This window comes from Rattus norvegicus, chromosome 12 (assembly GCF_021556685.1).
Source record: "Rattus norvegicus strain SHRSP/BbbUtx chromosome 12, alternate assembly SHRSP_T2T, whole genome shotgun sequence".
Classification (NCBI taxonomy): domain Eukaryota; kingdom Metazoa; phylum Chordata; class Mammalia; order Rodentia; family Muridae; genus Rattus; species Rattus norvegicus.
The window spans coordinates 27,863,103-28,080,602 of record NC_141545.1 but is presented as its reverse complement, the minus strand read 5'-3'; the positions used below and the strand labels follow the sequence as shown (position 1 = coordinate 28,080,602).

At 48.9% G+C, this 217,500-nt stretch overlaps 6 protein-coding genes and 1 long non-coding RNA gene across 33 annotated transcripts in view; 4 read left to right on the top strand and 3 right to left on the bottom strand.

Moving 5' to 3' along the window:
• Positions 1 to 20,088: 20,088 nt before the first annotated feature.
• Rhbdd2 (rhomboid domain containing 2) lies at positions 20,089 to 30,807 on the top strand. 4 transcript variants are annotated; one of them, XR_015634084.1, is made up of 4 exons: positions 20,089 to 20,305; positions 23,629 to 24,036; positions 26,545 to 27,041; positions 27,355 to 30,807. XR_015634084.1 is itself a non-coding variant. In XM_087578874.1 (4 exons), exons 2-4 carry the CDS (start codon positions 23,874 to 23,876, stop codon positions 29,989 to 29,991), a joined length of 663 nt encoding a protein of 220 aa, XP_087435000.1. In that variant the 5' UTR covers positions 20,089 to 20,305; positions 23,636 to 23,873; the 3' UTR covers positions 29,992 to 30,807.
• A 24,590-nt stretch (positions 30,808 to 55,397) lies between these two features.
• Positions 55,398 to 123,376, top strand: Por (cytochrome p450 oxidoreductase). 3 transcript variants are annotated; one of them, XM_087578155.1, is made up of 16 exons: positions 55,398 to 55,523; positions 104,772 to 104,963; positions 115,838 to 115,886; positions 117,538 to 117,666; positions 118,377 to 118,526; positions 118,940 to 119,064; positions 119,156 to 119,245; positions 119,639 to 119,737; positions 120,513 to 120,629; positions 120,718 to 120,836; positions 121,549 to 121,730; positions 121,825 to 121,974; positions 122,079 to 122,349; positions 122,430 to 122,575; positions 122,665 to 122,750; positions 122,874 to 123,376. In XM_087578155.1, exons 2-16 carry the CDS (start codon positions 104,785 to 104,787, stop codon positions 123,016 to 123,018), a joined length of 2,037 nt encoding a protein of 678 aa, XP_087434281.1. In that variant the 5' UTR covers positions 55,398 to 55,523; positions 104,772 to 104,784; the 3' UTR covers positions 123,019 to 123,376.
• LOC148002286 (uncharacterized) lies at positions 80,766 to 101,022 on the bottom strand. The gene is made up of 3 exons (XR_015634743.1): positions 100,865 to 101,022; positions 91,619 to 91,710; positions 80,766 to 82,821 (listed from the first exon to the last, which is right to left on the bottom strand). It is a non-coding gene; the product is annotated as an uncharacterized LOC148002286 (long non-coding RNA).
• Positions 123,377 to 123,525: 149 nt separating the features above from the next.
• On the bottom strand, positions 123,526 to 132,204 carry Tmem120a (transmembrane protein 120A). Its single transcript, NM_001010945.2, is given in 12 exon segments — positions 123,526 to 123,850; positions 123,934 to 124,002; positions 124,104 to 124,168; positions 124,318 to 124,410; positions 124,501 to 124,562; positions 124,658 to 124,723; positions 124,819 to 124,908; positions 124,995 to 125,090; positions 125,289 to 125,348; positions 129,711 to 129,827; positions 130,012 to 130,130; positions 131,805 to 132,204. Coding segments are annotated over 12 exon segments (1,032 nt in total). The 5' UTR covers positions 131,886 to 132,204; the 3' UTR covers positions 123,526 to 123,736.
• A 2,496-nt stretch (positions 132,205 to 134,700) lies between these two features.
• On the bottom strand, positions 134,701 to 166,772 carry Styxl1 (serine/threonine/tyrosine interacting-like 1). 20 transcript variants are annotated; one of them, XM_087578857.1, is made up of 10 exons: positions 166,575 to 166,772; positions 158,467 to 158,570; positions 156,531 to 156,592; positions 153,072 to 153,237; positions 149,945 to 150,140; positions 146,626 to 146,771; positions 144,788 to 144,933; positions 143,226 to 143,323; positions 141,263 to 141,375; positions 134,701 to 135,119 (listed from the first exon to the last, which is right to left on the bottom strand). In XM_087578857.1, exons 4-10 carry the CDS (start codon positions 153,126 to 153,128, stop codon positions 134,988 to 134,990), a joined length of 888 nt encoding a protein of 295 aa, XP_087434983.1. In that variant the 5' UTR covers positions 153,129 to 153,237; positions 156,531 to 156,592; positions 158,467 to 158,570; positions 166,575 to 166,772; the 3' UTR covers positions 134,701 to 134,987. The 20 variants fall into 20 exon arrangements, with proteins under 20 accessions (XP_087434983.1, XP_087434991.1, XP_087434982.1 ...); XM_087578865.1 differs by having other exon boundaries at positions 149,949 to 150,140; positions 158,467 to 158,573; positions 166,616 to 166,772; XM_087578856.1 differs by having other exon boundaries at positions 166,616 to 166,772.
• A 225-nt stretch (positions 166,773 to 166,997) lies between these two features.
• On the top strand, positions 166,998 to 179,971 carry Mdh2 (malate dehydrogenase 2). The gene is given in 9 exon segments (NM_031151.3): positions 166,998 to 167,165; positions 172,716 to 172,884; positions 173,583 to 173,666; positions 175,270 to 175,379; positions 175,562 to 175,687; positions 177,275 to 177,352; positions 178,784 to 178,883; positions 179,185 to 179,336; positions 179,665 to 179,971. Coding segments are annotated over 9 exon segments (1,017 nt in total). The 5' UTR covers positions 166,998 to 167,099; the 3' UTR covers positions 179,797 to 179,971.
• Positions 179,972 to 195,734: 15,763 nt separating this feature from the next.
• The window catches only part of Srrm3 (serine/arginine repetitive matrix 3), a 69,972-nt gene continuing 48,206 nt past the window's right edge, over positions 195,735 to 217,500 (top strand). For 2 of the 3 annotated variants that reach the window (XR_015634136.1, XM_087579290.1), the window contains exon 1: positions 195,735 to 195,878. The gene's annotated coding sequence lies outside the window, so the exon portion shown is untranslated. 3 annotated transcript variants of the gene reach the window in all.

The following is a 217,500-nucleotide window of genomic DNA, read 5'->3' as shown; positions in this document are numbered from 1 at the left end:
TGTGTGTGTGTGTGTGTGTGTGTGTGTGTGTGTATGTTTGTGTGTGAGTGTTAGTGTGTGTGAGCATGTATGTGTGAATGTGTGTGTGTTTGTGTGTGAGTGTTAGTGTGTGTGAGCGTGTATGTGTGAATGTGTGTGTGTTTGTGTGTGAGTGTGTGCACATAAGTGTGAGTGTGTGAGTGAGTGTGTGAGTATGCTGTGTGAGTATGTGAACGTGTGAGTGTTTGAGTGTGTGAGGGTATGAGGGTGTATGTGTGAATGTGTGTATGTGTGAGAGTGTGTGCATGTAAGTGTGAGGGTGAGGGTGAGGGTGAGTGAGTGTGAGGGTGAGTGAGTGTGAGGGTAAGTGAGTGTGAGTATGAGTTTGTGCATGTGTGAATGTGTGTGTGTGCATGTACGTGTGAGTGTGTGAGTGAGTTGTGAGCGAGTATGTGAGTGTATGTGTGTGCTTGTGTGTTCAGGTTCCTAGAGTGGGAACAATCATCAGGTTGGATGACCAGGGAAGTGAACATGTTACCAGGATAAACTGGGGTGATTTGGGAGCAATGCCTGGGGCCCACATTTATTGTGTTAGCAATGATGGTGCCTTCCACGTGGCACATTGACGGTCTTGAAGTGAACGTTGCAAACGCTAGTGGCCGGTGCTCTTGAATGTCTCTGTAACTCAGGCAAATCTCCCTCTCCCTAAGTCACGCTGGAATCTGATCCCGAGTCTGAAGTAGGAAAGGGGAAGGTATGAGTGTGGAGGTGAGATGCGACGGTTGCGTCTTGTGTTCCCGTTACCCATCAGGCAGGCACCTGAAGGTCCGCGTGAAGAATCTATATTTTCAGTAGAAATAGCTTCTAAATCCCGGTTACAGGAAGAGTTTGGGGAAGTGAAATTCAGCTGCATAGAAGTTGTGGTTGGACGAGCATCTGAGGACTGTTTCTCTGGAAGTCATGAATTGCACTGAGCCACGGTGGATTCTGTATCAAGTCCAATATGACTTTCCAAGCCACAATACTCATCTGATCGCAGAGAAACGGGAACCTCTCGGGTCATGGGAAGAGAAGAAATGCCGAGGAAAAGCTGCTCCTGTCTGCCCAGAGAACATGATTTAAAAGACAAAACAAACAAACAAACAAACAAGCACCTTTTAAGACAGGGTCTCTCTATATAGTCCTGAAATGCTATGTAGTCCTGGCCTCAAAGTCACAGAGATCCTCCTGCCTCTGCCTCCCAAGTGCTGGGATTAAGTATGTGGACAACCATGACCAACTTAAGAACAGGAATTTGAATTTAATTATCATGAGTTTGTCCATTTTCCTCCTTTCCTTCTTTCCTTCCTTCCTTTTTTTTTCCTTTTCTTTTCTTTTTTTTTTTTCGGAGCTGGGGACTGAACCCAGGGCCTTGCGCTTGCTAGGCAAGCGCTCTATCACTGAGCTAAATCCCCAACCCCTCTTTCTTTCTCTCTTTCTTTCTTTCCTTCTTTCTTTCTTTCTTTCTTGCGCTTCCTAGGCAAGCACTCTACCACTGAGCTAAATCCCCAACCCCTCTTTCTTTCTCTCTCTCTCTCTTTCTTTCTTTCTTTCTTTCTTTCTTTCTTTCTTTCTTTCTTTCTTTCTTTCTTTCTTATTGAGGCAGAGTGTCATGTACCGTAGCCTAGCTTGGAACTTGATATATAACCAAGGATGGTCTTGGACATCAGAGCCTCCCACCTCAACCATCTGAGTGCTGAGATTCCAGGACTGTGCCACACCTAATTTATGCAACAGTGGGGGACAAACACTCAACCAATGAGCTACACCTCCGGCCCAAGAATCCTTTTTATTAAAACTAAAAATGTTCACCTGGTGGTGGTGGAGGAGGAGGAAGTGGTGGTGGTGGTGCACACCTTTAATTCAAGCACTCAGGAGGCAGAGGCAGGCGATCTCTGAGGTTGGAGGCTAGCCTGGTCTATGGAGCTAGCTCCAGGACAGTCAGGGCTACACAGAGAAACCCTGTCTCAAAGAAAAAAATAAATCCAGAAAAAATGTTCTTTTTAAATATATATTTAAACTTTACATGTTTTGCCTGCATGTATGCACATCACAGGCATGTGCCAGCACAAGCCATCAGGCATCCGGTCCCAGGGAACCAGCATCACGGGTGGTTGTGAGCCACCGTATGGGAACTGGGAATTAAGCCCCTGAAAGAGCAGCCAGTTCTCTTAACCAGAGCCCAGAGCCAGCTGACCATTCTTTAATATTTACCTTGGTTGTCAGGTTGACTAGCACAGTGCACAGTACCTGTCTGACTTCCTCTCTTCCTCAGCACCGAAGGAGATGTTATAATAAGTCACGTTATTAGCAAAAATAGAAACATAATTATGACAATGTATTGTGATAAAGCTCAGTGTCACTACTTTGGTATTTCAGGTGACATTAAGTACCATAAAGGTTACGTGAACACAGGGATTGCGAAAGCATGACGGTGAATCTTCTCTGTCACCCGGGAGACTGGCGAGGCTCACCTACGGTGTGTCTGTGAGAGAAGCCAGAGAGAACTGACTGAATTGGGGAGACCTCCCTCAACCCCACGAGCACCCATGGCCTCATCCTACCAGCTGCAAGTAGGGACAGAGTTAAAGAAAGAAATGCTGGTGAGGCAGCCCAGAGTGTGAAGACACGTGCTGGCACGTGAAGACACGTGTGAAGAACGGAGTTCAATTCCATGTGGTGAAAGGGGAGAACCGACTCCAGAAGGTGGTTCTCTGACCTCCATATGTGCATCATGGTATACACAGACATTCATGCACGCACGCGTGCGCACACACACATATGAACATTCACACATGTGTATATGCACCCAAAATAAATAAGTGTAATAACTGTTTTAAAAACATCTCCAGGGGTTGGGGATTTAGCTCAGTGGTAGAGCGCTGGCCTAGCAAGCGCAAGGCCCTGGGTTCAGTCCCCAGCTCCGAAAAAAAGAAAAAAAAAATCTCCAGCCATGATGGCATACGCCTTTAATCCCAGAAGGCAGAGGCAGGAGGATCAATGTCACTTGGCTGTCCCCGCCTACTAGCTCCTAAATAATGACATGGAGACTTGGATTTCTTTTTTTTTTTTTTTGGTTCTTTTTTCCAGAGCTGGGGACCGAACCCAGGGCCTTGCGCTTCCTAGGTAAGCGCTCTACCACTGAGCTAAATCCCCAGCCCCGAGACTTGGATTTCTTTATGAAAGTTTAGGCCGTAGCTTGCTACCTCCCAATTAGCTCATGTAACTTAATTAATTAACCTGTTTACTCTAACCCATGTTTGCCATGTGACTAATTACCTCCCACTCAGTCCTGGTGTGAATGATTTCTTCCCTGTCTAGCTGGCAAATCCCCACCCCTGCCTGATACTTCTCCCAGGGACCCTCTGGCCCGAAGTCTCGCCTTCCCTCTCCTGCCTAGCTATAGGCCATCAGCTCTTTATTAAAGCCAATCAGAGAAGGCCTTAGGTGAGGAAGGACAGAGACACACCTTCGCACAGTGTACTCCCAACAGATATTCCTGAGTTCGAGGCCAGACTGGTATATAGTAAATTTCAGGCTAGACAGGACTACAAAGTAAGATCTTATCTCAAAAAAAAATCCTTTTAGTTTAAATGTAAAATGTATCTATGAGACAATTAAAATGTAAAAGAAAGAAAATGAAAAAAAGAAAAGAAAAGAAAAAAGAAGGAGAAAGCCAGAATCCTCCTTTCTGCTCCTGGTCAGGTCCCCTCTCCCACATGTTCCCGTGAGGTCAAGTGACCACGATTTGAAACCTCTAAAGCTCTGAGGCAGAACGCATCCTCCCTCTCCTGCTCTCGGTGGTGTCTTGTACGCTAATGAGAGCCGTTACTACTACAGAGACTGTAAGTCGCAGACAGGTGAATATTAAAGGGTAGATAGCATACACACTGTGGATACTCTGGCTCGACCTTAGGCTTCGGTGGATAAACACCGTGACCAAGAGCATCTGGGAAGGAAAGGGTTGATTTAACCTTGTAACCCTCAGTCCATGCTCCACCACTGAGGAAAGTCACAGCAGGGCCTCGAGCAGGGAAGGAAACCAGAGGCCATGGAGGAGTGCTGCTTCCTGGCTTGCTTTTTTGACTTGCTCCTTACTGCCTTCCCAGCCTGTTTTCTTTTGTTGTTTTTGTTTGTTTGTTTGTTTTTCCAGACAGGGTTTCTCTGTGTAGCCCTGGCTGTCCTGGAACTCTCTCTGTAGACCAGGTTGGCCTTGAACTAAGAGGTCCGCCTGCCTCTGCCTCTGCCTCCCGAGGATTGGGATTAAAAGTGGGCAACATCACTGCCCAGCTAAATTATAAATTTTTATTTCTAGAATTCTGCATTTAATATTTTTACATTGTAGTTGACCGTGCATTACTAAAACTGCATTTTGAGATCAACCAAGGCCCAGGCTGCTGCGTACTTCTGAGAGGGATTTTGTTAATCAGATTATTTGATTATCCGATGAAGAGCCACCCTAAATCTGGGGAACACCTCCTGGTGGCAGCCCACATAAGAAGGACGTTTGCTTGTTCACCCTCACTCTGGCTGGCACAGTCATCCATGCTGTTGGTGAGTCGTTCTTTCATTGGGATTAGAATCACCTTCAGGATTCCAGCCTTCCAGTACCAGATTGGGACAATATCATGCAATGAGACACTACCAGATTCATGGCCTTTCGGTGGGACAGTCACTGCTGTACCTGGACCACATCCTGTAAGCGGCTCGAATAAATCCCTCTTTAAACGCGTCTTCATTCTACCAGTTCTGTTTCTTTAGAGAACACCAGCTAAAGTTGCTTTTGTTCAGAATGTTTTTTATCACAGAGACAGAAAGGAGATTAGAACATTTACGGAGGCAGGGTCTTCCGATGAACAAAGAGCGTCCCAGCTTTGGCTCCTCCCACTAACTAGCGCGCTCTGTGTCACAAGCGGGCAGATGGTTAATAATAACAGCTCTCATCGACAAATCACCTGTCTTCTCAGATATCTTATACACACTCCTTCTTTTTTAACTTTATTTTATTTTATTGTGTGTTTTATAATGGTTACGTCCGTGCATCATGTGGACCCTGATGCCTAAGGAGGCAGAAGAGGTATCAGATGCCCTGGAACTGGAGTTAGAGATGGCTGTGAGTCACCATGTGGGAATCGAAACCCCGCCCTCTGGATAGTGAATCATATTCTCAGCCCCCGTTTGTTTTTCTTTTTTTATAAGTAGGCTTCGGACTTTAACTGTTAACATTGTTAAATAAAGTTTACATGTTGCTTTTTTTTTTTTTTTTTTTAAAGTGGTCTGAGAACATAGTTCGGCCATCAAGCTTGACAATAGAAGTTCCATCCCCTGGAAGGAAAGGAGTTACTCCTGAAATTGTCCTCTGGTCTCCATAGCCACATAATAGTGTGTGTAGCAGCACAACACAGTATACAGAGACACACACAAACACACGCGTCGTGATAGATAGATAGATAGATAGATAGATAGATAGATAGATAGATAGATAGATAGATAGATAGATAGATAGATAGATATGTAAAAAATAAATTAAGATGTATGGTGGATGGTGGGGCTGGAGAGACAGCTTAGTGGTTAAGAGCTCTCTATACTCTGCCACATCGGCTGGCTCAACCACCCGTACCTCCAGCGCTAGGAGATCTGATGCCCTCTTGTGGCCTCTGCAGGCACTGCACCAACGTGCGCTGGCGAGTTACTTGGGACCCTCAGGCCTCTCCACATGTACGCACACACACATGCATCCTCAGATGTGATACATACAAACACAAATAAATGAATAGTAAATCTCGCTCCAGTTTTCAACATTATTTGTCCCTGGAATTGGGATACTGGGACAAGTGAAGGAGCCTAGACTATAACTCTGGTTACCATTACACACTCTCTCTGTGTCTCTGTGTCTTTCCCCCAACCCCGTGTGTGTGTGTGTGTGTGTGTGTGTGTGTGTGTGTGTGTGTGTGTGTGTGTGTATGTGTGTGTGTGTGTGTGTGTGTGTGCGTTGCTTTAGTTTTTTGTTCCTATGCTACTCCACCCTCAACCCCTGACAAAAGGAAAGGCACAACTGTGGAACTTGCTTGCAGGGGACAGAGGAAGTTAGATAAGACTGCCTAGACACTGTGGGTGGAGGCTGCTACACCCGATGGAGGTTTCTCTGGAAAGCATAGAGGACAGTGACCTGGGTCAGCGGCAGATGACATTTCAAAACACGATCATCTAAGGCGTAGCGTTCTAGCGACGATTAGGCAATTGATGTGCACTGAGAAATGGGAACCTTGTCAGCTCGGAGGTGTGGGAATGAAGAAGCCACTGCCCAAGAGGTGCCAACGCTTGCTCACACTGGGTCCTCATCAGAAGCTAAGTCTCTGACACCGCTCCTTGGTGATTCTGAGCTTCTGAACGGTGGGCTGAAGCACATCTTTTTTTTTTTTTTTTTTTTTGGTTCTTTTTTTCGGAGCTGGGGACTGACCAAACCCAGGGCCTTGCGCTTCCTAGGCAAGTGCTCTACACTTGTGTGTGAGCTAAATCCCCAACCCCCTGAAGCACATCTTCTTAAAAATCAACTCCCTCGTCTCTGGTGTTCCCTGATAGCAGTTGTAAAAGGTGGATGAAGGGGGACATAATTCCTATGCATTTTTCTGTCCGTCTTTCTGTTCAAACATATGCTTTTAATTCTCTTGAGTAATCCATTCACTGGATCTGAACCCTCAGGATTTCATTACTTATGCAATGGCCTCAAAAGAACACTCAGGCTTGTGTATTAATCTACAAAGTTCTTACTCTGTTTAAAATGATCTGAATTTTGGAACCAAGTGTGTGTATCTGCGCGCGTGCGCATGTGTGTGTGTGTGTGTGTGTGTGTGTGTGTGTGTTCACATGTGCACCTATGTTCAAATGCCCAACACTGGTGTAAAAACTGCGAATGTAGCCACACGCACCAGTAACCTCTGGGAGAGGACAGAGGCAGGAGATTCACTGGGTTGCTGGTTAATTCTAGTTCCAAGTTCAGTGAGAGGCCTGGTTATGGAGGGAACAGTGAGGAGCAGGACACACACACACACACACACACACACACACACACACACACTCATATCCTCCAGGCACACACAAGGGTACAAATACATGCATGAACTCTCTCTCTCTCTCTCTCCCTCTCTCCAGCCACACACAAAGGTACAAATACATGCATGAGCACACGAGGGGACACACACACACACACACACACACACACACACACACACACGAAGCCTGTTCTTTAATTTCCATATACCTACAAATTCCCCCAAGGTTCTTGTTATTAATTTCTAATCCACTGTGGTCAGAGCCCACACTTGGATGTTCATCCTTCCCCATCGGTTGGTATGTGTCCTGTCTATCCTGGAGAATATCCCATGGGCCCTTGGGAAACCCACACGGTCTTCTCTTGTTGGCAAGGGCGTCCTGCAAGTGACTTCCAGGCCCCCATTTTCTATTTGAAAGACTCCATTCTGGGCAAGATTTGGTCAACTTTAGATGAACCTAGCTACTCCACAAACATTCTCACTTAGGACAGGAAGGAAAACGCAATTCCTGTGACTCAGAAAAAAAGTGTCAGCTACAGAGAAAGCTCAGAGGGTAAAGTGCTTGCCAAGCCACATGGCGACCTGGGTCTGACCCCCAGAACCCACGTAAAAAGGCTCTGGCATAGTGACATGCAGTTATAATGTCAGCACTGGGTGTGTGTGTAGGGAAAATCCCTGGGTTCACTGGTCAGGCAGCGTCACCTGACTGCTGTCCCAGGTCAAAGTGAGAGATCTTATCTCAGAGCGCAAGGCCTGCATACATCTTTAATCCTAGCATCTGGGAGCAGAGCCAGCGGCTCTCTGTGAGCCTGGCCTACATTTTGAGTTCTAGGTTAGCCAGGAATAAATAGTGAGACATTATTGAAGAGAGAGAGACAGAGAGAGAGACAGAGAGAGAGACAGAGAGAGACAGAGACAGAGAGACAGAGACAGAGACAGACAGAGACAGAAAGAGAGAGGGAGAGAAAAGGCCAAGTTGATGGTTTCCTAAAGTTATCTTCCAACCTCCTGACAATTCCTACATGCAAGCGTGTGCATACACACACACACACACACACACACACACACGTTACCACTTACTCCTCAGTTAACTGCATCATAAAAGATGTCTTCATGGGGAGATGGCTCAGTGGTTAAGACTGAATAACCATGAGGACCAGAGTTCAGATCCCTGCACCCACATAGCAAGCAGAGCGTGTAACTCCAGCTATAAAACAAGACTGTCTCAGTTGGACATGATGGTGCACGCACTGGGGACGCAGAAGCAAGAAGACTAGGAGTTCAAGGTCACCCTCAGTTTATTTGCCTCAGCAAGTTTAAGGAAAGGAGAAAGGAAAGAAATTGAGAAAAGAGAGAAAGGGAGAGGGAGAGGGAGAGGGAAAAGGAGAGGGAAAGGGAGAGGGAAAGAAAGAGGAGCAACATCAGGGGAAGTGCAGGGAAGGGAAAGACAAGAATGGAATTTCAGCCCTGTCAGCAACATCTGGTTGGATTTGTTTCCCCCACACTTTCTAAACCATCAATAGGTCCTGACGCCACAGGAACTGACCCCTAACCTCGGTTTCCTGGGGTTCTTAGGAATAACCACACATTGTTCTCTTGTGCTCTTGTCTGCTTTCTGCTGCTTCCCTGGAATCAAGCGTTGAGCAGTTCCAAGATCACTGCAGATCCCTGGACACGGGCCTGGAGGGCCAGGGAAGGGCTGGACCATTTGTCCTTCTAGCCTGGGAGAGCCTCAAGGAGTTAGCCGCTAGGTGGCAGTAAAGACCCAGCAACGGTCCAAGATTTATCTCCAGGAGCCGGGGCTGGAGAGACTGCGACCACCAGGGGGCGCCATAGTGTCCTGATAGCTTGTGCACCCCGGGCATCCACAGTAAAGTGAAGAAATCTAAGCCCTACTGTCCTCCATATTCTCTCAGGCCTGGTAGTCATTCCGTGACTTCCCTGAGGACCCAGAGACATGCAGTGAGGGGTCAAAGTGGATCAACTGAGAAACCAGCGCAGGCTATGTGAAGTGTGACATCTGGTGGTCATTAGTTACAGCCGCAGATCCTCTGGTACAACTCACATCCCACCGCCCTCTTCCCCATCTCAAATAGAGCACTATAAAACCACCAAAAACGGCTTTGTTTTATTGATTTACTGATGTAGTAATTTAATAAGACAGGGTCTGGCTATGAAGCCCCTTGCTGGCCTGGAACTCTCTATGTACTCCAAAGCGGCTTTGAATTTACAGAGATCTCCCGCTGTCTCTACCTCCAGAGTTCTGAGCTTACAAAGTTCCATCACTGGGCCCAGTTTATATGGTGCTGGGAATGGAACCTAGAGCTTTCTACAGACTAGGTGAACACTTTGCCAACCCAGTCCATTCCCAGCCCCCTCCCACGCCTTTTGTTTGGATGGGTTTTGTTGTGACTGGGTGTTTATTCATGTTTCTTTTTAGACAGGCTCTCACTGTCCAGGCTGGCCTTGAACTCTAGATCCTCCTGCCTCGGCTTCCCAAGTGCTGGGATTACCAGTCTGCACTGCCACCACCAGCAGCTAGCTGTGGTGCTAGCCGTGCTGTATTTTGTTTCGTTTATTACAGTTTGCTGTTTATGTGCCTGTCTGATGATTTAGTTGGGAGTGGACGGCTAGCTTGGCCCTCTCTGCAATTGTGACAATTCATACAGAACCCTCTTTTTGTCAAAAGTCATTCGTTCGGGGGACAGTGAAATGAATCGGTGGGTAAAAACATCTGCTGTCAAGCCTGATGACCTGAGTTTGACCCCTGGGACCCTCGTGAGGGAAGGAGAAAGGTGACTCCCTCAAGCTGCCTTTTGACTGCCATGTACTTGCTGTGGTACACACACACACACACACACACACACACACACACACACACACAGAGAGAGAGAGAGAGAGAGAGAGAGAGAGAGAGAGAGAGAGTCAAACAAAATTTAAAAGGTTAACAATTTCAAAACATTTCAAGAGGCAGCAGAACCAGGTGGATCCCTCTGAGTTTGAAGCCAGTCTGGGCTACATAGTGACTCACAGGCCAACAAGAGCTACGGAGTGGGACACTGTCTCAAAAAAAAAAAAAAAGTTTTTTAAGTTGTTTCAGAAGCCAGGCATGGTGGCACACACCTACAATTCCAGCACTTGGGAGGTTGAGGCAGGAGGATCAGGAGTTCAAAGCCATCTTTGGCAACACAGTGAGTTCAAACCAAACCTAGGATACAAAGAGGTGGGGGTGGGGGGTTGGGGGCTAGGGGATGGGGGATGGGGGAGCATGGAGGGATGGGGATAGGGTGGAGGGTGGGGGAGGGCAGGGGGGGTGAACTTCAACTCTCCAGGAAGTAAACTTAAAGCCATCATGACACAAATATGAACTGTGGCTCAGTGTTTAGGAGCCCTGGCTCCTCTTTCAGAGGACCCAAGTTCAATTCCCAGCACCCACATGATGGACTCACACTGTATATAAAACTTCAGTTCCAAGGAATCCAACATTCTCTTCTGGACCCCAAAAGCACAAGGCGCACAGACATATATGCAGGCAAAACACCTATACATATAAATAATAAAACTATGTTCAATGGGCCGGTGAGATGGCTTATTGGGTAAAGGGGCTTGCCGCCAAGCCATTCTGGAGACCCACACCAGGATAGCACTGCCTCCTGCAAGTTGTTCTCTAACCTCCATAGGCACGTCTGTAAGCCCAGCAGCCCTGGGGGCAGAGGCAGGAGGACTGCCACAAGTCTGAGGCTAGCCAGCCAGAGATACACAAAAGAATTTTGTCTGAAAATGAACTAGGGAGATAACTCAGCTGATAAAGTGGTTTTTTGACAGTAAGAAGACCCATGGGGCAGCAGTGGTGCACTTTAATCCCAGCATTAGAAAGGCAGAAGCAGGTGGATCTCTGGGAGTTCAGGACTAGCCTGGTCTATAGAGCTAGTTCCAGGACATTGAGGGATACATAAAGAAACTCTCTCTTGAAAAACAAAAACACAATACCAAATTTGAGTGTGTGTGTGTGTGTGTGCTCGTGCACACATGTGTGTGAGAGTGTGTGTGTGCATGCACACTAGTGTGAATGCACAATCACGTACATGTGCACATTTGCTGGTAAGATGGCCCAGTGGGTTAAGGCACTCGCTGCCAAGTCTGAGGACCCGAGTTCCAGCCCCAGGACTCACACAGTGGAACGAGAGAACTGACTCCTGTCAGCCGTCCTCTGACTCCACGTTTGTGCTGTGGCTTGAGAGCTCCTGTGCACATGCACACAAAACAAAGAAGATGTTTTCTCTGAGTGTGTCTACAAGTAGCCTGGGAACACAGAGCAGGTAGACAAGCACAAAGAGGGACCTGCTTCCCCCTTTCCACCCCTGAACTCGGACAACAGCAGCCCAGGTTCTCGTGTCTGTTTCCGGTCTCTCCATGCCTCCTGACTCATGTTTTGTTTCCTGTTAAGTAAAACCTTAATCACCATTCAGGTTTAGCCCTGTATCATCCTGCTTCCCAGTGTTAGCTTGCTATCTGTGATGACTGAGGCTGGTGGTACCCGGTCATCCCAGGACTTAGGAGGTGGAAGCAGGAGAATCAGGACTTCTAGGTCATCCTTACATAGTGAGTGAGTTTGAGGCCAGCCTGGTTTACAAAGTGAGTTCCAGGACAGTCAGGGTTGTTACACAGAGAAACCCTGTCTTGAAAAACAAACAAAAATGATCTTATTTTTATTGCTATATGTGGTGTGTGTGTGTGTGTGTGTGTGTGTGTGCGCACATACTGGGTATGTGCATATGAGCACAGGTGCCCACAGAATCCAGAAAGGGGCATCGGATCCTCTAGATCTGAAATTACACGTGGTTGTGAGCCACCTGATATGGTATTGCGAACTGAAATAGTGTCCTTGGCAAGAGCAAGAGCCCTCACCTGTGTCAGCCTCCAGCTGCTCCATCTCGTCTGATCATTATCCCCTTAATAACACTATGTAATGGCCACTCCCCTGCACTGACACCACATTAACTGTTACAATAAATCTGGATAATTGAACTCATATGAGGAAGTGGGCAAGTTCTGGGCTAATGCTACATTGTTTTATATGAAACCTTAGGGTTAGCATAGTTGGAGGATCCTAGAACAATCCCCATGGATCCTGAAGGATGACTGCTATGAAATATAATGAGTTAAGGGGATTGGGGGGTGGGGGGCTGCCAAGGTATGGCCCTGAGTAATCACACCATGCAACAGGTCTGGTATAAAGGGGGTTTATGGTGGGGAGAAGTGAGAGCCTGAGAAGGGGGTTGAGGCAGAGGAGTGGACATGTAGACAGGTAGACAGATGGGCAGAAAAGGAGGGTGCAAAGAGAAGGACAGAAGAGGGGAGAGGAGAGAGAGAGAGAGAGAGAGAGGTGGGCAGTCCTTTTATACACAGCCCATACCTGTGCAGGTGGCAGGCAATGACGTAAGCCATTGCTACGTCCCTGGAGGACCCTTGTGGGATTGCCCGTAAGTAACAATGGTCACACAGCATGAGCCCTGTGAATATAAGCTGCCATGGTTACAGCAGCAGCTGGAGGTGTGGAAAGTCCTCTGAAGAGGAGACCTAAGGGTTCTCTGGAAAGTCGGTTGGATGGTGTTTTGCTGGGGCAAACATGGGAAGGAACGTTTCGTTGAAGTGGACATGGCTGTGAAAGGTTCAGGCCGACTCGTGAAGGAACGTTTCACTGAGGCAGACCCAGGAGAGAGGACGTTCTGCTAAAGCAAGCACGTGACAGGACGCGTGGTGAAGGATTCTTTGCTAAGAACACACATGTATTGGTCTGCCTTACATTGTGTAGTTGAGCTGCATTTGTTGAGACTCCACAGAAAGAAATGCACCAAAAATCTTCTGGTGGTGTGCTGCGGTTTCTCGCCGCTTCCAAGGACTTGGGTAGATTGAATCCACGTCCTGAGGCAAGTCACGTAGAGGACGTGATGTTTGGAGGGCGTCGATAGGACTCGAACAGAGACAGAGCTTGGCTTGCTGGTACAGCTCGCTGTACAGTGCTGTGGGTCTCGAATCTTCTCTGGTCTTCATTTCCCTGAGAGAGGCACAACTGAGAATTTCTCCTGGTGTTCCTGCCGGTCCCTCCTGCTGACTTGAGCCAAGGCTGAGGCCTGGCTGTCTCTGCTAGGTTGTGCCACGGCTGTTGCTAACCTAAGTCTTCCAAACTCGCCTGCTGGTGTTTTCATGAGATGTTTGCGAGTGGGTCGTGCTGCTGCCTGCTAACTTTCGAACTGAATGGCTGATTTCCAGACAATGTAGTCTGGAGTTGCTCCAAAGAATCTTTCTAAACAGGTCCACTTCCTGTATCCTTTCTTTTCTACTACCTCAGGTGGGTGGTGGATTACAAGGAAGATTAAAGCATTTAAAAACCATCATTAAGGGCTGGAGAGATGGCTCAGTGGTTAAGAGCACTGACTGCTCTTCCAGAGGTCATGAGTTCAATTCCCAGCAACCACATGGTGACTCACAAGTATCTGTAATGAGATCTGGTGCCCTCTTCTGGCCTGCAGTCACATATGCAGACAGAATGCTGTACATAAAATAAATAAATAAATCTTAAAAAAAAAAAAAAAAGAACCATCATTAAAAATAGGATTTGAAAAAAATTAAAGGGGTTGGGGATTTAGCTCAGTGGTACAGCGCTTACCTAGGAAGCGCAAGGCCCTGGGTTCGGTCCCCAGCTCCGAAAAAAAGAACCAAAAAAAAAAGAAAGAAAGAAAGAAAGAAAGAAAGAAAGCAGCCAGGCCAACTGCGCCCTGCCCAACATGCTGACTCAGAGTCAGAGAAACGAACATGAGGATCGTGACAGAAGTGTAGTGCGAGGCAGAAACATGCTGGAGAACTAACTGTCTTGTCAAGACACAACCTTAAGCCAGATATGGTGGGCACGCGCCTGAAATCCCAGCACTGGGGTGGATACTGGGGACAAGGATCAGGACTACGAGGGCAGCCTTGTTTACATGAGAACCTCCCTCAAGGAAAAAATGTTAACTAAGAAAAATACCAACTATAACCTGAGGACTAGAGGTGTGTCTCCGTGTAGAGCATGGCCGAGCATGTGTGAGGTTCTGGGTTCAATCCCAGTTCCACCAAAAAAGGGGGAAAGGATCTAAATCAATACATGTAGTCCTAGCATAGAGGATGGCGCACTTGACCCAAAGAGTTAGAGGCCAATCAGCTTGATGGCAGTGAAACCCCATTACACACACACACACTCACACTCACACACTCACATGCATACACATGCTCATACACGCTCGCACGCGTATGCACGCGCGCGCTCGCGCACACACACACACATGCTCACAATTGCACACACACAGTCACACACATGGAAAAAATTGTGGAGTGCCTAGAGAGATGGCTCAGTGGTCATGAGCACTGTGTGTTCTTCCAGAGGAACCTGGTGTCAATTCCCAGCAACCACATGGCACCTTACAAATGCCCCTCTTCCCAGCGAAGCCACTGACACACACGAGGCACACAGACATTCATGCAGGCAAAACATTATACACATAAGATAAAAAGTCTTTTTTAAAGCATGTTTTTAGTTGGGGGGCTGGGAATGTGGCTCAGTTGACAGAGTCTTTTCGTACCCAGAAGCCCTGAGTTTTACCTCCAGCACCAGGAAAACTGTGTGTAGTGAGGCACACCTGGGATCCCAATACCACGAAGACGGAGAGAAGAGGTTAGGGGTGCAAAGGTTGTCTTTGGCTACGTAGTGAGTTCGAGGCCATACTGGGCTACAAAAGACTTCATCCAAAACCAAACCAACCAACCAAACAAACAAACAAACAAACAAAAGGGCACCGTGGCGTCTGTGCTCTGAACGCAGCTGACGGGCTTTGCTCATGGTCCAGTGCTAACCTCACAGGAGTTTGGTAGAAGTTCCTTCTCCGAACGGGGTCTAATTCTAGAAGTTCAAAGTGACCTTCTTTCGGAAGGAATCCCTCGCTCCTCCAGAACCCACAGGAACTGCCTCGCCGTGGGTGCAGCAGCTCAGCAGAGGCATGAGGCTGAGACCAGTCGGAGGCACGAAAAAGCCCCCGGGTGTTAGGTGGCGGTATCCCGGGCAGAGGTGCCAGAGTCCGGGAAATGAGTCAGAGAGAAGAGAACCAGGCGTGAGGCAAGACTAAGAACAGTGAAGAAGCAAGAGCCACGAATTCAGAGAGTGGCGTTGATTCGTTGATTCGGGAGCCACAAAGCAACCCTGGCCTGGAGAACAAAGAACAGGAATGGTGGCGCCTAATGCCGCCGCCCTGGAGCTGAGGAAGGAGACTGCGTGGTAGGATCTGATCCCAGACGCTGTGGGAGCTAGTTGGCACAGCGGGACGCGGTTGCATCTCCAAGGTAAACAGGCAATGTCTACGTGTCTGGCATGCAGAAGACACAGAAGCATTTGTATTACAGAGGAGAGGCCTGCGGTAACCCTGTACCTGTACCTGTACCTGTACTTAGGAGACACGCTTCTGGGGACTTCTGTGTACAAGGCTCATCTGAGCAAGGGAGAGCACTCTGAATGCGGGCAGCACCAACCAGGAGTCCCAAACTGAAGGAAAAGTGGACACAGTCAGACAGCAAGCTGAGCCCAGCTTTCATCGTCCCTTTCTGACTGTGGGGGTGTAATGTGACAACTGCTTCACCTTTGGCATATACGCCTTCTCTGATCTGAAGTTAGGCCACGGATCTCAGAGGCTGAGTCAAGCCCTACCTACCTCCCTGCAGTGCTCTCTCTTTCCCTTTCTCTCAAAAAGGTGAGAGGCAGATTGTGCTCTGGAGACAGCTCTCAGTTTAGGAAACTGACTCCTTCACACTCTCAGTCACCCACTCAAATCACTGTCAACTTCCTTGCTGTCACTCCTGAAAAGCTATAAAGACCTTTCCCATGTCTAGGGAATTAGTCTAAAGAGACTCGCACACGGGCGTTGCTGGGAAATCACTCCGAAGGCTCTTTGAAGAGGCTCTCTGGTCTCTCTCCCCTCCAACCTCCATGGTTTCTCCTTTCCTCATGCCCCACCCTGTGTGCCAGCCTGTCTATATCTGTCTCTGCGTGTGTGTGTGTCTCTTTCTTTCTGTTTCTGTGTCTTCCTGTACATGTGTGTGTCTCCGTCTGTGTGTGTCTTTGTCTGTGTCTCTGTCTCTCTCTGTGTACCTGTGTGTGTCTCTGTCTGTCTGTCTCTCCCTCTCCTCTCTCTCTTAGTCCCGGTGAAGCTATTTCTTTCTATTGCTCTCCCTCCCACCTCGAGGCCCAATCACCACTCTGCATCCTTCTCATGCTAATGAGCCCTGTTGAAAGGAGTTGTGTCTGTGTCTTTCTCAAACTGACAGCTACAGTTTAGCTTCTACTCCATTTCACCCCTGCCCTGGGGGCTGTGAGTGTTTCCGCACTCCACGAATGGAAACAAACCCCTTCCTCCTTCCTTAGGTTGTTACTGTCACAGCATCAAAAAAAGTAAGGAACAGCCTGTCGGTGGTGATGCACGCCTTAAGGAACAGCCTGTCGGTGGTGATGCACGCCTTAAGTTCCAGCCTTCCAGAGGCAGAGGCAGGCAGATCTCTGTGTGTGTTCGAGACCAGACTCTTTTTTTTTTTTTTTTTTTTTTTGGTTCTTTTTTTCGGAGCTGGGGATCGAACCCAGGGCCTTGCGCTTCCTAGGTAAGCGCTCTACCACTGAGCTAAATCCCCAGCCCCGAGACCAGACTCTTTTACAGAACAAATTCCAGGGAGGCCAGGTCTACACAGAGAAACCCTGTCTGGAAAAAACCAAACAAACAGACAAACAGAATGAAATAAAAGTAAGGAATAGAGCGCCACCAGCTTTGCAGTAGATGACACCTGCCTTGCGGGTCATGATACAGATCCTTAGGTTAGGAACCAGAAGGCCTTGGGTCAGCAGATGTCTCATTGAAGACCAAATGGAGTGAGATAACGGCCTACCTCCCTTCATACTACCTCTAACTCTTTTACAGTCTCAAACTTGGCATGGGGCTCTACTCGACTCTCTGTGGAAGCAAGTTCTTTGTTGGACGAGGTAACCCAAGGATAACATGAATAGACTACCCTTCAAGGCTCTCTTCCCGACACCGAGACTGAAAATAGCAGACCAGGAACAGGCATCAGGAGAGTAGGCAGAGAACACAGGATTAACATATGAGGGTGGTGGCGGTGGGAAGGGGTGTCCTCCAGGGTATAAAGGAGCTTGCTGCCAAGCCTGCTGAGCTGAGTTTGAGCCCTAAGACCTACAAGGGTCTTGATGAAACCATTTCTATATTTAGCTCTGGGATAAACTCTTCAGAACAAGAGCTGTGGTTTGTGTTGAAAGAAAAACTATTTCTTTTTCTTTTTTTTTTCTTGGTTTTTTTTTCGGAGCTGGGGACCGAACCCAGGGCCTTAGCGCTTCCTAGGCAAGCGCTCTACCACTGAGCTAAATCCCCAGCCCCGTATTCCTCACTTTTTAAAACTCATTATTTCTAGCTTGTGTCTATAACCCCTGCTGCCCCCTAGTGGTAGATGTTATGTGAGCAAAGCTATTGTTCCTTAGGGGGGCGGATTCATTTATTGGGCTTATAAAATGGATGGCTTCTTTTTTTTTTTTTTTTTAAAGATTTATTTATTTTATGTATAGGAGTACACTGTTGCTGTCCTCAGACACACCAGAAGAGGGCATCAGATCCCATTACAGATGGTTGTGAGCCACCATGTGGTTGCTGGGATTTGAACTCAGGACCTCTGGAAGAGCAGTCAATGCTCTTAACCACTGAGCCATCTCTCCAGCCCAAATGGATGGCTTCTTGATTACATATGATTATTTTTCAGGAGTATATGTAAATACTGTATAAATATATACAGTGCATATATAAGTACTGGGGAGGAGGAATGGGACTGTAGCTCAGTGATAGAAGTCCTAACCTTTCATCCACTTGGCTGTAGGCTCAATGGCCAGTACTGCCAAAACAAAACATTGAAAAAGGAATATCTTGTCGTCGCCTCCTGGGACCCAGCGGACTGGGATTCAATCCCTGACTCTCGCCCCACCCGTTACTTTGTCGGCGAGCGACCTCACCTGCTAAAGCACTTGTAGCTCAGAAAAGGTGCTCCAGTTGTCCACCGTAAATACCTTTTCTCTGCCGGAAGCTCTTTTCAAACTGCAAAAGGCTAAGGCAGAGCTTAGTTAAAAAAAAAAAAAAAAGTCATAGCGCATGCGTAGTTAAAGTAGACTCCTCTGCTTCCTCATCTTTATGTCCAATTCAGCTCCAGAAAGTGCTGGAACTGGCTTCTCGGCCAATTCAGGCAGGAAGAACCAAGTTCTAATCCTTTCTTGTACCATTTAGGGATCCTCCTAGACGCAGTCTCCTCTTTGGCATAGCAGAGACAAGTGTGTTTGAGAATTGGGTTCCATGGTCCGCAAGACGTCATATCATTACAGTGGGAAGGAATCGACTGAAAATGTATTCAGGGGTTGGGGATTTAGCTCAGTGGTAGAGCGCTTGCCTAGCAAGCGCAAGGCCCTAGGTTCGGTCCCCAGCTCTGAAAAAAAGAAAAGAAAAGAAAAAAGAAAATGTAATTCAGTTGGTAGCATGCTGGAGTCCATGGGTTCGAGCCCCTGAGGGAGGCGGTGCGCATCAAAAATTCCTGCAGGAGGTGGAGAACCAGAGTTCAGAGTCAATGTTTTAGCAAGAGGAAGACTTTCAAGGTCCCACTCCCTCTCTGGGGGATCTACTAGTAATTAATGGTTGTTGGCAGGAAAGACATTTCCTTCAGTGGTGTAGCTACTGGTACTCCACCAAGTAGTCACCCGTGCTCCACCAAGTGACTTTAATGAAACTCATTGGGTCGCAAAAATTAAAAAGAAATAAGAGGGGCTAGATGGCTCAGTGGTTAAGAGCCATCTGCCTGCTCTTCCAGAGGTCCTGAGTTCAATTCCCAGCAACTACATGGTAGCTCACAACCATCTGTAATGGGATCTGATGCCCTCTTCCGGTGTGACTACAGACAGCTACAGTGTACTCACATACGTTAAATAAATATAAGTAAATCTTTTTTTAAAAAGAAGTTAGAAGGGGGTTGGGGATTTAGCTCAGCGGTAGAGTGCTTGCCTATCGAGCGCAAGGCCCTGGGTTCGGTCCCCAGCTCTGAAAAAAAGAAAAGAAAAAAAAAAAAAAGGTAAGAAACATGGGGGGTTGGGGATTTAGCTCAGTGGTAGAGCGCTTGCCAGGAAGCGCAAGGCCCTGGGTTCGATCCCCAGCTCCGAAAAAAAAAAAAGAAACATGGAAGCAGAAGAGAAATTAAGGTAGGAAGGCAAGAGAGAGTAATGGAGCTGTGATCAAATATGATCAAAATACATCATACACATGTAAGAAAATGTCATAATGAAACCATTGTTATTATTACAAATGAATTATTATTACAAATGTATACTGAAAAAAACTTTAAAGGGAGCCTTCGAGAAGGCTGAGAGTAAAGGTGCTTTTGTGCACACCTACAACACTCTCTTAGAGGCAAAAGCCAATAAAATCTAAAAAATAAAAGCGAAAAAGTTAAAAAGGGCTAGAGAAATGGCTCAGTGGGCAAAGGCACTTGCTGCCAAGCCTGATTACCCAAATCCAATACCCTGGACCCACTGGTGGAAGAAGAGAACAAACTCCCTTAAGTTGTCATCCACCCTCCACACGCGTTGCATGCCTCTCTCCACACGCAAACAAATAAATAGATGTAATTAAATGGTTATGGGGGTGTTTTGTTTGTTTGTTTGTTTGTTTTAATTAAAGATGAAGAAAGAAGCTGAAGTCTGGGCAAGAATACTCCTGAGGAGGCAGCCTGCGCAGCCCCCGTGGGTGAGCTGGAACTACAACTCCCGGCCTCCTTTAGGCGAGTAAGGGTGGATGACTCCACAGGATTGGGCATTCCCCCAAGAGGGCGGGGTTTGAGGAGAGGCCAGTCTTCCGTTGTTGCCATGGGAGACCGCCGCAAGGAGGCGGAAATTGCCGAGGAAGGTGGGGAGTGCCGAGGCGGCACGCGGGAAGGTCTCGCGGCCATGGCGGCCTCGGGGCCCGCGAGTCGCTTCTGGTGCTCGTGTCCCGAGGTGCCCTCCGCCACATTCTTCACCGCCCTGCTCTCGCTGCTGGTGTCGGGCCCACGCCTGTTCCTGTTGCAGCCGCCTCTGGCGCCCTCGGGGCTGTCTCTGCGCTCCGAGGCCCTGCGCAACTGGCAAGGTGAGCAGAGGCGGGGCGGGGATGGCGCGCTTCCTCAGCCCGCAGACTCCCGGGTCTCAGCTCTCCAGCCTCACTGCCAGCCAACCCCACCATCCGTGCCCACCATCATTCTCCCCACTTGGAGCTCCCGCATGTCTTGTCCAAAGCGCGTATCATTTCCGCCAACTCTTTCCCTACCCAGAATCGCCCCCTTCCGTGTTACCCCAGGTCCATTCATTCTTTAGTCTCGAGGGTGAATACACTTCCTAAGCTTTATAAACACGTTTTATAAACACAAACCCCATCTGCTGAAGGCCCGAGCCGCACAGGAACAAATCAAACCTCTCTCACCTTCATCGTGACAATTGAACCTCGTCTCTTGTCACCCCAATGAATGGCTTTTCCTCTTGACTCCCGAATTCTCTGCTGCGTCTTTAACTTAATCCTGACTCTAAATTCCAGCCCACAGAAGAAGCCCCTGGTAAAGTGTTTGTTTTCTCAGGGGAGAGAAATTTCTCAGACCAATGAAGTCTGTAATCATCCTTTTGTAAAAGACAGGATTCCTAGTCTTTGTTTCTTCCTAATTCTTTCCTGGGAAATCCCTGTTGCTTTTCTAACGTTAACAGAGGCCTGCGCATTCATTTCAGGTAATCCTCACTGCGATTTCATGACAGGCCATATTAAATGGCCTGTTTACCAGAAGCTGTGGTTGAATACAGAGAATCGCAAAGCTAAATACATCATAATATTGAGATAGGAACCCCGCATTTTGTTTCTAGTATGGTGATTTAGAACTAAGGCTTTGAGTATAATCTCCATACCTTTAGACAGATGGATACGTATGCATTTATTTATATGCCTGTGTGTACACATGTGGAGGTCAGAGGACAGCCTGGCAGTAGTCTTTCTCTTCTTCCCCATATGGGGCCTGGGAATCAAACTCAGGTCTTTGGGATTGGTAGCAAGCACTTCTACCTGTTGAGCCATCCCATCAGCTCCCTAAATCTTACAGAGTTGCATGTAGAATCTTTTCCTAGTTACCATGAAATTTCAATTTGGGATGTATCCAGCAAATAAACTTCTGGAGCTAATCTCACAAGGGTTTTTATGGTTTCCTGCTTAAAGCTGGAACTTCTCTCCTGTTGTAATGCATGAAGCAGTTCTTATGGTGAGCTAAATGCCAGTGTAGATAGGCACACAACCTCTGTCTGGTTTTGTGTGTGTGTGTGTTTCACTTTGAAACAAGGGACTTGCCATTTATTTACCCCAGAACTCATTATGCAGTCCAGGGTGGCTCCAAGCCTGTGATCCTCCTGCCTCACCCTTCTGACTACTAGAACACAGACATGCATCACCGTGCTTACTTAACCTTATTTGTCTGAGCATGGTGTCCATGAACAGGTAGAGATACGGTTACATAAGGGACCTTTGAAGGCCTCAAGTTTGACCACGTTATTTTATAATTAGGAAATAAAGCTGTGAGGCCATGGACCTTGGACTTAACTCAGGCAGCCTGGTTATGATAACGCCAACACGCACACACATGCGTGCGCGCGCGCGGGCGCGCATTCACACACACACACACACACACACACACACCACTCTAAGTCTTACGGCCCTAAGGATGACACCATCACTTCATCCATCTCCCTCTGGCATGTTAGGGTTCCAGCCCTCAGAAATAAATAAGTACACGAGAGGGTCAGGTGTGGTGATATTTACCTTTAATCACAGCACTGGGCAGGCAGATCTCTATGAGTTTAAGGCCAGCCTGGTCTCCATAGGGAGTTCCAGGCCAAGCAGGGCTATAGAATAAGACCCTGTCTCAAAAAACAAACAAAAAAGGAAATTAGAGCCCTGGAAGGTGGCTCAGCGAGAACCTGGCTGCCAAGTGTGAGAACTGGGGTTTGATCTCTGGAACTTTCGTGGTAGAACTTCCGAAGGTTTTCCTCTGATCATGTACTCTCATATACCCACAAATAAATAAACATAATTTTTAAAAGCTATGTACGTTAGCAATAACTTGTATTTGAAGGGAGTGTGGAAACCAAATATGGCAGACACTTGTAGTCTCAGCACTCAAAAGGCTGAGGCAGAAAGATCGTGAGTTCGCAGCTGGTCTGGGCTCCACATTTAAACCTTGCATCCCAAAGGAAGGCCAAATGATCCCAGCCCTCAGGAAGCCGGAACCAACCTGGTCTGTACAGCAATGCAAACCCCGGACAGGGCTGCGGAGTGAGACCTTGTCTCACTACAGAGAGAGAAGGGCTTTCCTAGCTATTTTATGGCCTATAAATCTTGGCTGCACCTGTAAAGCTGGAAAAACACTCTCTAAGAAGACTTACTTAATCTATGTCTATTAGTAATGATAATTTTATGGTCGTTAAAATTCCTCCTTCCTTTTTCCTCCTCCTGAACGGCCTCTATGGATGGAGAAGCCAGAATCCCAGCTGAGTTGACTGGCCCTCAGAGTGTTAAGTGAGACCCACTCAGTAGACCCTGAAGCTGTCACAATTAATTAGCCCTCACACTGCCTAGTGAGGTAGGTCACTATTAAAATCTAAAAGGAGGAGGGCTGGAGAGATGGCTCAGCGGTTAACAGAGCTGGCTGCTCTTGCAGAGGACCCAAGTTTGGTTCTCAGCACTCCACATGGTCACATTGCCCGTAACTCCAGCTCCAGGAGATCCCACACCCTCTTCTGGCCTCCACAGGTACCTGCATACAAGTAGTATACATAGACACACAACAACAAAACACAACAATCAAAACACATCTTTAAAAGAAAACCTGAAAGAGTGTTGTTATACAGCACTGGACGTGTTCAGAAATAACTCCAGTTTTCAAGTTACCTTTTTCACACATAGAAGTTGGTCTCCATAACCTCTGCTCCAGGGCTGGGAAAGAATGGAGACATCATATGTTCATGCTTTGAGTCATGGGAACTGGTTTTGATAGCCAGGGCTTCAGGGCCAGGAAGGAACAGAAACTATATTATATACTTATGCCTTGAATCATGGACACTTTCCTGTTGTGGTTTTTTTTTTTTTTTTATTGTTGAGACAGGATTCCAGGTAGTCCAAATCCACAGTATAGCTGAGAATGACCTTGAACTTGTGACCTGTCTGTCTAGCTCCTAAGCACTGGCATAAGTGTGCACCACCACTTCCTGTGCAAGTTGTCTGCAGTGCTAGTAATGGAAGCCAGGGTTTTGTGCATCCTACCAAGCTCCTGACCCACTGAGCTACAGCCCAGCATCAATGCTGCCTTCCCCTGCTGGCTTGGGGCCTGGCTTCCCCTGGTGGGAGCAGCACTGCCTTGGACCACTAACCGGAGCCATCTTTAGTTTACAGGCTGGTGACCTACATCTTCGTCTATGAGAACCCTATCTCCCTGCTCTGTGGTGCCATCATCATCTGGCGCTTTGCTGGCAACTTCGAGAGGAGCGTGGGCACCGTTCGCCACTGCTTCTTCACCTTGATCTTTACCGTCTTCTCCGCCATCATCTACCTGTCATTCGAGTCTGTGTCGTCGCTGTCTAAGCTAGGGGAGGTGGAGGATGCCAGAGGCTTCACCCCAGTAGCTTTCGCCATGCTGGGAGTCACCTCAGTCCGCTCTCGGATGAGGCGGGCCCTGGTGTTCGGTGTGGTGGTGCCTTCTGTCCTTGTACCGTGGCTGCTGCTGTGTGCCTCCTGGCTTATCCCTCAGACCTCCTTCCTCAGTAACGTCTCTGGCCTTTTGATAGGCCTATCATGTATCCTTCCTGGGAGGGAGCTGCAGAGGGAAGCTGCACCAAAGGGCAAACCCACATGGACGCTGTGGGGTGTCAGGTACACAACCTTAGGCTCCTACACAGGCAGCCTGGGCTTGGGCTCCAGCTTGGAAAACCTGAGAGCCTTGGGCAGCTCTCTGGACCAGAACTCATCTGGAAGATACAAATATGGCTGCCTGCCCAGGCCACCTCAGCTCAGCTAGTTAGCAGTTTAGGCTTAATTGCACCAGTGTGACTGTTTTTTGTTTTGTTTTGTTTTTTTTTTTTTCTTGTAAACTGAGGTGTAATCTATTCAACTAGCCATAGTGTAAGGTCTCACTGGAAGAGGGCTAGGAGAATGGCTTCCTCAGTAAGGCACTTGTGAGAACTTGAGGACACAGCCATAGCCCTGGACCTTAAACCATAATCCCTGCACTGTGGAGGTAGAGACAGGTGTCCCTAGTGCTCACGGGCCCACCAGCCTAGCCTAGATGGGTTTCAAATGAAGTGAGAGACCTTAATACTTCTGAGGATGAACACCAAGGTGGGCCGCTGGCCTCCACACACACAGTGTTGGACGGATCTGAGATGCCCGTTGTCTTAATGTTAGTGGAAGAGTTAAGAAACAGACTGGGCTTGTTGATATTCTCTTCTGTCTTTGCAGGGTGAAGAGCATGAAGCTCGGGCAGGGTGTGTGATTCACAGGCACTCTACCACTGAGCTACATCTCAGCCCTTGCTTTTCTTTAGCTCAGAGGGAAAGTCTGTAACTGGGCCTTGCTAGAAGGCCTCAAGCTCAAGACCCACCTCAGTCTCCTGAGTGCAGGATTGCTGGCTCACCGCCACACCTGCTGCCACACCCCAATTACAACTTTTTGGTGTGTGCTTTCCTTTTTTTTAAGACTTGTTTTTATTGATGAGTAAGTCTATGGTTATGTGCACCTGCATGCTGATAGTTGAGGAGGACAGGAAAGGGTGACAGGTTTCCCTGGATTTGGAGTTACAGGTGGTGGTGAGCTGCCGTGTGGGTGATGGGGACTGAACTTGGATTGTCTAGATTGGCAATTTGCACTTTTAAGTGTGGAGCCATCTTTAGATCCCCTATCCTCAAAAGGTAACTTCTTCTTGAGATGGGGGTCTTGCTATGTAACCTTGGATGACCTGAAACTCACTCTGTAGTCCACAATGTCCTGAAGCTCATATCAATCTGCCCACCTCCTCCTGCGTCCTGGATTAAAGTGGCAGGTATATGTACCACACCCGGCTTGCCTCTTGTAGTTCTGAGGTAAGGTGTAAGGTAGCCTAGTTGGGCCTGGAGCTGCCTGAGGCAGAGGAGTAGCTGGGATTACAGCCCATTACCTTAACCATCTGTTTAGGCAGGACTGGGGATCCAACCTAGGCCCTCTAGTACATCAGCCTGGTCATCACCCACTTAGCTACATGGCCAGCACTGCCTTCTCTGGCATTTATTAGGGACTGAGCCTCCCTAATGAGGAATTCCGAGATCCAGAATGCTTCAAAGTCTGAAACACCTCATGTGTTAAGATGACACAGAACACTGCTCCTGAGCTGACTGTACAAATGGGAGTAAGTGGATGCACCCGGAGTCTGTGTGACGTCATCTCAGGCTGCTGAGGCACAGGTAAAACCTGTGGAATTTGCCGTGTGTATGCAAGCATTCGAATAACCCATAAGACCTGAGCTATTTCACTCCAACTGTTTTGGACAAGAAATAGTCTATTCGACCTGTGCTTACCCTTTGGTGCAAGCATAAGACAGATGCTTAATGTTTGGTGCAGCATGGCTAGTGAGGTGGCCCAGTGGGTAAAAGTGACTGCTGCTAGGCCTGACTACCTGTAGAGTGCACTCCCTGGGGCCTTCTTGGTGGAAGAATTAATTCCAATTGCACAGTTATTCTCCAAGCCTCCTCACTCACACAAACATACACACACACACACTGTGTCACACTCATACCCATGAGCATATACATACATACAAAATAAGTGTAATTACTATTTGTTGAAGGGCATATGAGACGGTTGTACTTTTATAGCTCGGCAAGCAGTGATCGGCCAAAGCAGAGATGATGACCACGTTGAGAAGATGCTTCTGGAGAAGCCACAATGAAACTTGGTGGTGGTGCAGCCCTCAAATCTCAGCACTCAGGAGTTTGAGGCCAGAAAAGGCTCCCTCCTCCCTCAACAAAAGACCACGTGAAATTTACACTAAGGCAGGGCACCTTTGATCTGGAGCAAAACTCTAGGACTGTACCAGTCTCTGCATTATATTAAGACTGTCTTGTGACTGGTGGCTGTGGTTGCAAGGTTCAGGTACATGTGAATTCAAACACACACCACACATGGCATTGTTCCCTGTGGGTTACATGGATGGGAATGTTGGACTCTGCAGAGACTGACACATGTACCTCCCAGGGGCTGGGTCTTGGGGGGGCCGTGTCAGCGGCCTCCCTCCCTCCTGCTGCCTTCAGTTTTACTTAATACACCTACCTCAGATGGCCTCACCTACTGCTACTCCCTCGACCTCTCTGAGCGAGTAGCCCTGAAGCTTGATCAGAAGTTTCCCTTCAGTGTTATGAGGAGGATTCCCTTGTTCAAGTACATCTCAGGTTCTTCTGCCGAAAGAAGAGCAGCCCAGAGCCGTAGGTGAGTGATGGATTCCCTCCCCTTTTTGGTTGCGTGGTCAGTTTCAGTGATGGGGCAGGACCCAATGCCTTTGACACGTGTCAGGCACCCTTGCCTTTGGTAACTCAATGTAATAGATAGTCAGGGTTGGTTTTGAACTCCCATCTGTACCTTTCTGATACCAAGCTGTAGGTAGAATCCCACAAAGGCTCTCAATTGTCCAAGAGCAACTACAGAGTCAGTGAGGGTGTGGCTGGTTCACTGTGGATACAGGAGGGAACACAGTTTCTCAGCTTTGTCCAACTAAAGGTTGTACTTCTAGTTCAGCATAGAATCCCCCAGTGAGGGACTGGGGCATGGCTCAGTGGTAGAGCCCCTGCCTAGACTCCCCCAGTGAGGGGCTGGGGCGTGGCTAAGTGGCAGAGCCCCTGCCTAGAATCCCCCAGTGAGGGGCTGGGGGTGTGGCTCAGTGGCAGAGCCCCTGCCTAGAATCCCCAGTGAGGGGCTGGGGGTGTGGCTCTGTGGCAGAGCCCCTGCCTAGAATCCTCAGTGAGGGGCTGGGGGTGTGGCTCAGTGGCAGAGCCCCTGCCTAGAATCCCCCAGTGAGGGGCTGGGGGTGTGGCTCAGTGGCAGAGCCCCTGCCTAGAATCCCCCAGTGAGGGGCTGGGGGTGTGGCTCAGTGGTAGAGCCCCTGCCTAGAATCCCCCAGTGAGGGGCTGGGGGTGTGGCTCAGTGGCAGAGCCCCTGCCTAATTCACAGGAACACCTGGGTTCCAGCACTTCAAGTAAGGAAAGGAAATCTGCACAAATATCTTCTGAACATGGCTGCTGCCCTATGGGGGAGGGGTGGGGGAGAGGATGAGCCTATATGGCCAAAGACACTTGTATGTAATTTTGAGTGATTTGTGGATAGGTAATAGTCTTAACACTGCTTAGTCAGCAAACACTGTGGGGTAGCACTGGGCTGTGGCAGTTAGCCATGTTTAAACAGTCTGCTCAGTAGGTGACAGGGCAGAAGACTTGAAAGGAGAGTTTCTTGGCTTCCGTATAAAAGCAGGTGAGGCTGGCTTTTTCCTGTCTGGACTTGTTTGCCCTTAAAAACTAATAGGCGAGCCACCAGAACTTATGGGACTTCACACCTTTATAGAAGAGGCCAGGGAGGACATGTTCCCAGATAACGTGGGTCTCCAGCCTACAAGTCCCCTTTCCCATACTGCCTCTGCTGCTTGTGTTATGCCAGCCTGTGCCCCCTCAGAGACTCCACAGTTACAGCACTTCCCTTCTGTGCTGCCTCCCAGAGAAGACCCTTGCTGAGAAATGAGCGGGCTCTGTCTTTTACACCCTCTCCTAGCTGTGGGCTGTTTCCCTCCATTCCCAATGTCTGCAGCAAGCTTTGTTGAACAGTAATGGGGTAGGGTCACAAGCCCCAGCTTACACTCTCCTGGTGAATGGAGCTGCCCTGGGACCCAGAGGAAAGTTCTACTCTGAGTTACACTTGCTCACTGGGAAGCTTGGTCACCTGGTCCCAGGTCTGACCCTGGACACGTGGGCTGGATAGCGCCTAGTGTTCCTTCTGTTCCTCACGTGGCTGATGGTCGGTGACTGCCAAGATTGGCTGCAGGAATCAGAACAGAACATGATGTTTCAGGTGTCCGAACAGTCACCGGAGAGCATTATAACAGAACATGTGTGTTTATTTTAGGAAGCTGCCTTGTGGGTTGTTCTGTCTAAATCGATCTTGTTTAGAAGATTGGCTTGGCTTAGAGTTTGAGTGGTTTGTTGTATAATAAAAATTAGAGACAGTTAAAAATTAAAAATTGAAAAGGTGCCCGCAAGATGGCTTAGTGGATAAAGACATCTGCTTCCAAGTGTGAGAGCCTGAGGGACTTCCCTGGAAGTTCTCTGACCACACACACACACACACACACACACACACACACACACACCACACACACACACACACACACACACACACACACACACCACACACTACAAATGGGAAATAATTTTAAGAAGGCCGGTGGATATCATTGTAATACACATCTTTTAGGGAGACAGATCTCTGTTAGTTCCAGGCTAGCCTGGTCTACATAGAGAGTTCCAGAAAAAAAGGAGAAAAGTGCTCCCAGAAGCAGGAGTTGGGCTAGTGGGCTGGGGTAGAAATTAGGGCTTGGCATATACTAAGCAAATGCTTCACCACTGAACCATTCTCCAGCCCCAAGGGGAAAGTAAATTTTTTGTATTTTCAATTTTGTTTGTTGGTTTGTGGGTGTGGGTGGGTGTTTACCTCTCTAGTTGGTGATGTGAACCTGGGGAGTAGCACTTGAAAATGAGAATGACTAGTCTCATGCCACAGTCGACTTTATTCAGAGCATCAGTTTATACCCTGAGGGTTAAGACGTGTCACACGAGTAAGGTGTTCAACACAAGGACAGACCTCACGTGGTGAAAACATGTTACACACAGGCATGAGACTGACAACTGCTGAAGTAAAGGCACTTCCAGGAGGAACATGGAAACACATGCCAAGAGCAGTTCTGTTTTGAAGAAACTGAGGTCACAAGACTCTGACCTTGTTTTCTCAGAAGCGCTGAGAACCCTCACAGGACTCCATTCTTAGACGTTGCTCTGACGTGCGCACTCGTGCCCAGTATGCACAAATTCCTAGATGTCACCCCGAGCACTGCACTGTAGGCGTAGTGGCTCTCTCCTGCAATGCCCCACCATGCCTGTAATCTAAATGTTCTGAGGATACAGGTAGGAGCCATAGTTCACAGTCATTTTTCTCTACACTGAGAATTTAAGGAAGCCTAAACGACATGAAACCCTGTTCCCCAACCACCAAAGTCAGTATTTCTTCTCCCTTGAAACCTAGTGCTGGCTATGATCCCACTCATGCTATCTCAGGAAATGGCACTGTGTACCTTGTCCCTAGCAGAGTCACTGTCTTCTCTCTTATTCTTTTCCAGGCTGAACCCTCCACCTGGCTCCTACCCCACACAGGGTTGCCACACTCATCTGACTCCAAGTCACCCTGTCACCCAGATGCAGCATGCCAGTGGTCAGAAACTGGCCTCCTGGCCTCCCGGACACTTGCCCAGCCTACCTCCGTACCAGCCTGCTTCTGGCCTCTGTTATGTGCAGAACCACTTTGGTCCTAACCCCAATGCCTCCAGCGTGTACCCAGCATCTGCAGGGACCTCCCAGGGGCTGCAGCCTCCCTCCCCCATCAGCTGTCCTGGCTCTGTGTATTCCGGGGTCCTGGGCACTCCAGGGGCTACAGGCTCCAAGGAGTCTTCTAAGGTAGCCATGCCCTAACCAATCTGCAGAGGGGGCTTCCACCATGTTGGACAGAGAAAAGTCCTATCTGAGAAGTTAAGAATTATTTATTGAAGCCAGGGCGTGCCGGCCTGTCATCCCAGCTGGGTAGGGGGTTGAGGCCAATAGGTCAAAAGGTCAAGGCCCGTTTGGGCTCCAGAGCAAGTACAAGGCCAGCCTAGGCTATGTATAACAAGACCCTGTCTCAGAATTAGTAACACTGGCTGGGACTGACTGGGGCTCTGTGGTAGAGTGCTTACTTAGCATACTTAAGGCCTGAGTCCTCAGCTCCACAAAAACAAAAAAGAGTTACTAATTAGATACCTCTGTGTGCCAGCTCTGTTGAGTACTTTGGTAAGTGTTGCTCTCTGTGGCATTTCCCCTCCAGGCAGCTCTAGAAAGTAAAGGTTACTGGCCCGGTTTTCAGAGGCAAACGGTAAAGCTCGGCATGGTGAGACATGCCTGGAATCTCAGCTACACGGTGGGTTTGAGGCTAGCCCCTCGGCAAATGTGAGAATTAGATATTCTCGAAGGATCCAACGATACTGCTTGGTTTCTTGGTTCCTAATCCAGTGTCCTGAGAAGGCGCGGTTGTCATCGGCTGCCAGAGACTTGCCGTCCTACCCATCCCATCCTGCTCAGTGCCCGTGGGTCCTTGCTTGTGTCTGGTGTGACTGTGTACCGGGCAGTCTATGTAACATCGTCTTCCCACAGCCATCCCTGACGGGACTTCTGCCAGACTGGTGCCCTGCAGCAGCAGGCTGGTGATCCACCCTGTGAGTTACCTCTGTATAAAAACCAGCCTCCAACCTGCCAGTGGTGTGTGGCTTACTTGTGTTCAGTTCAGGGCAGGCAGTGGTTACAACAGTAGTGGGTGTGGTGACAAAAAGCTTCGAGGAGCCAGAATAACATATAGTCTGCTGTCTGCTCAGCAGCCTGCAGTGAGGACCTGACTGGGAAGTGGGTGGAAACGGTGAAGTAGAGAGTTGACCAACCCAGGGATGAGTATGGCAATTTGGTGAGAGACTGTCTCATAAAAGAATTTTCTTCTTAGTAAAAATAAGCTGAGCATGGTGGCACGTGCCTTAAATCTCAGCGTGTAGGAGGCCCAGACAGTGGATCTGAGTTTGAAGTCAACCTGGTCTATGTATTGAGTTCCGGGACATCCAAGGCTACATAGTGAGACCCTGCCTCTAAAAGTAAAAGAAAGCCAGGTACCTGCCTTTAATCCCAGCATTTGAGGGAGATCTCTAAAGTCAGCTGACCTACGACGTGACCAGTCCCAGGCTGGGGGTGTGGCTTAGTGATAGACTGCCTGTCTAGCCAACAAATGACCCTGGGTTTCATCTCTAGTACTTAAGGGCAAAGCCACGGTATCACAAGGTGTTTTAGATATGGTGCATGGCCTTCACAGCCAGGAGCTATATGGCCTGCTCTGGGCTGCCTCTGAGGGGCCCTAAGTATTCCCCAAGCCCACTCTTCCAGAGAGCACACCTAAGTGGCCTTTGAAACCCACTGGCAAGCATGACTAAGGTATGACATGACTAAGGATGGAACTATTGGGTGTGGGTTAGGAGACTTGAGTTCACAGCCAAGGGACCAGGCGTCCAGGTGCATCTAGGCCTCAGTAAGGACAGCTGGAATCTGATGGAACCTGGGGCTTTGGATTCCAGCCATGGCTAGCATTTTAGCTGTAGTGGCACTTCTGAGTACAGCCAGAGGCATGCTCTTAGGCATGGCCCCTCCACTCCGGTGTGGGGGCCTGGAGGTAGGTGTGATGGGTACCTGCTTTCAGTATAGACAGGCTTGTGTGTCCTGGTTTCTCTGGCCTTCCTGCAAGGGTGGTTCACTGGCCAGAGCTGTGAACACCAAGTCCCCTGGCGGCTGGACTGAGAATTGTCAGGTCCTCCTCTATGCCCTAGCTGCTGGCTTTACTGATGGGCTCCGGGGTGCAGAGGAATTGGTAACACAAGGGCAGAGCTGGGCTCCCAACTTCCTACTGCCCCACACTGATCAACTGCCCCTCGATCTCCATTCCTGGGGCCTTTACATGATCTGGAACCAATCAGTGCACAGGCAACCTGAAGTTAGACCAAAGCTGAACCATCTGTGTTTCTTAGAGCCTGCCCACAGGGTCCTGCTTTCCTGACTTTCGCAAGCAGCCTTTGCCCGGTTTCACCACAAATCTACTTCCCTGGGGGTCTGAGTCAAAATCTTGATGGATGGAATCTTTCCCTCCTCTAGGCCCAGAAAAGGATCTGCCTTGGGGGGGAGGAGTTTGCGGTGTCTTGAACTATGGGTTTGTCTCTTGGAGATAACCTCCGGCCACATGTGTTCCATAAGACCCCTAGGGTCTTGGGGGTCCCAACCCTCCCTTATTTGCCAAATTAGGTGCCCCATGTCTGCAAGGCATGGCTAAGTCTGTCCCTGCTCCCAGGCTGGGGTCAGAGACATGCTATGAAGTGTGTACAGGTACACAGCTCAATGTTTGTCAGACAGAGTGTAGATGGCCCTGCCCTGGCTGCTCAGAATAGTGAGCACAGGGATAAACAAAGTTGCTGAGGGCTGGGGAGATGCTCAGTGGGTAAGGTGCTTGCTGCTCAAGTGTGAGGACCTGTCTTTGGATTGCCCGCACCTCCATCAAAAATCAAACATGGCCTTGTGCCTCTATCCCGGTGCCAGGCGTTGGAATCCTAGAACTAGCTGGTTGGCCAGCCTATTGAGAACTGTAAGCTCCAGGTTCAGTGAGCAGCCCTGTTTGTGAAGATCAATTGGAGACATCCTCACATCAGCCTCTGACCTCAAGTGTTCTCACTGGTGAGCGCACCCACAAGTGCACACACACACCCACATACCACAGCTACAAAGGAATTGCCGTGGGACTGTGTTGTTGTAAAAATATATAAAATAGAAAGGAGTAACGGTGTGTCTTTTTCCCTGCTAGGTCGGCGCCGTGGTGCCCCAGATATCTGCTAGATATCTTAGCGGAAACACATCCCAGCTGCACACTTTCCTACACTCAAACCCTCAATAAAAGAACACACAACACTATAATCTTAGATCCAATTGGTAAGATATAATTGCCCACTTAAACATACAAAGCCCAGTACCATCCATCCCTTGAGAACATTAATAACAACCTGGAAATACACAGAGCAGAATTTTAACATCACCTGCCATGGCTTCTCCCCTCTCTCCGTCTCTCTTCTCTTCTCTCCCTCTGTCTCTTCCTCTTCCTTCAAACTTCTCTCCCACCCATCCTTCCTTCTCCTCCAATGACAGGCCTCCTTCTATCCTGTACCTGCCCCTCACCAGTACTTTACAAATTCATTGGAGAGGTGGTTCTGGTGAAGTCACCTGAGTTCTGAGTCCTTGACTAGGCAGCTGTCCTAGGGGTAGTGGAATTAGCATCAAAATACAGTAACTTCAGGGCAAACCACAACAGGGCTGTGAATGTAGCTCAGTGGTAAAGAAGGATTGTTTTAAGAGGTTTACTTCTGGAACAGACACCATGACCAAGGCAAGTCTTAGAAAGGACATTTAATTGGGGCTGGCTTACAAGTTCAGAGGTTCAGTCCATCATCATCATCAACACAGCAGGTGAGAACACAGCAGGGTCCAGGCAGGCATGGTGCAGAAGGAGCTGAGAGTTCTACATCTCCATCTGAAGGCTGCTAGCAGAATACTGGCTTCCAAGCAGCTAGGGTGAGGGTCTTAAAGTCCACGCCTACAGTGCCATGCCCACTCCAACAAGGCCACACCCACTCCAACAGGGCCCCACCTCCTAGTCATGCCACTCCCGGGTCTAACATACACAAACCTTCTCAAGGATGTGTCTGGAAAGCTCACTGTCATCCCAGCACTGACAGAGGAAAAAGTATTCACTTTCCCTGGTACAGTGCTGGACTCTTTAATCTCAACAATAGGGAGGATGAGGCAGGAGGATTTCGAGGACCAGGGACTTGAGGATACATAGCCTTCTAACCGTTCCAGGAAAGGAAAAACTTTGACCTCTGTTTCTTCAGCCTAAGGGAATGCTATCATCTACCCTCAAACTTCTGTCTTGTCACCTTACGTCTCATCCCCAGTCAAGGCAGAACCAAGCAGCCAGAAGGGCTTGTAGACGTCAGTTTGCCCGGTTTACCAGCTGGGGGCTGCAGAGAGGCAGAATCGTTCCCTGCAGTCAGTCTTTCTTCCCAGGGGCACACTGCTCTGGAGCTGCTTGTGGGAAAAGGTTCAGCTAGAGGGAAGCAGATCTCCAGGGGAGAAAACCAGATAAGGGCTGGGCAAAGGGAAGCAGGAGCCAAGCCAGGAACCTGAGCTGGAAATACAAACATGGAGACAGAGAGGCAAGAAGGGGATGGAAGGGAAGTGGACCAGCTCCAGGCTCAGGCAATGAGAGTAGGCAAGCAGGAGAGGAAATCTAGAACACTCTGACTGGTCACACAGGATGGAGACAGAGCTAAAGGTTGGGGTTTTCTCGTTTGGAGGCCAGGCCTCCTTCCTGTCTTAGGGTACCTCCTGCACACTCAGATGGGCAGGATTGTCAGCCTACCCAAAGAAGAGCAGCCTCAGAGTATCCTCAGAATCATGAGAGATTTCCAATTACAAAAAAAAAAAAAGAAAGAAAGAAAGAAAAAAAAAGAAAAAAAAAAGCCCTCATCCTAGACCACAAAAAAAGAATTGATTGAGCCTGTCTGGAGAGGAGTTGGAGATAATAAAAAGAGCTGTCATTATGGGGACAGGATCCCATGAGGCCGACCAGCCTAGCCTGGACCTCGATATGTACACCAGGCTGGCCTCAAACTCAGAGATTCACCTGTCTCTGCTTCTTCAGTGCTAGGACTGATGAAATGCATTACCACACCCAACAAAAGATTTTAAAATAAAACATATGTATGTGGGCTGTAGGTATGTGAAAATGCATTTGAGTGTCCAGAGAAGCCGGAGGGGGAGGTGGGGATGTTGAATTTCCTGAAATTGCAGCTATAGGCAACTGTGATTGACCAGTGCTCAGGAACTCTGGATGTCTGCACCAACAACACTCAATTGCTGACTTATCTCTGTAGCCCCAAAGCCTTTCCTTCTCCCTACCCCCACTCCCCATTTTTTGAGACAGGTTGTCTCTCTAGGTAGCCCTAGCTGTCCTGGAACTTGCTCTGTAGACTATGCTGGCCTTCAGGCCAACTCAGAGATCTCCCTGCCTTTGCTTCCTGGGTGCTGGGAATAGACATGCCCCATCACTGCCCGGCTCCCAAAGCCCTTTTATTAAACAGAGCAAACATAGATTTATTACAGAAAATTTAAAAAGCATTCCCCAGAGTAGGAGCACTCTGAGAAAGGAATAGACAACTTTGTTTGTTTCTTTGTTTATGGAGACGGTTCTCACTAGTTGGCTTTGGTAAGCCTACTGCTCACTATGTAGACCAGGCTGTACTCAAACTCTTAGAGATCTGCCTGCCTCTGCCTCTCAACTGCTAGAATTAAAGGCATTGACCACCATGCCTGGCCCTGGCATTTTTAATCTCTTTTCCTTTTTTTTCTTTTCTTTCCCTCCCTCCCTCTTTCTTCCTTCCTTCCTTTCTTTCTTCTTTCTTTTTTTTTTTTTCTTTTCTTTTTTTCGGAGCTGGGGACCGAACCCAGGGCCTTGAGCTTGCTAGGCAAGCGCTCTACCACTGAGCTAAATCCCCAACCCCTCTTCTTTCTTTTTTTAAAGGCAGGGTCTCTTGTATCCCAGGCTGATCTTGAACTCACTGAGAATGACTGAACTTCTGATCCTCCTGCTTCTACCTTTTGAGTCCTGGTATCACTGGCTTATGCCACTATGCCCAGTTGATAGAGGGTTGGGAATGGAAGCTAAGGCTTTGTGCATACTAGGTAAAGGCTACCCACTGAGCTGCAGACACCGCCCTTCCTATATAGATCTTAAGCACTGGGTTAATAGGAAGAATAGATGCTGAGGAAAGTATAAGGTACTCTGGATCAGGTGAGTATAGGCTTCTCAAAGGACAGTCACCCATAAATGTCCTTTTCCAGAGTTGAGATTATAGACTAGTTCCAGAGGAACCTTGGCTGAGAATACAATCTGATTACGATAGAAATCAGCCATTGTGTTGTATGCCCTTAATCCCAGCACTAGGGAGGCAAAGGCAGGCAGATCTCTATAAATTGAAGGCCAGCCTGGTCTACATAGTGAGATCCAGGCCTGCCAGAGCCACACAGTAAGATTTTATCTCAAAAAAGACAGACATACAAATCAGGCAGACAGGAAGGAGGGAAGGTAGGAAAGGAAAAGGTGAAACCCGGGAGTGGGCTAGGAAATGCCCCTTTTGTGTGTTTTCTATTTTTCAAGATGGGGTTTCTCTGTGTAGCCCTGGCTGTCCTGGAACTCACTCTGTAGATCAGGCTGGCCTCAAACTCATAGATCTACCTGTCTCTGTCTCTCAAGTGCTGGGATTAAAGGCATGCACAACAAACCCTGGCACATGTGTGACCAATTTTGACCTTACAAAATGCACAGAGAGGGCTAGAGATGTGGCTCAGTTTAGTAGAGTGCTAGCCTAGCATGCAGGAAGTCCTGAAGTCCTACATAATTTAAAAATGAAAAGTTTTTTTTTAAAATAAGCCATTCTAGGCTAAGGTGGCACATGTCCTTATTCCTAGCACTTGGGAGGCAGAAGTAGGTGGATCTCTGAGTTCAAGGCTAGCCTGGTCTACAGAGAGTTCCAGGACAGGCAGTGCTATGCAGAGAACCCTGTCTAAGAAAACAAACTGATGAACAAGCCAGATGGGATGGTACACACCTTTAATCTAAATAACCACATACATACATAGATAAAATAAAAATATAAGGAAGGAACTCAATGTAGATTATTGAAAAAGTGTAAGCAGTATAGGGCAGCAAGTGTAAGTTAAGGTAGTCAAAGAAGGGGGCTGGAGAGATGGCTCAGTGGTTAAGAGCACTAACTGCTCTTCCAGAGGTCCTGAGTTCAAATCCCAGCAACCACATGGTGGCTCACAACCATCTGTAATGGAATCTGATGACCTCTTCTGGTGTGTCTGAAGACAGCTACAGTGTACTTATATATAATAAATGAATAAATCTTTAAAAAAAAAGGTAGTCAAAGAAGGCCTTCTTGAAGCGGTGATCCTAGCTACTGAGATCTGGAGGAATCCAAGGACCAGCTATGAAAGAGGCAGGACGTGGAGAAGAGGTTTGCAGGGGACAGAGTGACCCGATCTGCAAGCCAGGTGGGGACAGGCACAGGCTGGGCGTGATCAACAAACTTATGAAGTGGTCAGGAGACTGGCAGGGGAGGTACACAGCAGGTACACAATAAGGGCTCGTTGTCCTGGTGACTTATTAGGACAGTCTGAGGTTGGGAAATCATGCACTTGCTTAGGGCTAGGTTCAGCCCTTAGGGGCTCTCCATTCTGCCCACGAGGGATGCAAAGTCAAGTAGCACAGTTCTCAGAAGCCTGAGGCCTGTCCAGATGACACTCGGTCTTTTTTTTTTTTTTTTTTTTTTTTTTTTCCGGAGCTGGGGACCGAACCCAGGGCCTTGCGCTTGTTAGGCAAGCGCTCTACCACTGAGCTAAATCCCCAACCGACACTCGGTCTTTTAAACTCAACCGCCCCCCACCATTCATTCTTCCCCGTACACTTGACACTCATTCACCCCTCACCATCTCATCGATTCATCACCCACCTTTGAGATACTCAAACACCTCACATTGCACTCACCTTTGCCCTCATCATGCATCCTCTCTTCAATTCTCTCATCTGGTTGATACACACACACACACACACACACACACACACACACACACACACCCCTGTCACAGCCTGTGAACCCCCAGTTGACCAAGGTCTGGTTCCAATAAAGCTTGGCAAACCTCACTCTGGAAGAAGTCTCTTCCCAAGCCCTGTGGAGCACAGCAGAGGGAGCTGCCAGCTAGACCACCAAGGGTGGTGCTCCCTGGCTTCCAGCTTGGGTTCCCTCTAGGCCTCTCCTGAATGGACCTTGGAGAAGACAGAATGGAGGACTCATGCTAGAGCAGATACCCTCAGCCAGGCTTGACCTGAGATGGCTCCAGGAAGACTACACAGGGCCAGCATAGAGTGCTGGATAGGAAGAGCCCAGGATGGGAGCCCTTGAAGACCAACTCAAGGGTTTATGTTGGATCCCTTGGGTGTCAGAGATCCTTGAGAGATTTTTTTTTTCATTTGTCCTGGGGAGCACCCTATGGGAGCACTCTATGGGCTCCAGGGAGTCTAATCCCAGCCTCCCCACAGCTGTCTAACCTTTGGGCCGCACACTGCAGGTAGACCTAGGTTTTCACACACAGAAATATCTGCAAAGGGCTGAGCCAGGTCTCCTGAGGTGAGCTGCCTGTGACAAGCCACTCCTCTGCCTTGGTGAATGACCAGAGGCATTCCTGTGGCGGGCAAGGCTCTTGGGGCTCCAGTTTGTTCTTCCCTGTCCTCACCCGACCCCCACGGGTGTCCCATTAGCTTCCTCCCAAAGCTCCAGGTGCATATAAAAGGTAGCCCCAGGAAAGGCCTGAAAGGTGGACTTCAGGTGATGCACACCCCTGAACCCCATCAAGAAACAAAATCTGTCTCTACTCCCAGCTTCCTCCACTTCCCAACATTCCTGCTAAGAAAGACAGTACTCGGGCTGGAGAGATGGCTCAGCGGTTTAGAGCACTGACTGCTCTTCCACAGGTCCTGAGTTCAAATCCCAGCAACCACATGGTGGCTCACAACCGTCTGTAAAGAGATCTGATGCCTTCTTCTGGTGTGTCTGAAGACAGCTACAGTGTACTTATATATAATAAATGAATAAATCTTTAAAAAAAAAAAAAAGGAAAGACAGTGCTCTTGTGACAGGGACATCTGAGCCTATGCTCTGTCCTTCCTGAGGGGAAGGCAGCCAGTCTCCTACAGCAGGAATGCATGTGCCACCTGTGCGTCCGTGTGTACCCATCTCCTTCCTGGTAGCAGAGATGGAAGGAGGGAGAAGGGAAGGCTCTGGACCTTTCCTTGAGGAGAGGGAGCAAAACAAAGGCTTTGTAAGAGGCCCCAGTCAACCTTTCTGGAGATCCCAGGAATTCAAAGAAAAGAGTGTGGGTATAAACTATGCCATGCCAAGTGTGTTCAATGAGGGAACCAGTGGGACCATCAACCGTACAGTATGCATGACAAACACTCCTGTCCTGGGGTTGGAACCCAGGCCTCACATGTGTGTTGATCCACAGCCTGGCCTCACTTTTAGTTTTCAACAGAGTCTCACTGGTGCAACTTAGTGGGACTGGCCATAAACTTGGGACTCTTGGGGCCAGAGGACGTGGCTCGGCAGTTAAGACCTCTTCTTGAGGTCCTGAATTCAATTCCCAGCAACCACATGGTGGTTCACAACCATCTGTAATGGGATCCGATGCCCTCTTCTGGCACTCAGGTGTACATGCAGATAGAGCACTCATACACATTAATATTTTTTAAAGATTTCTTTCTTTCTTGATTTCTTTCTTTCTTTCTTGATTTCTTTCTTTCTTGATTTCTTGATTTCTTTCTTTCTTTCTTTCTTTCCTTCCTTCCTTCCTTCTTTCTTTCTTTAATGTATGTGAGCACACTGTCACTCTCTTCAGACGTACCAGAAGAGGGCATCAGATCCCGTTACAGTTGGCTGTAAGCCACCACGTGGTTGCTGGGAATTAAACTCAGGACCTCTGGAAGAGCAGTGAGTGCTCTAACCACTGAGCCATCCCTCCAGCCACGTCTGTTTTGTTTTGTTTTTTAAAGAAACTTGTGATCCTCTTGACTTAGCCTCCCAAGTAGCTGGGACGACAAGCATGAGTGCATGTACACAAACACACACACATATTCTCTCTCTCTCTCTCTCTCTCTCTCTCTCTCTCTCTCTCTCTCCCTCCCTCCCTCCCTCCCTCCCTCCCTCCCTCCCTCCCTTCCTCCTCTCCCTCCCTCCATCGCTCCCTCGCTCGCACTGTTATTCAGCTGTGCAATTCTGCAATAGGGTGCCTCCCAAGGCAGGTTTAGCCAGGGACACACATGCTGTGTAAAGGCCACAGGAGCCTCTGGTGGGGTCCCAAGGGAGGAGAGTGTGTTGTCCGTCCTCCTCCAACAGTGAAAACTAGCATGGCTTTAACTCTGGTCCTGCCCGACCTCTGCCCAGTATGGCCCATCCTATTGGGTCCTGGTTGTTAGGGGCAACCCGTCTCCCAGCAGTTCAGGTCATAATAAAAGCCCAGGTTCTTGGCCCTGCCCTCCCCAAGAGGTCTGCACCTGGGACAGGCTCAGGTTTCCTGAGAACCAGGGACTTGAGAGTCAGGTTGCAATGTCCCCATGGGAGAATGTGGTCTGGAGCTCAAGTGGCACCTCACCCTGGGAAGCTCTGGATTTGAGCTTGAAAAACAAACAGCTCAGCCTTTCCAGAACCAGACATTGTCTATTCCCCCAGCCCCCAGCCCCAGAAAAGGGAGTCCAAGGCTGGACTGCAGCTCAATGGGGAGTCTGACTGACTAGCACCCCTGAGAATGCACATTCAATATCCAGTTCTGGCAAAAGGAAAGGGGAGGGCTTTGTTTGCTTTGAATTTTTCAACTCCATTAATTTATGGAGTGCATGCTACAGGTTGCAGTGTGGAGGGCAGAGGACTACTCCTGAGAGTTGGGTCTCTCCTTCTGTGGTGGGGGTTGTAGGAATCAAACGCCACGTTGCCAGGGTTGGCAGCAAGCACCTTTACCCACTAAGCCATCTCACCAGCCCTTGAGGAAACAAGGTTAGACGAGGTCTGAAAATCTGGCTTCATTTTACTCAAGGAGGGGTCCCTGGGCCAGTGTTCCAGACCTGAAAGGCAGAGGCGTTGTCTGTATATGTGGCCCTAATGAGGTTCAGAGATGGAAGGAACTTGGTCCATCAAGGCAGGGTCAGTGTATTTTTGATACATGGTTTCTATAGGTGGCCCAAGCTGGCTTGGAACTTTCAGTAGGAACACACACACACAGAGACAGACACAGACACACACACACACACACACACACACACACACACAATTATAATCCCTGGAAGCTCACCTTGGCTCTCTCTGTTTTACCTCTGTCCTTGCCACTGTAGTCTAGGTGAACTAAAAATTTCAGAAAAAGAAAGAAGCAGATGAGGGTGAGGAAGAAGGAAGAAAGAAAGAGAGGGACAAAGATAAGGGGCGGGGGGGAAGGGATTGCTAAAGATTCTACAAGGTAGGGCTGGAGAGATGGCTCAGTGGTTAAGAGCCCCGACTGCTCTTCCAGAGGTCCTGAGTTCAAATCCCAGCAACCACATGGTGGCTCACAACCATCTGTAAAGAGATCTGATGCCCTCTTCTGGTGTGTCTGAAGACAGCTACAGTGTACTTATATACAATAAATAAATAAATCTTAAAAAAAAAAAAAAGATTCTACAAGGTAAAGTGACTCCAAGACTATGCATAGTCAAAATGTTACAGACCAGGGCCTGAGAGTCAGCACAGTGATTAAGAGCAGTCTTTGCTCTCAGAGTTTGGTTCCCAGCACCCATGTTGAGTGACTCACAGCTGCCTGTAATTCTAGCCCCAAAGGATCCAATGCAGGGGTTGGGGATTTAGCTTAGTGGTAGAGTGCTTGCCTAGCAAGCGCAAGGCCCTGGGTTTGGTCCTCAGCTCTGAAAGGAAAAAAAAAAAAAAAGGATCCGATGCCTCCGATGCCTTCTTTTGGCCTCTTTGGACACTAGGCTCATGTGCACACACACTTAAAAAAAAAAAAAAAGGAAATCTAAAACAATGTTGCAAACCAAAGCCAAATAAATCCTGGGCTGTTTTCTGTCCCTTTGAGAGCCATTCATACTCACATTTGTGTCTGACCTAATGTCCTTGTGACTACATAGTCTTAGGTGTCCTTAGCAGACCACTAGCTTTCACCAATCTAAAAGCTAAGGATGCCATCAGATTGTGTCTGAAGCCTACAGCAGTTACCCTCATCTACTGCAAGCAGCCTGTGATTCCCCCACTTGAGTATTTGGTTGCTACAATGACTTACTTCTTCGTTGTGTAACTGATAGCAATCACATGTAACTATAGTGACCAATTTTGGAGTTTTGGTGTCTTTGAAAAAAAAACACAGAAATATTATAAGAATAAGTTTTTGTTTTAATCACAGGCCGGGAGATGGCACTGCTTTAGATTGTCCACAGCACGGTCCCCAGCTCCGAAAAAAAAAGAAAAGAAAAACAAAAAACAAACAAACAAAAAGAAAAACAAAGCAATTGTTCACAGCAGCCGACTATGATTTGCCTCGTGCTCCAGCAGGGGCGTGATTTTGCCAGCTGCAGCTGCAGATTGCTTCTGAAATGGTGTGACATTTGGAATTCTTTTCAGAGGGCATATGTGATGGTTTTTATATGCTCTGCCCAGGGAGTGGCACTATTAGAAGGCGTGGCCCTGTTGAAGTAGGTGTGTCACTGTGGGTGTGAGCTTTAAGACCCTCATCCTAGCTGCCTGGAAGTCAGTATTCTGCTAGCAGCCTTCAGATGAAGATGTAGAATTCTAAGCTCCTCCTGCACCATGCCTGCCTGGGTGTTGCCGTGTCCCTGCCTTGATAATGGACTGAACCTCTGAACCTGTAAGCCAGCCCTAATTAAATGCTGTCCCTATAAGAGTTGCCTGGGTCATGGTGTCTATTCACAGCAGTAAAATCCTAAGACAGTATATAAATGCTAGCTGCCCCCCTCCAGGGGTATGCTATTGGTGGATTGTTGATCATGGCTTCTTAAATATGTGTGCAAACAAGAAATCAGATATCCTGATGGTAAAGATCAAACTCATCCCAAGGAACTCCATACCCTTAATTAGCAGGAAGTAGTCTAATGATAGTTCACGACTCCCGGACTTTATTCAGGAATCTCTTTCCTCTCCCCTCTATCCTTTTTTCTCTTATCTAGTGTTAGGAGGTTGAAAGGGTGAAAGGAAAGTGGTGGAGAAGGGTAGAAGAAAGAAGAACCCACAAAGTACCAAAAAGACTGGCTACATGTGACCCTTCTATTGGAGCATGGAATTTGAGTAATCAAAATCTCTTCCTAGGGGGTTGGGGATTTAGCTCAGTGGTAAAGTGCTTGCCTAGCAAGCGCAAGGCTCTGGGTTCGGTCCTCAGCTCCGGAAAAAAAAAAAAAAAGAAAAAAAAATCTATTCCTAGGACAAACACATTTGCCTCTGAAATAAATGATCTTGATGGAACATTGAGTCTGGCCTTCCAGTCCCTCACTGAGTGCCAGACATCTAGAGACAGCTAGCCAAAGTCATTCACAAGGACACAAGGAGAAGGTGAGCTGTCACATCCAGACAAATGAAATGAGGTACCTTCTCCCATATGTCATGTGATCTTTGCTTAGATGATGAGAAAACAGTGACAGGGACCAGACCCTTAGCTGCAGAGAGACCTGGATCCTCCCTGGTATCCAGATCTCAGGGCTCAGGTGAAGCCCAAGTGGCTTCTATCCCCAGGGCCTCTTCCCAGAGACTCCCCCCAGTGTCTACAAGGCTCACACCTTGGGCTCACTCTGCTCTTAGCGTCACTGCACCTTCAACAGAGATAGCATCTATGACCACCTTGGCTGTCAATCTATGGGCTTTAGATTCGCCATGAAAACAAACCTCTGGGCACCGCCAGATTCAACTAGACTGATTGAGGTGGGAAGACCCATCCTAACTGGCTGGTACCATTCCATCGATCTAAGCGTGGGTGGTGCCATCTTGTGGGTGGGGTCTCTGACAGAATGCAAAGGCAAAAGCTAGATGAATATTGACCTCCAGCTCTCTGTATCCGGACTGTAAATGTGAGTGCATGCATATGTGCGTGCGTGTGTGCTTGTGACAAAGACAGAGACTGAGAGACTGAGAGACAGAGATAAAGAGAGACACCAAGAGACAGACAGACAGATGGACAGACGGACAGAGGGAGGGAGGGAAGACAGTTGCAGGTATTGACTCTCCTCCTTCCACCCTGTGGATTCCTGGAACTGCCTTTCACCTACTCAGCCATCCCGGCGTCTCAGACTTGCGATCCTCCTGCCTCAACCTTCCAAGTGCTAGGATTACAGGTGTGTCACCACCCCCAGCATTCTTTTATTTCCCACAGGACCTGCTTCCACCTAACACCTTCAATAATTCCTCCTAACACCTTCACTAATTCCTCCTAACACCATCAATTCTTCCCACACAGGAAGGGGCCACATTTGTAACCACCAGAGCCTTTGATTCATCCGTCAGTGAATTCCCAGCGTCTAACCTGCTCTGGTTCTTTCTCATCTGACAGACTGGCTGGATAAGTGAAGTAACTGAGCACCTGCCCTGTCAGATGGTGTTGCTCTCGAACCCAGAGAGGAAGATTGTTGAGGTGTGGGCTGTCTTGTAAATGCTAAGTTCTAGACCTGGAGGTCTAGGCCTATGAGTGACTTCTCCTGTTTACAAGCTTTTGTTGTACAAACCTTTCTTCTCGAATTCAAACTATTGGTCAAATAAAATGGGCGACAGCCAATTTTACTGGAGGGATTGGAGGAAGGTGGGTTTGGAGTGACCTGGTTGGAGTGAGGAGAGATTGGGGATGGGGGGAGATGGGGACATGGCCAAGAGAAACAGCAAGTATCTGAGGTTCACAGGTGGGGAGGTAGCCAGGCCAGCAGTTAGAAAAATAGATTAGGAGTTACCCTCCAATAATTGTCTCATTGACTTGTAAACTAGTCAGGAATAAGCTTAAATTGCTTGTCCTACATTTTGGCAGACCTTACATGGGGCAGAAAACCAAGCTATCTGAGACAAGTCACCAGGCAGAGAGACACAGCCCCAGCCCTCACCGAAAACATGCCTTTCAAGCCACTGCTGCTTGGGACCATGACTAGAGTGCCCTCCAAGACTTTGCACTTGCTGGGCCACTGATTAAAACACAGGCTGTGGGGGCTGGGGATTTAGCTCAGTGGTAGAGCGCTTGCCTAGGTAAGCGAAAGGCCCTGGGTTCGGTCCCCAGCTCCGGAAAAAAAGAACCAAAAAAAAAAAAAAAACACAGGCTGTGCTTTCCCCAAGAGCTGCACGCTTCACCGAAAAGCCAGCACTCTGCTCTGCAGAATGGCAGCTTATGCTGAGGCCCATGGAAAAGAACAGTAGCCTGGTCTAGGTCCACTGAGTCCCCAGCTCACTGTCCGGTGAGAGGTGCAGGCACAGCCAAGCATGGCAGGGCACGTGGGTCAGAGGCTACTGTCAGATGCTCCGGGCAAAGGCTTGAAGCTGCACAGAAGCAGGGCAAGTTGGAGAGGCCTAGCCAGAGCTGGCAAAAGGTTGAACAAGGAGTCCTGAGCACTAGGTACTCAAGGTCCCAAGAGTCTAACCTGCTAAGTATTGAATTTAAAGAACAATAAGAGGGGATGGGCTGGAGAGATGGCTCAGCGGTTAAGAGCACCAACTGCTCTTCCAGAGGACCTGAGTTCAAATCCCAGCAATCACATGGTGGCTCACAGCCATCTATAATGAGATCTGATGCCCTCTTCTGGTGCACTCACATACATAAAATAAATAAATAAATATTAAAAAAAAAAAAAAGAGGGGTTGGGGATTTAGCTCAGTGGTAGAGCGCTTGCCTAGCAAGCACAAGGCCCTGAGTTCAGTCCCCAGCTCCGGAAAAAAAAAAAAAAAAAAAAAAAAAGAAGAACAATAAGAGAAGCTAAAAAATATATATATATATATATATATATGTGTGTGTGTGTGTGTGTGTGTGTGTGTGTGTGTGTGTGTGTGTTGTGTGTGTGTGTGTGTATTTAAAAACATAGGGAAAAGATTTAATTTAAATTTAGGAAAATAAAGTCCTCCGGGAAAAATTTTAAAATAAAAAGGAAAAATGTTTTTCTATTTGGAATGGGAGAAGCCACCATGGATGAGGTGAGTCCATGAAAATGTGGCCCCAAGGATTGGCCAATCAGAATAGAGAACGGCCCAGACAAAACCTAGTAATCAGTTGTCGATAGGAAAGTAGATTCTAATAGCACAGAGGGTAGATATCTGCCAACCTCTTATGCTGATTAAAGCTTATTATGAATATAAAAAATTATGTCTTTTATCCAGGAACTGAATGATCAAGGCCAGGTAAAAACCCCTGATTGGGACTAAATTTTTCTCCAACATAAGCAAATCCTCTAAGATCCCATAATTAGAAACTCAGGATGAGGGACTAGAGAGATTGCTTGGTGGGTGGGAGCTCCTGCTGTGCAGGCATGGGGACCTGAGTTCAAATCCCTAGCACCTGCAGAAAATGCTAGGTACAGTTGTGCGTGCGTATATGAACCCAGAATTAGAACTGAGGGGTGGAGACAGGCAGGGCTCTGGGGCTCATGGCTATCAACGTAGCCTGAGGCTCAGAGAGAGACCCTGTCTCACGGGAACGTGATATAGGTGGAGTAGATCAGGTGATATCCTCCTTTGGCCCCCACGCATGTGCATAGGTAAGCCCTTGCATGGACACACGCACATACATCAGGAAAACATGCAAAACACACATACGCACGTGAAGTGAAGATTAAGGTGGGCATAGTGGCTCACCCTTGTCATCTCAGCACTGAGGAAACTGAGGCAGGGAGGATCAGAAGTTTAAAGCAGGCTTGAAAAACATAGTGAGGCTCTTTCTCAAAATATAAAGTGGAAAAAAAATGTGTGTGATATGCTCGGCTATAGAGCCCCTGCCTAGAATTCCCCAGTGAGGGGCTGGGGGCGTGGCTCAGTGGTAGAGCCCCTGCCTAGAATCCCCCAGTGAGGGGCTGGGGGCGTGGCTCAGTGGTAGAGCCCCTGCCTAGAATCCCCCAGTGAGGGGCTGGGGGCGTGGCTCAGTGGTAGAAGGGACCAACCTAGCAAGCTTAAGGTCCTAGATAAAATGTTCAATATTTGGGCGTCTGTGGGGGTATGATAAAGTGGGATGTTGTGACCCAAGCCTGTATCTCAGCATTTGAGGGCCCGAGGTAACGGGATCACATATTGAAGTCCAGTACATAGTGAGAAAAGCTGTCTCATCTCACACTAGCAAAACAAAAGGAAACACAAGCCTGCTATAAGGATGGAATCCAGAAGGCAGAGTGCTAGCTCCAGAGCTCTGGCGGGCTGCTGGGGTCCAAGAGGATGTCATCATCAGTACAAGCAGTTCCCAGGGCCCAGGCAGGGCCAGACTACCTAAACCTGAGCTTCCCAAGTTGCCTGATCATCCATCCGCTGTAGTGACCAGCAGTACTGACTCTTCAGTGGACAGTGGCTAGATCCAGGGAGTTGAATGTGCAGAGCCAGTTCGTCCGTCAGAATAATCTGTTTATAAGGCAGCGCGCGCAAGCGAGCGAGCGAGCGAGCGAGCGAGAGAGAGAGAGAGAGAGAGAGAGAGAGAGAGAGAGGAAGGGAGTGGGGGAGAGAATTGTGGGAGAATTCTAGGCAAGTAACAGTTACTGAGCCTTCCTCCCTCCGGTCTCTTTGGGGATTCTAGGCAAGTGTACATGTCTGGGGCTTTGTGTAACCAATCCCAGGACGTAAACAAGGAGTTCCTTGCTGTGATCCCAGGTCCTCTCAGAGCCAAGGGGAAGTTCATGTCCAAAACCTAATTTCTCCCCGTCTAGACCACACACTGACCATTTCAGTCCAAAAGACTCTCAGGACGGCTGCGGACTGTGACCTTGTTCCTGAGAATGGACTGTGCCAAGGTGTCTGCTGAAGGGCAGCTAATGTCAGAATGGGAACACAGAGTGTTAATATGGAACCGGGACAAGAACACAAGAGCGTCAGGGCCATCGTGGTGAAGGCTGGACAGAGTTTGGAATGAGAAAGTGAGCCAGTGGCCCGTGGGGTTGGACAGTGGGAATTGGCAAGAGCACACTCCAGCCTGGAATTCTGGGAACTCTGAATGGGAAGTCGGCCATCCAATTTGTAAAGAAGGCTTAGTCATCAGTAATGTGTTAAAATGTGTTGACCTGGCTTGATCTCCCCCTGCACCAACACCCCCGTGTGTGTGTGTGTGTGTGTGTGTGTGTGTGTGTGTGTGTGTGTGTGTGTCGCTGTGTCCATGTCAGTCTCTGTCTCTGTCTATGTCCGTCTCCAGCTCTAGCTCTCTGGTGCTCTCTGGCTCCCTCTGGCTCTCATGTAGCCCAGGCTCCCCCTCCCCTCATCCTCCCTTTATAGCTGAGGATAACCTCTGAACATCTGATCCCCCTGCCTCCCCAGAGTGGAGTACTTGAGTACCGGGGTCACAGGCAGACACCACCATGGGAATTCGTTTTTAACTTTGGGAGACAGTCTCACTATGCAACTCAGGCTGTCCTAACTCGCTGTGAAATCCAGCCTCGCCTTGAAGTCAAGATCCTCCTGGCTTCTGCCTATTGAGCATTCGCACCTTTTAAATGTTTAGTTTTAAACTCCTTTAAAAATAGTTTCTCTTTAATTAGGTGTACAAGGGCTAGTGTCTGAGAGTGCAGGCGGCTTGAGGGGCCAGAAGTATTGGAGCCCCTAGAGCTGGAGTTACAGGTAGTTGTGGGCCACCCTAAGTGGGTGCTGGGAACTGAACTCGGGATCCTTTGGAAGGGCAGCAAGTGCTCATAACTGCTGAGTCATCTCTTTTGTTTCTTGGTTGGGTGTTTTGTTTAGTTTTTTGTTTTTTTTGTTTTTTTGTTTTTTGTTTTTTTTCTTTTTTTCAGAGCTGGGGACCGAACTCAGGGCCTTGCACTTGCTAGGCAAGCGCTCTACCACTGAACTAAATCCCCAACCCCTTTTTTGTTGTTGTTGTTGTTGTTGGCTTTTTTTTTTTTTTTTTTTTTTTTTTTGGCTTGGAGACAGAATCTCACATAGCCCAGGCTAGCATGGAATTTGCTTTGCAGCCAAGGATGACCCAGAACTTCTGACTCCTCCTCTCTTCTCTGAGTGGTAGCATTACAGACGTGCATCACTGCATTCTGCCCCTGTTAGAACCCTTGCCTAGCTATGCAGGACTCAAATAGTATGCAAAAGCCAAGAGTGTTTTATTCCGTAGAAGTCTAGCTTGCTGGAGTCTCCAATAACCAAGATGGAGAAGCCCAAATGAGCCCACAGGCCCGATGTCAAGCACATTAGGGGAATTTGGAGTAGGGGAGTGACCTCTATCTTAGTCTGTTGTCTTTATCTCTAGGGACATTCCAGAACCATTCCTGGACACGGGGGTTTGGAAACTGCTGCTGGGGAAGTCTGGAAACCGTTGCAGGGCACCTTCTGATGAGAGGGTAGTGTCTGACTAGCTGCCTGAAGCCTGGGTTTTTTTCAGTAACTGACTTGGGGCTGCCCTGGACTTGCCCTGTTCTTGGAAACCAAGATTTAGGCCTAATCTCCTGGACTGCCAATTTAATAGAAAGAGAGGTGCTCTGGGAAGGGAGCACACCCAAGAACGTGGATGTAACACCTCAAGAAAGGGTGCCCACTGGGGTTGGGGATTTAGCTCAGTGGTAGAGCGCTTGCCTAGCAAGCACAAGGCCCTGGGTTCGGTCCCCAGCTCCGAAAAAAAGAAAAGAAAAAAAAAAAGAAAGAAAGAAAGAAAGGGTGCCCACTCAGCAGTAGCCATAAACACCACTTTCCCGTTATAATTCAAAGGATAGCTTATGAACTTTTTATTTCCTTTTTGATAAATGAGGTTACAGGATGACTCCAGGGGTACCATGGGTAGTTAAGGGGAAACCAACTGCTTTTTTTTCCCTCTTCTTTCCTTTTTTCTTTCTTTCTTTTCTTTTTTTTTTTTTTGGTTTTGGTTTTAGTTTTGATTCTTTGAGACAGGCTTTTTCTGGGTAGCCCTGGCTGTCCTAGAACTTGCTCTGTAGACTGGGCTGGCCTCGAACTCGGAGATCTACCTGCCTCTGCCTTCCAAGTGCCAAGATTAAAGGTGCCTGCCACCACTGCCTGGTTTAAATATTTTATTTTATTATTTTTATATGTGTGTGTTTTGTCTGCATGTGTTTTTGTGTACTATGTACATGCAGTCCCCATGGGGGCCAGAAGAGGGGATCCGACACCTTGGAACTAGAGTTATAGACAATGTGAGCCACCATGTGGATGCTGAGAACTGAATTCAGGGCCTTTGGAAGAACAGTCAGTCCTCTTAACCAATGAGCAGTTTTCCAGCCCCCCAACTACTTTCTCTTTCTTTTTTTAAAAAGATTTATTTGTTTGTTTGTTTGATGTAAGCATGCTGTCATTGTCTTCAGACACACCAGAAGAGGGCATCAGGCCCCATTACAGATGGTTGTGAGCCACCATGTGGGTGCTGGGAATTGAACTCAGGACTCTGGAAGAGCAGTCAGTGCTCTTAACCACTGAGCCATCTCTCCAGCCCCTCCAACTACTTTCTGATTGAACTTGAGGCCTGCTTCACAGAAGGGACCTTGTGCCTAGTACAGATAAACCTGGTCAAAAGCCAGGGCTGGAGAGGTCATAGGTCCCGGCAGGGAATCTACTATTGTTGCATTGCCAAATGGACATGCTGTCACACTGCCTTCCAAATGTTTATGCAACCCACCTCCACCCCCACCCCCAGGGTTTCTCTGTGTAGCCCTAGCTGTCCTAGAACCCCCTTTGTAGACCAGACTTGCCTCTGCCTCCGGAGTGCTGGGGTTAAAGGCGCGGGCCACCACCTGGCTCTGGCTCTAAATGCACCTGAGCTTGGCCAGCAAAGAATGGTCAAGGCTGAGAATCGCAACAGATAAAAGTGCTAAGTACAGCTGACTGTTGAGTGCGCAGCCCTGGATGGGGCGTCTCTATCAGCAGCCCCTCCCCCAAACTTAAGGAACGTCTCGGGAGAGACGATGGGAAGGATTTTAGAGCCAGAGGCTAAGGAAGTGAGCACTGTCAAAGGCTGACTTTTGGATAAGACCCAGCTATTGCTCTCACGGACTCAACCCAGTTCCCATTCCAGCATGGACAGGGGAGGGGCTGACAAGGCTCTGCCCCTAGTCAGGGAGCTCCTGGCAACTGACCGTTGCTGGGGAAGGAAGGGCACGTCAATCTTCTCTGGAGTTGGGGACGCTGGTAGTTCGCTCATGTTTCAGTGAATTAGGTTCGCCGTGCTTCGGTAGATGGCTCCGCATAAATGCCAAGTGGGCAATCCTTAGTAGAATCAGTGAGCTATCCTTAAAATAATAAAAGGACTTGAACTTGGGAGGGGACACGTTGGGAGGAGTCTGTAGGAAAGGGGGTGGGGGAGGCAGGAGATGGATATCATCCAGTTGTGTCGAATACGTGAAGAGGTGGTCTGGACCGGAGAGATGGATCAGTAGTTAGAGAAGCCTCTGCTCTTGCAGAGGACTGGAGTTTAGTTCCCAGCGCCCATGCTGGGTGACCTACTGCCTATAACTTCAGTTTCAGAGGATCTGACACCCTGTTCTGGCCTCCAAGGGCCTGTGCACACATTTGTATGCCTGTGCAAGCACATTCACGATTTAAAAATTAAAAATACATTTTAAGTAAAAAAAAAAAAAAAAAAAGCGACCAAACAAAAACAGAAGCCATTGTGCAACGGGGTTAGGACATCTCTTGTATTATAAAGTGTATTTCTAGCAAAATTTAGAGACAGTTACAGTTTGGGGGACAAGGCACCTGCAAACAAGCCTGACCACCTGAGGTTGATCCCCAGAAACCATATGGTAGAACGAAAGAATCCAGGCCAACAAATGAACACCTTTGTATGGGCTGCACAAACATGCATACATGTGGCATACATGTACACAGACACATACATAAACATTGTAAATTTTTTTGTTTTGTCCTCTGACCTCCATTCATACACCTAGGCATCAGATTCCCTGATACTGGAGTTACATGTGAGCCATTGCTATGTGGGTTCTGAGAACCAAGCCCCAGTCCTCTGGAATAAAGGGCTCTTAACCACTGAGTCATCCCCCCCCCCCCCCATCTGCTCGCCAAGCTTGGAGAGAGCTTTCAGAGCAAGGACGGTCTGGGAGTGGTGAAAGAAATTACTAGGCCAAATCATGGGCACAAACTGATGGCCTGTGTTCTGTTCAAGACAGCCGTCCAGATGGCTCTCTCTTGCAATTTTAAAAACTCAGGAAAGTTCATCTCTTACAGACCAAAAGTCCAGTCTTTTATTTACATATCAATTCAGTCCTTACCATAGGTTCCCTTTTGATTAGCCCATGAATAAGTATCCCATGACACCAACATCTTGATTCTTAGAAAGAGACAGCAAACACTTTAAAAAACAAACAAACAAAAAAAAAAAAAAACAAAAAAAACCCAACCAAACAAACAAAAAAACATTACAAGTGAATTCAGAGACCTGTCTATCTTTGTAAGCACAGACAATAAGCTAGCTGGGTGGGATCTTGCCCTGTGATCACCACTCTCTAAATCTCTCTATTGCCTTCCTTAGTATCTTTCTGACAAGCTGGCTCATAGTGCAGCTGCCTCTGTTCTTTTAGGTCAGTGGAGCCCCTCATATAATAATTCATGTTGCATTCTTATTTTTTTTCATAGTTGAGAAATGATATATATTTTTTTAAATAAGGTGTTCTTTTTTTTTTTGATTTATTTTATTTATTATATATCTAAGTACACTGTAGCTGTCTTCAGATACACCAGAAGAGGGCATCAGATCTCTTTACAGATGGTTGTGAGCCACCATGTGGTTGCTGGGAATTGAACTCATGACCTCTGGAAGAGCAGTTGGGTGCTCTTAACCGCTGAGCCATCTCTCCAGCCCGAAATGATATATTTTTGAACTCAGGCTTTCAGAGTTCTTTCCCTGAAGGTCTTAAGGGCTGTTCTGTAGGTATTCCTGGATTTGTGCTAATCTAATTATCAAGAACTCATTAATCTTCTCAGGGAGAACATTCCCTGGTAACCTTTGCAAGAGAATATTTCCTGAAGAGCAGGAAATAAATTATAATTTTTTTTAAACCAGCAAGGCTCACACCTGTCAACTGTCTACAACTTGTGGAGGCCCACCTCTTGCTGGCTCTGCTATAAGGTTGGGAAATCACGCCACACTGTCTCTTCCAAGGCCGTGCCAGATTCAGCATTCCCTCCCCTCCTCAATATTTTAACATCCTTGTTTGAAAAATCTCTCTGTAAAAGAAATGTTATAAGTCAGCAAGTACAGCTGATTGAGAATTCTTGATTCTCAGAGGCTTCAACCAGAACCCAACATGAGGGGTCCTTTCCCTTCCCGTGTCCCCAGAATCTTCTGTTGGTCTATCCCACCTTTGGGATCAAGTCATTCCCCCTTGTCTGAGTGTGTTTGGTGTGTGTTTGTATGCTTGGTGTGTGCGTATGAGAGAGAGAGAGGTAGGGGGATCATAGGCATGCATCACTATGGTCAGGTAGCATTTTTATTTAGAATATGAAAGAACTAAGGCTTAGAGATAACATGAGTCCTTTGGAACTCCCCTCCCCAATAAGCAGGAACTGGGAGCAGGGGATCCAGTTGGCTCCAGAAGTCTTGGCTTCTCAGTCAGGTGAGGTAGCTCACATCTCTGATTACAGTGCCTCAGAGGCAGGAGCACGGGTTCAAGGATCAGCCTGGGCTACAGAACAAGACACTGGTGGTGAGGGGGGGGGTGTTCCTGTCTTGCTTAAGGCTACAATTATGAGTGCTGACTCTCCCATTTTCATCGTGTAGACACCTCTACTGCAAAGATGGTCAGTGTGCCTAATACCCAGAGAAACTTTGGTATGAAGTATGGCAAATGTCAGGCTCACAGAGAAAGCCAGCATAGTAAGAGCTGTGATGAGGGACTGGAGAGATGGCTCAGTGGTTAGGAACATGTGCTTCTCTTGTAGATGACCCAAGGTTGGCTCTCAGGACCCTTGTTGGGAGATTCACAACCACTTGTAACTTCGGTTCCAGGGAAACCAACACCTTCTTCCAGGCTCCACAAATATGCACACATATGGCATACATGCACGCACACACACACACACACACACACACACACACACACACACACATATAAAAATAGTAAAAATAAATACTTTTTAAAAAGCGAGGGGGGGTGTAGGGAGGGGAGTGGCTGTGATAGGATGCAAGGTGCAGGTTATGGGCAGGCAAAACCAATCTCATGAAAGAAGCCCACAACCGAAATGAAACCTGTGCTCAGACTTGAGTGTGTTGAGCCGGAAGCAGAGCCAACAGGACACTGGCCCTTAAGAGGTGCAAGCATTTTGAGCTGGGAGGAGAGAAAGAAAAAAAGGGCCATGTGATCCAGTTCTTTTTTTTTAAATATTTATTTATTATATAAGTACTCTTGTAGCTGTTTTCAGACACACCAGAGCCATCTCTCCAGCCCCTTTTTAAAATCTTTTTTTTAAAGATTTATTTATTTATTATATATAAGTACACTGTAGCTGTCCTCAGACACACTGAAGAGGGCATCAGATCTCATTACAGATGGTTGTGAGCCACCATGTGGTTGCTGGGATTTGAACTCAGGACCTCTGGAAGAGCAATCAGTGCTCTTAACCACTGAGCCATCTCCGTAGCCCTGTGATCCAGTTTTTAAACATCTGTATTATATGAGAAGAAAATACCAAGGCAGCAGAAATAAAATTACCAGTAGGGGAGAGAGAGAGAGAGAGAGAGAGAGAGAGAGAGAGAGAGAGAGAGAGAGAGAGAGAGAGAGAGAACAAACCAGGTATGCCTTTAATCTCAGCATTAGGAAGGCAGAGACAGGAGGATCCCTGTGAAGTTCGAGGCCAGCCTGGTCTACATAATGAATTCCAAGCCAGCCAGGTCTACATAGTGAGACCCTGTCTAAAGAGAGAAAAAACAGTGGGGAGGAAGGAAAGGAGAGAGAAAAGGAAGTATGGAAGTAAGGAAGGAAAGGAGGGAGGGAGGGGGGAGGAAGGGAGGGAGGGGAAGAAAGAGGTGTGTGTGGGGGGGAGGTCTTGGTTCACTGATGCAGTGTTATGAGCTTCCAAGGAAGGACTGTAGGGAGCTGGACAGGTCACTTGTCCTCTGTGAACCCGGTCCCCCTAAGCTGTGCTGGACCCGGTGGTAACCATGAACTTGGCAAGATGGGATCTCTGTGGATTTTTCTGGGGGTGTCGTTGTTGTTGTTGTTTTCTGAGACAGGGTTTCTTTGTGTGACCCCGGGTGTCCTGGCACTCACTCTCTAGACCAGGTTGACTTGCACTCACAGAGATCCACCTGCCTCTACCTCCTGAGTGCTGGGATTAAAGGCGTGTGCCACCACTGCCTGGCTTTCTGGTTTTCAGGAAAGGCCTTGGTCGTTTTTAGAGGCAGCTCCAGCCTCATCAGGGTGCCAGGCAAGGGCTGGGAAGGGGCGTGTCTCAGGTGCAGAAGTCTTAAGCCACACCCCAAGCTCCTCCCTCACACCTCTCTGGTTCATAAAGGGCCACGGAGAAGCTTAAGTCCTGGTAAGCTGAGAAAACCCTAAGTAACGGACCTGTCTTTGCTGCTTGGCCCTGCCCGGTATACTCACACCTCTAGATACACAGGTGAGTACCACCTCAGCTCGGGAACAGGGGTATGGATGGGTGGTGAATCCGAGCCCCCAGGAGCTCCTGCGGTTACGCCCTTCTAATGAAAGAAAGCCTGCTTCAGGGGACCAAAGCTAAGCTGGGGCGACTGTAGTTGTGTGCCAACCCCCCAAATCCTGCCATAGTGGAATAAGGCAAAAACTGATGAGGGTCCAGGTCTGGGTTTGGAGGGGACAAACCTTAGCTGGAGATGTTGTATGATCTGGGGAAGATGCTGCCACTTCTCACCAGCAAAATCAGGAAGTTAGGGGATAATCTCTTTTTTTTTTTTTTTTTTTTTGTTCTTTTTTTCGGAGCTGGGGACCGAACCCAGGGCCTTGCGCTTCCTAAGTAAGCGCTCTACCACTGAGCTAAATCCCCAGCCCCGGATAATCTCTTTCTTCCTGATAATCTCCACAGTAAGTTTATGGTGGGTCTGGATGGGGTTCCCAGCCTCTTCTACTTTTTGTCCCTATCTATATCCACCCTCCATGCACTTGCTCCGATTTCCAGCCACAACCGCCCCCAAAACTGGAGGGCTCACAGCTTTCAGTCAGGACTTTGTGGGTCACAGAAACTTTACAGGATATTGACTCTTTTCTGGGGGGGCAGCCAGGTGGGCACGAACATTGAAGGAACAGGCTTAGGCAGTGGCTCTCAGCCTGTGGGTCCCAACCCTCACAGGGTTTCATATCAGATATTTACATTGTTAATTCATAACAGTAGCAAAATTACAGTTACAAAGTAGCAGTGAAATAATTTTATGGTTTTGGGTTACTACAACGTGAGGAACTGTGTTAAAGGATGACAGCATTAGGAAGGTCAGGAGCCACTGGCTTGAAACACACAACTGGCCTGTATAGGCCTGTACTTACTATTCAATCCCTACCAGCCTGGTGGACAGAGAGAGCCTAAGTATTATTTGGCTGCAGGGAGAAATTTAGGCCTGGGAGAGTCACTTTTATTTCTCTAGCTCTATACTCCAGGACCATATATATTTATGGTAAATGTATATAAAGTCCATGTAGAGACCCTAGCTCAGTGTAGAGAACCTGCCTAGAATTCCCCAGTGAGGGGCTGGGGCGTGGCTCAGTGGTAGAGCCCCTGCCTAGAATCCCCTAGTGAGGGGCTGGGGGCGTGGCTCAGTGGTAGAGCCCCTGCCTAGAATCCCCCAGTAAGGGGCTGGGGCGTGGCTCAGTGGTAGAGCACCTGCCTAGAATTCCCCAGTGAGGGGCTGGGGCGTGGCTCAGTGGTAGAGCACCTGCCTAGAATCCCCCAGTGAGGGGCTGGGGGCGTGGCTCAGTGGTAGAGCACCTGCCTAGAATTCCCCAGTGAGGGGCTGGGAGTGTTGTTGCTCAGTGGTAGAGCATCTGTCTGGCATCCCCCAGTGAAGGACTGGGGACTTAGCCACAGAACACTTGCCTAACAGGAAGTAGGGCCTAGGTTCCATTCTCCCAGTACAGGGAGCAGGAGCTCAGTAAAATGACACCCTGTCTTCAAACCTAGGATGTGCTCAGCACGTGTACACTGAGGGGTTCAAGTGTGAAGAAGGAATTTACAGAACTCTCTATACTAATCCTTTAGAAAAACATGATCCGAGGAGATAAGGCCAGACCTGCTTTTCTTCCTTAAGCTTCAATCTCATCTTTTCTCTCTCTTTCCCCGTTTGATTGAGTCCACCCTGTCAAAACAACTAAAATAATCCTGTAATTATCCCCGGATTGGATGGGAGGGACTGGCCGGTCAGGTTTCTTTCCTTATTGAACAATGACCCTACCGCCACCCTTAACTTTAGATGCAGAGGGTTTCTTTTTGGAGGCCCTGAGATCTGCCTCAGGGATGAGGAGTCTCCCTAAGACCAAATGTGCGTACTGATCCCCAACACTGAACTGCAGGGATGTCTTAGGGGAAATCTCAAAACAGCTGAGCACAACTCACGAGGCTGAGGCAGGAGGATCAGGAATTCAGGGCCATCCCATGATACAGAACAAGATCTTGTTTCCAAAAGTGGAGGAAGGGAGGGATGGTGACAAGGTGACCCACCATGTGATGGCACTTGTATTCAAACCTGGTGACCTCAATTGATCCCTGGGACCCACACAGTGGTGAGAAGTGACTCCTGTGGATGGGTCCCTGACACCCCTATGTATGCCACATCACGCGTGTGCACACCTGCACACACAAGTAAATGAACAATAATTTTTTTTAAAGGGCTGGAGCTGTAGGCTGATGGCATACAGCAGGAGGCCCTGATAGAAACTCTCAGCACACACACAAAGAATTCTGAAAGTCAAAAGCAGTGACTGGTGACAAGGGGTATTTTTTTTTCTTTTTCTTTTCTTTTTTCTTTTCTTTTTTTTTTTTTTTTTTTCGGAGCTGGGAACCGAACTCAGGGCCTTCTAGGCAAGCGCTCTACCACTGAGCTAAATCCCCAACCCCGACAAGGGGTATTTTACTATCTATTCTATCAATTATCAATGAGCCAATTATCTATCATAATGTCAGTTATGTCATCTGTCATTTATGTGTGTTATGTATCTGTTCTGTCATCTCTTCTATCTATATATCTATTTTATTTATCCACTTATCTGTCCATCTGTCTGTCTGTCCATCCGTCCATCCATCCCTCCAAGCTAGGATCCCATTATAGTCCAGGCTGGCCAAAAACGTAAGCAGTCAAGGGTAATCTCGAACTCGGTAGTGGCATGTACCACCGTACCTGGTTTTATGATGCTGCTACCTAAACCCAGTGCTTCGTACATGCCAGGCAAATGCTCACAATGGTGTTGTGGTCCATGACTATAATCCTAGCCTTCAGGAAGATGAGATAGGAAGACTGCTAGAAGTTAAAGGCCAGCCTGGGCTACATGTGAGTTCTGGGCCAGGCTGGATAACACCCTGAGACTACGATCAGCAGAGTGAGACCTTATTTTTAAAGGAGTCAGGAAAGAGGAGAGAGAGAAAAAAGAAAAAGGAACCTCAATGTTATTATATGTGCTTTGGTGTGTGTGTTACTGAAGATTGACCCTCGGGCATGCGGGTGCTCTACCACTGAGCCACGCCCCCCAGCCCCTCACTGGGGGATTCTAGGCAGGTGCTCTCCCACTGAGCCACGCCCCCCAGCCCCTCACTGGGGGATTCTAGGCAGGGGCTCTATCACTGAGCTATAGTCCCAGACTCTCATTAACAGACATTGCTCAGCCCTGTTCTTATTGTCTGTCTTGAAACAGGGTCTCACTAAGTCACCCATACTGGCCTTGAAATCACTCTGTAGCCCAGGCATACCCTGAATGTGTCCATCCAGGTGTATGGGATGACAGGCTTGCGCCACCAGGCCCAACTCCCTGAAGGAAGGGTGTTGAATGCTTGGCCTATAGTTTTATAGGCAGGGAGAAGTAGAGTATTGTGACTGTCACACCCCAGTGCACACCCCAGTGGGGGCTGCTCCTTCACTCTGCTTCTGCATTGAACCCCAGAGATTAGCTTCCTGGACACCAGAGTGACCCGCCCACCTGGAGTGAGCTGGTGAGCCATCTGTAGATAGTGCTGGGGTTCCTAGGGAACAGCTAAGAGAAGAAGGGAAGGCATGGAGAAAACAGACCCCGGATGTCCCCAAGGGCCAACAACAGGTCACCTACACCTCAATTATCATGTCTCTTTAAAAATGCCACTGTCTTGGGGCTGGGGATTTAGCTCAGTGGTAGAGCGCTTACCTAGGAAGCCCAAGGCCCTGGGTTCGGTCCCCAGCTCCGAAAAAAAGAACCAAAAAAAAAAAAAAAAAAAATGCCACTGTCTCAGCAGAGTGTTGGTGGCGCATGCCTCTAAATCCCAGTGCTAGGGAGGCAGAGGCAGATGGATCTCTGAGTTCGAGGCCAGCCTGGTCTACAGAGTGAGTTCTAATACAACCAGGGCTAAACAGATAAAAACCTATCTAAAAAAAAAAAAAAAAAAAAAGGCCGGGGTTGGGGATTTAGCTCAGTGGTAGAGCGCTTGCCTAGCAAGCGCAAGGCCCTGGGTTCGGTCCCCAGCTCTGAAAAAAAAAAAAAAAGCCACTGTTAAACTAGAGAGATAGTTCAGTGAGCAAAGTGCTTGCCTGCCTTGGAAGGTAGACAGCCTGAGTTTGATTCCTAGAGCCCAGGTAATAAAGCCAGATGTGGGCAATGTTGGGGCTGAGGTAGTCCATGTTTTGCTGGCCAGCCAGCCTTGCCTAGCCTAATCTAATCATTGAGTATCAGGTCCCAGTCAGAGATACTGTATCAACAAAGTTGCCAGCTCCTGAGGAATGACACCCAAGGATGACCTCTGGTCTCCACACGCATGTGAACAAGCAGGCCCACCCAACAATTTGAGTCTGTCTGCCTGGGCTATGTTTGTGAGTTCAAGGCTGGTCTAGATGAAAAGCAAGAAGATTAGGGAAATAGCTCAGCAGTAGAGTACTTGCCAAACCTGTGCGAGACCTCAGGCTCAATCACCAGTATGAACAAAGGAAACACCTGCCAGTCTTTAGGGTGTGCCACCAGCCATTAAATTAAGTCTCTGGATGCAAAGCAGAAACGGAAATGATGATGGTGTGTGTATACATTGTATGTGTGGATATGTGTGTATGTATTATATGTGTGGATATGTGTATGTATTATATGTGTGGATGTGGGTGTATATATTGAATGTGTGGATATGTGTGAATGCATTGTATGTGTGGATATATGTGTATGTATGGTATGTGTGGATATGTGTGTATGTATTATATGTGTGGATATGTGTGTATGTATTGTATGTATGGATATATGTGAATGCATTGTATGTGTGGATATGTGTGTATGTATGGTATGTGTGGATACGTGTGTGTATGTATGTGTGGATATGTGTGTATGTATTGTATTGTGATATGCGTGTGCATGTGTTCTATGTGTATATATGTGCATATATTGTATGTGTGGATGTGTATATGCATTGTATGTGTGGATATGTGTTATGCATTGTATGTGTGGACATTTGTGCATGCATTGTATGTGTGGGGGTGTGTGCATGCATTGTATGTAGATGTGTGTGTGTGTGTACACATTGTATGTGTGGATGTAGACACAGATCTGGACAACCTTGGCCATCAGGCATTGGTGACAGTCCCAAACCTGAGCACAGTTGAAGAGGAGGCAGCTGTGACTGTCCAGTACAAAGCTCAATGCTTGAACCTAGCCAACCTCCCTAAGTGTTGAAATCCCCCTTCACATCCCCATCAGAGCTTCAGTCCCTGCCTTCCTCCCTCCACCACAAGCCTAATTCCACAGAACCGTGTCCAAAGTTCAACAATCAAAAGAGGCAGGACTCAGAGGAGAGAACAAACAGCCTTTTGCTACGGTTGATCCTATTTCCAAGACCAGCCTGACTGGGTGAGATTGGATAGATCCAGATGTGGGGTCTGGGCTGGGTGGGTGGGGTTTCGGAACACAGCCCCAGGAGGGTGAGAGAACGAATGGATAGTTTTTAATGAGCGTCAGATGACCTCCTGTTTAGTGGTTCTCTGAGCATAGAATTCTTTCCCCACCCCCACCTCCACTTTGTTTCTGGATCCGTTATGCAACACAATTGGGAGGGTGTCCTGGGCCTTGAGGGGAGAGGGACTTTGATAGCCACGCCTTTCCTCCAGCCTCACCCTTCACGTTTGTGGTCCACGTGCGGTTAGGCCAAGAAAGGCCACTGCCCTCTCTCCTCAGTGTAGCAAACAAACCCGTGATTGATTCTCTGTCCCGGGATCTCCCGGGCTACAGCTGAATGTTGCTATGACAACGGTAACCTGCTGTGAAAGGGCTTCTAAGGAAGCTGGGCTTCTGCAGTTAGCTTCTCCTGTGGTTCTTAGCCTCAGCTCTAAGCCTCTGAGCAGGCACTCTGACCGAAATGAGAGTATATGGGGGAGTTGGTTGGGGGCCCGCAGGAGCTGGTGTCTCCGATAGACTCAAATCTCAGAACTTACAGATGTAGTTAAACAAAGTGTGGTCTGTAAGCCATGAGTATCCTCCAACCAGGAAAAGGTTCGGAGGCATTAACCCCAGCATTCTGGAGGCAGAGGCAAGAAAACTGAAGGCCAGCAAAACAGCCCAGTGGGTAAAGGTCCTTGCTGCTAAGGCTGAAGACTTAAGTTTGATCCATGGATCCCACAAGATGGAAGGAAAGAACAGACCCCTACAAGTCTTCCGACCTCCGCATGCGCATTATAGCATGCTCGGAAGTGCGCGCGCACACTCAGAAAGCTGAAGGCTAGGAGTCGCAGAGAAAGCTCAGTGGGAAAAGTGCTTGCTGCACAAACACACGGACCTGAGTTTTCATCTCGGGATCCAGAGCTGGGTTGACACAGGCGGATCCTTGGGGCTCACCGACCAAATCTAGCCAAATCAATGAACAGTTGGCAGTGAGAGACCCTATCTCAAGGTGGAGAGGAAACTTTTAAGTTTGCCCTATGACCTCTACATGCATGTCACACAGACACAGGAAAGTTGAAGATCAGCAGAGGCTACAGAATGAGTTCATAACTCCGTCCAAAATTATCCCCAGGTTTCCAAGCCCCTAACTCCAATGCTGAGACTTTCTTGTCCCAGGATGTGCGTACAAAGTGGGGTGATCACTCCCTTTCAGCTGGGCCGTCCACCTGGGAAACCTTTGGCTTGGTTTACGCTTACTTTGGAGGGTGCTGAATTACATGCGGGTAAATAGCCACCTTTAGACATAAGCACCTGATCCTCCCCCCACCCCCAACAGAGATTAGGGGATCATTTTTAAAGTGCGACACCAAGTACACCTACCCGTGCTATCCATTTCTTGTGAACCTACCATCTAATGATGCAGGTTAGAGAAGATAAACAAAGCAAGTGGGCGAGCTGACCGATTACCTCTAGTTCAGTAGGAACCGCCGCCAGAGGGGCGGAACAGGGCGGAAGGGGAGGGACCAGGGGAGTGGACTCATTTCCCAGGGAACCCTGGGAGGACCACAGCAGGCTTTGCGTATTGGATGTTTTAAGGAAAAGAATATGAATGGTGGGGAGGTCGCTCAGTTGGTTAGGGGTTTATTGTCCTTGTTTTTCTTTTCTGTTGCTCTGATAATAATACAATGACCAAGCAGGGCAGTGGTGGCACACACCTTTAATCCCAGCGTTTGAGAGGCAGAGGCAGGTGGACCTCTGTGAGTTCAAGGCCAGCCTGGTCTGCAGAATGCGTTCCAGGACCGCCAGAATTCCACAGGGAAGCTCTGTCTCAAAGAGCCAAACCAACCAACAAACAAATCATAACTTAAGGCAACTTGGGGAGGGAAAGATTTATTTCATTTTATAATTCAAGGACAAAATTCATCACTGAGGAATGTCCAGGAAGAAGCTGGTGGTGGCAGCTTGAAGCAGAAACCATTAAGGAATTCCACGTATTGGCTCGCTCTCTAGCTTCTGCTTAGCTTTCTTTCTTTAATTCTTAAATTATATGTATGGGTATTTTTGCATGCATATATGTCTGTGTAAACTAAGCATGCCTGGTCCCCACATAGGCCAGAAGAGGGTGCCAGTTCCCTGAGACTGGGTTATAGTAATTAAATCTGGGTCCTTTGGAAGAGCAACCAGTGCTCTTAACCACCAAGCCATCTCTCCAGCTTCCCTGAGAGCTTTCTTATACATCCCTAGACCAGGTTCCTTTGCCTAGGGATGGACCCTCCTACATCAACTGAGGCGGGGGTGGGGGTGGGGGTTTCACACCTCTACTCCCAGTATTCAGGAAGTAAAGGTAGGCAGATCTCCATGAGTTTGAGGTGAAACCCTGCCTAAGGAAATGGTTCCGTACACATAACCACAGGGCTGTCTGATCCCCAGCCCAGACTTCCTCAAATAACTTTGTGCTATGTCAAGTTGACAGCTGAAATCAACTAGAAACTAACTAGGAGGCATTACTTGGCTCCTAAGAACAGAAGTAACAATTGAGAGTGATTAAACACATCTGTAGGGGCTGGAGAGATGGCTCAGTGGTTGAGAAGACTGCCTGCTCTTTCAGAGGTCCTGAGTTCGATTCCCAGCAACAACATGGTGGCTGATAACCATCTGTAATGGGATCCAATGCCCTCTTCTGTTATGTCTCAAGATAGTGACAGTGTGTGTGTGTGTGTGTGTATGATAATATATTTTAATATATTAATATATATGATAAATCTTTAAAAATGTCTGTAACCCCAGAGCTGGGAAAGGAGACAGGAGGGACAGGTGGTAGATCACGGGGGCTCACAGCACACAGTTTAGCAGTAACGGGGCTTTGGTTTCAGTGCCTTAAAAACTAAGGTAGTGACATCAACTTTGGCCTCCAGCTACACCCAGCTGTGGACAGAGCACATGAGGCAGATGGGTAGGTGGCTTGAACTTAGGAAGAGAGAGAGGGTTGGAGAGAGAACTCCATCAGAAAGGTGCTTGCTATACCCATATAAAAAAAGCAGAACATGGGCTGGAGAGATGGCTCAGTTAAGAGCACCGACTGCTCTTCCAGAGGTCCTGAGTTCAAATCCTAGCAACCACATGGTGGCTCACAACCATCTGTAATGGAATCCGATGCATTCTGGAGTGTCTGAAAACAGCTACAGTGTACTCATAAATATTAAATAAAATAAATCTTAAAAAAAAAAAGCAGAACGTGCTGTTTTCTTGTAATCTTAGCACTAGGGAGATCGGGTAGGGTGGGGGCCCCCTGAGCTCAGTAGCCAGTCTGCCTAGCCAAACATGAGCACCCCAGGTCCCAGTGAACTTCCCCATCTCAAAAAGCAAAACAAAACAAAACAAACAAACAAAAAAACAAGGTCCAAAAAAACAAGGTGATCTCTGACTCCACATATGTGCAAACCTGTACACTTGAGTGTAGCCTATCAGACCTAGAACAAAGCCGGAAATTATTCATGGAGTTTAGGATTTTCTGAGGTCAAATTAGAGCAAGAGTGAGGCCTTTCTGTTACTGTTGGTCAGGAAAGGGAGTTCTCTCCCCACCCCTCCCACTTCTTTCAGCTGCCTTCCACCTCAGAACTCTGAGCCTGAGTCGAAGCTAGACCCCAACACTGCAGAAGTAGGCAAGGGGGACCAGAGAAGATGACTCAGCGGTTAAGAGCACTTCCTACTCTTTCAGAGGACCTGAGTTCAATTCTAGCACCCACATGGCAGCTCCCATATCTGTGTAAGTCTAGTTACAATCTATCACCCTCTTCTGGCCTCCCTCGGTACCAGGAGTACACATGGTGCACAGACATACACAGGCTAAACCCTATACATACAACCATAATTTGTTTTTTAAGAAAGGAAAGGATCAGAAAACTGACTTCTCATCCAAGGAGAAAAACAGCAGAGCTTGGCCAAGGCCAGGCCTGTGATTAGGCTTGTGAGTCAATTTTGGTCCTGGATCTCTGAGCTTTGTTGACTCCAGTTGCCTGGCCGTCAGGTGTCCTCCCAGCCTCATGGGGCTAGCGACTCTACAGGTTCATTTACCTTGAATTCTGGGTAATCCGAGGTAACATTTGAAACTGTACTTATCTATCTAGTTGCTTTTATTTCCTAGGGGGCTCCTGTGTGCTCTGCACACAAAGCTCAGTTCTTTCCTCTCATTGTGTGGGTTCTGTGATAAAACACAGGGCACCGGGCTTGGCGGCAAACACCCTTGTTCACAGAGCCATCTTGCTGGACCCACCAGTAGCATCTTAAAAGTGGTGTTAGAGGGCTGATGGCCATGTGTCTGCCATTTGGGTTTTTATGTCCTTGGAGGGGATTGAGCTTGGATCTCATACATGCTAAAAGCTCTACCAGTCTGTCCATAAATGCGTGGTGTGTGTGTGTGTGTGTGTGTGTGTGTGTGTGTGTGTGTGTTTTGTGTGATCCTGAAGCTCAGGCTACCCTGGGACTCATGCAGACTAAGCTACTCTCAAATGTGCAGCTATCCCACTGATTCAGCCTCACAACTGCTGGGATTAGAGGCTTTAACTACCATGCCTAGCTTGTACTCTCTGTGTGTGTGTGTGTGTGTGTGTGTGTGTGTGTGTGTGTGTGTGTGTGTGTATGCTCACACACATGTGTATGTGTAGAGGCCAGAGATAAATATCAGGTATCATTTCTCAGCAACCTTTCACCTTTTAAAATGTTTGTTCTTATTTTGCATGTTGAGTGTTTTGCCTAAAGGTGTATTAAATATACCCCATGCACACAGTACCCATGGAGAGCCCAGAAGATAGCATCAAATCCTTTAGAAGTAGAGTTATAATGTTGTGAGCGGTCACGTGAGCGCTGGGGACCAAACGATGGTCCTCTGGGAGAGTTGTCAGTGTTTATAACCACTGAGCCACCTCTCCCGCTCCTCTAACTTGTTTTCGGAGGCAGGGTGTCATCAAACTTCCTTTCAGGGGGGGGGGCATATACAATATCTACCCTGTCCCTGTAAAGTCCTAATAAGGAACTAAGGCACGACTCTATGGAAGGTCAGTCTGGGGAACCAACTTCTTATGCTTCCTTATAGAGCATAAATAAGGGGCTACTTACAGGAGTGTGGGTGCCCCTCCTCCACAGGCCACACTGGAATGGCTTTGTCCAGCAGGGATGGGGGCTTCTTCATAGCCACCTAGATGGTGCTGCCTTCCTCAGTCTTCCTCAGTCTATACACAGTGGTCTCCATCAGGTCATGCTATGAAGGCAGAGTTGTATCCATCAGGTGTACGGCGTGGGAAGATACTCCGGGGAGGGTCTCGTGATTCCCCAACCCCTCCATGAAGTGATATAAACAGACAACAAGCCCAACAACGAATGATCTTTTTGTAAAGAGGAGCAGCTGGATTCCCAAGATGGCAGTTGTTGGCTCAAAGGACACTCACACCCAACAACAGACCTGGAGTTTGACAAGAGTCTAGGTTTGTGAGCCAACAAGCTCAGCCTAGAGGCAGAGGCAGAGGCAGTCAGATCTCTGAGTTTGAGGCCAGCCTGGTCTACAGAGTTTCTGGACAGCCAGGGCTACACAGAGAAATCCTATCTTTAAAAAAAAAAAAAGCTCATGGAGCCCTTTGAACTCAGAGATCTTCCTGCCATTAAAGGTATACCACTCTGCCTCCTGATTTATACTTTTGGAAACCCTTTGGCATCTGTGAGGGACGTTAGTACAATCATGCTCACCTGGAGCTCTCGTTTTCTTCTTATACAAGGACCAATCACTCCCTCTCAGCCAAATATAGGGCCATTTTCTTGCTTGGGGAAGAGGTCTGTGTAACATAACCTTAGAGATGTATCGTGACCTTGGAACACCTGAAGCGTCTATGTGCCTGTGAGGGAAAAAGAGGCCAGAATGTGAAAGTTACAGAGAAGTCTGGGGCCAGACACAGGGCTCCTATGAATCAGAGCTGGAGAGGGTTTCCTGGTTGGGAGCATAGACGCTGTTCCAGTGTGAGAAATAGTGTCACTCTAAAGCAAGAGTGGAATGGACACTCGCAGGAGGCTGAGGTGGGCATCACAGGGAGCAGACCCTAGATGGGATGCTGGGGGAAGGAAGGTTCTGTAGGGAGAGCTAAGCCGGAACCGATAGGATACATTTCGTCAGACTATGGTGAGTAATCACACCGGGTCACAGTATGTCTAGCTGGGGATCTTGAAACACCTATGCCCCAGTTTCTTTTTTTCCTGTTGCTGTAATAAAAATACTCTGATAAAAACAATTTAAGAGAGAAAAGGGCTGTCCTGGTTCACAGTTCTAGGGCACAGTCCATTGCACCCAGAGTCAGATGAATGTATGCTGCTACTCAGTTCCTTCCCCCCCACTTATACACCCCAGGATTCCTGCCACTACCCACAATGCTCAGACTTCTTCCCACCTCAATTAACCAGATCAAGACAATCCTGCACAAGCGTACCCAGGGGGCCATCTTGCAGCTCGTTCTTGATTCTGCCAAGTTGACAAGTGACACAAACCGTGACAACCTATTAGAGGCCTTGAAATATCTACTAGATGAGATGCTGTCACCTGGGGGAACTTAAGACACTTTCTAGCTGGGAAGTTTGAGATAACTATCAGACTAGAGACCTTAAAACATTTACTAGGCTGGAAACCTTAGGGTAAAATCTTTCTCTCCTACTCTTCTGTCAAGTGTATATTTCAGGGAGATTCGCTATAATATGTAGAATACATTATATCTCAACAATATAGCACCTGCCTAGAATCCCCCAGTGAGGGACTGGGGGCGTGGCTCAGTGGTACAGCACCTGCCTAGAATCCCCCAATGAGGGCCTGGGGGCGTGGCTAGTGGTAGAGCCCCTGCCTAGAATCCCCCAGTGAGGGACTGGGGGCGTGGCTCAGTGGTAGAGCCCCTGCCTAGAATCCCCCAGTGAGGGACTGGGGGCGTGGCTCAGTGGTAGAGCCCCTGCCTAGAATCCCCCAGTGAGGGACTGGGGGCGTGGCTCAGTGGTAGAGCCCCTGCCTAGAATCCCCCAGTGAGGGGCTGGGGGCGTGGCTCAGTGGTAGAGCCTCTGCCTAGAATCCCCAGTGAGGGGCTGGGGGCGTGGCTCAGTGGTAGAGCCCCTGCCTAGAATCCCCAGTGAGGGGCTGGGGGCGTGGCTCAGTGGCATGGCCTTTGTAGGGATGAGGCCCTAGGTTCACTCCCTAGCACTGAAAACTAAGTTAAGTTATAAAAGAAAGACATAGACTTTCCTTGAAGATACTGCTGTGAAACTTTCCAAGGACGGACTTCCTGCTTCCATTGCTGACAGTTCTGTGTCCAACCCTGACTGGCTAATGCTATCCTCATCACACATTCATGGTCTTTTTCGGTGAATGAATGTATCTCTCAAGCCTAGATTACAAAGGCATTGGAAACCTGGCCTCGATCTCTCTTTCCATGTGGATCTCTATAACTTTCCTCTGGGAGGCATTATGAGGCCAGAAGGGAAGCCAGACCTGATGGCAAGTGTGTATAAAGTTGAGGAAGGAGGATCAGCCTGGGCTACATAGTACGTTCCAAATCAGCACATACAGAGCCCTTGTCTAAAAAGGGGCGGGGATAGAGGTGGGAAAAGAACAAGTACTGAAAGAGACAAGAGCAAGAAGTAAAAGTTGTCCAAAGGGTTGTGACTCCCTACCCCTGCCAACATAGCTAGAGGTACAGAGCCCAGGCTTGGTGACAACCTAGCTAAGGGACTGGACTGTTGGCATGCTAGAACAGTTTACCGCTCTAGGATAAGAACATTGGATCCCACCCAAGACTCTCACGATTCTTGTGTCTTCTAGACCTTCACCATCAAGCACAAGGGGAGAAGTGTAGGTGTGGCGGTCAGAAAGGCTGCTCCAGAAGTGGCATGGGGAGCCATAAGGACAGTAGAACAACTGTTCCTGCTACAGTTGGTCCAGTTCCATACTGCACCAACCCCAGTTTACAGTGGGCTGTACCACTTCCAGTTCAGGTTAATTTCCTCAGATCTTCTTTCTTTTTTCCCCGGAGCTGGGGACCGAACCCAGGGCCTTGCGCTTGCTAGGCAAGCGCTCTACCACTGAGCTAAATCCCCAACCCCTCCTCGGATCTTCTTTAGACAGTGCCAGTGAGCCTTCAGGCAGAGAAGGGTGGTACAGAAAGCACTCCGTGATTCTCATTTCTCGGATGATTGGAAATGTGTACACAGGTCCAATGTCAACATTGTTTGTTGACTCGACCCCCAGGTTCCAGCTACAGACCATGAATAGAAAATCTGTTTAGAACACAGATGCTATGAAGCCTAAGAACACAGACAGAGGTTCTGAGAGTAGAAGCTGGAGGCAGAGATGGGGACAGAGGTGGGGTCGAGGGCTGCATTGCATAATGTTAAGAGATAGTGTCCCTCTGATTAACTGCTCATGGCTCAGAAACTAAAGGTCCAAGGCTGCTGCTTCAGTCAGTCATCATGACTCAGAAGGACTAAGATATTTGGATGATTATGTTGGGAAGATATGGAAGCGAGGGCGAGCTATGCTTTCAAGGACCTTAATCATGACCAAGGCAGTTCTGGTCTATATAGTGAGCTCTAGGCCAGCTGGGCTTATATTTGACCTTGGCTCAAACAAATAAACAAAAGCCCCAAAGATTTGACAGCTTAAGAGACAACATCTAAGGGGTTGGGGATTTAGCTCAGTGGTAGAGCGCTTGCCTAGGAAGCACAAGGCCCTGGGTTCGGTCCCCAGCTCCGAAAAAAAAAAAAAAAGAACAACAACAACAACAAAAAAAGAGACAACATCTAAGAGAAGGCTCAGCAGTTAAGAGCACTGACTGCTCTCCCAGAGGTCCTGAGTTCAAATCCCAGCAACCACAGAGTGGCTCATAACCCTCTATCATGAGATCTGATGCCCTCTTCTCGTGTGTCTGAAGACAGCGATAGTGTATTCATATACATAAAATAAATAAATTAATTTTAAAATTAAAAAAAAAAGCAGTCGTAGAAGGAGGTGAGGTGGTTCAGTGGATTAGGGTGCTGGCCACCAAGCCTGACAACCTGAGTTCCCTGGGATCCATGGAAGCGATTGTCTTCTCATCTCCACACTCACGCTGTAGTACCAATTCTCATACACACACACACACACACACACGCAAAGTATAAATAGTAAACACACAACAACAATAACAACCACAACATAAAGGTATTGAGCTAGCCCTGGTGACACAGACCTGTCATTCCAGCTACTAGGAGACTGAGGTAGGAGGGACAGAGATCTGTCTGGGTTACTGTGGGTTCAAGTCCAGCATGAGTAACTTAAGGAGAACCTATCGCAGAAGAAAAGTTTCCAAAAAGAGAGCTGGAGATACAGCTCAGGGTCAGGCTATGTACCTGCCTAGCAACTGGAAGGTTCTAGGTTCAGTGCTAAACAAAATGAACTGGCTAGGACAAAGCCAGTCACAAAAACCCCAATCCTTATCCTAATTTAAAGTTGTTTCTGTAGATGTCCTTCACACACACACACACACACACACACACACACACACACACACACACACTGATTGATTAACTTGGAAATGAAAACCAGAGGAAAGCAGGAAACGGGATAAGAACTGATCCCATCCAGACGATAAGAGTAAGGAAATTCCGGGGAGTGGACCACCTCCAAAGGCATATTTTTTTTATTGAGAAATATGAAATACGATCTAATTTTAAACTGTTTAGTTATGTCTTTGTATAGGGAGACACGTGCTAGGACCCATGTCATGGCGTATGCTGTGGAAGTCAGAAAACCACCTGTTAAGAGTCAGTTTGTTCTCTTTCCCTTGTAGGTGCTGGGGATCAAACTCAGGTAGGTCATCGGGCTTGGCTGCAAGTGCCTTCCCTGGGGACCCATCTCACCAGCCTCCCCAATTAGAAGGCCAATTATGCCATGTCGGTAATGAGCTCCCTTCCCTATCCTTTTGTTTTTCAAATAACTAGATGGTCTTACAGAGTCAGCAATAATAAACCCGGAAGACCTTTACCGACCATGTCTCCTTAAACATCTGCATTTGGTTACAGGGCAGCGGAAGCCAACAGCTTAGCCAACTTGTAGTGGCAATGTGGGGAAACTTCACACAGTGCTAGGTTTCAAACCTGGGACAAAGGGCTGAGGCATCTGCTTAACGTATCAAAGCGGACCTGGCCACCAGGTTTTTCCAGCCTTCCTTAGTCCCTACCTGTCACAGGATCCTCCTGACTGGCATGCTCCACCCACAACCCTGCACTCTCCCTTTTTGTATCTTTCGGCCTCCTGGTTCCTGTACCTGGTTCCTCTCTCCCTACATGGCCCAGTTCAGGGTCATGTCCACTCTGGACTCACCCAGATGTGCCTGCCATCTGGTTATGTTCTCCAGAAGTATGCTAGCTCACTTTTCACACACATCAAGTCTTTTTTTTTTTTTTTTTTTTTTTTTTTTTTTATTCTTTTTTTCGGAGCTGGGGACCGAACCCAGGGCCTTGCGCTTTCTAGGTAAGCGCTCTACCACTGAGCTAAATCCCCAGCCCCAAGTCTTTTTTTTTTTAAAAGATTTATTTATTTATTTAATGTACATAAGTCTCTGTCTTCAGACGCACCAGAAGAGGGCATCAGATCCCACTACAGATGGTTGTGAGCTACCATGTGGTTGCTGGGATTTGAACTCGGGACCTCTGGAAGAGCAGTCAGTGCCCTTAACCACTGAGTTATCCCTCCAGCCCCATATCAAGCCTTTATTTGTTGGTTCCTTTTGCATCCGTTTTATTTGTTATGGGTATTGGTGGAGGGTGGACAGTGCCATGGGAAGCACGTGGAGGTCAGAGGACAACCTCTGGCATTTGGTTCTTTCTTTCTACTGCGTGAGTCCTGGGGATCAAACCCAGGTTGTTAGGGTTAGCAAAAAGTGCCTTTACCTGCCAAACCATGTTTATGAGTCATATTTATTTTTCTTCTAGATTAGATTAGATCTCATTATGTAATTTAGACTGGCCCAAACCACCATGTCCAGCTTCCTTTTTATTTCCTCCGCCTCCTTTTTTTTTTTTTTGAGACAAAGTCTAATAACCCAGAGTGGCCTCCAATTCCTCTTGTAGCTCAGGACATACTTGAACTCCTGACACTCCTGCCTCTAACTCTCAAGTACTGAGATTACAGGTCTGAGCCGTCGCACTCAGTTCTTGTTTGATTTTTATGGGCTTTCTTTTCTCCTTCTCCTCTCCCTCCTCTTCCTCCTCTTCCTTCCCCTCCTCCTCTGTCCTCAGACAAGTTTTTTCTATATAGTCCTGGCTAGCTTGGAACTTAGCGTATCAACCAGGCTGGACTTGAACTGGTAATCCTCCTACCTCTGTCTCAGGAGGGCTGGAATTATAACTATTCACCACCGTGCCTGGCTTTTATGTCATCTTAAAAAACGTCATTTTGTCCATATAGTATCTGAGTGTGGATTAGGGTGAGGTATGTATCCCATCCACGGGTTGTCCCCCCTCACCCCCAGCCTATAGATAGCATATTTTTGGAAGGCAAGGCAGTGATCAGGACAGTAAATGACGAAAAGAAATGTCATTGGTTGGGAAGCACAGGAAACACAGGAGGCAGCATACAGTCGGGAAGCTTCTGGAGTTACTCGGGTGAAATGTGAATGGAGGTGTACTGGAAGCAGATGAAAGTCAGTCAAGGGCCTGACTCAGAGGTAGATCACTTTGCCTAGAATTCCCCAGTGAGAGGCTGGAGATGTTACTGGGAGACAATACTTATCAAGCATTCAGAGGCCTTGGGTTCAGTGGCCAGCCTGATAGAAAGAAAGAAAGAAAGAAAGAAAGAAAGAGAGAGAGAGAGAGAGAGAGAGAGAGAGAGAGAGAGAGAAAGAAAACACACACGCACAGAGAGAGGGGGGGGTATTTCTACTCTAAAAGCAGAAGCAGGAAGTAGGAAGTCTGAGACCTAGTGGAACATATGGGGAAATGTCCAATGTGTTGAAAGGTTGACACAGAGCATCAGATACGGATTTCTTCTGAAGCAACCCCCCTGGGCTGCTATAAGACTCCTCTATTGCTCATTCTGCTGGTTGGGCTGGGCCAGCCCTACCCTGTGGTCTGTAGAATTTTCCAAACCTGTTTCTGGGATAGATTTAATTTCTGTGTCAGACTGGTTCTTTCCTAGCCATAGGAAGTGTAACAGGACATCACAATAGTCTCTTTATGGAGGGCTTTACTATTACACCATTTTGTTGTTGGTTGCCTATGTTAAAATTTTCTTGCTGGACATGGTGGAGCAAGCTTTTAATCCCTGCACTAGGGAGGCAGAGGCAGGTGGATTTCTGAGTTGGAGGCCAGCCTGGACTCCAGGACAGAGAAACCCTGTCTTGAAAAACCAAGACAAGGGGTTAGGGATTTGGCTCAGTGGTAGAGCGCTTGCCTAGGAAGCGCAAGGCCCTGGGTTCGGTCCCCAGCTCCAAAAAAAAAAAAAAAAAAAAAAAAAAAAAAAAAAGAAAAACCAAGATAAAAAGAATTGTGTGTGTGTGTGTGTGTGTGTGTGTGTGTGTGTGTGTCCAGAGCAAGTTCCAGGACAGAAAAACCCTGTCTTGAAAAACCAAGACAAAAAGAATTGTGTGTGTGTGTGTATGTGTGAGTGTGTGTGTGTATGTGTGAGTGTGTGTGTGAGTGTGTATGTATGAGTGTATGTGTGTGTGTGAGAGTGTGTATGTGAGAGTGAGGAGTGTGTGTATGTGTGTGAGTGTGTATGAGAGTGTGTGTGTATGTGTGAGTGTGTGTGTGAGTGTGTGTGAGTGTGTATGTATGAGTGTATGTGTGTGTATGTGTGTGTGTATGTATGAGTGTATGTGTGTGTGTGTGTGTGTGTCAAATCACAACTTAGCAAGTGCCTTTACTTGCTGAGGCAACTCACAGGCTAGTTCCTGCTTTTAAACATGGGGAAAAGGCCAGATATGGTAGAGCATGTTTCTAAGGAGTTCAAGGCCTGTCTTTTGTGCTACAAAAGGCTTGGTCTTGAATAGGAAAATAAAGCTATAATATATGAATGAATGATTATGTATTAATTAATAAATATAGAGAATGGTTTCTGAGAGAACTTGCTCACTGGTCCAAGAGGAATTTGTAGCAGAATTGCCTTCTTTTCTTCCTCCTCTTCTTCCTCTTACCCTTCCTCTTTCTCTTCTTCCTTTTTCTCCTCTTCCTCATTCTCTTCCTCCTCCTCTTCCTCTTCCTCCTCCTCTTCCTCCTCCTGCTCTTCTTCAGAGACAGTGTCTCACTATGTATGCAGCCTTGATTGGCCTAGAGTGCTCTATGTAGACCAGGCTGGCCCTGAACACTTAGAGATCCACCTGGTTCTGCCTCCCCAAGGCTGGGCCATGGCAGAATGTTAACAACTTATTTTAAATGCATTTATTTATTTGTGCATGTGCAAGGGGCACGCATGTGCCAGAAGACAATCAGAAGGAATCAGTTCTCTTCTTCCTTGTTTGTCCTGGGCATAGACCGAGCCAGGCTGAACGGCAAGCCCCTTTACTCAGAGAGCCATCTTGATGACTCAAGAACGTTTACTAATAATAGTAATAGCCATAAAGATAAAGCTGTTTAGAACAAAGGTTCTGCCCCCCAGACCTTATGCTCCTGTTACCCCAAACCTCCCGGGGGTTAGAGGTGGGATTATAACTCCAATACAACCGACTCTTTTGTTCTTTTGATTTTTTTTTTTTTTTTGAGAGTTACTCGTAAGTAGCTAAGGCTGGCCTCAGACTCAGTACTTGAGGCTTATTCTCCTGTTTCAATCTTCCGAGCGTTGGGATGGAGAGGCATCAAGCATGACTGCTGGTAGCCAGATTTCCAAATACTATTGCCTTCGCCTTTCCCCTAGCCACTTCTCTTCTTTAAACAGGTTAGTTTTCAAATCTCAGTGGGTACCCCCGGGGACCAGCGGTGCCTCTATGGGCCTCACCATTTTCAGCTGACAAAAGACATGAGATCACAGGTGAGCTGAGGCCAGCAGCAGGTCGAAACACGAGGTGGCGCACAGCCACGACCCAGCATTGACCCAAGAGACCAAGCTAGGCTGCCAAGGGGCAAGGCAGGGTCACGCAAGCACAAACGTCGGTCAGAGCTGTGCAGGCGGGTAGCCAAAACTAGGATCCAAGCCCAGGAATGGGCGGAGCTTCTTTGAGAGGAGAGGGGGGCGTGGCCCAGAATCGGTGCTAGGCTTGGGGGCGGGGCTTCTCTGAGGAGAGAAGAGGGGCGTGGCCTAGAAACTGAGCATCTGAACTGGGCGCCGCCGGGCTGCGAGGCGTGCCTTTTCCGTGGAGCGGATGAAGGGCGTGACCTAGGAACTGAGAGCTGGGCTTAGGGGCGGGGCCCACCAGGGCTGTACCAACAGCAGGGATTTAGAAGGGGAGCAAAAGAAAGAGGGCCTGCCTCAAGAGCGCGCGCGCGGCTTTTGTGGGCGGGACCTCGGCGGTGTTAGCCACGCCTCACCCCCGCAGCCTTCTGGTCGGTGGTAGCGCCTCAGTGGTGCGGGCTTGCGTCCGGCCCCACTGCCTCAGAGACCTACAGGACCGCGGGCCGTGGGTGATCTGGTCGGTACCGGAGAGCGCAGGGTAAGTGAGGAATGGGAGACCTCAGGGGAGCTCCGCGATACCGGGTCACCTCTTGTCGCTAAGACTATCCGGTTTGTGACTCCCGGGAGGGTTTTTGGGCCGATCTCCGCGCGACTCACCCTTGCGGAAGGCGAGACTTCGCACCTCGGCCCTTCTCCCGTGGTGGCGTTTCCCACCACGACCTAACCTGTCGCGGGGCGTATAGAGGGTCGTTCTCCCCATAACTGCCTTCATCTGAGGGTCGGATCTTTGCATCTGCGGCTAAAGATTCGGTCCTCAGGACTCCTGTCAGGCAAAGCAACATTCCCTCTTCAAGCCTCAGTTTCCCCACCTGTGCGACGGGACTTTTGGGCAGCAGATTACGAAGACCACTCACTTTAGAATGAGCTCCATGAGGGCGAATAGGACCCGGAACAATCAGGTGGGCTCAGTGGAGGTGTCACCCTGCGTGCATCCCTGAGGCAGTCCCCCTCCTGGGACAGTGCCTACGACACACCTTTGTCCCGTTCGCTTGAGCAGCAGTGACAAGCTGAGCTCTTGGGAGCCACTGGGTGAGAGGTTGTGGTCTGCTGAGCAGCAGGAGCAGGGCATCTTCCAGGGAACTTAACCTGGATTGGCGTTTCCCTTCTATCTCATTTTCTTTTCTCAAGACGATTCAGCATTGTGTAAGCTAGTGACCGGACCCGGACAGAGGATTTCAGGGACATTTCAGTGAAAGTGATGTGTGTTTGCTATGGACCCATCCAACTTAAGTGGTTCGCTCTGAACCTGACCATGCTGCCGGAATAATGAAAACACAAAGGGAGACTCAACTGGTGGGGGTGGCCCTGAGTTCGAGTTTTACCACCTTGGCAGAACACATAAGTTCTTTGAGCCTCTGGTCTGTCAGCTTCCCGACCCTTAGGGGTGTGTGTGTGTGTGTGTGTGTGTGTGTGTGTGAGACAAGGTTTTGTTATGGAGCCTAGGCTGGCCTGCACCTTTTTTTTTTTTGTAGCCCTTGAACAGATTGATTCTGTCTCAGCCTCCTGAGTACAGAAATTGTAAGTGTGTGCCACCTGGCCTGACTAGGGTTGTGACATTTTGAGGACAAGAGATAATCCTGGAGCTGTTCCAGTACTTAGGAGGTTGAAGCAGGAGGATTGCTTGAGTTCAAGATCAGCAAGTGCCAAGTCAGGGCTGCGTATTGAGACTACTATATCAGTAAAACTGAGGAGAGGAAAGAGGCTGTGATCCTGGCTAGTGGTATTGAGAACTGGGCTGGTCTTTGTAAGCCAAGTGGTTATCTAACCCTGGAGATTTGTTCATATTACACAGGGCAGTAATTCCTGAAGCCATCTGGAACTTTGGTTCATTAACCACACATAAACTCTTCCCTCACAGATCCCCCCTGAATGTTGATCTCTGACTTGGCTGCTAGTGGAAAAAACAGCTCAGAAAACCCAAATACTAAAACCAGTGAACACAGAATGGTCCACCTTGCTTTTGTTGTTATTCCAGTGGCTCCTTTAAGAAGTTCACATTTTCTTTGGAAAGTGAGTGGCTCTTAACTTTCATACCCTCTGATACTGGAATTGGTTTCATTGAACACGTTGCTCAATCATTGTCAGAAAGTGGCCAGAAAACAGGCCCACACTGGAGAGGATGGAATATTATCTTATTGCCCTCACATCTGGCATTTGAGAAAGGAAGAGGTAGGTGTAGACTATAGAAGATTCCAGAGATGGACTTTGGTACCTGGAAGTCACAGGCTTGTGGTAGTCAGGACGCCTCAAGTGAAGACATCCTGATAGTAGGAGTTTATAAATGAACATCCCCGGGAGATGTCTGTGGTCTGATAAACCTAAAATTGTAGGCCTGTTCATTCTGGGTGGTTAACTCCTTGAAAGTCAGGATCTTCATTCGTTAGGAAAGTCTCTGTGTACTTAGCAGAGAGTCTGTTTGAGAAGAACTTCCTCCCTGCCAGGAGCCAAACATTTACTTACTAAGTCCATGAGGCATTTCAACATTGCAATATTAACTCTGGTTGTTCTGAGATGAGGGTCTCAGGTGTCCCGGGCTGACCTTGAATTCCCAATCCTCCTGCCTCTGCCTCCTAAGTGCTAGGACTAGAGCCACCTGCATACAGAATCTAGTTCTTAGGGATGTCCCCTCTTTGTGAGAGCTAACCCAGTTGTCATCCTCTTTGTCATTGGAGAGGCCTGCTGTGTAAGCACTTGCCACATCAGGCCAGGCCTGTGGGCCTCATCTCAGTGAGATGTAACTTTCCTTAGTTTATTTCTTCATTGATTTTTATACGGGTACCTATTGTCTGTTGAGTACATTCCTTCATAGGCCCACCCTCGGGACTCTGTTCTTTCTTCTCCCCTTTACATTATAAACTTTGCTAGACATGTTGAACAACCCACTCAAGAGCTCCTCTCAAAAGAAGAAAACCAAAAAGATACAATCTCACAAAGCACCACAGAGTACACATACCATCTTGTATGTCTTACTACATATTTAATGTTTGTTTCTTTGTAAAAGAAACAGATAATTTGTATCTTAGAGACAGAAAATACCTTTTCATTGGGTTTTTTGTTTGTTTGTTTTGTTTTTAATTTGTTTTTGTGACAAGGTCTTGCTAAGTAGCCCTGGCTGGCCCAGAACTACTTATGGAACCTAGGCTGGCCTCAAATCCTCCTTCCTCAGCCATGTGTTGGGTGTACAGGGGTAGGCACCAGCTTGCCAGATCCTCACTCTCATTTCTTAGACATGCGCTATAGCGTAGAACTTGTCTTTCCATACACTTCTGTTATTTGGCATCTGATAGACATCTGGATTTGAGGCAGCTGGTTTAGAAGCATTGTGTCAAAGGTGGCTTATCTGCTAAGACAAACCATAGATACAGGGCCAGGCTCTGATTTCTTCATCAGTAAGGTTGGAGAAAGAAACCCTGTTCCATCAGTCTTCTAGATTAGCTCAGAAGCTTACTTACTTTTTATTTTAATTAAGAATGTTTTTATTTTTGTTCATTTTTGTTTTTGTTTTTATTTTATTTTATTTTATTTTATTTATTGTCATTTGTCTCATGCAACTCAAAGTGACAGTGAACTCAGTATATAGCTACAGATGGCCTTGAACTCCTGGACTTTCTGCCTTCATCTCCCATAGGTTAGGGCTTGCCTGCCTGCCTGCCTGCCTGCCTGCCTGTCTGCCTTCCTGCCTGCCTTCCTTCCTTCCTTCCTTCCTTCCTTCCTTCCTTCCTTCCTTCCTTCCTCCCTCCCTCCCTCCCTCCCTCCCTCCCTTCCTTCCTTCCTTCCTTCCTTCTTTCTGTCTTCCTTTCTCTCTCTCTCTTCCTTTTAACTAAGGTCTTGCCTCTAAGTAGCAATCCTCCTGCCCCAGTTACCTCAAGAGTGATGGGCTCTCAGATGCGCACCACCGTGTCCAGGTAGAAGGTTGCTGTTGATTCTTGCTGTTCTTGGCAGGCTTAGGTCCCTGTGGAATGACACTTCAGAGGCCCTCAGGGTGGGTCTGTGTGGTGTTTGGTTCAGCCCCTTGAGAGAACCTTGCTGGGGAGGAAAGCAAACAGAAAACTAAATATATATGTGGCGGAGTAAGCCACGTTTCTCTCCCTGAGGTGTGAGCTACTGTGTGGTGCTGGGTATTCAGTGGCCCTGGAACCGAGCGTGAGCAATGGAGCATGCAAGAGGAGGTGTCTTGGGAGGAGGGCACTGTGCCAGGCTCTTGGTAGCCTTTGAGTCTGGGTGAGTCAGTCAAAGAATCCTGGTGTACACCACCTCTGGGATGCCTAAGATATGGGTGGTGGGATGCCAGGGTTGCATGGTGGGCTTACCTATACAGATTTTATGAGTGAGTGTGTGTGTGTGTGTGTGTGTGTGTGTGTGTGTGTGTGTGTGTGTGTGTGCGTGCGCACGTGTGAATGTCAGCCTTGGGTGACATCACTCTTTTTTTTCCAAGACAGAGTTTCTCATTGACCTGGAGCTGTCTGATTTGGCTGGGATGGCTGGTCTGCAAGCCTCAGGGATCCACCCGTCTCTGCCTTCCTGGCACTGGGATGTTTTAAGTGCATGCTAACAGGCTGGAATTCTTTCTTTCTTTTTTCTCTCTTTCTTTTGTTCTTCCTTCCTTCCTTTCTTTTTAATGCTAGGTTTTAGAAATTGAAACACTTTCTCAACCAAGCTCTCTCCCTACCCCTTGTTTCTTTGATTACATTTTTTAAAAATTACACCTATTTATGGGGTGGGTGCCTTTGACATGGTACATCCGTGGAAGTCAGGGGACAACTTGGAGAGTCTCCTGCTACCGCGTGGGACCCAGGGATCCAACTCAGGCCATCAGTTATGGCGGCAAGTGCCTTTACCCACTGAGCCTTCTCACTTCTCTCTTTGATGTTTTTGTTACAGAGTCTTACGTGGTGTGATCCAGGATGGCTTTGAACTCAGCACAGTCCCCCTGAGTCTAGCCTATCAGATGCTAGGAGGCCAGAGGACGGCATTAGTTCTAGAGCTAGGATTCAGGTGGTCCTGAGCTGTCTGCCAGGGGTTCTGGCAACCAAGCTTGGGCGTCTAGAAGAACATCAGGTTCCCTTCATTGTTGAGCCATCTCTCCAGTCCTCATCAGCCCCACCATTTCAGATTTAAGTTTCATTCATTCTGAATGTGAAAACCCAAACATTATGCAAATGTCTAGATAACCCGGTGTTTTATTTTCTGATTTACTATCATCATATATTATTGACAGTGACATTATTCACTGAACCATCTTCCTTGCTGTTCATTTTATGCATGAGTACACTGTTGCTGTCTCAGACACACCAGAAGAGGGCATCAGATCCCATTACGGATGGTTGTGAGCCACCATGTGGTTGCTGGGAATTGAACTCAGGACCTGTGGAAGAGCAGTTAGCGCTCCTAACCACTGAGCCATCTCCCCAGCCTACTTATTTCAGTTTTAAGATATGTCTCAGAATTACCTTTTGATTGGCACGCTGGGGGCTGAGACTTTCTGAACTCCTATGTATGACGAAGCTGAGAGAACTCTCCGTGCTTTCCAGAAGCTGAGCAGTTTCTGACTGGGAGCATGGCTCAGTAGGTAGAGCGCTTACCTGGCACACAGGGAGCCCTGGCTACTCTATAAACTAGGTGTAGTGGAGCATGTCTGTACTCCAAGATTCAGGAGGTGGAAGTAGGCAGATCAGGAGATCAAGACTATCCTGGGAAACACAATAAGTTGGGTTACATAAGAGCCTGTCTCATAAAAGGAGAGAAGGAAGGAAGGAAAAAGAAGAAAGGAAGGCTTTTAAAATATAAAGGATAATTAGATATTACTCCAGTATATGGTGCCTTAGCAATGGCTTGTTCTGAGAGTGGACAGGGGATAGCCTGTAGTAGAGCAATAATCTGGGAGAGTTTGGCTTTTGTTTGCCTGTTTGTATAACAGGAGGAATAATAGACAAGGTGTGCCTTCCAAGGTGGAGCTTACGTCATTTTGCTTGTAAGTGAAAGTCACAGGTATTGAGTCATTTGACATTATGTACCCTGGTCATAACTTCAGAGTCTGTGGCCCTCCCCTGCCTAACCCCTTCTCAGAGTTCAGTCTCCACATCACCTCTCCCTGGGACGGTTCATGTCCACAATACCACGAACTTGTATGACTTTGATCTTCACAGTTTGTATTGTGTACTGGATCTGGATAGAGGTTCACAGGACCGGGTAGATACATAGAAACTCTTGGTAACCTTCCCAGCACACAGATGCAATGATCGAGGGTCACGCAGGGTCGGTTTTCAACACAGCAAACAGACGAAGGCCCTGGGATACACAAATTGCATTAGTCAATTGTGCCAGGCTCCTCTGGGGTGGGGCTGAGGGAGGCACACATTCCAAGCATCACAGAGGTTTCTTACCTGGGTTTGTGGTCTGGTGAAGAAGGTGGTGTGTTGGCATTATTTAAGGGTTCAGTGACTGTTTATAAAACCACAAGCTCACATAGGTCACTGGGGGTCCCTTAGATAGTGTGATCTGAGGTCTAGCCTTGTGGCTTAATGGAAGACAGTGCCTGTTATGGGTTTGTTCACTGGCATTTTATTAATTAATTAAGAGAGAGAGAGAGAGAGAGAAAGAGAGAGAGAGTGTGTCTGTTTTCATCTGCCATGGCATTTGTGTGGAAGTCAAAGGACAACTTTGTGAAGTTGGTTCTCCATTATGTAGGTCTTGGGGATTGAACTCAGGTCTCCAGACTCGGCAGCAAGCACCTTTTCCCACTGAGCTGTCTCACTGGTCTATAAAAAATATTTTTGAGGACTGGGGATATACTTCGGTACTGGAGCACTTGCATACTGTGTGAAAGGTCCTGGGCTTCCATCCCCAGTACCATAAAGATAAATAAAATTATGCAGTATGATCTGGAGGTCATATAGTACAACAGCCGTAAACTGTCACCAACATGACGTCTGCTCCTAACAGTGGCCCTACCATTTTTCTGTTTCTGGTCCTCAGAGCTCTCGAGGACAAATGCTACCTTCCCTTTTCCCTTTTATTCTGGGTCTGCAGCTGCCATTAAATCTAGTCTGGTTTTGGTCTTCAAAGTTCTTTCTGTAATTACATGGCCTTACAGTAGCTGTTGTGGTGTTCCCTAAATTGGCCTTTTCTTAAAAGTATTTTTATTTGTTACGTGTGTGTGTGTGTGTGTGTGTGTGTGTGTGTGTGCGCGTGTGTGTGTGTGTATGATGATGTATGTGTGTGAGTGTGTGCCATAGCCCAGGTATGGAGGTAAGAGGACAGCTTTGTGGTGTCAGGTCTCTCCTTCCACCTTTCCATGGATCCCAGGAATCGAACTCACGTTGCCAGGCCTACACAAGCAAGCACTTTACTCACTGGGCTGTCCCGATGCACTTTTCTTTCTTTGACACAGGATTTTGCCTTGTTCTAGGCCGGCCAGGAATTCCCAATTCTCTGCTTCTGCCAACCTGTGTCTCAAGATCTGTCCATGGTACTATTGCTAGATTGATCCCCTCCGCCTCCAATAGTTTTACAGATTTCTTTTTATTTTTATGTGTATCAGTGTTTTGCCTGCATTGTGTGCCACAGTGTGTGCCTGCTTCTGGTGGAGCCAGAAGATGGTGTCCGATCCCTTGGAACCAGAGGTATAGATGGCTGCAAGCTAGCACATGGGTGCTGTAAACTAAACTCTGCCGTCTGCAGGAGCAGTCAGACCTCCTAACCACTGAGCCATCTTGCCAGCCCCTGCCAGATTAATCTTGAAGACTTGTTTTTTTTTTTCTAATTTTCTTCATTTTTTATTTTGCTTATTTATTTATTGAGATAGACTCAGGCTCGGGTTAGTCTTAAATTTGCTCTGTAGCCCAGGCTGTTCTTGAACTCCTGATCCTCCTGCCTTTACCTTCCGAGTGCTGGGATTACAGGTGTACACCACACCACCACACCTCGCTTGGATGCTGCTTTTTCCCACCCCTTGACCCCTTTAAGAATTTTTTGTGTAGCTAAAGACAGAAGCCGGCAATCTCTGTGAGTTGGAAACCATTCTTGTCTACAAATCGAGTTCCAGGACAGCTAGGGCTATTACACAGAGAAACCCTGTCTCCAAAACAAAAAAACAAAACAGAATTTGTGTGTGTGTGTGTGTTTGCGGGAGATAGTGGGGTGGGTATGAAACCAAGGATTCATGTGTGCCGGAACATTCTCTACTTTTGAGCTCTAGCCCCAGCCTTGTTCAAGAGTTTAAACCTATCCTCTTATCTGTTGAGTAAATGTTTTTCTTCTCTGTTTACGTTCTACGAAGTAGCTAGTAACAAAAGGAGTCTAGTCAGGCAATGCGGCTCATGTCTGAAATCCTAGCCCTTGGCTGGGGTAGGAGGACTCAAGTCTGAGGCTAGCCTGGGCTACATTGGGAAGACAGTGTCTCAGAAAATGAAACGAAGAACTTTGCACCCCCGTGACAATGTAGTTGGAATGGAGTCGAGTTATTTCTGTGAGGGAAAGCCAGTGCCTGGAAGAGAGCCAGAAGGCGCTAAGCACTCAGCTGACGGAAACTAAATGATGAGTAAGTGAATGAATGAACCTTGAACCATTCTCCCAAGAATATCGCTGATCTTTGTCCTGCGTGTTAGCTGACCCCAGATGTCCAGTTAAGACTGTTATTCTAAGGTACAGTAGCTATGGATTTTCTTTTTAATTTTTGTTTGTTTTTCTTTTTTCTTTTTCTTTTTTTTTTCTTTTTTTTTCAGAGCTGGGGACCGAACCCAGGGCCTTGCGCTTGGTAAGCAAGCGCTCTACCACTGAGCTAAATCCCCAACCCTTGTTTGTTTTTCAAGACAGGGTTTTCTCTGTATAGCCCTGGCTGTCCTGGAACTCGTTCAGTAGACCAGTCTGGATTCGAACTTAGGAATTGGCTGGCCTCAGCCTCTGCCTCTGCCTCCCAAGTACTAGGATTAAAGTCATGTACCACCACCACCCAGTTATTTTTACTTTTTTGTATTAAAAATTTGTGTGTGTGCATGTGCATGTGTGTATGTGTACATGTACACGTGAAGGCATCAGATTCCCTGCAGCTGGAGGTACGGGTGTTTATGAGCTACAGGATTTGGGCGCCGGAAACTGAACTCAGGTCCTCTACAGAGCAGCAAGTTCTCTTAACCACTGAGCCATCTCTCTAGCCCCGCAGTTCCTTTTGTCAGATCATTTTATAACAATTAGAAAGTAACAAATAGGGGCTGGGGATTTAGCTCAGTGGTAGAGCGCTTACCTAGGAAGCGCAAGGCCCTGGGTTCGGTCCCCAGCTCCGAAAAAAAGAACCAAAAAAAAAAAAAAAAAAAAAAAAAAAAGAAAGTAACAAATACACACAAGGTCCATGTTCTCCTGTGCCTCAACCAGTTTGTAAGTGTATCCAATCCCACATGCTCTTCCTAGCAAAAGGGAGAGTTTAGTAGGACCTGGGGGCAAGTGGTTATATCAGATGAGAATCAGGAGAGGTGGTTGGGCTGGGGGGATGGCTCAGTGGTTAAGAGCGCTGACTGCTCTTCCAGAAGACCCAGGTTCAACTCTCAGCACCTCCATGGCATCTCACACATGCCTGTAACTTAGTTCCAGAGGATCGGACACCCTCACATGGATATGCATGAAGGCAAAACACCCATGACACGTGCAGGGGGAGAGAGAGAGAGAGAGAGAGAGGGAGGGAGAGAGGGAGGGAGGGAGGGAGAGAGAGAGAGAGAGAGAGAGAGAGAGAAGAGAAACTAGAACCATTCACCCAGGGCAGGAAGGCAAGCCAGGCTACATGTGGGAGGGACTAAGTAGTTAACGCCTTCACATGGGACTGGTCCCCTCCAACTCGGGCAAAGCATCTCTTCCCACTCACTGCCCTAGATTCCCGAACTGGAACCCTGCTTGTCACAAGGCACCATTCTGGCTCTGCTCTTTCTCCCGTGCCCAGAGCTCTACCCTTACAGAGTTTCAACGGAGCCTGAAACCCCCACACCTTTTGCTACACAGGTCTAGGTAGAGTACCCTGTGGGTACCAATCCTCCATTTCTAACTCTGAGCAGTGGGAGGAGGATGTACACCTGAGTACACGACCATGGAGGCCAAGAGAGAACAACGGCTCCCTGGAGTTGGACTTACAGGAAGCTGTGAGCTGCAGGACATGGGTCCTCGGAACTGAGCCTGAGTCATCTAAAAGAGGAGCACATGCTCTTAAACTGCTGGGCCCACTCTCTTAACTCCTTATTCCTCTGTCCTTTGGAATGTTCTATCTACTACTCTGGCCCTACTATTCTCACATAAGCATAATCCCTGCATCTCAGAGACAGCCTGGCAGATACTAAGCGCTCTGTGAATACTGAGCACGAGGCTGTCCTGGCTTCCTTTGCTAACGATCCTTACATAAAGGAAGGTCCAGGGAAGAAAAGTTAGACCTGGTGATAGACCTACTCACCTTGTGGCTTCAGTGATGTCAGCTGTGGGCCCTACACTCCTCCGCCCTGACTTCTAGACAGTGCTGCTACAGAGTTTTCCGTTCAATCACAATAGCCCACTCCGCCCTTCTTTTCTTTCTTTCTTTCTTTCTTTCTTTCTTTCTTTCTTTCTTTCTTTCTTTCTTTCTTTCTTTTTTTTTTTTGGTCTTTTGAGACAGTGTTTCTCTATGTAGTCCTGGCTGTCCTGGAATTCACTCTGTAGACCAGACCGGTCTGGAACTCAGAGATCCAACTACCTTTGCCTCTTGAGTGCTGGGATTAAAGGCATGCCCTACCACCCCCAGGCTCATTCCTCCTTCCCCTCCCCCTCCTCCTCCTCCCCCTCCTCTTCCTCCTCCTCCTCTTCCTCCTCCTCCTCCTCCTCCACCTCCTCCTCCTTCTCCTCTACCTCCTCCTCCTCCTTCTCCTCTTCCTCCTCCTCCTCCTCCTCCTCCTCCTCCTCCATTTACTTATTCTTGTGAGGGTAGGGTGCATGTTGGAGGTCAAGACAACTTGCAGGAGTCAGCATGTGGGTCCCAGGGATGGAACTCATGTTAGACTTGACAGCAAGCACTTTTACCTACTGAACTAGCTCTCTGGCTCCTGATGGGCCACCTTGTAAGTGGTTTAGTAATTATAGATGGTTTAGTAGACATCACAAGAAAGTCTTCTGTCCTGTGGTTGGAGGAGGCTCCACACTTATTGCTGATGTGTTCCTGCTGTAGACTCGGACACACAGTAGGACTCTAGACACCGGTACTCAGTGATGCACATCTCCTTGAGTCGATGCTTACAGAGATCGGGTCTGGTGTAACCCAAGCTGGCCTTGAATTCTCCCCTGACCTTTCTGCTTCCACCCTGGCAGTAGTCAAATGACAGGCGTGCACCCCACACCTGGTGCATCCCGATGGACAGTAGCTTTGAATGCTTAGCTGTGGTCTAATGTTAATGTGAAATGCAAACAGACCCTGGGATGGGTGGGCCTCAGAACAGCACTGTCAGAGACCTCAGTGCACTGACAGTCTTTGGCCTGACGCCTTGATAAAAGTCTGGACTCTGATTTTTGTAAGTCTCATTCTGACTTGTAACAGAGATGGCTAGAAGCCATTTTTGGGTAGAAGAGAGGCTCCAGAGGCTCCGTTTCTGTCCGAGTCACCGGAGAAGCACAGCTGTTGGTGGTAGCATAGTCTGAAGGTAGTCAGCACTGGAACCCCTGGCACCGCCATGAGACAACCATAAGCACACCTTGTCTGTCATAGCCAATGGTCGTTGGGATGCCAGCAGAAGTATCAGCCCCACAGGGTCCTTGTATCTCACCCTGGAAGTTGCCGGCTAGGGGACCATGGGTAACTGCTTGGCTAAGTGTTGGTCTGCAAAATGTAAGACAATATTTCTCTAAACAGGGTTGTCATACAAAATAAAGGGCTGAGGGGTTGGGGATTTAGCTCGGTGGTAGAGTGCTTGACTAGCAAGTGCAAGACCCTGGGTTCGGTCCCCAGCTCCGAAAAAAAGAAAAAAAAAAAGAGTACAAAATAAAGGGCTGTAGAGAGAACTTGCTTGGTGTGGCGGTTGATGCACAGTAAGTATAAACAAACATTGGTGAAGTGAGCTGCCAGTAACACTGCGTCTCTGCTCTAGGTGGATTTTTCTTCCTCAGTTCTGACTGTCGTTTGTCTATTCGCAGTGCTAGGGTTTGAACCCAGGGACTCATGCCTGCCAGGCAAGCACTATACCTTTGAGCCACTCCTCCAGCCCCTCACTGGGTGACTCCAGGCAAGTGTTCTACCACTGATTGCACTCCCAGCCTCTTGCTTATCTGAACTGTGTAAAGGACACTGGTTTTGAAACTCTCAGCCATCCTCCTGCATCTGCCTCCCAAGTGCTGAGATTTGAGGTGTGTTTATCACCACACCCCTGCCCCTTAATTCTGCATGTGTATGTGTGAGTGTGTGCATGTGTGTTTGTGTGCAAGTTGTGTGTGTGTGTGTGTATGAGAGAGTGTGTGTGCATGAATGAGTGTGTATGTGCACATGTAGAGATCAGAGGAACCCTTGGTAATTGTTCCTCAGGAGCTGCATATCTTGAGTTTCATGTAGTATTTTGTCTGCATAGTCGTCTGTATATGACTTGTGTGCAGTGCCTGTTGGTTACAGACAGTTGTAAGCCACCACATAAACCTAGGAATGGAACCTGTGTCACCTTCAAGGGCAGCAGGTTCTCTTAACCACCTAGCCATATTTCTGGCTTCGTATCTTGTTGTTTTGTGACACATGGTCTCTCACTGGCCTGGTGTACCGTTTGAGTTGGACTGGTTGACTAATGAACTCAGGCATCCTCCAGCCTGTGTCCCCTTCTCCAAGTGAGCAGACGACCTCTTTTGGCCTCGAACACCTAAACTCATATGCATGAAAGCATGTACACACAATTGAACATGAAATACATATTTTTTAAAGATCTATTTATTTATTATCTATAAGTACACTGTAGCTGTCAGACACACCAGAAGAGGGCGTCAGATCCCATTACAGATGGTTGTGAGTCACCAAGTGGCTGCTGGGATTTGAACTCAGGCCCTCTGGAAGAGCAGTCAGTGCTCTTAACCTCTGAGCCATCTCTCCAGCTTGAGATGCGTAGTTTTAAGAATAACTACTTTAAAGTGCAGTGCACAAGCTGAACCCTCTTGACATGGGTCCTGGGGATGGGGCTCAAGTCCTCGGGCTGTCTGCATAAGCAGTCTACTGACTGAGTCATTTCCTCAGCCCTAACTATTTAATCTTAGTCAGTGTTGCCCTCACAGGAACTTGCAAAATATCACAGCACTTCTTTCTATTTCTCACCAAGCTTTCCCGATGTTCATGTCTTACATAACCACACTAAAATGATCAAGAGCCGGAAGTAGCATCAGTACAGAGTGATTAATTAAGTCAGACACACTGGCAGCCTCCCTTTGTGATGGGCCAGATAGTACATTCTCGAATCTTGTGAGCTGTGAGATCTGACAGCTGAGCAACTGCTGTTTGATTTAGCAAAAAAGGCAGCCATAGGTGGCATATGAGTGAGTGGGCACGGCTGTGCTCACAATAAAAGTCTTTGAGAAAGTAGGCTTTGAGTAAAGGCCAGATCTTGCTAATGCAAGAAGACGCCTTGTTAGAATGGCGCTCCGCTCCCCTTCAGCTCTAGACTGCAGCTGTGATGGTTGGGCTTCACTGTCAGCTTGACAGAATACCTGGGGGACATCTGGACACGGCTCCAGGGTTTATTTTTATTTATTTATTTACTTATTTTTGGAGCTGGGGACTGAACCCAGGGCCTTGCACTTGCTAGGCAAGCGCTCTACCACTGAGCCAAATCCCCAACCCCTCCAGGGTTTATCTTGATTACGTCATCGGTGTGGGAAGCATCGTGACAGTGGGTGAGCCTAGCCCATCATGAACTGTATAAAAACGGAGAAAGGGGGTTGGAGAGATGGTTCAGTAGTTAGGGGTGTTGACTGCTCTAACAGAGGACCTGAGGTCAGTTCCCAGCTCCCAGATCCCTCAGCTCACAGCAGCTTGTAACTTGAACCCCAAGTGATCTCACAGTCTTTTCTGGTCTCGAACACCTGAACTCACGTGCACATAACCACACACATATACACATAAAATATAAAATAAAATCAATATGTGAGCTTTTTGCTTTTATTGGATATTTCTTTATTTACATTTCAAATGTTATCCCCTTTCCCGGTTTGCCCTCGGTTTCCCCTCCGGAAACCCGCTATCCCAAACCCCCTCTCCCTGCTTCTATGAGGGTGCTCCCCCACTCACCCACCCAGTATATAAGTTGTTAAATGCTACTTTAAGATGGAGAGCGTGAGCTGAACATTAGCCCACATTCATTATTGTTCTGATTATGGGCATATTGTGACCAGCTGCTTCCCAGTGTAGCCCAGGCTGGCCTTGAACCCATGCTGATTCCTCCTGCCTCAATCTCCTGAGTACCTGGATTGCAGGCCTGAACCACCACACTGAGCTAGTTTACCTGGTTGCCACCTGGCCTTTGTGCCTGCCATCCTACCTCTTGGTCACCTGCCATCTTGTGGCATGGTCAAGAAATCTGCCATGACATCTGGGGCTTCTTTTAGACTCACCCAATCAGGAACTGTACCTTGATATCTGGCCTGTGTATTTTGGGCAGGGAGTATCTTTCCCCCAAAAAGGCAGAAGTCCACTCTGGCTTGGTTTGGTTGTTCTTCTGGGACACAAGTGTCCTGGCCTCTTTTGACTATTCCCTATAGTCCACAGCTAACTAACTCACGTGCCCTCCCGGGCTCCAGGCCTCTCTACAGTGGCAGTGAGGCTTCACAATGAAGAGCAGCTGGGAGGCAAGTGCTTTCTCACAGCTAATGTGACAGTAAGTCAGAAGCCTTAAAAATACTCCCTTTGGGGGCTGGAGAGATGGCTCAGTGGTTAAAAGCACTGACTGCTCTTCCAGAGGTCCTGAGTTCAAATCCCAGCAACCACATGGTGGCCCACAACCATCTGTAATGAGATCTGATGCCCTCTTCTGGTGTGTCTGAAGGGTGTATTCACATAAAAAAAAAATCCTTTGATTTAGATTTGTGTTTGTGTGAGTGTGGTATGTTTATATACAGTGTGTTTGTATTTTTGTGTCTCACTATATTTGTGTATGTGTGTACAGTGTACAAAAATGTGTTTGTATACTCGTATATGCATGTGTGTCTGGGAGTACTGTTTGAGGTCTATGTGTGTCTCAGTATGTGTGTATGGGTGTGTGTCTTTTAATATATTTGTTAGTGTGTGTCAGCACATATATATGTGTGTGCCTCTGTGTATATGTGTATCTATGTGTATCAGTGTGTCTATATGCATGTGTCTGACTGCATGTGTGTATGTGTGTCTCTGTGTTTGTATATGTCTGTCAAGAAATCTGCACATATGTGTGTGCCTATGTATGTATGTCTATGTGTATCGGTGTGTCTCTATGTATGTGTCTGACTGTGTGTATCTGTGTCTCTTTGTATATGTGCATATGTGTGTCTGTCTGTCTGTCTGTGCCTCTGTGCATGTGTATGTATGTGTGAGAGAGACAGAGTAGGTTGATGCTGGGGATGGATCCCAGGGCCTCAGACAGCATTCAATCACTGTGTTCATTTTCTATGTAAATTTCAAACCATTTTCTCCGGTGAGCACTGTGCTGCAGAGAAGGCCACTGTGGGAAGTTATCAGTTGCAGCCCTTCACATTTCCCTGGCCTTTCTTTTCTAGCTGAAGTCTGCCCTCCAGTCTAAGATCACGTGGCAGACCCAGTTCACTACTCCTGCTCTTTGATCTGGACTTCTTTTGTCTTTTACAACATGGACATTTTTCAGAGAGTGAGGACGTGTCTCTGTGGTCAGTCAGTTTCGATTTGTTTTCTCATGGTGAGATTCTGGTTAGTTGTGGTTAGATGTCAGTCCCAGTCATGTATTCATTAGTTTAGCCACATTCTTTGCTGTGAAATCCAGGTTTCCCCATTGTGTTTGCTTTTTTTTTTTTTTTTTTTCCCCAATGTGGAGAGGTTTAAATGAGAGAAGAATAGAAGAAGGGGGAGAAGTAAAGGCCAGCCATGAGCATGTGGAGGGAAGCGGGGAGGGGAATGGGGAGAGAAGGGACAAAGGGGAAGAGGGGAAGAGAGCTGAGAAGAGAAGAGAGAGGCAAGAGAGTCTGTGTTTGCTTTTTGAGACAAGGTCTCTAGCTGCCGCTGTCCTGGAACTCAGAAGACCAGGCTGGCCTTGAACTCACAGAGATCTGCCTTCTTAGTGCTGACATGAAAGCCATACACCACCGTGCCTGTCTTCAGATTTTCCCTTTTTAATCAGGAGTTTTCTTATTAATCATCAAAGTTCTGTCGGGGGAGGTGCAGAGGCCGATGTCTGCTGTCTGCCTTGATAGCGAGCGCTCTGCCTTATTTTTTATTTATTTATTTATTTATTTATTTATTTTTGGTTCTTTTTTTCGGAGCTGGGGACCGAACCCAGGGCCTTGCGCTTGCCAGGTAAGCGCTCTACCACTGAGCTAAATCCCCAGCCCCTCTGCCTTATTTTTTGAGGCAGGGTCTCTCACTGAACCTGGCTCATCCTCTGGCCAGTCACCCCCCAGCATCCTCTTCCTCCATCCCCTAGTGCTGAGGTGGCAGACACACTTGGCTACAGTCAGCTTTTCACATGTCGCACAGTCAGCACTTTATCCTCTGAGTCGTCTCCTTATTACAAGTTCTAATGCTTCCGGTTGGTCACGACAGTCACAGCTTGTGATTTGGATCTGGCTTGTGTCCCCCAGTGACTCACGTGTTGGAAGCTGGGCCACCGGTGTCCTGATGTTGGCTTTTTAAGAGGTGGGGCCAGTTGCAAGTCCCTGAGTCACTGAAGGTGCTGCCTTCAGAAATATTTTAATAGATTAATTTTATTTTTAAATTATGTATGTGAGTACATGCAGTTGTCCCAGAACCCACGGGTTGCAGTTCGATCCCCTGGAGCTGCAGTTACTGGGATTATAGGCATGAACACTCCAGAGACAGTCTGATTTTTCTGTGATTCCTTATGGAATATTTGGTGAACATATTCTTTTCCTGTGTTCAGACAGTCTATCTAAGAGAGGTTGTAGTTTATAATCTTTTTAAAGTACTGCATAATGTTCCATTGTTTTTTTATTGAAAGTATAGGTGTCCAGGGAAGCCAGGCTCCCAGGCTGAGCAGTCTGCTCCCTTGAAGCAGAGGGTTACCTCATCCAAGGGACCAGGAATCCCCACGCCCTTTTTCCTCCCCAGGAAGATAACTTTAGAGCTGGGTAAGATGGCTCACAAGTCCCAGCACTTGAGAGGTACAGGCCAAAAGATCAGGTGTGGCTCCGGCAAAGAGCATTTGCCTAGAATTCTTCAGTGAAGGGCTGGGCTCATGGCTCTGCTGTAAGAGAACTCGCCTACTTCCCCACACGCACCAAGTATTTATTTATTTATATCTCACATTTATTTATTTATTTATCTTCTTTATCTCTGTGTATATAAATTATCGGGGTATGCTTGTGCCACAGTCTGCATGTGCACACAACTAGAAGTCTGTTCTCTCCCTCCGCCCTGTGTGGTCCAGGGATGGGACTTAGAGCATCGGCCTTGGTGGGAAGTGTCTTCACCCACTGAGCCATCTCACCAGCCAAAGTGTTTCTGAGCGCGAGAATATATAGCTAGGCACCGTGGTGCCCACCCTTAGTCCCAGCATTAAAGATGCAGGTAGGTGGATCTCTGTGAGTTTAAGGCCAGTCTATCCAGCAAATTCCAAGGCTACAAAGACAGACCCTGTCTCAAAAATCCAAAACACAAAACAACAAAACAGTATGACTAAGCCTTTGGTCAGGGTATGTATTTACATGTGTATATATTATGTGCTGTTTATATATAATGGAAGGGGTAAATTCTGTAGAGAAAACCCACATACGGTGAAATGCTGACTGGAGATTTCATCCTTGAACCCGTAACCTTGTTTCGACTTTTTACGACAGAGATTTTCTGTGTACCCCTGGCTGTCCTGGAACACTCTGCAGCCCAGGCTGGCCTCGAACTCAGCAGTCTGCCTGCCTCTGCATACCGAGTGCTGGGATTAAGGGTATGCACCACCACTGCCCGGCAACTTTTTCTTTTCCATCTAAGTATTTTATGTGAGGTTAGAGAGTAGCTTGTGGGAATGGGTTTTTTCCTTCCAGCATGTGGACCCCTGAGAGTCTTAGCTCATCAGATTTGTGGGAGAGTGCCTTTATCCACTGAGTGCAGGCTGCAATTGTAACTCTTGACCAGAGGGAGGGGACTTACTTCAAGGGGGTGATCCTTTTGTGGAGGCTGGAATGCCACTTGGCAGAAAGAGTGGGTGTTGGGGCAGGAAGGCCTGCAGGCCGGATTCCTTCCTCTTTGCCAGGAGCAGGTCTCTTGTCCACGGAGACTTGGTGGGACTTGAGTCCTAATTTGAGCACTTCAGAGGCAGGCAGCTCGGGTAGGACGTGCTGTTCATTTACCTCTCCACGGTCTGTTAGAGCAGCATGCCTGCTTCTGAGCACAGCACAGCATGTTCTTGGGGCTGCTGTTTGGTTATTTAGTGTGTGTGTGTGTGTGTGTGTGTGTGTGTGTGTGTGTGTGTGTCTGTGTCTGTGTCTGTGTCTGTGTCTGTGTCTGTGTGTGTACATGCTCAAATGCCCAAGGAAGCCAAAAGAGGGAATCAGATCTGGAACTGGAATTACAGGCATTTGAGAACTGCTTGACATGGGTGCTAGGAACTAACCTGGGTCCTCTGGAAGAGCAGGAAATGTTCTTTTTTTTTTTTTTTTTCCGGAGCTGGGGACCGAACCCAGGGCCTTGCGCTTCCTAGGCAAGGGCTCTACCACTGAGCTAAATCCCCAGCCCCTGGAAATGTTCTTAATCCCTGAGCCATCTCTCCAGCCCCCTAACTTTGCTTAGGCCTGGAACTTGCTGGGCAGGCTGGCCGGCCAGAGAGCCCCAGTAACTTGCCTGCCTTTGTTCCCCAGTGCATAAGACCACACTTGTTGTGTTTTGTTTTGTTTTGAGACAGGGTCTCTCTTTGTAGCCCTGGCTGGCCTGGGATTCATGTAGACCAGGCTGGCCTCAAACTCCCAGATATCCTCCTGTCTCCCCCAACCCTGGGTTCTGGAATTTCAGGCATACACCACGGGTAGGGCTTATGCAGTGGGGATGGAATCAAGAGCTCCTGTGTTCTGGGCAAGTGCTCTCCTTAGCCACACCGCCAGCCCTAGCCCTAGCCCTAGCCCATCATGAACTTGTTAACTGCATCTGTGCAGGGAGAGGACTTCCTGCTAAGTCATGCTTTCACTGCTGCCTCTTGCAGTTACCTTCCTCTTTAGCGGCGTGGCCTCAGCCACGTGTCAAGTCAGATGTTTCCAAATTAAGCCCTGTTATGTAGGGATAAGGCCATCACCCAGGGGCATTGTACACTTGGCTAGAAAAGGTTCTCTAGGAAGCTAAAGTCAAGGCCAGGCTGGATTGGCACAGGAGCTATGCACATTGACCTTCCTGGTGACTTCTCAGGCCACTGCTCATCCAGTTCTCCTGTTTCCTCAGGACTCTATGGTCTGGCCTTGGTCCGTTGTTAAAGCTTAAGTCTTTTTTTTTTTTTTTTCCGGAGCTGGGGACCGAACCCAGGGCCTTGTGGTTGCTAGGCAAGCGCTCTACCACTGAGCCAAATCCCCAACCCCTAAAGCTTAAGTCTTAATGCACTACCTGTCCATCCCTCCCCAAAACACTGCCTTTTGCTCCTTACTGAATTCTCACTGAATGCAGAGAACCCGACGAGTTTGTGCTTCCAGTTCTGTCAGGAAAAAAAAAATTCCAATAGCCCTGGCTAGCCTGGAACGTGCTACGTAGTCTAGGTTGGCCTTGAACTCAAATCTGCCTGTTTGATATGTGCCACCACACAACCTAGACTGTAGTCTTGGGATTTGCCCATTATGTATTTCTGGCGATCAGTCAGTTCCAAAGAGACATTAAACGGAAGTCATCGATTGGATGGATAGTCAAGTGGATTCTCAAATGTGGGACCCAGATTCTCCCAGTGAGTGACTGGAGCATGGCTGATCAAGGCTTGGGTTCCCGGCCTAGCAGAACCATGGAATTTTCTGTGTGCTAGTGTCTAGGTCTGAGGAATTTTGCTCGAACTATGGTTTGAGCTCAGAAAATGTAGGAATTTTTTTTTGTTTGTTGTTTATTGGTTTTTATTTTTATTTTAAATGGAAGGGAGATCTCATTTTGTGGTTTACTCTTGATCATCTAGAGACTGTAGTAAAACAGTTTGGCATTACCCCCAAGTTATACCATGTTGTCTGTTCTGGTTAGTTGACTCTAATGCAGTGCAGTCCTCACAGGTAATTTTAGATTAGTCGTGTTAAAAAAAAAAATCAAAGCCAGGTATGGTAGTGTACATTTTTAATCTCAGCACTGGGGAGGCAGAGGCAGAGGGATCTTGGTGAGTTCGAGGCCAGCGTGGTCTATAGAGCATGTTCCAGGACAGCCAGGGCTATACAGAGAAATGCTGTCTTAGAAAATAAATAAATAAGTAAAATGTAAAAAGGAAGAAAAGAAAATCAAGTTCACAGCACATACTGCCTTCCTGTGCCATGCGGGTTTAATAGAGTTGTTAAAGTTAGCCTTTGTTCACAGAGTTTGCCATCTAGACACACAGTATGAAATAGTTGTACCAGTGCTGGCACATGGTTGACAGAGTGCTTGCCAGCATGCAGGAGCTCTGGGCTCACTACCCAGCACCACATAAGCCAGACAGCTCGTGCCTATCATCCCAGCACCCAAAAGTTGGAGGCAAGAAGAGTAGAAGTTCAAGGCCAGCCTGGGCTACATGGCTTATCTTTTAAAAAGAAAAAGAAGAAGCCAAGGTAAACTTTATCCCTGCCATTCTTTTAAGCCACTGCTGAGAAGGACAGGCTGGATATTCAGCTCCTGGCTCTGAAAATCTACAGAACCCAGAGCCATGACATATTGAGAGCCCGTAAAGTGCAAGGTTGACGTTCATGACTGTGCCATCCTAGTTTAAATACTCGCAGTGCACAGTGCATGCACACAGTAAGATAGTGACAGTCACAGCCTTTGAAATTTTGTCTAAGGCAGTGGTTCTTAACCTTTCTAATGATGTGACCCTTTAATACAGTTCCTCATTGTTATGGTGACCCCCAGCCATAACATCATTTTCATTGCTACTTCATGGCTGTAGTTTTGCTACTGCTATGAACTGTAATGTAAATATCAAATATGCAGAATATCTGATATGCAACCCCTATGAATGGGTCGTTCAAACTCCCCACACCCCCAGCCAAGGTGTCTCGACTCACAGGTTAAGAAACAAGAGTCTAAGGCTTTTCCTGCTCCAACTTCCCACTCTATGATTGGCTTTTTAAACTATGGTATAGGAGCTGGAGAAATGGCTCAGTGGTTAAGAGCATTGACTGCTCTTCCAGAGGTCCTGGGTTCAATTCCCAGCAACCACAGGGTGTCTCACAACCATCTGTAATGAGATCTGATGTCCTCTTCTGCTGTGTCTGAAGACAGAGACAGTGTACTCATATAACTAAAATAAATAAATCTTAAAATAAAAACTATGGTATAAAACTCTTAGCAGAGCTCACCTTAGCTAGTATTAAGCCAATGTTTCTTTTGTAGGTAGCTGTACTAGTCAGTTTTTGTCACGCAAACTACACGCAAACTAGAGTCACCTGGGAAGAGGGAAGGACCCTCAATTGAGGGATTACTTCTATCAGATTGCCTGTGGGCAAATCTGTGGAGATTTTTTTTTTTTGATAAACAAATGATGTTGATATAAGAAATCAGGCTGAGCTGTTGGGCGGTGGTGGTGCGTACCTTTAATCCAAGTATTCAGGCAATCTCTGAGTTTCGAGTGTCTTGAAAAACAAAACCAAATCAGGCTGGGCAAGTCAGTAGGCAGCATTCCTCCATGATTTCTGCCTCTGCTTCTGCCTGGCAATACCAGTAGGCCAGGAGATGTCCATGGAGAGACCAGCCGAGGAGCCATACATAATCCTCCAAGCTAGGCTTTCCTGCCTGTAGGGAGACTGAACTCTCTACAAGAGCAACAAGTTGACATCTTCCTTCCTTTAAGTCCCAGCAGGTGACAGAAGAGTCCTGCTGAAAGAGAAGAATCAAATAAAACCCAGAGTCTTACAACATAATATTCATAACAGTCAGGACCCATCCATGATGTCAGTACCATCACCCCAGCACTTGAGATGTGGAGGCCAGGGGATGGAAGGTCAAGGTTGTCATTGGCTACAGAGTGATTTTGGGGCCAGCCTGGGTTACATAAGACCTGTATTTCCTTGTTTATTTATTTTTATTTTTTGTTTGTTTGGTGTTTGGAGACAGGGTCTCTGTGTAGCCCTGGCTGTCTGTCTTGGAGCTTGCTGAATTGGCCACACCAACCTCGAAATCAGAGATCTCTCTAGCTTTGTCTCTCCCAAGTTCTGGGATTAATGATTGCACTACCGTGCCTGACCTCGTTTGTTTAGTGAATCCAGGATACAATTTTTAAAAAGTCCAAGAACCAGGAAAAGCGCAGCTTGAATGAGAAAAGGTGATAGGCAAATGCAGACAGGAAGATACCAACAACATAGAAAAAGAGCCAGGCAGAGGGTGGAGAACTGATGGACGTGACAGAGGGAGCCAGCTGTGTTGGGGCACACTTGTGATCCCAGGCCAGCCTGGGCTACACGAAACCTTCAAAAAAACAAAGTGAAAAAAAAAAAAAAAAAGGACTAGGGATGACAGTTGCCTAGCATGCACAAGACCTTTGACTCTGCTCCATATTCCCTTCTGTTGCTGTGTTAAAGTACTCCGAACAAAAACAGATTGGGGGGGGGGGTATTGGGGATTTAGCTCAGTGGTAGAGCACTTGCCTAGCAAGCGCAAGGCCCTGGGTTCGGTCCCCAGCTCTGAAAAAAAGAAAAAAAACAAAAAACAAAACAGATCAGGGGAGGAGAGTGTTCATTTCACCTTACACCTCATAGCCCATCATTGACAGAAGTCAGGGCAAGAGCTCAGGCAGGAGGTTGAAGCAGAAACTGTGGAAGAACACTGCTTTCCGGCTTGATTCTTTGTTCATGCTTAGCTAGCTTTATCATATACTGTAGTACTGACTGCCAAGGGAATGGTGCTGCCCACAGTGGGCTGGGCTGGGCTCTTCTACATCAATTAGCAATCAAGATTGTTTCCCACAGATGTGCCCACAGGCCAACCTGATCTAAGCAGTTCCCCAATGAAGACTTTTTTCTCAGATGAATGTAGACTAGGTTAGGATGACAATTAAAGCTAGCTAGGACTGTTTTTTTCCATCCCAACACTGGGGCACGGAGAGAAGGCTGAATATAGCATCAATGGGCTTGAAGATAGAACTATATACACTCTCTAATCTGAACAAAAAAAAAAAAAAACCTTTATTTATGTTGAGAGTGGGAGCATCCGAGGCATGTGAGAAAGTAAGTCATGAAGGGGACAGGAGAGAGGGCTTATTGGTGAAGAGTGCTTGTACCCACATGAGCCTATAACATCAGCTCTAGGGGAGTCCTACACTAGCTTCTGGCCTCACATGTATCCCATTGCAGGCACATATGCATATACATAAATTTAACAAAAGAAAAAAAAAAGACTTAATCCAGAAACAGAAAAGAGAGGTTAGGCCTTAGGGAACAGTCTCCCTGAGCATCTTTGGCAGGCGAGGTGTTTATTACGCAATGGTTTGATTTGTTCCCTTGAAGGTTTCAGTCTTCTGGAAGCCTCCAGACCTAGGCAGAGTTTTGTGAGCCTTCGCAGATCCTTTTTCCTCCTAAGTTTCAAGGTGAACACCAGCTCCCCTTGTCTAGGCATCTGTGAGTTGAACTGCCACTAAGCCATTTAATAGTGACCTCTACTCTGCACCATGTGGAGCCAGGAGGAACTGCTAGCCTCTTCCGGTCTTCGCTGTGTTTGTGCAAGTGACTGACGGAGGAGTTTTGAATTGTGGTCCCTCCTCAGTTTAGTATACTGACCAGATGTTGCAAAGATGCTCTCTGGAGGATGACCTTGCTAACAGCCTTACTCCAGTGTTGAAAACAATCTCCTGGAGAAAGAGAGAGCCTTTCAGTTACTTAAAAAACAAATAAATAAACAACAACAACAACAACAAAAAAAAAACCAAGCAAACAAACAAAAACCCTAGCTTTTAATCCCAGCTCTTCGGAACCAGAAGCTGGTGGATCTCTGTGAGTTTGAGGCCAGCCTGGTTTACATGCTAAGTTCCAAACCGGCCAGAGAGGCCTAAAGGAAAATTCTGACTCAAAACAACAACAAAAACTGTATTTTTGTGTGTACCAGTATGTTTGTGTGAGGGTGCAGATGTGGAGGTCAGAGGATAGCCTGCAGGAACTAAGTGTCTTCTGTCATCTGGGTCTGGGGATCAAACTCAGATCTCTAAAGACTGGCAGCAACCGGAGAGATGGCTCAGTGGTTATGAGCACTGACTGCTCTTCCGGAGGTCCTGAGTTCAATTCCCAGCAACCACATGGTGGCTCACAACCATCTGTAATGAGATCTGATGCCCTCTTCTGGTAGGTCTGAAGACAGCTACAGTGAATTTATAGATAATAAATAAATAAATCTTTTAGAAAAGCCTTTTTAAAAAAAGATTGGCAGCAATCGTCTTTATCTACTGAGCTGTATCAGTAGCCTCAGCCCTAGAGCACCCAATAATAAGGCTGCCTACCTTGTACTCAGAGGTCTCTTGCCTCTTCCTTGCTAGAACAGAAGGTGTGAAGCCAGCACACCTGGACCTCCCAGTGTTTTCTGAGGTTGACTGAATCACAGACGTGGAACCTACAGCTTCAGGGTCAAGCGCACACTGGGGCTTGATCATTAATCTTCCTACTTCACCAGCTGGTCAGGCTCCACCACCCTACGAGGGCAGAGGGGCAGCAGCTCAGCCCCAGGACAAGGTAGAGCAAGGTGGACAGTGTAATTATCTGTTTCTGCTAGTGGTCCCCGCTTGAAACAGCTCGGTGGGTCTGCAGGCCTGCTCAGCCTGGCTATTTCTTTTGAGTTCAGAGTCAAGACCACAGATTCCTGCCCAGCTGAGGAAAGGAGGAGGGACAGAGATAAAGAGTTAAACAAGAAGATGAGCTTTTTGAGTTAGGATCTCGTGTAGCCCAGGCTGGCCCTGAACTCATTATGTAGCGGAGGAGGACTTTGGACAACAGGTCCTTCAGCAGCCACCTGCTGGGGTCACAGGTGCACCTCTCTGCATGACCACTAATATTTCTCCTCTCTAGGGTGGGATCTTAATGTGTAGCCATGTTGGCCGGGTGTGTTAAGCATGTTATGCACTGCTGTGAGGAATACCTGACAAGAGCAATGGAAAGAACAGTTCATTTTGGCTCACAGGTCAAGGGGACATCGTGACAGGAGGGCATGATGGGAGCTTGGGGCAGATGGTCACATTTTATCTATTGTCAGGAAGGGAGAGAGGAGCATGCTGGGACTCTGCTTCTTTCTCCCATTTTACTCAACCCAGACCCCAGCCTACAAAATAGTATCGCCCATAATTGGGGTACTGTCCCACCTCAGCTAACCTTATCTAGAAGCTTCCTCAGAGCCATGCACAGAGGTCTGTTTCCATGGTGATTCTGAAGGATGCCAAGTTGGCACTTGGTCTTTGGTCACTCCGGATGTGGTGGCAACCCCCCAGCACTTGGGAGACTAAGGTAGAGTATCTCATCTTTGAAGTTGGCCTGGACTACATTGTTAAAAAGTAAAAATGAAAAAAAAAGTAAAAAGACCCATGTATCAGAAGCCCCTGGCAGTGGCCTCAATGTGACTTGGGGGATAACAGTACATCGGTGTTGTTGTAAAAATAGAAAAAAATTTTTTAAAAGTAGGGTTGTCTTTTATCCCTGCTACATCCAGCACCATGGTGCCCCAAGATATCTGTTGGATATCTTAATTCTCAGTCAGCAAAGCGTCTCACCCGCTATACTCCATCCCCTATCTCACTGCCGAAGGCCTCTGTCTGAGCCTGGCAGCAATCTCTCTACCTTTCTAGTTCCCAAGAGGTTTCCATGCCAGAAACACATCCCAACTCCATGGTGGCCCAAACCAGCCGCCCCACACTCCGGAGAGGGAGAGAAGCCATGGCAGGTGATGTTAAGATTTTACAGGTTGTTATTAATGTTCTTAAGGGATGGATGGTACTGGGCTTTGTATGTTTAGGTGGGCAATTATATCTTACCAATTGGGTCAAAGGTTATTGTGTTGTGTGGTCTTTCATGTGTAGATTTAAGTGTAATGGAGTGTGGGGATATCTGTTGGATATCTTAAGGCACCACAGTGCCAGACCTAGTGGGGATAACAGACAACCCTACTTTTTAAAAAATTTTTTTTATTTTTAAAACAACACATGAGTACCCCTGTGCCCCAATATTCTGCTGCCTTAGGAACTGCACACAAGGAAGGGCAGTTTGAGTTGTGCAGTCAGGCTTGTGACTTGGCTTTGCTAGCATCTTGAAAGCCAGGGCCTGGCAGGCTACCTGGTGAGGAGACAAGGAGTCAGTACCGCCTGCTGGCTCTCAGAGGGATACAAGTACAGGCTTTTCTGTGTTAGCATATCAGTCCCCAGCAGACCCCAGCTGGCTGCAGTTGACTCTGAGTGTCTGTTTCATCCCACTTCTATGAGACAGACTCTTCTAGAAGCAGGTCCTAAACGCCTCCTGGTCTCATTTTGTGAATGTTTGACAGAAGGTGCGTGGGCTTATCAAAGACTAAGATAAGGTTGGACAGACACAGTCAGCACTGAATACATAGTGTGGTTGAAATAGTTAATACAGTGTTCTTGAGGACAGAAGTTAAATTTGTTCTTTAGTGTCAGATATCAAAAAGGATAAAGGCCGGGCATCTGTGCCAGAAGTACAGTAGAACCCTCTTCTTGAGACTGGGAGCTTTTGCTCAATGGTGGAGGGCTTACCTAGAACTCCCAGTGACTGGCTCGGGGTGTGGCTCAGTGGTTGAGCCCCTGCCTAGAATCTCCCAGTGAGGGGCTGGGGGGCGTGGCTCAGTGGTAGAGCACCTGCCTAGAATCCCCCAGGGAGGGGCTGGGGGCGTGGCTCAGTGGTAGAGCACCTATCTGCCTCATGGGAAGTCCCGGATTTTATTCCCAGCAGCACTCCATAAGGACAAGTAAGGAAAAGTTGGGATGAGGGCCAGCTCTTGGAAAAGCATTTGTCTAAAGTTGGAGAAGGAAGCCGACTCTCAAGTGGGCTGTAGACTAGAAGGACAGATAGCCCAGATTGAGGCTGGCTCAGTGCTTGAGGCTGTGACAACAAACGGAAGCTGACAGGAAGCCACCTCAATTGGCCTGAATTGCTGAGATATGACTCAGGCATTTCTGACTGAACTGTGACTGGAGCAGCATGCTCTGTCACAGGATTATGGGGAAATAGAAGGGACAGCCTGCTCGGGGTTCTGGACCTCATGCTGTTGTGACCCTGATCAGATCTATCTACCTGCCAGGCTTCTGTACCGAGTAGGCTGGCTGACACCCCCGTTACCATGTCAGACTCATGAGGTGGGAGCTGAAGCCTGGACGGCGTGGTGGTGTGGGAAAGGCTGGGGCAGCATTTCCAGTTGGCCTCTCCTTGCCAGGGAGGGGAAGGTTATGAGGACGTTTCATTCTCAGCAATGATGAATGACTTCCTGCATGAAGCAGAGACGCTCCCTGCGTTAACAATGACATGAAAAGTCAGTGAGTTAGTATCCTGTAGGCTTTGCGGGGGATGATTTTGTCCAACAGACCATGGAAATATTTTGAGCACCTCTCACGAAGCCAAGTATTTGCTGGTCTAGTTGTATTAAATACTGTGTGTGGGCCTGTGCACGCTCGAGCATGTTGTATACACATATATGCATGCACGAGTGTGTACACACCAGAGAACAACCTTAAGTAGTGTTCCACAGGAAAGCCAAATACCTGATTTTGAAACATGGCCCCTCATTAGCCAGGAGCTCACTGATTAGACCAGGCTGACCATTCAGCAAGCCCCAGGAGTCCTCTTGCCTTCTACATCCCCAGCACTGGGATTAATGCCATACCCGGCCTTATAGCTTTTTGTTTTTATTTGTGTGTGTGTGTGTGTGTGTGTGTGTGTGTGTGCTGGAGCATGTGTGGGGGTCAGAGGACAACTTTGAGGAGTCCATTCTCTTTCCACTGTGGGTCCCGGGCATGGATTTCAGGTCATTGTGCTTACACCTGCTGAACCATTTCCCCAACCATAGCTAAAAAATATGGATTCATGGGTTTGAACCCATTCCTTAGACTCCCAAGGCAAGCAGTCCCACCAACCCCTAAAATATACTTTTAAGTCAACGACATTTTCAACTTACGCTGGAAGTCTCAGGACCTGACCCCAGCATCATTTGAGAATCACCTATGACCCCAGCATCAGTTGAGAATCACTTGTGACCAACGGTAAATGTCCCTAGAGCCTTGGCAAGTAGGCTTGCAGGTCCAGAAGCCTAGACTGTTCGCTAGGACACATGGATGTCAGACCATCTCAGGGGTTCCAGGTGCCAGGGTGTGTGTTCACTGTAAGGCTCAGTGCTATGTTAGTTTTACTTGGTCTTGAGGCCCAGGGTCTCCAGTTAATGTATTCTAATCAGCTAGGATTTCTGGGGACCCTTCCAGAGCCAGTCAAAAAGATTTGGGACCATGTCCCATTCAGACAACTCAAGAGCCCAGCCTTTGGGACAAAGCAGCTATCTCTCCACTAGGGTCTTAACTGTGACTTGTCTTGGTGGGCTTGTGTCTTGACAAACATCACAGCCATCAGAATGTTGATCCAGGGGAAGCAAGAGGGAGATTCTGTTCAATACCACTCAGTAGGCAGGGTTGGTTCAAATTTTAGGCAGTTTATTTTAGGCATATTTAATTAAGCACAGTAGATTTTGGGAAGAAGTTTCTTAATGATAATTAATTCAATCCTGTGTATACAACAAAGTTAAGCCATAATTACCTCAGAACTCTTGTAAAGTACAAGTGACATCTTCCATAAAGATAGGTTCTGTAGACTGACTCAGAAAGCAGGCTCAAGGTAAACGGTGCTCATGATAAAGGTCTCCAGAAGGCCAGCCTGGAGATTGACAAGAGATAAACAGAGGAGTCTGGGGGAGCTGTTGTGACCCGTTTATACACATAGCACAGAGGTCACCAGGCCCTTAACCACATCCGGTTCCTAGCCTTCTGGCAGAAAACAGGATATATATATCTCCCTTTGAACCATGTGTGCTTAACCTTCCTGGCTTCCCTGGTGCTTAACGGTGAGCACAAGGAGGATCTACGTGTATCTTACAGGATTGGAGATGCTCAGGGACACCAGGAGCCCATGGTTTCTGTTCTCACAGTTGGCTAAGGGGCTACCCTTGACAGAACCGCCTCCATCGGGGTAGTTGGCAGTGTCGGCTCTCCCCTCGGCTGGAGCTGCCTGGGCTGAGTCTTGCTGAGGCAACTTCCCTTGCTCAGTCCAGGCGGCCCTCACACAGAAGTGTTCAGATGCCGGCCCCAAGGGCACTCTCCTCCTCACTGACACCTGCTGCTTCTCTCTTGACAGTTGTATCACCAACATGGGGGACTCTCACGAAGACACCAGTGCCACCATGCCTGAGGCCGTGGCTGAAGAAGTGTCTCTATTCAGCACGACGGACATGGTTCTGTTTTCTCTCATCGTGGGGGTCCTGACCTACTGGTTCATCTTTAGAAAGAAGAAAGAAGAGATACCGGAGTTCAGCAAGATCCAAACAACGTGAGTGGCGCCCCTCAGAGTCCCCTTTCACTGGGCATCCTTGTCACCTCTTCCTCCCATGCTGTTCCTCAAGGTGGGGCTGTAGCCTCTAAGGAGCCAGCTTCCTGGGAATTGGGGGCTTAAGTTTGGGGTGTAACCCTATGCTTTTAAGTCTTCTTTAATAATCAGACACACACTGCCCACATACATATGGAAAACAAAACAGAACTGGATTCGGTCTTACCTTCTCTGTTGGTAATTTACTGAGCCAGTGTCTTGTCAGGTCTTTGCCCACCATGTCCCAAACCTTTGAGGATCTGTGGCTGTGATTGAAGTGGACTCTGGCGTCCTTGAGTTTATGGTCTCCTGCTGGGCCAACCTGGCGCTAATTCATATATATTCTCTCTCTCTCTCTCTCTCTCTCTCTCTCTCTCTCTCTCTCTCTCTCTCGTAATTTTAACATAAAGAGCAAAAAGACTGGAGCACACGTGTAGTCCCAGATCTTGGACGCAGAAGGATCAGGAGTTGAGGGTCACTCTCAGCTCTCTAGCAAGTTTCAGGCTAGCCTGGACTACAAAAGCAAAAGCAGCTGAGAACCGAGGGCGATGGAATCAGATGATGAGAACCTTGAGTGCCTTGCCTAAGCAGGGCCTCTGTGCCACAGTGCTGATCTGGGCTAGACAGGCACCCTTCTCTCTCCTCTCTGAGGCTGTGACAGAAACCCAGCCTGTGGCTGGGGACCTTTCGGGAGGAGGAAACAGCCCTGAGGGTAGGGGCACACCTAGGCTGCTGGGAATGAAGGAGGACGGGGAGCTGGAATCTCGTCTCTCCGGCTGGGGCTGGCCCTTAAGTTCGTTCCTGGGGTGGGAACGCTTACTTGTGGTGACACGTGCCCACCTGGAGATAAAGGGACCAGTGGCCGAGTCCCACCCTCCAAGCCAGCCTTGTTCCACTGATTATAAAATGGAGGTCCCTCTGCTCCCCCCAAAAGCACCCAGCCTTTTCCAGCTGTTAGTGTCAGTTACAGAGCAAGCTCCAGGCCAACCTAGGCAACTTCAGCAAGACCCCTGTCTCAGAAAAGTTGGCCGGCCTTGATGGCACACACCTGTAGCCCCAGCACTCGAGATGGAGATAGGAAGAGCAAGAGTTCAAGGTTGCTGGGCACGGTGGCACTTGCTTCTAATCCCATGTACATGTGTACATGGTGAAGTTGGAGGCCAATGAGCAGGAGGAGCCAGTTCCCTTCCTACACATCCGGGTGGAAGGGATCTAGCTCAGGCCATTAGGCTTACTGGCAGCCGTTTCTACTCACTTGAGTCATCGCTCTGATCTATTTATCTTTTGAGAGCAAGTACCCTGTAGGCAGGCCAACCTCTGACTCGCTCTATTGGATTCCGATCTTCTTGCCCCGCCCACCTGCTGGCATTGCAGGTGTGCACCGCCTCATGCCTCACCATGTATGTGGCACTCAACATCATACTAGGGGAGCGGGAGGGCTTTGTGCACATAGGCAAACACTCTCAAACTGAGTTCCATCCCCAGCCCCAAGGGGATGGATTTATGCAAGCCAAAATAGCAAGCCAGCAAGCGCTCTGAGTCCTGAGAGATACAAAATAAGTCAAGAGGTAGCCCTGGGTACCCAGATGACCCTCCTAGGGAGTGCAAGCCTCTGCGGCCCTCCCACGAATCTAAATGTAGCTTTCGGAACATCTGATCCTGAACACTGTCCCTGCTGCCACCGACCATGTGTGGCTAGTAAAGACACCAGCTGGGGACCTTCTGCAGGCCGCACCCAGAGCCTGGAATACCTATCTCCTGGGCCAGGTCAGCATGACTGTGGCAGGAAGCCCTCCTGGGCCTCCAAGAGGACATATTGCCCTGAACTTTGCCTGGAACTCTCTTGGGCAGAATTCCTGCTGAGAGCGGTACCCTACAAGCGAACGGAGTGTGTAGCATGTCCTAGGCCTCTCTGGTACAAGAGAGCATGGAGATGGTGGGTGCTTTGAAAATCTTGGTGCACACTCACAAACACCTATGCCAAAGCCTCGGAACAGAGCAAGCCCAGTCCTGTACACAGACTCTCTGGGGTACACTGTGTGGGGTCAAAGGTGTACAGAGTTAGGGAACCTACGGGGTGGGGATCCATTCAGACTGGGGATGAGGGAAGGTTCTAGAAAAGGTTGCAACATGGCTGCACCTTCGGATGCAGAGCAGGAGTTGGACAGCTGTGAATGATGCTGTCCATAGTCACAGCGGGAGGAGACGCTGGGGTGACAGGCTTATTTGGGGAGTGGCAGGTGAGTGTGGGAAGGGCAGGGAAGGGACAAGTTGGGGCCTGACACCAGAGGGCTGCGGGAACAGCAAAATGACCAACTCTGATTTCACAATGGCGGCATGCAGGTAATTCAGGAAGGTAGAGGGAGGGCAGGGAGGAGGCTGGAGAAGCCATTCCAGGGCATGGTCCCCTGAAAGGAGACACTGTCCCAGGAGAGGGCCCCTGAGGTTGGACTCGGGATGTACAGGCTGGAGCAGGTTTGAGGAGGGTCTGAGAGGGTTTGGAGATCCCCAGAACTCTGGGTATGGCTTGTTACTGCTATAGATTGAGGGAAACCCAGATTTCGGGGGATGCTGCATGGCTGCAGTGCATGGCTGCAGTGCATGGCTGCAGTGCATGGCTGTAGTGTATGGCTGTGGTGCGTGGCTGTGGTGTGTGATGGCTCTGGTGCGTGACTCTGGCGTGTGGTTGTGGCGCCTGACTAGAGAAAAGAGAACCGTGGGGTTTTTTGTTGTGATTTTTTTGTTTTGTTTTGTTTTGTTTTTAAGGGAAAGTGTAAGATCCAGGTGAAAGAAAGCAAATTAAGCAAGTGTGGCCAACTGAGCCAAAGTGAGAATTTGAGGAGATGGCTGGGTGGGCTAAAGTGCCTGATGTGCAGTCATGGGACCTGAGATAGAGTCCCCAACTCCTGGGAAAGCAAGCCAGGCATGGCCATGCAGCTCTCTGTCCTGATGGCCAAGAGCTCAGAGGACAGCTCCCTTTCACCGCGTGGGTTCCAGGGATTGAACTTGAGTCTTGATGGCAAGCGCCTTCACCCACAGCCAGCTCACTAGCCTGGGGAGGTATCTGCTAGCACTCAGCTCACTCCACTCTTAGATACCACACAATTACTTCTACCCTCCCAATCCCCAGGCTAACAGTAGCCCTTCCCAGCAGCATTTGTTCTTGTCTTTGATTGGCTGATCGGAGCTCTGTCTTTAGCTTTTTTTTTTTTTTAAAAGATTTATTTATTTTATTTACACGAGTGCTCTGTCTTCAGACACACCAGAAGAGGGCATCAGATCTCATGACAGATGGTTGTGAGCCACCATGTGGTTGCTGGAATTTGAACTCACGTCCTCTGGAAGAGCAGCCAGTGTTCTTAACCACTGAGCCATCTCTCCAGCCCGTCTTTATATTTTTTTAAGTTGGATTTTTAAAAATCAGTATTTGAAACTCATTTCTTGTAATTGATTAATTTATCATGTGCCTCTCTCTGCGGAGGGGAGTAGGGTATATTTAAGTAGAATTTGCATATAATAAAATCCCTCTCCTCGGTTTTTCTTTTAGTGCTGGGGATGGAACCCAGGGTTATACGTGCTCTACCTTGGGGGTCACCCCCTCCCGTTCTAAAACCTCCCCCTTTTTAGCTGTACACATGGGTCTTAGGGATTGAACTCAGATCATCAGACTTGGCAGCTGCATGGTTGAGTGGTGACATACAGTTATGTAGTCAGTATCCCAGCCAGCAGTGTCCCGTCACCCCACAATGCCCCACTGCCAGCCTCACAGCTGTAGGTAGGTCTCCAGCGCTGCCGTCTGAGAACGGCACCTTTTCCTAAATGCAGGATCGGCTCCATGTCAGCTCTTGGCTTCTGTCCATTCCTGACTCACCCATGAAACGCTTGTGAAAGAAACTCCAGCCTGCTGTTTCATAGTTTCCTACGATGGATTTGGCCAATTGTGCCCCTCTGGGGCTTGTTTAGAAAAGCCTCAAAGACTCTTATTTCCTCAAGTGACCTTTATTTTGGGATCTGCTCTCCCTTTACAATCCCAGCACTGCCTGGAGTCAAGGCTGCAGGCAGCTCTTACGTCCCTCCTTATCTTGGTGCGTAAGCAGATGGGGGAGCATCCGAGGGGTCTTGGTTCTTCCAGTCAGGGACACCCTTTTTATACAGATGGCCTTGCACCTGTGATCACTAAGACAGAAGCACAGTTGTGTTTCTCAAAGAAAAAGGCATGGCTGGGGGATTGCTCAACAGTTAAGAGCACTGGCTGCTCTTATAGAGGATCTGAGTTCGATTCCCAGCAACCACATGGTAGTTCACAGTCCCAAGGGACCTGATGCCATCTTCTGATCTCAGAGGACACCTCGTACACACATGGTGCACACAGACATATGCAAGCAAAGACACCCGTACATATAAAATACTAAAATAGATAAATCTGAAGATTGTTTTTCTAAGAGAGAGAGAAAAAGCTACGTGTGGTGGTCCATGTGTTTAATCCCAGCATTTGGGGGGCAGAGGCAGGCAGATATCTGGGAGTTCAAGGCCAGCCTGGTCTACAGAGAAAGTTTCAGGACAGCCAGAGACATTGATTGATTGATTGATTGATTGATTGATTGATTGAAGAGGCAGCTATCAATGTGAAGGGTGGGCAGGGAACAGGGTGTCTGACCCAGAAGTGGCAAGAAGAGGCCCCTCTGTAAGCGCTGGTCTGGGACCTCTGCTGTCACCTGTTGAGTGCACCTGTATTTTTCTGCTCTCTGGTCAAGTGGGCTCTCCCATCCTGTTGACACTCCAGACGTGGCTTGCTCAGGATAGCTTCAATAGCAGCACTTCAGCCCACGAAGTCATTTCATCGCTGTCTTAGTTAGGGTTTCTACTGCTGGGATGAAACACCATGGTCAAACACAGGGAAAAGGCTTTTTTAGCTCACAGATCCTGAATCACAGTCCCTTGAAGAAGTCAAGGCAGGAACTCAAACGGGAGGAATCTGTAGGTAGGAGCTGAAGCAGCGGCCACAGGGGACTGCACAGGTCTAGGACCGCCACTGCCAGCAGCGTGATGATCTACAAGGCAGGAAAAGTAGATCACAACTAAGTAGCCAGTGGTTTGCACTTCGGAAGCCTGACCCCGAATAGTTTATTGTAGGCATATTTAAGCAGAGCAGGAAACAGTGAAAACCCTCCTGGTGATAATGAACTCAATCCCATCCACACCATAAAGCTTAAGACACAACTACATCGGAACTCTTTGTTAAGTACATGTGACATCTTTCATAAAGATAAATTCTGTAGATTTGACTACATGTGATAAAGTCCCATAAAAATAGGTTCTATAGGGCTGGAGAGATGGCTCAGTGGTTAAGGGCACTGACTGCTCTTCCAGAGGTCCTGAGTTCAATTCCCAGCAAGCACATGGTGGCTCACAGCCATCTGTAATGAGATCTGAAGCCCTCTGCTGGTGTGTCTGATGACAGCGACAGTGTATATTAATAAATAAATAAACCTTTTTAAAAAAGTTCTATAGATTGACAAGCTCACGATAAGGGTCTAGGGAGGACATGGTGTAGTGTCTGTCACACAGACAGCCCAAAAAGTCACCAAGCTATGAACCAGCCATCTGGATGGGTGAGAAGTGCCACTCACTGGCACACTCAGCCTGAGCTCTTATAGAACCCAGGACCCACAGTGGGCGGGGTCTTCCCACATCAATCACTAACTAAGAAAACACCCTACAAGTTTGCCTACAGCCAGATCTTATGGAGGCATTTTCTTAGCTGGGGTTCCTGCCTCTCAGATGAATGACATTAGTTTGTGGCAACTCGGTAAAATTAGCCAGCACAGCGGCCCTGGTTTTTTGTTTTCCTTTCCTTTTGTTGTCTCATTAGCTCAGGCTAGCCTTTGCTGTGTACCTGTGTAGTGGATGACATTGAACTCTGATTCTTCCTGTCTCCAGGAAGCATTAGTACATACATCCCATTCATCTGCGGTAGAAAACTACCCTGCCCACTGAGCTATACCTCCAACTTTCTTTGGTGTTTTGAGACGGACTTGCTCTATAATCTAGGCTGGCCTTGAACTCTGTCCTCATGTTTCAGCCTCCAAAGTGCTGGGGTCAGAGATATGTATCACTGCCTGGCCCTTTTTAAAATTTCACTTCCCATCTCAATCGCTGCCCTTCCCTTCCTGGCCACCCTCTCTCACAATCCCCCCCTCTCCTCCTCTGAGAGGGTGGGAGCCCCCTCCCCCCACCATATCAAGTCTGAGGCGTTGGCAAGGATTGGCCTGAAGCCTCTGGCTGCCCTCCACCCTTCGCTAGCTCCTAGCTCCCTCTGAAGTGGCTCCCCCAGGAGCGTGGCCCTGTGGAACAGTACCTCCCATTTTTCTCTTAGCTCCACACGGACATTCTGGTAGCAGAAGCTGGTCATCTATCCTGCGGGAAACTGCTGTCCCCTTCTGCCACCATTTTCATGGGCCTTTCTGCCTGTTAACCCTGTGGCCTGGAGACATTAGTCACCAGACAGCCAGACTCTGCAAGTTCAAAAGCAGCTTCCAGGTCCCTCCCAGGCAGCGGGCTTCCCAGGAAGGATCAGTTCTACCACACAGAAAATTCGATTTGAGCTGCCTCAGCTTTCAGAATTACTTCTCCTCCTTGCCTGGGATTGGGGGGGGGAAGCACCCCCCCTTGAGGCATCTGGGTTCTCCCAGTGACTCAGAGCTTTCCCTGCCCCCTCTTCTTGCCCACTCTGGTGGCCTGCAGCTGACTTCAGAGGCGCCTGCTCCCAGTGGAGGGCTTGGGTGGGGGGCTAATTGGAACCTTCCAAGCTTTGCTGTGGAGCCATGTGGTGTCTGGCTCCCACAACTTGGGCCAGCTGCCACCTGCACAGTGCTCTGGGGTCTCTGCCTGGGTACTAAGAAAGGGGTTTCCTAAGACACGCAACTTTGTGCTTGCTTCACTGCTGCATGGGGCAGGAGGGAAAGCATTATCTCCCTGTAGTGGCCATGTGTGCCTGAGTGACAGGGCCCAGTGTCGTTGACTCCCCAGGTCTCTTTAGGGGCTCTTGCAGCAGCGGAGGCTGGCTCATTGTTACAACCTGCACAAGTCTCTGTCAGGGCTGGGACAGCTTTGTTCTCAACCCTTTTTTCTCCTAATGGGAAAAGGGGAGGGTGTGGGGAGCGGGCTCTGATATAAACAGTTACCAAGGAGACTGAGTGGGGGTGTGTGTGTGGAAAGGTTCTCGCCTTCCCTCAGTCCATGGTGTGTGTATGGGGGGGGGGATGTTACCCCCGCCGCAGGGGATCATGGGAGGCTGCAGTCTCAGTCCCGAGACCTGCTGGAGCTGCCAGATGTTGCAGAGTTCACAGGCTCATGGGGACAGAGGCAGGCAGAGGTGCCGAGGGATTCTGAGAGGACTTCTGGGCTGTCTGGTGGCACTTTCAGAGTCTCTGAGCCAAGCTGCCTTCCCCATCACACTGAGAATGGACAGAACTGAACTTCCTTTCTGTCGGCTCCCAGCCAGCAGCAGCAGCAGCAGCAGCAGCGCTCAGGGTGGGACCCTCCTTTTTCTTTAATCCCTGTTGGGAACAGGGCATCATGGGGTGTGCCTACTCTTCTCCACCGGAGGAGCCCGTCCTGCGAAGGTCAGTTCCAGCCCTAGTTCAGATGTGGGGTAGAACTGTGGGCAGTTCACATGGCTGCCATTCATTGCCCAAGGGAGAGGCAGCCCCTGGGCCAGCGTCAAATGGTCTGCTGGTGACCCCCTGGGTGGGTGCCATCAGTCTACTTCCTGGAATTGGCTAGGAGATGCTCTCAGGCAAGAAGGGCTGCCCAGGAGAGGCATTTCGTGAATGTCCAGCACAGGGCCCTCTGACTCTATTCGCCCAGAGGCCACTGTCCCGACTGGATTGGAATGAGAGAGGGGAGCAAATAGAGTCCTTCCTGTCCCCAGGGCCAAAGCGGAGCTCATTAAAGGACAGGGTGGGCCTCAGAGGTGTTCAGGTGTCAGAGTTTGATCCCCAGAACCCATATTAAAAAGCTGGACATTGAGGTAGGCTTGTAATTCCCGGTGCTGGGAAGGCAGCTGCCTCTGGCTTGGTGTCCAGCCAGCCTAAGCAGCGTGGTGCGCTCCAGGCAAGTGAGAGGAGAGACCTTGTCTGAACGAAGGTGGACAGCACCTGAGGAACACCACCCCCCCCCCCCATTCATACACACACGAACGCATGCACACATGCGCTTAAAATGCACAGTGTCATGGTCTTTTCTCCCAGGGTCAAGGGTGAGTATCTTCAGGTAAACCTGTCTAGGACCCTCACCTAACCATGGCCAAAGCCAGCTGGCCTGGAGTTGGGCCCCTTTCACCTATGGCAGGACACTAGCCTCAGGCCCTGGCAGCCTCAGCCGTGTGGATTGGAGCCCCGGCCCTTGGGAGCCTGCTGCTTGCTCTCTCTTGAGAATGGAGCCCAGCCAACCTTTCCTATCTCTCTGGCTCTGGGCTCTAACACCTCTGTGGCATTGTGCCACCTTAGGCTGCTGGGTGATTTCAGATGAGATCACAGACTGGCCCAGACAGCCATTCACTTTCCAAGGAGACCTTTGTCCCCTTGAGTGTCACCCAAGTTCCAGGTGCCTGGCAGGACTCAGGAGATACTGCCAAGTCAAGTTCTGTATGTAGCTGAGGCCTTCAGAGACTAGGGCCGGGATGTCTGTCACATGCCTGTGTGGTGACAGGGCCTAGATTTGCAGCCAGCTCTGCCTCTGACGTGGCTCCTCTTCTCCTGCTGCGATTCCCCTGGGCTCCAGCTCAGGGACAGAACAGGCCCTTGGAAGACAGAGATGGCCATGTTCTAGTCCCCACCCTCAGCACCTGGCATGGTGCCCTTCCCTGCCCTGTGTGCCAGGCCTGGAGATGTGATTCCTATGGAAACATCTGTCTTTTGAGAAAAGCCAGGAGCTGGCTTCTCAACCCAGAGTGGGGAGGGAGTGGGAAATGTCCCCAGAGGCTGCTGTCCACCTCTGCCTGCCAGATGCTGGGTGGGAGACCTGGGCCAGCCGTGCAGGAAAGCCATGGATTGTGTGCGCGGTGCCACAAGGAGTGACCTCCCCTTAAATTATTACAGCAAGTCCTCATGGGGAACAAACTGCGTATGTGGAGAGAGGTCCTGTGTGGATGTATGTGCCCTGTTATGACAGTGACCTTGATGTTTAGGGGAGGCAAGGAAAGGTTGTTCTGAGGAAGCTCAAATGTGTTGAAGGACAGTAGGGTTGGGAAGGTTCAGAGAAGGCCAGGCCACGTCCAGGGGGCATCAAGTCTCTCCACTCATAAGGGTCCACTCATAAGGGTATAGTGATCAGTGAGTGAGATGTGTGTCAGGGTGTGTGTGTATGTGTGTGTGAGTGTGAGATGTGTGTCAGGGTGTGTGTGTGTGTGTATGTGTTGGGGTGTGTGTGTGCATGTGCAGAGATAGCCCAGCAATTAATCAGAGAAGTAAGATCTGGGTTTCCTTCTAGAACACCTTCGCTTACACCAGTCTCTACTCGGGGCTTCCCACTTTCTGTTTTCTGAAACGGTTTCTCTGTGTAGCCCTGGCTACCCTAGAACTCTCTGTAGCCCAGGCTGGCCTTGAACTCAGGGATCCACCTGCTTCTGTCTCCCAAGTGCTGGGATTAAAGGTCTGAGCCACCACCACAGAGTGGCTTCCCACTTTGAATTGTCCTTATTTTCTCACAAGTGTGTATTTGTGTCTGTATGAAGATGGGTGTTCATACTTACACGCATGAGATGAGTAGTCACCTCAAGCGCTATAAGCCTTACTAAACTCTGTGTGTATATGTGGCCTAAGTATATGCAGCCGCGTCACATCCAAGCTGGAGGGTGTGCTGGACGGGTGTCTAGCTTGGCATGTGGTGCTGGGTGCAAACTCTCATCCTCGTAATCAAACCCTCTTAATTGCTGGGCTATCTTTGCACATGCACAGCCCCCTCCCAACACACACACACACACACACCCTGGCACACATCACACACACACACACACACACACACCCTGACACACATCTCTCTCATACACACACACACACCCTGGCACACATCACACACAACACATACACACACACACACACCCTGACACACATCTCTCACACACACACACCCTGACGCACCTCTCTCTCTCTCTCTCTCTCTCTCTCTCTCTCTTTCTTTCTTTCTCTCTTACACACACACATACACACACACACACACACACATACACCCTGGCACACATCACACACACACACACACACACCCTGGCACACATCATACACACACACCTGGCACACATCACACACACACACACACACACACACACACACCCTGGCACACATCATACACACACACCCTGGCACACATCACACACACACACACACACACACACACACACCCTGGCACACATCACACACACACACACAAACACACACACACACCGTGGCACACATCACACATGCTCACACACGCACACGCACACACCCTGACCACACTTTTGACATAGTCTCCCATTGGCTCACTGTCTCCAGCTGGAGCTAGAGCCTCCTTCAGCTTCTGCCCTGTTTGCCTGAGATAAAGACAAGGGAAGACGGGGCCAGAAGCTGGAGAGGGAGGAAAGAGCCAGGCACTGGCAAGGAGAACATGGGCAGATAACCAGGCCAGACCCGCGCTGTCCTGAGGCTGGGGAGTGACTTATACCATTCCCAGCTGTGGGCTTCCCCACTGGGGCCTAGCACAAGTGGACTGTCCCCTGACAAACTGCCACAGGGAGCACAGCCTGGCCCGCCCATCCTGCAACAGCTGCATCTGTCCCCATCAGACTGTCTGTTTTTCAGGGCCCCACCCGTCAAAGAGAGCAGCTTCGTGGAAAAGATGAAGAAAACGGTGAGCTCCTGCTTCTGCTTTTGGTAGAGCATGCTTCGCTGGGCACCAAGGGGGCCCAGGAGAGAGGCCTGGGGGCTATGGGAACTGAGCAGGTCAGAATGCTAAGGGCACCCTCACCTTGCCGCAGCACACGGGCTCTGCTCTTGCTTTTCTGGATAAACCAAAATGGAAGACCACTCGCTCCCTTACGATCACAGTTTGCAATTTTAAGTTCATTTTCCAGAACCGACGTAAGAAGCCAGCCCTGGCAGCACATTCTGTCATCACAGTGCTGGGTTCCTGGGGCTCCCCGTGCAAGCATAGCCTAACCTGGGAGCTCCAGACCAGTGAGCACTGAGGGCACCTGAGGGAGACCCCAGCGTAGTCCTCGGGCCTCCAGGTTCATGCGTCACACACCACACACAGAGTGGGTCTATTGGAAGCCAGGCATGGTGATAAATACCTGTAATCGCAGCACTGAGAAGGCTGATGCCGGGAAATCAAAAGTTGAGACCAACCTGGGCTCCCATAGTAACATCCTACCTAAAAATTTAAAAGCCCTGGAGCTGGCTCCATTCCCAACATCCACATGGTGGCTCACAACCATCTCTAATGGCATTCAACACCCTCTTCTGGTGTGTCTGAAGACAGGGACAGTGTACTCATATACATAAATAAATCTAAAAAATGTATAAAGGATGTATTAATATCTTCGGTGCAAATACCTGTTTTAAGAGCTATTATTATTTCGCAGGTTGGGGGAGGTGGTTCAGACAGCATTTCCGGGTAGCCTTAGCTGTTCCGGAAATCGCTCTATAGACCAGGTTGACCTCGAACTCAGAGATCCGCCTGTGTCTGCTTCCTGAGTGCTGAGATTAAAGACATGTGCCACCACTGCCCAGCGTAATTATTAATTTTAATTATGTCTACTGGGGGTTGTGCACAGGAATGCAGGTGTCCACTGTGGCCAGAGGCCATTGGATCCCGGAGCTACAGTTACAGGCGGTTGTGAGCACCCGACATGGGTGCAGGGAGCTGCACTTGGGTCCTCCGCAAGAGCGGCGAGTGCTTTAACCACTGAGCCATCCCTCTGGCCTCTACTTCACCTCACTGTGTTATTACAGGAGACTTTAGATTTTGGTAGCTCGTGAATGGGGATCATGGACCCCCACAGATGCCGAAGGATCGCATCCACTGTCACATGGAGGTCTGCTACTCACACTCTCCCAGTCACTTTCCATGTTTGTTTTTTGTTTTTAAGATTTATTTTATGTATGTGAGTTCACTGTCACTGTCCTCAGACACACCAGAAGGGGGCATCGGATCCCCATTACAGATGGTTGTGAGCCACCAAGTGGTTGCTGGGAATTGAACTCAGGACCTCTGGAAGAGCAGTCGGTGCTCTTAACCGCTCAGCCGTCTCTCCAGCCCTCCCCTTCCCTTCTCATACTCAATGTTAGGTTGTGTTTTTCCTTGGGTCAGAGTACGATCTTGGATAATGAGCGTGAGATCACTTTGACTCTAGCTGGAGTTTTTCAGGTGACGTCCCTCTTCCATCATAGCATCTGTGACAGCCAGGAGAGAGAGGACCCTTAAGAGGGCTCCACTTGCCAAGCCTGCCCTGTGTCTTCAGGCCTCCTTACAGACCCTGTGTGTCTGCCTTTTCCCCCAGGGAAGGAACATTATCGTATTCTATGGCTCCCAGACGGGAACCGCTGAGGAGTTTGCCAACCGGCTGTCCAAGGATGCCCACCGCTACGGGATGCGGGGCATGTCCGCAGACCCTGAAGAGTATGACTTGGTGAGTGAGCCCACCCTGCTGCTCACGTGAGAGGGACCCAGGATGCCCCTCCCCTGTCTGTGGGAGGTGTTGGATGGGTTCACCTCAAAGAGCTCTAAGCTCACCTTCGTTGAGGCTCTCAGTAACTTGTCCATTAAAGCTGAGGGAAGAGTGGGAACAGTCATGGCGGGGTCCAGAGAAGCTATAGGTAGGAGCAGTGGAGTCCCTCCTCGTCCATATGTCATCCTGCCTGTGCCGTTCCTCGTAAGCCAGTATAGGATATGACGGACCTCATTCATGTCCCTAAGGGCTAGGGCCAGGCGCATCATCGCCCTTGACTTTGCCAGCTCAGACTTACTCCTCTGCTACTGCCTGCCCCATTCCCTTACTCAGGGTCACTCTGTGGAGCTCACACAACTGCCACGAGCCAGGGGTAGAAGGGAGGGAGCAGGTGGCCTTGGAGTTGTCTCTTTGGCTTCCATATAAGGTCATTGGCGCACGCACTCACCCTGTGCCCAACTGAAGAGATAGCGCTGTCGGGCACACCTTGTCTCTGAGCCGTCCCACCCCCACCCCAATGCTCGTTCCACAGGGGTCTCCCCCCATCTCCACACTTTGTTTTAAACTGATGGGAGGCACATGAAGGGCTTCCTGGCTAGCCTTCCACCTGCCACTCTGTTCCTCCACTGTGGGCTCAGGCTGTGGTAGTGGTGACACCCCTGTCTCTCTAGGCCGACCTGAGCAGCCTGCCTGAGATCGACAAGTCCCTGGTAGTCTTCTGCATGGCCACATACGGAGAGGGCGACCCCACGGACAATGCGCAGGACTTCTATGACTGGCTGCAGGAGACTGACGTGGACCTCACTGGGGTCAAGTTTGCTGTGAGTCTCCACAGAATCCTGTGGCAGCTCCCCCGAGCACTAGGCCTCCCTGTGCAAACTGTGTCCCCCTCTGTTCCTCCACAATGTGACAGGGCAGGTAGCTTCGAGCTTAGCCTGATCCTTACTCTGGTGGAGCCTCACCCAGAGCGGCCCCTCCCATGCTACTATCTGATCCCCAGGAACATTGGCTACTGGATGCAAAGCCAAAAGCACCGGAGCCTCCAGCTAAGCTGGGCTGAGACATAGCCTGGTTGTAAAAGGCGCTACCTGGGCTGCAGGTCTCCTAAATAAAGCCATCAGCTGTTCCTCCCAGGGCGCATAAAGCCAGACTGTGGGTGAAGGATACAGTCCACCCCAAGGACATCAGATGGCGTGAAGTCCCATCCTCAGAGCCTCCCCTGTTGTCCACACAGGTATTTGGTCTTGGGAACAAGACCTATGAGCACTTCAATGCCATGGGCAAGTATGTGGACCAGCGGCTGGAGCAGCTTGGCGCCCAGCGCATCTTTGAGTTGGGCCTTGGTGATGATGACGGGAAGTGAGTGCCACACCCCAGTCACGGGTCTAGCCTGGCATGTGGGCCTCCCTCTTACCCCTAGCCTCGCTAACCCTCTCCTCCCTCTCTCCAGCTTGGAAGAGGATTTCATCACGTGGAGGGAGCAGTTCTGGCCAGCTGTGTGCGAGTTCTTTGGGGTAGAAGCCACTGGGGAGGAGTCGAGGTAAGTGGAAGGCCACAGCTAGGGCCCCGGCTGGGTGGCCCTGGGGACACAGTGAGGTGTGGGGGTGGCAAGAGCTCAAGCATAGATGAAGAAGCCCCCAGAAGGTGAGGGGGATGAGGTGGGGTCTCCCTTTCTGTCCTGTGGCTTCGCTAGGACACTGGCTTTCCTCTCACCAGTGCTTCCTGGCCAGCTAGTCCTCTCAGGCTCTCGGGGTCAGCCTCAGCCCTTCTCCTGCCTTTGCTTCTCTGTGTGTCTGCTACAGGGTCCCCTGCGTCCTAATGTCACTTGTCTTCCGTCCATATCCCCTTTAGCTCAAGCCCTTTCTCTCTCTGGCTGACCCTGAAGCTTCCCCCTTCCCAGCCCTGACCACAGCCTTGGTTTTTCCATTCCCAGCATTCGCCAGTATGAGCTCGTGGTCCACGAAGACATGGACGTAGCCAAGGTGTACACGGGTGAGATGGGCCGTCTGAAGAGCTACGAGAACCAGAAACCGTGAGTGGAGGAAGCGGGGTGGGACGGACAGCTCTGGGGCCCTTGAGTACCCACAGCCCAGGGAGATGTGTGATCCTCTGGAGTCCTCTGAATGAGCACAGTGGGGTCCCCACACTTTCATGCCCTCTATCAGGAAGGGTACAAGCTGCCCAAGGGACAGGTGCTCTTCCCCACGCAGGCCTTAGGAGCCAAGCCCTGCCATATTAAACTTGGGCAAAAAGTCCCATTCTGTCCTTAGAGTCCACTGCCATTGGGCATGCAGCTCAGCTGGCGAGTGCTTCCATAACCCGTGAGGCCCCGGGGTCCGTCCCCAGACCGCACAGACTGGGCGTGGTACACACACCTTTGAGCTCAGCACACTCGGGGAAGGAAGTCCAGTTCTCTTATCCTCAGCTGCATAGCGGGTTCAAGGCAAGCCGGGATGCACGAAAAGTCCAAACCATTCCGTTCACTTTGACCCCTCCATCCCTCTGGGTGCTGCCCAGATTCACGCTGGAACCCTCCTTAGTCATCGTGGTCTCCTGGGGTCAAGCCAGCCATCCTGCTGGGTCAGACTCCTCCACTTGTCACTCCTAGCCACACTGTGGTCCCTGAATGTGAGTGTGAAAACCAAATGGCATGCAGTGGTCTCAGGACCTTGGCAGCTCCACTCCCGCTCAAGTCCCCCCATAGGCAGAGGGTCTCAAGTTTTATAGGAACCAGCCTGTGTGTCCCTTCGCTTTGCCCATCTTACTACATTCATGGGCAAATCACTGGCCTCCTCTTTTCCCATCAGCCCCTTCGATGCTAAGAATCCATTCCTGGCTGCTGTCACCGCCAACCGGAAGCTGAACCAAGGCACTGAGCGGCATCTAATGCACCTGGAGTTGGACATCTCAGACTCCAAGATCAGGTACCTGCCGCCTCCCATCTCCCTGTGGTAAGCCTGGCCCTGAGGCATCTGGTGGCTTCCTCCTGAGCCTTGCACTTCCTTCCTCTAGGTATGAATCTGGAGATCACGTGGCTGTGTACCCAGCCAATGACTCAGCCCTGGTCAACCAGATTGGGGAGATCCTGGGAGCTGACCTGGATGTCATCATGTCTCTAAACAATCTCGATGGTAAGTTCCAGAATTGAGGGCCTTGTCTAGGCCTGGAAGTTGAGCCTTCAGGTGCTAAAGGCCGATGCCCCAAAACACAATATATGTCGAGGTCTGGCTTGCTCTCCATCCCATCATAGTTAGAGAGGACACCTATGGCCAGGAGGCAGAGCCAGTCTACTTCCCAGGTAGCCAGGAAAGCCACCAATCGTCCCAGACCAAGGCTGCTAAACCAGGTTTTACGTCTTAGGCCTGGGCTCCACAGCTCCCTCAGTGGCTGTGGGCTGCCAGGTCCCTGCTCCTGGGCCTTCATCCTCAGCGGTAAATACAAGAACTGGGCTCAGCAGCCCTCCGTGCCCACGAGGTAGGGTCCTTCATGGTGCACAGATGCTGGAGGATGCTGTCACCCAGGGCCTTTCACTGTGGACACAGGCATCTAGTACCCACCCAAGTCCTGCCTGTTCAAGCTAGCCACTCCCCTCTCCCACAACACACACACACACACACACACACACACACACACACACACACACACACACACACACAGTGCTTCCTGGCAGCCTATAACTGGCACTTCTGCCTGGCCTCAAGTTCCCGCCTGGCAGAAAGCTTGAGCCTTGTCACAGAGTCGAGGCTAATGGGAGCAGGCTGGGATGCCAGCCTCCAGCCAACAACGGCCTGCAGCATCTAAGGGGTGACCCTCCGACTCCATCCTGTTTCTTTCCTGCCGCAGAGGAGTCAAACAAGAAGCATCCGTTCCCCTGCCCCACCACCTACCGCACGGCCCTCACCTACTACCTGGACATCACTAACCCGCCACGCACCAATGTGCTCTACGAACTGGCACAGTACGCCTCAGAGCCCTCGGAGCAGGAGCACCTGCACAAGATGGCGTCATCCTCAGGCGAGGGCAAGGTGAGCCTGGGCACCCGTCTCTCCATCCCGCCCACTGCGCGCACATGCGCATGCGCACGCACACAGGCCATACCTTCCTTCCGTGTCTCCTCAGGAGCTGTACCTGAGCTGGGTGGTGGAAGCCCGGAGGCACATCCTAGCCATCCTCCAAGACTACCCATCACTGCGGCCACCCATCGACCACCTGTGTGAGCTGCTGCCACGCCTGCAGGCCCGATACTACTCCATTGCCTCATCCTCCAAGGTGAAGGGCACCAGCTCTGCCAGGGAAGGCCGTGGACGCGGGATACCCGCCGAGGAGGGGCCTCTAGGGGGTTGGAGCCCGGCTCACACCAGTCCTTCCTCCAGGTCCACCCCAACTCCGTGCACATCTGTGCCGTGGCCGTGGAGTACGAAGCGAAGTCTGGCCGAGTGAACAAGGGGGTGGCCACTAGCTGGCTTCGGGCCAAGGAACCAGCAGGCGAGAATGGCGGCCGCGCCCTGGTACCCATGTTCGTGCGCAAATCTCAGTTCCGCTTGCCTTTCAAGTCCACCACACCTGTCATCATGGTGGGCCCCGGCACTGGGATTGCCCCTTTCATGGGCTTCATCCAGGAACGAGCTTGGCTTCGAGAGCAAGGTAAGCCGTGGGGCTCTGGTTTTGTGGCCAGCCAGGACCAGGCCAGAGCTCCGGTTCACCATAGCCACACCCCTGCCCAGGCAAGGAGGTGGGAGAGACGCTGCTATACTATGGCTGCCGGCGCTCGGATGAGGACTATCTGTACCGTGAAGAGCTAGCCCGCTTCCACAAGGACGGTGCCCTCACGCAGCTTAATGTGGCCTTTTCCCGGGAGCAGGCCCACAAGGTGAGGCAGGCAGCTGCGCCACGGGCTGGGCGCCCCTTGAAGGTAGTGCGGTGGGGTCTGGGCCCCGCTCACAGCCGCCCCTCCCCCAGGTCTATGTCCAGCACCTTCTGAAGAGAGACAGGGAACACCTGTGGAAGCTGATCCACGAGGGCGGTGCCCACATCTATGTGTGCGGGTGAGTAAAAGGGACTGGGGAGGCAGGGAGTGCTGGGGGGCTCCACCTACGGGGTGGCCTCACCCACAGGGTGGCTCCACTCTCAATGTTCCACCACTTTCTTGACCCCTCTCCTACACTTAGGGATGCTCGAAATATGGCCAAAGATGTGCAAAACACATTCTATGACATTGTGGCTGAGTTCGGGCCCATGGAGCACACCCAGGCTGTGGACTATGTTAAGAAGCTGATGACCAAGGGCCGCTACTCACTAGATGTGTGGAGCTAGGAGCTACCACCCTCCCACCCCTCGCTCCCTGTAATCACCTAACTTCTGCCGACCTCCACCTCTGGTGGTTCCTGCCTGGCCTGGACACAGGGAGGCCCAGGGACTGACTCCTGGCCTGAGTGGTGCCCTCCTGGGCCCCTAGGCAGAGCCCGGTCCATTGTATCAGGCAGCCCAGCCCCAGGGCACATGGCAAGAGGGACTGGACCCACCTTTGGGTGATGGGTGCCTTAGGTCCTCTGCAGCTGTACAGAAGGGGCTCTTCTCTCCACAGAGCTGGGGTGCAGCCCCCACACGTGATTTTGAATGAGTGTAAATAATTTTAAATAACCTGGCCCTTGGAATAAAGTTGTTTTCAGTATTTGCCTGGTTTGCTTGTGTTTATATGGGGTCAATCTTAGGATCTGCTTCAATTAGACAAGACACCCCACCCCAGACCGGGTGCCAAGAGTCAGTGTCTTGCTGGGGCCCCGAGCCTTGCCTCCCCAGGGAGAACACATCCACAATCCATCGGTATCTCCACGCCTCTCTTCCTTTATTGAGGCCTAGAGCCCAAATCCTGCAAGCTGGGCTCCAGGCCCAGGCCTTCCTCAGGGCCCACAGAGCCCACGAAGCCCAGGGGGCACAGAAGGGAACCCCCTACACACAAGGGGATCCCCAACCTGCCGCCCCACCTGGCACACAGGTCAGAAGCCCCTTTGGGGCTGGTATCAGATCTAGCTTAATCCTTCTTGCTCCCATGTTGCTGGCTGTGGAACTTCTGATGCACCACTCGGAGGGTGGTGAAAAAATTGCCGAGGAAGAGGAGGAGGAAGGGGAGGCCGCACATGAGCACCTGCAGGGGTAGGGAAGGCAAGGTCAGGTCGGTCCAGGCCGAGCTGGGACCTCCCATGCATCCCTTCCAGACCCTGGGCTCACCTGCCACTCCTTGCACTCAGGGTCCCGGGCCAAGTTAAACAATGTCAGCGCATTAAAAAGCTGCCAGAACTGTAAAGGAAGGAGTCTGTTCAGTAAGCGCGGTGCCCAATGGGGCTCGGAGCCAGAAGGGGACATCCAAGGGTGGATGAGGACACCCGGGTGTGACTTACATGTCCAAAGAAGAGGAACGGAAGCAGGAAGGTGAGGCCTCTCCACATCCAAGACTGAAAGCCCTCTGTGGGGGATAGAAAAAAGGGGAGTAGCAGCCAGGGTGGAAGGGACAGGAGACCTTCCTCAGGAAAGTCACCCCTGCCCCCTCACCCCCTTCCCCGCCAGCCCCATTTTCCCCCCTCCCGGGCTGCTGGGCAGGGCCAGCTGACTCACCCACAGTGAGGTCCATGGTGTGTCGTTCGCCCAGGGCTCGCAGGCGGTAAAGGCACCCGCTCTGGTAGTAATACTGCAGAAACTGCACAAAACCTAGGTGATCGCAGCAGGCGGAGCATGTCAGACCCACTCTAGGTCACAGGTTCTCTGCCCCCTCGTTCCCTCCCTAGCAAGGAAACTCACTCTGGTACATGGAGAAAGACAGGAACTGGTTCCGGAACTTCTGGTACATGAGTCCATCTGGCCTAAATTTAGGGAGAAATCAGAGGAAGGGAGGCATGAGAGTCCGGGTCCTCTGCCTCACCCCATTCCCCTGCCAGCTGAGGTCTTGATCACTCACCAGGTCAGCATGACTCCTGACAAGAATGTGGACACATAATGATGGAAAACCCACCAGCCTTTGATCCTGTAAGAGGGCATCAGTTACTCCCACGATGCAGAGCTGATCCCACAGATAGCACATGTGTGGCACCACCCATCCCACTGCGCATGCGCACCTACCTGGAACCATTATTGATGAGGATGCTCTCCCGGATGGTCAGCGTGCAGTAATACCAGACCAGCAGGAAGTTGAAGGCAGCGTCTGTCACCCTGAGGAGTCGGGTACAAAGAACTGATACCAGAGCCTTACCCCCGACACTGTCTCAACCCAGACCGAATCCAAGACACTCACTCACCTGGAGTTGAGCAGGAAGCGGCAGGTGAAGGAGATGACAATGAGGATGATGGTGAGGTAGAGCTTGAATTTCTCATACTCGTCTTTGTAAGCAAACCTAGTGGGGAGAGGAGTGCTCATTTGTGGGCAGGTCACCTGGGGCGGGGGCGGGGGTCCCGTCTCCACCATCCCCAGAGGTCACAGATCAGCCAGGAGAAGTTGACCCAGAAACTAAGACCACACCAACCAAAGTCAGGGTAGAGGTGGATGGAGAAGCCTGGGTGAGACCCGACCCTTGGCGACAGCCTCCACATACTTAGCCTGCTTGCTCAAAAGTGTCACGTTGACATTCCCCAGAACCAGACTCAGGTACAACCTAAGGAACAGAAGGAGGCCTCAGTGACAAAGAAACAGCGCAGTCCAGAGCTTGCTGCACTCCCTATGGCCTTAGTATACTGCTCTAAACTTTAGGGGGTGCCACTGACCCTACGCCACACGGTACCCGACACCCTGCCCGCTTCTGAATCCCGCCCTCTGGGTAAACAGTGTCTCTAGCCGATGCTGTTCTGCCTGGGCCCTCCCTCTGTTGGCACCTTGAGAGCCCTGGCTGTCCTCCTCGAGACACCATCCTCATCCCCAGACCACTCCTCGCTCGGGTCTGGGCGTGAGGAGTTGGCATCTTAGCAGATGATATCCATTGCTCTTCTTCTTCTTTCTTTTTTTGTTTTTTTTGTTTGTTTGTTTTATCTTGTTCTGATTTTTTTCAAGACAGGGTTTCTCTGTGTAACCTTAGCTGTTCTAGAATTCCACTGTAGACCTGGCCGGCCTCTGCTGGATTAACAGTGTGCTCCCCCACCACCTAGCTTCCCTTTCTTAGTGTGTCCGTGTCTGTGCTGGGATTAAAGGTGTGCACCACCACTCCACGACTTATTCTTTTGCTTTTTCAACCTCAAGAAACTCAGACCTGAGTCCCCTTCAGTGCATCCCATACATAGCCACACACTGGACCCTGTTCCCACCTCAGTGGCCTCTCGAGACTCCAGGTGGAGGATGGCTCAGCTGGTAACAGTGCTGCCTAGCACCACATAAAGACTCAGACCTGTAAGCCCAGGACTTGGGAAGTGGAGGCAGGAGGACCAGCGTTGGGGCTAGCCTGGGGTACAACAGACCCTGGCTAAGAAATAGACTTACAACAAACAAAACCAAGCTACTTGTAAGTCTAACCCTCTCACTGATGAAGCCCATCTGTCCTCAGTCAGACGCTCCAGATGTGACTGCAACACTGCGTCCTTTACTAAGCAGTGGCACCAGCCAGAAGGGTTTCTATCCCCATTCAGGCCTCAGAGCATAGGAAAGAGACGTCTGAGGCTGCAGCGGAGGCTGGAAGCTTGAACTCCACATGAGGGAGTGAGCGGGCCTCTTCCCAGCTGTCTCTGACTTGTCATCGCTGTGATCAAACAGCGTGATCAAAAGCAACTTGGGGAGCAGACAGACAGTCTATTTGGTTCACCTATCCTGGATTTCAGTTCATCAAAGAAAGCCGGGGGAGGGGGTGTTGGATGGCTCAGTGATTAAGAGCACTGATTGCTCTTCCAGAGGTCCTGAGTTCAAATCCCAGCAACCACATGGTGGCTTACAACCATCTGTAATGGAATCCGATGCCTTCTTCTGCTGTGTCTGAAGACAGCTACAGTGTACTCATATATATGAAACAAATATTTCTTAGGAAGAAAGAAAGAAAGAAAGAAAGAAAGAAAGAAAGAAAGAAAGAAAGAAAGAAAGAAAGCCAGCCAGCCAAGACAGGAACTAGAACAGGGCAGGAACCTGGCTGAAGGCAGGAGCTGATCCGGAGACCACGGAAAGGTGTGGCTTATGGCTTGCTCCTGATCACCTACTCAGCTTGCTTTCTTACAGAACCAGGACCACCAGCCTAGGGCTGGCCCCACCCACAGTGGGCGGGGCCCTCCACCATCAATCACTAAAATTAAGAAAATGCTTTACAGGTTTGCCCCACAGCCTGGTCTTACTGAGGCATTCTTCTCAGTGGAGGCTCTCTCCTTTCAGATGACTCTGTGTCAAGTTGACTAAAATCTAGCCAGGACTACTGACCCTTGTTAGCTTGACATTCAATACAATGTAGCAATAACCTTTCATTTCTTGTTCATCCCCAAGGTCTTGTATTAATAAATATCACAACATAAAACAAATCACCAAACTTGGAATTAGTACAAACTTTACAAATTCAAACATTTTAAAAGTTCAGTCTCTAAAAAATTACCAAGTCCTGCTGGGTGCTGGTGGCCCACGACTTTAATCCCAGCACTGAGGGTTAGGGTTAGGCTTAGGAAGGCAGAGGAAAGCAAGAGATTTCTGAGTTCGAGGCCAGCCTGATCTACAGAGGGAGTTCCAGAACAACGAGAGCTACACAGAGAAAAACAAAAGACAAACAAACAAAAATTACAACATTCCTTTTAAAAACTAAAGTCTCTGTAAAACTCCAAAATATTCTTTCAAAGTCTCTCTACTGTGTGCTCCTATAAAATCAAAATAAATACTTAAGAGGGAAGTGAGAGGAACATTGTAAAAATCTGAACAAAACCAAACCAAACTCCAGCTGTGAAAATAACTCCGTATCCAATGTCTGGGACTCACTTTTCTGAGCCCCACCAACGGGCCTGGCTTACTTCTCTGGCTCCACCCCTTCAGCCCACACGGTCGGTCGCCTAGGCTCAGGCCGGGAACCTGGGAGATCATCCCACGGAGATTCCCAAAGTGCTGGGGTCTCCTGAAGCAAATGGGCTGCACTCTCATCAATGGTCTCTCCCAGGCTCTCTTTAGGATGCCAAGCTTCTCTCCAGGTCCCCTTCAACCCTGGGGCTTCAACTACTGAAACCGCACCTTTGCCAATAGACTCCACTGGCTTCTCACAGTGCCCAGCCTCCATGAGCCTTTACGCCTTCAAAACCAGGGCCACCCAGGAAGCTCTTATGCCAAGTCCAGCTGCCAGCACGAGGTACAACGCTGGCCACCTCTGAAACAGTCTCTATGGAAACACTTCCCAAAGACTTCGCCTCAATACTGAGTAATGGTGCTCTCTTCTTTTTGTTTTGTTTTGCTTTTGAGACAGGGTTTCTCTGTGTAGTCCTGACTGTCTCAGAACTCACTCTTTAGACCAGGCTGGCCTTGGACTCAGAGATCCACCTGCCTGTGCCTCCCGAGTACTGGGACTAAAGGCGTGGGCCCAGGTTCTGGTTTCTTCTTAATCATTGCTACTTCTTCAGCCCCAGCTGACCAGAACCACAGAACCTTAATTCTTTTTCTTTTTTTTTTTTTTTGGTTCTTTTTTTCGGAGCTGGGGACCGAACCCAGGGCCTTGCACTTCCTAGGTAAGCGCTCTACCACTGAGCTAAATCCCCAGCCCCCCTTAATTCTAAATAGCCAACAGGCACAACAGAATCTTTAAACGTCCCAAGCCAGGCCTCCATCGCCTGCACTACTCTCGATAGAATCTTCCAGTCTCCAGCAGAACAGCCCTCTGGGCTCGCAGCACCCAGTGACTCTCTAGCCCAAAGTTCCGAAGTCCTTACACTTCTCCCCAAAACAACACACTCAAGTCTGCCACATCAATACCTTACTATCCTGGTACTAATTTCAGTCTTAGCCAGGGTTACATGCTGGGATGAAACACCAGATATAACTCGAGGAGATGATGATTTATTTGGCTTACACAACCTTCCCTCACAGTCCATTGAGGGAAGTTGAGGCAACAGCTCAAACTGTACGGGAACCTGGAGGCAGGAGCTGAGACAGAGGCCATGGAGGGTGCTGCTTACTGGTTTGCTCATGGCTTGCTCAGCCTGCTTTCATAGAGAACCCAAGACTACCAACCAAGGGATGGTCCACCCACAATGGGCTGTGCCCTCCACCAATCACTAGTTAACAGACAGCCTGGTCTTCGGAGGCATTTCCTCATCCGAGGCCCCTCCTCAGATGGCACTAGCTTTCTTCAAGTTGACATAAAAACGAGCCAGGACACAAACTCTTTTCCCCACACAGACCCAGCCCTACCACCCGTCATGGTTTGCAAGCACCAGGTCAGCTACATCCCCAGCGCTGGGTTTAGTTCTGGTTTTTATTTTTCTCTATCTGGGTGCTTTGCTGCAAGTGTGTCTGTGTGCCTGGTGCCCATGGAGGCCAGAAGGTGGCGTCAGATCCTCTGGAAATGAAGTAACAGACTTGTAAACTACTATGTAAGTGCTGGGAATTGAACCCTGGTCCCTTGGGGGAGCAGTTAGTGCTCTTAACCATTAAGCCATCTCTCCAGCCTCTTTGTTTTTTGTTGTCGTTGGTGGTGGTGGTGTTGTGTTTCTGTACTTGAGGGAGCATCTTCCTGCAGAGCTGTGGCTGGCCTGAAACGCACTCTGCTGACCAGGCTCATTTTGACCTCACTATGTAGGCAGGAGGACCTTGGACTCTGTCCTCCTGCCTAAGCTCCAGGGTGTCAGGTCCACAGACATGAGCTTGCTCATTCTTGACCTCTGAGGATGACTCAGGTTGTGCTGGGAAGCTATGTGTAACCCCAGCGTGGGGTTAGTGTCCATCACTGAACACTTCCCTCGGAGTTCCCACTACAGTGAGCTGTCAGACAGCGGGCCATCACTATGGCCTGCTGAAGGACTGAAGGACTGAGAGACAGGCTGGAGTCTCTCATCCTGGAGCTGGGAGGCAAAGGGCTCACCCGTTCTTCTTAGGCAGATAGGCTTCCATGTCAAAGAAGAGGCCTTGGCGCTCTTTTATCTGGCTTTCCAGCTCCTGGGCAGCCTCCAGGGACTCGGATGGGAGAGAGGGTCTGCATCTGGGGGTACGGCAGGAGTCAGGCAGGGAGCTGGGAGAGCCCGAACCCCTGTGAGAACCCTTTGAGACAGAGAGAGGAACAAAGCCCAGGGCAGAAGGGTAGAAGAGCCATGCTAGGGGAAGCCCAGTGGCACCCCCGCTCCTGGTCAAACCACCCACCCCCATCGAGATGTCACCCCCCTCACTTTTTCAGCACCAAGGCCAGCTCCTGGAGCCGCTTCTTCTGGCGTGTGATAGAGTTTGTACAGTTGTCCTGGAGTTTGGTCAGCTCCTCTAGCTTGACACGGTACAGGCGATGTGTTTCCTAGCATGAGGAGAAGGCACTGGCTTGACTGGGGAGCTGCCTGGGCAGGGAACCAGCTCTCTCTGAGGTGGAACTTTCTGTGCTTGCCCAAGGACCTCCCAGAGATTGCTCTCCTCCTGATGCAAGCCAGGAGCTAGGCTTCTTCCTGTAAACTCAGATCCTCCGTGACACATGTCCTCAACAGGTCAGTTGTCCCCAACTCTGGCATCTGGATTCTAAGTGTGCTCTCGAGCCCAGTGGTTTTCAACCAACCTTTAATACAGGTCCTCATGCTGTGGTGACCCTCTCACTCCCCCACCCCCAACCACAAAATTGTTTTCATTGCTATTTCCTATTTGTCATTTTGCTAGTCATGAATTGTAAAGTAAGTATCTATGTTTTCTGATGGTCTTAGGTGACCCCTGGGAAAGGGTAATCCAATCCCCCCAAAGGGGTTGTGAGCCACAGGTTGAGAACTGCTGCTCTCAAAGGGGCTGCCTGAACCCACCCCTTACCTTCTTAGATCCTCCTACATACCTAGCCAGAAAGACTGGAAAACTGGGATATCCATGATGCCTTCTACCCAGGCATTCCTGATATTTCCTCTCAGGTTAAAGGTCATCAGGCTTCCCTCCCTAAGGCCAGTCCCTCCCATCCACTCCCCTCCTGCAAGCACCTTTGGCCCAAGCACTTTGCCCTGGTAGGTGAACCTTGCAAGTTGCAACCTAAAGACAGGGCAAGGGGCAGTGTGGGGAAATCAAGGCAGGGGCTGAGGTCATCGTAGTAATGGCAAAACTGGGAGACATGGAGCTGTCTAAGCCCCTAGGGAGAGTTCTAGTGCCAGCAGGCTGGGGAAACCTGGACACAAGAGGCTGGGCACAGTCCAGTAGAAGCAAAGGTCTAACCTAGTCTCCAGTGGCCAGGCTCCACTATTTAGGTCTGTTTCTCATGCCAAAATGGGCTGCCACATCCTCAAGCTCTAGCATGTGCCACTTTTGCCAGTGACATTCTTCCAGGAAGCATCGGCTTCCTTCTCTCTGGTATGAAGACAGAAGGGCCACAAACAACCCCATCCTGGGATGGGAGGTTTTCCAATGGCCTCTCTACCAATCCAGGAGGTCCTGGTACAGTCTGCCCCGCCCACCTCTCCCTACAAGAAAGAGCCACATGTACAGGGTCAAGCCTCTTCCTGTCCCTAGGTAGGCGCTGTCCCTCCATCTCAGATGGCTGAGAGCCCCCAATCAGGCCTGAATTTTTAACTAAACTTGCTTCCCTGTGGCATTCAGCACAGAGTTAGTCAAGGGCAAGGAAGGCGTTGTCCGGCTGCAGGTTTGCAGGGTGACTGACCCAAAACGCTGGGCCCAGCTGGGTTCTGCCTCGGGTGACTGCTCCTTAGGAAGGGGACGGGGTCCCAGATCGGGCAGTGATGCAGAGGGAGGGGCAACAGAGAGGTCCTGACCAGTTTTCAAGGCCTTTGCACAAAGTCGCTATATCCCGTTAGAGAGAGATCCCGCCCAGGCACGCCGGGGACACGCGGGCAATCCGGGCTGCCATCGGACATTTAAGAAGAAAAGTAGGGGAGAGCCTCGACCCCTGACCCCTCCGAACTACCCTATGTGTGACCTAGTGCTGCCCGACCCTTGTCCCCGAGACAGAGACGTGGCTCGGGGCTTGGATGGCCCCAGGGACACTCACCTGGATACCTTGGAAGTCCTGCTGCAGATCCTCCCAGTTGCGCAGGCAGTCGCCCAGCGGGTCCGGGGGCGGGGACTGCATGTCTTTGTCCACGCCACAGGCCGCGGGGAGCCGCGAGTGTGGAGGACGGAGCTGCAACCCCGGCCGGCCGGAGGAGCCTCCGCCACCGCCCCCGTCCGCTTCCGGGCTCGCGCCGCCGCGACTGCCAACGGGAAAAGGCCCGGCGTAATCTGCGCGCGAGCCCCGCCCCTAGGGGCAGCCAATCGGAGCCAGGGACAGGAGCTGGGCGGGGCCACGGGCCTGCAGGGCGTCTCCTGGAACCGAGAACAGATTTAGGCGTCCAGCATTTTACCAGCAAAGTCGGCTTCCTCGGACCATTCACAAACCAAGGCGACACGTGCTTCTAACACTTTGATTTTTTTTTTTTTTTTTTTTTTTTTTTTAGAAAGCGTCTTACTATGTATCCCTGGCTGGTCTGGAACCGAGAAATCCCCCTGCCTCTGCCTCCCCGCGTGCGGAGATTAGAAGCGTGAGCCAACTTGCCTGGCGCTTCATACACTTTTGTCCTTGAGAAGCTGCGCCTTTCTAGGGACAACTCTCATCTCACAGCTTTTACAGACACTCCTTTCCTGGCCCTGAGTTCTCCGTACTCTCCTCTGTCCTTAGCTTTTAGGCTGCCTCTCCTAAAATACACAACTTCCCACGTGTCTTCTGAAGCCTTACCAGTGGGGCTCTCCAGCTGCTGCGTCGCTAGTGAGCTTGCCTAGCATGGGGAAAGCTCGGAGTTCAATTTTCATCCAAGCACGATAGACAGCACGACATAATATAAACCAGATGCAGAGGCGTAGGCCAGTGATCCCAGCATTTGGAAGGTGCAGGCAGAAGGATCAGAAGTTCCTGGTCATCCTCAAGGACACTCACCCTACCACCCATATCACTATGAAAAGTTCTAGGAGGCAGATGATAGCTGACAATATTTTCTAAATGATTGACACCCTACGTTCTTCACCAGGCCCCCCCGCCCCCCATAAACACCTCCACCCCGAGCTGTTGGGAGTCTGAGGAAGTGCTTTTGGACAATTCCCTCTGGGACTTGTAGAATTTGAGCCCATAGGGTGGGTGGCTCGGTAGATAAGAATGCCTGCGGCCAAGTCTGGTGACCTCAATTTGATCCCAGGACCCACATTGTGGAAATAGAGAATCGTCTCAGCAACTTGTTCTCTGACCTGCACACATGTACCATGGCATGCCTAGACATACAAAACAAAGTGTAGGGGCTGGAGCGAAAGCTCAGCAGTTAAGAGTACTGGCTGCTCTTACAGAGGACCTGGGTCCAATGCCTAGATCTACATGGTGGTTCCCAACCATCTGTAACTTCAGTCCCAAGGGATTCAATCCCCATTTCTGGCCTTTGCTAATATCAGGTCCACATATGTGGTGCATAGACATACATGCAGGCAAAAAAATAAATGCATGCAAGGTACAATACAAAATTTTAAATACAGCGTAGTAAAAATGTGGAAGAAGTTGTGGACTCTGGGGGTTTGGGGATGTGGCTCAGTCAGCAGAATGCCTACACACTGAAGGCCTGGGCTTGCTTCCTAGTACCACAAAGTTGGTGCTGTGGTACAGGCCTGTATTCCTAGCAATTGGAAGAAGAGGCAAGAGAATCAAAAGTTCAATGCCATCCTCAGCTACATAGTGACTTCCACTCTATCCTGGGCTACATGAGACTCTGTCTCAAAAGAAAAGAAAAGAAAAAACGGGCATAGAATTTCTAGAAACCTGGGAGTGTGTGATGGGAGGGCCAGAGTATCTCCTTCACAATGAGCTGGGAACAGAGTCTATACCCAGGGACCCAGAGGCAGTGGTCAGAGCTCTGGCCCAGAATGTGGCCTCTGAAGTCTGGAGCATCCCTAAGGCTGGTGGGAGGATCTGCACCCTGTGATAGACACCCACTGTGACGGCTGGTCACAACACAACGGCTGGATGGGTGACATAAGTGTCGCTGAGCACCCCACGGCTGTGCCAGGAGCACAGTGGGATCGGTGCAGCTTGCCTCTAGGTATGGAGGTGTCTGAGGAGCCAGAGGGAAAAGGGCTTCTGCTCTGCTGAATGGACCAGGGCCTCAGGCCAGGCATGGTGGAAAACACCCGGAAACCCAGCACTTAGGTAAGAGGCAAGAAAATGTCAGGGCTAAGGATGGCCAGGGGTACATAACAAGTCGAGAGATGGCCCAGTGGTTAAGAGCACTGGCTGCTTTTCCAGAGGATCCAGGTTTGGTTCCCAGCACCATCTGTAACTCCAATTCCAAGGGGTGCAATGCCCCCTTTTGACATCTGTAGGTGCAAGGCATACACGTGATCCATAAACATACATGCAGGCAGGACACCTACACATAAAACAAGCACATCCAAGACAAACTCTAAAGATGTACAAAATGGATTAGAGGAACCAGTGTAGGGTTAGGTGTGTGCTTCAGCTGGGAGAGTGCCTGGCTAGCACAAACCCTGGGTCCATGCTCAGCACTGAGTAAACCGAAGTAGTGGTGTTCACTGTGGTCTCAGAAGAGTAGGGGTTTAAAGTCCTCTTCAGCTGCACAGAGCTCAAGGCCATCCCAGTATACATGAAACCTTGTCTCAAGAAATAAAAGGCCAAGCGCAAGGCCCTGGGTTCGGTCCCCAGCTCCGAAAAAAAGAAAAGAAAAAAAAAAAAAGAAATAAAAGGCTAAGGATGTATGTAACTCAATGACAGAGGGAGGGCTTGCCCAGTGTACAGGAGCCTGTGGTTCTCAACCTGTGGAGCCAGACCCCTTTAAGGGTCAAATGATCTTTTCACAGGGGTGAAAACACAGGTATTTACATTACAATTCATAATGGTAGCAAAATTACAGTTATGGAGTAGCAATGGTATAACTTTATGGTTAAGGTCACCATGGCATGAGGAACTGTATTAAAGAGCCACAGCATTAGGAAGGTTGAGAAGCACTCACTGCTCTAGGTTCAATCCTCAGTATTGGGGGAAACAACAACAACAACAACAACAACAGAACAGTCTTAAGATGCAGATATGAACCTCCAGACAGCAAAGGTCTTCTCCAGGACTACTCCAAACCCAGACTCCCAGCCCCCAAAAGTCCCAACCCAGACTCCTCAGAGACCATGGCTGGGTCACGGGCGAAGGTTAGTAGATAGGCTCAGAGATGTCCGTGAGATATTCCCCGTGGAGGGCTTTCTCCCACTCCAGCAGCTGAGCCACCAAGGCCCTATTCGGACGCATGTTGGTTTTGCATTTCTTCACATGGGCCCAGGACCTCTGTGAATGAAGAGATAAGGAAGGCTTCAGGAATGGTGTTGGGATGCTTCCAGACTAGATCACAGCCAGCTCCGGGGGGACAGGAGACACCTACCCAGAAGCCCACATGATAGCTTAAGACTAGATGTAGATACAGGGGCTGGGGTGCGGGTTCATTTGGTAGTGTGCTTTTGGAGCAAGCACGAGGAGCCGAGTTCAGTCCCCAGGACCCATGTTAAAAAGCTGTTTTGTGATCCCAGTGCTGGGGAGAGGAAGGGGGATTCTCACGGCTCACTGGCCTAACTGCCTGGCTTAATTGTAGAGTTCTAGACCATGTCTCAGAGAAGTGAGTGGGAGAGAAGGGGGAAGAGAGGGAGGAGGGGGGAGGAGGGGAAGAGAGACAGAGAAGAGATGGGAAGGGAAGGGAAGGGAAGGGAAGGGAAGGGAAGGGAAGGGAAGGGAAGGGAAGGGAAGGGAAGATGAGCCCAAGCCTCCTGATGATCCAAATTTAAGCCTAGTGACCTATATGGTGCAAGAAGAGGATTGACTTCTGCACATGTGCCTCTCTCTCTCTCTCTCTCTCTCTCTCTCTCTCTCTCTCTCTCTCTCTCTCTCAGGAACAGAGGGGAAAATAATTTAAGCATAGACAAGATAGCAGCTGGGGTGAAATCACCAGGGCAAGGAGCCCTAGGCACAGGCTGTGCCCTGGCAAACTCCTCGGCTTCTGACTCTTGTTTCCCATGGCTCCTATGAGACAGTGCATGCAAGCTCCCATGGGCAGGTCGACGCCAGGCTGAGCCTGGGACACATAGCAGCCTCAACAAAGGTTTGCACTGAGACTGGATGAATCACTGGAGAGGTGACAAGAACCATGGGCCAGTTTTCCGAAGAAGGAAATGCAAAGTAGCCTTCCTGCAGGTGCTGCATGCACAACAAGGTGCAGATCGGTCAATATGTGACTGAGGGTGCATGGCGAGCCTTCATCTGGGCTATAGACGGAGAGAGGAGAAAGGCTTTGGGGCTAGAGTGCTGCCTTGGAGATCAAGAACATGTACTGCTCTTGCAGAGGACTTAAGTTTGGTTCCCAGCACCCACACCAGGCAATTCACAACCTCCTTTACCTCTAGCTCCAGAAGATAGAATTACTTCTTCTGGCTTCTGAGGGCAACTCATGTGCACACAACTCCCCTCACCCCTACACACACACACACACACACACACACACACACACAGACACACACATACTCACACATGCATACACACATACACACACACATACACATACACACACACACATACACAGACATACACACACACAGACACACACACTCACACACAGACACACAGACACAGACACACATAAACATATACACACACTCACACACACATATACACAGGCACACACACAGACACACATAAACATATACACACACACAGACACACATAAACATACACACACACACTCACACACAGACACAGACACACATACACACACACACAGACACACATAAACATATACACACACATACACACAGACACAGACACAGACACACATACACACACACACTCACACACACACACACTCACACACAGACACAGACACACATACACACACATACTCACACACACATACACACAGACACACACACTCACACACAGACACAGACACACATACACATACACACACTCACACACACATACACACATACACACAGACACACACACAGACACAGACACACATACACACACTCACACACACATACAGACACACACAGACACACACACACTCACACAGACACAGACACACATACACACACTCACACACAGACACACACACATACACACTCACACACAGACACACAGACACACACACATACTCACACAGACACACACAGACACACATACACACGCTAGATCTAATAAACACAGCAAAACTGTAGAATAATAAATTCAACACATAACTGTCTGTTGTGCTTCTGTGTGCTAATAATAAACAGTAGAAAGGAGGAGGAAAAGGAAGAGAAGGAGAAAGAAGACAAGAAATCAAGGGCCTGGAGAGATGGCTCAGTAATTCACAGCACTTGCTGCTCTTCCAGAGGACTCAGGATCACTTCCCAGCAACCACACAGTCCAACCACTTGTGATGACAACTCCTTCGTGTCTGATGCTTTTGGCATGTGCACACACAAATAATAAAACATCTAAAAACAAAACTGGACATCCTGGCGCAGGTCTGCCTCCCCAGTGCAGGAGGTGGATGCAGAAGCTCAAGGTCTTCCTTGGCTATATACTGAGGCCTGGGCTACAGGGATCCCAGTGTGAATAAAAACACACTGAGATGATAGGGACGGAATAGCCAGTAAGCCCAGCATAAAGGAAGCTGACAAGACGAGAGGCTAGAGTCTGAGGCCAACCTAAACTACATAGTGAGAACCTGTCTCGAAAGACAAACGAAGGCAGTAAACAGTGCGATGTGTCTGGTGCAGGGAGCAGAGCCATCCTGCTCTAAGTTTTACTAGACACTGGCTGTGTCAGGACAGGCCAAGAAGGTCCCCCCACCCTGCCCCCGCTACACACCTCAGCTCATAACACATCTGCTGGGACTCTCACAGGCTTGTGAGACTCATCCTGCTTAACCTGGGACAGAAATGTGATGCACCTGCCAGGGTGAGGGTCAGCAGGCTCTGGTGTTAAGGCCACAAGGCCGTGCTCTTCCTGCTACCTCGGGGCCAATAGGCTTTGGATCCCAGCCATACTATCTGTAACTGTGCAGCTCAGGGACAGTACCCACACTCAGCATGTCTGGGAAAAGCTGGGGAACAGAACAGTATCTAAGCTGCAAGGTCGTTGTGAGTGTGCCATCATATATAAAGAACTAAAAGGGCCAGGGACGGTGGGACAAGGCTACAACTCTAACACTCAGGAGGCTGGGGCGGGAAGAAGGATTGTGACTTCCAGCCTGCGGTTACCTCATGAGTTCCCTGTAAGCCTGAATTGTATAGCCAACTGCAGATGGGCCCAGTTATATAGTGAGTTCCAGGCCACCATGAACTACATGGGAAAATGTATGCAACATAGGAAGCCTATCTTAAAAGGAGGTGGCACCAAATGGGGGCTAGAGAGATGGCTGTGAGGTTTAGAGCAATGGCTGCTCTTCCAGAGGTACCAGGTTCAATTCCTGGCACCTACATGGTGGCTCACAAGTGGATGTAACTCCCTTTCTTCTCCTCTGGGGACACTGCATGAATGTTGTGCACAAAACACAGGTAGAGAAATACCAGTACACATAAAATAAAAATAAGCAGTTGGGTGGTGGTGAGCAGAGGCAGGTGGATTTCTGAGTTCAAAGCCAGCCTGGTCTACAAAGTAAGTTTCAGGACAACCCAGGTTACAGAGAGAAACCCTGTCTTGAGTGAATAAATAAATTATTTATCATGTTGTATATAGGGTGTACATGTTGTATATATGGTGTACATGTTGAATATAAGGTATACATGGTGTATATAGGGTGTACATGTTATATAGGGTGTTCATGTTGTATACAGGGTGTACATGTTGTACATAGGGTACACATGGTGTATATCGGGTGTTCATGTTGTATATAGGGTATACATGTTATATATAGGGTGTACATGTTGTATATAGGGTGGGGTGCACATGCCAATGTACACCTGTGGAGCCCAAATGTGGAGTCAAGTCTCTCTTTCCAGCTTTACCTAGGTTCCAGGTACTGAACCCAGCCAGCCAGGCTTACAGACAAGGACTTTAACTGCTCAGTCACCTTGCCAGCTGCTTCTCACAGATCCTTAACGAGCACAGATACCAGAGGGTTCAGCATGCCCATTGCACAGACGGAGTCTGCCTCAGCACAACAGCTCCATGTCAGCCTCCTGCGGGCAAGCCCCGGCTAAGTTACGTCAGTGAGCCACCAGCCATGGCAAGTGAGCAGCAGGCGTTCCTGCTGACAGCAAAGGTCGCTGAATATCTCTTTGGCAGAGTTACCCAGAAGGCATCTCTGGGAAGAGTGCCAGTGTTAGGACTTCCTAAAGAGGACAAAGATGGCTACTCCAAAGACAAGTGCCAGGGTTCCTCCAGAATCCAGGCTCACCTGGGCCTGGGGGGCTCCAGCACCTGCCACTGGCAGGGACAAGCAAAGCAGACAGCGAGGGCTGAGCACAGTCTTTGGGCCCTGGCTTAGCTAGGGAAGGAGCCAAGCCAGAGTGGCTTGTTTTCCCTGTCCCAACCCACCCTGGCTAGGAGCCTCAGACTACTTAGATGTGGCCAGAAGGACTAAAACTGTCCCAGCTGGATGGCTCAAATGCTTTTTTTGGGGGGGCGGTGATTTCCCAGTGCTAGGTGCAGATCAAACTCAGGCTCTTTGGATTCCAGGCAAGAGCACTATGGCCACTCACTGGAGTACTCCAGCAAAGAGCACCCAGCAGCTCCTGCAGGCTCTCTTTGGGGATATCGTAGTACTTTTGCACAGAGCCACACAGCTCAGGTGGAATCTGGAGGTTCTTTAGAGTCTGTTCATGCCCCTGGAGCCTACAAGCAGGCTGTGACGAGCACAACCAGGACATGCCAGGACATGCTCCAGCCTGATATCTGCCATGGCTCCCTCTGGTGTGGCTATACATGCTCCTGCTTTTCTGTCCCTCTGCTTTCAAGGAGGACTGGAGGGAGGGAGAGAGGAAGGAAGGGAGGGAGGGAAAGGAAGGATAGATTAACTGGCTGAAGTGCAGCCAACCCAGTCATTCTGTGGCTCCATGAAATTCTTAGGACAAACCCAAACTCCCTTGGGGACTGTGGCCTGTGGCCATTAATTTCAGTTCCAAGCTTGGCAGGGTCTGGAATCACGCAGACGGGAGTCTCCATGAGGGTCTGTCTAGAATAGGTGGGACTGTGGGGCTGTCTGCAGGAAGTTGTCTTGATTGTGTCCACTGATGAGGAAGACTCCTATTTTATGGTGGGCAGGACGATTCTCTGGCTGGGACCCTAGACTGGAGAGCGTGGAGAAAGTGAGCAGAGCTGCAGCAGGCTTCCCTCTCTGTGCTTCCTCACACGGATATAAGGTGGCCAGCTGCTGCAGGCTCCGGCTGCCTTGACTTCCCCACCACTGTGGATTATAACCTGGAAATGTGAGCTAGAATAAGCTCTTTCTCCCTTCAGCTGCCTTTGTAGAGTATTTTATCACAACAGAAAAGGAAGCTAAGGCTGGAGCGACTGCTCAGGCCAAGAGCAGTTTACGCTGCTATAGCAGAGGGCCAGTTCCCAGATGCATGTAACTCCAGCTCGAGGGGATCTGATAAACACACACATAGACACGCACATACACACATACACCCACACACACGCCCGCGCGCGCGCAGGCAGACAAACAGAGACAAGAGAGAATTAAAAAGTAAAACAAATCGCTTTAGCTTTAGAAGTGGAAGTATAATAAATCTCTGTAGTTGTTTGTTAGAAAAATAAACACCTAAGACAATGGCCGTACAGGAGAACTGCACCCAGAGACTGGCCTGGCTGGGAAGCTGCTCTGAAGCTCCTGGTCTAAGCAGAGGGACCTTACTCTTGAGCACTGTGGATTGGGTAACATCTAAACTCCGGACTTCTCCTCCCTGACTCTTTTCCATTTACCCTAAAGGTAAGACCCTATGGCAGGACTATAGTCTAAAGTATGCCCAGATCCAGCTCAGACTGCAGGGTGCTTGTGTTTCGGTTCTTTGTTTTGTTAATTTTTCTTTTAAAGATTTGTTTGTTTTATGTAAGTGCACTGTCATTGTCTTCAGACACACCAGAAGAGGGCAAAGATCCCCATTACAGATGTTTTTGAGCCACCGTGTGGTTGCTGGGAATTGAACTCAGGACTCTGGAAGAGCAGTCAGTGCTCTAACCACTGAACCATCTCTCCAGCCCCGTGATTCAGTTCTTGCCCAGGGAAGAATACTTTTTTTATACAGATGGGATTTCTCTGTGTAGCCCGTGGAACTCTGTAGAGCAGGCTGTACTCAAATTCACAGAGCTCTACCTGCCCCTGCCTCTTGAGTGCTGAGATTAAAAGTATAAACAGACCACCCTGCCCAGCTTGGACCCAGAGCCTTTTGCAAGCCAGATAACCAATGTCCCAGTGAACCGCCAGCCCCAGCTCCGTGACACACACATACCTTCAGGGTCTCCTCATTATAATGCATGAGGAAGGCCACCACAGCAGCAACACTGCGGCTGATGCCCCGTGTAGAAAAGACCAGAATCACAGATCGGAGCTTGAGGTGAAGTTCTGCAAAAGGAAGAGAGAGAGAGAGAAGGGCTGTGCATGGCACTACCTTGTGGGCCACTACTCAGTGGCCATCAGGAGACCGTCCTTGTAGGCCTAGTAGCACAGGCTGGAATCCTAGGTATTCGGAGGCTAAGAGGAAAAAAGGCTGAAAGTTCAAGGTCAGTCTAAGCAACCCAGGGAGACACTGTCAAAAGTAAAAAGAGGGGCTGGGGATTTAGCTCAGTGGTAGAGCGCTTACCTAGGAAGCGCAAGGCCCTGGGTTCGGTCCCCAGCTCCAAAAAAAAAAAAAAAAAAAAAAAAAAAGTAAAAAGAAAAAGAGGACTGTACGTCCTAGAATCCCCCAGTGACAGGCTGGGGGCGTGGCTCAGTGGTAGAGCCTCTGCCTAGAATCCCCCAGTGAGGGGCTGGGGGCGTGGCTCAGTGGTAGAGCCCCTGCCTAGAATCCCCTAGTGAGGGGCTGGGGGCGTGGCTCAGTGGTAGAGCCTCTGCCTAGAATCCCCCAGTGACAGGCTGGGGGCGTGGCTCAGTGGTAGAGCCTCTGCCTAGAATCCCCAGTGAGGGGCTGGGGGCGTGGCTCAGTGGTAGAGCCCCTGCCTAGAATCCCCCAGTGAGGGGCTGGGGCGTGGCTCAGTGGTAGAGACCCTGCCTAGAATCCCCAGTGAGGGGCTGGGGGCGTGGCTCAGTGGTAGAGCCCCTGCCTAGAATCCCCCAGTGAGGGGCTGGGGGGTGTGGCTCAGTGGTAGAGCCCCTGCCTAGAATCCCCCAGTGAGGGGCTGGGGGCGTGGCTCAGTGGTAGAGCCCGTGCCTAGAATCCCCCAGTGAGGGGCTGGGGGCGTGGCTCAGTGGTAGAGCCCCTGCCTAGAATCCCCCAGTGAGGGGCTGGGGGCGTGGCTCAGTGGTAGAGCCCCTGTCTAGAATCCCCCAGTGAGGGGCTGGGGGCGTGGCTCAGTGGTAGAGCCCCTGCCTAGAATGCCCCAGTGAGGGGCTGGGGGCGTGGCTCAGTGGTAGAGCCCCTGCCTAGAATGCCCCAGTGAGGGGCTGGGGGCGTGGCTCAGTGGTAGAGCACCTCCCTAGGATCCCCCAGTGAGCGGCTGCGGCATGGCTTAGAGGTACAACACTTACCTAGCTTGTGTTCCACCCTGGTTGTAGACCTCAAGTAGAAAAAAAAAATTAAAAAGTGGAAGTGGTGAATTGCTGGGCAAATGAGGGATGGTGGAAGCTAGTGTCCCACTCCTAGCCACTGGGGCCATATTGGTACCATGTTGGCAGTCAAGACCCCTGACCTGACTCAGCTTAGCTCTGCCCAGGAATCTTGCTTCTTCTAGTCAACTCTAATCTAACCTTGGGAATGGCAGAAAGATCGATCTGCCTTTGTTGCACAAAGCAGCTGATGGGCATTGCTATGCCAAGTTGGAGACCAGAGCAGAGCCAAGTAGACACATGAAGCATGATGGGAATCAGAGCTGGATGGGGGAAGGGGGACCCTTCCTTACTTTACTCCACTCTCTAACTAGCACTGAGCACAGAAGTAGAAAGAGAAACATTTCTGAGGCCCCAGACCCCACAGAGGAGCAGGTACCCTAAACATGGCACCATGACCAGTGTCTTCGCTGTATGACTAGCTCCCAAGGATTGGCCATCTAGCTGAAGGACAATCAGGTACAGAGTGGTTCTGTTATGGCGGAGGGCGGAGGCACTCTTAAGCTGCTAATGTACGTATGACTGAGGGCTTCTGAGAAGCTGAATGTGTTAAGAGTTTATATTCTTTCTAAGTCCTGGCGGTCTCAAGCAGAGAGACAGAGACTTGTCAACACACAGAGAAGGTTCCCTGATCTGGAAATTCTCCTTACCTATAAAATGACTGATGTGGCGGAAAGAGGGAAAAAGTATGGAGTCTGGAGTATCCTCAATCTTGATATGCAGGAGCTTGTCCACATTGCCTACAAAACTGAAGGAATGCAGCACAGGTGAGTATCTGTTTCTGCCTTACTAGAGCATACTTTCCAGGAGGGAGGCTTCTTAACATTCAGGAAGTAAAGGAAACTTACAAAGCTCAGGAATAAGCAACATGTAAGCTCCAGGAATTTCCTGAAACTTAAAAGATTCACAAGGCCCCTCCCCAAGCTATGCAGGCAGTAACAACTACAGGTGAGAGGAGACTCTGGCCTGAGGAGCTGAATGTGAGTCATGCAGGTAGCTCCAGGGTCCCACCTATCATGAATCCTGATTCAGCTGCTTGTGAGTCATCCATGTTCCTGTAAGTCACCTCCCTACATGCGAACCTGTTAAGTAACTGCAGTAAACTCACTGGTTCTCTATGTTGGACTTTGGTGGTGTCCTTACTTTTAGTCTGTCACCAGTGTTCTATCCAGGGTGAGTAGATGTTTCTCCACATCTCCCCAGGAAAAGTCACATGACACATGGGGGATCAGCCAGCCCCACTGTAGTGTAGCGTGTAATTTCCACAACACCAGATGGGAATGATTGGGGGCTGACATCAGGATGACAGGATCTAGTAGAAATAGTACCTGGAGGCTGGGGATGGCTCCATTGATAAAGTGTTTACCAGGCAAGCATCAGGATCTGACTTTGATTCCCAGCCCCTACAAAAAAGCCAGGCTTGGTGGTCTGCAATTGGAATTCCAGCACTGGGCAAGTCCATCCCTGGCCTCACTGACCAACCAGCCTGGCCTATTTGGTGAGTTCTAGGCCAGTGAGAGGTCCTGTCTTTTAAAAGCTGTGGATAGCTCCCACAGAATGACACTGGAGACAGTCATCTGGTCTGCACAGATAGCTACACACATGCACGTGCACACAGAGAATGTCTGACTTCAGAATTTGCCGGTGAGGGGCTGGTGGTGTGGTCTAAGCACTCTGCTAGATCCCTCCACTGCAGGAAGGAATGGGGCATACTCACCAGGTGAGCATTGGCCAGTGTGGGAGAGACCTGTACTTAATCTTTAGTACTACTGTGGCAAAAACAGTCACAACAGACTGTGGCAGAAAGAAACACATAAACAAGTGACTCTTAACCAAAAACAAAAGCATGGGCACAGGGACTGTCCAGGCAACAAAACGTCTACTGTACAGCATAAGGACCTGTGCCACAATCTCTAGCATCCACACCAAAAAAAAAAAAAAAGCTGGGTTAATGGGGGCACACATCTGGAAACTTAGGGCTGGGGCCACAGAGACAAATCTCCAAACTTGCTGGCCAGCCAGAGTATCCAGTCCATGACACCAGGTACAGTAAGAGACCTATTCTTACAAAGTAAAGTGAAGAATGACAGGGGAAGGTGGTCAACATTAACACATGGCCTCCATCTGCTCAGACATCTGCACACACACACACACACACACACACACACACACACACACACACACACACACCAATAGTACCACCTTTACTTACTAGGGTGTTGTCTCCAAGGAGATATTGACATGTGCTTTAATTTTCAAGTCCTTGTGCATCTTAGCATTACAGGCCTGACTGAGTTTGCCCAGGAAGACTTTGCCAGGAACTATCTCAATTGGGTATGGCAGGAAGGCATCCAGTTCCTGGACAGGGAAGAAAGAAGGCTGCCTGGGAATACACCCACCAAAGGTAACTGGAACGTGAGGCTCAACAGGTAAGCTCAGAAGAGCAATCTAAGACAGTGACGGAGACACTGGCAATGAATACTTCACAAGAAGGCAGAGGTATCAGTACATAAACGGGTCTCCACCATGACATCCCCTTCCCTCATGGTACCTGTTTGCACCTGACCATACACACAAAGGTCAGAATTGACAATCTGTGACCCAGACCTGTCCAGCTGAGGTTACTGCTTGCTGCCAAGCAACTTGAATTCAATCCCTAGGCCCCACATGGTGAAAGAAGAGAATCTGACATACATATATGTACCATGGTGTGTGTGTGTGTCTGTGTGTGTCTGTGTGTGTATATGTGTCTGAACACACACAGACACACACACACAGAGGCATACATGCACTTGCAACACAAAATAAATCATTATTATCAGAAAAAAGAAATCTAGCAACATCTTTGGTACAAAATACTGAAAACGAAAAGGTTTACTTTGGCTCTCAGTTTTAGGGAGACTTTAATCCTCCATGGTAGGAAGGCCTGGTGGTGTGGTCCTTCCGTGGCAGTGAGGAAAGGTGCCACAGAGCAGGAAGCAGGGTTAGTGGCCAGGACCAGAGCTGAGTGTAATGTTTAAGGCCCACCCCCAGGACCTTCTTCCAGCAGACAGGCCCCTGCCTCCCGAAGGCTCTGCAGCCATCCGAGGAGGGCCTCTGGCTGGAGAACAAGTGCTCAAAGCACACGCCTATGGGAGAACATTTCAAAGTCAAACTGTACACTGACTTAGCACACGGCCTTCACAGAAACCACACCCCACTCTAGGCTCCATTCCGATGCTTGGCCAAAACCACAGACTCTTCACAATCAAAATAGCAGCATCCCCAGTAAGTCTTTAATCTTCCCTCCAACATTCCACAAGCCATCATTTGCACTGTTCTCAACATTATCTTCCAAGCTCCTACAGAACATCCCACAGAGCTCTTAACACCCCAATGGCTCTTCCAGCCCAAAGTTCCAAAGTCCTTTCACAGTCCTCCCCAAAACATGGTCAGGCTGTCACAGGAATACTCCACTCCCAGTATCAGTTGGTCTTAGTCAGAGTTTGTATTCCTGCACAAACATCAGGACCAAGAAGCAAGCTGGGGAGGAAAGGGTTTATTCAGCTTACACCTCCACATTGCTGTTCATCCCCAAAGGAAGTCAGGACAGGAACTCACACAGGGCAGGAACTTGGAGGCAGGAGCTGATGCAGAGGCCATGGAGGGATGTTACTTACTGGCTTGCTTCCCCCGGCTTGCTAAACTTGCTTTCTTTTAGAACCCAAGACCGCCAGCCCAGGGATGGCACCACCCACCATGGGCTGCCCCACCCCCTTGATCACTAGTTGAGAAAATGCCTTACAGCTGGGTCTCATGGAGGCATTTCCTCAGAGGAGGCTCCTTTCTTTGTGATAACTCCAGCTTGTGTCAAGTTGACACACAAAACCAGCCAGCACAATGTGTTAGCCCAGTCTGTCATTATGGACTACACCCCACCAGTCGCCCTAGGCTTGTTTCTCCAATCTGATTTCCCATGCCCTCTATTCCCATCTTCTCTTCCTCCGTCTCCATTTACCTGTCAGTCTCCAGCCTCACTTCCTAGTAGCCTATGTGTAGCTCCTGCCTCACCTGGGGCATCCAGATGACCTTCTGGGTCCGGAAGAAGTGGTACAAGCCAGAGAAGCATTCATAGCCCCCTCTGAGGATATAGACAGGTTGGCGGGTAAAGTGGATGAGGATTTGTCCAAATTCCACAGCAGGTCCAGGTAAGAGTTCTACAGGCAGAAACCAAAGAGGTGCAAAGTGTTATTTACCATTTGTCTGGTGTGAGAATGGATGGCCACCTCCACTGAAAACAATTACTCAGAAACCAACGTTAAGGGCCACATAAAATAAAATCAGAAAAAAATCTGAGTCAAGGATAGAGAGGAATGTCACAAGTGGAACTTTGTTTCAAAGTTTTAGAAATATTTATGGTTGTTTTGCCTGCATGTGTGTCTGGCACCACATGTGTGTAGTGGCTGTGGAGGCCAGGAGGAGGTAACTGGAGCTACGGACTACTTGTGCCCTGGGGATCAAGCCCAGGTCCTCTGGAAGAGCAACCAGTGCTCTTAATCACTGAGCCATCTCTCCAGGGTCAAACTGTTATTATTGGTAATTATGTGTGTGTGCGAGTTTGTGCACAGGGTACAGGTGCCCATAGGAGCCAGTCCAGGGCTCCCAGCTCAGTAAGATCACCAGAGCCAGAGACACAGATGGTTGTGAGCCACCTGACAAAGGTTCTGGGAGCTGAACTTGGGTCCTCTGCAAGAGCAAAGGTGCTCAGCTGCTGATCAGCCCCACATGAAACCTTATATGGCTGAATCATTCCATTCTGTGGATGTACCATGTTCAGTTTGACCCAGTCACAGGCTTTTTAAGACCTCTGTACTGAGTGAACACGCGTTTTTGTGTGATGTTTTCCTTCTGGAGGACGTTTCTCAACACCTCTGACAGTCCCCACTGCTTTCTTTACACTCTCTTCTTACAGTTGCACTTCGCTTGAGTTAGGTTTTGTTTTGTTTTGTTTTGGCTGGCTGGTTGGTTTTGTTTTGTTTTTTGTTTTTTGTTTTTTTGAGACAGTTTCTCTCTGTAGCTCTGGCTGTCCTGGAACTTGCTCTATAGACCAGGCTGGCCTTGATATCAAAGATCTGCCTATGTCTGCCTTCCAAGTGCTCAGATTAAGATTAAATGTGTGCCAATAATGCCTGGCTTTGGGTTAGTTTAATTTTGTAAGATTTCATTTTTAATGGTGTGTGTGTGTGTGTGCATGTATATGTGTGCCCACATGTGTGTGTGTGTGTGTGCCCACATGATGTGTGTGTGTGCCCACATGATGTGTGTGTGTGTGCATGTATATGTGTGCCCACGTGATGTGTGTGTGTATGTGTGTGTGTGTGCGCACATGTGGAAACAGTCATGTTGCAGGAGTCCATTCTCTTCCTCCATCATGTGGGTCCCTCACTGGGACTCTTTTTATGGTTTGCTATAAATTTAAACCTCAAACCCTTTAGAATTATGCTATAATATGAATAATATTCATTACCCATTTGTCTAAACCTAAAATCACCCAGGACACTGGGGGATATATCTCTGAGTACAAATGAGGGTGTTTCTGGGGAGAATTAACTGAGGAGGGAAGATCTACCCTCAATGTGGGGCACCGTTTCATGGCCTGGGGTTGGGACAGAATAAAGAGGAAATGGAGGAACAGTGACTGCAGACCAAACCTTCTGAAACTGTGAGACAAAATCACTCTGTTCTTATAAACTGTTAGGTCTTCTGTCACAGCAGCATGAAAATAACTAATACAGACCTCATGCCACTTCTACAGAAAATCTGCATAACGCTGCCTCCACGAAGACACCCTGACCCAGGAACATTGGTTGGCAGACCAGAGCCTGCCATCAGGAGAAGGGCATGGGCTCTGTCCCCCAAATTGACTTCTGGGGCTGGGGAGATGGCTCAGACAGCAGAGTCAGGAAAGTCTGAGGACCTGAGTTCTGTCTCCAGAACCCACACAAGAACACTGGGTTCTGTGGTGTATGCTGTAATCTCATCAACCGTCTCATCAATGAAGATATGCAGATCCCTGGGGCTCCACGGCAGGCTAGCCCAGCTGAACTGGTGACTTATACATAAGGAGAGGGTCTCAAAAAGTAAGGTAGGGCCAGGAAGACAGTTCAGTGCGGAAAGGTGCCTGTCACCAAGTCAGATGGTCAGGCCCTGATCTCAGGACTTCTAAACAAGCTCTGTAACACATCTGCCCTCAATAAATTATATCTAGATAGATAGATAGATAGATAGATAGATAGATAGATAGATAGATATAAAATTTTAAAACGTTTAGAAGGAGAACAGCATCTGAGGATCAACACCTAAGGTTTCCATGTGTATACGCACTCATGTGCACCCACACATACACACAATAAAATCAACTAGGGAAGAAAAATTAATTAGTTTTATTAAACAAACTGAACTTTTGTTCCTGAAGACAAGGACACTTCCAGAAGGGACTTCTGAGAACATAAGTGTCAGGGAGCTGTCCAGGGGATAAACCTGTGTCTATAAACCATGATGGAAGAAAACTTGTGGGCATCGGGTAGAATTCATCCCCCTCCCCATGGGGCCTGGCTCAGAAGTCCCAGATCCAGACCGTAGGTTACAGGGCACCAGCCATGTTTCTCTTGAGCAAGAGACAACTGGGTCAGAAGCCACAGGGGAGTTGGAATGGCAGTCCCAGGCCACATCAATGCTGTTACCTTTAGCCTAGATGTCTGCCTCTCCACTGCTAGAGACTTACAGTGCACAACTATAAGGTCAACATTAGAGACAGCTGGGGACTCCCAGAGTCTGATCAACTTGCCAGTTTCAGGAGCTATCACACTTACTGTTTCAGAAAAGGCTGTTTGTGAGAAACAGTAGCTGGGCATATTGGTGCATACTTGCAATCCCAACATGCACGAGACTGAGGCAGGAGGATGACAGATTTGGGATCCCTTGTCCTCAGCCTTACCAATGGTGGACTGCAGATGTGCACTACCACACCTGACTGAAAGATAACATTTTAGCACTCCCGGTTTCACAAAGGCATCTGTTTGCTTTGTTTTGTTTTTTGTTGTTGTTTTTTGGAGACAAGAGTCTCACTACATAGCCCTGGCTGGCCTACATACTACTCCCTATGTAGATCAGGCTGTCCTTGAACTCACAGAGATCTGCCTAATACTGTTTCTTGAATGCTGGGATTAAAGGTGATGCCACCAGCCCCTCTCCCCCAAATCATCACTTTAATTGAGGAAAGTTACCTACAGTGGAAATGTTACATTTGGCTGTGTTTGCTTTCTGAGTGTGAAACTCAATAGCACAATGCCACCCCTTATAGAGTAAAAGTGTTTTTAATCATACTTACTTACATGTGTGGGGGGACATGCATCTGCCAGAGCATGTATATGGAAGTCAGAGGACAACTTGTGATGGTTCTTTCCCTCCATGCCGGTCCCAGGGATGAAACTCAGGTTGTCAGGCTTGGCAGCCAGCATCTTTATTGCTGAATCACCTAAGCAGCCCGTTCTTCGGGCTCCAGGGTCCAGTTTGTAGTCCTGAAACTGTGAACAGGCTGAGTAGATGGTGCACACCTGCAATTCCAGCACTGGGCAGGTGGTACACACCTGCAGTTCCAGCACCGGGCAGATGGTACACACCTGCAGTTCCTTCCAGCACTGGGCAGGTAGAGGCAAGGGGCTCAGAAGTACAAGCAACAGTGATGTTGAGGCCAGCCTGGGCTACATGAGACCCTGTCTCAAAAAAGCCAGAGAGATGGCTCAAAAAGTAAAAAGACACTTGCTGCCAAGTCTGATCACCTGAGTTTGATTCCTAGGACTTAAATGGCGGAATCCACATGTATTATGGCATGCGTCATACCATACATACAATGCCATACCATCCATCCATCCATACATACATACATACATACATACAGCATAATTTTCAAAGAGTTTTAATTGTGTATCTGGGCTTGGGAGTGCACGGCCCCTCACACCGGATGGGTCAGATGTCCTGCAGCTGTAGTTACAGATATTGTGAGGCACCCTACACAAATGCTGGGACTCCAAGTCAGGTCCGATGAAGACCAGAGCTCTTAACTGCTGAGCCATCTCTCCAGTCCAACATAAACAAACATATGGACAAACAAAAAAGGTTAAGGATATAGCTCAGTTGGTAGAGAGCTGGCCTAGCATCCCCAAGGCACTGGGTCATCCCCAGCACTGCATGTGACATGGTGTCATGGCCTATGCCTGTAAAACTGGCACTCAAAAGGAGGAGAAAGAGGACCAGAAGTTCGAGGTCATCCTCAGCTATATAGTGAGTTTGAGGCTAGCTGGGCTACAAGAGGCTCTGATTTAAAACTAGCAAATATAAACTGTAGCACAAAGGAAAAGATATTTCCAAGCCAAAGAAAGACCACTTAGAAGTCTAGACCGCAGGTGTTGTTAAAGGTGGGGCCTCAGCGCCACCTAGTGGCACAGAGTGTCAGTGGCCACCCTCACCTGTCAGCATGGGCCATCACCCCAAAACTATGGGCTGAAAAAGAGAATAAACCAGCTTCAAAACTTTAATTAAGGGGTTGGGGATTTAGCTCAGTGGTAGAGTGCTTGCCTAGCAAGCGCAAGGCCCTGGGTTCGGTCCCCAGCTCCAAAAAAAAAAAGAACCAAAAAAAAAAAAACTTTAAATGTCCTGTAACTGACTACATGTTTTTAGGGAATCTTCTGATTTGTACTACTTTATTCATTTATGTGTGTGTATGCATGTGTATGTGTACATGACATACACATGTGGATATCGGAGGACTACTCTTAGGAGTAAATTCTCTCCTTCCACTGGGTCCTGGGGATCACACTCAGGTTGTTAAACCTGGTGGCAAGTGCGCTTGCCTGCTGAGGCACCCTGCTGCACCCCACACACATGCATAGCAGCGAGGATTGGACCTTAGGCCTTGAGCATGGGTGCATGGGAGGCAAGTGTTCCACCACTGAGCTACACCCTGGACAAATTTTATGTATTTGCTGCCTGAGATAAAGTTTCACTATGTAGCCCTGACTGTCCTGGAACCTGTTCCGTAGAACAGGCTGGCCTCTCACTCACAGACACACACCTGCCTCTGCTCCTGAGTGTTGAGACTAATGGTGTGCTAGCTGTCTGTTTATTTATTTGACTATTTACTTTGAGACAGGGTCTCTGGGACCCCAACCTACCTTGAACTTGCTGTGTGTAGCTGGCAGCAGCTTGGAGTGTCTGCTCCTTCTGCCTCCACATCCAAGTGTGTCCCATCGCACCCCGTTTATGTGCTGGAGTGGACAGGGCTTCCTGCATGCTAGGCGAGCACTCTCCGACTAAGCTACAGTCCGCCCAGTCTTTTGTTTGTTTGTTTTCATTTGAAATGAAATGAAACGGTCTCACTCTGCTGTCCTCAAGACAGGGTAATCCTCCTCGTGCTTCGACTCCCAGTGCGGGGACTGCACTCACCACCCACCACACCTGACCCCAGCTGACACTGGGGTTATAACCTCTAGGGAAACACTGGGTCTCCTGGAGGAGTGGCCCTGAATTCTGAACCCAAAGATGTGATAATAAACAGTTTGTCATTTAGGGCCACTGGGTTTCAGACCATTTGTTGTGTGCAGCCATAGAGGGCTCACTGCTAGGCATGTGAGCGATTTCACCTTTTCCTCCTGTCTTTCGTGTGTGTGTGTGTGTGTGTGTGTGTGTGTGTGTGTGTGTGTGTGTGAGAGAGAGAGAGAGAGAGAGAGAGAGAGAGAGAGATGCAGGTGTGTGTATGTCATATGCAGGTGTGTGTGCATGTTTTTGCATGTGTAGATGTGCACATGTTGCAGAGATGGCTTAGTTAGTAAGTTGAGGGCCTGAGCTCCACCCCTAGAGCCTGTGGAAGAGCCAGGTACAGTGGCACACTTTTGCAATGCTAGCACCAGAAAGGTAGGGACAGGTGGCTTCCTGGGACTCACTGGCCAGCCAGCCTAGCCTTCTTGACAGTCTCCAGGCCAGCAGAGACAGTCCTAAAGAGCAAGGCACTTGAGAACTGACGCCTGAGACTGACCCTCTCTCCACAGGCCTGGGCACACAGACACACACACACAGAAGTAAAACAGAGAAATCTTTCTTTCCTCCGTTGCTTTCCTCAGGTAATGTGGTTACAGCCACACAAAAGTGAGGAATACTGTACTGTCCACTATTACTCCTGTAGTTCTAAGTACCTCCCTGGGAAGGCTGGGGTGTGGCTCAGTTGGCAGAGTGCACTCAGGAACCAGAGGGAGGCCTTCCAGAAAGCCGGGGCTACACACTCTTTCTTTCTCGGTTTCTCTGTGCTGTCCTGGAACTCTTGCTCTGTAGACCAGGCTGGCCTCAAACTCAGAGATCCACCTACCTTTGCCTCCTGAGTGCTGGGATTAAAGGTGTCCATCATCACAACCCAGCTTGAGAAACTCTTTCTCAAACAACAACACCAAAAAGACAAAAATTACCAGAGTCGTCCTCCTTGCCCTCTTTTTCTTCCTCCTCTTCCTCCTCTTCCTCCTCATACCGCGGCCGTATGCTCAGCTCCAGGGAACTGGTGTTGCTGTCGTACACGATGCAGTACTTCACACACTCCAGATCTACAGACTCTGGGATGAGGTACTGATGATCTCTCTGAGGAAACCACAAATATATGTTGCCAAGGAGTTCAGCTGGCTATGCTGTCCCTGTACAACACCCAGAAGACAAGACTGAGGCAGGGGTTGGGGGTCCTGATGATCCATGAGCTGGAAACACCATTAACAGATGGGAGAGTCTCTTGACTCCCCAAGGGGTCTCCCCTACCCACCACTAGGAAGGACAAAAGCAGGTGATTACGCTGGAGATGGCCCGGCTGGAGAATGGCAGGTGCATCGCTGGGGGCATAGCCCATCAGAGTTGCTGGGACTGGATGAATGTTGGCAGGAGACCCAAACCCAAAACCATGCATGAAGATGATAAGGAGAAGGCTTGGGTGCTGAGGCACAAGTCCCAAGTGAGCGAGTGTCACCAGAACTGTGAGATCAAATGCAGGCTGTGGGACAGCAGGACTTGGGTCTCTTGTTTAGGCTCTAATTGTATTACTATCTCACTGCTGTGACAGAGTACCTGACAAGAGCAGCTTACGGAAGGAGGATCCATTTTGGTTCACAGTTTAAGGGTAGAGTCAGTTGTGGTAGATGAGGTGTGGCTGCCAGAGCGTGAGGTGGCTGCTCACACTGTTCACAGTGAAGCAGAGAGGTGAATGTGCCGCTCAGCTGGCTTCCTTTTGGGGGGTGGGTAGAGGTGGAGACAAGGTTTCTCTGTGTAGCCTTGAATGTCTCAAAACTCACTCTAGACCAGGCTGGCCTGGAACTCACAGGAACCACCTGCCCCCGCCTCCTGAGTGCTGGGATAAAAAGCATGTGCCACCATCACTCAGTCTGGATTGAACCCAGGGGATGGTGCTGACCACACTCAAGGCGGGTGCCCCCACCTCATTTAACCCACTCTAGAAACCTGCCTCAGATATGCCTGGAGTTTTGTCTCCAAGACAATACCAGATTCTACCATACAGCCACTGTTATTAACCATTACACCAATGTACCTTGTGAGCCTCTAGAACGATCTCTGGCATGTGACCAACCTTAAATGTATGTTTCATATAGATGGATGCATGGGGAGCAGAAGCCATGAGGTAGAATGTATTGGTGAGTGACAGAGTCATGAGTGGCTGGGTCCCAAGAGTAAAAATAAAAGATATTGTGCTTTCAGTGTGAAATGTCTCCCACAGGCACAAGTGTTACCCAGATGATGACAATATTTGGGACAATTATGGAACCTTTAGCAGGTGAAGCCTTGCCAGACAAAGTGGGTCACAAGGTTAAGCCTTGAGGCTTTTCAGTCCAGTCTCATCTCTGATCTACTCTGCTTCCTGACTATGGACAAAATGTGACCTGTTGGCTCACACGCCTGCTGCCATCCATGCCTTCTCCAGTAAAACATGACTATATCCCTCACACTGGGAGCTAAAATACGCTCTCCCTTCCTCTCTTTCTGCTGCAGTTGCTTTTGTTGATGCAACAAATAAACAATAAAGGTGTTAAGGTCACCTGGGGAAGGGGTGAAGTCGCCTGGGGAGAAAGTGAAGTCACCTGGGGAAGGGGTGAGGTCACCTGGGGAGGGGGTGAGGTCACCTGCAGAGAGGGTGAGGTCACCTGGGGAGGGGGTGAGGTCACCTGCAGAGAGAGTGAGGTCACCTGGGGAAGGGGTGAGGTCACTTGCAGAGAGGATGAGGTCACCTGGGGAGGGGGTGAGGTCAACATGGGGAGGGGGTGAGGTCACCTAGAGAGGGGATGTATAGTCTAGACACATATATGCACTAACACATACAAGAACCTAACAGATATTGTAGAACTCAAGGATTCCTGACTAGTTGACACTTGTTCTTAGTGTCCCTTATGAGCCCCCATCACTAAAGGAATCTAAGCACAATGCTACCTGTTGCAACCTGTCTTATCTGATGCAGAAGTCCCATCATAGGACAGGCAGGGGCCATGACAAGTGCCTGTGCATTCTGCTTTATGGACTAGTGTCAAGGCAGGAAGTTAAGGGCACAGAAGTGCAGACTAACAAGGACCTCTGGGACATGAAAGGGAGAACACTCAGGAAGGTGTCTGTTGCAGGGTGCTGGTTCACACATGCCATGTCAGCTTGAGGCGGCTGAGGCAGGAGGATCTTGAGATCCAGGACAGCCTAGACTACATACCAAGACTCTGGTTAAGAACAAATTAGAATAAGGGCCTGTGAAATGGTTCAGCAGGTAAAGGTGCTTGCTGATAAGCCTGAGAACCTGAGTTCAATTCCTGGCACCCCCATATAGAGGTTATCTTCTGATCTCCACAAGTGTGACATGGTCTGGCCATGCCCAGATACATACGCACTTCCACCTCCACACAGAGAGAAGTGAGAGAGAGGGAGGAGGGGGTAATGAAGCGAGCGGGAGAGCTAAGAGCTCAGCAGTTAAGAGCATGTGCTACACTGAAGACAAGTTGACACCCGCTCACACCTTCTTTGGGTGCTCACACCTGCCTGTAACTCTAGCTCCAGGGGATCCAGTGGATCCAGTTTGCTCTTCTGGACTTTGCAGGCACCTACACTCATGTGCACACATGCACACACACATATAATTTAAAAAATAATAACACAATAAAAATGTTTAAGAAACATAAGGTATGGGGCTGGGGATTTAGCTCAGTGGTAGAGCGCTTACCTAGGAAGCGGAAGGCCCTGGGTTCGGTCCCCAGCTCCAAAAAAAAAGAACCAAAAAAAAAAAAAAAAAAAAAAGAAACATAAGGTAGAAAGAGAGAAGATAGAATAATGTAATAATTTTAAGAATCATAAGGTGGGTGATAAAAGAAAACTACCATCATTTGGTTTACATACACACGATCAAATACACACACACACAATCAAGTACATTCATGCACACACACACACACAATCAAATACACACACGTGATCAAATACACACACGCATACACACACACAAAAGGTAAACAAAGGTTGGGACATGTTCTGTTCGGAGGGAAGGCCTGTCTCTAGTCACCAGTGTTTGCCAACAACCCGTGCTGACCGCCAGAGAACAGATGGCAGAGACCAGACAAAGTAGAGGCAGCACTAAGCCGTCCTGGAGAACCCAGAGAGCAGATGTATAGAGGCTATAGGACCTCCTTTCCCAGATCAGACACCAGTGACTAGGACAAGTGGCCCACTTAATAACAGCAAACACAGGGAGTATCCACCAGGGGGAGCTCTAGGGAATGTGCCCTCGCACACTCATGGGACAAGCACTATTCCCACCACCCTGTCCCTCACAGTCAATGCTACCCTCTGGACCCAAGGCAAAACATCCCCTCCCTCTCCTTCCACCCTCCTCAGCCTGATACCTTCTTCACTCTACGGGCAGTGATCACATGGCTCTCATCATACTGCCTTTTGGATCGAACATCTGGGAAAGAAAAGGGTTAACTCAGAACTGGACTTATAAAGGACCCAGAACCCGGTGGGTAGGTGAGCAACTGTCCCTCAAATAGCATCTGTGAAGGAAGGGCTGGAGGCCTGAGGACTGTAAGCAAGGGCTACATAGTAGGACTCTTATCTTCAAATAAATGTCTGTATTTCTCTGTGTGTGTGTGTGTGTGTGTGTGGCGGGGGTGTACATGCCACACAGTGGAGGTCAGAGGATAACCTGTGAGAGTCAGTTCTCTCTCCACCATGTAGTCTCTAGGGACTAGACTCAGGTCATCAGCCTTGACAGCAAACACCTTTATCCACAAAGCCATCTCTTTAGCCCTTAAACTCTGTCTTAAAACAAAACAAAACAAAATAAAAACAAAAACAAAACAAAACAAAACAAAACAAAAAACCTCCTCATCCCTTCTACTCTTCTTTTTTGGGGGGTGTTTTATTTTGTCTTTTTTTTTTTCGGAGCTGAGGACCGAACCCAGGGCCTTGCGCTTGCTAGGCAAGTGCTCTACAACTGAGCTAAATCCCCAACCCCGGGTGTGTGTGTGTGTGTGTGTGTGTGTGTGTGTGTGTGTGTGTGTGTGTGTGTGTGTGTGTGTTTTAAATAGGGTTGTTTCTCTGTGTAGCCCTGGCTGTCCTACAACATGTTGTATAAGCCAAACTGGCCTTAAACTCAGAGACCCACCTGCCTCTACTTCCCAAGTGCTAGGATTAAAGGTCTAACACCACCACCGCCTAGCTGACTTCTTCATTTCTTTGAGATGGAGTCTCACCATGTAACCAAGGCAGCCTGAAACTCTCGATTGCGCTGCCTTGGCGTTGGGCCCACAGGCCTGAGCCACCATGTGGTGCAGAACTTTCCTTGATCTAATCTTGAACTGTCTTTCGGTGCTATAACACTCAGCTGTTTGCATGTGTGGTATGTATAGAAGCAGAGAGTGTGTGCAGAGGTAATGTACAAGCGTGTGCACATGCCTGTGTGTCTTCCTCAACCACTCTCCACCTTCTTTTCTGAAGTTAGGTCTCACTAAACCCAAAGCTCACCTTTTCAGAGTCTAGTTAGCCAGCCTTCCCGTGTATCCCATCTTCCTGTCCTGAGTTCTAGGATTACAGGCAGGCTGCCTCTTGAGTTTTATATGGGTGCTGGATATCAAGCTCTGTTGTTCACAATTGTACAAGTACCTTACTCACTGAGCCTAACCTCCTCAGTCAGCATTTTGAACTGACCACTCATTTCTCCCTCCTGAAACTTTGCTAACCTTCAAAAGGAAGGTTTGCAGGCCACTCTTCTCAACATACTTGTGGGTTAATAGTGTGCTGATGTTTGTGTGTGTGGTGTTTGTATTGCTGTGTTTGTGTGTGTCAGTATGTTGTTGGTATGTGTGTTTAAGTTGGTATGTTTGTGTGTGTTGGTGTGTGTTGTATGTCTGTATGTTGTTTTTGGTATGTGTGGTGTATTGATGTATGTCATGTGTCTGCATTTTGTTATTGGTATGTGTTTGGGTTGGTGTGTGTTGTGTGTCTACATGTTGGTATTAGTATGTGTGGTGTTTGGTGTATGTGTTATACATATGTATGTTGGTATTGGTATGTGTGCTTGGATTGGTGTGTTTGTGTGTATTGGCATGTGTGCCACGTGTCTCTATGTTGGTGTTGGTATGTGTTTAGGTTGGTGTGTTGGTGTGTGTTAATGTGTGCTGTGTCTGCATGTTGATATTTATATGTGTTTGGGTTAATATGTATTGGTGTATGTCGTGTAGTTTGCATGTTGGTATGTGTGTTTGGGCTGGTGTATGTCCAGCATCTGTATGTTGGTGTGTTTGAGTTGGTGTATTGTTGTTGTTGTTTTCTACTTACCCAGTAAACAGAGGTAGTTGGGCTCAGCTAATCTGGACAGCTTGGAGACCTGATTCAAGATGTTATAGAGTTCTGTTGGCTCACAGAAAAGCAAGTCGGCCATCCTACTGGGAAGAATCAACAATGTGCACGTTTAGCAGACATCTTCCTATTTAGATAAATGACCAGAAAATGAGATACTGAATTAAACACTTCAAAATATTAAAGTCAAGGACTGGGGCTAGAGTTCAATTCACAGTTCTTGCCAAGCATTTGTAAACCGCAACATATGAATATGCAAATTAACACAAATATGTAAATATGTTGCAACATATGAAGCCATACATTACCAAGGAAGCTGTAAACATTACTATTTCAACTGTTCTCTCTACCTGGGGTGTGTGTGTGTGTGTGTGTGTGCGTGCGTGCACAAGCCCTGGGAATGGAGCCTAGGGTCCCTGAATGTTAGGCAATTACCCTTGAGCTGCTTCACCAGCAAGCAATTAATGAGCACCTGTTAAAAACACCTTAGAAGCAACCACAGAAGGCAAGGCAACCTGGTCAAGGTTGCCGCGCAGCAGGGAATGCAGCTATAACCATACAATAATATAACTAGGAAGTGTACTATAAAAATACTGCTAGGGGTGGGCAATATTGTTTAGTGTAAGAAAGCATGCCGCATGCCATGGGAGCCTGATGACTTGAGTTTGATCCCATCGTAGGAGAGAACATACTCCTAAGAGTTGTCCTGTGATAGCCATGTGCAAGCCATTACACACACGCATGCACATACACACAAACACACACTTAAATCTTTTAGATTTCTGGGTGTTTTGCCTGCCTATTCGTATTGGTCCTATGTGCATGCCTGTGTTCATGAGTCCTGAAGAGGCTGTCAGCTCCCCTGGACCTGGAGTTATGGACAGTTGTGAGCCATCCATCATGTGGGTGTCTGGAACCTCTGCGGGAGTAATAAATACTTGTAGCCACTGAGTCACATTTCCAGCACCTAATAATTAATTTTTAAAATTAGGTGCTGGAGAGATGACTTTGTGGTCAAGAGTGTGTAATGCTTTTGCAGAAGATCTTAATTCCCACATCATGCGTTCCCACAACTGCCTGTGAATTTAGTTTGAGGGAACCCAGCACCCTCTATGGCCTCTTATATGTGTATATACCCACACACAGACACACGAGAATACAGTTTAAAATAAGTCTTTCAAATGTTTTTTTAATTTATTTATTTATTATGTTTACAGTGTTCCACTTGCATGTACACCTGCAGACCAGAAGAGGATACTAGATCTCATTACAGATGGTTGTGAGCCACCACGTGGTTGCTGGGAATTGAACTCAGGACTTTTGGAAGAGCAGACAGTGCTCTTAACAGCTGAGTCATCTCTCCAGCCCTCAAATGTTTTAATATTACAGTTTGAGTATGAGATGTCTGCCACATGCCCAGAGTTGAATCCTCCTCCCCAGCTGGGGACTGGTCGGAGGCCATCTACAGCGGCTGCTCAACTGAGATGACAGGGAGCTGGAAGAGGGAGGAGAAAAAGAACTCTATACTCATGACGTGAGGCATAGGAAGGTCAGGAAGGTAGGAAGGTCTGGTGCAGCTGCAGCTGGAGACATGAGGCTACTGAACAGCAATGTAGGCTGTGCTAAGGATCTGACATCATGGCTGATGTGTTCCTGTCACATCAGCTGGCTCTGGTTCCTGTCAGGAGAGCTCCTTTTGGGACACTTAGTCCCTAGCATACTGTTTCCTGAGGGCTGGACAACACAGTAGCTTCCTGTAGGGAAGCTACCTTCTAGAAGGGTCCATCATGGAGACCAGCAGGGAAATGTGGGAGAGAAGTTGAATCCAAGGGAGTAACCTTACTAAAAACAGACTCCACTTGAGTTGTTGATACAATGTTCTGAGACAACCCAATATTTGCTGCAGAAAAGATGGCTCAGCAATTAAGAGAATTTGTTGCTCTTACAGATAACTCATCTTCAGTTTCCAGCACCCACACAGTGGCTCACAACCATCTGTGATTCCAGCTCCAGGGGATCCAATGGCTCCCAACTTCCATTGGCACCAGGCACACATAAGATGCGCGCGCGCGCGCGCGCGCGCGCACACACACACACACACACACACACACACAGGTTTAGCCCAAAGAAACTACTTAAAGGGACAATGGACCAGTCATCACTGGTAGAAGATTCAAGAAACCATGGGCTGTAGCTTTGAAAACAGGAAGACTGGGACGTAGCCATGCTTAGCCAGGAGAGCTACCGGCAGTAAATACTCCTAAGAGCACTGCTGTGTGGGGAAATGCATCAACCAAGAACTTTCTTGCCCCATCTCAACTTTTAACCCCAGTCCACCAACAATGGGTGGTCAGAAGGCACAGTTCACCTGAAATGGGGAACAGAAATAAGGAAAAGAGATAAAGAAATGTGAAGCCAGGTCCTCCAGTTCCCAAAATGCAGCTGCTAAAAAAAAAACAGGAAACCTGAGGGACTTGGTGAGGGGAAACCTGGTATCCAGAGACAAACCAAAAGCTACAAGGATTTAAAGAATGGTGAGGCTGAGGTGACTCTGTGGATAAAGGTGCCTGCCCCTAACTCTGATGACTTGAGTTTGAGTCCCAGGATCCTATAATGGAAGGAGAGCGTGTATTCCCCCGAAGTTACGCTCATGAAGGGAAAACCACTAACGGTGTTGCTGGCATGCTCTATTCAGAATGGTGTTGGTCTTCCTGCTCCAATCTATGCCTAAGAGAATGGTCCTGAACAAAGCCACCCTCTTTATATAATTTACAACTCAGAGATATGGTAATGAAAAAGAATGAGCCTCTTTTACAGGAGCTCTTGTAAGAGAAGTCTTTCTTCTGGCCTTACTAACACAGAACAGCACACAAAGGCACAGGCAGAAATGACTGCTATATCTACACGTTCCAGCATAGTGCAGTGAGGCTTTCCAATGCACTAGCCTCAAGCCCGTGGTCATAGACCTGGTTATTATAGCTCATAATATAGACACATTATTCTGAGTCAGAGACATGAAAGAATCACAAGGGAGAAATAGGAAATGTGGTACAACCAAGGCTGTGCATCCAGCTGAGCTTGCATGAAGGAAGTCCAAAGTGATGGATTGCAATGTCTCTCTTAAGAGTTAGTTGGTTTTGGTTGGGGATTTAGCTCAGTGGTAGAGCGCTTGCCTAGCAAGCACAAGGCCCTGGGTTTGGTCCCCAGCTCCGAAAAAAAAGAAAAAAGAAAAAAAAAAAGAGTTAGTTGGTTTTGATCAGGTTCAGTACATAGTATGCAAGCAGAATGAGTAGTTACAAATGCCCACAAAGCACACTTCTAACTAGGTTACACACTGGGTCAAAGTTCGATTTGTAAAGGCAATTTTTAAACATACTTCTCAGAAAAAAATTTCTCATATTCCCAGACTTCTCTGACTTTCAGGCCTGCACCATGACATGCTGATGCCCACATCCATATGCACACAACATAAATAAAAATGTACTTTAAATTTTTTTGGTAAAGATTCAAGTTGATGGGCTGGAGAGATGGTTCAGTAGTTAAGAGTACTGACTGTTTATCCAGAGGACCTAAGTTCAAATCCCAGCACCCACATGGCAGCTCGCAAGTGTCTGTAACTCCAAGGTCTGACATTCTCCCCCAGACATACATGCAGACAAAACACCAGTGAATGTAAAATGAAAAAAAAAAAAAAAACAAAAAGAAAAACAAAAAGATCCAAGTTGACTTCAGAGATGCACTGTCCTTTGTTTCATTCTGTTTATTTGCTTTAAAAGCAGGGACCTGCCTTGACTTCCTGAGCACAGGGACGGCCTGAGTTATCTTAGGGGCAAAGCACTGAGAGCTATAGCTTGACACAAAATCAGAACAATAACCTTGGTGTTTAGAGAGGCAGACAGAATCAGAATATAGAAGTGTTTTCCAACAATCAAATCATTTCAGATGGGCTGAGTGGAAAAGCCACTAGATAGTAAGTTACTCCTTCCCAGACACAAAGTATAGCAGGGTTACAGTGGGGAGGGAGCCCAGGGAGGTGCAGAGTAGAAAATTGATGACTACAGTCTCTCATGCCCACAGTGTCTCCCTTGTGCAGGCAGAGAATGATCCTGAACTTCTGGTGCTCCTGAAGTCATCTCGGACCTGAGTGCTGGGACTACAAGCATGCAAGCACTAACTACCATGCCCTGTTCGCGGGGCTGTGCTGGCTGTTTTAGGTCAGCTTGAAACACTCAAGTGTCATTTTGGAAGAGGGAATCTCAATTGAGGAAATGCCCCCACCAGACTGGTCTGTGCTAAGTCTGTAGAGCATTTTCTTGATTGGCTGATTGATATGAGAGGTCCAAGCTCACTGTGAGCAGTCCCACCCCTGGGTTGGTGGTCCTGGATGCTATAAGAACACAGGCTGAGCAAGTCATGAGGTGCAAGCCAGTAAGCACTGCTCTTCCATTGCCACCACATCAACAACTCCCTCCAGAATCCCACCCTGACTTCCCTGAAGATGGACTACACACTGTAAGATGGGATAAACTCTTCCTTCCCCAAGACGCTTTTGGTTTAGTGTTTTATCACAGCAAAGGAAACCCTAGGACAGTGGTTCTAGGGATGAAATCCAGGGCTTTATGCGCACTGGGCAAGCATTCTATCACTGAACACATTCCTAAACACAACTCTCCTCTCTGTAGGGAATGGCTTCAACTCTGGTGTCTGTCTGTCTTACTGACATTTCTTCTTGCAGCATGTCCCCCTCTTGGAAATAACTCAACAGTAAACTCAATTCAGCCTCAAATGTAGCTCTTTTCCCAGTCTTCCTTCCACATAACCCAACTTCCCTTTTGACCTACGTATACTTTCCCCAGCCTGATTCAACACATTCATTCGTTTGTCAAGACAGGCTCTCACTATGCATCTCTGGTTGGCCTGGAACTCAAAGAGATCTACCTGCCTCTGGCCTCCTAGTGCTGGGATCAAAGGTATATACCACCATGCCTGACTCATTAAGAAACGACTTAACTTTGTTTTTGTTTAAGTGTATGTGTGCATGGCTATGAGCAATGTCAAAGCAGGAGCTGATGGAGGTCAGGAAAGGGAGCTGGATCCCCCAGAGTTAGAGCTATTAGGCAGTTGTGAGTTATCTCAAGCAGGTGCTGAGAACTGCTCAGGTCCTCTGTAAGAGTAGTACAAACTCTTAACTTCTGAGCCATCTTTCTAGCAACACATCCCTTTTTATTATCGTTAGTTTTGAGACAGGGTTTCATGTAACCCAGGCTGACCTTAAAAGTCTCTATAGAGTCAAGGATGATCTTAAATTTCTGGTCCTCCTTTCTTCATGTACCTTTTAAGTGCTGGGAATAAAGGCTGGCACCACCATGCACATGCAACTTTATGAGGTGCTGTGGAGCCTGTACTTGTCCCACCTCTATCCTTCTCTGGCTCCCCCCTTCCTTCACATTCCAGCCATCTCATTGTGTAGTCTCCCCCCAAAATCCCAGCCACTCATCCCTTGTATCCTCAGGCCCTGAGATCCTTTGTGTTGAAATCAAGTCCTGTTTCCCCCTGACATGCTTGTGATGATCCCAAAAGCTTTGCTAGACACACCCCAAGAATCAGACCCAAGGTTCCTGGCTAGTTTTCAGGGGCTCTGAACACCTGATGTTTCCAACCTCCTCTAAACTCATTCAACTCTATCAGAATTCAGTAGGGCCCACTCTCAGAATGGTCTCAAGTTGAACAAACAGAATGAGATGAGCTCAGTGTGTACAGTGCTTGCCCACCTTTCACAAGGGCCTGGATTGCATCACCAACACTGCATAAATTGGGTATATTGATGCAAGCCTGCAATAGCATCACTCTGGAATTAGAGGCAGGAAGATCAGGAGTTCAAGACCATCCTTGGCTACACAGAAAGTCTGAGGGCAACCTGGGGTACATTATACCCTGCCTTAAAAAAATAATAGGTGGTGGTGGCAGCGGCATGCTTTTAATCCCAGCATTTGGGAGGTAGAGTTTGTCAGTCCGATTTACAATTTCAGGAGAGCCAGAGGACTACACAGAGAAACGTTGTCTCAGAAGAGCAAAATTAATTAACTAATGATTAATACATACATACCTCCTGATCCCTAGATGACGTCAGAAAGTTAAACAATTACCAGAACATATAGTCCAGAGATAAGATCCAATATATCTTATCCAAATATCCCCACCCAACAGAAATAAAGTGTCTCCCTGAATACAAGTCTACATTTCCGTGCCTCTTCCGTTCACTTGCCTACACACTTCCCACTTCTGAAGAATCAACAGCATGGTTTTTTTTTTTCCTTCCACTGCATGGGTCCTGGAGATCGAACTCAGGTATCAAGTTTGGTGGCAAGCTTCTTTACCCACTGAACCATATTATCAGCTCACTAATTATAGGCAAGTTTCCAGACAAGAGACACTTCCCTCCTCCAGGGGTCCCATTGAGACCCACCCATTCATCTGGCAGGTCTCAGTTTAGATGGCTCATCTTCTGGAAGGTTCTTTTGTCTTTTTTTTTTTTTTTTTTTTTTTTTCTGGAGCTGGGGACGGAACCCAGGGCCTTGCACTTGCTAGGCAAGCGCTCTACCACTGAGCTAAATCCCCAACCCCTTCTGGAAGGTTCTTTAACATGATCTCCATTCCAAACCCATTTTTCCCAGGTTCACACAGCACTGTATCACTTCTCCAAATGATAGTCAGATGCCCACTAGATTCCACTCCCCAAGGAAAAAAGGCAGGAAAGAACCAGGGGAGGCATATCCAATTCCAGACTGGGCTGGTAGTGCACTTTATCAATCCAGCAAAGAGGTAGAGACCACGGAAGACAGAGTCAGTCAACCACTGTGAACTCTCATGTGTTGCTATGTTTTTTATCTCTCGTGTTGTTACCACCAGCCTTGCTTTCTCTGTCACTGTCCCCAGCCAGAATGAGTCATTGAACTTACTACCATCCTGCTTCAGCCTCCAAGTACCTCAGATTATAGGACTTCTTAAGCAGAGCTGGGACACTGAACTTACATTTTTTTTTTTTTGGTTCTTTTTTTCTGGAGCTGGGGACCGAACCCAGGGCCTTGCGCTTCCTAGGCAAGCGCTCTACCACTGAGCTAAATCCCCAACCCCTGAACTTACATTTTATTGCTGGAGAATTTCACATTCATGTAAAGTGTTTTGGTCAAACCCAACCCATGCCCCCTCTTCCAGTTCCTTTTCTAACCCCAAATCTTCCACTTTTTTGTGTGTGTGGTTGTTATTTTGTTTTGTTTTGTTTTTTAACAGTTTTATGTTGGCCTCAAACTCACATGAATCCTCCTGAATATTTTCTATGTGTGTAGCATGCATTCGAATGTATGTAGGTGTATATGTGTGCATGTGTATATGTGTATGAATCCTTAGTTTTGCACTTTTATCATTTTAAATTCCGTTTATTTCTGTGTGTCTCCGTAGGTTTGTACACATGAGTGCCTGCGGAGGCCAGAGGCAATGGCTATCCTTGAAGCTAGAGTTACAGGGGGTTATGAGCCACATGTTAGAGTCCTAGGATCTAAACTCTGAAAGAGTGGCAAGGGCTCTTAACCACCGAGTCATCCCTCCAGCCCTGATTGTGAACTTTGGAATTTTTTTTTTTCAAATCCATGCGTTATGCGCTCACACATACCCCCGACTAGTAAGAAGGAAAAGGAGGGAAAAAGAGAAGAAAAAGCAAGAGGAAGAGCTGCAGAAACGTGCTCCCTGCACTGCTGGAAAGTTTGAGGGGTAGAGATAAGCCGAAAGCCCGAGTCACGATCTCCAAACGTTTCTTCGCACCACAGGACCGTGGTCCTGCACATCGCCTGTTGCCAAGTAACGCGAGTACTCGCTACTACGAGCAGGGGTGTGTGCAACGCCTGGAAACTCAACAAGCTTGGCTCCGTGTAACTGTGGAAAGGTCGGCTCTGACGGATACAGAGGTGGGGAGTTGCTGCCCACCCTGCCCCGGGACTCGTCTTTCCTTTGCTCCCCAGGACCCCAGCCAGTATCCCCGCGGGCAGGAAAACTGGGCCTGGCTGAGGTCAGGAGCTCCGGGGCCGCCTGACCTGCTGCGCGACTTCGGCAGGACGTCTGTCTGGAGTCCCACCTGGGTTAACGGTTCCTGTAAGGTACTTCTAACCTAGAGCCTGTCCTCTGGCGAGCGCTTCACAAGTCCTCCTAGCACCAGGTTGCTAGGGGCGGCCTCAAGACTCCGCCAAATGCCTGTGACCGTCCTAGCAGCAGACCCCGGAAGTGGGCAAAGCGTAACGGCGGGGAAGGAACGATCTGACAAAGCGAAGTCGAGACTCTCTCGCGAGATCTCGGAAGTGGGCGGAGCCCAGACCCGCATTCCTTTGGACCATAGGGAGGCGTGACGTCAGGCTTTTCCCGCGAGAACTCGAAAAGTGGGCCGGGTCTTGGTCGCGCTAGCCGAGCCTGTCTCGCGAGATTTGGTGCCGCAGAACCAAGCTTCTATCGCGAGATCAGGTGGCTCTGGACAGGACCGGCACTGCGCAGAGTGGAGGTCGTTGGAGTCACTTGTCTCCTCTCAGCTGCTGTGCCTGTAGGTCCGTGCCCCGCCCGTCCCAGCCATGCTGTCCGCTCTCGCCCGTCCTGTCGGTGCCGCTCTCCGCCGCAGCTTCAGCACTTCAGCCCAGGTACAAGGGGCTGCCTGCTCAGAAAGGAACTCCGGGGGTAGCACATGCATCCCGGGAGCTCGGGAGGTTTTTAACCCGCCAAGGCTCATGCTGGACGGCTGGGCCGCCCGGCTCTTATTCCTTCAGCATCCTGTGTAGAAAACCTGGAAGAGGGGCAAAGTCAGTCCAGGTTCTCCCCAGAGTATTCGCTCCCTGTAGATGCAGAAGACAAGGCCCTCGGTCCGGAAGCAGATTGCATTAATATGCAACTTTGCATTGCTTCGACATAACTGATTTTCTCCTCAGCCTCCATGCGAGTTATACATGAGGAGGAGAAATGACGTGTAACATTAACTTTGTAGTGCCGGCAGCCCGAGGTTCTGAGAGTAGAGAACTGAGTCAAGGTTACAGCAGTTTGACAGACTTGATTGAAATTAGCACTGTCAGTAGTCTTCTTCGCTAAGGGATTGCTTTCTTTATGTTCATTTATGTAGACCAGGCTGGCCTCGAACTCACACAGATCCGTCTCTGCCTCAGTACTGGGATTAAAGACATGCACCAAGCATTATTATTTGTGTGTGGTGTATGTGCACATGATTGTACAGAGGCTAGAGAAGGACATCAGTGTCTTGCCATCACTGTAGACCAGCGGTTCTCAACCTTGGCATCGATGACCCTTTCACAGGGGCCCCATATCAAATATTTATATTGTAATTCATAACAGTAACAAAATTAAGGTTACAAAGTAGCAATGAAAGTGATTTTATGCTTGAGGGTCCCAACGTAAGGAACTGTATTAAAAGGTTGCAGCATTAGGAAGCTTAAGAACCACAGTTTTAGACCTTACTTCTTTTAGAGAAGGCCTTTGTCTGCCAGGCTGGGGAACTGGGCTTTGAACTCAAGTCCTTATGCACTTAACAACTGAACCACCTCCTCTACTGGAGCCTTCTTTCTCTTATGAATTATTCTTGGAGGATCATCCCTGCTTTGGGTAGACTTGGCCTAGGACAGTTACAGCTAAGCTATTTATAGTCACCTTCTTCTGGGCCGGTGCTTCTTTAACTAGTGCATGTCAGAATCAATAAAGGCATCCCAGGATCTTGTCAATAGGGCAGGGTCTGTATTTTTACATATCTCTAGCAAAGTCGATACAACCAAGGCCACACTCCAAATAATTCGAGGAAACTCTACATTTATTATTATGTCATGTCTTCCTGTTCCCCATCCAATCAATTCATTGAAAAATAAAGATAACAGGGTCTGGAGATGTACTCAGCAGTTAAAAGTGTTTGCTGATTTTGCAGAGAACGGATTTTGGTTTCCAGGACCCAAGGCAGTTGGCTCCTAACCACCTGTTACTCCAGCTCCAGAGGATCTGAAGCCACTTCTGGCTGCCATGGGCACTGCATCTAAACACACACACCAGATAATAGAACAGAAAGCCAACCTAAGCATATTGCACACTGGGTCTGGTGATGCTTGTAATCCTAGCCACTCAAGAGTTCCAGGCAGGAAGATGAAGTTTGAGACCCGCCTGGGTAGTTTAGGAGGACTCTGTCTGACAGGAAAACAGTGCTGGGGACATAGTTCAGTGGTAAACACTTGCTAGGTATGTCCAAGGCCCTGGGTGCTCAGAGATGACAAGGATGAATAAGAAGTGGCCTGGGGTGGTCCACAAATGAGGTAACTGTGGTAGGTGGACATGGAGATAGACGCAGAGCGGCAGAGTAGGGTTAGCTCCGCAGAGCGTGAATGGTGTGGCTCGGTGTCGGTGTGTGTTTGTGGAGCTGAGGATCGAACTCTGGGCCGTATGCATGCTAAGTGAACGCTGTGCTGCTGCTGGGCTGTATCCCCAAGTTCAGCCTCTTTGGGTTCATTTGCTTGTTTTCATTTTAGAAAGAATGTCACTATGCACCTTGGGCTAGCCTGGACCTGGACCTGGAGGTCTCTATGTAGACCTAGCTGGCCTCAGACTAGAGATCCACCTGACTCTGTACTTTTTGCATGCTGAGATTAAAGGGTGCATCGTATGCCAACTTCCATTTGAATTTCGATAGTAGGCAAAGCACAGAATGCTATATTTTGATTTAAAATTTTAATTGTGTGTGTGTGTGGATATAGCATATATCACGGGTGTAGGACAGGACATCTTGCAAGAGTCCTTGAGTGTGCGTGTCACAGCACAGGAGTGTGCACAGGGCAAGTTGCTGGAGTCTTTTCTCTTTTCACCATATGGGGAAGATTAGAGATTGAACTCATGGCTTTGGAAGCAAGTCATTTTACTTGCCTAGCTATCCCACAGGCACAGGCCCAGAATCAGAATGTGACATTTCAGTGAAGACCAGCAGAAAGCATAGATTACATGTAGAAGGAATTGGAGGCAGGAGGACAGTGAGTTCCGCATGTGGGGCAGGGAGGTGTGGAATAATCAAGACTATCAAGGGAGGAATGGAGAGGACCCAGCAAGCCTTGTAAAACGTGGACATTGTCTCAAAAGTGAGGTACCATTTTGAACAGAATGGGTAATTGGTAGGTAGGGGGAGGCGGGTAAAGAGTCTCTGTGATGTGGGTGGCACTATGGGTGTGGTGGGAATCGGTGGAGCTCACCAAATTTGTTGATCAGATAAGGAAGAGTGGAGTCGTGGACAGTGCCAGGGTTTGGGCCTATATGATGGAATTTCCTGAGATGGTAAGAGTTCTGGAAGGGCTTGTAGACTAGCACTCAGTGGTAGTGTGCCTGTCTGGAGTCACCCAGCGAAGGGCTGAGGGCATGGTTAAGACTCCCCCAGTGAAGGGCTCTGGATGTGGTTGGTGGTACAGTGAAGACTTTGCAGAGAGAGCAAGTGTGGAGTATTAAACAAAATTCAGTGGCTCAGCTTGCAGTAGATTGAGAAAACAAAAAGAAAATATCAGTTGGACATCCAAGTAGCTCTTGATAAAACAGTGGAGTAAATCCAGAGGCACCTGGCATCCTGCAGCACTAAGCGTGTTTGGGCTCCGGCGATCTCAATGGTGAAGTGCAGTCGAGGGCTTCAATGTGTCCCTCCCCCACCCCCATGTGTTTTCTGTCTGTGCGTTTGAGTAGCAGAAACACAAATCTGGAACACAGACTTACATTCTAAAAAGCAGAAGTTGTGGACGAAATTTCGGTTCTATCCATCCTCAATATAGTTGATAGGCCATGGGCTGTTAATAGTGACTGGGCTCTCAGCAAAGGTCAATGGGGTTGGAAGGAAGCACCGTGATAGTGCCTTGGAGAAATCCCACTGGGTTGATGACTCAGGATAAAGGCATGTGCCCCCAATCTTGTCAACCTAAAGTATAACCTTTTCACTACTCACATAGCCTGATAGTGAAGAATAGAGCCAGCTCCTGCAAGTTATCCACTGACTATATAGAAAATCAAACATAATTTTTAAAAAATGTTTAAGATCTCAGGACCAGGTTTTGGTGTGTACAGTTGCTAATGCCTGTACAAACAAGACTACCTCAGTACACTACATAGAACCAAGTGAGAAAAGCCTCTTCCTCATCCAGCAATATTGTATGGAAGAGGTCCACCTAAGGACCCTAGAGTGGGCACTAACGCTTTTTGTTTCTTGGTAGCATTTCAGGTTTTTAGTTGTTAAGACTTACTTGTTAGATAAAAGCAACAGATTTCTTTTTAAGCTGGATGTCATGGTGCAGACCTATGAGCCCAGGCCAGTTCCTCTGAGTTCCAGGTCAGCCTGGGCTACATAGCAGGCCCTGCCTCAAAGCAACAGAACAAACAGAAGCCATGCAGATGGTTTTCTTCCATTCCCTACTTGGGATCACCTTGTACTCTCCTTGATGGGACCACCACTGTCTGCTCTGTCAGTGGTAAGGCACCAGGGGCTCCCAGAGATTTCTGGTGAAGTGAAATGATGGAGGTGTGCCTAGAGAGGGCAACTTGGAGATGCCTGAGCGGAGGGTGGGAGACAGGAGCTGGTTGGGCAGGCAGGGTAGAGTGGCCAGGTTCTTCATGCATTGATTCCATGTTAGGGTTGTTTGGAGACGGGGCCTCCCTGTCCAGTCCAGGCTGTGCTCTAACTCAGGACTCTCCTGCCTTTGCCTCCTGTTGGGATTAGGTGTGTATGGTGCCCATGTCCTTTGCTGCGTGCTTGGCAAGCACTCTATCACTGAGCCACACCCCAACCTTGGGCTTTGGTTTTTGATAACTGAAGCCCATTATTACTTATTACAGCATTAATTACTGTCCAATTGCACTTCCTGCTGTGTATCCATGTGGCCTCCACCCACAGGTCCAGCCAGCCTTGGAAACGTTCAAAAAAGGAAAAATTAGCAACTGGAGAGATGGCTCAGAGGTTAAGAGCAATTGCTGCCCTTACAGAGGACCTAAGTTCAGTTCCCAGCACCCACACTGGATGACTCACAACTGTCTGTAACTCTAGTTCCAGAGGATCTGATACCTCTTGTGGTATGGACATGCACATACATGGCATGCATTCATGCAGATACATATGTAACGTACAGGTATAAGTAGGAATATAAACGTTTTTCAAAAATACATTACTTGCATACTGAACATGTACAAACTTTTCTTGTCCTCATTCCCTAAACAATACTGTCTTGGGCTGGAGAGATGGCTCAGTGGTTAAGGGTACTGGCTGCTCTTGCAGAGGTCCTGAGTTCAATTCCCAGCAACCACCTGGTGGCTCACAACCATCTGTAATGAGATTTGATGTCCTCTTCTCTTCTGGTGTGTCTGAAGACAGTGACAGTGTACTTACATTCATAAAATGAATAAATCTTTAAAAAAAAATACTGTCTTCACAGCCCTCTATATATTTACACTGTGTTAAGTGTTATAAGTAATCTTTTATTTTTAAATTTTATTGCATGTGGATGTGCGTGAAGGTCAGAAAACTTTTCTCGAGTTGGTTCTCCTGCTCCGTGTGTGGGCCCTGAGGATCAAAGTCAGGTCCTCACCTTTCCAACAAGCACCTCTACTTGCCAGGTCATCTTGCCAGCCCACGAGTAATCTTGAGATGGTTTAGAGTACAGTGCAGAGGGGCGTAGGGTGAGTTCAGTAGCAGAGCTCTTGACTCAATTCCCAGTACCTCAGAAGTGCAGGAGAGGGGAATGGAAGAGCAGACAGGAGGACGTGTGTCAGTCAGTGATGCACAGTGCTACTGCTCGCTGTGGGAGGCTGTGCCTGTGGGGTGAGGATTCTGGCACTCCCACCTCGCTCTTAGAGCAGTAAGGGGCTGCTGCTCTCCAGTAATGTATGGTTCTTAAACTGCAGATCAAAGGTAAGGCTGCTGATAGGGTCCAGCTGGCGGCCTGGGCGGAGCTGCCTCTTTGTCTTGTAGAAAAGGCAATTGGAGTATGACCCCTAGATCTAGGCTTGTGTTCTCTCCACTTGAACTTGGACTTTGGGATGGAAGTCCAGAGTTCTTCCACGGTGAAGCTGATTGATATGGCTGCTGGGTCTCACTTTGGTGTTGCGTCATCTCAAACCTTATGCTGTGTTTTTTGGAATGCTCTTCTGGTTCTGTCTAAAGTATGCATCTCTCTACTTTTTTCTAGAACAATGCTAAAGTAGCTGTCCTGGGAGCTTCTGGGGGCATTGGGCAACCCCTTTCACTCCTCCTGAAGAACAGTCCCCTCGTGAGCCGCCTGACCCTCTATGACATCGCTCACACACCTGGTGTGGCAGCAGATCTGAGTCACATCGAGACCAGAGCAAATGTGAAAGGTACTGGACATGGCTGCACCATGTTCCCTGCAGTAGCCACGGTCTGGGTTGTAAAATAGGGGCTGCAGGTTCATTTTAGAGTGAAACTTCACAAATGCCCAGATGATAGCATTGTTTTGGATATGAGCCTACACATATTTAAGCTGTGATGCCGTTTAGAAAGCAACTGGTGGGTGGGGTGGGTACCTGCTGTGTAAGCCTGGTGGCCTGGGTTCATTGCCCAGAACCCACATGAAGGTAGAAGGAGAGAATCAATTTCAAAGAGTTGTCCCCCACACACGCACTGTGATTGCACACGCGCGTGTGCATGCACCCATAATAATAAATACTTTAGAAGTATGAAGCAGGCCGTGGTGATACACACCTGTCACCCCAGCACTTGGCAGGGTTATGGCAGAAGGGTCATCGGTTCCAGGTCACCCTGGGCTATATATTGAGATCTTGTGAAAAGGTGGGGGGTGGGAGTAGATCTTGGCATGCACAAAGCCCTGGGTTCAAATTCCACCACTCCGGAGGTGGAGACAGGAGGGTCCTTGCTAGTTTCTGTAAAACTAGTTTGATCCAGAGGGAGCTCTTCCCCGAGGACAGTGGCTGTCACTTCACAGATGGGACCCATAGATTTCGTGCTCTCCCCTCAGATGTCGTGGCTCCCTGGGCTCAGAAAGGTGACACTGCTCTAATGGGGTGTTTCTTCTCAGGCTACCTCGGGCCGGAGCAGCTGCCGGACTGCCTAAAAGGTTGTGATGTGGTGGTCATCCCAGCTGGAGTGCCCAGGAAGCCAGGTATGTGATGTGGGGAGGGGGCTGGGGTAGATAGAGGACTCCGCTGTCACAGACGCTCACTCACTGCGGTGCAAGAACTGACTGCAGATGCCAGCATCCACACTGGGCAGCTCACAAATTCTCTAACTCCAGCTCCAAGGGATCCAGCACCCTCTTCCGGCTCTGCAGGCCACCACATACAAACACACAAGTAAAATTTTTTATTAATAAATATTTCAAAGCCTCGCCTGCAATGTCCTTACACGGGTGAGAAGGATGTTCTGCTGATAGCTGTGGATTTGCCCCGTCCCATTGCCAGGGTCTCCAGAGGCTTCCTCTTTGTCTAGGGTAAAAGCCACATGTCCGCCTGGCAGATTAAGCCTGCAGGTATCTGCTGGCTCTGGTGCTGTGGGCAGAACCAGCTCCACCTTAGGACTCCTGCTAATCCTTGAGTCCTTCAAGATGGCTGCCACCAAGCCCGATATCTCAGGTCCATCCTGGTTCACACTGACTGGGACGTCCTTGTCCTCCTTGTCTTGGGCTCTCTCCTGAACTCCTGTGCACACAGTGATGCAGAGCTATCATGCTGGATGGTTTGGGGTTTTTTGGATCTTAGCAAATATTTCACTAATTGTGCAGAATGCTTTGTCTCGTGGGACTAGGAAGAGCCCATAGGTACTTTCTCTCACATTAAGGTCAAGACCCCTTTTCAGTGAGTTTCTCTAACCTCTGATTTCTAGACTAAAAACAAAACTTTGCTTACATTCTCTGAGGATCTTGTGCCCCACATTAGGCACCAGTTGAGGGGTTCCTGCAGGTGTCAGACAGAAGTGAAGCACTTAAAGAGATGAGAATGAAAACCAGATTGACTTCATCAGCCTGGAGTAGATTTCAGGGAGTCTAAGCCAGGCGGTTCATTGTCAGTGTATTGAGAACACAGTAGAAGCCGAGCCTTATGGTGCACGCCTTTAATTCCAGCACTCAGAGAGGCAGAGGCAGGCAGGTCTCTGTGTATGAGTCCAGTCTGGTCTACATAGTAAGTACCAGAACTGTTATACAGAGAGAGCCTGTCTCAAATACACACACACACACACACACACACACACACACACACACACACACAGAGTGCAGTAACTGAAAGGCCTAGAGTCTAGTGTGGTCTCTGACTGAGCTTAGAGGTCAGCAGGCCATAAAGTACATGTGGCGTCTCCTCAGGATGGGTAAAGGTCTAGGGAGGGAAAGTCTGAGATAATCATTCTTGGTAATTTGGGTGAGGTCTGCCTCCACAGATAGCAGAAAGGTCACCTGGGCAATAACCAAATCTACCATAGTGCCGTAGTGCCTTAGATGGAATGCAGGTATTTGATTTCTAGCTCCTCCATTGAGGAGACACTCCTGCATGATTCCTGGTTCTCTTAGTGCTTGTCTCTGGGTATGAAGACCTCTGCCCCCAACAGCGGGAGGTGAGGGCCAACTCCTACAAGTTGTCCTTTGATTCCCTCACACACTCGCATTCACCGTGACATGTGTGCACACAGAAGAAAAAAATAAACATGTAATTTTTTTTTCTTTTTTTGAAATTTCATAATGTTCTATGTGACTCTCCTATCCTGGGTCATCGCAGGAATGACACGAGATGACCTGTTCAACACCAATGCTACCATTGTGGCCACATTGACGGCTGCCTGTGCCCAGCACTGTCCTGAAGCCATGATTTGCATCATTTCCAACCCAGTGAGTAGTATAGGGGCAGGGCTGCGTGAGCACACGTGAGATGGCCGGAGGGCTGCCGAGCGGCAGGTGTCCTTGTTTATGTGGGGTGGACGGCCGCCTTGCCTAGCAGTTGGCTCACCATTATCGGCAGGGTCTGTTGCTGGGCTTCATTCTAAGCTGACATCTGTCTCGTGATTTTCTAGGTTAACTCCACCATCCCCATCACAGCCGAAGTTTTCAAGAAGCATGGCGTATACAACCCCAACAAGATATTCGGTGTGACAACCCTTGACATCGTCAGAGCAAACACATTTGTGGCAGAGCTAAAGGTGAGGGCCCTGTGGGTGACTCTTGGTTACCTGTTGTCTGAGCTGCTCAGCTGTCCTTGCTCATGGAAAGGTGGACATGAGAGTTTGTAGCCGGCTTCAGTGGTTTTTGTAGGAGTCCAGCCACTGGATCCCACAGGTTCAGACTCCTGGCTTAGCACGCTCTCTGCCCTGACCTCTTCCCGCTGCATCAGGGTTCAGACTCTAATCTACTCTTGGCTGGTAACCACCTGTCCCATTTACCATTCGAAAAGCTAGGTTTATCTGCTAGTCCTTATACATGGTGATAAGGATTTAGGAAAGTTCCAGAAATCCTAAAATAACTGTCGTCAGAGCCTCTGGTTCTACCTCCTTTCTTAGGGTGCCAATAGTAGCCACCCTGAAGCACTCACACCCTGCCTGCTTCCTGACTCTTGGCCTGTGCCCAGGTCCTTTCCTTTTTAATATACATATGTAGATATACATTTATCCTATTTTTAGTTATATGTGAGTCTGTGTGTGGAAATCGCAGCTGTGAGTATCCAGAGGAGGGTCTCATCCTTCTGAAACTGGAGTTACAGGCAGTTCTGAGCCATGCCGTGTGGTAGTAGGAACCAAATCTGGTCCCCTGCGAGAGCAGCAAGCACTCTCAACCACTGAGGCGGATCAGCCGGTGTCTGCCAGTGCCTTTCACACCCTGCTTGGCAGCCATTCCTCTTGCAGTGTGCATCTCACTAGCAGCCCTGCTGCCTTGAGCCTGTGCTTCGGCTGTCCAGTCACAGTATGCCGGACAGGGTTAGGGAAAGAACTCTTTATCTGGAGCAGGATGGGAGGACACGTGTTGGGGCGTTTGCATGAAGAGTGATCTTAGCATAGGGAGGAGTGTGGCTGTCCTCTGGCTATATGAGGCTGTCCTCAGGTGGCTAGGGAGGTCATCAGGGGCAATACAGTCTAGTTTCTGACAGAGAAGCCTGGGGTGACCCCTACACAAACTGTCTGTCTTAGTGTTTCCATTGCTGTGACAAGACAGCATGACCAAGACAACTCTTTTTCTTTTCTTTTCTTTTCTTTTCTTTTCTTTTCTCTCTTTTTTTTTTTTTTCGGAGCTGGGGACCGAACCCAGGGCCTTGCGCTTGCTAGGCAAGCGCTCTACCACTGAGCTAAATCCCCAACCCCGACCAACACAACTCTTATAAGGACATTTATTTGGGGCTGGCTTACAGGTTCTGAGGTTTAGTCCATTATCATCATGGCGGAAAGTGTGGCAGTGTCCAGGAAGACAGGGTGCAGAAGGAGCTGAGAGTTGAATGTCTTTATCTAAAGGCCACCAGAAGAAGACTGTCTTCCAGGCAGCTAGGAGAAGGGTCTCAAGGCTTATCTGCACAGTGACACACATCGTCCAACAAAGCCACACTTCCTAATAGTGCCACTCCCTGGGCCACTCTCTGCCCCTGCTCACAGAGACTGATCATATAGGGCCAGACTCTGGGTCCTCCTGGTTTATTTCCGAGCATTCTGGGTTTCCAGCCTTTGTGCTTTGGGGGACTGTGACTTGTTTTCTACTCAGAGAATTTATTAACAGTTAATCAAGCTTCCTACTTTGGTGAATAGGGTTTGGACCCAGCTCGAGTCAATGTGCCTGTCATTGGTGGCCACGCCGGGAAGACGATCATCCCCCTGATCTCTCAGGTACGTGGGTGTGTGAGAGAGGAGGAGGGGTGTCACAAATACCTTCTTAAGGCTGTTTAAAGCCCTCAGAACAGTCTGGGAAAAGTGGAGCTTCCTCTGGATTGCAGAGGGGTTCCTGCTGGCTAAAACCCAGCTGTCTAGGGTTTTCCTGGCTGTCCGGTGTGGGGCTGGGTGTTGTCAGAAGCAGCAGGTTCCAGCACGCTGTGGGAAACAGTCCGTAGGATCAACACAGGCAATGTAGGAAGCCAGGTGTGGTGGTGGACAGCTGTAATTCCCACTTTCAGGAGGAGGTGGCAAGAGGATCAGGAGTTCAAGGTTACCATCAGCTATGTAATGAGTTGGTTGCCATCCTGGGTTACATCAAGCCCTGGAGTAAATAAAAAATGGTTGGTTTGAATTGAATGGTGATAGAGTTAGCATCGCTGAATGAGATCTATAGTCTGTAACCCCTGAATATGATGTGTTAAGGACTCATATCTGTGGTGCATAGATACTATATAAGTGAACCAAGAGGAAACATGGCATGCATCCTGATTATTAAGACTCTACAAGCCCAGGGATGGAGAGATGGGTCAGTGGATATAAATCTAAAACAAAGGTTCTCCAAGCTTGTTGGTGGCTGCAGGTCACGGAAGGGAGAGCTGGTTGCAAGTGGGGGTGATAGAGACAAGATGGGAGAAACCTGGGTGAGGTCCGAAGGTGAGGTGATCCTCTGGTGGATCCACTGTGCAGAGTCATGTACTATGCTGCTCAGTGTAAAGCCTCTGGCAAAGTAAGTGGTGGGAAGACGGCTCAGTCGGTAAGGTGCCTGCCGTCGAAACATGAGGACCTGAGTCGGACGCCTAGCATCTGTGTGAAGACGAGTCAGGTGCAGGGCTGTCGTGTCAGTGCTCGGGAGGAGATGGGAGGGTCTCCAGGCTTGCTAGGCAGTTAGCCTAGCCTTGTTGGAGCTCTGAGTTCAGTGAGAGACCCTGTCTCAAAACACATACATAAGCTGGATAGTGGTTGAGGACAGCTGACATCAACCTCAGGCCTCGCAATGTATATATTTATGGACACACAAGTAATTAGGGTAGCTATGCATAGTGGCTGCACAGGGAGGTGGAAGCAGGAATCAGAAGTATTCTTGGCTGCATTGTGAATTCTGGGCTACATAAGCACTGTCTCAACAAAAAAACAAAAAAGTGGAGAGGGTTCATCAAGCCTCCTCAAAAAATTGATTTTGCCTTTGTCTATAAGAAAGGACTTTGGAATCTTTGGGGTTGAGTGGTAGGACCTCTGTCTGGCATGAGGGAGGCCCTAGGTTACATCCCCAAGAAGAAATGAAGCCCGGTTTCTCTTTGCAGTGGTGCTGGGATTGGGCCAGGCCTAGGGTGTCTGGAGGGGCTTGCACCAGGAAATTGATCACACAATCCTTGGCTTGCCCTGCAGTGTACCCCCAAGGTTGACTTTCCCCAAGACCAGCTGGCCACACTCACCGGGAGGATCCAGGAGGCTGGCACTGAAGTCGTGAAGGCCAAGGCTGGAGCAGGTGGAGTCCCCAGGCATCCCTAGGGGTGGGAACACTGATACTGAGGGCCAGGAATATTAGGGTGACAGAGAAAGACTGGTTGTCCCTGGGTAGCAAACAGGTGCTGCTCTCTATGGTGCATCTGCCTTTGCCTGAAGAGAAGCGTCTAGAAGGTAACACAGTCTTCTGCGGGGTGCAGGTGATTTTGGAGTTGGACACAGTGAAGTGCAGAAGTGCAGGCCCAGATTCTCACCATGAGTGTGGGTGCAGGTGCTTTCCTGGCGCCTGGTACTGGCAGTACTGACCCACTGTTCTCTCCTAGGCTCTGCCACTCTGTCCATGGCTTATGCTGGAGCCCGCTTTGTCTTCTCCCTGGTGGACGCCATGAATGGGAAGGAAGGAGTCATCGAGTGCTCTTTTGTTCAGTCCAAAGAGACAGAGTGCACTTATTTCTCTACACCCTTGCTGTTGGGGGTGCGTATCCAGGGCGAGCACAGCCGAGGTTGTGATTCTTGAGGCTCCACCACACACCTTTCCTCCAAGCATCAGCCACACATCACTACCTGGCACCTGCTTGGCTTTGGGGGAGGGAGAGCAGTGTTCTTAGGGTAGCACAGAGCTGTGCCAGTATAGTTTGGGGAATGTGGCAGCTGTGAATGGCTGTCAAGGCCAAGTCACAGTGGTGCAGCCCTTCTGCTTAGAACCCCCAGTGAGGGACTGGTGGTGTGGCTTGGTGGTAGAGCCCTGTGCTGCTGAACAAGCTGGAATGTGGTTTCACATGTCACCATTTTCCCTCTTCCAGAAAAAAGGCCTGGAGAAGAACCTAGGCATTGGCAAAATCACTCCTTTTGAGGAGAAAATGATTGCCGAGGCCATCCCTGAGCTGAAAGCCTCCATCAAGAAAGGCGAGGACTTTGTGAAGAACATGAAGTGAGTGTGAGCCTCGAGCCTCCAGCAGCAGCAGCAGCAGCAGCATCCTAACTTATTCAGCATCATGTCATTGAACTACTTGAGAGTCTAATTTGCTTGTTGGAGGGTGTTGTGTCAGCATCAGCATCCCTTCCAAACTATGGGCTGTTGATAATGACAATAAAACAGTCTGATTTTCTTTTTCAAGGTCTCTGCAAATTCCCATCAGCTCACCTAATCAGGGATAGAGTCTGTGGTTGGGGATGGTGGGTCACGCCTTGAATCCCAGCACTTGAGGCAAGATGATCTCGGAAGTCCAGGCTGGTCTATGTATTAAACAACTAGCCAACGAGACTACATAGGGAAACCTTATCTCACTAATAATCATCATCATCATCATCATCATCATCATCATCCTTACCTCACAATAACAAGAGCTACAGGCTGTTCCCACGTTAGGCAGAGACCTTCAAGGAAGTCTAAGCCAAGCCTAGCGGTGCATGCCTGTCTCCCCAGCTACTCTATGAAGGAGGAGGGTCTAAAGGCCAAGGCCTGCCTGCACTACAGAGTTGAAAGTCCCGGGCAGCTGAGGGAGAGACCCTGTCAGCATTAGAGCAGTGAGTAAAGCTCAGCTGCCTCGTCTCAGTAGCCTCAGATGGCAGCATGGTTGAGCTAGAGGGCTTCCTAGCATGTCCCTTAGGTTCCGTCCTGCTTAGCTCAACCTGCTTTGACACGGCCTAGAGTCACCTGAAGGGGGAGTTTTTTAGTTGAGGATTGCCCTGTTGCGTATAATTTAAAAAAAAAAAAAAAAACTAGTTCATTTGCCCAGGGCCTAGCTCTCAGCTGAGCTCCACCTACTGCCAATTGGCTGTCCCCCATGTCCAAAACGCCAGAAGCTGCTGTTCTAGCTCCATTGGCTAACTGCCCAGCTGCCCCCTTTCTCCTGCCCACTTTTGCTCCATGGATGGAAACACTATATACAGTTTTAATATTTTAAAACTAGGCAGACAGCATAATTGCTGAGCTCTGATCAGCTAACTTATTGCAGCCAACTGCCAGTGCTGGGGGCTGCCATGTCCAGTCCCCCGAGATCTTTCATGGCTGTTTGATCTTTCCAAAACCTGGTCTAAACCCTTTTTCTTTCTGTCCCTTCTCCTGGGACCCAGAAGTCCCAACTCTTTCCCTTTGTCCAGCAATTGACTTCTGCCTCCTTTATTGACACAATCAAGAACCAATTAGGGAATGGATACCTCCCTCTACATTGCCCAGATGTACCTGCAGGCAAGTCTGCCTTGATAATTGGTGTAGGGAGGCCCAGCCCACTGTGGGCAGCAGCATTCCCTAGACAGGTGGTCCTACGGTGAACGGGAAAGCTCACCGGGGCTAGAGAGAGCAGGTTAGGGCCTGTACTATTCTAGAACCTCCTAGTTTGGTTCCCAGCATACATACCAGACAGTTCACGACTGTCTAACTCGTTTGACTGCCTCTGGCTTCTGTGAGCAGAGGTGCAGGGGTAGCCTTACAGACAGTAAACAGCTGGGCATGTCAGCACGCCTTTAATCCCAGCACTCAGGTACGGGCAGGTGGATCACTGTGAGCTCCAGGCTAACCTGGTCTACAGAGTGAGACCCTGTACAACAAAATAAAAAAAAGAAGTCTTAGAAATCTGACGGACTGTAAGCCAGTGAGCTTTCTGCCCTTGTTTGCCTGTGAAGTGAGTTCTTTGGTCTGAAGTAATATGTGGAATGACAAGCGGGCCCTCTATCGGGTCCCTGCCTTGACTTCCCTCAAATGATGGCTTATGACCTCGAAGTGTAAGCCACATAAACTCTCCTTCCCTGTGATGTTTTTGGCCATGGTGTTTGTCACAGCAACAGAGAACAGACTGAATCAGGTTCAATTCCTAATGCCCCCCTCCCCCAAAAATAAAAGGTCTGAGGTGTGCCATGAGTTCATGGTCAGCCTGAGCCTACATAGTGCAGCCCTGCTCCAGGAGGGGAAAAACACAAAACAAAACAAAACTCGTCCCTTCTGACTCACAATTCGCATCCTTTCATTCACCTGACAGGCTGAAGCTAAGGTCTAGAGACTTCTTGGTTGTGGATGGTCGCTGCTCATATTTCAGGGCTGCCCCAGGAATGCTGGCAAAAGCTGAGATAGCTCCAGGCCCTATATTTTTTTTTATTTTTTTTAAAGATTTATTTATTTAATTATTTCCTGTATGTGAGCACACTGTTGCTGTCTTCAGACACACCAGAAGAGGGCATCAGATCCCATGACAGATGGTTGTGAGCCACCATGTGGTTGCTGGGGATTGAACTCAGGACCTCTGGAAGAGCAGTCAGTGCTCTTAACCTCTGAGCCATCTCTCCAGCCCCTTTTTTTTATTTTTTAAAGATTGTTACTGGAGATCAAACCGAGGCTCTCATGCTGGCATTACTAGCCAGTGCTCTAGACTGAGCCATCTGCCAGGTCTGGTTAGCCTTTTGTTTGTACAGGCTTTATTATTAAAGAAAAAAATCGTTTAAGTAAATAACAACATCACACAACTAGACCCAAAGTCCATACAACTTAGTGAATTTGTATACAGTTAGAATGGCATTAGAAACAGATGTTGTAGTGAGGCTATGAGTATAAGCCTTTAATCCCAGCACTGGTAGGCAGAGGCAGGCAGATCTCTGAGGTGGAAGCCAGCCTGATCTCCATAGTTCCAGGACAGCCAGAGCTACATATAGAGACATTGTCTCAACCTAAACAGGAAGAGAAAAGAAACCAGCTATGAAGCATCACGACATATACACTTACCTGCCACCAAGAAAAAAGCCATGGCAAGGGGCTGGAGAGATGGCTCAGTGGTTAAGAGCACTGACTGCTCTTCCAGAGGTCCTGAGTTCAAATCCCAGCAACCACATGGTGGCTCACAACCATCTGTAATGAGATCTGATATCTTCTGGTGTGTCTGACAGCTACAGTGTACTTATATATAATAAATAAATAAATCTTTTTTTTAAAAAAAAAGCCATGGCAAAATTAAAAGTAGGAAAAGAATTACCTTTATATCCTCTTGTTACATACTTTTTTGACAGTCTCACTATGTTGTCCAAATTGATGTCAAAATCCTGCTGCTCTTACCTGAGTACTGGAAGCACAGGTATACACCGCCATGTTGGTGTTGGCTCCTGCCTGTCAGGACTTGCCTGACAGCTCTGGTCTAAGAACTAGCAGGAGAAATGAAGGCGAAGGCCTGGTACACCAGGGCTCCAGAGAAGACACCTCTGGATATCTAGGCAGAGCAAGGATCTTAAGTCTTCCTTGGCAGTCTACTCACAGGGGAGAGGGCTGGGCTAACTCTGCACGGAGTAGCATTTCAGGCAGCAAAGGAGCAAGTGTGTTCAAACTTCTGACCCTGAGACAGGACCTTGCCAACTACAAAGTTCACGATCAAAAGTCTCACAGTCTAGTAACGAAAAAAAAAAAAAAAAAAGAGTCATAAGGGCAACAGTTCAATGGGTAGAGAGTACATGTTCTACATACGCACAAGGTCTTGAGTTTGAATCCCCAAAACTCAAGGCCAGGCAGCCTGGCCAAATCCGTAAGTGGCAGGCCCATAAGAGAAACTGTCTCGAAACCAACTAGATGTTCTGAGGAACATCTGAAGTTGACCTCTGGCCTCCACATACAAGTGCACACACGGACATACACACATGTTCACACATGCACACAAATATAAACCTAGCAAAAGGGGGAGATGACTCAATGTTTTAAATAACTTCACAATTTTGTGTTAGGCCACAGACCAAAGGTGCTCAAGGTTCAATGAGGAAGGTCATCTTTGCATGGTAGCTATGACTTGGGTGGTCTCTAGATTGCATTCCCGGAAAGCCAGCTCCAGATGACTCCCTGCCAAAGGCCAGCACCGCACGCACGTTGCTGTGCTAGAGCACAGCAGAAGGGCTGAGAGTCAACGATGGGGCCGCTGTGAGCGGTTTGGGAAGAGTGAGTCCATTTCAAAACCCCATTTCCACTCTCTTAGGAACCTATCGGCTCCATTGGGAAGATGCTCAGTGGGTGAAGCACGGAGGACCTGAGTTTGAAGGGCATGCGTAAAAAGCCAGATGTGGGGGCTGGGGATTTAGCTCAGTGGTAGAGCGCTTACCTAGGAAGCGCAAGGCCCTGGGTTCGGTCCCCAGCTCCGAAAAAAAGAACAAAAAAAAAAAAAAAAAAAAAAAAAAAAGCCAGATGTGGCCATATCCACATGTAACCACAACACTGAGGAGATTGAGGATGGGACAGAGACAGGAGGATTCCTGGCACTTGCTAGCCAATCAGGGAACTCTGAGGTCAGTGGAAAACCAGGAAGGGCTAAGGGAATGGCTCAGCAGCTAGAAGCTAAAACTGCTCTTGTAGAACGTCCAGTGAACTCCCCTCTTGACCATCTCCTGTTTCCGGCTACGAAAGCAAGGCAGCGGTGGCAATTAGAGTGTCCGTGAGCACATGCAAGTCGAGAGCCGGTCCTTAGCAGCTCCCGAGGCAGTGGGGGACCCAGATGAGGACAAATGGATTGTAGAAGCTTGCTGAGGTTAGGGGAGAGGAGCCACGGTTACATCGGAAAATTACAAGGAAAGCGGTGTAGTGAGTTCTCTGTGGGAAAACGGAATGGCTAACCCAGGCTTCCAGGCCCAGACTCTGCAGTTCCCTCTGTGGCCAGAAGAGGGGGCGAGAGGCCGATGTTGTGCCTAGTTTCCAGGCGAGACTAGGTCACTGGGGAGTGAGATTAGCATTCTAGAGCCAGATTAGGCAAGTCGTGCTGTCTGGTCTTGTCTCATCTAGGCAGAAGGGAGGGAACAGTCGCCAGCCGACAGAGTAAGAGCAAACAATAAAGGGAGGGCCACAGAAAGACGCTCCTGGGTTGGAAAGCAAAGCTCTGAGTCTCTATAGGTTTGAGGAAGTGACCAGACTGTCCTTGTCTTCTTGTCTCCAATGCCGGGGACACCGGACAAGGACAATGCTAATATCCAAAGAGAAAGGGGGCTGATATTCAAACCCAGGGTAGGAGAAAGCTACCTACCTGAGGGACAGGAGAGGGAACAGGCTCAGGCTTGCCCTGCCGCTTCTGCAGACATCTGAGGCAGATTTTATATACTGAACCAGGGTCTGGTGCCTGTATTCTGGGCCCAAGATAGATCACCGGAACCTACTTTAAATAGCTGCCATTGGGTTATCAATAAGACAGTTTGCTGCTCTTCCAGAGGACCTGAGTTCAGTTTCTAGAACTCATGCATGGCAGCTTAGCACTGATTGTTAATTTCGGTTCCGGAGGACCCAACGCCCTCTTACAGCCTGCGTTCAGTCAGTGCACGTAAACCTGTGCAGGAAGGGGCTGGAGAGATGGCTCAGTGGTTAAAAGGACTGGCTGCTCTTCCAGATGTTCTGAGTTCAACTCCCAACCATGGGGTGGCTCACAACCATCTGTAATGGAACCTGATTCCCTCTTCAGGTGTGCATGAAAACAGCACTCATATACATAAAAATAAATAAATAAATAAAACTTTTTTTAAACTTTTTTTAGATCTGTTTATTTATTACATACACAGTGTTCTGCATATATATGCAGACGAGGGCACCAGATCTTACTATAGATGGCTGTGAGCCACCATGTGGTTGCTGGGAATCGAACTCAGGACCTCTAGAAGAGCAGCCAGTGCTCTTAACCGCTGAGCCAACTCTCCAGCCCATAAATCTTTTTTAAAAGTCCTATACTGGTACACATATACATAAAAATAAGTAAATCTAGAGACTTCTTGGTTGTGGATGGTTGCTGCTCATATTTCAGGGCTGCCCCGGGAATGCTGGCAAAGGCTGAGATAGCTCCAGGCCCTATTTTTTTTTTTTATTTTTTAAAGATTGTTACTGGAGATCAAACCGAGGCTCTCATGCTCGCATTACTAACCAGTGCTCTAGACTGAGCCATCTGCCAGGTCTGGTTAGCCTTTTGTTTGTATAGGCTTTATTATTAAAGAAAAAAATCGTTTAAGTAAATAACAACATCACACAACTAGACCCAAAGTCCATGCAACTTAGTGAATTTGTATACAGTTAGAATGGCATTAGAAACAGATATTGTAGTGAGTCTATGAGTATAAACCTTTAATCCCAGCACTGGGAGGCAGAGGCAGGCAGATCTCTGAGGTGGAAGCCAGCCTGATCTCCATAGTTCCAGGACAGCCAGAGCTACATATAGAGACATTGTTTCAACCTAAACAGGAAGAGAAAAGAAACCAGCTACATCACGACATATACACTTACCCACCACCAAGAAAAAAAGCCATGGCAAGAGAGAGGGAGAGGGAGAAGGAGGGAGAGAGAGAGAGAAAGAGGAAGAGAGAGAGAGACTGTTGTCTCCTTCCTCTACCTGTGTTCTAACACAAGAGGACCCTATAGACACCTAACCAAAGCCAGCTGCCTAGGTCACATTCTCTCTTCACCCTCTCCATTCTGTTATGCCACCTAACGGGGGTCACTACAAGGCAGACAGAACCAGATGCCAGAAGGGAAGAACCTCTTGAAAATAGTTACACCAGGAGAGCTGAGCGACTGGGGACATAGAGACATTTCCTAACCCACTAGTCACCCGTGGCTGCTGTGTCTGAGGCCATTGCCTGTAGATCTTCCCAGCATCCCCTTTAGTAACCGAGTGACTGCTGAAAGTACCAGGAGGATCCCTAAGTCCTCTGGTCCGTAGCCAGGTGCTTCCGGTAGCCATCTAAAGACAGAGTTTATTCTAATTATATGTTGCGGGGGTAGAGACAGGAAGGTGTAAGTGTGTGCATGTCTATTAAGGGCAGAAGAAGGGGTCAGATCCCCTGGGGCTAGAGTCACAGGTGGTTGTAAGCGCTAAGGAACTGAACTCGGGTCCTCTGTGAGAGCAGTAAGAAGTGCCCTTAACCACTGAGCCACCTCTCCATCCTCCCTTCCTGGGTTTTATTTTTGAGGCAGGATTTCACTATGGAGCTCAGATAAGTAAATCTTAAGAGAGAGGGAGGGGGAGCTGTTGTCTCCTTCCTCTGCCTGTGTTCTAACACAAGGGGACCCCTATAGACACCTAACCAAAGCCAGCTGCCTAGGTCACCCTCTCCATTCTGTTATGCCATCTAACGGGGGTCACTACAGGGCAGACACGGATCCTTCCAGCTCAGTCTCCTGGGTGCCGAGGCGTAACACCACACCCAGCTTTATTAAATCTTCTAAAGGACTTCGTTTCTTTTTAATTTATATGTATGAGTGCTTGGCCTGCATGTGTGTGTGTGCACCGTGAGTGTGTGGTACCCATGGAGGCAGAAGAGGACACTAATTCCCCTGGAAGGTTGTGGGCGGCCATATCAGTGCTGGGAGCCGAACCTGCATCCTCTGGAAGAGCAGCCAGTGCTCTTAACTGCCGAGCCATCTCTCCAGTCCTTTAGTCAAGTATCTTAATGGCACCATGGACTCCTCCTTAAAACAAGCTGAAGTTTGGGGGTCCAGAGAGCAACTACTATCCCATTCCAGGGCACCCACGCAGCTCTTCACCTCACTGAGCTACAGTTTGGTTCCTGTAGGGGGTTCAAATCCAGGACTTGGAAGTGGTTTTAAGTTCATTCACCCTCATCTTCCCATCACCTATGATGGGCAAACTCCTCCATTGGCAACTTGGTGGTATCTGGTTTCCAGCTGTGCCCACCAGGGCATCTCTAGGGCAGGTTTAACTGAGGAGAGAAAACCCACCCTGACAGCGCCCCTCAGTCTTAGGTCCTGGAAGGGATGCAGGGAAGCAAGCTGAACACAAGCGTCGTCTCTCGCTGCTTCCTGACTGGATGCTGTGTGAGCAGCTGCCTCAGGTCCCTGCTGCCTCACGCCCCTGCTCTCATGCCTTCCCCGGATAAACTCACACTGTGGGACAAAGCCACCACTTCCTCCTCCAAGCTGCTTTTGTCATAGCAATAAGGAAAGTAATTAACACACCCCAAGGTCAAAATCTTACAATTAAAGATATCTCTTTCCCAAAGTAACCCCTGGACAATTGCATTTGTAAATGCCCGGAAAGACACAACAGAACAGAACCTGGTCGAAGTAGAGAATCTAGAAGGTTAACAATTCCAGAGGCAGCTCGTGTCAGGCTAGCTTTAACCCTTTCATTACCTACCTCTGTGCATGACCTAATATGTTCTAGCCAATTAGGAAAGTGCTTTGGAATATGCAAGCAGACCCTTAGCTTCCACCAACTCAAAGCTAAGAATTCCTCCAGACAGCATCTGATGCCCACAGTGCAGTTTCCCTTCCTGTCTGTGACCGCCTACCTGATGTCTAGGAGAAGTGTCTAGATTTACAACTTTCTTTATCCCGTTGCTAAAATCTTCCCTCAATCTGTTTCCACACTGGAACCTGGGACTCGAAGTAACCTGGATCTGTGTCACTAGGCCATGTTGGCTCGCATTTGGCTTCAGAATAATTTTCCTTTTGAGGATTTATTTATTCATTATATATAAGTACAATGTAGCTGTCATCAGACACATCAGAAGAGGGCATCAGATCCCACCACGTGGTTGCTGGGATTTGAACTCAGGATCTCCGGAAGAGCAGTCAGTGCTCTTAACCGCTTTCTTTTTTTTTTTTTAAAGATTTATTTATTATATATAAGTATACTGTAGCTGTCTTCAGACACACCAGAAGAGGGCATCAGATCTCATTACAGATGGGTGTGAGCCACCATGTGGTTGCTGGGATTTGAACTCAGGGCTTCTGGAAGAACAGTTAGTGCTCTTAACCACTGAGCCATCTCTCCAGCCCTCTATTTTTTGACAAAGCTTTTTTTTTTTTTTAATTTACTTGCATGCACCTGTGTGGGTGCAGTACCCACAGAGGCCAGAAGAAGGAGTCAGATCCCTTGGAGGCGGAGTTACAGGCAGTTGTGAATCCTACAGTTTGGGTGCTCAGGGAGAAACTCTAATCCTCAGAAGAGTGCTCTTAATGGCTGAGCCATTTCTCCAGCCCTAGATAGGCTTCTTTTAACCCTCATCAACTGTCCAAGGTAGGTACAGTTACCAGCTCCACTCTTCAGGCAAGGGATAGTATGTACGACTTGTCGCGTGTGTATGTCTGCCTGTCTGTGTGTCTGCAGAGCTCTCAGTGTTAGGTGGTGGGCAATCAAACCACACTCAGGTCTTCCGCACATTTTGGAGTCATTTCCACTCGTCCTTGCTCTAGACACTCTTGCGGGTGGTTTGCCTTGGTCCCCAAGATCTCAGAACCAACCAAGTCCCTTTCTCTCCTACTCTCGGCTCCTCCCCACTTCCCTGGGGAGGTCCCCATTTAGTTTCCACAGATCTTCTTCAGATTACCCTGTGCCCTGACCTCAGCCCCGTCGCCACACTGTCCAGCCCCTCCCCTCTCAACCGCCAGCCCTGCTACAAACCCACCTGCTACCTAAAAATAGCTTTTTTCCTCTGGCTTCCTCCCTCCCTGACTCCTGCTGGTTTTAATAAGCTCCCAGCCAGGCTGGGAGCCGAGCTGTGCACCAAGCAGCCCCAGGATGGTAATTAGGTTAACTCTGCTCCAGTTCCAGCCAGAGGGAGGCCGCCTGGCTAGGGCCAGGCAGGGGGTTCTCCAATGCTCTTTTCACGGGCTTGGGGGTAGGGGGAGAGAGTGTAATGAGTGATACTTGTGTGTGTGATCTATGTGTGTATGATATGTGATGTGTGTGTGTGGTATGAAGTATACATATGATATCTGTGTGTATGTATGTGTTATGTTCCAGGGTGTTGGGGCAGATTTCTAGCACTGTAACAAAATATCTGAGGTAATTGACTTACAAAGAAAAAAGGCTCCGTGGGTATTGCTTGCCGAGAATTCACAAAGCCCTGGCTTACATCCCCAGCAGAGGGTAAAAGCAGGCATGGTGGTCCGCAGCTGTAGCTCTTGTACTGGTGAAGCAGAAGCGGGGGCATCAGGGTCTCTCCACACCAGGACTGCTGTCCATTTAGAATAAACTCTAGAAAGGGCACCGTGCAAAGTCCTTGTCTGGCTTTTCCTCCCAGTGTTGAGGGAGGCCTCTGAGGAGTGTCACTCACCCTGAGAAAGAAACACGAGGATTGTCAGCATCAAAATGGGCGGGAGCTCAGGGGACAGCTCCACTGGGGAAGTTCTTGCCACACAAGCTTGGTGACTGAATTCAGACCCCAGAACCTGCATAAAGGCCAGGAGTGGTGACACTCACCTAATCTTAGCACCAAGGAAGGGGACACAGGATCATCCCTGTGTGATCTCCGAGTTCAGCATTAGATCTTGCCTTGTAAACAAAGTAAAAGACTGAGGACACACAGCAGCTTGCTCCTCTGAGGACCACAGTTTGGTTTGTGGCACCCACACTGGGCAGTACACAACTGCCTGTGACTGTGGCTTCAGAGGATCCAGTGCCATATTCTGGTCTCCCCAGCCATCTGCGTTCGCATGCACCCACCCACACATGCATGCATTGTGTGTGTGTGTGTGTGTGTGTGTGTGTGTGTAGAAAGAGAGACAGAGAGACACAGAGAGACACAGAGACACAGAGAGACACAGAGAGAATATAGCCCAGGTTGGCCTCTAATTCATGCCGATCTTTCAGCCTCCTCTCTTGAGTGCTGGGCTTACAGGTGTGAATGGCCACACTCCGACTTACAATGAAGATTTAATAACATTGCTTCCCCTCTCTGAGCTTCAGTTCTGCACCAGTAACACGGGGTGCATCCCTGCAAGGATGAACGAAGAGCACAACGTTCAACAGAAACTTAAGAGGAGGAGCTGGGCTGGCAAGGTAGCTCGTGGCGGTGGGGCGGGGGTAGGGTGAGGGGATGGTTGCCACTGAGCCTGGCGACTTGACAAGCTGGAAGGAGAGAACTCAGTTCTACAGGTTGCCCTCTGGCTTCCACACGCATACAGCCAACAAATAAATAAGTAAATGTAATAAAAGAAAACAATAAAAAGAGACTGTCTTTAGGATATTCCTCACTTGGTGGTAAGGTGTATCGGCAGTCGGCTGTGAGGATGAGCACTGCGCATGCGTGTGGCTGCCCGTTGCACGTAGACCTGGGTTATCATGTATGCAGGGGGCTACAAGGATGTGGTACAGTGCTGAGCCTTGAGTTTTTGGACTCGAGGAGATGGTCTAAACAATTCATGGACATGATACAGGAAAGCGGAATTGGGGGGCTGGGAGAGAATACACCAGCAGCGCGGTTGGAGCGTGTGTGTGAGAGCCACATATGTGCTGTGTAGGGAAGACACGTGTCTGATGCTTGTGAGTTTGTCACGTGTGTGGTAGAGTCGGGTGCGGGAGTGTGCAGTGAGCTCAGGTGACTAAAATCTGTTCTGCCAGCAGACAGATGCTGGAGATGAAACTGGGTCACATACTCCCAGGCAGTCCCAGCTGCTAGCCCCACCGCCCCTCCCCTGCCTGCTCTGTCCCCAAGGGAACACATGGATCCAGGTGTGCACTCCAGACCTTAAGGGAGATGTCACTGCATATTCCCTGGAGGGGGCGTCCCCACGCTAGGTGCCTGTATGTGTACACAGAAGGTGCATGGTATGGGGCGGAGGGAGATCGGGTGTGGGCCATGGTTTATAAGGCCTTGTCAAGGATTGACGGAAGTGGTCCCAGGTTACAGCAATGAATAAAGCAGCTGGCTAACCTCTATTTACTCTTCTTTACCCCACACTGCCCTCTCGTTCCCATCTCGCTCTCTTCTTAAAAAAGATTTACGTGTAGGTACATGTGTTTCTGGGTCTCCGTGCGTATAGGTACACATGGGTGCAGTGCTCAAAGAGGCCAGAAGAGGGCATCAGATTCCCTAGAGTTGTGGGTCACCCAGGACGTGTGCTGGGAACCAGAGCAATAAAAGCTTTTAACAGGGGCTGGGGATTTAGTTCAGTGGTAGAGCGCTTACCTAGGAAGCGCAAGGCCCTGGGTTCGGTCCCCAGCTCCGAAAAAAAGAACCAAAAAAAAGCTTTTAACAGCTGAGCCATCTACAGCCGATCCTACGTGTGTGTGTGTGTGTGTGTGTGTGTGTGTGTGTGTGTGTGTGTGTGTGTGTGTGTGTGTGGTAGGGGGGTGCATATTTGCACCCGAGGTGCACGTGGACGCCAGAGATGGACATCGTTTGTTTCTGAGACATGGCCTCTCACTGAAACCTGAACTCATTTGGCTGACAGGGAGCCCTCGGGAGCCTCTTGCCTCCCACTTCTAAGCACTGGTGTTACAGGTGTGAACTGCGACACCTCACTATATATATGGGTGCTGGGGGTCTGAACTCAGGTCCTTGAGCTTGTCAGCAAGTCATCTCTCCAGACCCAGTGTTTTACTTTACTTTTAATTCGGGGTGGAGGGCATTAGGGTACAGACCTGCCATTGCACTCATGTGGCACTCAAAGGACAATCTGTGGAAGTGAGTTTTCTCTTTCTACCATATAGGTCCTGGAGCTCAAATTCAGGTTGGCAGGCTTGGTCGTCAGTGCCTTTATCCTCTGATCCACCACCCTGGCCCCACCCTGAATCCCATTTTACTTTCTCTCAATCAGGACCTTGTTACAGCCCAGACTTCCTCAGAAGTCACTGTAGCTCAAGATGGCCTTGCACTCATCATCCTGCCTCTGCTTCTCGGCCTCCTGAGTGCTGCGATTGTGAGCATTCACAACCACACCCAGCTCAACTTTGACCCTTTTGTTCTCTGCTGCCTAATTTTCCCTCCCTGGGATATATTTTGAGAATTTTAAGACAAAAATAATTAATTTGATAGTATAATATATATACATATATACACATATATACATACAGATACACACATACATATGCATACATATATATATACATTGTGTGTGTGTGAACGGTGTGCACGAAGATGTCAGAGGACAACTTGTGGGGGTCTTTAGGATTGGAGGGCATTTACCTTTGATGCTTTCTCTCTAAATCCTCAGATTCCACACCCTTCTAGAACAGCAGCAGCAGTGAGGGAACAATCTTTCAAAGTCTAAGTCTAAGGAGAGTAGCATTTCAGATCCAATCCACAGCACAGAGAAAGAGACTGCCAGGGAGGGGACCATCTGAGACAGGGAGCTCACCAGGGCTTCCCCATCCTTCATAGGATGAGGACTCTGAGGTGGCTGGGGAAGTCTGTGTATTCGTCCAAGTCTGCCATTCCCCTAAAGCACTGTACCCCCTCCCTGCGCCCCATCAAAGCCAAGGCAGCAGTTGCTGCACAGATAGACAAAGAAGGGAAGGTGGATGCATACTCAGCCAGGGCAGAGTTCCCAGTCTTAAATTTCAAAAAAAAGTCTCGAAGCCAGGGCTGCTAAGGGACTGACATTCAGTGACAAGCTTCATTTAAGGAGTGAACTCTGCGCTGAGATGGGGGAGGACACCTCATCCCTGCACCTCCCTGGTCTTCCTCCTGTCCTCTTCACACCCCCAGCTATGGCTCCTCAAACCAGCAGAGACTGCGGGTCCTCTGAAGGTGCTCTGACTTGCCCGCAGACCCCCTTGCTCTCTGCCTTAGAAAGTCCAGACAGACAGAAGGGCAGACTCTCCCTGGAAGGAGGGAGCAGTCCGACTGGTGCTTGGCCAGCCCCAAACCCCAGCCGATGCAATATTAATTCAGCAGGAAGGTGGAAGACCGGCTGAGGACTCGCCCTTGGGGCCCTGGGGTGGCAGAGTTGGCAGTAACAGCTGCAGCCTGCTGTCTTACCCGCTCCCAACCTTTGTTCTGTAAGGTTCTCATACACACAGAAACACACCAAAGACACAGGCAAGGAAACCTTAGGGAAGGAGGAGGGATGGGGAGGAGGATGCAGACAGGCTCTAGTAAGACAGGCAGCTACAGATGGCCGCATATACTCACAGACCTGCATGCCAGACTCCCAGGCTCACGAGAAAATACAGGCAGATGCAGATCTCTCTCTCTCTCTCTCTCTCTCTCTCTCTCTCTCTCTCTCTCTCTCTCTCTCCCCTCTCTCCTCTCTCTCTCTCTTCTCTCCTCTCCTCTCTCTCCCCTTTCTCTCTCTCCTCTCTCCTCTCTCTCCTCTCTCTCTCTCTCTTTCTCTCTCTCTCCTCTCTCTCTCCTCTCTCCTCTCCTCTCCTCTCCTCTCTCTCTCCTCTCTCTCTCTCCTCTCTCCTCTCTCTCTCTCCTCTCTCCTCTCTCTCTCCTCTCTCCTCTCCTCTCTCCTCTCTCTCTCTCTCCTCTCTCCTCTCTCCTCTCTCTCTCATTTGTGTGTGTAGTGCCTGCATGTATGTATGTGCACCGTGTGTATGGTACCTACCTGGGGAGGTTAAAACAGGGTTATGGGAGCCAGGCTTGGTAAGGTATACCTTTAATCCCAGCACTTGAGAGGAAGAGGCAGGCAGATCTTTAGGGTTTAAGGCCAGCCTACATAGTGAGTTCCAGGCCAGTCAGAGCTACTCAGTGAGACCCCTTTTCAAAAACAAATTAAAAAAAGAAAGGAAGGGGCTGCAGCGATGGCTCAGAGGTTAAGAGCACTGACTGCTCTTCCACAGGTCCTGAGTTCAAATCCCAGCAGCCACATGGTGGCTCACAACCATCTGTAATGGGGTCCGATGTCCTCTTCTGGTGTGACTGAAGACAGCTACAGTGTACTCACTCACATACATTAAATAAATAAATCTTTTTTTTTTAAAAAGAAAGAACAAAAGAAAAGAAGGAAGGAAGGATAATACAGAGAAGTCAACAGATCCTCGGAACTGGAGTTACAGATGGTTCTGAAGTACCTTGGAGATGCTGTAAATAGAACTTGGTTCACTGCAAGGGGAACCAGTGCTCTTTACTGCTGAGCCATCTATCCCAACCTCTAAAATGTTTCTTAAATTCTACACTCTGACTCTCGGCTCGCACCCCAGCCCTGCCCCTTCTAGACTGTTCTGGCATGTCTAACACTCCCTTTGGAGAGAGCTATGGGGAGCCTCTTGCGGGGGACTGAAGCAGGAGCAGTCAATACTCCCGGGTTACACGAGGGAATAATCTCTGGGATCCCTTCATGGCTGCTGCTAACCTTCTTCCATTCCGCATGCTCAGGAACAGGGCTATTTTGGGACAGTTGCTGGTGCAGGCAGGCAGCTCAAGGCCACATACAAAGTGACTAAATAGTGACTGGATCTGAGGATCCCTGGGGTTCCAGCCTAGAAAAACAAACACCCAACTGTCTCATTCACCGGTTCCTTTATCCAGCCAGGCCTGGTGACTCCGGAGCCTGAGGCAGAGGCAAGAAGATTGCGCGAGTTTGAGGCCAGCCTGGGACACATGGCAACATCCTATCTCGGAGGACCACAGCTGTGGATGAAGCGTGGTTGGTAGAGTGCTTGCCTATCATTCACTAAACCCGGGGTTCCACCCCCAGCATTGTATAAATCAGGGAGAGTCCTCCGTGCATGCCCCAAATCCTAGGAATCTGGAGGTGGAGGATTCAAGGTCATCCTTAGTTACGTAGTGAATTTGATAGCCAGGAGTACATGAGACCCTACCAAAAAAGAAGAAATGGAAAGAAGAGAAGAAGTGGGCAGGATTTAAAAAAATAAAAATGGATTTCTCTCCCCTGTGAGTTCTAGTTTTACACCCCTACCCAGCCTGCCTAGTCCAGCCACAAGGAAAATGTCAAGGACATCTTTGGGAGGTTTCCCCTTGCTCTCTAGCTACACCGAGGCTTCAAGGAAAGTGCTAGTAAGGACTCTAAATACCGTGGACCATGCACAATCCTACATTAATGACTGCCTTCGCTCATAGGCAGCGCTGGGAATAGACACAACCCGCCCCCTGCTGGTCCCGTATCCGCGGCATCAGGTACTCCACGCCTGCAGAGAGCGCTGTGAGCAACTGTCTCTGAGGCGCTCTAGCCACCAGGCGGGACAGGAGGCCGCCTCTATGATGGTGCGCTGTCCAGCATTTCAGCAATCGGCAGCGGCGCTTGCGGGAAGACGGGGGCGCGGGGCCGTGGGGAGGCCACAGAGGAGCCTTGCCAAGCAAAAGACTCGGGACAAACGGGACCTTAAGGCCCGGCTCCAGCATCCAGAAGACTGCAGAGGTCAGGGAGGAGGTAAGAGCCTCTGATGGGGCGAGGGGGGGTTCCCAGAGGGGCTGGGCTGGGTTGGACCTCAGGCCTCCCCAGCTGGGGGCCCAGATGTGCAGAGGACCTATGTTGAGGGGTTGATTGCTGGAGTTATTTGTCCGTGGGGTCAGGCGAGGTAGAATTAGAGATAGAGAATGCTTGTCTTTTCACCTAGAGTGACGGAGAAAGTGTGAATTCAAGGGTCAAGGGGAATACTCTCCTGGACATAAATTGACCATGGTCCAGCCCATGAGCATGCCAAACAGGCCACCATCCAGTCGCCCTTCCCCCAACTTAGGAGGAGCACCTGCTCCCCAGGGAAAGGATACCCAGATTCCAGGGACACTGTAGACACCCATCACTTGCAGAGGTGGAGAGAGCAGCCATCCACCACCCCCCAACCTGGATGCTGGGCCCCTGTCCAGCAGGGGGGTGCCTGCATAAGGGACAGTCTGGCCTTTTTCCCAGCTACCCAATTCCCTGGGGGAGGTAGGAGCTGGCGGTGAGAATTGGGTCTCTCACAAGCTGGCATTTATTCTCACACTGGGAAGAAGGGTGGAGAGTGCAGATGTGAAAATAGCCACTGGGGAGTTTGGAAGGACATTCTGCAGGAATTTTTAAGGCCCAGGGTAGGTCTAGCCTTGTGGTAGATTTCTGATAAAGCACTGTGAAAAAAAGACGCAGCCACTGGCTTGCCAGCTTCTCCCACTTTCTTTCAAGGGCTTCTGCCTGGACACTGAGGCCTCCTGCAGTTCTTGTCTCTGACAGCTGGTTCCCATAAGGACAGATCAGGGAGATCCAGAAAAAGGCCACTCATATCAGCTGTGGCACTCCAGTGTCTGTGCTCTATCCTAACCATAACTTCTCAGTCTCCCAACACCTCTCACTCACCTGCTCCTGGCATGATCACACCTGGACTGGCTTTGTATCCTGTATCCCTTGATGGGTAGCAAGGGTTCCTGAACCCATAGGCTCATCTTAAGGTCACAACCTGGGCTCACACCAAATTCTTCACCCCAAACCAGAAATAGAACTATGTTGACTAGGAAATTACTCCCGCAGAATACTAGTTTTGGGGTTCCTAAACTTTATATCCTATCCCACACTCCTGTGTGGGGTGGAGGAGAAATTCTGGAAGGATGACTAAAAGAAAGTGAATCGGGGAGTTGGGGATTTAGCTCAGTGGTAGAGCGCTTGCCTAGGAAGCGCAAGGCCCTGGGTTCGGTCCCCAGCTCCGAAAAAAAGAACCAAAAAAAAAAAAAAAAGAAAAGAAAAAAGAAAAAGAAAAAGAAAGTGAATCGGGTTTTCAGAGGTGAGTGGTGGGTGGTTTGAGAGGCACAGCCTCTTTAGTCAAAAAACAGGAAATCAGATGTAGGTTATCTGACTTCAGGTAACCCTCGGAGCCTGCCTCCTGCTGTGTAAACAGGTGGAATGTTAACAATCTCTTTTGTTGTGGAAGGTGACTGGGGCACTTGCTGAGAGAGTGGGCAGAACCTTTTGTGGTTGAACCACTGGGATAATCTATATAATGAGTGGGAAGCTATTGAAACAGTAAGGTGTTAGGCCAGCGAGAAGGCTCCGTGTGTAAAAGCACTTGCCACCAAGCCTGACAGTCTACTTTTGGCCCCTGGAGAAGAGAACCAAATCCCACAAGATGTCCTCTGACCTCCATGTGTTCAGTGTCACTCACATCTGTCCCCCCCCCTGCAAATAAATAAATGTGAACTAGCTGGGTGATGGTGGCACACACTTTTAATCCCAGCACTCGAGAGAGGCAGAGGCAGGTGGATCTCTGAGTTCAAGACCAGCCTAGTCTACAGAGTGAGTTTCAGGACACCCAAGGATACACAGAGAAACCTTGATTGATATATATATTATATATATATATATATTATATATATAATCTTATAGATATATTATATATACATATTACTTTATATAGATATATAATATATATTATACTATCATACTAAGGACACCAGGTGAATGTTAGTAAACAGATTACAAGTAACATTCCCTGCAGAAATACCCAGAGGTATTTGAAGTATGTCTTTTGATTCCCAAAGGACATCTCTGAGAACCAAGCTAGCTGAGGCTGTCACACCAGGCACCATGATTGGCTTATAGCTGCAATGGACGCAGCTAGTCCTCATCCATGCTTCCCAGGAAAGCTCTCATTGTTCCTCTTTCAGAGCTGAGAAGGGAGGATAGACTGACTTCCCCAAGGTCACGAAGCCACCTAGCTCTCTTCCTTGGACTGGACGTATACTGCTGATGCCCTGTCCTGAATCCTGCTGTCTAGGTCCAGATGAGGGTGGGGATCTTGACTGGTGATGTCAGCTTACAGGTGTGGAGTTCCAGGTATACACAGTGAGGTAGGGAGCTGACTGGGCCAAGGTCACTAGGACATTTGATGGTAGACTGTGATCTGAACTGGCGTCTGTACATCCCTGCTACAACCTGCCCCCCCATCGTTATCCCGCTTCCAGGAGAAGTCCCATCTGGTCACTATCATACCTTCACCCCACCTCCTCTTCCCAGCGGGCTCTTGCTGACCTCAGAAAGCCGGTGGCTGCCCATTCCCTTCTGAGTGCTTAACTCTCAACCCCTCACACAGCCCATGGTCACAGCAGCTGTCAGCCCTGTTGGAGTCAGCCTCCCTGTCAACCCCCATCATCTCCTCCGCCCACATATTCTTCCCTCCAAAGCCAACACCATGGCTTCCCCACTCATAGGGTGCTCACGAGGGAGGAGACGGCAGATTCGCTTTGGTTTTCTTACAAGGCTAGAGGTGGAACCCAAGTCCTGCACATGCTAAGAAAGCACTTTCCCACTGAACTACATTCCCCAGCCTCAATCTCTTCCTTTAACCTACATTTTGATGAACTATTCACATGACCGTGACCGTACACACACACACACACACACACACACACACACACACACACACACACACACACATCTCATCTTCATATGATCTGGTCAAGAGGTACTACTGTTAGCTAGGGCTGGGAGGGGTGGGAATGGGGGTGACATATACCTGTAATCCCAGCACTCAGGAGGCAGATGTAGGTGGACCTCTGAGTTCGAGGCCAGCCTGAGTTCCAGGACAGTCAGGGCTACACAGAGAAACCCTGTCTTGAAAATAGCAAACACCATCCTCCCTTTGCAGAGGATCCAAACAAAACTTAGAAGTGTGATGTGGTTTTGCCAAGGTCTCGGTTTGATCTAAGCCCACTCTCTCTGGGGGCTCAAAGTGGATTCCAGAACACTCTGCTGTCCTCAGCTCTCTGTGCTGCCCTTGGCTACCTTCTCCCAGAGCTCTGTGGACTAGCAAAAGTCAGGGGTAACAGGACAGAACAAAACAAAACAAAACAAAACAAAACAAAATAAAACAAAAACCCTGCAGGGCTAAAGATGTGAGCCCAAGGGCATTTCTGAGCCCAGCTCCAATCTGGACTTCTCATATGACCTTCAACAAGTCCCCAGTGTCCCTGTGTATAATAGAGCCTCACAAGACGACCACCCAAAGTTCCCATCAACATCAGGATTTCTAAGAGCTGTGCACTCTATAAATCTGTATGTCAAGCCAGGCCTGATGGTGAAGGTCTGTGATCCCAGTGCTTGGGAGGCTGCTGTAGGTAGATTTTGAGGTCAAGGTGAGCCTGGGCAACCGAATGAGTTCAACACCATCTTGGACAACTTCGTAAGAGCCTGTGTCACAATAAAAAGCAACCGGTCATACAGTTCAGTGGTAGATGATTTCCTTACTAAATGAACCAGGTTCAATCCCTTCTAACACACACACACACACACACACACACACACACACACACACACACACACACACACCATGTCAGGAAGTCTGTGATCCTATCAGCAGAAGTGGAAATCACCTGCAATGTTTCAAGGTTTGATTTATCGTCTGCTTGCAGATGAGATTTCAAAATCCACCAAAAGGGAAAATAATACCAGGATCCAAGATACCACAGTGAGCCAAGATTAGACATGCCTCTAGCCTGGATTTGGAGGGACCTGCTAGGATACCAAAATGTCCTCCTTATACCTACCAGAATGGTTTATCAGAGCCAGGATGGCCCCCAGCATCAGGGACACAGGACAGAGGCAACAGGAGATGCTGGCTGAGAATGGTGTGGGAGAAAAAAAAAAGAGTTTTGCAGCTGAATTCTGCTGAGGGAAGGCTGTCTTGTTAGGGCAAGCAAGGGCATGCAGGGGGGAAGCAGGGGGAGACCTGCTTGGTTTTAACCTCAGCCCAAAGAAGGGTCAGGAAGCTGGGGAGGGGGTGTTAATGAAGAGAAAGGGTGACAGGGACATACTCAGGAGCAAAAGACTCATGGAGGTGACCCTGAAGGACGGTTGTAACCTGTAAATGAGAAGTTAGATGTGAGAGGGAGTTTGGCCCTCATATGGAGAAGAAGAAGAGGTCAGGGGCTAGTGGTTCTAGATGTTTCTAATGCTGTGACCCCTTAATACAGTTCCTCATATTATGGTGACCCCCACCATAAAATTATTTTTGTTGCTACTTCATAATTATGTAATTTTGTTACATTTTGTTATGAATCACATGAATGTCTGATATGCAGATGATCTTAGGTGACCCCTGCAAAAAGGTCATTTGACACGCTAAAAGGGTTGTGACTGGCAGGTTGAGAACCACTGGGCTGGGGAGATGGCTCAGTGGTAACAGTGCCAAGCAAGGCGGTGCTCACTTATAATCCCAGTACTAGGGATTATAAGAGACTTGACAGATCTCTAGCACCCTTTGCCCAGCCTAGAACAACTGGAAGCCCCAAGAAAGGAGGTGGAGGGGGCTGGCTAGATAGTTTAGTGGATTGTGGCACTTGCCACCAAATCACCTGAGTTTGATGCCAGAGATTCCCATGGTGGAAGGAGAGAACCAAGTCCCACAAGTTGTTCTCTGACTGCCATAAATGTATTATGGCGCGCGTGCGACACACACACACACACACACACACACACACACACACACACACACACACAGAGGAGGTGGGGAAGTTAGAGAGAAAGTAAGAGGTCTAGGGTCCTTTGATAGGGAGAAATGCATTGCCAGCCATCACAGCTACAGACTGGCCCAGCCTTGTTCATCATGTGGTGACACCTGTGTTCCTGGCTCCTCCCTCTCTTCTTGGTCATGGGCATGGGAAGGCGACAGTTCCACATGCAGCCCAGCTCTCTTATCCTTGTATCATCCATAGTGGGGTTCTCTTGGGGACAGGCGATACCCACTGGACTTGCAGAAAGGCCCTTCAATGGCTATGTAGACCTTGCCTCCAGAGCAGCCCACCGACCCCCGAGGGATCCCACCATCTTAAAAGCTGCCAGCCTGCAGTGCTGTCTCCTCAGAAGGCAGCCCAGCCTCAGCCTCTGCCACCCTCCCCCTGGCCTCCTGCCCACTGCAGAGGTTGCCGTGCCAGCTGAAGCTAGCGGACAGAGCCTGGATCCCTCAGCGTCTTGCTGGGGCCTCCGAAAGCTATAAGAAGCTCCCTGATCCTGGAATGCAGACAGCTTCTTCATTTGGGGTGGGGGCGGGAGTCCCTTCCTCCCCACTATTTCCCAGAATTACCCAGGGCAGAGACAGGCAGGCAAAACCAAATTGTTTGGAATTCTTTCTTAGGCAGGGTCTCAATATGTGTCACAGGCTAGCCTAGGCTGAACTTTTGGCTATCCTCTGACAGGTATATAACATCACACCTAGCATGTGTTGAATCTTTTGACTTTAAAAATGGCCTGTTTTCAAACTGGCAAAGGTGACGTGAGTCACCAGGGAAGATAGCTCGGGAAGAACACTTGCCTAGCGTGCTCAAGGCCCTGGCTTCTATCGTCAATGCCCCCTTCTTTTTTTCTTTTCTTTTTTTTTTTTTTTCGGAGCTGGGGACCGAACCCAGGGCCTTGCGCTTGCTAGGCAAGTGCTCTACCACTGAGCTAAATCCCCAACCCAATGCCCCCTTCTTAAAAAGAAAAAAAAGAGGGAGGAGGGGGAGGAAGGAGTCAAGTGTGGTGGGGCCTCCCTTTAATCTCAGCACTTGGGAGGCAGAGGCGGGCTGGATCTCTGAGGCCAGCCTGATCTACAGAGCAAGTTCCAGGATAGCCAGGACTACACAGTAAGAACCTGACTCACAGAAACTTAAACAGATAATTAAATAAGAACACTGATATGGGGGGTTAGGGATTTAGCTCAGTGGTAGAGCGCTTGCCTAGCAAGCGCAGGGCCCTGGGTTCAGTCCTCAGCTCTGGGGGGGGGGGGGGGGGAGTGATACGCATGTCCATGTCGGCTCCTGCTTGAAATCCCCGCCCTTGAAAGGCTGAGCCAGAAGGGTTGCCGGGAGATTGAGACCAGTCTGGGCTGCATCGTGAGTTTCTGGACCATCTAAGCTACAAACTAAGACCGCGTAGGAAAGAGAGAGACACAGACACACACAGAGGGAGGGACAGAGGGTCTGGGAGAGAGGGGGATTTCGTTATACAATGTACCAAGACCAACCATGAAACCCGGAGCCAGTGAGAAGGCTCCGAGAAGAAGGGCACTTGCCACCAAGCCTGACGACTTGTTTGATCTCCAGAACCCCTGAAGGTAGAAAGAGAGAACTGGCTCCTAAAAGAACTACTGATTCGTCTGTCCTACACTGTGGCGTGCATATGTGTACACGCATGTGCATACCCGTGAGCATGCATACACAGGGACGCATGGAGTAATTATGAAATTAATTTAATTTGTTTCTGAGACAGGATTTCTTTGTGGCTGGTTGACCTGGATCACTCTGTAGACCAGGCAGGCTTTCCAGCTCAAGAGATCCCCTGCTTCTGCTTTCTGAGTGCTGGGATTAAAGCTGTGTGCTGCTACCACCACCTGGTAGCAATTTAAAAACTTTTTTTACAAGGTCAGATGTACAGCATAATGGTAGAGCCCCTGCCTAGAATCCCCCAGTAAGGGGGTGGGGGCGTGGCTCGGTGGTAGAGCACCTGCCTAGAATCCCTCAGTGAGGGGCTGGGGGCGTGGCTCAGTGGTAGAGCCCCTGCCTAGAATCCCCCAGTGAGGGGCTGAGGGTTTAGTCAAATATCTGCTAGCATGTACAAAGTCCTGAGTTCCATTTATTCCTAACACACACACACACACACACACACACACACACACACACACACACACGGAAAGAAAGCATTCTTATCACCCAAAAACAAGCACTAAGACTGTCACCTTGCAGGCTTCTTCCTACTCGCTCGTAGGTACATGAAACTAAATCACTGAAAATGGGCTGTGGGGAGAAGTCTGCATCCATTTTTTTTTTAAAACTCCAGCTTGAGCATCCTAAGATGTCTTCAGAGATTGTTCATAGCATACTATTTCCCCTATGCTGGAGTTTGAGCCCCGGCGAGAACGTATAAAGACTGGCTGTGGGTGAGGCTGCTTTCCCAGTAAGCTAACTGAAGCAGAGAAGAAAGCCTCACCCATGACCCACATGGGCACATTGGGGTCTGGGGGCTCTGTGTTTTCCTTGAAAGAGATGACTATGGGGCAGATGAGCCTGTGAGTGAGGTAGCTTTGTCAGTCAGCGCCCTGAACCAGGGGCTGCTGGCAGAGATAGCCTGAGTAGGTCACACATCCCCAGGGGAGATCACGGATCCTGCAGGACTTGAGTGGAAAGAGCTCAGAGCTACAATCAGGAGATAATCATCTCCTAGCTGGGCTCTCTTTCAGCTAGGCTCACCCTTCATCCTCAGGACCGGCTGCTAAAGTGTGGATCTGCCTCCTGGCGGACAAGGAGGAGTGATAGAGGTGGGTTTGACAGAATTCCATAAGAATAGTATCCCGGCTGGGTGGTGACACAGGCCTTTAATCCCAGCACTCAGGAGGCAGAGGCAGGAGGAGCTCTCAGAGTTCGAGGACAGCCTGGTCTGATCTCTCTGAGCTTGAGGCCAGCCTGGTCTACTCTACAGAGCTAGTTCTAGGACAGCCAGGGCTACACAGAGAGATCTTATCTCAAAAAATATAATAATATAATATATAATAATAATGTTGATAATATTATTAATATTATAAAATAGAATATATACCTGAGACAATAGTCACTATCTGGATCAATATAATTCAGACTCAGTGGGCGTCTCTTTGTTTCTGGGCATTGTGTGAGCTGTGAGGACGCGGCTGTCAATCTACCCTGACCTTCACCTTCAAGGTTCCCCAGAGCAGTCGTTACAACTACAGTTAGTTACAACTTTCTGAGGTTTGGCTAGATGGGAGCTAACTACAGAGATGTGGGCTACGGGAGGCTGCCCCGGGAAAGCTGGTGCTCCCCGTGGGCCCTGGGATTGATATAGAGGAGGAGTGATACCCAGCACAGCACGGGTAATGACATGGAGGCGTGGAAAGTTCTTGTGAACCAGGGCCAGTGGAGGAGGCAGGAGGATCTAGAGCAACGTTTCTCAATCTGCGCTGTCACAATTACATCTGGGGGCAGAGTTGAAAGACCCCTTTCACTGGGGTCACCTATGACTATTGGAAAACACAGATATTTACATTATGATTCTTTTTTATAAAGGCTTATTTATTTATCATATATAAGTACACTGTAGCTATCTTCAGACACACCAGAAGATCTCATTACAGATGGTTGTGAGCCACCATGTGGTTGCTGGGAATTGAACTCAGGACCTCTGGAAGAGCAGACAGTGCTCTTAACCACTGAGCCATCTCTCCAGCCCTACATTACGATTCTTAACAGTAGCAAAATGACAGATACAAAGTAACAACAAAAAACATTTTTATAGTTGGGGGTCACCACAGCATGAGGAAGTATTAGGAAGGTTGAGAACCCCTGACCTCGAGTGTCAGACCAGCTTTGGGATACATAATCTAGGATAGAGAGCAGGATGGAGGGACAGAGAGAGAGAGGAAAAGAGAAATATACCAGATGCCAAAGGGCTGTGGCTAAGAAGAAACTACTGTCCATCGAAGGAGAAGCCACTGTTCACCAAGTGCCAGACCAACTGAAGAGAGACCGGTCCTGAGTCCCCAGGAGACTTGACAGGGATGGTTATGCATGTGCACAAACTAGAATCTTCTAGAGAAAATGGAAGACCAGTGGGAGGGGAGAAAGCCAAGGAATAGAGTCTTCAGCCTATCCCCAGCTGGGAACATACCCCTTAGCACCCAACAAAGACTCCTGGTTAGCAGAGTAGGCTTCAGGACCAGTGGAGTAGCGGAGCCACCCCGGAAGGGGTGGAAGCTGGGACACTCGGCTGACCCTGCCGATGGTCAGTCCTGCCCCCTCCCACCCTGTCGCCACACTCCCAGTATCCTCTGCAGAACGCCTTTCTTTGTTCTTTCGGAGGATGCATGTGGGGGTGGAGGTACGTGTGTGTGTGTGTGTGTGTGTGTGTGTGTGTGTGTTCGAGTGCTTACGAGGGTGCACGAATGTGTGTGTATGAATGTGTGTATCTGTGTGTGCGTGGGGAAACGGCAGGCCTTGGCATATTTATCTGACTGTTTACTTATTAATAGACAGGGTCTCTCGCTGCCTTGCAGCTCACCAAGTACACGGGGCTGGCTGGTTGGGAAGCCCTAGGGATCTGCTTCCTAGCACTGGAATTAGAAACAGGTTTTCTTGCAGGGGCCGGGCAGTTAGGGGGAGATCAAAGGGTCTGGGGCTTGAACTCATCCTCCAGCTTGCCCGGCAAGCGCTTTGCTGACTGAGCCATCCCCTCCGTTCCTGTTGTCTGGTTTTGCTTTGTTTTTAGGTTTTTGTTTGTTTGAGGTTTTTTGTTTTTTTGTTTTTTTTTTAGATTTTTATTTTCATTTATTGTGTCCCAGTACACATGCCCCAGGGGAGATCAGAGGACAACAACTCTCAGGAGTTGGATCCCGAGGATAGGACTCAGTTACCAAGTCTGGCAGTAAGTGCCTTTACCCGATGAGCTGATTGCCAAACCTGTTTTGTTGGGGTTTTTTGTTTGCTTGTTTGTTTGTTTTTACGCTTTTGTTTATTTGTGATTTTGAAGAAAAGGTCTCCTGTATCCTACACTGGTCTTGAATTTGATACATAGCCAAGGCTGGCCTTCAATTCCCGACCGCTCTGCCTCCCACGTGCTAGGACTGCAGGTGCGAGCAAACACACTTTGCTCTCTACTACCCTTCAAGTTCTCCCTTCCTCCATTTCTCTGGAGTATCTGACAACAGATACCGTCACTTAGTGCCTTTCTTTTTCTTTTTTTGTTTTAAATAAACTTTTTTTAAAATTTATTTATGGATGAGTGTTCTGTGTGTCTGTATGGTTCATGCCAGAAGGGGACATCAGATTCCATTATAGGTGGTTGTGAGCCATCATGTGGTTGCTGGGAATTGAACTCAGGACCTCTGGAAGAACATCCAGTGCTCTTAACCGCTAAGCCATCTCCCCAGCCCAGCTTGGGAGCCTTTCTTGACTTAGAAGTTTCATAATTGTTGTCATCCTCAGTCCCATCTTGGATAAAGGAAGTTGCAGATACATGTGAGCAGTGAAGCCCTCCTCAGCAGAAAACTTGCCTAGAATCTCCCCCCGCCCCCAAACCCCACCTTTCTTGAGAGGCTGGGCATAGCTAGGTGGAAGGATGCTTGCTGGTTCAGTCTGCACCAGGGCGGGAGGCTCCAGCACCGGCACTGTAAATATAAAGTATCCTTTTTGCCTAGACTCGGTAGAGTTTCTGCAGGCCACGTGGCTTAGATGGGCGTGTCTGAGTGTGGGCCAGGGCTCGGGTCCAAGATTGGGCGGCCTGGCTGGATGACTTTAGAGACAGGGTCGCAGATGGACCTCGCAGAATCCATGCAGGTCTGCCAGAACGAAGGGCACCCCTGAAGGAGGAAGAGAACTGAAGAAAAACCGGGGCCAAGGAACTTGGGACTCAGGCAGCTTGTGGGGACTTTTGCCAGATGAGGATGTCAGGCTCCATTTTTCTCAAGCAGGAAGCATAGCACACCAAGGGACGCTCCCAGCGGGACCCACCAGACAGAACTGTCTGAAGACAGGCAAGCGGAATTCAGACAGATGGAGACAGGGAGGGCGATGATATGTTTTCAAGACATGGGTGACGTGACCGGGGGCCAATCCGGGATATCCAGATTTACCGCAGCGTGATCTGATGGTGCAGCATACCTCTGTGTTTCTAGAAGAATCTGTGATAAGACAATTCCCAGGACCCAATCTGTTTTTGTTTTTGTTTTTTGGTTTTTTTGGGGTTTTTTTTTGTTGTTGTTGTTTTTTCCAGAGCTGAGGACTGTACCCAGGGCCTTGCGCTTGCTAGGCAAGAGCTCTACCACTGAGCTAAATCCCCAACTCCAAAAAAAAAGAAGAAAAAAAAATGTAAAGGAGGGGCTGGGGATTTAGCTCAGTGGTAGAGCGCTTACCTAGGAAGCGCAAGGCCCTGGGTTCGGTCCCCAGCTCCGAAAAAAAGAACCAAAAAAAAAAAAAAATGTAAAGGAATGACTCCAACATTTAGGCAAGTGAGGTGGTAGGATGGAGAGTTCAAGACCAGCCTGCACCTTGTAGAAATAAAAATTAAAAAGCCAGGACTGTGGCTCAGCAGTAGAGCTAAGTGTGGACTGGGCCTTGGGTTTCATCCTTAGCATTATAAATACAAGTTCTCTTCTGCATGGAGTTGAGGACCAGTGTCTCATTCTTGCATATGTGAACCACTCTGCCCGAAATGCCTTTTCTCTTCCTCCTCCTCCTGCCTGCTCTTCCTCTTCCTCCTCGTCTCTTTTGTCCCCCCCTTCCTCCTCCTTCATCACTACACTCTGCTCAGGTAGCTTCTGTGAGTTGTGGCAAGTCAAACTGTCCCCTGTGGGTCCTCGAGGCTCCATCTGGCTCGGCCCCTGACACACTCTCTCTCCTCTTGGCTCCCTGTTCAGCATCTCCCGGGGACCAGGCTCCGCTGTTGCCTTCACCCATCTTTCTTATCCTCACAGCATCCTGTGAAGTGGGTATTATCTCAGCTCAGAAGTAAGACAACCACAGTGGTGGGGCTGCCCGGTCCCTGGGTTCTCAGACTTGTTGCTATTTAAGGGCAAGCCCCAGTGCCCTGTGTTATCAAAGGTCCCCACGCTGCAGAGGCTGGCATAGGGACGTTCATTCCCTCATCCTCAGAGTGGCCTGACAGTTGGTTGTTCCCATCCAGGACTGCTGTGAGGAGTCCCCATGGCCTTGGTGAAGGTGACAAGCGGTGAGGCACGTGGTCTGGGAAGGAGGAGGCAGTAGATGCAGAAGAGCTCTAGAACCTTAGAGCAGTCTCTCAGTCACAATCCCCCTTCCTGTCATGGCCTCTCTCCTACAGAAGTCTCCTCTACAGAGACTGACCCCAGGACCTTGTGCATGCAAAGCACGTGATATATACCTCCAGTAACATCCCGGATTCTCACTAAGGGATTCTGAGCAAAAGCTCTATTACTGAGCTATATCCCCCCACCTTATTTTTGCTTTTTATTTGGAAACAGTCTCACTAAGGTGCCCGGGCAGGCCTGAAGTAATTGGTCTCTGGGGATGACAGACCTATGCTAATAACCCCAGCTATACTGTCCTTCCTTTCCACCCTGGCCAGGGTCTAGGTAGAGCTCATGGCTGGTACGGAGTCTGTGCTGATAGCAAAGCAAGAAAACCGCATGGACAGGCATGCACGGGAAGGCAAGAGTAGCCATCTCTCCAGGTGTAACACCGAGAGACTCGCCCCTTCCCTCCCAGAGAACAGAGAGCCTCCTTCGTATCTCCTCTTGCCATCCCGGAGGGATCGGAGGGTTATTGTCAATGACGTTGCTAATTTACTGCTTAATTAACGATTTAGGATAATCAGATTAATTGACATTAATTGGTTACCATTTGTCAAGGACCCTGGAAAGCCATGCCTCTCAGAGTTGAAGTGAGTGCATCGGGTACTGGGCAGAGGTCTCAGGAGGGCCCCGTACTATAGCGCTGGGGCTGGGCAAGCGGCAGACAGGGCCAGCAGTAAGGGCTTCCAGGAACCAGGCTGGGTCAGAGCCTTTCTGTCTACCGTGCTGAGCTTATCAAGTGCTTTAGTTCCTCATCTTCTCCCTCGGATGCATTACGAGAAGGGTTGGGGGCTGTCAAGATGGCTCGGTGGGTAAAAGCACTAGTCACCAAGACTGATATGACCTGAGTTCAAACCCCTGGGAACCTACAGAGTGGAAAGGCAGAACTAAGTCCTTGAGGTTGTCACTTGGCAGTCACGTGTCTGCCATGGCAACTTGCTTTCCTGAATCCTAACTCAAAACAGCATGGCCTTTCTTCCTCCTCTCCAGCCCCAGCCCCAGCCCAGCCCAGCAGTTGCTGAGCTATGAGCTAGCCTGCCCTGTTGTGGTTTTTCTTTTCCCTCAAAATTATATTAAAATTGTTGTCCAGCTTCAGATGAAAGAGAACAAAAAAGATCTGACAACTGGACATAGTGGTTAGGAGGCTGAGGCAGGAGAGTCACAAGTTTGACGTGCTCCTGGGTTACACGGTTGGAGGCTAGCCTGGGCTGCACGGGGAGGCAGTGTCTCAGAGAAAGAAAAGATTCGGAAGGAATCAAGGGAGAAGGAGGGTTTGGGGGAACGGGGAACAGATCTGTTGTAACGTGCTTGCTACACCCACGTGAACCTAAATTTGATGCCCAAAGCTGGGCGTGGTAGTGCACAATTGTAATCCCAGCACTGGAGGGATAGAGGCGTGGGGGGTGGGGGATCCCTGGGGCTTACTGGCCAGCCAGCCTAGCTGAATTGATGAACTGCCGGTTTCAAAAGCCAGGATGGACGATGGCTCCTGATGCCTGGACTTGAACACTGGCCTTCACTCCAAACCTTCACCTGAACACACACACACCAAAGAAAAATATAAAAGGGACTAGCAGGAAGAGGAAATCTCTCCTTCCACCACCTACAGGGGAAGTCCTCCTGAAGAGAGACCTAATTCTAAATACGCTGTAGTATAAGTAGGTCGTCCTCTAACAACTGCTAGGGTGTGGCACACACAGTCAACTTTTCTAAAAACCAGAACAGTAAATAAAACAAAAACAAAAACAAGAAAATTGCTGGGCAGCAGTGGTGCACACCTTTAATCCCAACACTCAAGAGGCAGAGGCAGGTGGGTCTCTGAGTTCGAGGCCAGCCTGGTCTACAGAGCGAGTTCCAAGGCAGTCAGGGCTACACAGAGAAACCCTGTCTCGAAAAAACTAAAAGATAAAAACCCAGGGAAGATCATCAGGACGGGGCTGATAAGACACACAGAAGAGTAAACCCGAGAGGAGAGGGACTGGTTCGCATTATTTAGTTAATTCCAGCCCCTCGAGCCCGCAGCACATTTCAATATGTGTTGAAGAAACAACGACTTACTGTTTTAGATTACAGCACTTGAAACAACAACAGGAAAAATTACTATGAAATGCATCCTACGTTTTAAGAGAGAAAGAAAAAAAAAAGCCAACCCACTCAAAAATGTGAGTGTGAATTTGTCTTTAGAGACATTTCCCCCTAAATCAAATAGCTCCCGCATGAGAGCAGCAGAAACTGGGACTCAGGAGCCAATGCTCTTACGTCCGTGAGTTTTCTTTGAGTTTTGCCTTAATGACAACGAAGGCTTGACACTCCTCCCTCCATGTCACAAGGGCAAGGACTGCAGAAGTGTTCACTAGCCCTTGCCTGAGCCTTGAGTCTCACCTTGAGTTTCCCACTGACCCCTAAGTGTGTCCCCCCTCCCCTCTTCCGGACCTTTTCCTAGGGAGTCTCTCGTCTTTCTTCCTAAGAGACAACACTCCTCTTCGGTGCAGTGGGTGTGTGGACTTTTAGTACACCAAAGAGGCATGTAAATGTGTGGCACTTGGTGAGAGGGCAGAGTTCCCAATATAGGAGTCGCTTCCTCCTCCCCAACCCCCGCAGAAAAAGAGACTCCAAGCTTGATAACAGAGATTTTAGTGGGGAAAGGAAAAACAAGAGAGCGAATGTGGTATCTCTTTCTGTCTCTCACTCCCTTTACTGCCCAATCTTGCAGCCCCCAGGGGAGGAAGGACCAGGAGAGACTGGAGGCTGTTGCCTAGCAACGACAGGCACATCTGGATCGATGGGAAAGGCTGGCGGAGGGCGATGTTCCAGCCCCCAGCCCGACTCTCTTTGACTCTCTCTTTGATCTCAGCTGGCCCAGCGGGAACCTGAGGGGGATGCCCAGGGCAGACTGCCTGATTAGAGTCAACTCAATAAAGGGAATTTTCCATAATGAGGTTGTGTGGGCAGAGGAGGCATCTGCCTCAGACCCCACCAACACGCCCACCAGTGGGAGAGTGGGAGAACTCAGTTGACTGGCCAATACTCACCTCTCCTACCATAGCTTTCAAGTCAATGCATTACCTGCCAACTTTTATTTATTCATTTGTTCAGTGTGTGTGTGTGTGTGTGTGTGTGTGTGTGTGTGTGTGTGTGTGTGTGTGGTGTGTACGCTATCTTCAAATATATGTGTATGGCCTATGCAGGTGTGTGTGCTATGTGCAGATGTGTATGTGTGGTCTGTGCAGGTATGCTTGTAGTGTGTGCAAGTGTGCGTGCGTGGTATGTACAGGTGTGTGTGTTGTGTAGTATGTGAAGGTGTGTGTGTGTGGTTGTGTGGTGTGTGCAGATATGTGTATGTGCAGGGGTGTGTGTAGTGTGTGTAGGGGTGTGTGTGTGTGTGAAGATGTACATGTGTTCAAATATTGGTGCTTAGAGGTCACTCTTTCCTTTTTATTCAGTCCGAGGCCACAACCCACAGAATAGTGCCACACATATTTAGGGTGAATTGTCCCACCTCAATTAACTTAATCTAGAAAAATCTCTCACAGATGTGTCCAGAGGTATGTCTTCATCATGTCAAGTTGACAATAAAAACCACCCCAGTAGCCAAGGCTGGCCCCTGACGAATGGTCTTTCTGCCTCAGCCTCTATGTGCTGATATCATACATAGGTACCACCATGTTCAGCCTCCTCCTGAGTGTGACTTTTCTCCAGGGTTAAAGAGACCAATCCCACATAGACCCATGAAGGAGACTGATGATCTCAAGGAGAAGGATCTTGGCAGCCAGTTTCTGACTCATTCTTCCGTTCTTCAACCCAGTTTTCAGGGATAGCCTGGGATTTTCTTATCCTGGGGTTGAGGGATGCTGGGATGGACATGCAGGCTCCTCTGATTGTCAGTCAATGTTAGCCCCGGAGGCCAGTGTGGGTTGATCCTCACAGAGGTGACCTGGTACTGCCTGCCAATAGCCCAGCTCTTGTGGTAGTTTAGCCACGAACCCTTCTCCAATTAGGTTGAAGCTGCTCTTTGGCCCCTAACAGATTGCCCCCCAAGTCTTCCTTATGTTCCATCAGCCTTAGGAAAGATCCCCATCTAAAAGGTGACAGACTCCATGAAGGCCACAGAGAGCTCCAAGGAGAAAGAAATTGGTCACTCAAGAGAGCCCTTTGTTTCCTATGAGTGCAAAGCAGGAGCAATGACTGGCCTCTAGCTCATTGGTTTGGGTTTTGGGGTGTGTGTGTGTGTGTGTGTGTGTGTGTGTGTGTGTGTGTGTGTGCATTTGTGCACTAGCATATTGTATCCACTTTATTTTTAAAGACAGTGCCTCACTGACCCCAGCAAGCTGGGCAGAAATTACCAGGGATTACAAATGCACACTGCCTTGCCCAGTGTTTTTGTTTGTTTTATTTTGTTTTGTTTTGTTCCTCAAGATGGGGTTTCTCTGTGTAGCCCTGAATGTCCTGGAACTCACTCTGTATACTAGGCTGGCCTCAAACTCAGAGCCCCACCTCCCTCTGCCTCCCGAATGCTGGAACTAAAGGTGTGCATGACCACTGCCAGCAGCTCCATCCAGCTTTTCTTTTTAAGATTTTTAATGAAATGTATTTGTGTGTGTGTGTGTGTGTGTGTTCACGCGCGTGTGTGTGTTTACTTGTATGTGGATGCCCTTGGAGGCCAGAAGGCACTGGATACTCTGGTACTGTGGTTTCAGGTACAGGTGCTGGGACCGGAACTCTGGCCCTCAGGAAGAGCAGGAAATGCTATTAACTTCTGAGCACTACTTCAGCTCCACGACTTACCCCCAACCCCAACCCCCAACTCTCTGTGCAGCCTTGGCTGTCCTCGAACTCACTCTGTAGACCAGGCTGGCCTCGAACTCACAGACATCCACCTGCACCTGCCTCCCAAATGCTGGGTTTAAAGGCTTGTGCCACCACTGCCTGGCTCCACACCTGACTTTTCTTGTTTTTTTTTTTTCTTTTTTCTTTTTTTTTTTTCGGAGCTGGGGACCGAACCCAGGGCCTTGTGGTTGCTAGGCAAGCGCTCTACCACTGAGCTAAATCCCCAACCCCCACACCTGACTTTTAAAGAGCATACTGAGGCTTGAACCCAGGTCCTACTGCTTGCCATGAACTTCACCAACTAGGCCCATCCCCCAGCCTTTATTTACTTTAAGATAGGCTCTCACTTCTCCATGCTGGCCTTCCACTGGCTACATAGCTGAAGATGACGTTTTGTTGGTAAAAGATTATTTTACATGTATTATGTTGCATGCATGTGTACATATATGAACATGTGCACAAACACACATGTGGACACGAACAGCACAGCCTACATGTGGAGGTCAGAGGAAGAGAGTTATTTCTCTCCTTTGTACCGTGTGAGCGTTTAGGGGACCAAACTCAGGTCATCAGGCTTGGCAGCAAATGCCTTCGCCTGCTAAGTCTTCTTGACTGCCCGGTGAGAAGGACCTTGAACTTCTGATCCTCCTGCCTGCACTTCCCAAGGGCTGGGATAACAAGTGTATGTTATCACTCTGAACTTATGCAGCCTTAAGGGCAGAATCCAGGACTTTGCGTACTCTGGGCAAGTGCCGACCACCCAAGCCATATCCTACGCCTCAGTTCTGGTTTCAATCGCTGCCTACTGATTGGCTTTTATGGTGTTCGAGAGCCAGTACTGCCTGTTCTGGTCTATCCCAGAGTCTGTAAGCCGGGGGTGGGGTGCCTGCCATCCTTGGTTGCCGTTGCTAGTCTGAACTCCTGGCTTGTGGAGTTTGTCCCATACAAAGCTCTGCACAGCCAGCTCTGAACCTCAGCAGTCTACACTGAAGTCATATGGGCTGTGTGGCCCAAACTGCAATTCCTCCCTAACAAGCCCATGGCAGAGGCCCCCTTGGCTCCCGGAATCTGCCAACCAGGCTTCCCATCTGGGAATTCAAGTTGGAAAGCCTAGGATGGGAGGGGAGCTTGGCCGGAAGACAAGTCATTCCTATCTCATTCAGAGACCGGGCTGGACATCGGGGATAGGGAAGAGATGACTATGTCGTCTATGCAAATGTAAAAAGCACGCAGACTAGACGTTGGGAGCAAGGACAGCTTCCACTGAAGTCCCTGAAGATGACAGGGTGACAGTGGTGACAGACAGAGGAAGTGAGCTCCCCGCCATTACAAACACAGGCTAGCTGCATGTTATGGTCATTTGCTTATTGGGTGTGTACCATAACACAAAATGTGGCAGTCAGAGGTCAATGTGGGGGGGGGTCATTTCTCTCCCCCCACTATGTCAGTCAGGATCTGAACTTAGGTCTTCCGGCTCGGCGGTAAGCAGCTTTACCTGCTGAGCCATTGGCCCGCCCCAGGTTGGGTTTTTGCCCCCGTTGTTCACTTTGACACGAGGTCACATGCAGGTCTTGAACTCACTGTGTAGCCAAAGCTGACATTGAACTATTGATCCTCCTGCCTCCACCTCCGAGTGCTGAGCTGGTCACAGATGGCTGCCCAATGTGACAGTCCACACCAGACACTGAGGACAGGAAGACAAATGAACGCAACTGCTCTCCTTAGAGAGACCATTGACAGACTGGGTTTTGTGGCATGTCTGTAATCCTAACACACCAGAGGCTGAGACAGAAAGAAGAATCACAAGTGAAGTCCAGTATGGGAAATTAGGCATGGCGGCACACACATCTAGTGCACTTGAGAGGCAGAGGCTGGTGGAGCTCTGTAAGGTCTGAGGCTAGCCTGGTCTACATAGTGAGTTCTAGGGCAGCCAGGGTTACCTTGTGAGGCACAATCTCAAAAATAGGGCTGGAAGTATAACTTAGCTGGTCGAGTGCACAAAGCCCTGGGTTTGATCATGAGTACTGAAGACACTAGGTATGTTGACTAATGCTTGTAACCCCAGTACTCAGGAGCTAAAGTCAGAAGGATCAGGAGTTCAAAGTCATCCTTGGCTACAGGACTTCAAGGCCAGCCTGGGCTATATGAGATAACAATGAGAAATATGAGAAATAAACCTGTGGCTCAGCCAGACAGAACATATCGGAACAAGGAGAGGAGTGATAAGGTGACCCCAGAGGCACAACCCCCAGGAGGACATACTTAAGGACACCGCTGGAGGGGGCGCCCGTCCATTCTGGCCAAATGAATGGGGGAGTCAGGCATTCCAGATTCAAGGAAAATAAAGGCCAGTGTGTTCTGAGTACAGTGGGATATAGCAGGAAAGATGGGAGCTAGCCTGAGGCTGGACAGGTTGTCTGTCCAAACCCACAGGCTACCAAAACAGCCTGTGCTTTCCTCCCGGCTGTGCATGTTTGCCTTCTCTGCCTGCCTGCCTTGGGTCAGCACCTCATCCCTGTCCAATAGCATAGACTGAAGCTTCAGCGAAGGGGTCAGGCCAAGCCCTGGCCCAGGCTCTGGTGGTTGGACAAGGACTCTGGACTGAACAGGAGAGGACAAGAGAAGGGACAATGAAGCATGTTGCCAAGGCACAGAACCGAGGTACCAGCACTGCACAAGCCAAGCTGCCCATCTCTCCCCCAGGCTCCCACCTTGGCTCCAGCCCAGGTCGTCCTATTGCAAGATGCTTCCGCCAAGATTTTCCTCTGGCTCCAGCCAGGGCCCCAGGAAGCTTCAGCCACTGAATAATTGAAAGGAAGCTGTTTGGTCTCTTTTCCTCCCAGCTGCAGCAGCATCTTTTGGAGTGTTGGGTAACACACAGCAGCTCTGGCTGTTCCCCAGAGACTCCAAGGAGGCCAGGAGGAAGCTGCTGTAACCCTCTCACTGCCAGGAGACACCAGCTCCTCCCGGCTTCTAGCTCTTTTGTCCCTCACCCCCACCCCCTGGGAGCTGAGGACCGAACCCAGGGCCTTGCGCTTGCTAGGCAAGCGCTCTACCACTGAGCTAAATCCTCAACCCCCCCCCCCCCCCCGGCTTCTAGCTCTTGAAGCTTACTGTAGGGTCTCCTCCACCTCCCCCAACCCCTCTGCTATCTCTTTCTCTTCTTTCTCTTCTCCTTGTCAGGACCTCATGTAGCCCAGAGTGACCCCAAACTCCCTATGTAGCTGAGGATGGCATTGAATAGTTGATCCTATTGAATAGTTGAGTGCAGGAATTACAGGGCTGTGACAGACAGCACAATCCATTTATGTAGTACTGGGTTTTATATGTGTTGACCTACATAGATAGCAATGCGTGTGTGTGTGTTTGTGTGTGTGTGTTTGTGTGTGTGTGTATCTGTGTATCTGTGTGTGTGATTGTGTGTGTGTGTGTCTGTGTCTGTGTGTGTGCATGTGTGTTTGCATGCTTGCTTGTTTTGAGACAGAAGCAGACGACTCTACTGTAGTCCAGGCTATCCTGGAACTCACTATATAGCACAGGCTGGACTTGAACTCATGACCTTACTGCCTCAACCTCCCAGGTGCTGGGACTGTCTATCATCTGGCAAGAACAGAAATTGTACATACATCCGTTTCCTCACTCTTCCTAACCTCCTCGAGAGGAAGGATTTATATTAAGCCCTGTTTTACAGATGAAGAGGCAGGGTGATGGAGTCTCTGTGCTCTGGAGTCTAAAGCAGAAAGATCACACATCCAAACTCAGACAAACCCCATAAATACCCGTGAAGACAACTGGTGATCTCAAGGACAACCTGGGCACAGGAGACTCTGTCTCAAAGTTTTTACCTTAAAAGAGAGTTTTTGGCCATGCCTGGCTACATAGTGAGGCTCTGGAGTCACAGAGACAGAGACAGAGAGAGACAGACAGACACACAGACACAGACAGATACAGACAGACAGACACAGACACAGAAAGACAGATACAGACAGACAAACAGAAACAAAGAGACAGAGAGACAGACAGAAAGACACACAGACACAGAAAGACAGATACAGACAGACACAGATACAAAGAGACAGAGACAGAAAGACAGAGACAGACAGACAAACACACAGACACAGAAAGACAGACAGACAGATACAGAAAGACAGATACAGACAGACAGGCAAACAGAGACAAAGAGACAGACACACAGAAAGAGACAGAGACAGACACACAGAGAGAGACAGAGACAGAAAGAGACAGACACAGAGAGAAAAAGAGAGACAGATACAGAGAAAACAAAACTGAGTCACCCTGGGAACAATAATGACCCACCTCCAGAGATGTGAATCTGAGGATACATCATAGGTTGATTGACATACAAAATATAGGACACCCAATTAGATCTGAACTTCAGAGAAACCTCGAATAATTTTTAGAAGCCTGTCCCAAATATGAACTTCATGAAAT

Bases quoted from the DNA above. Each gene is read 5' to 3' on its own strand.
- Rhbdd2 (XM_087578874.1), top strand. From the start codon at position 23,874: ATGCTGGGAGTCACCTCAGTCCGCTCTCGGATGAGGCGGGCCCTGGTG. The intron at 24,037-26,544 runs GTATCCTTCCTG...CACCTACCTCAG, and splicing joins CCTTTTGATAGGCCTATCAT to ATGGCCTCACCTACTGCTAC. The intron at 26,696-29,642 runs GTGAGTGATGGA...ATTCTTTTCCAG, and splicing joins AGAGCAGCCCAGAGCCGTAG to GCTGAACCCTCCACCTGGCT.
- Por (XM_087578155.1), top strand. From the start codon at position 104,785: ATGGGGGACTCTCACGAAGACACCAGTGCCACCATGCCTGAGGCCGTG. The intron at 119,246-119,638 runs GTAAGTGGAAGG...TTCCATTCCCAG, and splicing joins GCCACTGGGGAGGAGTCGAG to CATTCGCCAGTATGAGCTCG. The intron at 121,975-122,078 runs GTGAAGGGCACC...TCCTTCCTCCAG, and splicing joins CCATTGCCTCATCCTCCAAG to GTCCACCCCAACTCCGTGCA.
- Styxl1 (XM_087578854.1), bottom strand. From the start codon at position 158,569: ATGGCCGACTTGCTTTTCTGTGAGCCAACAGAACTCTATAACATCTTG. The intron at 153,238-156,530 runs GTATCAGGCTGA...TGGTTTCCTCAG, and splicing joins CTGCCCGTAGAGTGAAGAAG to AGAGATCATCAGTACCTCAT. The intron at 141,376-143,225 runs GTAAGGAGAATT...TTCCTTTTGCAG, and splicing joins CCACATCAGTCATTTTATAG to AACTTCACCTCAAGCTCCGA.